This window comes from Epinephelus lanceolatus, chromosome 18 (assembly GCF_041903045.1).
Source record: "Epinephelus lanceolatus isolate andai-2023 chromosome 18, ASM4190304v1, whole genome shotgun sequence".
In the NCBI taxonomy this organism is placed as follows: Eukaryota; Metazoa; Chordata; class Actinopteri; order Perciformes; family Serranidae; genus Epinephelus; species Epinephelus lanceolatus.
The window spans coordinates 11,984,848-12,228,640 of record NC_135751.1 but is presented as its reverse complement, the minus strand read 5'-3'; the positions used below and the strand labels follow the sequence as shown (position 1 = coordinate 12,228,640).

At 40.2% G+C, this 243,793-nt stretch overlaps 7 protein-coding genes and 1 long non-coding RNA gene across 15 annotated transcripts; 3 read left to right on the top strand and 5 right to left on the bottom strand.

The window, feature by feature from the left end:
* The first annotated feature begins 7,333 nt into the window (after positions 1 to 7,333).
* Positions 7,334 to 30,799, top strand: LOC117268469 (myosin-1-like). Its single transcript, XM_033644958.2, has 39 exons — positions 7,334 to 8,023; positions 8,432 to 8,575; positions 10,603 to 10,759; positions 10,840 to 10,867; positions 10,946 to 11,054; positions 11,157 to 11,249; positions 11,340 to 11,403; positions 11,482 to 11,580; positions 11,669 to 11,772; positions 11,858 to 11,996; positions 12,093 to 12,211; positions 12,785 to 12,934; positions 13,027 to 13,197; positions 13,320 to 13,626; positions 14,548 to 14,624; positions 16,795 to 16,882; positions 16,953 to 17,070; positions 17,143 to 17,266; positions 17,353 to 17,489; positions 17,720 to 17,975; positions 18,081 to 18,323; positions 18,405 to 18,581; positions 20,687 to 20,832; positions 21,085 to 21,175; positions 21,258 to 21,647; positions 21,846 to 21,972; positions 22,059 to 22,177; positions 22,251 to 22,447; positions 22,518 to 22,701; positions 24,469 to 24,634; positions 24,720 to 24,844; positions 24,919 to 25,227; positions 25,310 to 25,513; positions 27,693 to 27,818; positions 27,896 to 28,066; positions 28,313 to 28,417; positions 29,397 to 29,492; positions 29,579 to 29,710; positions 29,788 to 30,799. Exons 1-39 carry the CDS (start codon positions 7,820 to 7,822, stop codon positions 29,806 to 29,808), a joined length of 5,817 nt encoding a protein of 1,938 aa, XP_033500849.2. The 5' UTR covers positions 7,334 to 7,819; the 3' UTR covers positions 29,809 to 30,799.
* Positions 9,544 to 15,486, bottom strand: LOC144458618 (uncharacterized). The gene is made up of 3 exons (XR_013488012.1): positions 15,155 to 15,486; positions 14,974 to 15,067; positions 9,544 to 9,805 (listed from the first exon to the last, which is right to left on the bottom strand). It is a non-coding gene; the product is annotated as an uncharacterized LOC144458618 (long non-coding RNA).
* Positions 30,800 to 30,934: 135 nt separating the features above from the next.
* Positions 30,935 to 52,229, bottom strand: LOC117268468 (myosin heavy chain, fast skeletal muscle-like). Of its 2 annotated transcripts, XM_033644957.2 has the most exons (40): positions 52,138 to 52,229; positions 51,821 to 52,032; positions 51,372 to 51,515; positions 51,144 to 51,300; positions 49,623 to 49,650; positions 49,403 to 49,514; positions 49,217 to 49,309; positions 48,985 to 49,048; positions 48,804 to 48,902; positions 48,619 to 48,722; positions 48,398 to 48,536; positions 48,200 to 48,318; positions 46,744 to 46,893; positions 46,490 to 46,660; positions 46,097 to 46,406; positions 45,874 to 45,962; positions 45,533 to 45,620; positions 45,328 to 45,445; positions 45,117 to 45,240; positions 44,840 to 44,976; positions 44,504 to 44,759; positions 44,168 to 44,410; positions 42,792 to 42,968; positions 42,571 to 42,716; positions 42,390 to 42,480; positions 41,918 to 42,307; positions 41,170 to 41,296; positions 39,169 to 39,287; positions 38,883 to 39,079; positions 37,616 to 37,799; positions 37,365 to 37,530; positions 37,162 to 37,286; positions 36,766 to 37,074; positions 36,135 to 36,338; positions 35,928 to 36,053; positions 35,677 to 35,847; positions 32,912 to 33,016; positions 32,683 to 32,778; positions 32,246 to 32,380; positions 30,935 to 31,938 (listed from the first exon to the last, which is right to left on the bottom strand). In XM_033644957.2, exons 2-40 carry the CDS (start codon positions 52,022 to 52,024, stop codon positions 31,915 to 31,917), a joined length of 5,841 nt encoding a protein of 1,946 aa, XP_033500848.2. In that variant the 5' UTR covers positions 52,025 to 52,032; positions 52,138 to 52,229; the 3' UTR covers positions 30,935 to 31,914. The 2 variants fall into 2 exon arrangements, with proteins under 2 accessions (XP_033500848.2, XP_033500847.2); XM_033644956.2 differs by having other exon boundaries at positions 49,217 to 49,514.
* A 5,317-nt stretch (positions 52,230 to 57,546) lies between these two features.
* On the bottom strand, positions 57,547 to 76,816 carry LOC117268470 (myosin heavy chain, skeletal muscle, adult-like). The gene is made up of 39 exons (XM_033644959.2): positions 76,770 to 76,816; positions 76,462 to 76,680; positions 76,173 to 76,316; positions 75,904 to 76,060; positions 75,739 to 75,766; positions 75,538 to 75,652; positions 75,352 to 75,444; positions 74,260 to 74,323; positions 74,079 to 74,177; positions 73,864 to 73,967; positions 73,082 to 73,220; positions 72,852 to 72,970; positions 72,571 to 72,720; positions 72,313 to 72,483; positions 71,927 to 72,233; positions 71,776 to 71,843; positions 70,789 to 70,876; positions 70,287 to 70,404; positions 70,067 to 70,190; positions 68,102 to 68,238; positions 67,244 to 67,499; positions 66,331 to 66,573; positions 65,911 to 66,087; positions 65,586 to 65,731; positions 64,804 to 64,894; positions 64,320 to 64,709; positions 64,105 to 64,231; positions 63,901 to 64,019; positions 62,248 to 62,444; positions 61,983 to 62,166; positions 61,731 to 61,896; positions 61,521 to 61,645; positions 61,129 to 61,437; positions 60,838 to 61,041; positions 59,339 to 59,464; positions 59,062 to 59,232; positions 58,873 to 58,977; positions 58,673 to 58,768; positions 57,547 to 58,578 (listed from the first exon to the last, which is right to left on the bottom strand). Exons 2-39 carry the CDS (start codon positions 76,660 to 76,662, stop codon positions 58,435 to 58,437), a joined length of 5,802 nt encoding a protein of 1,933 aa, XP_033500850.2. The 5' UTR covers positions 76,663 to 76,680; positions 76,770 to 76,816; the 3' UTR covers positions 57,547 to 58,434.
* A 6,142-nt stretch (positions 76,817 to 82,958) lies between these two features.
* Positions 82,959 to 87,993, bottom strand: sco1 (synthesis of cytochrome C oxidase 1). Of its 2 annotated transcripts, none has more exons than XM_033643737.2 (7): positions 87,687 to 87,993; positions 87,056 to 87,175; positions 85,052 to 85,142; positions 84,682 to 84,879; positions 84,485 to 84,577; positions 83,579 to 83,694; positions 82,959 to 83,466 (listed from the first exon to the last, which is right to left on the bottom strand). In XM_033643737.2, exons 1-7 carry the CDS (start codon positions 87,855 to 87,857, stop codon positions 83,332 to 83,334), a joined length of 924 nt encoding a protein of 307 aa, XP_033499628.2. In that variant the 5' UTR covers positions 87,858 to 87,993; the 3' UTR covers positions 82,959 to 83,331. The 2 variants fall into 2 exon arrangements, with proteins under 2 accessions (XP_033499628.2, XP_033499627.2); XM_033643736.2 differs by having other exon boundaries at positions 87,056 to 87,178; positions 87,687 to 87,984.
* Positions 87,994 to 88,011: 18 nt separating this feature from the next.
* tmem220 (transmembrane protein 220) lies at positions 88,012 to 89,958 on the bottom strand. The gene is made up of 6 exons (XM_033643738.2): positions 89,803 to 89,958; positions 89,688 to 89,717; positions 89,535 to 89,595; positions 89,110 to 89,233; positions 88,716 to 88,775; positions 88,012 to 88,599 (listed from the first exon to the last, which is right to left on the bottom strand). Exons 1-6 carry the CDS (start codon positions 89,908 to 89,910, stop codon positions 88,467 to 88,469), a joined length of 516 nt encoding a protein of 171 aa, XP_033499629.1. The 5' UTR covers positions 89,911 to 89,958; the 3' UTR covers positions 88,012 to 88,466.
* A 1,757-nt stretch (positions 89,959 to 91,715) lies between these two features.
* On the top strand, positions 91,716 to 106,888 carry map2k4a (mitogen-activated protein kinase kinase 4a). 4 transcript variants are annotated; one of them, XM_033644945.2, is made up of 13 exons: positions 91,717 to 92,146; positions 93,057 to 93,092; positions 94,089 to 94,121; positions 97,126 to 97,228; positions 97,345 to 97,519; positions 97,608 to 97,727; positions 97,821 to 97,940; positions 98,023 to 98,074; positions 98,160 to 98,287; positions 103,950 to 104,027; positions 104,572 to 104,720; positions 105,893 to 105,938; positions 106,097 to 106,888. In XM_033644945.2, exons 1-13 carry the CDS (start codon positions 91,999 to 92,001, stop codon positions 106,208 to 106,210), a joined length of 1,302 nt encoding a protein of 433 aa, XP_033500836.1. In that variant the 5' UTR covers positions 91,717 to 91,998; the 3' UTR covers positions 106,211 to 106,888. The 4 variants fall into 4 exon arrangements, with proteins under 4 accessions (XP_033500838.1, XP_033500836.1, XP_033500837.1 ...); XM_033644947.2 differs by lacking the exon at positions 94,089 to 94,121 and having other exon boundaries at positions 91,716 to 92,146; positions 97,138 to 97,228; XM_033644946.2 differs by lacking the exon at positions 94,089 to 94,121.
* Positions 106,889 to 109,207: 2,319 nt separating this feature from the next.
* Positions 109,208 to 128,882, top strand: elac2 (elaC ribonuclease Z 2). Of its 3 annotated transcripts, none has more exons than XM_033643752.2 (25): positions 109,208 to 109,314; positions 109,463 to 109,757; positions 111,462 to 111,512; positions 111,606 to 111,676; positions 112,627 to 112,691; positions 112,793 to 112,850; positions 112,939 to 113,007; positions 113,098 to 113,226; positions 115,131 to 115,195; positions 115,285 to 115,343; positions 115,773 to 115,845; positions 115,942 to 116,054; positions 116,159 to 116,257; positions 116,370 to 116,508; positions 120,234 to 120,319; positions 120,606 to 120,727; positions 120,860 to 120,956; positions 122,942 to 123,080; positions 123,204 to 123,242; positions 123,344 to 123,453; positions 124,785 to 124,884; positions 124,976 to 125,096; positions 125,578 to 125,656; positions 126,015 to 126,159; positions 128,435 to 128,882. In XM_033643752.2, exons 2-25 carry the CDS (start codon positions 109,546 to 109,548, stop codon positions 128,672 to 128,674), a joined length of 2,481 nt encoding a protein of 826 aa, XP_033499643.1. In that variant the 5' UTR covers positions 109,208 to 109,314; positions 109,463 to 109,545; the 3' UTR covers positions 128,675 to 128,882. The 3 variants fall into 3 exon arrangements, with proteins under 3 accessions (XP_033499643.1, XP_033499644.1, XP_033499642.1); XM_033643753.2 differs by having other exon boundaries at positions 109,232 to 109,314; positions 109,534 to 109,757; XM_033643751.2 differs by having other exon boundaries at positions 109,239 to 109,757.
* The last annotated feature ends 114,911 nt before the right edge of the window (positions 128,883 to 243,793 follow it).

Sequence of the window (243,793 nt, the reverse complement as noted above, 5' to 3'; positions counted from 1 at the left end):
TAATTACCAGTTTTCGGTACAAACCGGTATACCGCCCAGCCCTATTCACTTGTTCATACCCAAATTGGCTATTGCATCTGCAAGTCCATAAACCCCAAGCTTATTATAGACAAAATGTAGTATTACACTTCAAAAGTCAGACTCCAAAATAATTGAGATCACCAAAAACTCTAAAATTATGACTAAAATAAATTATTAATTAGCTTATTATTGTATTTATATGATTATCTCTGATCATTATGGGGGTTGAGGAGCCTTAAGAAGTTCACATAGTTTATGTTCACAACAACAGCACAAATAATTAACTCATCAGTCCCTACAGAGTCTTACATGTGAGGGATGCTGAAATGTTAATCACAGCAGAGAGTGGGGGCTATTTTTGTGAAGAATTACTTACTTACTGTTTATCACTCACCTTTAAACTCTTGGTTGTCACAGTTATTTTTCCCACACAGAACTGAGTTTAATAAATTAATCAAAACATCATCTACATGTTTCTGTAATAATTCCTCCTCCTCATTCTGTCACTGCTGTACAAAGAGGCTTTGTTCTACATAAAAGAAGAAAAAAAAAACTAGGTTATTTTTGTCATACTGTCCATTATTTTTTATTTCGGATCAAAAGCATTTGGATGTCTCTCTGGAACGCAAAAAAGAAAAAAAAAAATCCAAGACGAGATCTAAAATTCATGACTTTTTTATCTTCAAAAGACTAAAAGGAGACGAGGGAAACAACCACATACAAGCTTTAGTTTATCTCGTGCTGACAAAAAAGATCTCTGAGTGTTCTCTTTTTTTTAAAGATGGGAAACAAATTACTTCAATATGATTTAGATGTTTTTTCACAGGTAACAATGCTACCTCCTACAGAATACAACAGCATTGTAGTGTATTATAATAAGTAATACATCACCCTCCAGCACCTTCTAGAGCTTTTTGCTTCCTGTGCATTGTCAATAGGAGAAAGTACAGCATTCCGCTAGTGATTGATGAGGGTCAAAGGTCATTCCTCTCTGGTGTATCAGGAAAACACAATACCGGCTGACGCAAATAAAACAGCATAGAACAATTTGGAGTGTGTGGGTCTTTGTGTTGCAGTTAATTACCTACCATGGATTAATAATCATTAACTTTGATGTACTGTATCTTCAGATTTAATCAAATTAGCATTAATTTTCTTGTCTTTTCAATTTTTAACAGCATGACCCTAAAGATGTCCACACAGGATGGATGCCAATGATTCTAGTGATCCCTAGACTCTATTGCCACCATGAGGTTGAAAATTTGGCTCAACACATTCATGTTCCCCTCAGGATGAACTGTAATAACTTTGTTAAATTTTATTCTACTCATAAAAAAATTTCTGTAGACTCTTAGGAGCCCTATTTTATACCTGGCGCAAGGCGGCACACAACACAGCACAACTGTCTTGACTAGCATCAGACCGACACAGCTGTCATTTTCATGGCAAGTGTGCACGCTGTGTGAGAAGCAAGCGTAATCTACTTGTAACCATCTATGCGCCCATGATCGTGTAGGTCTTAAAATAAGGTATGCTTAGGCGCGTTGTTGGCGCATTGCTGTTCTTAGGCAGTAGAAAGCGATTGCATCAATGACCAACAAAATCCTGGTCTAAAGTCAGAATGGTGCAGTATTTTACTGCTAAATCTGAGGTTCGACAATCGGTCGGAGCCTCCTTTCCAGCACCCTGGAGTAAACTTTACTTTGAGCAGTGTGATACCCCAAGAAAACAGGAACCATGCTGGTCTGCCACTCCGAAGGCACCATACCCGACCTCCACGCGACACTGAAAAGGTGTGTCAGCCAAGACAGCCGAACAGTGTCCAGAGCCTTCAGCATCCCAGGGAGAATCTCATCCACACCTGGCGCCTTGCCGCTGGGGAGCTTTTTGACTACCTCAGCAACCTCTGCCAGGGATATGGGCGAGAGTTGCAGCCAAGTGTGAAGCGGTCGGGATGAAATCTGAGGCCATGGTTCTCTACCAGAAACTGGTGGATTGCCCCCTCTGCGTTGGGAATGTTACTGCCTCAAGAGAGGGGGTTCAATTATCTTGGGGTCTTGTTCACAAGTGGGGGTAGAATGGAGCGTGAGATGGATCAGCAGTTTGGTTTGGCCTTTGCAGTGATGTGCACTGCGACAGACCATCGTGGTGAAGAGTGAGTTGAGTCTGAAGGCAAAGCTTTTGATTTACTGGTCCATCTCCATCCCAACCCTCACCTATGGTCATGAGCTCTGGGTACTGACTGAAAGAAAGAGATCACTGATAAAGTACAAGCAGGTGAAATGAGTTTCCTCCGTGGGGTGGCTGGGCTCAGCCTTAGAGGTAGGGTCAGGAGCTCGGACATCCGGAGGGAGCTCGTAGTAGAGCCGCTGCTTCTTCACGTCGAAAGGGGTCAGTTGTTCAGGCGGTTCAGGCATCTGATCAGGATGCTTCCTGGGCGCCTCCTGCTGGAGGTGTTTTGGGGATGTCCCACTGGTAGGAGGCCCTGGGGTAGACCCAGAACACGCCAGAGGAATTACATATCTTCTCTGGCCTCGGAACACCTTGGGGTTCCCCAGGAGGAGCTGAAAAGCGTTGCTGGGGATGTCTGGGGTGCTTTGCTTGGCCTGCTGCCCCTGCGACCTGGCCCCAGATAAGCTGATGAAACTGGATGAATGGTTTACTGCATTCTTTAAAATGTGAACATAGCAAAGAGCAGAGCAGAGGTGCTGTCTGCTGCTGCTCCTCAACAGACTCTTCATTAAGAGACACGTTGTGTGTATTTACACCCGAGGCAAAATGTAACTTCATTAATTATTTAAGAAGCTTAAGATTTTCTGTTTTCTCTGTCATGTTCATAACTACAGTTTCTACTGCCCTACAAAGGCAAAAGACCTTAACTCCCCAGACTGTGAAACTGAGAAAAATGACTTTAAAGTTATTTTGTTGTCCCACCAAATGAGTTGTAGGTAGAACATTGGACATTTGGCATTTTGTTGTTTATAAATGAAGTTATTTATCCACCAAAAAAATTTAAGCTTAAACTTGACCTTTGACCCTTATTCGGAAGTTACTGTATTCTGCCTTTGCATTGTCTGCAGAACAATAATGGATCATACAAAGGCAAAAGACCTTAACTTCTATTTTATTGCCCATTTGGATTTTTATCACTTTGTATAATATTTTCCTGTGATAACAATGATAACCTTAAATTAAAATTTAGTGATTTTTGTCTAGTTAGGCTTAATATTACATAAACAGAATATTAAAAATAAAAAATAATGAGCATTTGAAGGTTGCAACAGTACATTACTGGATCATTTTAAAAGCTCATCACTGTACTAATTTGAAATAAAATAACACTTTACCTCCCTCCTATTTCTTACATTTTAAAGTTACAGCTGATTTGGCTATGCCAGTAATATGTAGCAATGCCCTTTGTTAAATACACTTGTTAAGTACACTTTATTGAAGTATTGAAGGTGTGTGTCAGAAGTGCTTCAATCACATATAATACATAGGCATAACACCGTAACTCCAGCACGGTAAACAGTAACTTCACTTTGGTGCTTGGCAAAACAAAGGCAAAGTACCGTAACTTAATTTGCGAATTCTAGAGTGCCACGGAACAAAAGCAAAGAGCCACAACTGATGTTACAGGCTTCTGCCTTGGCTTTCCCTCGGCTTTTGGAAGTTACGGCAAAAACAACATCTTATTTTTTCCAAAAAACAACAAAATTGACTCGATATTTATCCACATGATAAAACTGATGTAGGTATATATATCGTGTGATGAGAGAAAAATGTCTGTCGTTTCATATTTTGCTCTATCGTTTATATCGTTGTGACGCAAATTACACTTTTTACGGCAATATTTTTCGCCATTTGGAGTCTGTCCATCTTTTGCATGGATGCCGGTGGAGGGGGCAAATTTTTATTCATTGGATTAAAATGTGCTATATCGTGATATGTATCGTTATCAGGATATGAAATGACCTATATCGTGATATGAGATTTTGGTTATATCGCCCAGCCCTAAACTGATGTTTATTGTTCCAAAAATGACAATAACTCATTTTCGCCAAAATTGAAGTTAATGCCTTTTGCCTTTGCACGGCAGTCTAGTTTTGCTTCTTAAATGTCCTACAATATTTGCTGCAGTGACATTTGTACTCCTACTGTATTACTCTCTGCAGAAAACTGCTTCAATTTGCCGAATCTGCCAAATAGTCAGCCTGTTCTCATACCGAGGTCATCGAATACCGCCACTTTGTCAGTGGTTTTGGCATCCGACACCTGACGCCAAAAGCCACCTTTTGTGGTGGTATGATACTAGACAGCGCAATGGCACTTGCCACGTCAGTATAATACATAGACGGATGCTGTCAGCTCATCACGCGACCAGATGGCACCTGTTCCACGGTATGATGAATGGCTGGATGGCGGCAAGTTGAAAGGCTGCCAGAGACGACATAATGTAAGGAACAGGAAATTCTGCATAGGGTGAGAGGGAGGGGTAGTGGACAGGTCCAACAAACCCTGGTAGGTGTTTGCTTCCTGTTTGAATACAGTCAAATCATGATGTTTTTCTCTAAACATATAGGACGGCAGTGTTGTTGTTTGTCTATTGTACCGACACACTGAGGACAAACTTTTTTGTTGCCCCGAGTAGCCACAGTTTCACAGCAGCCCTATGGCTTTTTCTAAACCTAACCATGTGCTTTTGTTGACGTCCTGGCTTTGGTTGTGGCATCCCAGAACGTCAACAGCAGACGCAGAGGGATACCAAGTGAGGATATGTGGACATGAAAGGCCAATAACAATGCAGCAACATGTGACGACTTGGGATCAGAACATGGTGCAGCAGCAGTGCGCCAGACGCAGATGCACCTGGCTTTTAAAGAGAACGGGAGATAACACTCTGACTGATCAAATTCTTGTTACTCCCAAAACACACCCTTACTTTGTGCTCAGATCATGCGCTCGCAAAAGTGGAGTAGAACTCATCTTAAATGCGCTTATGCCACGCACCCTCTTGAATTACCCCAAGAGGGTTTAATGAAGTACTTCTTTCTTTTTATTTACCACTTCAGAAGACTTTCAACCTTCTCCTTTCCTTTCCTGTGACCTTAAAGCTATCCCTGAATAAAAATCTTTGTAGCTTCCACACATGGTCAAGTTTTATGTGGTTTAAGAGGTTTATATGTTCCCTGGTGTTTCATGATTTTTATAAGCATCTTTGGGAAGGAATAACGAGGTGATACATGACTTCAAAGAGATTCTCTGGTGGAAGAAATGTTTGTTGATATTAACTCTGTAATCAAAGTGTAACCTAAGAGCTGCTGGCAAAGCCACTCAGCTCACCTTGCTGTGACATTACAGCTACATGACTTGATAACCTCCAACAAAAGCTTCACTTGAAATGTTAGCCACAAACAACTGACGGGAGTATCTGTGACTGGTTAACGAAGATCCTGGTGCAACCTCACAAACGAATAACAATGCACTTCTGTTTACCTTGGAGCTCCACCATAGTCTCATTGTTAAAACAACTGTATCCCACTCAGGCTTTCATGGTATTTACTTCCGCAGCAGCTGCCTGCAATGATCCTCTAAAAGGAATATAATCAATCCTCTTCAAATCCACTTTTAAAGGTTGTCTGCCTGTTGGTGTCCGGGCACTAATCACCTCAGTCTGCTTTATCCACCAAAATAGCCGATGTAAGACCCTCAAAACATGTTGGGGAATCAAAGGGGATATTCAGCTTACTCCTGCATGAATGTGGATGAGATCTTACAGATAGTATAAATAACCTCTTTAGCTTCATGTCAGCTCTGTAGGCAGGTTGATCTATTTTCAATGTGCAGGATTTTTAAGTTAAAAAAAAGGTAATGAAAACAACCACAATGCACTTTGCAGAATTGTTGTAGAGCGTGATGGGACTGAGATGAAAAATAATAAATTATACAGTACTTTGCAAAAACATACAAAACACAACTTGACAAACATATGTAAAGGTCAAAATTATCAAAGCTAACTTTGTGTCTGTGCACCAATCTGTCTTGTTGTTGGTCTTGTTGACATTTATCACTTTAAAACCCAGAACAATGCAAACTACAGAGAATAGCCAGAGTCATCCTAACCTGTTTTCAAAATGCTTTCTTGCTGTAAGAAGCTAGAATTACCGTCTTGCAGTTGTATGCCTTCATGCACAGAAGATCTATACAATCAGCACAGTTTTAAGGTGGACACCCAAGATTAGCGTCACTGATTCAGTATCTGACCAAATGTCTCCTCTTATGTTTCTAAGATATGGCGTTGAAGAGTTATGGCAAGAAAAGTGTTTTTGCAGAACATTATGATGTCACAGTGAAGGTGACCGCTGACCTTTTGGATAAAAAAATATCATCACTTCATCGTTATATCCTGTTAGACATCTGTGTGAACTTTTGTCAGAATTAATATATGAATTCCTAAGTTATGGCAAGAACCTATGGCAAGACTTGTGAGGTCACAGTGACCTTGACCTTTGATCTTCAACCACCAAATTCTAATCGGTTCATTTTTATAAAGTGGACATTTGTGCCAAATTTGAAGAAATTTGCTCAAGGCTTGAGATATCAGGTTCACAAAATAAGATAGACATGGTCACAGTGACCTTGACCTTTGAGCACCAAAATCAGTTCATCTTTGAGTTCAAGTGGACAATTGTGCCTTATTTGAAGAAATTCCCTCAAGGTGTTCTTGAGATATTGCGTTCTCGAGAATGGGACAGACGTACATAGGACGGACAGCCCGAAAACACGATGCCTCCAGACACAGCTTCTGCTGGCATGAAGGCTTTTAAAAAGTGTTGAGGGCCTAATATGAAAACAAATTACTTATTAAGATTAGTTTTTTTTTTGTTGAGATCAGGATTAACTACCCATAATATTGCTTTCAACAGTCATGTCATCACCTTTCCTCTTTGGGAAATTTTTTGGCACTTTTTATTCATATATATAGCACTGAACTATAGCTGCTGTTTTATTCTATTTAAATTTTCTATTTATTTTTATTATTTTAAATTATATCAGTTGTTATATTTTTTGATAGTTTTGTAAAGCACTTCGAATTGCCTTGTTGTTTAAGGTTGCTATGCAAATAAACTTAACTTGCTTGTGTGTACCTATGTGCGTATTCAGGTTGGTTTGTGTGAATGACATACATATGGAACATGCAGTTGTTTTTTCCTTATTTTCATGTTTTCCATGGAAAATCAATTTCTGGTTTTGATACTGTAAATGCTTTCTTCTTATTATTATTATTATTAGTATTATTCATCTTCTTCTCATTATTTGTTGTTGTTTACCAATTTCAATACTCCTCAAATGTGACATTCTGAGGTGTCATTGTACTCTATATTTAACTGTGCTGCATCTTGTGCTTAATCCTTGATCCTTCCTTAACGACCTGAGCAACAGGTTCGTGTAACTCTACCACTGCATGCCCATGTAAAGGAAGTGGGCTTCACACAAGGACACAATGGTGTGATATAAAAAGGGCCAGTGCAACCGGTTATGTTTGTTATCCCCGCGTGATCAACAAGGTGAGTCCACAATCCGTTGGTGTGTATCAGCTAATCTGCAGAATGATTATAATTTGGGAGAAGTTGAGACTTACATGTTGTTGTTTTTTTAAACTATAGAGTTCAATTTTCACTCTTCCTGTTTCTGTATTAGTGCAGTAAGAGGGTGAGTACATTTCAAGCATTATCCACTGCATAAAATAACTTAAAAGATAGTGAAGGTGTTTTTTTGTCTTGGTTCAGAGGAGAAAATGAGCACAGATGGGGAAATGTCAATCTTTGGGCCAGCTGCCCAGTTCCTTCGCAAGTCTGAGAGGGAGAGGACAGAGGATCAGTCTCGGCCGTTCGACAGCAAGACAGCGTGCTTTGTCAGCGATGAGAAAGAACTGTATGTGAAGGCTGAGATCCAGGACAGAGTGGACGGCAAAGTCACTGTCAAGACTGTGGATGACAGAGTGGGTGGACTGAAGGGTTATGCTGATAAATTGACCTTTTATTAGACAGTGAACACAGACAGTGAATGTGGTTTGTATGTTTTGTGGGATGTCTGACCATATAGGATGCTATTCGATTGTGATTTGGAGGGATTTTATGCAGCTTCAGGGCCTGTAAAAACTGCAATAAAGAATCTGCAGAATTTCATTAGTCTGGCTTCCAACTGAGACATTTAGTCTTCGCTGAAGCTTTACACAAGAGTAATATTTTGTAAGAAATAAAAAGCTCACATTATGTTTTTAGAGCTCATGGAGACATGAAAATTCAGTTTCTGGTGTCCATGTTTATCTCCTCTCTGGCAGTAAACTTTAAGCATCATATTCTGTTTCACTTTTAAACGACAGACATTTATGCTTTATGTTTTCCAGACATTATCCGTCAGGGAGGACCAAGTTTTTCCCATGAACCCCCCCAAGTTTGATAAGATTGAGGACATGGTGATGATGACGCACCTCCATGAGCCTGCAGTGCTGTTCAACCTGAAGGAGAGATACGCAGCGTGGATGATCTACGTGAGTTTGGTATTCTTTAAAATAAGTGACTTTAGATATTTCCACTTGTTTCCAGTGCAGTTTGATATTGAAATGAGTTAAATGTGACAGATTTCTTTGCTTTGTGCTTCATTTTAACAAATGTGTTTCGCTTATTTTATTATTTATATTGGTAAATATTAAGAACACACCTCAGACATAGGGCATAGACATCATGCTTTTACTGTCACATCAAAGCTTCAACAACACTGTTAATCCTCTCAATTGCCAATCACCAGTAGAAACAAGATACACAAGAGTCACAGTAAAATTCAATTCATAATTCAGCTTTGATGTTTGAATATTTAGATTTTGATGTAACTCTTGACTCTGACAAAACATTTTCCGAACTAAGATTAAAATATTTTTATCATGCACGAATAGCTTCTGTTTCTCCTGGATATTATTTATGACTGCCATCTGCCTGGAACTTAAACCTGCTGCTGATTTAACTAGAAGATCTGAAGAAAATTGGAAACATTTGGCTCCCTGTGGGGTCACTGTCACTAGAGATGATTGCTCATGTTCTGATTTATTGGATCGGGTACATTGTTTTACTCTGACAATGACTCAGCTTTCAAAGCTGGGGTAGGCAGAAATCTCAAAAAGGCAAAAACAACAACAACAGAAAAAACAGAATTCAAAAACACTCCCTCCTTCTTCAACTCTGCCCTTTGTCCTGAGCCCCTCCCACCAGACGACCACAGGTATATGCACGTGCTTCATACAGTAACCCAGTGTTTCCAGTATGTTGATTTATGATCTTATTTCATTTTAAAGCTCCCTTCAGCACACTCACTCAGCCCGTCTTTGCCCCACTCTCCCTCTCTCTGTTTACCAGACCATAATGAGACAAGACCTAGCCAGCTATAGCCACCTCAGGATCCCTCCACCTTGCTCCCCGTCATAGTGGACTGCTTCACCCCATGGAGAGCAGATAGCAGCACAGGAGACGTACCTTCGGTTGGTATCTGTAGCAGCTTGAATTCGGCCAGTGCAAACCACTCAGTGATGAATGTCAGAGCGGGCTGGTGGCCAGCACCAGCACAAGATCTAACCTGTGTAATGGCAGCAACAGAAAGTTTGGTGATGAAGCAAGGAGTCTGGGTTGTCCAGTCCCCTGGAGCTGGGGTTTGTCCTGGCTGGATTCAGGCTGCTGTGGCCACAGACTGGGGGTCAGTCTCCAGAGCTGCCTCATACTACTGAGGTGGTCTGTAGTGGCGAAGAGTGAGACAGAGGACACACTGTAATTCGAGACTTTAGCTAATGTTAGCTACATAAATGTGAACTTGAAGCCGCAGCCACGAACCTTTGGCTCTGGTTAGCAGATCGCTAAACTATTAACATTTTCTGTTGATCTCTGAAGTGCTTTGCAGAAACTGTTTTATCTAATTTATTATCAGATTCTTTTTAAGACTCTTTTGATAAGTCCGTCTTCCTTTTTTTGGGTTGCTTTGCAGTGTAGACAGTTGTTGCCAGTGCTGGAATGCCAACTTTTTTCTGCAGGACTCTCCACCGCTGAATCAAGCTTTCATCATCTGCATTTGTAGGACAGCCAATAGGAATGCCTTCTCTCTTAAATTGCCTGGGATTGGCTAAAGTCTCCTGTCACTGGCTAGATTTCTAAAGCCTAAAGACAGACTTAAGAAGCAGTAATCTAGTGTAGTCTTAGAGTTTATTATGCCCATTAATTTAGTTTAAGTAATAGAGTTTATTTTTGCCCAATAATGCCCAAATTAAACTGCCTATCCCAGCTGTAAGGATTTAATATCTACACATTTATAAAAAGTCATGTGAATCAAGTATTTTCACCTGACGATGGCACTAAATGAAAAGTCAGGGGATCACAAAAGGCAGTGGGATTCATCCTCTGGGGACCATGAATGTCTGCACAAAAGTTAGAAGTTACCACCCAATAGTTGTTGAGATATTTCAGTCTAAAACAAAGAAGTGGAGCGATTGACTGGCATTGCCCATCCCTAGATATTTAGCTTTTCTTCTCCATGCAGACCTACTCTGGGCTCTTCTGTGTGACTGTGAATCCCTATAAATGGCTGCCGGTGTACAACCCAGAGGTGGTGCGGGCCTACAAAGGAAAAAAGAGGATGGAGGTTCCCCCTCACATTTTTGCCCTGTCTGATAACGCCTACCAGTTCATGCTCACCGGTATGTCAGCAGCTCAAAATCAATGCAACTGAATAATTAGCTTTATGTTTTTCACCATATGTCTGCTTTTATGTCCTCAGATCGTGAAAATCAGTCGATACTCATCACGTAAGTTTAGCTAAGATTTTTGTTATCTATTTGCACATAATGCAGTTAAAAATAATAATTAAAATGTTTTTTATTTAGTGGTGAATCTGGAGCAGGCAAGACGGTCAACACCAAACGTGTCATTCAGTATTTTGCAACAATCGCAGTGTCTGCAGAAAAGAAAAAGGAGACAATCAGTAAAATAAAGGTGAGCTCAGGACCACTTTTGAGAGGCTGTGCAGCAGGTGGTGTCAGTTAGTGTTGTCCACAGAGGAGTGGATGCCTAATTTACATGTCTGCTTTGTGACAGGGGACTCTGGAGGATCAGATTATCCAGGCCAACCCTCTGCTGGAAGCTTTTGGGAATGCCAAGACCATGAGGAACGACAACTCCTCTCGCTTTGTGAGTCACCACCCGAGGGACTTGGTTTTGATTTGATTACCAAGAATTTGTCCAACACAGAGAGTAAGATGCTACTGTTTTGTTGAACAGGGTAAATTCATTAGAATACACTTTGGCACGACTGGTAAACTGGCATCTGCTGATATTGAAACATGTAAGTTTATGCACATTTGTGTTTGTTTAATTATTTTGCTGCAAAAATTAAGTTAACTGTGTGTATTCTTCCATAAAGATCTGCTGGAGAAATCAAGAGTGACATTTCAGCTGGCAGCTGAGAGGAGTTATCATATTTTCTATCAGCTTACTTGCAACAAGAAGCCTGAACTGATCGGTGAATTGATTAACCCTTTTCATCATTGTCCTTTTCCTCATTTACTCATTCACACAAAGAGATTTTAGCTCGATTTCTTTCCTTTCAGACTTGCTTCTCATCACCACCAACCCTTATGACTATGCCTTCGTCAGTCAGGGAGAAATCAGTGTAAAAAGCATAAATGACGCAGATGAGTTAATGGCTACAGATGTAAGTGGACTCTATTGAAGTACACAAAGCGCATCCTCTCTTTTCAGTTGTTTCCCAATCTGACTTTGCACATTTTACAATGCAGGAGGCCTTTGACATTCTGGGTTTCACCTCTGAGGAGAAAATGTCCATCTACAAGCTGACCGGAGCTGTGATGCATTATGGGAACATGAAGTTCAAGCAGAAGCAGCGGGAGGAGCAGGCAGAGCCAGATGGCACCGAGGGTGAGGATCATCCATCCTAATTAATACTGTCATGCAAATTAAAGACGCTGAAAAATTCAAATCCAGTTTTTTCTGGTTTTGTTTTGTTTATTGCAGAAGCTGATAAAGCAGCGTATCTGATGGGCCTGAACTCTGCTGATCTGCTGAAAGGTCTCTGTTATCCCAGAGTGAAGGTTGGAAATGAGTATGTCACCAAAGGACAAAATGTGCAGCAGGTAAGACTACTAATTTCTCCAACAATTTCTCCTGGTTATATCCACTGCAGAGGATCATCCATAATGAGCTGTGTGGTTATATCTCAATAACAACAGGGTTGATTACCATGTTTTTATCAGCAAGGCATTATTGGTAGATATATAAGTTAGGTAGTCACCCCAAAGCCCATTGGTTGCATTCATTAAATACAACCTCAGGTTCAAGATGAGTCATCAGAAGTATTTTACAGGAGGAGAAAAGAGGGATTTTAAAAAAAAAATCATCAGAATTAGAATTTCTTAACCCAGTCAAGCCCTTTGTTTCACTGCTGGAAACCAGACTGAAGGCAAAAAAGACAAGAAATAAGCAAGACGTGATGTATTTAGTTACTGTCTGGTGCCTAAAATTGGGTTATTATATAGAAAAAGTGTTACAATTCCAACTGCCTTCATCTGATGTACAGATGCAAACAGATGTGCTGGAGTACAGATCCAACACAACAAACATTTATCACTGTCAAAACATTTTCTTACTGCAGTGTGGCTGTATATTGGTGGAGAAACAGGTCTGCCTTTAACTTCTCGTGTTTCCAGGTGTACAACTCTATTGGTGCCCTCGCCAAATCCGTCTACGAGAAGATGTTTCTGTGGATGGTGATGCGAATCAACCAGCAGCTGGACACAAAACAATCCAGACAACATTTCATCGGGGTCCTCGATATCGCTGGATTCGAAATTTTTGATGTGAGGGTTCAAAGTCTGTAAAGGTATCTTTTTTCTCCAGATGTTCACTGAATAATGTATTCATATGTGAGCTTTTCTCAATCTTTCTTTAGTACAACAGCATGGAGCAACTGTGCATTAATTTCACCAACGAGAAGCTGCAACAGTTTTTCAACCACCACATGTTTGTGTTGGAACAAGAGGAATACAACAAAGAAGGGATTGCATGGGAGTTTATTGACTTTGGAATGGACTTAGCTGCCTGCATTGAGCTCATTGAAAAGGTACGGTAATTTAAAATATCATGCTGCATGGCATTAAGCATTGCAAGTGTGCAGTGGTGGTACAATACTCAAGTAAATGTACTTCCATCACTGCAAATATGATGTTACTAATTGTTTCCTAGCCACTGGGCATCTTCTCCATCCTTGAAGAAGAGTGCATGTTCCCAAAATCATCAGACACGTCTTTCAAGAACAAACTGTATGACCAACATCTTGGAAAGAACAACTGCTTCTTGAAGCCCAAAACTGTCAAAGGGAAACCCGAGGCTCACTTTACTCTGGTGCACTACGCCGGCAACGTGGACTACAACATCACTGGCTGGCTGGAGAAGAACAAAGACCCTCTGAGCGAGTCTGTGGTGCAGTTGTACCAGAAGTCATCAGTCAAAATATTGGCCATGTTGTATTCAAGCTTCTCTGGATCAGAGGGTGAGTTGGTGTTTAAACACTGATTTCCTGAATACTTTTAATGGTGGTGGAAGTATTCAGTTCCTTTACTTAAAGGGACAGTTCACCGCTAAATTAAAAATGCCTATTTTCCTCTATCTTGTAGTGCTATTTATCATACTAGATTCTTTTAGAGTGAGTTGCCAAGTGTTGGCTGTAGAGATGTCTGCCTTCTCTCTAATACAATGGAACTAGATGGCACTTGGCTTGTGGTGCTCAAAGCACCAAAAAATACATTTAACTCAAAAGCAATGTGCCTTTCAAGAAATCATGACCTGGTTACAAAAGAAAATCCACAGACCATGCTGTGAGCATTTTCATGTAGGAACTATTTTTTTTCTACTTGAACTACACCCAGATTCCAGAAAGAATCATACATCTACTGCTACCACACCGAGCACCACTGAGCTGGCTAATGTTACAGCTCAACCAAGGGAGACACCATTAATGTTTACATCTCATGCTGTCATGAACAAGAGTCTCTCGTCCATGAGGATCTGTAACTGTAAACACTGTTGGGTAGTTTTATAGCCTGTATAACAAACCATATTTTATAAACTCTTCATATATTTTGCCTGTAAAATTCTTCATTTGTAAAGTAAAACTGTCTAATGATTGTAGTAAAAGAAAAGAACAATAATTCCTTCTCAAACATAGTTAAGTGGAAGTAGACAGAACTGCACTGAAATGAAGCAGACCCTACCTCAGGGTAAAGCTTAACCCATATACTGAATTATTTCATATTGCTTTGTTTGTTCTGCATAATTGTGGAAATGCAGGAATATAAAGTGAATATAAAGTGAAGAATAGCAAGGAGAGTGGTGATTTGTGTTTATGGATGTATCTGAAGAAATATTGTTAATGCAAAGTGAGATACAACTGTTAAATGTATCATTAATGCAGAGGCAGCTGCAGGAGGAACCAAAAAAGGATCCAAGAAGAAGGGGGCATCTTTCCAAACTGTGTCGGCGCTGTTCAGGGTAAGACACTAATAGATCATATGAACACACTCAGCATGGGAGATGAACTGGTAAGGGTCTACTAAAATGTAAAACTGGGATGTGTCTACTATGGGCATATAAATCTGACTAAGATATAGAGCGGCCCAGGTAGCAAATTATGAAGCTACACTGCTAGGTGAGCTTTTAAACTCCCACTCACAATACTGTAGTAACACTATAGCCACTACTAAAAGCACAAGTTACACAGTGTTATAGAGCATGAATGAATTTAAATAACAGAAAATAAATGCGGGTGTATTTATTCCCAAATTTGGTGAACAGCACCTTTAAAATGTTGAAATACTTTAAAGAAAAGGCATTATAATACCTGAGGGTTTTGTTTGTTGAATCTGGGTCCTACAGCTGTAGTGGCGAGTCCTGGAGCACTTCTACTGCAGCTCAGACACAGCCTCCAAAGCACACTATCCACAGAATTCACAAATAGTAATACAATTTGTCTTTAAACTACAAATATTTAATTTATCACAGTTCTCAGTGTCCATACTTACTCAGAAACTCAGCGCAAAGTGTCTCTTTTTCCACACGCACGCAGTCACTTCTCCTCCATCCAGGCGCGGTTGCTAAGTTACCTAACTAAGCTAACTAGCCACAGCTCACTTGGTGCTCAGAGTTCATGTAGCTTAGCAAACCACTGAATGAAAATGCCGTCAAACACGCTCCCCGGGTATTTTAACAGAGCTACAGACTGATACAAAACCCCAACTCCTAAAAACACGAACACTGTGACTTTAACAGGTTTTATAAACTTACAAACAACAAAACAAAATGTAGCTTCTCTGTGTTCATTTTCTCTTGTGCTTGGTGTCGCGCCCTCCTTCTCTCACCCTACATCGTTTGATGTCCCACCCTGCTAGAAACCTGTTGGTGAAGAGACTCATCTTTGATATGCGTTGGTTGGTTAATGACAGACTGACATCTGGCGATATGTTCACGGACACTTAAAGTGTAGGAAATTCTATACCTACTGCAAAATAAATGTCACCTATTGACTTTTAGTCATGGACCTTACATGTCCACATAGGACGCGCAAGGTACCCTGGGTGCGTCGGTTGTTGACATTCTGGGACACCATGTGAAGTTATGCCTGTTACATGCATTGTCTTCTTTCAAAATACACTTCTGTTTTCACAGGAACTGTACCGTTTACATACTGTGGCTTTCAAAATAATAGCACTACATCATTAGTACAACAACGCAAATTGACGTTTTTTTCCTCTAACAACTACCACAGGTGTTTGGGTTTAGGCAACAAAAACACATGGTTAGGTTTAGGAAAAACAGAACAGGGTTTGGCTTTAGAATCTTACAGGATGCAAACTCCGCTCTCCTGGATGAAGGTTGGTGTTTGTTGGACCCATCCACCACCGCTCTCACCCACACTCTACGGAGTTTTGTCGCCTTAACTTTCACTCTTGTCCCACCACGTTTTCCCCTGAAGTTGGTAAGCACCATTAAACTACAAAAACAACCGGCCGTGTATCATCCTGACGTTAAAGGACGGCTTTTTTTTGGCAGCGTCAGACTTCGGAGTGAGACCAGGTTATTACCTAAATTCTGAGTAGCCTATTTGTAAACCAAATGCGTATAAATTAAATAATATGTGAACAAATTTAGTAAGGTACTAGCCTACTGTTTAAAACACTTGAAGACTTACCATTGTAACAAGAACAGTCTGATCAGGCTAATGTCACCATGCTAACAAGCTAAATTGCAGCAGGTATAATGTTTGCCATGTTCACCATGGTAGTTTAGCATGTTAGCAAGCTAACATTTGCTGAACCAGATTTTGTGGCAATTTATGTAATAGTTGAGATATTTCACTTAAAACTGAATGTCAAAAACATGGTGGTGCTGTAGGGACAGTCAGATGATCACCTAAGTCAGTAGGATTCATCCACTGGGGAACATGAATGTCTGTACAAAATTTCATGGAAATCAATACATTATTTGATGACCAAAAAACTAACTTAAAAACTGAATGCAACTTAAATCATAATCTAGTCCTCTGAAGCTGAATGTAGAATCATAGGGAAAAATACTCTACGCTAAATGCTAAATGAAAACATGTCTGAACATAAGAAATTTAAACAAAACTTCCAAAAACCCTCAAATTCATATGTTCTTACAGGAAAATCTTGGGAAGCTCATGACGAATCTGAGAACCACTCATCCTCACTTTGTGCGCTGCTTGATACCAAATGAGACCAAAACACCAGGTAGATTTGATAATCTCATTATTACACATAAAACGACATGGATAAAAACTAATTATTGCCTTCATCACAGGTGCTATGGAGAACCAGCTGGTTATCCACCAACTACGCTGCAACGGCGTGCTGGAAGGCATCCGGATCTGCAGGAAAGGATTTCCGAGTAGAATTCTCTACGGGGATTTCAAGCAGAGGTAAATAAAGCTTTCCATCTGAATATCTTATAATATTTGATCCCATACTCAAACCTATACTTTCTCCTGCAGATACAGGATCTTGAATGCCAGTGCTGTTCCAGAGGGACAGTTTATGGATAACAAAAAAGCTGCAGAGAAACTGCTGGGCTCAATCGACGTGGATCACACACAGTACAAGTTTGGACACACTAAGGTTTGTTTTTCTTTCAGCACACTAGTTGAATAATAGAGATAATAAAGAATAAATGGGCTCCACAGGTAATTACCTTTTCATTTTAGGTGTTTTTTAAAGCTGGTCTGCTGGGCGCTTTGGAAGAAATGAGAGATGAGCGGTTAGCCCAGGTGGTGGCATCCACTCAGGCCCTGTGTCGTGGGTACATCGTTCGACTGGAGTACCAGAAGATGATGGCCAGAAAGTAAAAATATTTACTGCTTTATTATGGCTACTTTTGCTTAAATAAAAGATCTTAGTATTTCTTCTATCACTGCCTCATTGTCAACAATGGTAGCTACGGCCCTGATGCAGTTCTGTGCTGTAAAACCGAAAATAACAACGTTTTAATGAAAACCAAAGACATATTTGCACGTTTGATGGACATTAGAAATTTGAAGAACAAACTGACCTACCTACCTATTACTTTGACAGGGAGGCGATCTACACCATCCAGTATAACTTCCGTTCCTTCATGAATGTGAAACATTGGCCATGGATGAAGCTGTATTTCAAGCTCAAACCTCTCCTGAAAAGTGCTGAAGCTGAGAAGGAAATGGCCCAGATGAAGGTGGATTTCACAAAGCTCAAAGAAGATCTGGCCAAATTGGAAAACCGGCGAAGAGAACTTGAGGAGAAAATGGTCTCAGTCGTACAAGAGAAGAATGACCTCCTCTTACAAGTCCAGTCAGTAAGTTACACCACAGACAGAGAGTAGTGAGAGGTCACATAGTTGGCATGATTATTATGATTTGAAGTGTTTATCTTTAATACTGGTGTATAAACTTAAAATCAGGAGGCAGACAACCTCCTGGATGCAGAGGAGAGGTGTGAAGGACTCATCAAAAGCAAGATCCAGCTAGAGGCCAAGCTGAAGGAGGTGGCAGAGAGACTGGAGGATGAAGAGGAGGTAAACGCTGAGCTGACGGCCAAGAAGAGGAAGCTTGAGGACGAGAGCTCTGAACTGAAGAGGGACATTGACGACTTAGAGCTCACCTTGGCCAAAGTGGAGAAGGAGAAATATGCTGTAGAAAACAAGGTAATATCAAATGGCCTATATCGTCTACTGTATATCATATTTAGGGGAAATTGTAACATCTGTTTTTAATAATGTCTTTAGGTGAAAAACCTGACGGAAGAAATCATGAGCCAAGATGAAAACATCACCAAGTTGTCGAAAGAGAAGAAAGAGCTTCAGGAGGCTCATCAGCAAACGCTGGACGACCTGCAGTCAGAGGAGGACAAAGTAAACACTCTGACCAAAGCCAGAACTAAACTAGAGCAGCAGGTAGATGAGGTGAGTTACTGCACAACTGTGGCAGAGGAAGTATTCAGATCCTTAAAGGGGAACTACGCCTATTTTTAAATTTCATACGTTATTTCTTTGGTCTAAGACAGCCAAAAAAGAGTAGTAAATAATAATAAATAACTCTCTCCGAAATCCAAACGCTAGAGTGCTAAAACTCATGTTTGTGATGTCATAGGGTATTAAGTCTGGAGCTGCTCCATAGACAGTGAATGGTGAAAGATGTTATAGATGACACTGAGTGCACCCAGAGGAATGTTCTGAGTATATGGGTACATTTTCTGTTTCAGAACTGAGAACACTGCAATAGAATAAAACTCATTTGGGTATAAAAAACAAAAAAACGCCACAAGTACAGTCTCCCATTCACTGTCTACTATGACATCACACGATTCATACTTACTTCTCTGGTATCTGGCTTTGAGAGAGAGTAGCTCATGTTCACAAGAATTGATTAACTTTCCTACGCCATGGAAATAACATATTGGAATTTTTATTTTAGTTTTATGTTCCCCTTTGATTAAAAGTCTTAATACCACACTGTAAAAATACTCTGTTACAAGTAAAGGTCCTGCACTGAAAATGTTACTCAGGTAAAGTATGATAAGGAAAATCAGATCACATCTAATCAGGAAAATGTATTTTAAGTTTTAAAAGTACAAAGATTTTCCCTGTGACTGTTATATTGTATATATTATATATTTAGATTATTATTACTCATGCATAAAAGCAGGATTTTACTGTTGGTTGGTTTGAGGTGATCATTTCAGGGTGTCATTTTTCATTATGGATTAATCTGCTAATTATTTTCTCCATTAATCAATTGTTTGGTTTGCAAAAATTCTGACAATAGTGAGAAATGCCGTCACAATTACCCAGAGCCCAAACTGACACCCTCACAAAAGCTGCCATAAAATTATTAAATAGCCTACACATTAAAATTACTGAAATAATAAAGTAAAAGGAAAAGCAGTCAATCTTAACATTTGTGAAGCTAAAACTACTGATCAACTGACTAACTGTAAAATATTAAACATGAAATTCTTTATTTTTGGTGTGCAAAGTCCTCATTTGTAAAGTAAAGCTGCAAAGCTTGAATGTAGTAGAGCAAAATGGATAATATTTCCCGCTGATTTATAGTGAAGTAGAAGTAAGAAAGTGGCTTGAAAACGGAACACCCAAGTTAAATACAAGTACCCCAAAATTGTTCTTAAATGGAAGCTAAGGTATTTTTCAACCTGGACCCAATTTTTCCATGTCTTTGTGTCTAAGTGACTAATGGAGTTAACAATTTTTTTAATTTGGTCCCGTCAATTTACATCCACTAAAAGTGATTGTTTTTGCCAGTGACAGGTTCAGATTGCTATTAGAAGAGTCTTACAACATTACTGAAAAGATCCTACACAGGCCTGGTCTCATTTGTATTATTTGCTCATGAAAATGACCAAGTCTCCCTCAAGGAGAAGTGTTGTTCTGAAATCACTGGGACTTTTTCACATTGTTACAATCAGCTTAATACTCAGCCATGACATTCATAGTCTATAACACTAGGCTACCTTTTTTTGTACTTCTGTAACACAACAAACTCCTCCCAGCACTCCTCTCTCCAACTCTCACTAATGTTTCCACAAGAACTCACCTCCAGCAAGATTTCAAAATGAGACTTCTTAAGCAAGACCACAGAAAGGCAAATAAGATGTTTCATTTCTCTTTAGGGTCTTTTTTGTAATGTTGTCACACACTTATAACAACAATCCGAGCCTACCAGTGGCAAAAACAAGCACTTAGTACACGTAACTTGCCAGTGTGCAATTACCTGTATGAATTACATTGCAGCCTGTTTCAGCACTCTGGCTGTATCTCTCAATACTGGACCAATTACAAAATTGTTCCCTCCATTAGTCACTTAGAAACAAAACAATAGGAAAATAGGGTCCAAGTTGAAAATATAAGTACTGTACATAAGTTTCATTCAAGTACAGTACTTGAGTAAATGTACTCAGTTACATTCCACCACTGCTGTACCTACAGGTAAGACTGAAAAGGTGTAGTATGTTCCTCTCATTAAGATGTAATGACAGTATGTGTGATTTCAGTTGGAGAGTTCATTAGAACAAGAGAAGAAGGTCCGTATGGATCTGGAGAGAGCCAAGAGGAAGCTGGAGGGGGATCTGAAACTGGCTCATGAGTCCATCATGGATCTGGAGAATGAGAAACAGCAGCTGGATGAAAAGCTGAAAAAGTGAGATGATACCCACAAAAAGGTTTTAATGAATAGATGAGTAACTCTCCATCTACACTGTGTGCTGTATGGTTTCTCAAATGTTGATCAGTTTGTCAAAGCTATTGCACCTGTCCTGTTTAATAATGCCAATAAATAAATAAATAAATATTAACATTAGTCCAACAATTCTGCCTCACACTTTGCTTGCTGATGCATTTTCTAAATTTTTAATTGATTCAAATAAACAGTGAGCTTCACTTAATTTTGCAGAAAAGACTTTGAGTTGTCACAGCTGCAGACAAAGATAGAAGATGAACAGGCTCTCGGTGGTCAGCTGCAGAAGAAAATAAAAGAGCTGCAGGTAAGGAATTCAATCACTGGCTCTGGTGTGAGGTGATATCACAAAGCTAAATTACTTCAGTGGGTGTATTCTTCTTCTGCAGGCCCGAATTGAGGAGCTGGAGGAGGAAAATGAGTGTGAGCGTTCAGCTCGAGCCAAAGTAGAGAAGCAGAGATGTGATCTGTCCAGAGAGCTGGAGGAGATCAGTGAGAGGCTGGAGGAGGCCGGAGGAGCCAGTGCCGCTCAGGCCGAGATGAACAAGAAGCGGGAAGCTGAGTTTCTCAAACTCCGCAGAGACCTGGAGGAGTGTTCGCTGCAGCACGACGCCATGTCTGCTGCTCTGCGCAAGAAACACGCAGACAGTGTAGCTGAACTCAGTGAACAGCTGGATAACCTTCAAAGGGTCAGGCAGAAACTAGAGAAGGAGAAGAGCGAGTTAAGGCTGGAGGTGGATGACTTAGCGAGCAATGTGGAAACCATGGCTAAAGCAAAGGTTGGTTATCAATGTCTTCATGAATTTCAGCTGATCCAAGAGGGTTTTATAGAGTTTTGTAAGTCAGCTGTTAGACAAATGCAGTACAATATATGCCTCTGAGATGAAGTGGAGTAAAAGTATAAAGTTGCATTAAATGAAAATACTCAAAGACATGTCAAGTGCATCTTTTCTTTTTTAAATTTCATTTAATTTCAGATCAATTTAGAGAAAATGTGCCGCTCGCTTGAGGACCAACTAAATGAGGTAAAAACCAAAGAGGAGGAGCATCAGAGGCTAATAAATGACCTGTCGACTCAGAAAGCTCGGCTGCAGACAGAAAACGGTGAGAAATATTTGATCATAGCTGAGCAGCAGTCGCAAACACTCACAGACGAGGCAGTGCTAAATGTTTCTACACTTATCATCCAGCTGAAATGTGTCGCCGGCTTGAGGAAAAAGAATCTTTCATGACACAGCTAACTCGGGGAAAGCAAGCTTTTATTCAGCAGATTGAGGAGCTGAAAAGACTCCATGAGGAGGAAGTTAAGGTAAGAAACAAGCACAGTGAAATGTTTTAAAGTTTGAAGATATTACTATGTGTTTATTTTCATTTCTTTTAAGGCAAAAAATGCCCTGGCTCACGGGCTGCAGTCATCTCGACATGACTGTGAACTGCTGAGAGAGCAGTATGAGGAGGAACAGGAGGCCAAAGCTGAGCTGCTCCGCTGCCTGTCCAAAGTCAACAGCGAGGTGGCCCAATGGAGAACCAAATACGAAACAGACGCCATCCAGCGCAATGAAGAGCTTGAGGAGGCAAAGTAAGAAATATTATACCAGTTAAAACATGATATTTTCTCATAAAATCTTATAATGTGTGATCCCCGGCAGGAAGAAGCTGGCGCTGCGTCTGCAGGAAGCAGAAGAAGCCGTAGAGGCCGTCAACTCTAAGTGTTCCTCTCTGGAGAAGACGAAGCAGCGGCTGCAAGGGGAGGTGGAGGACTTAATGATGGACATTGAAAGGTCAAATGCTGCCGCTGCCGCCTTGGACAAGAAACAAAGAAATTTTGATAAGGTTGAGATCTTGAGACCCCCTCAAATGTCATGTAAATTCATGCTAATGTGACTGATAATTTAGTTAGTTAGTTGGTAGACTATAATAAAACTACACAGAAAGTACGATGTAGAGGGAGCGACTAATGGAAGAAAAAATCATGTGAACATGCGTAAAGTGTTTGCTACATGGGACATTATGCAAGTGGCCAGAAGTGTTTTTAGTGAAAGGTTGGCTGGCGACATCACTGAACACAACCATAGACTTCAAAAATAATGGACGTAGCTACTGTGACGTCACACATTAGTTTAAGGCCTTGAGTTTACTATTGCGGTCGTCACCACTTGATTTTTTTTAGCCCGAAGTGACCATATTTGGGCATGAGGCTGGCATTGTGGAGGCATGTGGACGGGGTGGCAGACAGCCTGTCACTCAAAAGTAGCCTGCCCTTAATTATGCATAACCTTAAGCCTTAAAAAATGTAACAGATAAGTTATGTAAACATTCACCCCTTGTACAGTCATCTTGAATGGGTATATTAGCTACAGAGACCAAAACTGTCTTTTGTAAACATGTTTCTTTCTGCTGTAAAGTTGGGCACATTAACATTGGGGTCTATGGGGATTGACTCGCCTCTGGAGCCAGCCTCATGTGGCCATTCAGTGAACTGCAGTTTCTGGCACTTTGTGTTGGCTTCATTTTTCAGCTCCAAAGAGTTGCTGTTTGAACACAGCACAGTTTTGTAAAAAGAAAATGGTATTAAATATAGTTGTTTTTTTTTCTTTCTTTTTGTAAAATAGTTTCTTTTGGGACACGCTGCTTCCCTTTGAAAGGCGTAGGGAGGCTGCTGTATGAAGCACTTTATCAGAGGTGGGACATGCATTTTCAAAACCAACCAGTCAGTCTTCATCCTTTAGGTCTTGTCTCTTGTAAAACCTTAACATGATGTTTAAAAACACTGCAGCTAAAGCATAAAGAGAGTAAGTTAAAAGTAAGTTTCTAAGTGTGGATTTTGGTGCAGAGGGAGGTGAATACAATGTGCTGCAACTATTGTTTGTATTGTAGTTGGGTTTCTAATCCTTTTGGCCAGAGGGGCAATAATAAGTCCATTCCTCACCTGAAAACAAACTTGGACAGGCTGCACAAAGGTTAGTTGTATGCTTATTGGAAGTGTTTCACAAGAGAAAAACCCACATGGTGAGGATTACAGCTATGGCAAATGCACAACAATTGCAAACAGGGTTAGCATATCTAGAAAATACCCGCAATAATCTAAAACCCCATACCTCAAAACTGTTTTACCATTATTGTAATTTTAACACAAGACCACCAAAACCAAGAATGTCTGTGACATAATGAATGAGAAGCATCATTGCCTGACAATATAGCAACATCTCTTACAGAACCAAAATGATATGTTTGCGTTGCTTTTTCCATGTAGTTTCAAGTATTTCATTGTCCCTCTTTTAGCCTTAGTAGTATCATTGTCTGCATTTATTTTTGTTTCATCCACTGCCTGATCTTGTATTGTTTGATCTGCTACTGGTTATGCTTCAGATGTCTCTAGGAAAGTAGATTTTCACTCTTAAAAACTTGATTGTTTAAATAATGGTTTAAAAAATTAGCAGGTATCCTTTCTCAACCCTTTCTCAAGGCAACATATGAAGTCATTATCATGTTCGGAAGAAGCATAAATGTAAAGTAAACATCTAACAAGACCTCTTTCAGCTGTCAAAATAGTAGTACTAGTGTGTTTTAAATATTCAACTGTGATATCTTTTCCTGTAGGTTGTTGCTGAGTGGAAACAGAAACATGAGGAAGGTCAGACGGAGCTGGAGTCGACTGTAAAAGAGGTGCGTTGTTTGGGCACTGAGAACTTCAAAATGAAGAATGCCTTTGAGGAATGCCTGGAACAACTCGAGACGTTCAAACGGGAAAATAAAAACCTTCAACGTATGTCAGCACCTTCCTAATGCAGAGCATAGCTGATGCTTTTAATGCAGAGAAATGATAGAAACTTCTATGTTTCTTTTTCCAGAGGAAATAATGGACCTGACCGAGCAGCTGGGAGAGACGGGCAAAACCATCCATGAGTTGGAGAAATCAAAGAAACAGGCTGAACAGGAGAAGCTGGAGGCTCAGGCTGCTCAGGAGGAGGCAGAGGTAAGTAAACAATCAAAATCATATATATTAAAACATACACCATTAATATGACTGCATGTCACATATGGATTCAGGCCTCCCTGGAGCACAATGAATCCAAGATCCTGCGAGTCCAGCTGGAGCTGGATCAGGTGAAATCCGAGGTGGACAAGAAGATAGCGGAGAGGGATGAAGAAATCGAGCAGCAAAAGAGAAACAGCCAACGAGTCATTGACACCATGCAGAGTAATTTTGATGCTGAAGTCCGGAGCAGGAATGACGCTCTGAGAGTGAAGAAAAAGATGGAGGGGGACCTGAATGAGATGGAGATCCAGCTGGGACACGCTAACAGGCAGGCGGCTGAGTCCCAGAAACAACTGAGGAACATACAAGTCCAGCTCAAGGTGAGACTCGTGTAATGACTGAGCTGTGTTTGCTTTGTTTGCACACACAGTGGAAAAACACTGTTTACACTCCACCGTACAGGAAGTTCAGATTCACCTTGAAGACGCTCTGAGAAACAGCGAGGACATGAAGGAGCAGGTGGCTATTACTAAGCGCAGGAGTAACCTCATGCAGGCCGAGATGGAGGAGGTCAGATCCGCTCTGGAGCAAACTGAGAGGAGCCGCAAGCTGGTGGAGCAGGAACTGCTGGACGCCAGCGAGAGGGTGCAGCTGCTGCACTCACAGGTTCAAAACTACATTTATTTCATCAGCAGTTTCAGCCTCATAGACTTCCTCTTTCCATCATGAGTTTGTTGCTTCAAGGTTTATATTTTTATATCTACAGTTTCTATCTAGAGCTTTATAGAATCTTTCAGCTCATTGTTTGGTTTTCTGGCCCACAGCCCACTGAACACTACCTGCTCAGCGGCAAACAGCAGACAGATACAGTTAGAGACTCGCTGGTGAACAAAGTGGAGCTTAGCAGCTTAAGAGGCAGGTGGTGGAGACCAAAAACAGAGATAAAAATAAAATGAATATTAAACTTATAAAAGAAAGATGGACAAAAGCATGCCTCCAAATGCTGGATTTGCAAACAGTCAACTGTTTAACAATTTGTTTCTGCTGCCCCCACATGGAAAGAATAATAAGTTATCGCAGGTTTAAAGCTACAATTGGTGACTTTTACAACAATAACTATTTGTCATATTTCTGAAACTGTCACTATATCTAGACAGTAGTGAATAAGGCAAGATAATCTGAAAAAAATATCATGTTCCTTTTCCTCCTCATAGTTCTTCTCATTACATTTGCTAGAATCTACTACATGTAAAGGAAACCAACCAATCAGAGCTGAAGCGATTTGAATGCAGCTGTCAATCATGTCAGTCATTGCTCGTCAGCTGTGGTCAAACTGACTAGGCCTCAGATATTTTCAGAAACATATTTTAGTGAACAGTCTAAATGCAAAATGAGAATGTTGCTTCAGCCAATCGATGCTTGGTTTTCACTTAGCTGTTTTTGACATTTCGGTTCGGTTTCGACATTTTTTCGGTGGTTGGGCTGCTAACTTTGTCCTTTTACAGCTAAATGGCACACTAAATTATGTTTCTGAATACATATGAGGCGAGAAATTGCCAATACAGTAACAGAATGTGGGTTACGTTAAGAGAGGGTTGCCTAAAAACCCCAATTTGCTCAGTCAATTTAAACATTTTTTGGAAACAGCTCACACTCAAAACTTTTTAGTGCAATACAGTAACATAAAAGTTTTGTAGTACACCAGACACAAAGTCACATGACCTCTGTCTGACAGGAATTTTATGTCAGTTTAACAAAATTTATGTCATATGAACATAAAAATATTAAGTGCACATTTTTGCAACCATTTTTTAAATTTCATTGAACTATAAAATGTATATGTTAAGTGAACAATTACAGTGTTGTTCATTGGCCTTAAAATATTTCAGATTGGCTTTTAAATATTAAGTCAAATTAACTCAAAACTAAAAAAAAATGTTGACTTAACATAAAAAAATGTCAGGATCATGAGGGATGAGTTTTTGTGTCAAGAAGATAAAGTTTTTATGTTCTTTAGACAGCTCAGGACATTTGTGTAGATTTAGACAGTGTACATGGCTAACAACAAGCTTACGGTGATAAAAGCAAACACTCACCAGCAACATTCAGTGTCTATCCAATGTGCTCCCACAAATGGGCTTTTCCCTCTTTGGTGTGAGAGTTGGATAGACAGTAGCTAAAGCAGCGGCAGTGATGACACCAACGCGCTTGGAGCAGCCAGAGCACTCTGGAAAAATAGGCAGGGCACGGCACTTTTTCTCTAGGCAGCCACATGCAGCCACAAATGTTCTCTCCTCATTGGAAACAATTGAAAAAATATTCTGGCACTCAGAAAAAAATGCCATGTGGGCACAGACCCTTAGAGACTCCTCTAGAAGCACTACAAGGAAGCAGAGGAATGTGATTTTTCTTTTAACAGATTACCTGTCTCATGTGCAACTCTGTGGATCTAGTGATAATTTCAGAAAATATGACAAAAGTTATTGTGATAAAAGCTACCAACTATAGCTTTAACCCAGAAAACATTCACCACAGAATTAGGAAAACATGATCACATACAGGTGGTACTGCACTTGTCAGAGAATAATGAAACTAGCTGCATCTCCAAACTCCCAAAGCTTAGTAGGTGCAAAATATGTACAAATACATCATCTATTTCTTGCTTTAAATGTATTCAGAACCTGACTTTGGCAGATAGACTAGAAAAAAGTGGGTGGTGCATTCACCCAGATAGGTGCAAGTGTCCAAACTGATTCATGACCTTTCTTTCAGTAATTGTACCACAGTTTGTTTGGCAGTGGTAAAACAACATTTGTAAGTTTTCTTATAATAACATTTCTCACAGAACACCAGCCTGCTCAACAGTCGGAAGAAGCTGGAGGCTGATCTTTCTCACATTCAGGGTGAGATGGATGACACTGTTCAAGCATCCAGGAACATTGAAGAGAAAGCCAAGAAAGCCATCACTGATGTAAGTGTCTGGATTTTGCTCAAGTGTTAACTTCCTAAACAGCAATCTAATCAATATTTGAATTACATTTTTTCCAGGCTGCCATGATGGCCGAGGAGCTGAAGAAAGAGCAGGATACCAGTGCTCACCTGGAGAGGATGAAGAAGAACCTGGAGGCGACTGTGAAAGACCTGCAGCAGCGTCTCGACGAGGCGGAGAGCCTGGCCATGAAGGGTGGGAAGAAGCAACTCCAAAAACTGGAAGCGAGGGTGATGTATTAAACTTTAATCCCCAATAAATCCTGCCTGATTAAATCATCTGTTCAAATCTTTGTGGTTCTGTAAAACCTGCTACTTTATTCAACCATTTATTTCAGGAAAATTAGTTTCTTAAAGCATCATGTAAAAACTATTGATGTTTCCTGCAGCAGGGCCTATTGATCTCGCAGGCCTGGATGACCAGAGCTTGTTTTATCTTTGCATTCGATTTAAGAAGGTTTAAATGCTTGTTTGCAGGTGCGAGAGCTGGAGAACGAGCTCGAAGCTGAACAAAGACATGGGTCAGACGCTGTGAAAGGGGTTCGCAAACTTGAGCGCAGGATTAAAGAGCTCACCTATCAGGTAAATTCACAACATACCTGATTCCTTCTTAGTGATCAGCAGTAGTGGACAAAGTACATGTCCTTTAAGTACTGTACGTAGTAAATGTTCACTGTCAGTGTTTTCCTATTAAATATGATGTTTTTGGATTCATACTACAGCTGCTTTAATGTGTATGTTGCATTTTACTGCTGTAGATGTTAAAGGTTGTACTAATTAATCTACAGCAATGCATCATATTCAATAAGATCATCATATGTTTGCAGCATCACTGTCCTGTCAGAACCACATCTCTCTATAAAGTCAACTTTTCATGGTGTCAAAAACAGCCCAGTTGTCAGCTGTGTGATAATGCATTTTCCAGCTGATCCAAGAGGGTTTTTAAGGAGTTTATTTAGCTTAAGAAGTAGGAGAATTTTCTCAACACACAAAGTAACACTTTATCCTTCAGTTTATCAGCAAAAAAATATATATATAAATCCAAAGTTGGAAGTACATGGTTTTCACTGGACAGGAAGAGGATGAAAATTTGCAATCTGTAAAAGTGACTAAAGCTGTCAGACAAATGTATTTGTGTAAAACGTACAATATTTACTCCTGAGGCTGAGATGATGAGACAAAGGGCCCCACACCTCTCCTACACAGGAGCAAGACACACAGACTTTTATATTGGTTTTGCATCTTTTTGTAGTCATTATGCAGGTTTCTTTTTGTGGGTTTGTGTCTCTTTGTAATCATCTTGAGTCTCTTCCTGGTTGGCATGTGTTAATTTGAAATTTGACATTTTGCAATTGAAGGCCAGGTGGCCCACTGACACTCTGGGCCCCTGTGCCTGTGCCAGCAATGCATCCATGCTGAGATGTAGTGGAGTAGACGTATGACGTTGCATGAAATACTTATATAAGTGCATTGAATTTGTACTCAAAGAACTTGAGTAAATATGCTTGGTTACTTTCCACCAATCAGTTGTAACTTATTGTCTCCCGTTATCAAACATCAGTCTGATGAGGACAGGAAGAACATGATGAGACTTCAGGAACTCGTGGACAAATTCCAGCTGAAGGTCAAAGTGTACAAAAGGCAGGCTGAAGAAGCTGTGAGTAACATTTGTTTCCTGATTCAAACATAGATTTCAGTCGCATTTGGAGATTTCTAATTTATCAGTTATGTTGTATTTGACAGGAAGAACAGGCCAACACTCATCTGGTGAAACTGAGGAAGGTGCAGCACGAGCTGGATGAGGCTGTAGAGCGCGCAGACATCGCCGAGTCCCAGATCAATAAGATGAGAGCGAAGAGTCGTGACATGGGGAAGGTGAGTCAGTCAGCTTCTGGCAACAAAGTGGATCTTATAATTACTGATAATGTCTTCCTCTTTTTCTCATCTACCAGGCGAAAGAGAGTGGAGAGTAGTCTGTGGCTGCCATGAAGACAGTCTGTTGTGTCTCTGAAGCTGAGCTAGTGTGCAACATACTCTTAACCAAATATGTGTTTATTTATTCATTTAAAGCCATTATGTGTATAAGTGCATGAGGTCTCAGCATCTTTAAAATTAATTTGATGGCCTACATTTTTGTTTGAAAAATCCCCGTGTAAAGTGATAGTGTTCAATCACTGCTGTTGAGTAAATATTAGGAATTGAGTGCTACTATGAATTGAGATGAACAGTTGGTGGAGCTAATTCTCCAGTCAGGTGCCATTATACCATAGCAGAAGAAGAAGAAGGTGCAACAAGATGATGCAATCTGAAGATTGCAAGTCAAACCATGTAGATAACATGACGGACATATGAATTTTCTGTTTCTTTTTCGTGTGGTAGTGTGAATAAGGTTAAAGTCTCCTAATTGTGTCACACAGATCTGATGTTTAAGTCACATTCTTCATGTCTGTCATTATTTATTTACTAGGTCTGTTTCCATCACTCTTTGTTGTGTTTTGAATTGATACACCACAGTCTCCTCCTCATCTAAGCATAAAAACTTTTTTGTGACTTTTTTTCCCTTCAAATATTCTGCATTGCTGTAAAACTTTTGGCAAAGTACAAAAACAAGTGAAGAGCTCATTTGCAAAAACAGATACAGGCTTTTCTTTGAATGAATAACTCAACACCAGTTTGGCTGATGTTCCCTCTAGTGGACAAAACGAACGAACAAACAAACAAAAAACGTTTTCGTATAATAAAGATATAATATCTGTTTCTGCAAATGTACCCTTTCAGTGAAACACACTTAAGTTTCTAACTGAATTCAACCACTGGAGGATGCCAAATGAAAATTCTTCAGACTCTACAGATGGTGGCTTTAAATATGCAGTGGTGCAAAAATGATGATCAGCACCAGGAATTGTTTGCATTGTGGTAGTGGATTAATGTTGCCTTAAATTCAATAAAATCGCTAAAAATCTCGCTCTTTGACTTATTGTTTTAATACAGAGAAAGGAATATAACCATTATTGTGATTTTTATTTGATTTATTTATTAGTGTATTGAAAGGAAGCACAGTGAGTGAAATGTGAGCAAGCAAACACAGAACAAATCAACTTTAATTTTACACACATTTATTTCTAAAAAAAACCAACAGCAAAGACAAGAACAGAAAATTAACTACACTATGACAGTGAGAGCGCCTAAAGAAATGAGAAAATGAGATGCATGTGAGTCCAACAATAGAGGAAAAGACTGAACAAAGACAAATACGACCAGAATAACTAAATGCTCTTGTCGTGTATATTAAACATAACAGACAGATTATCATGTTAAGAAGTCCCAAATAACCCTCTCGGTTCCCTGTTCAGTATTCTTATGCTTGAATATAGTTTAGTAGTTCAATTAAAAACACTGATTTATATGTATGCACGATATGAGCAGAGTGTAATCTGAAGTAATTAAGGGTTTACAACTAGATCTGAAACGGAACCCTCTTTATAACCGGGCCTCGAGACCAGGTAATAAAGTAGGAGTCATCACCAAATCTTGTCAGTTATTTTATGGTGCTTTGATATTTCATATCCTCAAACAAAGTTCAATTAATAAGGTTACTGCAACAAAGGGAGCTTTTGGTGGCCTTTGAGGCTCCAGGGCCCAGAGGAGGCTGTTAAAACATAATGCATAATTAATATACCACTTGTATACATTCATAATAATAGCCTTTTAAAACCAATTGGATAGTGTTTTCTTTATTTTTCCTTTATGCACCGATTAAATTCCTATTTTGATCATTTATCTCACAGGAGATTTAGTGTAATATCATTATTTGGAGACATTAGTATTGTAGCTACATTTCATGTTGTCTTCTCCATCACTACTGGATTAGTTAAATATATAAATAACTTAGGTGTCTAATGATTGCGTTATTTATTTTACTAAGATTTACTGATAATGTTGTTAATGTTAACACACAATAATATGAATATGATATGATGAACTACTTTATATAATTTGCTTCACTTCACTTCTACACTTCTGTCATGCACATTTCTCAGTCTCAGCTGGTGTTCAGAGAGTTCAAGTCCAACGTTCAGCTACTCGCCCTGTCCTTCTGGTGCCTGTGAACGATGCAAAAGCAGTTTATATTAATACATCATTTTATAATTTCCATCACCTGCTTTGATCATTGAAGCCAAAAAAAATGTATTTATGGGATAAAACTCTGATTATTTACCTTATTTATTTGTCATTAACTACCACTGTGAGTTCCACTCAAACAGACAACAAGGACAAATGTCAAGTTTGTTTATTGTCTTTCATTACACATAGTGGTCATTCCAGCTTCTAAATATCCCACTTCTCCTTCCACAGAAACAGCTAAGTGTTAGTATTTACTGTACATATGAAATAAAAGACACTCAGTACCTTTGTCCCAATTTCTCGGCTCTTTGCTCGCATCTTATTGGCCAGAGATTCAGCCACATCAGCTCTTTCTTCAGCCTCCTCCAGATCATGCTGAGCCTTCCTGAATCTCGCCATTTGCATGTTAGACTGCTCCTCCTGGAAACGCATCATGTTGAATGTATTATTCAGTGGTGGATGAAGTATTCAGATCCTTTACTTCAGTGAAAGTATCTGAAGTAAAAGTACTTATTGTGCAGTAAAATGTTCCCTGTCAGTGTTTTGAGACAAGTATCACCTGCTGCATGAATGTGTATGTTGGATTTTTTATTCAAGTAAGGTAGAAGTACCTCTAACTTGTGCTTTAGTACATTACTTGAGTAAATGTACTTAGTTACATTCCTGCACTGGTATTGATGATGTGACACATGATTAAATAGATTTTAATGTGATGGACTCACAGCTTCCTCAGCGTGGCGTTTGTAGGCCTTCATTTTCATCTGGAGCTTGTCGACCAAATCCTGCAGGCGGATGTTATTTTTCTTGTCTTCCTCAGACTGAAAGACGCAAAGAGAAGCTTCTGGATTCTGTCTATCATGATTGGATTATTTTTACAACAACAATATCGCACTGAAATGCTCAGAGGTTCAATGACTTAATGACAAAGTTAGTGAGTTGTTGTAGCTTTACCTGATAGCTTAGCTCCTTGACTCTCCTCTCATATTTACGGATTCCTTTGACAGCCTCTGAAGAGCGTTTCTGCTCTGCTTCCAGCTCATTTTCCAGCTCACGGACCTGAAGAGCACAGTTTAGGATATTTTCTATGATTTTAAGCATATTAATGTTATAATAAGTCTCTAGGGTTTTTATTAGGATTTTTTGTTGAAGTGGTTAAGTCAGATTTGTCAGCTGACAGATACCTTTTAACTTTCAGTGGTTAGACATGTTGTACTATTGTAGTCTGTGGGTTACATGCACTTCATATCTAAAAAAATATACATATACAAACAGACTAACAGACATACTCGACGCACATGAATAAACAACCCAAAACAAAACAAAACAAAAAAAAACTTGACCAAAGTAAACAGACAGGAAAAATGGCCAAGAATAACAAAGCATGGTGACTCACAGTGGGGACTTGAGCTATTAGATGGTGAATAAAGGTGCCTAACTACTGGGCCCCAAATACTCTCTAATTTATCATACAAACTCAGTTTGTTATATCGAAGTCTCTCATGGTGAGTCCCTGAGACTAGTTCCCTCAGCCATCTAGAGAAACAAGGAGCACTGGTAGCCTTCCATTCCTTAGGAATAGTCCTCTTTATTATTACATGCCAACCATCACAGACTTGTGTGCAGTATGTGGCAGAGCAAGAGAAGCTTCAGAACAACCAAACAGGGCACTTAATGGGTCAAGTTCAGTCTAAATGTTGTAAATATAACAATACCAAGAGAAGATATACTGCCAAAAAGGAACAATCTCAGGAAAAAAACAGAAATCATGACCTAGAGTACCTTTTGCTAAGCTACATCTGTCACAGATAGCAGATACGTAAGAACACATTTTGTCAGTGTTTGGAATAATGTAATCTGTGCATGACTTTGAACTGAATCAACTGCAGTCTAGCATTAATTAAGCTTAGATGGATCCTCTTCATCCCCTCTTTCCACACCTCCTCAGTCAACTCCACACCAACATCTGCCTCCCATGCAGATTTGAAATGGTTTGATGAAACGACAGTCACATTAGAAAACAAGAACACAAATTTAGAGTCAAGACTTTTAGAGCCAGGATGTTTCATCAAAACATAAAAAGAATGTGCCTTTGGTTGGTTTTCAAAGTTTTTAAGATTATTTTTAACAAAGTGTCTGACTTGTTAATAAAAAATGGGTTTGAGGAAAAAAAGGTTCTTTCAGCTCAGTAAAAGATGCAAAATGATTATTTATGTATAAATCTGCAATAGTTGTTAGCCCTTTATTCTTCCACAAGTAAAGGCTTGGCCAGACTGAGATGGGGTAAAATTATGATTAAAACAAAATGGAGAATATGCGGAGGATTCAGGAGCTATGATTGAATTATGCAGGACTAAACTATCTTCCAGCAGATGCACTGGATAATCAATGGTAGAAAACAATCGTGTTGAAAGAGAACTGTATTATCTGTAGAGTCTATGTCACAATTAAGACCATGCCTACATATTCTCAGAATAATTTAGTTGAGCTTGAACTATTCACTCAACCTTTACAGCATAGGTCTACAGAAGAAAGCAAACGTTGAATTGTTGAATCTAATAAGCTGTTGAAATGTTACAAATACTCAATAAACTATCTGGAAATGGACTATCCAAACAAAGTGCTAATGTTCAGGGTAACAGTTTTTGTCTCCAATCTGCTACAACCAACATGTGGCCACAGGAACATATTTTTATCAGTTCTAAGAAGGTTCAAATTTCAACCAACTGTCACCATTTTTGGTACATAACACATATTGATAACACTTCTGCCTAACATACAATGAGCAAATTACCCCACACTAAAACTGTCCAGATATACTACCAGCAACAATAACATTTCGGGGACCAACAATTGAGCCCTGATCGAGCCTAGGAAACAGCTTGTTGTTGCTCTGAAAATAGGCTGGAGGTGTGTGAAGCTTTACGATAATAGAGCCAGGGCAGCATTTTTTAAGCAAGCGACACGTCACTTATCCTGTTTGCTGACGTACGGAGAAGATTAGGAAAAATTCATTGGGTAGAACTGAAACATTGTGATGTTCACTTGTTCACAAGAACAAGAAATGTAAGTGAGAAAATAAGCCACTTATTATTTCTTTCTTCATGAAATGCAATTTTCCGATAATTGGTTACGAAATTCCTGTAGGCATGGCGTTTTGAACTTTGGATGTACTGTCCAACTCACGTGACGTAACACGTTATTATTACATAAGAAACATACTTATTCTAGCCCAAACATTATATTTTTACTAAACCTAACCAAGCAGTTTTGTTGCCGAAACCTAACCATGACCATTACCATGTTTCAATGGGTTTCACCTGTGCAACACATAGATAAGCTAAAGAGTGCCCTTTGCATCGCTATGAGACGCAGAGGGGTGAAACAAAATGTTGGTATTTGACAACCTGGGACTGAGAGGAATTTGGTTGTGCAGCTGCAGTCAAATATAAATTATGCATGCACATATCAACTTTAAACAATGCTGCAAAAAATAGCATTTAAATCCATAAATGTATTTGAATTAAATCAGTTTTAATAACTCAGTTATTAAAACTGAAATGAGACCTTGTAAGTAGTCTGGATATCCCCTGATAAGATCCAGGTTCTCCATCATGTCATCAGACATCATGTCTCATTTTAGTGCAGATTACTAATTCATAAACATTTTCTGTTATTACTAATATTCTATAATATGTCACTAGATACAGTATACATACTCTTGCCTCCAGTTTCTGAAGCTGTTTCTTTCCACCCTTCATAGCCAAGTTTTCTGCCTCGTCTAGTCGGTGCTGCAGGTCTTTCACCGTCACTTCCAGGTTCTTCTTCATCCTCTCCAGGTGCGCGCTGGTGTCCTGTTCCTTCCTCAGCTCTTCAGCCATCATGGCAGCCTAGAGGTAACACAACAGGAGTATTTTAATTCCATGAAGTCTGTGTTAACCAGCATGAAAGCCCTGGAAGAGCACCTTACATCAGTGATGGCCTTCTTAGCCTTCTCCTCAGCATTCCTGGCCTCTTGAACAGCGTCGTCTATCTCACTGTGAAGCTGAGTTACATCCGCCTCAAGCTTCTTTTTGGTGTTTAGTAGACTGGTGTTCTGCCAGAGATGAAAGAGATGTGACTTCTCCAAATCAAAGGAGGTTTTGTTCAATGAGTTTGATACTTGTAAACAACCTACCTGAGAATGCAGAAGGCCTGCGCGCTCGCTGGCATCAACCAGTTCCTGCTCAGACAGTTTGCGGCTCCGCTCTGTTTGTTCCACGACGGCCCGAAGCTCTTCAACCTCGGCCTGCAGCAAGGCCGTCCTACGCTCCATCATGGCAACCTGCTCCTTCATATCATCTTGCCCTCTGACAGAGTCATCCAGGTGGATCTGGGCGTCCTAAAAATGCATTTGTCCATTGCAGTCGTGTAATTTAACAAGTACATTTACTCAAATAGTGTTCTTAAGTACAAATTTGAAATAGTTTTACTTGACTTGAGTATTTTCTCATGGCACTTCATATGTATTACTTCACTAAAATAATTTGACAGCTTTAGTCTTGAGTTATTTTACAAATCAAGTTTTCTGTACAACACATGGAAATGTATAAGTACAGCTGAAACAATTAGTTGATCAGTCTACTGGCAGGGACTTAACTGGCAAGTTTTTTGAACATTGTTTCAGTAATTTTTTCATGCAAAAACATTTCATGGTCATGAGCAATGGTCCAATTTTTGGCTCATAAACTTTTCATTTGCAAGAGGAAGATTAAGTTACCTCCTCTTTTAAAAGCTACATATTCCTGCTTTAACTCTATGCTATGTACCTTGAGTTGCCCTTGAACATTCCTCAGTTGCTTCTGAGCCTCGGCCGCCTGCCTGTTAGCATGACTCAGCTGGATCTCCATCTCATTGAGGTCGCCCTCCATCTTCTTCTTCACCCTCAGGGCGTCATTTCTGCTGCGGACCTCTGCGTCCAGTGTGGCCTGCATGGACTCCATCACTCTCTGGTTGTTTCTCTTCAGCTGGTCGATCTCCTCGTCTTTCTCCGCTACTTTTCTGTCAACTTCAGCCTTTAACTGGTTCAGCTCCATCTGCAGACGCAGGATCTTGGACTCCTCTTGCTCCAGGGAAGCCTTTAAACACATCAGTGGTTAATTACACCAATGCTTTGTGCCATGTTTTCAGTGAGGAAGCATTTGATGGTGTGTTATCAGCCATACCTCAGCTTCTTCAAGGGAGGTTTGCATGTCATATTTTTCTGTCTCCACCTGCTTCTTGAACTTCTCCAGCTCATGAATTGTCTTGCCGGCCTCCACGAGTTGCTCCGTCAAGTCTGAGATCTCCTCTGTGTTTTCAAAATCAATCATTGATTTAAAAATGTTTCACACAAACTTTCATTTTCTCACAATAACATTTCACTCACGTTGCAGGTTTTTATTTTCCCTTTTCATGGTCTCCAGATGATCCAGTGCTTCTTCGTAGGAGTTCTTCAGTTTGAAAAGCTCAGTGCTCAGAGATCGAGACTCTTTCTGAGAGCTTTCCAGCTCTGCCTGAGACTCCTCGTACTTCTGCTTCCACTCAGCTACGACCTGAATTCATTGAAACATTAGCTACTCATAATTAATGATGTGAAATAAAGATCTCATCTACTGTATTTGGTGTAATGCACAATACCTTGTCAAAGCTTCTCTGCTTCTTGTCGAGGGTGGCAGCTAAGCTGTTGGACCTTTCCACATCCACCATGAGATCCTCCATCTCATTCTGAAGTCTCTGTTTAGTTTTCTCCAGCGAGGCACACTTTGAGTTCACTGCTTCAATATGTTCTTCAGCCTCTTGGAGGCGCTGGGCGAGCTTTTTCCTGTCAGGAATGAACTTTGTAAGGGACTTAAGATAAAGTCAGTGTTGGAATACAACCAGTATGACGGATATCAGTGTTTTTGACAGGTAATGCTGTATTTTACAGGTCTGTAAATTCCGAATAATTTCCTTGGAAGTTTAATGGAAATAAAAATATAATATCTTACTTGAAAAATAAAGAAAAATGTTATTTTATTACAAAAGTCACTGTTCAAATATTATTGAAGATATTATCCCTCATGCAGTATATACTGGACTGAATGATTGCCTGTAGGAACATTTTGTATTGTTGAATGTTGAGCTGTGAAGACTCCGTAGTTTGCGCAAGCAACTAACTGGAATAAATCAATATGTACTGTGCCAAATAAACACCAACCTTATTTTCATTATTATCTGTGTAAACAACACACAGCTTTCTTTATAAGGAACTTTCTCTGAAAGTAAAGCTTTATTTTATGTGTCTGTTATTTCCTAATGATTTTCTTGTTTGCTGGAAATAACAATATTATATAACACTTAAAAAATAGAGAGAAATACAGTTTTATTGTTGCAGCTATTTTAGCCAGAATTTAATTTGTTGTGTTGAGTTTAAAACCAGTTTCCGGAAATTAATTCCAGAAAAAAAAAAAAAATCAATTTTAAATATTTAGTCATTGTTCAATTATAACTGGAAACATTGTCCTTCATAGCGTACATGCTTGCCTACAGAAACATTTAATATTTTAGTTTGCTCAGCTGTGCTAGCAATTAATTGGAATTATTAACTGGTAGTCATCCAAATAAACACTGTCTTTATTTTCATTATTAGTAAAAAATTACAGCATCCTTTCCAATAAACCTCCTCAAACATTGTTGAATTTTATTGGATGATTATTAGATTATTCTACTTATAAACCCACAAAATGAAGTGTGTATTGAAATCAGAATCAATAGAAAAAAAAACTATCTTTAATGTTAATCAAAATAAATTAAATATAATGTGCACTCTTTTACTCTTCATCACATAAGGAACTGTTTGCTATCTAATATTTACTTTTAGCCAGCATTAGCCTGATGTATTGATTTAATCTCAGTGTATAATTACTTTGCTTCCTCCAGCTCCTCGGTGCGTTGGATGGCATCAGTCTCATATTTGTTCCTCCACAGAGCCACCTCAGTGTTTGCTTTGGACAAACTGCGCTGCAGCTCAGCTTTGGCCTCCTGCTCCTCCTCATACTGCTCTCGCAGGAGGTCACAGTCATGACGGGCCGACTGTAAACTGTGAGCCAGGGCGTTTTTTGCCTATCGAGGAAGACATCAATGAGGAACGTCATGAGCCAAGACAAGTGACGCAGAAGAAGAAGTGCCAGTGTTTGCAAACCTCTGATTACCTTTGTTTCCTCCTCGATCAGTCTTTTCAGCTCATCAATCTGTGTGGTGAATCCCTGTTTTCCTCTCGTCAGCTGGGAGATGAGACTCTCTCTCTCTTCCATTTGACGCGAGCATTCAGCTAAAATGAGCCACATAAGAAATTAAACTCAGTGGTGGGATGCAACTAATTATATATATTCAAGTACCTTTACTTTTTACATGTACTTGAACTTCACTTGAGTATTCTTATTTCATGCTGTTTCTACTACATTTTAGTGGGGAATATTGTACTTTTTACTTCTCTGTATTTGTCTGACAGCTTACAAGTTAAAATGTTTGCATGCAAAACATATAAAGAGTTATCAGAAGTATAATGTTTTGTTATAAAGTAAAGCGATTTCTCACTATTTTCAGGATGTTTACAAACCAATCAATCGATTAATGGAGAAAATAATCAGCGGATGAATTCAAAATGAAAATAATCATTTGTTAATAATTCAACACCAGCTAAAACAGTAAAATCCTGCTTTTACATTAATGCACAAGTAATAATAATAATCTAATAATATATAATAAAAGAACAGCAACAAGGGACATTTTTCTCTTTTAGTGCTTTAAAGGGCCAGTGTGTAAAATGGGTTGAAAACCGTTGAAAACAGTGACATCAGTGGTCAAATTCTAGATTGCAGGGCTCACTCGCTCACCCCTCCTGTCGGGTAAATGACGGTGGCCTCGTAGGGACAAAAAGCCTTGCGCAGTTTTTCAGGAGTAGTTCTATCTAGCGATGAGGTGAATGTTTATTTAGAAATCTAAACCATGTTACGATATTGTAATGAATCCCTCACGAGCAGGAGACCAGAGGAGCGTTTGGGAAAAAGGCCAGTTTATTTGAGCACTCCAAAAACTCCAGTAACACTCCAGGGGGTAAAAGACTCCGTCCCAAACTCTGACTCTTCTGGCGTAACAGACACACTCCATAACTTTACACACATACTCGTTTACAATACTGAGTGGGGACCCCCCTCCCCTCTCTGCTCCACCAATCTCCAGCCCGCACACTGACTGACAGCGTAACCTGTAAACAAAACTCAGCTGTTTATTTAGCCTAGCAATATCTCCGGACTATAGCAGCTGCAATGGACGACTTTGAACGCGATTTTGAAGAGTTTCTTGTAGCGGACACAGACCCAGAGCCATACCTGTTTGAGCCGGAGCATACAGATGAGGAACTTAGATGCTGAGCGGGCGAGAAGAGAGGCTGAATCCTCCGCTCCCATTTTGCTGCACAGAATGGGATTCGGTGCTCCCATCGTTGGGGAGATAGATCATCAGGAGGAAAAGCGCCGCAGAGAGTGCATCACAAGGAGTTAAGCTGCATCTTCTTTTCCTCGCAGATGACGGTTCGGGTTCATTCTCTCCTGTTGCGTGGTAAGTGTGGTCCATTCGCAAACTTTATAACTAAAAAAACTTTTCACTACTCTCTATCGACGAACTACTAACACTCTCTGCTGTTTCCTCCTCCTTCTTCCTTCCTTCTGCTGTCTTTGTTGGTTTATTTATACACGCGAAACGCGTTCTCTGGCTGGCTGGATTGTCCGCTCGGTCTACCATACATACATGGCGGCGCAAGATGGCGACCTCTCTAAAGCAAGGCCCTTGACACATATATATATATATATATATATATATATATATAAAAGCATAATTATAAGGCTACCAAAACCAAACGAATTTTATTTTATAGCGATTATAAACTTGTATAAACATATTAATGGGTAGAATATTCAGATTCAGATTCAGATTGACAATAAACCATGCCAAATATTACACACTGGCCCTTTAAGTATAGTTTTCTGAAAATTCATAATATTACTTGAGAAATATTTTCAATGCAGGACTTGTATCAGATTACTTTTACAGTGTGGTATTCATTTGCTTTCCTAGAGGACCTAAGTACTTTCTCCACCACTGAATAAACTCTGTATTTTTATGAGTGTCAACAAGAGGAAGAAAAGACTTACTATTTTCAGCTTGAAACCGAGCCCTCTGATTGGTGAGATCACAAATTTGCCGCATGTTTTCATCATTCTTGGTCTTTAGCTCCAGAAGCTGATCTTCAAGTGAGCGACACGTCTTCTCCAGGTTGACCTAAAGGAGTGTAAAAATAGTATTTCCATTTTAGGCAACTTTATAGTTTTACTCTGAGACATTTGTCTGACAGCTTTAGTTACTTTTCAGATTACAGATTTTTTATCCCCATCCTGTCCAGTGAAAACAATCTATGTCTAGATGAGTAGATTTTGAATGTTTGTGAAAAACTGAAGGATGATGTGTTTTTATGTGTTGAGAAAATTCACCTACTTCTTAAGCTAAATAAACTCTTTAAAAACCCTCTCGGATCAGCTAGAGAAAGGTTGACTTTTTAGAGATACATGGTTCTCAGAGGACAGTGAAGCTACAAGCATGATGATATTATAAAATATGATGGATTGCTGTAGATTAAACTACCCAACAGTATATAAAGGAGTTGAAAGTAACACACACAGTCACAGCAGGAAAATGCTTCATTATCCAAATACATCATATACTGTATAATAGTAAAACACTGACAGGGAACATTTTACTGCACAATGTGACTCAACTTCAGTCTGAATGCAGGACTTTTGGTTGTTTTGGAGTATTTTCACAGTGTGGTGTTAGTACTTTTACTTTAAGGATCTGAATTCATGTTTCATGCTAATGCCATATTCCAGATTCATAAAATCTCACCTTGGTTTTTGCAACTGTCTCCATATTAACAGACAAATCATCGATCTCCATTCTCATCTCACTCTTTTCCTTTTCCAGTTTCTGTTTGATTCTCTGGAGGTTATCGATCTGCTCTCCCAGCTCAGCCATGCTGTCCGCCTGCTTCTTGCGCAGTGCGGCAGTTGTGGCCTCGTGGTGCAACGTGGACTCCTCCAGGTCACGCCGCAGTTTGAGGAACTCGGCTTCCCGCTTCTTGTTCATCTCGATCTGAGCGGCCGTGGCTCCTCCAGACTCCTCCAGCCTCTCGCTGATTTCCTCGATCTCCCTGGTGAGGTCGGACCTCTGCTTCTCGATCTTTGCCCTGACGGCTCGTTCAGACTCAACTTCTTCCTCTAGTTCTTCAATACGAGCCTTAAAACAAAAAGTGCAGTATGCATATATGAGGGGTGTTATCAGTGTGATTAATGCATGACTTTAATCTGAGTTTTATTACGTGGAGCTCCTTTATCTTCTTCTGAAACTGGTTGTTAATCGTTTGCTCGTCTGAAATCTTGCTGAGCAGCTGGTTGTTTTCAAATTCTTTTCTGCAAGGACAAGAAGACACAAGATGTCAGTTTAAACCCAAGATTTATTATCCTCATACATGCTGTACGTCATCAGTGCTGTGAACTTACTTCTTAATCTTCTCCTCAGATTGTTGTTTGTCATTTTCCAGGTCCATCAGGGATTCTTGCGTGAGTTTCAGATCCCCCTCGAGCTTCCTCTTGGCTCTTTCCTGGTCCATGCGGATCTTCTTTTCCTGCTCCAGCGAACCCTCAAGCTTGGAAGCAAATTGTAGAGAGTTAATTAAGATGTCAAGTGACACCGAAATATATTCTTGCTTGCAGCAACTCACATCATCCACTTGCTGTTCAAGCTTCGCCTTGGCTTTGGCCAGAGAGTTGACTTTGTCTTCCTCGGCTTGGAGATCATCCAGTGCCTGTTGATGAGCCTCCTGAAGGGCTCGCTTCTCTTTGGTCAGTTTGCCAATGTTTTCATCCTGAGCAGCCAGCTCCTCCATCAGGTTTTTCACCTGCAAAAAATAGTATTCATTATTACACAAATGTAATAGAATAACAAGTAATAAATGATTAATAAAAAAAAAAACTAAAAGTGCAAAATATGTATAAAAATCATGACAATATATTTTAAGTAATCCATGCTTGCTCTAATCTTGCAACCAATTATTGGAAAAATATAAATTGTATTTTCTTTGAGATTTAGGGCTGGGTGATATATGAAGAAAACCAAATACAATAGTTTTGAGAAAATACCTTGATGTCGATATTCCGAGAATATTGTAGGGTTGACTATCGGTGCTTTCACAAAATATTCTCACAGTGATATTTTTGATAAATAATCAGTAATGTGGATATAATGACTTAGAGGGTAAAGGTAAATAATAGAACAGCTAGAACAGTCTGGTAAGTTCAGAAAATTACATTACTGTAATCCAGCCTTTAAAACTAGGGAATTGGCAACACTTGACAACAACAATTGACGATATCTCTCTATCACAATATCAATATAATATCAATATATTGCCTAGTCCTACTGTCCATACATGGATTTTACCAAATTCAGTAAAGTCTGGATGAAAATTACAGGTGTAGTGTTAAAAAATATATTTGAAATAAATATTTAAATATTAAAAATATTAAATTGAGAAAAAGACAGAAATGGACCTGGTTTATGGATTATAAGCAAAAATGCAAACTGCTTTATAAATGGTGCTTTGGTGGTATTTTAAGGTGGCTGTATCTGTTGTTTGTAACTGTGACCAAATTCAATTGAAAAGTTACATTTTGTTTTTCTGTTGTTGGAGAAAATCAAGCCCAGTGAGATCAAATAAGGCTTGGTACAAGGAGTAATTAAGAATTAAGAATTTTTGCAATTTATGTAATTTATGTAAAATTGGAAAAAGAAAAAATGTATTTAATCCAGGATCATCCAGACATTGAATGTACTAGTTACATGAAGGTTTAATGAAAATGTTGAAAAATCTGTCAAAAAAGGGGGCATGGTTTAGAAGTTAAAGCAAAAATGCAGAGAGCTTTATAAATGGCCACATGGTGGCTGTGTCTGCATCAAAAACTCATGTGTTGTTAGTTGGCCAATGACCAAATATACCACAACCAAAATCCATTGAAATGTTGTTTTTCAGAAACCCTGCTCCATTCAGTAGGAGCTACATGGAGGTACCAACCACACAGACTGGGCAAAATCACAAACCTTGTTTTCTGTGGCATGTTTCTCCTTCTCTACTTTAGCCAGAGTGATCTCCAGGTCATCAATGTCCTTTTTGAGCTCAGAGCATTCGTCTTCAAGTTTCCGCTTCTTGGCGGTCAACTCAGCGTTCATTTCCTCCTCATCCTCCAGTCTCTCGGTCACCTCTTTGAGTTTGGCCTCCAGCTGGATTTTGCTCTTGATCAAGCCTTCGCATCTCTCCTCTGCATCGCAAAGATTTTCTGAGTCCTAAGAAAAAAACCCAGAGAGAACAACACTGATGTGCATGTCCTTTGGATGATTCAACTGAGATCAGTGGATTTCATTTGTAGTGACACTCACAGATTGCACTTGCAAAAGGAGGTTATTTTTCTCCTGTAAAAGAGAAACCATTTTCTCCTCAAGATCCTTCCTCTTCGACTCTGACTTAGCCAGATCCTCCTTACATTTGATGAAGTCCTCTTTCATGGTTGCCATTTCCTTTTCAGTCTCTGCACTCTTCAGAAGTGGCTTTATTTTAAAGAACAGCTTCATCCACGGCCAGTGCTTCACATTCATGAACAAGCGCAGGTTATATTGCAGAATCCAGACACAGTCTCTGTAAGATACACAGCAGCAGTGTTAAGTGGCATTGGTTTGGTTTCTATCATTGTAAAGTAACATGGGTGGTGACCTTACTTTTGAGCAATTAATTTGGAGAATTCTTTCCTCATGAGATAACCACGACACAGGGCTTGAGTCTGCGTCACTAGAGAAACTAGTTTTTCATCTCGCAGCTCCTCTAGAGTGCCAAGTAAGCCAGCTTTGAAGAAGACCTGCAACATTATTGTGTAGAATTGCTGCATCCAGTCCAAAAAAAAAAATCAATCAATGTGTTGCTTTTAAGGCCAAAATCTATACACAGTGTTTCCAAAAGCCTTTAAAAGGTAACCCTATTAGGCTTTTAGACACATACCTTTGTAGCCCCAAATCTGTACTGAGTGTGGTCAACATCGATTGAACCAAGAAGCTTCTCTGCAGCTTTCTTTCCATCAATGAACTGTCCTTCAGGGATGGCACTGGCATTAAGGATTTTGTACCTGTTCAAATGTGGATATTGAAAGATTATCACAAACTGGAATCATTTAGATGAAAGCACAAGTAGTAGTTATCGGGAGCTCCCTGACCTCTGCTTGAAGTCAGCATAAATAATCCTGCTGGGGAATCCCTTCCTGCAGATCCTGATACCCTCCAGCACACCGTTACAGCGCAGCTGGTGGATAACCAAGTGATTGTCCATGATACCTACAGTGAAATAAACATGAGCTGACTGGCAACAGATGGAAGCAGCATATTTATACAAGACATACAGTGTTTGTCAAATCTTTGTACCTGGAGTTTTTATCTCATTTGGAATCAGGCAACGCACAAAATGAGGATGGGTGCTCCTCAAATTTGTCATTAGTTTTCCAAGATTTTCCTGCAGGGGATCAAATGTTATTACATCTTTTTAAAAGGTCAAACACTGACAATAAAAAAAGTTTTGCTTCTTGCCCTGATTTGGCATTGGATCAAATCCGCCCTCTGTAAAGTTCAACAATGCAACCAACCATTACTGTTGACGGATGGAGCTTATTGGAAGCAGAGCTGAAATGTGTGGAAGCACCTTTTTAAGGGATCAATTCAGGACAAAAAATTAATCATACCTAAACAGATTATTAAGACTTTTGTACCCTGAAAACTGCAGACACTGTCTGAAATGAGCCGCCTTTCTTCTTAGCTCCTTTCTTTGCACCTTTGCCACCAGCATCTCCAGCCGATTCTAGAAAGCAGACACTGAATTAATTATCTGCCATTTTCTAAGGTATGATGCTTGGTAGGTGTTCTCCATATTCATAGACATCAGTAAAACTCTGTCTTTGGAAATTATTTTTGAAAAGCTTTAAAAACAAGTACCTGCTTCAGCACCAGAAAATGAAGCATACAAGAAGGACAGCAATTTCATTGATGACTTCTGGTAAAGCTGCACCACAGACTCATTCAGAGGGTCTTTGTTCTTCTCCAGCCAGCCAGAGATGTTGTAGTCCACAGTGCCGGCATAGTGCACCAGAGTAAAGTGAGCCTCAGGCTTGCCTTTGACAACCTTTGGCTTTTGGAAAGCATTGTTTTTTCCAAGATGCTGGTCGTAAAGTTTGTTCTTAAAAGAAGTGTCTGATGCCTTGGGGAACATACACTCCTCTTCAAGGATGGAGAAGATGCCCATTGGCTGTTGAATGTATCGGATATACATTATATATAGTGCCTTAAATTAGGTAAAACACTTCCCGATGTGCAGCAAGTTAATCCTACCTTTTCAATGAGCTCAATGCAGGCTGCCAAGTCCATACCAAAGTCAATGAACTCCCAGTCAATCCCTTCTTTCTTGTACTCCTCTTGTTCCAACACAAACATGTGGTGGTTGAAAAACTGTTGCAGCTTCTCGTTGGTGAAATTAATGCAGAGTTGCTCCATGCTGTTGTACTGTGAGAAGCATTAACTTGTGACATATCAACACAAAACTGAGAATCATCACCACTGACTGACCAAAATGTTCCCAGACTCACGTCAAATATTTCAAATCCAGCGATGTCCAACACCCCAATGAAGAACTGTCTTGGTTGCTTGGTGTCCAGCATCTCATTGATTCGAATAACCATCCATAAGAACATCTTCTCATAGACAGACTTGGCCAGAGCACCAACTGAATTGGTGACCTGATTAGGAGATTTTGAGGATGCACGAATCAATAACACAAAATATGGAATTTTATGCAAACAGGGTAAATAAACTTGCCCAAAGTGCACATAGATTGGGGTAGGGTGGAGTTAGAAGTGGGGGTTATTTGTTACATTTTGCCCTGACTAAACCATAATGACTGACATAGCCATCCCACCAACTTCAGATTCAGTCGATATTGACTATGGAAAGCTATTGCCTGAAGCTTAAGAGTTTAGGACTTGGTATTTCTGTAAGTGGACTTACAATAACCTGAACAGCATTGTCAATCTCATCCATGCTTGTCGACATTTTTTAGGCATTTTCTGTTGCTATTTTTCACATATGTAGCTAGCAAGCTATGTAGGAAGATGACAACAATATTCTTAGTCCCATTAAAGCTTAAGGGTTACTTTCATAACTTAAAACCCCCTTTTTTTTCTTTTTTTTGTAGCTGATGTGGCTAGGTGGTTTGCAAGCAATGCAGGAAGCTGTCGTTGCCATTATCAGTCCCATCTAGGACACATGGAAACCATCCCAATACACAACACCCAACCTACAGTTTATGACATGCTGAGCAAATAGGTGCTACGAGCCATGATTCAGAGGTCTGAAACCAGGCTACTTGTTATGGAAGGAAGTGCACTGGGCTTTGAAGCCAATTTTCGTAGTGGTCAAACATGGAATTACAACTTCCAAATCCATCAGGTGATGCCATTGGGCCAAAAAAAGACTTTTTCCAATAGACTTACATTGTGAAAGAGATGTCTGTAAATCGGTAAATATATTTTCTTGAGTGCAACGACCCTGCAAAATGACTGAATTTACAGAATTTGATCCATTCAGTCCAACAACATTTGGAAAGTCTAGAAGAGCTGCACGGACAAATTAATTTATTCACATTAAAGTTAGCGAAGTGATGTAGTCAACTGGTGAGCTGGTGGAAGTCTCTAGTGTGCTTGCTCTATAGGCCCAATAATGCGCAGGCAATGTTGATCATCTGGGTCATTTTCTAGCAGCAGTTGAATGTTTTTGGCTTCATGCACCACTGACCAACTTTCATATCATGAACAGGGTCCCACTTCCGTTGCTGTATCCAGTTCTCTTTATACATGCAACTGATTAGATGTTTCTATTTGTAACTGGCTGTAACAAGGTGTCCAGATGTTAAAAGTCACAGTCAGTTCAGGCAGAATATGCAACTCAGCTATAACATTGCCTCCACCTCATGCATTATTTTGTTATATTAGTAGCTACACCTTACTGTACATTATCGCTTGTAAAATGTTGGTATTGTCAAAGTACCTGGGGGACTGTCTGCCCCTTGGTGACATATTCATTCCCCACTTTCACTCTGGGGTAGCAGAGGCCTTTCAACAAGTCAGCAGAGTTTAGACCCATGAGGAAAGCCACTTTGTCTGCCACTGAGAGACAAAAATACATTACTGCTAATATCAGCATGTCTTCGTTGATATATAAAAAGACTAAAGTGAGAAGTCTCACCCTCTGTGCCATCGGGTTCCGCCTGCTCCTCCCGCTGCTTCTGCTTGAATTTCATGTTTCCATAATGCATCACAGCGCCTGTCAGCTTGTAGATGGACATTTTCTCATCGGTGGTAAAGCCCAATACATCAGTGGCTGTCTGTTACATTAAATCCAGTGTTAGTAGTAGCAGCCAAAAATATTTGTATGCTATTGAAGGGGAGATACAAGAAACAGCTCACATCTGTAGCAACCAGCTCTTCTTTGTCGTCGATGCTGGCCACAGTGATCTGCCCCTGACTAATCATGGGGTAGTCATATGGGTTTGTTGTTATGAGAAGCATTTCTGAAGAGACAAACAAAAACAATTACTCATTTTCTGAATTCAAAATATTTTTACCTACAAGATATAAAGTCCTCACCACACCTATAAGCTCTGGTTTGTGGCCAGTCAGTATCTGGTAGAAGATGTGGTAGCTCCTCTCTTCAGACAACTGGAATGACACTCTTGACTTTTCCAGCAAATCTATATTCAGTTATAAAATGATGATTGTTAATTAGTAAATATACATGTAACAAACAATATTAATGTGGAAAAACAAACTCACAGGTTTCAATATCCGCAGAAGCCAGTTTTCCTGTGGTTCCAAAGTGAATCCTGATGAATTTACCCTGTGAAATATAAAATCCTCTGTGAAATTGGGTAAATTGCACGAGACAGTATCTAAGTTTGAAATAAATATTTCTGAAGTATTTTAAGAAGACGACAAGGTTGCAGTTCTTTGACCACTGGACAAACGGTCTCTTTTAAAAGATCCGATTTTGGGAGCTCAAACTTACAAATCGTGAGGAGTTGTCATTCCTCACAGTCTTGGCATTCCCGAATGCCTCCAGCAAAGGGTTCGCTGAAATGATTTGATCTTCCAGTGTCCCCTGGAAAACACAACCAGAATCAATTTCAGATACAATCCCATTGTATCTTTGTGTTGTTGTTTTTTTCAGGCTCATATCTTGTTGGGGGATTACCTGTATTTTACCAGAGGAGTGCTCTTTCTTGTCGCCACCAGCCACTGCGATTGTCGCAAAGTACTGGATGACGCGCTTGGTGTTGACAGTCTTCCCTGCACCGGATTCTCCACTGTAAAGACAGAATCAAAGAAGAGACCTGAAGAAAACAAATTACACTGTACATTTGTTACTGACTGGATTATACAACACATTTTTACTAGAACGCAACATAACTCACGTGATCAGCACAGACTGGTTCTCACGATCTGTTGGTAATAAAAAAAACCCTTCAGAGGCAGTTTTGTCTCAATGAAGTGATGCAAGTGTGAAGTGATAAAGTGGCTGAAAGGCCTTGGTATTATGATTGGGATCCTACATAACCACCAAATTTCCAAAGTTGCAGCAATTATTTTACTTTAGAGATTTTTGTTTTTGCCTTTGGTATTCATGATGGTTTGAAGTGGCCGAGGCTCAGCTGGGAGCAATGGAATGTCACTTACTTTAGTGCACCAGTCAGGATTTAGCAATATTTACATTTGAGCTTGAGACCACTGTCGATGAAATCTGACCAAACCACACCCACACAGTCCAAATGAAGAAGATGAGTACAGTTTTTGAGTGTTAAACTTTTAATTAATCATTTCATTTTCACTGTGGAACTTTAATTGTTCCTTATTTAGCCGTAACTATTCAAGTTTTAAAAACAACTTTAATTTGGTATTATGTTACTGTTGTGAAATGGCAGCAACTATGACCACAGGTGGCAGTTACAGGATAATGGTACATTGAATTTTTCTTATTTTTGTGTTTGTTATTATTGTTAATAATAATTATATTGTTGTCATTGTTAATAATTATAATGTTAATGAGGTTTGTTATTGTTTGTCTATTTTAGTAGCACAACTAAATTCAACCAGTCCCTTTGAATTCTGCAAAACCTTGCAATTCTGTCCAATTACCGCAACTTTTCCACAAATATGACCAATCATTGTAGTTTCCTGCAAGTCACCAAACTCACGTTCTTGTTTCTTGCTGTAAAGATGCAGACATGTGTGATACGAACATCTCATATTTACCAACAAAAATCACTGCTAAAGACCATTCAAGGCAATTCCCTGATGTTCTGCATGAAAGTGGGGGTAAACTGTTATGCAACGGGTGCAAGGTTGTCAGGTAGCACAAACGATTGACAAACACTTTTCTATGTCAAAACACACCCGAAGAGTGACTGACACACGTTGACAACAGACGAGACAAATCACCATGTCAGAGGCTGATGAATTTAGATCTATTGCACGTGTTGAGAGCATCAAGGTCGGTTAGATTAAATATGCATGGTTAATGGTAACGTTAGTGTAACATAAATCACTTCTTTCAAAAGTATCGTCTTGTTTTAAACTTAAGTTTCACCAACAATGCGTTTGTAAGTTCAATGGTTAAGAATGAAGTTAGCAAAAAATTTGGATACTTCTATGTCAAAATATTGGCATTTGGTATTTGCCCTAGAAATATATGCTTTTTTAAATCCCACAAAAATGCACACTTAAGCATAATTAAATAAATATAGATTTTTTTGCAATAAAACCAACAATTCTCTGACAGTTCAACAAATCGTTTCAACACAGTTGTGAGAGACTGACATCATATCTTCGGTACTGATACATCTGGCCAATTTGATATTGAGGGTCAACATCTGCTCTTGTTCAGTTACAGGTCTCAAGGTTTTGACATTCTCAAATAACTCCTCACTCTTCCTTACCTGTAAGCATATTTTGATATGCATTATCAGAAACGGAGAAAATGTGAGGTGGGGCCTCCATGCGCTTCTTCCCTCTGTAGGCCGCCACCACAATTGGGTCGTACACAGGCAGCCACTTGTAAGGGTTTACAGTGACACAGAAGAGCCCAGAGTAGGTCTGTGGATGAGCATATACCACATGTTAGGTGGGTGAGTGAGAATCAGACAAAGAGATGACTAATAACTTACATAAATCATCCACGCTGCGTAACGATCTTTGAGGTTAAACAGCACAGAGGGCTCATTGAGGTGGGTCATCATGGCCATGTCCTCAATCTTATCGTACTTTGGGGGATTCATGGGATGGCAGTCTTCCTCCTTGACTGTAACAATCTGGAGAATAAAGTGAAAAGAGGAGAAAAGGTGAAATGATACTGACTGGAGAAAACAATGTATTTCCAGTAAAATGTGGGTTTGTTTATACAATTAAAGCACCAAACCAGCTGAGGCTTAATGTCCCCTACTGTTATTTTTATGTTACAGTCCAAATTACATATTCTTTGCATTACACTAATCGGTTTAAAGCATGCTATAGTGTTTTTCCCAGGCAGCCACTGCTTCCAGTCCATTTCTTTACGATATAATTTTATTATTTTGATTATTTTTGAGCAGTAATTCAGCTGTTTAGACACATCTACCTCATCAGCTTCAGTCTTCACAGTGACTTGGCCACCGTCTTTGTTCTGGATTAGACCTTTGACGTACAGCTCCTTGGCATTAGGCACAAAGCAGGCTGTTCTGGCATCAAATGGTCGGTTCTGAGCCTCAACTCTCTCTTTCTCAGGTTTGCGGAGAAAGATGGCCGCTGGCCCATACTGGGCCATCTCGGCATCGGAACTCATGTTGGTATCTGAAGGTAAAAAAAAGCAAGAAAAAGAGACACACTGAAGTGAAAACAACTAAACATTTCAAAAGATTTCTGATCAAATGATTTATACTTTTGTATGTGACTTACCAGCTTTACACACTCCAGCAGAACTGAATCAGAGCCACCAATGTTGACAGATGCCAGAGGGGGAAAATGATGGATCTTATCAACTGTCAGTAAATGGCAGGACCCTAAGTGAACACCAGCAGGAGGCTGAGGCGCCTTTTATCAAGACGAATGTGCTGCTCAAACCGGACGCTCCAAACTTGGCAATGTCATTCCATTCAAATGTCAATCAAGTCACATTATCGATCTCTGCTCTACACTTAAAAATGGCACAGGATCTTGTAGTGGTAATAGGAATGTGTCAGCAGCGACAGGTGATGATCCTCAAGCACTATTTTTACATGCCTTCCATGCTGTCAAGAACTGTCATTAACTACTTAACTTTAATGTTGTGTTTGCTGCTCAGAAGGACTACATCTCATGTTGAATGCATAATGAGCTGCTTAATCACTGTGTTTAGTGCGATGATGTTAATTTAGAGACAGAAATGTGTCATTGTATGTTTTTATGGGTGTGAAACATTTGTAACTCAGTGTCTCCATTATGCATCATGACCTTCATGTTTATCCTGGACTCAAGGACCACCTGCTCATTCACCTCCAGAACACCTTGCTTGGATTAACTGGATTAAACTCCAGACAGATGTCAGTACAATGTCGACATTACTTTCTTGGAATGTGTCATGAGAAAATTTACTTTCTGTCCAATGCATATATCAGATTGTTTCTCATTGGGCAATTAAACTGAAACTGTCTTCAGGTTGTTATTCTGCAATGCATGCATATTCTGAATATGTGTCCTTCCTATAACTGTCTAATGATAAATAATTTAATTCCTAGGATCTCAAGGTTAAGTACTACAGCTTTCCCTTACACAACTCGTAATTCTTAATCTGAAAGGGAGCTTGACTTTCTACAGGTGGACACACAGGTGCACATCGCAAACGGTATCTACACCTGGATCCAGCCAGTTCATAGATTACATTACAGAAACAAGCAATAAGGCCAAGGATTGCTCCAAAACTGTTTTAAAGTGTCCCATTTATTCAATTTTTCAAACCCTTTAGTCTTATAATCTTTTCCATAAGTTTACCCACCTTTAGGCTTAAATGGTGGCTGGTAAAAGCTGTCAGTTTTGTCTTACAAAAAGCACAGTTGCTGCGATTAACTTAATTCTAATAGCATCACACACATTATCCATAGAAACTTATCAAATGAATTCTGCAGCTTAATTCACCCCTATTTATTGTGTTAATGCACTAATAGTAATAGTAATTTGCTTCTACCATCATAGAAATATGGCAATTAAATAAAAGAAATAGTGGAGCGTCATCAGCAAAAAAATTACATACAAAAATATTATTAATATGGCTTTGTTGGAACTAGTACAGAGAGAACAGAAATGGCTCAAAAATTGAACCCTGTGGCACACCACCAATTAAAAAAATCAGATGAATAAACAATCATCTACAGAGACAATAATTTTAGATAAATAATATTTTTTATGTTTTTGGACAAGAACTAAATCCTGGTGGAATATAGGCTACATATTTTACTACAATGCTACTTTACTCTGCTGTGTTTGAATTTAAATGGTGGGCCTAATTGTTGATAATGAAACAATAACTCATATGTCTGCAACGTATCTCATGCCACATGTTCCATGCCAAGGTTAGTAATAGTCAGCCACCTTGAGGGAAGTTGTCTGGTTTGTCTGCTTTGTTTACAAGTTAACACGTAACGGTGTCGGGTGTTGCATAAATACATGGCAACAGCTTTGTTACTACATTTAGAATAATCATGGAAGAGCATCTGTAACTTGAGCTCTCATCAGCTTAGGGGGAGTAGTGCACGGGAGCAAGTGTGAACAGCAGGTTGTCATCTTGAAAATACATTAAATCATCTCTTAATATCCAGCAGTAAAGCAGAGGACATGTTGGCTCTATAAAAGAAGAAATCACACCTAGGCCTATAGGAGAGTAAATGACATCATATGAGCCTATTGTGTTTTTTACCGACTGGTTAAAATCAAGTCAGTTTTTTTGTCTGATATGATGGACAAGAAGTTTTTTCTTGACTTTATATTAATTCAAGACTTGAAGAGATCTGCACTATTTGCTTATAGGAATACAGACCATAACATAAGAGGTTTCAATAAATATTTTGGTATTTTGGTATCTTTTTAGTGGAGAGTTTTCATGAATTTGTGTCAATGCATTTTTCAAATTTTCCAATTATATTTGAAATAATGATAAATGAGATGTTGCTGATCTTTCTACATTCTGATTTTTTGTCTAAATTTGCTGACTTCTCCATGACTGTAATGTTTTGAATGGCTGATTTCGCCTTTGTCACATTAGGAAACCACCAATCTCTGAACCCATGTGGTCTGACAATGATAAGCCTTAGCTGGTAATGGCCAATATTTGGGGGGTTCAGTGTAGCCAGTGGCTATCTGGGCCAAAACTTCCTCTTCTGTGTGCCTGTCATTTCAGCTAATCTCTATAAACAGTAATGGGCTTATTTGAGTGCTGCTAAGTTTTTAAAAAAGCCAATAAAATGTTGGCATAAAGCTAGCTTGTCATCTGACGATTGAAATGGGTTACAGGACTGTATTACAGCCAATGGGTTCCACCTCTTTTGTTCTACACATAGACTGGTAACCAGCAGGCAACCAAACCCTGCTCAGACATGAATGGTCAAAACTACTCAGACTACAAACAGAAACCAGAATGCTTTTGATTCCAAAATCTCCTACTGTTGCCTACATATATCTGCATACATATCCATTTACTAAGCTTTTGAAACTACAAAACTGAACTTTTGTTGAAGTCAATTCTGTAACAGTTTGTAAAACCTTAATTATATGCCCTTTAGACTTACTTGTTATAATTGTCACAGACCCTTAAATAAAGCCTAAAAAGCAACTTAAATGGCGCATAGACAACACCATATCTACAAACAATACATTCTTGTTTCTTGCTCTGTTGTCCATTTCAGTGAATGCTAGTTTGCTTCATCTTTGATAGAATACATTTAAATATGATTTAAGTGTAGTTTAACATGAAATCACATTAATTCCACCAAAGTCATTGGCTACAGAGATGGCAGTTAGTGCTAATCTGATAGCTAGGCTAGTTATCTGACGACTGTTTTTTGGTTCCTTATTCATTATGACCAAATTAAGATACTGTCTAATTAATGTGGTATAAAAACAACTTAATTACTAAAATGCTGGAGCATCAAAATATTATATCAGTTACAGGAAATGGCAAAACCTAGTTCTAGCAATTTTTAATGTTTTTTTTAATTTATAAAAAAAACAACTTTATATTTCAAATAAACTTCTAAATGCTAAAACAGATGTCAAAAACTTAGATTGGTCTAAACTCAATTTTGACAGAATGTGTAGTTGCTCCATTTTGGCCTTTTAGGACAGTATAATTTCTCATCTTGTTCATATAATATATTCTCTGTATAAATCTGCATACTGTTATGTTTGCAGTATTAATAATTCTGCCACCAAAAATGTTTCCACTGTGGGTGAATAACTGAAAATGTTGTCAAGTCGGTGGACAATGTTTGTCCCTTCTTAACCACAATCTGTCAGCTCCTCAAGTACCTCCCGTCCTCCTCTTTGTACTTTGTCTTTACTTGGAGGTTACCTTCAGTTCTACGTAAGCCTCCCCTGCTGAAAGTCACACATTCACAGCAGTAACTCTAACCCTGCTTCACAGGGATTTCTACAAATGTCATGAACATACCAGCTGCTGCTGATCACTGCACCGCTGACAGGAGGAAAAAAGGTGGATTTTAATGGGGTCCATTTTAACTCCCAGGGTTTTCTAAAATGCCCAAATGTCAGGCCTGTGTTATTCTAGTTTTTAATCTTGGTTTTCAGCTGAAGCTGTGAGGCGATGCTAATGTGATTTTTACACTTGAATTGGTGAGTGACTGCAGTGTTACTGACCAGATTTCATTATGAGCTCTGTGCAACAGTTTTTTGGTTAAAATCCACAGTGTGGTTGTAGCATGCTGGTTAATATATTTATTTTTCTCCATTTTAGCGATAGTGACTGTTCTGTCTTTATTTTCATAATTAACAACATATTTATAAATGTTATACCATCTGTTAATAAAGTATGCATTTTATTAGCAACCATATCAGATTTCAGTTTGTGAAATAGTGGTAGTTGTACAATCTCGAATGTCTGCATTTTCTTCTTGTTGTTGGTTTAAAAAGGTACTTCAGGATGTAAATGTGGGTGAAAAAATAAAACAACTTCAGATTTTTTTTTGGTTCAAGTAACTAAACAATACTTAGGAAATAGGCTAACGTTGAACATGGATAAAGTGTCTCCATCTTTTGGTGATCTATCTTTATTGCAGGTACCAAGACAAGACTAATGGCGAGTTATTTATTTACAGACTAGTAAGTGAGAAATAGTCAAAATTGGAGATACAATTTTATTCTCTTTCTCTTTCACACACAAAACTGTTTTTTTTTTCTTTTAGAGAATGTCACTCTGAATATTTTTGTTCTTTTATTGAATAAAGGCAGAATGAGTAGGATTTTTGTAAAAACAATGTATGTGTAGCTTTGGGATGATTTCTTTTTCTATCATTATTATTATTTCATTATTATTATTGTTATTATTATTATTATTATTATTATTTCGCGGTGCTTGATAGGCAGAAAGGTATTTTCCTGTGTCTTGGTAAGAATGAGGTTTTAGTTCAGGTCAGTGCATAAATAACTGCAGAGTAGACACTATTCCCGGAACGTGTTGAGCCGACACTGTTTTCTTTGCTCCGTCTCCATTGATCCCAGGCTTAGCAACACAGAATGGTGACCAGATGCTGTATATATGCAGGAAACATTGTTTGTTTATAATCATTCTACAACTCTGCCTCAAGTCTTTACTCAACCCTAGATGACCTTTACATAGACATAGACGGGGATAAAGCTGGTGGCAAAGTTGGTGTGTCAGTCAGTCCACCACTTTGGTAAAGACTGAGATATCTCAACAACTATTGGATGCACTGTCATGAAATTTTGTTAACATATTCATGTTCCCCAGTGGATGATTCCTACTGGTTTTGGTGATACTCTGACTTTTCCTGTAGCACCACAATGAGATTGACACTTTTGGATTTGAATAAAATGTCTTCACATCTATTGGATGGATTGTCATGAAACGTGTTGCAGACATTCATGTTCCTCAGAGGATGAATCCAAATGACTTTGGTGACCCCTTAACTTCAAGTGCCACCAGTAGATTTAAGTTTTAATTTGTCCAATACTTTGGTTCATGACTAAATATCTGCAAAGTTAATGACATTCCCAAAAGAAGAAAGAAAATGTAAAAAATTGAAGAACTAGAGAACAACATATGCAGACTGTTAGTTCCTAGTGGGGACCAACATCTAAAACCCTGGATCCTTCATTTCCCATAATGCAACTGCCCTTTCAAAGCTGTAGTTCACAACTTTTTAAAAACAACTTTAGTTATATTTGCTCAAACTGTCACTTTATTCACACATAAGTACATGAGACAGATAAAATCATGTTACTCTGCCTCCTTGTAGTGCCTCTAATGGCATTTGCTGGAATCCACCACCCATGAGCGAAAGTGATCAATCAGAGTCAAGGGGTCTCTAATGCAGCTGTCAATCATATCAATCGTTACTCCTGAACTGCGTCAAACTCTCAAAGGCAGCACTGATAAAATTTTAATCAAGATTCAGTTGCTGTATTGCCTATTTCTCACCTCAGGTGTTCAAAAACATATTTTAGTGTACGGTTTAGATGTAACATGAGAATGAGTTTGTGGCCCGGCTGCCATGTTGGAAACAGTCAAGCCAAAACGAAACCATTCACAGGCCTGATTTTTTCACAGATTATCTGTCTCATGCACTACTGTCTGGATATACTGATAGTTTCAGCAAATATGATAAAAAGTTGTTTTTATAAAAGTTACCGATTACAGCTTTAATGTAATAAATATGATGTCATTCATCACATCACCTTATATGACATTTTTCGCTTACTGGAAGGTGAGTTTATTACTTTTTTTACCATGATTTGTACAACTGTCGCCCAGTGATCAAATAATGCTGAAACTAAAAGCCACAGCTTACTGTCCAAAGAAAAACATGCATCTCCAAATTTGGTGATTTGAGTTTTTGGGATAAATTGTAGTGTTCCTTTATACTGTAGGTTGTGAAAAATTCTTCTTCTAAAGCTAAATAAACCATTTTAAAACCTATTGGACTGTCTGGAAAATGCACTGTCACAAAGCTGATACAGCGTAGACTTCTATTCCCCTTTACCAACAATATCGCGGCTCTTTGCTCGTAATTTATTCAACTGGGATTCTGCCATATCAGCTCGTTCCTCAGCTTCCTCCAGTTCGTGTTGCACCTTCCGAGCTTTAGCCAAATGGATGCTGGTTTGTTCCTCCTGAGTGTCACAGAAGACAATATAAGAAAGGAGGGTGTTCTTTAGGTACACATCAAGCTTACATTTCACACAGTATTTATGCAATTTTACTCACCGCCTCCTCACACTGCCGCTTATAGGCTTTCACTTTCAGTTGCAGTTTATCGACCAAATCCTGAAGTCGTGCCACGCTCTTCTTTTCCTCCTCACTCTAAAACATTCAAGGCATTACTCTCACATTTCATTTTTGCATATTCAAGTAGTCGAATTTCATCTAGTGAAACTCACAGTTATATAACGGGATGTACCTCTTACCTGATAAGTGAGCTCTTTAATTTTCCTCTCATATTTCCGCACACCTTTCATGGCCTCCCCGCTGCGTTTCTGTTCTGATTCTAATTCATTTTCCAGCTCACGGACCTTAAAAATACAGTTAGTTTAAAATCACTTTTTATTCCATTTTTCTCTCCACAGAATGGCTCTGTCCCTTTTTTTGACTCTTACCCTGGCTTCCAGTTTCTGAAGCTCTTTCTTCCCTCCCTTCAGAGCCAGCTGCTCGGCCTCATCCAGACGCTGCTGCAGGTCTTTCACTGTCACCTCCAGGTTCTTCTTCATCCTCTCCAGGTGAGCGCTGGTGTCCTGTTCTTTCTTCAGCTCCTCAGCCATCATGGCAGCCTGTATGCAAATGTGGGCTCACCGTGAAATTTAATCTGCACGACCTCATTGAAATGACTCTCTGAGGTAAACTGGATAAAATGCGGGTGGGGGTGGGGGGACTTACATCCATGATGGCTTTTTTGGCCTTCTCATCTGCATTCCTCGCCTCCTGGACGGTGTCCTCCATCTCTGACTGCAGCTGAATTAAATCAGACTCTATCTTCTTTTTAGTGTTTACAAGGCTGGAGTTCTGTTGATTAGACAATATTTAGATATGACACATTAATCATAAATGGTTTAAGTACACAGATTCCATTTAGAGGACCCTATAGTGACAATATTGTCTCAACTGCTGTTTAAAGGGGAACAACACCTAAAAATAGAATACCAATGTATCATTTCCATGGCCTGGGGAAGTTCAGTTTATGCTACTGTAGTGTTCTCAGTTCTGAAACAGAAAATGTACCCATATACTCAGAACATTCCTTCTGGAGCTCTCAGTGTCATCTAGAACATTGTCTATGGAGCAGCTCCAGATTTTATACCCTCTGACATCACAAACTTGAGTTTTAGCACTCCTGTGTTTGGATTTGGGAGAGAGCTGTTCATGTTTAATACTATTTTTGGACTGTCTCAGAACATTCAGCGATAACATATGAATTTTTGGAAATGGGAGTAGTTCCCTCATTAATGGGTGTGAAGACTGAATTTTTGATACCCCCTATAGTTTCCTGTAATACCTAAAGAAAAAGTGTAATAATCCACATTTAATCAGGGAAATATTTTGGTTATTATGTGATTATTATAATGTTGTAGGGTAACCCATTTCTATGTTTGCACATGAATCATATCCTGGTGTCAGATATTAAATTACTACTTACAGTTTTAGTTTAAGTCCCCTTAATTATTGATATGATGATAAAATGGTTTTAATTTAGTTACTTACCTATTTAATTTAGTTTGAATTACTTATTTGTATTTTAAATGCCTCTGTAGAGCACACTGCTCAACCCTGTCTTTAAATGTGCTCTATTAATAAATTGAATAATTGAGTGGAAATTAGCTGTTATTTCCTTTGTGACACCTTTTTTTCATCCAGTCTTGTTTTCCCATGTCTTTTCCTGTCCCTTGACATTCAACATTCAAAATCAACACATCTGGACATAAATAGTTTTCACTGGACAGGAAGGGGATGAACTGTAATCTGACAAGTTACTAAAGGTGTTAGACAAATGTAGTGGAGTAAAAAGTACATTATTTTCCTATAAGATGTAGTGAAGTGTAAGTGCAAAGCTGTAAAAAGTGGAAATAATTGAGATACAAGTACGTCATATCTGTACTTAAGTACGGTACTTGAGTAAATGTACATTATTTTACATTCCACAACTGCTCCTGCTTTATCATGCCTTGTCCTATCCTGCATTACCTGTCCCTGACATGCCCTTTACTGTTGTGTTGTGTTATGTAATGTCCTGTTTCAGGATATCCTGCTTGTACTGTCCAGCCCTGTTCAGTCTTGACCTGATGTGTCTTGTCCTGTTTTCCATTTCCTTTGAGGCTTTTTCCTGTCTTGTCCCTTCTCGTTCTGTCCTCCTCTATCCATCCTGTATACTGTCTCCTTACCTGAGAGTGCAGCAGCTGAATCCTCTCACTGACTTCGATCAGTTCCTGCTCGGCCAGCTTGCGGCCTCTCTCCGATTGCTCCAGCGCCGCTTTGATCTCCTCGTTCTCAGCCATCATCAGGTTGTTGCGGCGCTCTGTGATAGCTAGTTGTTCCCTAAAGTCCTCCTGACAGTGCAGCGCTTCATCCAGATGAACCTGGGCATCCTGGGAGAGAAGGAAAAGGCTTGGAGATCAAAACAGATTGGTCTAGTATTTCATGTAAACATTTCTAATGCCAGCGCTCTAACAAACCTTTAACTGAGCCTGAAGGTTCCTCGTTTGTTTGGTGGCCTCGGCTGCTTGGCGGTTAGCATGACCCAGCTGGATCTCCATCTCATTCAGATCTCCCTCCATCTTCTTCTTCATCCGGACGGCATCGTTCCTGCTACGTGTCTCGGCATCCAGTGTGTTCTGTAGAGTGTCCACAGTTCTCTGGTAGTTCCTCTTGAGCTGGTCGATTTCTTCGTCTTTCTCCGCCACCCTTCTGTCTACTTCTGCCCTGATCTGATTCAGCTCCAGTTGCAGGTGCAGGATTTTGGCCTCCTCGTGTTCCAGGGAAGACTACAGAGACGGGATTGATAATGATTTTGTGGTAATTTAAATGAAAATGGCGCTATCATGTCATTCAAGGACAGAACACGAACCTCAACTTCCTCAAGAGCCGCCTGGATGTCTCGCTTCTCCTGCTCAGCTTGCTTTGCAGCTTTCTCCAGCTCATGGATAGTTTTTGCAGATTGTCCAATTTGATCTGTGATTTCTGTAATTTCCTCTGAGAATGTAAAGAAAAACATTATCTCCATGGATCAAAAACAAACACCACCAAATGGCTGATATGTTGGCAGCAGAAGCCTTACGCTGAAGGTTTTTGTTCTCTCTTTTCATGGTCTCCAGATGATCCAGAGCCTCTTCGTAAGAGTTTTTCATCTTGAAGAGTTCTGTACTGAGCACTCTAGCCTCTCTTTGGGAAACTTCCAGGTCTGACTGACTCTCCTCATATTTCTGTTTCCATTCAGCCAGGATCTAATACAAGAGGGAATGTGTGATCAGTGCAGCCTCCACAGGATGCAGATGAAGGCATGTTTCTGAAGAGCAGGAAACAAACATACCTTATCAAAGTTCCTCTGTTTCTTGTCCAAGGTGGCATTGGCTGCGTTTGACCTTTCCAGCTCAACCATGAGATCCTCCACCTCCGCCTGCAGCCTCTGCTTGGTTTTCTCCAGAGATGCACATTTGACATTCGCTGCTTCTGTCATTTCCTCAGACTCCTGCAGCCGCTGGGCCAGCCTCTTCCTTTGAACCAAACATGAATTGTGTTAAAAGTGCAAGAAACCCACCAGCAGTGGCTTGAAAAATCTGCTGCACAGTTCTTACTTCGCCTCCTCAAGCTCCTCGGTGCGTTGGATGGCATCTGTCTCATATTTTGTTCTCCACTGAGCCACCTCGCTGTTGGCTTTGGACAGGCAGCGCTGCAGTTCAGCTTTGGCCTCCTGCTCCTCCTCGTACTGCTCTCTCAGCAGCTCACAGTCGTGACGAGATGACTGCAAACTGTGAGCCAGGGCATTTTTTGCCTTTAAACAAAGAAGGAAACAACAGGGGTTTACTGCCTGGATTAAAACCGCCTGAGTGAGATGCTAAGATGTAGATAAGGGTTCCCACTAGAGTTAATAACCACCAGTGAGGAGCAATGTTTTTACAACTGGGTCACTGCTTTGTTTCCAAGCGTACGAGCATGCTGGCAATGAAACACATAATCCTGCCACCTTTTAGACGCTATTCCCTTGATTGTTAGTCGGTGCCAGGAAGTATAGCATGCCGCCAACAAAAGCAAAACAGAAGAAAGGCTGATTAACAAGGATAAAAAAAACTGAGCAATTTAAAATATTCAGAAAAAAACAGCTCAGCAGATGTTTTATGAAGGAAATCCATTCAGCATTTATGTTTATATTTTTTCTAACCTCACAAACACACATTACATTCTGGTGATAAATATTGCTGCATCTAATTATTATTGTCATTATTTATCAATTTGCTGATATTTTTCTTGATTAATCATTTAGTCTATAAGACATTAGAGAAAAGCTAAAATGGCTTTTACATTTCTTTAAGCTCAATGTGATGTCTTTAAATTGCTTGTTTTATCCAACCATAGACCGTAAAGATGGACGATAAGACAGCTCGCCAAAAACGATGCCAAAACATTTCAATTGCCCCCTGGTGGCCACTGCAGTATCTGTCATAAACCCCGCCCCCTCTGTGTTAGCAGATGGGACATGGGTCAAAATACAAAATCAAAGTACACCTCAAATAAATTTTTCCCAAAGATGGTTTCTGTCACTTTAGGTAGTTGTTGTCACGCTGATGTTTGTTCATTCATTCATTCAAGTGTTCATTTTGATGATGGTTTTAACTTGTTATTTGATGCTATTAAAAAAGGGTCTTGTATCATGATTGACAGCTTTGTGTGCCAATTGATGTGCTTGCGATTAATGTCGCTGCTCTCGATTGGTCGAACGACTGGAACTCAATACCACGGAGATCCCTACTGCGCAGACTCTGGCTCCAAATGAGGTCTCCAGCAGAAGATGGCAGCGGTTTATCCAGCATATTTTAGCTTAATATTTGTACAGTGGGTGGAAATGGAGACGTGTCATCCATCTCAAGTCATTGTGTCTAGACAAGTTAAAAATTCTGATCTTCCCTGAAACCACTGTTGCAACTAATGATCATTTTGAGGAAGCTAGAGCCAGAGAGTGTTCGGCAAGTTTGCTAAAAAAAAAAAAAAAATGACTAAAACAATTAATCAATTATCAAGAAATAGTTTACAGATTAATTTTCTGTCAACTAACTAATTAATTGACTTATCATTGCAGCTCTATTCAACCTGCCTTTTTCAAAAAGGCTTCTTTTAGTATCCTGTGACATGAAAAACTAAAGCTGCCACTCTGCAGAGTTCTCTCATGTAGGTTTAAATCATTGTTGTGACTGTAACAGTGTGTATTTCAGACACAATTGTGTCTTTCAGACCTTCATTTCTTCGTCCAAAAGTCTCTTCAACTCTTCAATTTGTTGACTCCCCACAATTTTGACTCTGCTCAGCTGGGACAGGGTGATCTCTTTCTCCTCCAGCAGACGTGTCAGCTCACCTGTTTAGGATAAAGAGGATAAAACTAACTTTATCTGTCCATCTTAATTGCTCTTTAGTACCTTTTTAATGAATGAGAAATGTACCATTTTCTGTTTGTTGACGAGCACAGAGTGTAGTGTAATCACTCAGAGACCTCTGGGCTTCATCTGCTTTGGTTTTATATTCATTCATTTGGTCCTCAAGGCTCCTGAACATTTTCTCCAGATTAGCCTGAAATATTGATCATCAGTTATCACAATCAAAAGATAAGCTAAGATAAGAAAATATGATTCGACATTCTTCTCTGCAGACCTTTTACCTTGCTTTTCAGAACACACTCCGTGTTGCTGGCCATGTCATCGACTTCCATCTTCAGCTCACTTTTCTCTTTTTCCAGTTTCTGTTTGACTCTCTGAAGGTTGTCTATCTGATCGCTGAGCTCGGCGACACTGTCAGCCTGTTTCTTGCGTAGAGTGGCGGCGATGGATTCGTGCTGCAGGGTGGACTCTTCCAGGTCTCGACGCAGCCTCTGAAACTCAGCCTCACGCTTCTTGTTCAGCTCGGCCTGAGCAGCGGTGGCTCCTCCGGCCTCCTCCAGCTTCTCGCTGATCTCATCCAGCTCTCTGGACAAATCACACCTCTGCTTCTCCACTTTGGCTCGAGCCGAGCGCTCAGCCTCGATTCCCTCTTCTAGCTCTTCAGTGCGACCCTACAGTAATATTGTATTAACTTCTAAAAATGGGAGTTCTTAGGATACTGAAGAAAATGCATTGAAATAGGACTATTATTTTTATAAATCATACCTGAAGCTCTTTGATCTTCTTTTGCAGTTGACTATTTAGGACTTGCTCATCTTCAATTTTGCACTGCAGGCTGCTGATTTCAAAGTCCTTTCTAAAAAAAAGAGTGAATTTTTCAGCAGAAAACATTTACTCTGTTATTTATTTATTTATTTACATTTAAAGGGCTAAAAAAAGTCTTTTTTACTAAGATGTTTAAAGGTATAGTTAAACATTTTGGAAAACATGCATATGTGCTTTCTTGCAAAAGCACTGATACCACTCTCATGTTTGTAGCTGGAGTCAGCAGCTGTTAGCTTAGCTTAGCACAAAGACTGGAAAGAGGGGAAAACAGCTAGCCTGACTTCTTGCCGAGTCCATCATGTAACCCTCTGTGAAATGGAGAATTTAGGTTTTTGCTTTTCAGTTTTCGGAAGGATTTCCAAAACAAGATATAAGGTGTTACTCAGTGAGCTTTATGGGTGTTGGAGGGCAAACTTTGTTACTGTTGGATAGAGCCAGGCTAGCTGTGCTAAAGCTAAGCTAACCAGCTGCGGTTTTATATTTACTGTACAGACATGAGGGTGAAATCAATCTTCTCATCTAACTCTCAGCCAGAAAGCTATACTCTAACCCTCATTTGCTTAAATCTCCGGTGGTAATTAAACCTATTTGGTTTCGCTTTGTGTTTTAGGATGAAGGGGTAGTCTGGACCTCCTCTTTATAAAAAAGTGTCATGAGATAACTTTTGTTGTGATTTGGTGGTATATAATAAGATGCACTTGAATAATCAAAGAACAACTTACTTTTTCAGTCTCTCCTCCATTTGCTGTCTTTCATTCTCCAGGTCCATGATGGTTTCCTGGGACAGCTTCAGATCCCCCTCCAGTTTTCTTTTGGATCTCTCCAAGTCTGCATGGACCTTCTTCTCCTGCTCCAGTGAGCCCTCCAGCTGCAGGAGACATGCAACCACTACATCAGCCAGTAAATCATGGAAACTAAAACAGGGACATTGTGCATGTTTGTGTGTGGTGGCTACTTATTATGAGACATATCTCACAAAAGAGTCTTCAGATCAAATTACCTTGACGATCCAATTAAAAGAGAATTATATTCCCGTTCCAGACTTACATCATCAACCTGTTGCTCCAGCTTGATTTTGATCTTCATTAGAGAGTTCACTTTATCCTCCTCAGCCTGGAGGTCATCTAAGGTCTGCTGGTGCACTTCCTGCAAAGCTCTGATCTCCTTGGAGGACTTCAGCAATTTTTCCTCAAGAGTAGTGAGCTCCTCAACCAAGTTCTTAACCTGAGGAGAAACACATTACAAGCAAGTTAATATACTGTAAGGTACTTGTGCTTTACTTGTGTATTTCCATTTTATGCAACTTTATACTTCTACTATACAGGTCAGAGGCAAATACTGTATTCACTACATCTGACAGCTTCAGCTTACACATTTTTGTGTAAGTATAACGCAGTACATTTACTTGTATCGGAGTATTTTCACAGTATGGTATTACCACTGCAATCATCAGTTCATCAGTGACACCTTATTTTCTGTGGCATATTTCTCCTTCTCCACTTTGGCGATGGTGAGTTCGAGGTCATCGATGTCTCTTTTGAGCTCCGTACATTCGTCCTCCAGCTTCCTCTTCTTTGCGGTGATTTCGGCATTGATCTCCTCCTCTTCCTCCATCCTCTCTGAGAACTCTTTGACTTTGGCCTCCAGGTGGATCTTGCTTTTTATCAGGCCTTCACACCTCTCCTCGGCATCGCACAGGTTCTCCCTCTCCTGAGAAGCAGGGGCACACACAATGGTGCATTATAACAATGTAGCAATGGAGTAAAAGTGAACTGTTTAACTAGAGCATGGTTATTGTTCTTGTTAATTTCATTCTTTTTAAATGTTTCTCAGTTGTAGTTACAGCATCATTAATATTATTATTATTATAAATAGTTTCATAAAAATAGATCCATGCAGTTATTTTGAATAAATATCTGCATGTTTTGAGTACTCTGTGTATTTTCTATTTTTAGTACTCCTTTTAATTTTTGTGTTGGTTTAGAATATTGTGTATATTTTAAATTGGACCCAGAGGATAAATCCTAATGACTTTAATGATCCCCTGACCTTTTTTTTTTTTTAGACTTTTTTTTCTTTTTTAAAGACATCTACGTCTTGTTTCTCTTCATCTCATTTTGTTTACTCTGTCTGCCGTTTTTTTTATTTTGTCTGTTGTTTTTTATTGCATATTGCTATATATTCTACTTTTACTTGGTTGAATTTTGCCTCTGCTGTGTCCACTTTCCCAGCAGGGATCGATGGGTTCCTCTTATCTTACATTACTATTGATTATACACTTGCTAAATTTAAGAAGAAGAAAAACAGGTCTTTTCTCTCCCGATCTCTTTATCCAACGGGGTGAAATCAATACAAACAGACCACTTTGTTGTTTACGTACTGCTTGGATTTGAAGGTAGAGGTCATTCTTTTCCTGGACGAGCATCACCATTCTCTCCTCCACCTCCTTCCTCCTGGCCTCCGACTTTGCCAACTCCTCTTTGAGTCGAGCAAACTCCTCTTTCATGTTCTGCATCTCCTTCTCGGCCTCGGCACTCCGTAACAGAGGCTTAATCTTGAAGAAGAGCCTCATCCAAGGCCAGTTCTTAACATTCATGAAGGAGCGGATGTTGTACTGGATGATGAAAATTGACTCTCTGCGGGGTGGAAAAGCAAAACAATAAAGATGCCTGAGTGTGGTGAAGATCAGGAAAACAACAAATGAAAGACAGACAGGAATACAAACAGAGGATTTTAAGATGTGTATGTTGTTAACTGTCCTCCATCTTTGTGTGTTACTAACATTCACTATTTAGCACAAACAACAAAGTGCAGCTGAGGCTAACGGGCATGTAATTCATTTTGCAGGACTTTAGTTATAAAAGTGTTGGAAAAATCAAAAATTTGACCTGCTGGTGCCACTAGGCGAAAAGTCAGAGAATCACCACAATCAAGAAGCATTCATCCTGATGGGATCAGAAATGTCTGTACACAATTTCATAAAAAGTCCATCCAATAGTTGCTGAGATATTTCAGTCTGGACTGAAGTGGTGGACCAGTGATAGCATGCCTAAAAATATCTGCTATCAACCATTAAATTAAATAAATATGAAACACAAATTATAGGATAAATTCTATTTTATTACTGTGAAGTGACCCAGTTCTAAAGTTGCCTGAATTTCCCTGAACCCGAAATTTCAACATGTATTCATTTCAGTAAAGTCACAAGTATGTGAATGAAGCCGATCTCTCATCAGACCTTTTCTTCATCATCTCCTTGAGCCTGAGCCTGGTGACATAACCTCTGGACACAGCCTGGATCCGAGTCATCAGCACCGCCAGTCGTTCATCCCTCATCTCCTCCAGGAGACCCAACAGGCCGGCTTTGAAAAACACCTGTATGTTGTGACGATACAACATTTAAATGGAAATTAATTCAGTATCCATATGTAGGACAGATTGAGCACTATTTCCAAACTATTTCCTGATGGTTTTACAATAAAATACTGTAGTCTGTGCCAAAATCCAGCCATTACTTTACTGAAAAGGTCAAACTGATGCAGTTCTTTAAGGTGGTTCAGTAGCTGATGCATGGAGGACCAATGAGCCTTGAATTAATTACATAAACTTACATAACATTATGGATCTTTTAAGTAAAAGTAACATTCCCACAGTGAAGAAATACTCTGTTATAAGTAAAAGTACAAAAGTATTAACATCAAAATATACTTGAAGAACAAAAAGTTGAAGTGCTCATTATGCAGAATGGCTCATAGGAGAATAATATACATTATATCACACAATCTTATCTTATTATATAATGACGAAAACTCTGTGGGTGTGTCCATGTGTCTGTTCCACATTTTTCTCCTCACTGACTTGGTCAATCCATGTGAAATTTGGCACAGTGGTGGAGGGTCATGTGAGGATGCGAATGAAGCAATATTACATCAATTGGCCAAAGGGGGGCGCTATAGCACCCGACTGAAATTGCAAACTTTGAATGGGCATATCTCATGCCCCGTATGTCGTAGAGACATGAAACTTTGCACAGAGATGCCTCTCCTCATGAGGAACAAATTTGCCTCAAGAACCCATAACTTCCGGTTATATAGATTTTCCGCCATTTTGAATTTATTGAAAAATACTTAAAATCGATCTCTTCCTAGGAAGTTTGACCGATCTGCATGAAACTCAGTGAACATAATCTAGGGACCAATATCTAAAGGTGTATAACATCTCAAGGGTTTCACCAATCACCACGCAACTTTGTAGGCATATGACCACACATAATCTGAGGGGACCCCTCCATTATTGACCCCATCAAACAAAATGGGGGCGCTAGAGAGCTCATTTCTTATCTAGGCCATACTGCCATATCGATTTTATTAAACTTGGTAGATATGTAGAACAGGATGCCTCAAGGTGACTGGAGAAATTTAACTCTAACTGGCAACTGGGTGGCGCTATAACAACAGAAAAATGCTTAAAAATGGCTAAAATGCGACCGATCGCTGTGGCTCCCCCTGTGGCCAAATATTGTTTTTTTTCTAATTTTTGGCAATTTTTGGCATAGTCATGGTATGGTATGCTGTACATAATCACGGACACTGTCAGTGTATCATTCTGTTAGTCAGTCATTTTGTCTGTCCCACGTTTTTCTACTCACTAACGTGGTCAGTCTATGTGAAACTGCACATAGGCATTGAGGATTGGCATAGGTAGAAGGTGACAAAGCTACCAGTGGGTAGGATTAGTTATAATTATTGATGGATTAATGTGTTCATCACTTTAATGTTGCGCCTGCTAAAGATGGGCAGCTGGGCAGCTTAATCCATAATAACATATCATAAGTTGTCATATTTTGTATTAATAATCTGAATCTGCAAAATAACTTTTGTCAAAATGAATATGGTGGAATAAAAACTACAATATTGGCTTCCAAAATGTAGTGGAGTAGAAGAATAAAGACGCATAAAATGGAAATATTCAAGTAAACAGAAATACCTCGAAGTTATGCTTAAATACTTCATTGAATATAGTTATAGTTACATTTCACCAACATCAATTTCTAATGTCATAGTTTATGTTTTAGCTGTTTTACTGTAAGTAGCTGGACTCTGTGTAAGTGTGTCTGGTATTTATTAAATAGTAAAAATAACAATAAATACTAACAATAAATATACATAAACAGAAACAAGGTCCTCTTTTTGTGATGAGATACCTTTGTGTATCCAAATCTATACTGGGCATGATCCACATCAATGGAGGAGAGCAGTTTCTCTGAAGCTTTCTTGCTGTCAATAAACTGACCCTCAGGGATTGCACTGGCATTCAGAATCCTGTATCTGTCACACAGAGAGTTGAGGTTCAAACGTAGGTGAGTTTCAGTGATTTGTTGTGTGAAACAACACAGGCAGCACAAACAGAGTGTGATGTGTTACCTCTGCCTGAAATCTCCGTAGAGGATCCTGCTGGGGAATCCCTTTCTGCAAATCCTGATACCTTCCAGCACACCGTTACAGCGCAGCTGGTGAAGGACAAGATGGTGATCCATGGAGCCTAGGTGAAATATACATTTTTGGTTAAAGGAATAGCTCAACACATGTTTTGTCTGTTATGAATGTTCCTTTTAGTCTGGTTTTGCATCATTTTGTAAGTCTTAAAGAAGTTTGTAGTTTGTAAATTTTTGTATTTGCCTTTTTTACATCTAGAAATCAATACCACTCTCATGTCTCTACTGTGAATATGTAGCTGGAGCCGGGTGGTTAGCTAAGCTTAGTATAAATAAGCTAGCCTGGCCTAGGTAACAAAGTCCACCTATCACCCACTCAAAGCTCACTCATTAACATTTCTCCTTTGTTTGATGTGAAGATGTACAGATGTTAGAATGGTTCCAGTTCTCTCATCTTCTTACTTTAACTTTAGAGTAATATTTCTTCTCACCTGGGGTCTTGGTTTCATTGGGGATAATACATCTTACAAAGTGTGGATGTGTGGACCGGAGGTTGGCCATCAGTTTATTCAGGTTTTCCTGCAGGAGATCAACAGGATATCGTCTCTTCATATGCAATTAGTCTTAATCTTTTCTTAAAAGAATGGTTTAGATTGTTTCATACAAGTTGGTACAAGTTACATGCAGGGTAGGGCTACTAACGCATGGACATTAGCTTGCCAGGTAAAGATTAACAATGTTAAACAAAATTCAATGAGATTACATTACAAAAACAAGCCGACTTATTGCTGCTTAGTTTATCTGGCAGGTCACTGTTTATATGGCAGCTTCATATGTGAAAAGGTTCCTCTGTGTTGTCTGACACATCATGGATCAACAAAGACCTCTTCTGTTTCTGTTGTCTTATGTCTTGTCTTTTGTCTTAAAATGTTTCTGCATGCTTGGCTTTGTTTGCTGCTGCTTATTTTTGTCTGGTAAGCCGACAACTTCTTTAATTTTCAGCTATGTTTTGAGCTGGAGGTCCTACTAAAGGGCGTGTTCTCTGTATGTCTTTCTTGAAAACTTGAAGTGCAGTGTACAGTTACAGTGCACATAATTTAAAGTTACTTATGGTAGGATTTTAAAAGGCAGATATTTATGTTTTGTAGACTTGATATGTAGATTATTCACGATTTAGGCCAAAAAAAGTAAGAAATGCAATACTTAATACAAATAAACATAGAAATCACCTTGAGACCATCATGTAGAGGAATTCTGGGACATATGATAAAACTGTTTTTACATGAATAAACATTTTTACATAAAATAAAAACCAAGTGAGCAAATTAAAAATGGAAAAATATCCAAATTATCCAGGGGTTGCTTAATCCATGCATTAATACCTTTACCAATGAGTAACTTGTGCCACCTATCACACCAACACCAAAGAAATCCATCACTGTGCTTCCCTCAGCGATGATCTTATTAGTGATTATTACCCTGAAAAGTGCAGAAACCGTCTGGAAGGAGGAACCCTTTTTCTTGGTACTTCTCTTAGTTCCATCAGCTACAGAAACATAAAAGAAAAAATGAAATGTATTATATAGTAAACATTATGTCATTATAATATGTTATTAAAAGTGAGCTGACCTTCAGCAGTGGAATATGTGGCAAACAGCTGACAGAGCAGCTTCAGGGACGCTTTCTGATAAAGCTGCACCACAGTGTCATTAAGTGGGTCTTTATTTTTCTCCAGCCAGCCGCTGAGGTTGTAGTCGACAGTGCCGGCATAATGCATCAGTGAGAAGTGAGCTTCGGCTTTTCCTTTGGAGGGCTTGGGCTTCTGAAAGATGCTGTTCTTCCCCAAGTGTTGGTCGTACAGCTTGTTCTTGAAGGAGCTGTCTGTTGCCTTTGGAAACATGCACTCCTCTTCCAGAATAGAGAAAATACCCATCGGCTGCAGGAAAGACAGCTGATTAGTGTTCGAATGCATGCTTCTACTGTTGATATAAATCTTTGTGTTTGAGATGACGCACCTTTTCAATAAGCTCAATGCAGGCTGCCAAATCCATGCCAAAGTCTATGAACTCCCACGCAATCCCTTCTTTCTTGTATTCCTCTTGCTCCAACACAAACATGTGATGGTTAAAAAACTGTTGCAGCTTCTCGTTTGTAAAGTTGATACACAGCTGCTCCAGGCTGTTCATCTGAATTAAACAATACAGATTAAATAATTATGGAGATTTTTAGACATGTTTGTTCTATTTTTTTTTGTCAGTGTGATTCTTGTTTACCTCGAAAATCTCAAATCCTGCGATATCCAGGACACCAATGAAATGCTGTCTTGGAAGTTTGGTGTCAAGCTGCTGATTGATACGTGTGACCATCCACAGGAACAGCTTCTCATACACAGCCTTAGACAGGGCGCCCATGGCATTGTTCACCTGCAATCAGTGGTGGAGGAAGAATTTAAGAAGTACAGTACTTAAGTAAATGTACTTTGTTACGTTCTACAATTATCTAATCTTTATATTCAGACAGAACTGACATTACAAGATGTAGAAACACACTGTACCTGCTGAGGAGTCTGACCTTTGGTGACATACTCATTCCCGACCTTCACTCGGGGGTAACACAGAGCCTTCAGCAAATCAGCAGAGTTCAGACCCATGAGGTAGGCCACTTTGTCTGCCACTGTGTGACAGATACATGAAGCACATACTCAGCTTAAAAAGTGTGTGTCGTAAGCTGTGATGTTGCCAGACTTAAGTCTCATTTGATTTAAATGTAGCTCAGATGTCTCACCCTCGGTGCCATCGGGCTCCGCCTGCTCCTCCCGCTGCTTCTGCTTGAACTTCATGTTCCCATAATGCATCACAGCGCCAGTCAGCTTGTAGATGCCGACCTTTTCCTCTGTGTTAAACCCCAGGATGTCAATGGCACTCTGGAAAACAGACACAGATGTTCAAGCACTGTGATTAATGCTGTCAGTCTTAGTTTTGTGACAGTACAATATTTTCTCCCCACATTATTTTTATTGAAAGTATCGATAAACCCTGCCTCCACCTGAAATTATATTAAAAATGCTACTGATAATAGTGAGGAATATAATAAGTAAAAATGCTTAGTGAACCAAAAAACTATAAATAAACAAAATAAAAACAAACAGAATTAAAATAATCGCAATATTCATATTAAATAGATAATAAACAGCAATATATGACCACATACATTTGTAAATGTAATATAAACACAACAGATACAACGTTAAATCTCCCACCTCAAATTCACCCCTCGACATGACACAATATTTGTGTTCAGCAACTTTCAGTAATATTTTTATCCTTATGATATAGTGTGATTATATCCTTATGAGTTAACATAATTTCACTGGCCAGACTAATGATGCCAAGCATTTTTAAGACTCCTCAAACTTTTGTCTGATGCACTGCACGGCACCAGGACAATAACTTGATTATTATTTTATGTGATTTTGCAGAAAAGGTTCTTATTGATTTTGTGATTTGACCAAATTGCCCAGCTCTTGTTTCTGCACACATATCTATATCCAGCCCACGTGCACTCACATCAGTGGCCATCAGCTCCTCGGGATCGTTGATGCTCAGCACAGTGATTTCTCCCTGGCTGATGAAAGGGTAGTCGTATGGGTTGGTGGTTATTAGCATCATCTCTGAAATAAAATACAAAAAGTATTGATTTCTTTATGCAGGGTCAGCAGCAGCTACAGTAGCTGTGTGAGTGTGGCATTTGTTTACTGTACTAAGACATTAAGTATATTTACCAATCAAATCAGGCTTCTTGTTTGACAAGATCTGATAGAAGATGTGATAACTCCTCTCTGCCGGCAGCTGAAAGGTCACTCTGGATTTTTCCAAAAGGTCTACATAAAATAAATGTAAGCACAGAGAATAAGTATATACATAGCAGTGGAATCTCAATGACACTGATGTGAGCAAACTTACATGTTTCAATATCAGCTGATGCCAACTTCCCCTTTGTTCCAAAGTGGATGCGGATGAATTTCCCCTGGAAATGTTGTTATATTATTATTTAATTTTGACTTATGAGTTACAAAATATTACAACTGAGTAGTACAGTTTTTAGGTACTTGAACATTACTGGAATATTTTTCATTTTCTACCACTTTATATGTCTACTCCACTACAATTTAGAGGCAAATATTTATCTTTTAATTCCACTTCCACTGGCACGGTGGCGCAATTGTTAACATTGTTGCCTCACAGCAATAGGGTTCCTGGTTTGAACCCACAGTGGAGGAGCCCTTCTGTGCATGTGTTTGCATGTTCTCCCTGCTTCAGTGTGGGCTTACTCCGGGAACTCGAGTTTCTTCCCTTAGTCCAAAGACATGCAGGTTAATTAGTGAGTCTAAATTAACAGTAGGTGTAAATGGGAGTGTGAATGGTTGTCTGTTTCTATGTGTCAGCCCTGTGATAGTCTGGCAACCTGTCCAGGGTGTACCCCACCTCTCACCCAATGTCAGCTGGGATAGGCTCCAGCTCGCCTGTGACCCCAAAGAGGATAAGCGGTTACAGACAACTGTATGAATGAATGAATGAATTATTCCACTATATTTATCTAATACCTTTACTTACAAGTTCTTTTGCAGATTCAGATTGCGAAATACAAAAAAATATAATTGACAGATCATTTATGATGCATTATTATGGATAAATCTAAGGCTTTATTGTTCCTATATATAAATATATAGTGAAAAATTAAAGTGATGTACACATTAATGCATAAATCATCATAATTCAACAATACAATATATATTCTTCTGAAATAGGCTATTCTGTATAATGGGTACTTCTACTTTTTGTACCTTCAGTATATTTTGATATTCATACTTTCATACTTCTACCCAAGTAAAATTTATTTTTAATTAAACCTCTTATCTAAAGATTGCAAGTTAACAATTTCATTAAATTATAATAACTAACAGATTAATTTTCCCATCATCAAGAGATAACAGGAGAAAAAACTGACAATACTGTAATAATAGCAGTTTCCATACGACTCAAATTTGGACTTACAAAGCGAGAGGAGTTGTCGTTCCTCACAGTCTTGGCGTTCCCAAAAGCTTCCAGCAGAGGGTTAGCCTGGATGATTTGATCCTCCAGATTCCCCTGTAAACTCAAAACAATCAACTCTAGCTGTTGCAACAAACAGTTTCATACCTGATCAATACATTGCCAGAATGTGAGATAAGTGAACTGAACCTTCATTTTGCCGGAAAGTTGCTCTTTCTTGCTCAAGTCTCCCATTGATGCAATTGTTGCAAAATACTGGATGACTCGTTTTGTGTTGACGGTCTTCCCGGCACCAGATTCTCCACTGACAGAACAGCAGCATGAGATGAGTGATGGGAAACAAAAGTATATTGAGGATTTTTGTCGAACAGCACATTAAGTCACACTTACGTGATCAGAATAGACTGGTTCTCTCGATCTGTTCAAGGGAAAGAAACTGGTTTGACACTGGTAGTTTGGTTCTATTTGAGCAGTCTGTCTGTTTCATTTTGACAGTTAATGTTGATTTAGTTATATATTTGTGGTCAGTTGTCAATTGTTATGGTGAGACTGGACCTGTGAGCATGTACTGGTAAGCACTGTCAGAGATGGCGAAGATGTGTGGGGGGGCCTCTTGCCGTTTCTTCCCACGGTATCCAGCCACCACCTCTGGGTTGTAGACTGGTAGCCACTTATAGGGGTTCACAGTCACGCAGAAGAGCCCAGAGTAGGTCTGTGAATAAATGAAGAGAGAAAAACTATCACAATAAAGCATCTGTGAATCAAGTTGTAAGACGTGAGGTGTAATTTCCATTTAAAATCTGGTGTTTTTCATTTGTAGTTACGTAGATCATCCAGGTGGCGTAGCGCTCCTTGAGGTTAAAGAGCACAGCTGGTTCATGCAGATGTGTCAGCATTGCCATGTCCTCCAGCTTGTCAAACTTTGGAGGGTTCATGGGGCGAGTGTCATCCAGGTGAACTACGACAATCTGAAGAAGGAATTCACAAGTCCAGAGAACTGAATGACAGCTTATATAGAAAAAGGATAATATGAGATGTTGAAATTTAAGTAAAAGCCGACAAATGTTTCTGCGACTGCTTTACCACCCCAGAAAAGAGTTAAAATAGACCAACCTTTCCATCCTCAGTCTCCACGGTGACCTTGGGGCCATCTTGGCTCCTGATTTTCCCCTTCACATACTCCTGCTTTGGGTCAGGCACAAAGATGGCTGTTTTGGCATCAAACGGCATGTTTTGGGCTGCGATTCTCTCCCGCTCTGATTTGCGGAGGTATGGGGCAGCCACCCCGAATATTTCCATCTCGGCATCGCTCATTTTATCTGGCTGCGTGAGCTGGACAAACAAATGCATTTAAATATGAATAAAACTAAACAGAAGTTGATCAGAATTTTTAAAAAAAATGGATGCATCAATGTACTTACCAGAGTGCTGCAGACCAAAAAGAAGGTTCTCCACTCTACCGTTTCTTCAGAAGAACAACACAGACATCCCTCACCCTAACAGGACTTTAACGGCTTTTATAAGCGCTAGTCGGTCCTGTTTCATGGTGCCTTCTCCTATATTTGGAGATCTGGCTTCTATGCCACCCTGAAAAAGTCAAGTATGTCCATTTTGTATTTCAATCTGTCTATGTATAGCTGTATTGTGTCACTTTTAAATGGTTTCAATTGTAACCCTTCAGACTGTCCATTAAAAAGCAATGAATGCTAAAGACGACAGCTTAGAGGGCTTACGGTCCCGACACGCTGGGCCTCATTTTCTGGGATCAGGGAAGATTAGGTCTGTTAGGGCATCGCTGAAATTCTGGCATTGGTTGATTGGCTGTCTGGAGAGCCCAGTTGATCACACACATGACTGTTTGGGTTTAGTGTCGGGAGCAGCCGGGCAACATTTAGCACATTCCAGACAGAGGCAAGGCTCTGGTAAAGATTCTTTTGGCTATTGTCTTTAAATGTTTTTGATTAATATTTGGCATTATCATCGTGATCTGTCTGTGAGGTCTATAAATCTGCTTGGCATCTGTTTTATTGTGATGTGTCATATTGGTTGTTATGTGTGCTGCCTTCCCTTGGTGGCTGCCTTGTATGTAAAAGCGGCATAAGAGAGTTTGAAGTTGCTAGTATGCATCTTCAGAACTGCTTGACAGATGGTCGAATAGCTTCGCAAACCCTCCTCCCCAAATGCCTTTACCTTACAATGAGGTCAGACAACACATCATACGAACTAGTTCTGAGCGAGCACACCCCAACCATATCAAAACTCAGTCATGTTGCATTATGGGAAGTGTAGCATTCACTGTTTTTAGAGTGTATCTGCCTCTCGTATGTTCCACAACTTTGTGGTAGTAGACTTTTGAAGGACTACTCCATCTAACTCAGAAATTGTGCACGAATATCCTCTGTCATCCTCCATGCAGACCATCCACACATCCCTTAAAATCATATAGATTTTCACTCCCGTGCACCCTTGTTTTTTTAAGTTATTATACATTTATTCATGTGTATTTTTATTCAGAATTACTGAACTACCTTGCCTTCAGACTACTAAAACAATTTTTGCAATTCCTCCTCAGAGCAGAGGATATTACATGGTATTCTGGTGGGAAAGAGCTGTATGATATAGGCATTTTGTCTGGCAGTGCATCACAGACAGTCTAATTGGTGCTGATTTAATAGCTTCTTAATGTCACTTGAAGGTCTGGCAACAGCTGCAATTATAATTGGCTCTGGGTAGACAAGCATGGCACGGGCAGGCAGACTTTTACAGTACTCCGACCCCTCTGTCATGTCTCGACACGACAGCAAATGTTTGTGTGGACGTTTGACTGCGAGGAGGCCATGAGATGTGAATCCAAGGGTCACGGGACAAGAAAGAGAAGAAGCAGGGAGAAAATCTCTCATCAGCTGGTAGTGTGGTGGAGAGGCTGATGTCTCACCCCGGGGGGAAAATAGATCTGACGACGGGTGCATCTGCACAGGATTAGGGGGTCAACTGGAGGGACAAGGACCAGCCCGGGAGTAAAGCTACTGCAAACTACATACTGGATAAATATTTCAAAGAGCCCATCCAAACAGATAGAAAACATCTGACTTATGTCAAGTTTCTCTCCATCACAAAATGGATGGATGCATTTTAAAAACATTTACATGTTACACAAGTGTTGTATCACCTATAGGCTGCTTTCCTGGATACAGTTTCAATCCAGCTTCTTCACTGATGTGTGTTGTTTACAAACCTAAACTGCAACAACCATGAAAGCAAGAACTAAACACTATTTGGATTGACAGTACGATTGATCTGCCCACGAGCGGGTTGATTGTGGGAGGTGTCGGTGGAGCCCAGAGGCCTCGCAGATCAATCATGCTGTCAATCCAAATGAAGTTTAGTTCTTGCTTTCATGGTTGTTGCAGTTCACAAACAAAAAACAACGTTGCGACTGAAAAATGGATGGAAAATACAGATTTGGTGTGCTATGGCCTTCAGAGTATTTTGAATGCACTACTAAATATTTTAATTTGTTTTTTGGGCATAAAAAAATCATGTGCCATTTTATGCCAACAAATACATAACGTGCTGTTGTGATGTGATGTTGATCAAACGGTAACTGTTCTTCCAAAGATTAATGAAAGACTGCATTTTTTAAAAAAGTAATTTAAAAGTATATTTCAAAAACTCCTCATTTTACAATTGATTAATAAGCAAGATGACTGCACATGGGTTCTGCTGCTGCAGCCTTTGGTCTGATGTGACCAGTAAGTAGCATCTGGTGGCTAATGTTAGCTAAAGTTATCAAACTTCTATGAGATGTTTCAGTGTAACAGAGATTATTCATTCAGATTTAAGAGTGGTGGCACAGTGGTGCAGTGGTTAGCATTGTCACCTCACAGCGAGAGGGTTCCTGGGGTGGGGGAGCCCTTCTGCGCAGAGTTTGCATGTTCTCCCCATGTCAGCAGCGTGGGTTTTCTCCGGGTACTCCGGCTTCCTCCCACAGTCCAAAGACATGCAGGTTGGGTTGTGAATGTGAGTGTGAATGGTTGCTGTTTCTATGTGTCAGCCCTGCAACAGTCTGGTGATCTGTCCAGGGTGTACCCAGCCTTTCGCCCAATGTCAGCTGGGATAGACTCCAGCTCCCCCCGCGACCCTCAAAAGGATAAGCAGTTACGGAAAATGAATGAATGGATTTAAGAGTCTTCTCTGCTTCTGCTATTGTTACCCAGTGATTTAGTATTGTCCATTATGCCCTAACTGAGCCCCGAAGAGTGTGGTGCAGGAGTAAGTCCTAAAGTCCGGAAATGAGTTAGCATTTTTGCATTCCTAGTTCCCTCATCTCAAAATCAATGGGATTTTGAATGTGTTTTTGGTTAGATGCCTGAAATAAGGTCTGTGGTTATTACAAGCTTAGTAGACTTTTACGTTTTGTTCTACAACATAAAATACGTCGTGAATATCCCACTTGTGTATTTTGACACTTTTATGTGTCTTTAAAAAAGGCAGTTCCTAAAAAGTGGCTAAGGAGACTACAGCGTCATCATGCCGACTATGGACGATAAGGTGGCAATGTTATGCCACCGTAGTGTAGTTCGCTTTTTACTTCCGATGACTGCATTTCCGCTTCAAAAACATAAATGTGGTGTTAATTTGTGATGATTATCTTGCTGAGCAAACCTATAGGTATCATAAACTTTTGTTTTCCACAGTTTATTTTCTGCAACAATCCAAAATCCAATGGGAAAATCTTTTTTGACAAGGGAACCAGGGCGACGCTAAATTTCATGTTGGCCTACAACAAAAAAAGTCATCCCTGCAGCTCTCCATACTGCCAGCAACAGTTCAGCAAAAGTTACAAAGTCTTTCGCTCACTATTTTAAAGTTAATTAATTAAGAGAGAGAGACATCCTTAGAGGGGCTGGTAGGTGGATTTTGTTATATTTGGATAGAACCTGGCTAGCTTTCCCTATTTCCAGTACTTATGCTAACCTAAGATGACTTGATGCTAGCTGTAGCTTCATATTTACTGCACAGACATGAGAGTGGTATCAATCTTTTTATCCAAGTCTTGGCAAGAAAGCAAACAAGTGTTCCCAAAATGTTAATTCTTTAAATTTTCTCATAGTGCACACATTCTCATTGTGCACACATACTCTCGCTAATTGTTTTCACAGATGGTTGAAATTAATCTTGTTTAATTTCAAGGATTTCAGAAGTAACTAATCTGAATTTAAAATGTGTTTCAGAAAGTAGTTGTTCAACTTCTGTTCTTGTACCTGGTTTATTGTATCTGACCTTAAAGTGGCCTTTTTGAGTGAAACGCCCAGAAACAAATAGAATAAAGTCACAAGAGAGACACTGGAGGTGTTTTTTTTTTTTTTTTTTTTTTAAATTGTCAATCCTGAAATCAATTTGTTCCATTTTGAGCGCTCCATGTGACGGCGGTCTGAGCTGAAAGGCCTCTCTCCTCCAGGAATAAGCGTGGTGGTGTCTGGCTGCTGAGAGCTGAACAACTGCTGTGTTTGCTTTTCTAATCCAATTTCTAAAGGAGGACCGCAACAGGTGTGCAGGCAGAGAAGATATTAATAAATCAATACTGGCTGGTGGCGAGTTCAGGTTGGTATAAATGTAATATCCTCAGAATGTAGCGCTTAAATATTAATAGTTTTTTCCCCGCAATAAATTATTACAGGAAGTCATCAGCCTCCTCAAGCAAAAAGTGAGGCTTTTAATGATAATATCAATCTATGGTTAACCTCTGTCTGAAAGCAATTACTCATTACGGGTGAGCTCAGCCTTCCTGCCAACACTAATGTGCGAAAAGAGAAGCATTTTGAATTAAATATTCAGTCCAACAGAATGTGATTATTGCAGATACCAAGTACTGAGTGCACAGTCGTTACAAAAATAAAACATGACATCAAACTGCTACTATGAATTGCCCTTTTGGGATTAATAAATATTCTTAATCTGAATCTGAATCACTGTTAAACAGATCTCAAACAGATATCTTGATTGAGGACTGACCACATAAGGACTAAATTGAAAAACTATGTCAACGTATATCCAGTGGGAAAGCTAAAGCAGATAATGTCGTCATCCATGGTCAAAATTTCTGTCAAAATAGGATTGCACATTTTGGATATTTGACCCATAACTGCTAGAGAAACTTTTCTTTAATATTTCAAATAACACTGAAGGCAGTTTCAGTGTCAATATGCAAGTTTTAAAGACGATGTGCTCATTTAATATCATGTTCAGGTCGTCCTGCTGTAACAAACAGTGTTACTTTTTTTATTGACTTTCAGTACATACTGCAGATGCCCTTACGAAGTACATACTGTTGGGTGGAGAATGCATACAATTGGGTCATCCTACTTCATCCTAACATTGCGCCTTGAACTTCGACCCTCTTGCTATTATATCAATCTCACTCTATAGTGCGAAATTTGAAGTTAAAAAAAAAAAAAAAAAAGTATTTTGGAATCCAGACGATCTTAATGTTTTCATTTAACGTAACCTTGTAGATACAACAAAACTCTGTTGTTACTTTACAAGTTATAACTGCAAACACTGTAGAATCTAGCACACTTATATTAACAACAGTAAAACTGCATGAATTTCTCTTATTTTCGTAGTAATGTCCTTTTGTTGTTATTTGTTATCCTCATGATTTTTTCCCCGTCTGCCATCATCTGTCTGTGGTTCAGTTGCTTTGACATTTCTTCTGCTGTGCAGAGGACTGTGGGTCAGAACAGCCAGAAAAGCATGCGGCTTACATACTGCAGAATGTGGCCAGATGCAGTAGGACACTCTGGTATTTTTGGCATTCAGCATTTGATAAACTATGTACTGGGCCATATTAAATCTTTTTCTGGCATACTTAATAGTATCCTAGTATAGGTACTGGAACACACCCCGACAGTTTTAGGGCATCTATTATCTGAATAAGGGCTTTAGTTTTTCATAGGTCATGTGATGTCTGACTGAGTAGATGTACTGTTGGCCTGTGGAAACAGTTTTCCTGGAAGATATAAATTTCCCATTGAGATTAATAAAGTAATTAATCTATCTATCTAGGTACCTGTGAGTTAAGTTAGCACAGCTGCCTGCCAACCAAAAGGGTTCAAACACTCCTCTGACTGTGGTTTGCTGGTATATCTTCTTTTAGTCTCTCTTATATGCAGTGATGCGCTGTGTCTAGTTTTCGAATATATATTAACAATCTCTTGTTCCACTGATGTCAGTTTTTACAGCAATCGCACAACTTTTTTAAATGGCTCTTTCTAGGTCTTATTCCTCTGTATTTCTCTCTAAGTCACGACTATCTCTCCAGGTAAAAGATAAAAACTACATCCTAGCATTGGTTGAATTATTTGAATGGTATACGTTTCAAGAAAACTTCAGCATCTGAAAACAGGTGTAGTGTGCCTGGTGCCTTTTCTCCTACCACCACTGGGAGTCTCCACAGTCACACATTTTCATTTCATCCTACACATATTGTAGCCACTCCTGATCCATATTTTCTCACTAATCCATTAAGATGTAATGGTAACAAATTTATATAGTGCAAAAAAACAAGTACTGCCTGTCAGGCATTAAACATACATATATCAAAGGCATAGATGTTTTTAGATTTTATCACAAAATCAAATGTTCACGCTTCATTTTTACATCAGTCACCAGACATTTCCTCATTATTTGCATCAGAAGTCAAAGATATTGAGCTCATTGGTGTTGATTTGTTAATTTCTTGTCAAGGCCCTTGTAGCCTTTTCTGAATTATGTCCTTACAACAGCTGCATGAATGGTATTATGGAGAACAGTGTCAGACCTGTTTTCTTCTGCACACCACTCAGTGAAAGGAATGTTACTGCAGTCACATTAAGTTTGTTCGACAGTATATTCAAAATAAATACAGGGAGCCAATATAAACTGGCATTAGTGATTTAAGTTAACACCTGGGGACAGAAACTGTCAGTCCGTAGCTGCTGCTCACTTTGACTTCTTGTACTTCCTCATATGTGCTGCTATTGAGTTGGAGATCTCAGAACTTTTTTTGTTCTGTCCAAAATACTCCATAAATTCTCCGTCTGGTCCCACGAGGTACATGATGATGGTGTGATCGACCTGATGGCAACAAGAGGTGGAAATCAGATTTCATGGACAAAAGCTTTTATTTATCATCCTTGCATTGTTGTGACACGTAGTGCGAATAACAATAGAGCAGAATCTAACTCACAATGTAGTCGTTGTCTTCGTCCTTTGGTCCCTGGCTGTAATACACTCTGTAGGCTCTGGAGACCTGCTCAATCTGCGGTGTCGTTCCTGTCAGGCCAATCAGCTTTGGGGAAAACTCTGGGAAATAAATTAGATGCAAAAATAAGCAAGTTATCTCTTCCTTTGTTAATAACTGTGATAAAGTACATTTGATACCTGTGGTTAAATACATATCATTAAAGAACAGACACATATTTGAGGATCATTAGACATATTTGTGTATTTATCAAGTCTTGTACAGTTTTTAATTGTTACTTCCTGAGAATATGCCCCTGCTTTCTGGCAAAGTTGGGATCTCTCGCCCTAATCATAACATCCAAAATGGAAATAATTAATCAAAAATGTCATTTATTCTACTTTTCTGTTGTTGTTCTTTTAAGTACATCACATTATGTGCACTATTTTTGACAGCAATTCTTCTGAACAGTGCTTCATCTTTGAGGTGGAAAGACACAATGTCAAGTTCCAGAATTGTCCTGATGCTTTTTTAAGATGTTTTTCTTTTCGATCTATTTGCACTTTATAACATTCATACCAATTGTACTGTCTACTTACTGTAAGCTGCATTTTTAAGGGAAAAATAATTGGAAGAAATCTGCCGCGGCTGAAAAGTTAATCAAGTTATAGTCATAATAGAACCATTTCAAAGTTGGGAGTTAGCATTTAGCTACAACAGTTGCATTTAGTCTTAATGAGGTTTGGTGTACACGTACACAAACACACAGACAGGTATTTATTTTTAGGAAAACAAAGTAGATTATGGCAAATTTTAGGAAATTATGGGGATCTCACTTCCCTTATTCAACCCACTGTTGAACCACCACTTACAACATATATACACAACAGGAAATGTGTGTGTGTGTGTTACCTTTCACATATGTAGACAAGGCCTCTGGTGTGTCCCTATCAGGATCAATGGTGATGAGAAGAGGTGTCAGGTTTGGAAGAGATTTTATTCTATCTGTGGAAAGCCAAACGAGAATATGATGTTAGAGGGAAAATAAGATGCTGGACATTATATTTATCTTGTGTTTCATAATTCCTGATGAAAACAGTTTTTATTACCTATTTCATCCACCACTTCAATCATTTTCTCTAATTCATCGGGGCAGATGTCGGGGCAGTGAGTAAACCCAAAATAGATGAGGATCCACTGGCCGAGGAAGTCCTCACTCTTGGTGGGCTTGTTGTTGTGATCGATGAGTGAGAACGGGCCGCCCAGCGCCGGTCGACCTATGGATTTGGTCCGCTCTTTTTCAATCACTGCAAAATTTCAACAGGAGACCAGGGGTCATTATTGGTTAGCACCTTTATCGCTTGATTCAACATAAAAGTCAGCTTTCTCCTAACAGAAATCAATGATTTATTAATTTTTGGTTATTCATACTAACTTGACCGTAATGTGCACTATATACTAAAGTGGTAAAACACTTACATTCTTCTTTTTCTTTCTTGAAGTATTTCATCGCTCCGAGCAGAGTGCCTCCAATAGCAAATGTTATTGCTAAAGATTTCCATGTCACAGGCTTAAAAAGGAGGCAATGAGAAAACAAAATCACAGACGAGTCTTTAAATTTCAAGACAACTGCTGCTTTGGTTTATTTATGCTAAACCCTGCTAATCAATCTGTAAGCTCTTCTCTTCCCAGACCACCTGAAGCAGATGTTAAGAGATTCTGCTCTCTAACAAACTCTGATGAGGTTTTGTTAAATGAGAGAGCATGATGAAGTTATTTAATGTGTTACATAAACTGTAAATATTCCCTCTGTGGCTTGAAAGAAACCTGACTGTTATTTAGGGCTGGGTATTAGTACAAAGTATATTTATGTATGCACTAAAATAACCCAGTACCAAGTAGTACCCAAACTTCTCCAGTCAAACAAGACCTGCATTCAATCCCTTTTGTACACAGATGTGTTATTCTTCTATTTAATGTGACCTGTGATTGGCCCACTACCATGGCAGCTACGACCTATACCGTCAGTGGTGTGGTGAAGTCAAGCGCAGTGTATTTGACGGAGTTGCCAGCTCCGTTCGTGCGTAGTATGGTTATACTACACATTAACTTCATTCATATTATGGGTGTCAAATATAGTAGAAAAAAGGGTTTCAAATGAAATACTCCATTGGTATCAGTATCACTTTAAGGGCACTACTATTGGTACTGGTATCTTATTTTTTTTTAGGCGAAACCCAGCCCTACTGTAACTGTCCAAAACGATGATTCAAATGTGGTAAAGGGTTTAGAAACACTAAAACCAATGCATTTTCTGTGACTGCAGACACTCTCCACACTCTGCTATTAACAAGTGTTTATCTATCTCCACCTTCCATTTTACAATGTCAGTGTTATTTGAATGAAAGTCACTCTAACGACTTTTTCTTTACTCCCACATAGTTGCATCAAGATCAATTCAGGGTTTAGGGACATTGAACCTTCCGCTCTTTGAACAATGACTGACATTTTTATATAAGTGGTCTTATATTGCCAACAACATGAAACATCTTCAATATGATTCTCTAAATACATAAAATGGTTATTGGACAATTAATGTGCAACAGTTTTCTTATTTTTTTCTTAATTATTTTGGTATATGGTCCTTGATTTGTGGTAAAAGGGCAAAAAATAATAATAAATTATAATATATACATAAATTAGAATCATAAAATTTATTGTCACACAAGGGTGCAACTTTTGTCTTTTTTCAAGGCACATTAAAAAACAAACACAAAATGCATCAAATCATTACATCACAGCAACATACTGTATGTACAGAGGTTGCTACAACTTATATAATATAATAATATATAATTATATATAATAATATTTGTAGACCTTTTTTTTAGGTATTTACTGATTTTTTGATGGTGTAGAGGTTTCAAGAGGTTTCAGAAACTCGAATATCAAATACGAGACAGGTGGCGTTATAAGTTTATGCCAAGACATTGATTTTAAAATACATTTTCTTGTATTATTTTGAAACAAACACCTCATAACATTTGGTTTCTCTCCTGGAGTTTGAGGTCAACAGATTGCAGCCTTAATAATAATTACTATGCATATAAAGCAATCACTTTAGAAGCCTTACTATATAATATTTGCATTAGCCTTTGCAAACCCATATCAGATAAATCTGTGCACATGATTTATGATGTATGATCACAAAATTCAGACTGATGCGCTGGCATGGAAAGGCACCAAATGCAGTTACTATTGCTACAAATGGTATTGACAAATAACACCTCTGGTATCTTTAAATTTGACAATGCCAAAGTTAGTAAAACATTTTTGACAATACCTTAAACCTTTTTCAAACACTAAGAAAATGTGAATGCTCACTATTTAAGCCTTGAAACTGACCTCACAGTTAGTAAAGCTTTGATTTGAGTCATGGTAAACTGAGGGGTTGAAACTTAAAGAAAAACTTTTGCAGCTTACCCCAGTTTTCTTATTATTATCCCGTGATGAAGGTGGTGGAGAAGGTAATGAGGACAATGGTCTGGAGGAGTGTTGATAAAGCTGCTGAGCTGTCCTGGAGGTGTACCACTGACCCGCATTCTGCTATTAATAATGAGCAAACACGGAATAAAGAAATGTGGTTAGAGTTACAGGCTTTACTTCACAACATTTAACATTTAGTGTCTATAACAACTTCCAGGCATGATGCCAAACTCCATTCAAACTTTTGTTGATTTAAGGTGGTGTTACATGGTGGAGAGACAGGTGGCGTAACTAGAGATGCTTTCTAAATAATTAAGTCTTTTCGATACAGACAGCTAGTTCGGCTAGTATTTTGTTAGCTGTAGTAACAGTTTCATCTATCATTTAGACACTCTTGTGGCATTACAATACATTGTTAAGCACTAAAGAAATAAATGAGTTTTAACAATGACTTTAACTGACATTAGTGTTAGCTCACATGTTGTGTACTCCAAATTGTTTGACTATTAAAGTCGTGTTTTAGCTTAGAAATGTAGCTACAAATGTGTCAGAAATGCGTACGCTCATTTGCCACATTCCTAAATGGAGTCTGATGTTACACCTGATTAGACAGCTAGCTTTGACCTACCAGGCAGCTGTGAACTGTCCGCGGTGACAGTGTGTGTTTCAGTCCCGTTTCTCTCCGTAAAACACTGTGTGCAAGTCTGACAGTTTGGGTCTGGGTACATTTTCCTATGAGTTTAACATTACTGCGAAACAACCGGCACCCGAGGCTGTAATATAAAACACCCTGGGCCATGTCTGGACCTTCACACAGCCGCTGCTGTAACGAGGAAGCGGGGGTAAGTTTATAAAACGTGAAAGGTGAGGAGAAATACTGTATATAAACTACTGCTCTGGAGTCAGCTCTACATATTTGTGTTAAATCAAAATGGCTATTCAAAACGCAAACGGCTGCTCTCAGATCAGTGTTATTCAATACAAGAAATGACGTATTTACATCTTCTTCTATCATCTTATCAGTCAATGTGCTCTCTGCTGCCCCCTGGAGGACGTCAACTCATGTAAAAAAAACACTTTTTTTCACTTTGTTTTTATATTTTACATAATTTACATATAGTAATTAATTTGACAGAGAAAAAGAAAAAAAATCACATTAAATTAAACTTTAAAGAGAAAGACAGAGCCTGTAATACTGATGCAACACAATCTGTTGATAAACATTAGATGAAAAATTAATGCTCTTGTTATTTAATTACACCACGTCAATGCTCCTTAGCTGTCATGTTTGTATTTGATAATACTAGAAAAAGGTTTACTTCAGCAGCATTCTTGGTCCAGGATTTTCAGTCAAAGTGCACAACAAAAGGAATATTTAAACAGCCAAAAAGAGACCAGGAGCTGACATCTAAATAGCAGTTTTACAATGTGACGGCCAGTTGGATCTCAGCTCCTTATTGACATGATAGTAGAGCCAGGCCACAAAGGGGAAGACTGTGATGGCAACAGCTGTGGAGACTCTGAGCATCCCGACTGGATCCCTGACAGAGAAGAGTAGAGTAAAGATAAGGAAAAGAAAACATACTAAAAATAAAACATAAGCTTTGTATAGAAGTACAATAAACCGGTTTATACTCCGGTTACATTTTAATTTTACCTTCCAGAGTGGCGACACAGGAGAAGCCAAACAACTGTCAGCAGGAGACCAGAAAATTCTCTAGGGGAGGGAAAATATATTCATTACACATTATTATTTTTACCCGAATCAAATCTGCTTAAAATTTCACGCACTATTTAAAAATATATATAATTTATTTTAATTAATTAAATGTATTGATCATGTGTGTCATTGGAGCTGGAGGTGATGAAATATTCCCCTGACTTTAGAGTGATCCAGGGAAAGAATGGAAATCAGTGACGCCTGTTTATAAAAATGTGGGGTGGACTTAGAAAAATGCACATACAAGTCTGGCATGCTTGTTAGATCACCACACTGCTGCAGACTCCACATCTATTTTAAATAAACAGTCCAGCAGTTAAACCCAGTCTACCTGCCCTCCTCCTGATGGAAGATCTCTGTGATCCTCTCCTTATAAAGTGTCCATCCCAACATGGCACCAACAGCGCTGGAAATCATCACATGGAGGTCAGCAACACGCCTCCAGGGCAAAGTCTCTGCAAAGAGGAAAGGAAATAGAAGTACATATCAGTTCTGCAGGTTCTTCCCAGAGCTGTGCAGTTATAATACAGCCACTTGATGGCGCTATCACCAGTAAAATAAATGTATTCAAGCAGAGTTCAACAGCCTGCAAAGTGTGGAAAACAGGAAAATAGGAGCTATGACAGGACAGGAAAACTTAGGAAGTTAGTGGGCTCTTTGTCGTTTAGTTAAAGTTTGATTCTTAATAAAATACAATGCATCTTATAAATAGACACTATAAAAGCTACCAATACAGATCCAAACTGATCTGTCTACCTGTCACATGAGGTTTCAGGCCAATCGATGCACACAGGAGTGCAGGAACAGCATAACCAGCCTGGAACAGACACATGGTGTAAATAACAAATCACAGTTAAAAAATTAAATTCTGAAAAGACAAAATAACATGTGAAATAACTGTAATCTTACCATCCATAACCCTGCGTCTGGATCATTGATCTACAGTGAAGACACAACATTGCTGGTTGATGATTACGATTTAAGAGATGCATAAACCAGTCTACATGTTGTATCACACACTCACCTGCACATATGCCGCAAGAGCGAAGAAAAAAGACATGAAAACGTTGCAGACTCGCCAAATGACTGAAAGCCATAAGTTTGTGTTCTTCTCTTCATAAACTTCCCCCATTGTCGTTTCTAACCTTTCACTTCCCCGCCCGGGCCTGCGGGATGTAAAGACGTGGGAAAGCCAACGCACGGGCCCTTTAATTTTACTCTGATGAAACAGTGAGGGGTTTGTTTGATATTAACTACAACATCTGCATGGTGAAATGTTTAGACATAAATCACAGTTCACAATGACATAAATTATTTCCCATATCAGTCTTACACCAGACAACACGCCTCTTTTTGACGCGAGTAGCCCACACATCATCATTGCAGGCAGATGTTATATTATTTTTGTAATTTTGGGTTGTAGCTATAACTGTGAGAACTACACACAGGGTTACAGTCCTATATAATCAAAATATAGTTTTATACATGTTCTCTGATGGACTATCCTCTAATGTTGAATAAACAATGACCACTTACAATTGTATTTTAACTAACTAAACTGTATTAAATCTTGGGTGTTGTATGCCCTGGCTGCTCCGTACAACAAAACGAGCGTACATTATCCAGGACCGCAGTGACGTCAAGGTAGCTGCAAGGCAGAGATACGACTTCCGATATTTCTTTACAAAATAAAATCACTATTGACTGGTTTATGTATGTTTTGTTTGTGGCTTTCAATGAAATGGTTATTATGCGATCAATATAGACTCTAACATGATATTTTTTGTAATTAATTAGGCTATTATTACACAAGGTCAAAATAACAAAGATACTTGCATGGAAGGACAGAATGACAATACCATCAGGTGAAGACAACAACAAAAAATGACAAAATATAACAATAGAATAAGAATTAAATCATTGAATAAGAAACAAACAATGACCTAATCATTGTAACTTCAGTGCTGTGTTACATCAATTCTTTATACATAATTCTATTGGTGTATGGTCCTTAACTTGTGTTTTTTTAAGCCTTACATAAAATCCAATACATTGATTAAACAATAATAAATACATAAACTAGAGTCATATACCTTATTATCCCACAAGAGGAGGACATTTGTCTCACAATACAGTAAATACAATAAACAAAACATATTTACATGTATAAGCTGATATGAACTAAATAAATATAATATAATAACATTTCCCAGTGTTGGGCTACTTAAATTTTTTCTTATTGCTTATTATATTGTCCATGCATGGTACAAAGAAAGGATCTCCTATAGGTATTGTACCATGTATATGATTTTAAATACAATTTTGAGGTAAATGTATTTTTCCAGAGTAATCCTTTTATGCTACACTACATTTATGTGATCAATTAAGTTACTTTGTAGAATCGCATCATTAGTACAAAATATAATTAACAAATAATATATCATATTATTATTCTAGTATATAAGGTCATTAGCTCCACTGTCACCAGCTGCAACATTAAATGATGATAGCATAAATACATCACTGATCTAGTGACATTATATATAGGCCTATTAATCTGAAACTGGCTGTTCTGCACAACAAGTATAAAAAAGAATATTTTGATGGCAATATTGATTCTAAATATTTTACTAAAGTAAAATTTTAAATGCAAGATTTGCAGTATTTTAGTATTTACAGTGTGGTATGGTATTAGTACTTTTACTCCAGTAAAAGTAAATGAATAATTAATAATAGTGTTAATGAATAAATATTTACATTGATAAATTACTACTACTACTACTACTACAGCTGATAATAATAATAATAATAATAAAGGAAATGGTTGTCTTTTAATTTGGTAAACAGATAACGTCATATCCGGTGTCAGTTTGGCTAACTGCTGTTAGCTTGTTGTTAGCTTCGGGACGCTGTGGGTGTTGACATGTCAGTGTCACTTGGTCAGCTGATTGCGGGTCTTAAAGCTTCTTGGCTAGTGCTGTTAGCCAGCTTAGTTAGCTTAGCCTAGCTGGATGTTTGTTTTTGTCAACGTTACAACATCTGTAGCCTTTAACATAGCCCGAAACTTTTTAAAAATCCTAATAATTTAACGCGTCTCCTGCAGTCGCCACCGGGTCGTTTAGCGGCGCGAAGTTGCCTTTAGTGAGGCAGTCATTATTGTGGCTGGGAGGGAAGGGTGAAGTTGCTCTCCGTGTATCTGCATTGCAGCCCGGCGCTGCTGATGGAATTCAAACACACAACAATGGCGACTCCCAGTCCTAACAACTCAACACCTAGCAGCCACAACAGCAGCAATAACGCAGGATCTGCACCGCACCACCATCACCAGTCCCAGTCTCAGCACATTACTACAATGAGCAGCATGCAGGGTAAGTGGAGGTAATGTACGGATATGTGCTTGTGGCTGGGAGCTCCCATTCTGCTGCAGTGAAGGTTAATGTTAGCAGGGCTAGCCGTGGGAGGCACAGGCTACTCCCAGGACTGAGAAATGATTCCCAAGGGAACGGACGAGCATTTTTTCCTCAGAGGATTGTACTGATTGTTAATTGCACAAAATTGGAAAATGAATTATTTTCTTATTCTTTACGAAATGCCTTCAATGTCCATGTTAGGATTTTGACATTTTTTAGTCACATTACAGTCTATTCATTCTTGTCTGGCGAAAATTTCGCCAAACTCTGTTTAAAAAAAGGGTAATTATGGGATTACAACCATGGCTACATGTATTATAGAGGCCAATTGTAAAATATTTTTTTCTAAAACCATACAGTCATCAAAGATACACAGTCCGGCACAGATGTAGTCTGTGTGTCATCGTATATGTAAATTGCAGCTCCCTTGACATTCATGACGTCTGCTATTCCTAAATTAGGCTTCATGCGTCTTCCACACAAACACAGTGAATTGCTGTTCTTTTGAATGAGAGCAATGTAAATGTTAAATATGCCGAATTGATCAAAACACCCTCACATTTAAGAAATTGTATCAAGTCATCTTACATTGGGTGTGTGCAACTGGCAATATGCACAACCAAATTTAATTGATTGTAAAGCTGATGGGGTTTCATCTATTCTTTATAACCTCATCTTGCACTACTGAGTCCATGTATAAACCTTCTTGTATGGAGTGAACCTTGTGAAACCTGAAGCTGCTCTGTCCGTTTGAGGGCTTGCCAACAGAAATAACTCGAACCAGTCTCTTCATTCCAAACACAACCGAACCAAATGCTCATTACAGTGCTATTTTTTTGTACAAACACTGTCTCGTTTTAACTTTCAGAGTCCAACACCTGCTGGAGATGTCAGAGTGAAACAGGTAGCTATACACTTCATTGAATTCCTGGAGTAGGATACACAGTTTGAATAGAAATCCAATTTGAGTTTTCATTCCTAATGCAATATGAGAGAGTGAACATAACTACAGATCACATGTAGTGCTTTATTAGACTTGGTGAAGTTCTCATCTCTGCTGTGTACTCAGTCTGATAGTCATACTTGATCAGGTTTGACCTTATAGCTAGTTTCAAAAGTCCTGAGTGAAGATGTGTTTATTTAACTGTAAATTAATCGCTACAATTAGACTTCTAACTGAGATGCATTTTTGATTTTACAACCCCAGTACCCTTCTTTATAAAGAAGAAGATGCTACCACTTTAATTAATCCTAAGAATAACAGACTTTAAATGATGTGATTTATTTGATTTTATAAATATAATTGATGATCAGGTATCTTCCAGTTAGCCCTGTTTGTGTAATCCTGTGCTTTCATTCACATTTCCCTGACCATATTTCACCTTTTACCTTACTGCTGCTAACAAATGATTCCTAACTCCTGACATGATGCTGAATGATGGTGAGCTGTCCCGAGAAAATATTTATTACACTGTAAAATGTTTTCCATGATGGTAGATCCCTTCTTTTGTTTCATCTGCAGTTAATTTTGCCTCCTTCATCTTCTGTGACACTAACTGACACACGACATACTTCACCATACTCAAGTTGTTTCATAAATGCGTGTGCATGCTAATGCATTACCCTCCAGATGATGCATTTAACCTGCGATAGATGATGTGTGTTTGACATGTTAGTAAAGCAAGGCCAATTTCTGTGATTATTTGTCAACCAAGAAACTAAACCCTGTTTGTTGGGTGAAAATGGAAACCTTTTTTTTTTTTAGCAGGAAGAGGTGATTTTAGAAGAGGGAGGTAACTTTAGGTCTAACTAACAACAGCAGTCTCTTGGAGACGGCATAACAAGCTGGCAAAGTGAAGGTGAAATATGAAGAAAATAAAAGCTGTCTTCTCACCTCTAGGGTTTCAGATAAACCTGTCTGGAGCTCCCCCAAGTAAGCCAAACCTCTTTTGCTTCAGCACCAACAGTTCTCATCCCTTTGTTTCCGCCTGACAGTCTGGTATGGGGGAGTCTGTCCTGCTGTTTTCAACTAATCCAAGTCAAGACTTCTGGTGGTTGCAAGTAGGCTTGTGCCGGTAGCTGACAGCTCAGTGCTTAACATGACTTGCTCAGATAACAGCATATGATAAAGCCGCAGCTTGTCAGACACCTGCATTTATGTATTTCTTATCACATTTACAAAGACAGTTAATAAACCAGTTTCATTTTCATATCAAATACATACTGCAGAGTAAATGTGCTGCCCACAAAGTGCAGCTTAGTTCCTACTTCTTGTCAAAAACAGTCTCAGGTAAGTTTGTTCTCATCGGCACAAGCCTAAAATTCAGAGCTTCCATTTATATTTTAGCACAAGATTCTCTGAACTGATTGTTGCTGTCCTCCCTCAGTTTGATAGAACAGTTCTCCCAACTAAACTGTGTTTACATTAATTAAACTCCCGATTAAATGCTGTAATGGAAGCTCTACCTTATTGGTTTTCAGTGTGCAACTAACAAGCCAAAGTAGTGCCTGTGTTGTCACATTAGCAGTTTGTCTTCTTTTTTTTTTCTTTTTCTTTTTTATTGGCATGGGTGCACCTCGGCATAGCGCTTGCTTGTCGAGACAAGGTACACACACTCCAAAGTTGTCATTTCAAGCGATGTTTTCCCGTTCAAGCCGATTGGAATCCAAGAGCACACATTCTTGTGGTATTTTGGGTGGAGCAAGCGTTGAGTGCTTTCCTAAGATCCAAGGTGAAATCAAAGCAGTTGGCCTTGAGAAGCATGTCGTATATCAGTGTTTTCTTTTTCCCTTTATTTTGTGTTTGTGTGTGGGTTGGTGTGTGTGTCTGCACTGTGAATGTAGGTGTTGGGGTTTTTTTAGCAGCATGCTACGTTTGTGTTTCTGCATCAAGTATTAGGATTTAGGTATTTGACTGTAAGACAGTGGTAAGTACACTCAGTTCTGCTGAACGGCTTCAAACAGAACACTCATGAATAGGTGAACATGTACGGCAGCTGCTGAACAGGTGACGCCAACATAAGATGAGTTGGGTGATTTTACAATTTATATACCGGAGATGATTTTCAGCCGTCATAGTCATCATTTTGCAGATTGGAGGGCAGGATAAAGTAGAGGTATTCAGACTCCGAGAGCCCTAGAGAGCTTCTCAATTGGTTTTCCAGAGAGTTTATTAAATTCTAATATATATCAGTATTGCAATATACCAATACATCTATAAAAAGAAATATAGTTAGATAGAGGATCGCCCACTCTTGAAATTCAGCACAATTTAAGTGCAAAACTGAGTTTAGTGTATAGTAGGAGTGTGACAGTATAACGATCTGGATCAATAATTCAGTATCATTGATGCAAATAAAAACATATTTAAGATACACCTTTTTTTGAAATTCCCATGGTATGTCTGTCACCATTTCCGTCCAAGCCCATCTCCTCTCTGAACATTTAAACAGTGCTTGCAGCCTAAGGCCAGGCAGACAACAGCAAGCAGCCATGAAAAAGACAATGAAGATATTAACTGATATCATCTCGTATTGATGAAGCCCTTGAAGAGAATCAAATCAAAATTGTATTGTGGCAGCCTTTGTGATATCAGCGAATATTGTATTGTTCAAACAATCGATATTACTGTATGTCTTGATGAAACTTGTGATTTACATCTCTATTTTATAAAGCAAACACAATTTTTACATGACATACCTAGCTAACCGACTTTAAATGATTTTATTAAATATTGTTTTGCAAATAAAGCCTCTTCTGCAGGCCGAACAGCACCCATTCATTCTCGACAGGATGAGTAATAAACAAGAGCAATAAATGTTCAAGGTCTTATTCTGTATTTTTCTTTTTGTCAAGAAATCCCATGAAAAGGCTGCAAGTAATGATGTGTAAGGGGCCAATCACACCTACAGGTGGCGCTAGAAACGCGGACGCTTCAAAGACGTTTGAAATGCCTGAAACATCCTTTCAATGAGCGTTCCTTATGAGGAGCGCCTGTAGAGCGGGGGGGGTGTGCGCAACCAGGTGATCAGAACATTGAAAATGGACCCAAGACAGAGCTATGGTGCTACTGGCGCCTGACGGCCAAAAGTTGAGATTATTTCAACTTTCAGCGTCTACAAACGTGTCTAAAAAGACGCCAGAAAAAGAATGCGCCTCTAAAAAGATGCCAGACAGATGCTCGTCATAAAAAATGCTTGAAAACCAGTCAGATGCGCCATATCATAGGGAATCAATTGTTTTACTGGCGTCTCGTTTCTAGCCCTCCTTGTAGGTGTGATCACCCCCTTAGTCTGTCTGGGGCACTAAGTCCAAGGCCCATTGGTTCCTACTGAATACATAAATCCTAAAATACCCAGCAAATTTATAGTTTTGGCTTAAAAAAAAATAAGAAGGCTCAGTAAGATCCTAAATTAGCTTGTCATTGTAATTTTAGAAAAACAAACAGGAGGAAATAGTGCATTTGTTGGGGGACTACTTTCAGGGGCGGATTAATCCACATTTGGTGCTCTACTAAGTATCTGTGGCAGCATGACGGTGTGTGTGGGATTGTGTCCCAAAAAATGTTGGTCTTCTCATGGATTTGTTGACGAAAAGAAAAAAATAAAGAATATCCTTTATTCCAGGCTCATAGGTGAGTATATTTTTGGAAGTATGACTGCAGATTTGGAATGTATTTTTAAAACATCCACATATGGTGATGCAGAAGTTGCCAGTTCTTATCCCCTCGTTCTATGGAAAGCATGATATCCATGGATTGGGGTAAATTTGGATAAATGTCCTTGTCTCCTCATTCCCTCTGTTATCTCATTTTATGGTTTGTGTTCATCATTCTGACCTTCAGTGTGGGGTGAGTTTGCTTTTGGTCTTGCTCAGTCCTCAACAGGTGTTGCTTCATTTAAGATTTGACGCCCTCACTGTGTCTTTTTCCTGCTCAGGTAAACGCAAAGCCCTGAAGCTGAACTTTGCCAACCCTCCAATCACATCCACGACTAGATTCACACTGAACACGGCCGGGCCGCCTTTTCAGAACCCGCACATGTAAGTGAACCTTTGTCTGTCATCATGTCAGTCCTACAAAAGAAGGCCAGGGCTATTACGTTTAGACATTTTGATTGTCTCTGTGTCTCTGTACACTCACTCATTGTCTTTGGCAGAGAGAGGCTGAGAACACACAGTATTGAGTCATCAGGAAAGTTGAAGATCTCCCCGGAGCAGCACTGGGACTTCACAGCTGAGGATCTCAAAGATCTGGGCGAGATCGGCCGAGGGGCTTACGGCTCTGTCAATAAGATGGTGCACAAGCCGAGTAACCAGATCATGGCGGTCAAGGTGATTCACCTCGGACATGTAGATATCCAGGTGCAGATTTGTTGGTTACAGGTGTGAAGTTGTTCTGAGCATCATGTTTGTTTCACAGAGAATTCGATCGACAGTTGATGAGAAGGAACAGAAGCAGCTGCTGATGGACCTGGACGTGGTCATGAGAAGTAGTGACTGTCCGTACATCGTGCAGTTTTATGGCGCTCTGTTCAGAGAGGTGACAGTAACTCACATTTCAGCACGTTGTTCTCATTTATAAAGTGATATATTTTAATTTCTCCAACACATGACTGAATTTCTTGTGTTTCAGGGCGACTGTTGGATTTGTATGGAACTTATGGCTACCTCGTTAGACAAATTTTACAAATTTGTATATTGCTCATTAGATGAAGTGATTCCAGAAGAAATATTAGGGAAAATAACATTAGCAGTAAGTTTTTCTGGCCCACTTTTCACAAATAAAGACGCCTTATTTTCCACTCCTGCTGCTAAACCCTCTCTATGTTTTGCAGACTGTGAAGGCACTAAACCACTTAAAAGAAAACTTGAAAATAATACACAGAGGTAAGACGATACCTTTTCTTATTATCCTAGTTTTGTACACCTTTAGGTAACCTTTAACCACCCGGTTCTCTTCATCCTCCCACAGACATTAAGCCGTCAAACATCCTCCTGGACAGGAATGGCAACATAAAGCTGTGTGACTTTGGCATCAGCGGTCAGCTGGTGGACTCTATCGCCAAAACCAGAGATGCAGGCTGCAGACCATACATGGCAGTAAGTAACAGTGAGTTTGTGATAGAACAAATGGTCGCAGCAGGTTTTTATGCCTCCGCGCCAGCGATAGCCGTGGCCAGAAGCACTATTCTTTCATGAGGAATTTCTTAAAATTAGGCACAAACATCCAGTTGGACTCAGCAATGAACTGATTTGATTTAAGTAATACAGGTCAAAGGTCAAGGTTACTGTGATTTTGTTCATCTCATTCTCATGAGCACAATATCAGGAATTTCTTTAATTTGGCACAAACGTCCACTTGGACTCAACGAAGAACTGGTTAGAATTTGGTTGTTAAACATGAAGGTCACTGAGCATGTTTTTGTCCATAACTCAAGAATACCTTTGCTAATTATGACAACATTTCATATAAATGTCTTATAGAATAAAACTGTGAAGTGATGACATTTATATGTTATTAATATGTAAATATCCAAAAAGTCTAAGGTCGGCTTTACTATGACATCATAATGTGCAAAAACACTTTACTGGCCATTTTTTCAACGTCATATCCCAGGAACAGAAGGGGAGACATTTGGTCTGATACTGAATTGGTCACAGTTATCCTGGGTGTCCACCATGAGACTGTGCTCAATGTTAAGATCTGTGATCAGCCAAAGTTCCTTCCTCAGCTGTATCCTCTCCATTAGTGCCTGCCTCAAAGAGTCAAACAATTTTACCTTTTGTTTCCCATAATTTAGCAAAAAAGATAAAGATGAATCAGGGCAGGCGTCTGACTCGTCTGCTGACATAAGACAGCAGTCATATTTGTGTGTGTGTGTGTGTGTGTGTGTATACAAGATAATTCCTGATGAATCAGTATAGCCCTGACTAAGACCTGTTAGAAAAGAGTTTTTGGCCCTTCAGCTAAAATGTCCTCCGAGGTCAGTGGTCACTGGTGATAAACTCCTTTTGTTGTTTGCTTTAAGAATGTAAAACGCTACTGATATGCCAATAGTTGGGAGTTTTTTGACATGTTAGCTAGTCAGTGAGTTTTGAAAGCCACACATATCAATACTTGACCAACAGATACTGGACTGTTGTACTTTGGAGCAGGAATAATCTTATTACCCATTTCATCTTTATTTCATTAACTGACCTGTGGTGTATTGGAAGAGAAAACAATTTGAGAATGTTGCCAAGCACACAGTGGCTGCAACTAATGATCATCTTTATTACTGATTGAAGGAGGACTTCCATATAGACCATTCAAACATAACGTTAACATTGTAAATGGGTCAAATGAGGAAACTGGCAGTCGTTTTGCATTGTGGCTATGTGTGAAATCAGCAAACTTATTAATTTCCATTTCCATTTTTAGACATAACATTTAAAGATACATATAGTTTAACATGGTGGTCCAACTGATCTGACGTTTCAGTTTTACTTACTTTATGTACTTTGTTTCTTTGATAAATCAAATACACCAGCATGGAAGCTGAGCAATGTACTGCTATGGGCAGGGCTGCAGCAAAAAGTGTACACTATATTTGGAAGATTTTCTCTGCTTGACCTTACACACTGACTGATCGAGGCAGTGGTAGACCAGCAACTCCCACGAAGTAAAATGGACACCATCAGAAGACGTGGCCCATCCATTAGACCCTCCTTGTTGGGTAAATGCCCATTTCTTTAAAACTCCAACTCTCCAGTTTGTAGCACAGGCCGTCTGCTTAAAAAAAAGAAGGAAATGTACAAGCCCAAACCTGGATAACTCTGATGACATCACTCTTGACATCATCAGGATTTTTTTTTTTTTTTTTTCAGACCAGAGCTACAGAAGATATTCATAGGCTAAGTTGTGATTTCCATGACGGGCAAAGTTGATGTGTATTGATGACACATCTTGATGTGTAACATTGATGGAGTTCCCCTTTAGTAAAAAAACAATTATCAGTAGATTACTCAATTAAATGGCCGTCACAAATTTCTGAAGCCCAAGATGATGTTTTCAAAGTTCTTGTTTTTTTTCTGGATAACAACAAGATATTAAAATCCTTAAATGATCAATTGGTTGTCACTATCTCAGCTGCCTGTTAATGAGGCCAATGATTTTGTTGAGCAGCCACCGTGCGTGTTGTGTGTAAATATATACGTGTGCATGCCAACATAATTGAAGAGCACAAAATATTTGGCAGTTCAAAGAGGTGATCTCAGCATGTCGTCATCACTCGAGGTTATTTTCTCTTGTGGGGTTACGTCCCCCTTCCTCCTCTCAACCCCCCCTCTGGTCTCTCCACAGCAGTTTCCATTCTAAATTTGGTTAGGCACCATCACGACCCAGCGGCACACCACCACCTCACGCTCATACACTCTGCCCTCTGAAAGGCCGCGGCAGGGAGCTTCATTCATGACGTGGTTCGAAGGAAGTCGCAGGAGCTTCCCACGGCTGTGAGCTCACACAGCAGGAATCTCAGCTCCAGTTTCTTGTTTCCAGCTGGCAGACTCTCCAGGTGTTTGATCACTGTTTTGCTGGTTACAGCAGGTTTAATGACGTAGAAAAACTGACCTCAATACAGCTGGGGAGCCTGACTTATTGTTTGGATAAGTGGCTACGATAGCATATAGACAACACGCTCTTTTTACCTCAGGCAACATTCAAATGTTGGACGCATGAGGTGTTTTTTAGCTTTTTATTGAACCAGTAGCTCTTATTCACAGCTCACTGTGGTCATGGTTATGATGGTGTTTGACTGTAATGCTGTTTAGGGCGACAACTAACAATTACTTTCATCACATGAAAAGATGAATCATCTAGTCTATAATGTGTCAGAAATGAGAACAAAGGAGGGGGATTTACATCTTTAACTATTCTTTTTTGTTGCATCTTCATCTCTTATGATTATGAACTGTATCTCTTTTTTAAAAATTGCTGTTAAAGGAATTCTTCACCCCCCAAATGACCATTTGTTTTTTTAGATACATTCCCTATGTTACGCTGGATTAGTGAAGAAAACTTTATTTTTCTCGCATGCTTTCACGGGTAACGAAGAATCAAAATACGGAGAAAATTCTTAATGCATTGAAGTTCTAGGGGTCCAGCAAAACAACAGCAAATAATATCAAAGCATCTGTTTACAAACTCTCACACAACTCGTGCAGTATAATCCAAATCAAACGGACGGCCCATTCCAACAATGAACTGAACTAAAAGTTAAACTCACCTGTGCACGCTTTAAAGCCAAACTCCATTAATAAAAACAGTGATTTTACCTCGGTGAACACAGGAGCTGCTGGTCTACTGCTGCCTGCATCACTTAATTTGTTTGTTTGTTATTGTGTTACTTTGACTTTGAGGAATAGTTCGGATTCCACCAAAGTCAGACATTAACACAAACTAACTAACTGATCCAGTCAGCTGTAACATAGCAGTTCATGTGTTCAGTGACGTAAATTTGGTGTTTTTATCAATGAGGGTTTGGCTTTGAAGAGAGCATAGATAAGCTTCACTTTCAGTTTAGTTTTCAGTATTACTGTGCATGTGTTTGGGGAGTACACAGCATATAACTGGATATATGAGACTTAAACTGCACAAATAATGTGAGAGTTTGTAAACAGATGTTTTAATATAGTTTACAGTTGTTGAATGTGGCCTGCCTTTACTAGTTTTTGGGTTTTTCATCAACAATGGAAGCATGAAGTTTTCTTCTTGAATTCAGTGTTACAGAAAGTGAGTAATTGATACACATATGGTCATTTTGAGGATAAAGTATTTCTTGACATCCACACATTGGAGAATCTGAATCTCACTAATGTTTTTTATTTATTACTTAAAATAATTAATTGATTATTGAACCTGCTGTCTAATCGTTTCCCCGCTAGTGCTGTTTATATGTTTTTAAACAATTTATTTGCTGTGATTGTGCAGACTAAACACTTCCAGTCTTGGCAGATGTGAGCGGGCTCTCTGCAGTATTCAGCTGCTGTTCCATAAAACCCATCAGTGCTGCAGCACAGACTGTCCCACTCTGCTGGGTGACATCAGCATCTAAATCAGGCCTGTAAATGGGCCAACGAGGTGCTTCCTCCTCTCTGCACAGCAGCAGGAGATTTTTCTGCAGCCCCTCACGCACTTCATTACCACGCCTGCTCTGCAGTTTTGCGATGAACCGGAGGCGAGGTTGTAAATGACAGAATTGGCAGACGTGATCTCGTGAGGCATGCAGAGCCATGCTGCAGGAACATGCTACTTACGTGTGAGCCGGAGAGCTGATGGCATCTTGTTGTGCAGGTGAAAACATGCCCAGAGGTGATGAGCTGTCTTGGTATTCTCAGGGGCGAGTTTGTCGAGCAGTGGATTTGTTTTGACCCAGTTTGGGCATGAACACCTGTGTTTGGAACTCAGAGCAACATTCGAGAAACAATTTAGGTGCTCAAATGAGCTCTTTTACTAAACACTTTTCATATCATAAAACTAAAAGTTAAAATGCATTATAAGTTGTTGACATGCAGCTTTATTCTGTCCCAGTGTATGAGTTATCTAGTGATGAGCAGATGAAGCCTTATGGAGATCACTAGCTGTAGATGCTTAGAAAGGTTTGAGGCTTTAAATTGAAAGCACACAGTGACACCTGGTGGTCTGCAAAACGTACAGCAGCGCTTTAACACTGCACCAAAACAACTCTCTGATTTTAAGGATGCAATCTCATAGACAGAGCTGCCACCATTAATCAATTAGTTTGCCACTACTGAATTAATCACCAACTAATCTGATAATGGATTGATCTGATTTAGTAACTTTTTAAGGAAAAAAAGTCAAAATTGTGTGATTGCAGCTTTTTGAGTGTGATTATTTTTCTGGTTTCTTTCCTCCTCTATGACAGTAAACTGAATATCTTTGGGTTGCGGACAAAACATGACATTTGAAGATGTGTTCTTGGGCTTTGAGAAACACTGATCAGCATTTTTCATAATTTTCTGACTTTCTTTAGACCAAGTAACATTGTTTAATTAATAATTGAGGCACTACTCATATATGAGCAATAAAAATGAAGCCTTATTTATTACCCTCATAATAATCTGGTCCTGCAGTAATGTTACTGTGCAACGTATGTGAATGTCCAACAAGCCTTCATATAAACTATTTACAGTTTTTATTAATTCACCTTACTTGTGTGGTGTATGTGTCCACTGTGGGCTCATGTTTTAACTCAACAGTTCATATTCATGTGACATTTTAAATAAGTTACATCGTAATGCAATGTGATTAGAGATTAGTATTTATTCAGCTATAACCTTTGCTTAGTTGGTATCAGATGAAAATGTTCCCATGCTGATGATTGTCTTTCTAGTGTACAGCACCATATTTCTGTTATTTTTCTCTCTTCTTATCCCACCAATGTGCGCATCATTACAGCACAAAATGTAGCTGCCAAACTGAAGCTCTTTCTGAAGCACCAATTCAGTAACAGTGTAGCTACATGTGGTCTTGAGCCAAGCAATGTCATTGATTCAGAACATAGTTTTGCCACAACAACATTGTGATGTTTATAATGGCTAAAATTCTTCTCTTTGTTGCACATACTGTGTCCTTGTCACCAAGAAGCACACGAGTCTTCAGGATACATTAAATGCTTGTGTATTTCTTTGACATGCAGTATGAATTATATTTAGCTGTCAACTTTTGTTTCTAAACTCAAATTTTAATCTGTTTGATTTTCAGCCAGAGCGAATAGACCCCAGTGCGTCCAGGCAAGGCTACGACGTCCGCTCAGATGTTTGGAGTTTGGGAATCACACTGGTGAGTCTTAACGTGACACTGCTGGTTAAAAATACAATTTGATAACCCTTAAGTGCCTCACACCATCAGATATTCATAGGAAAGATTGGTTATTAAGGAGTGTGGAGAAATTATACAAATATGTGCATTTAAAGTTAAAAAAGCATCTAAAATACAGACCTGATAGTGAAGTATTTAAAATTGAATCAGTTGTGTTTTATAGTACATGACTTGTACTAGAGTTGGACATCACATAGCATGTTCTCTCCCATAAAAATGGGACACTCAGTTGGCATACGTTCAGTAATGAATGAATAATTTATGGCATTAACTGTGAGAAATAGCACCTCTGCTCTTTTTCCCCAGAAGGTTACTGCTTTTATATACATTTTTTATGATGTTACTGAAGGTGGTCTTTAGTTTCTCCACTATAAAACACTGCAGAACACCCAGTATGCCTATATGTTTGTATCTGTTGGGTTTTCTAATGTTATTTCACACCTGATTTGTACTTTTAAAAAATGAGTTTGTCCTGATCATGTTATATGTACATCATGTGTTTCAGTATGAGCTGGCCACAGGGAGGTTCCCTTACCCAAAGTGGAACAGTGTGTTCGACCAGTTGACCCAGGTGGTGAGGGGAGACCCGCCACAGCTCAGCAACTCGGAGGAGAGGCGCTTCTCTCCCAAATTCATCTCCTTTGTCAACGTGTGGTAAGGAAACACTGCTAGGAATGCATTTTGCAGCAACACCTGGCTGTAATAGATAGAATTACACTACAGTGTCATAGCTGGTTTGTAATTTTGTCATAACAACAGTGTCTCTGGGCGTTAGTGTCAATGCGTCTGATGATTTCGCTTTTTGCTCTTACCAACAGAAGTTTTAGAATATCATATCTCCATTGAGACATTTTTCTTGCTGTCTTTGTATAAATTACCCTTCTTACCCTTATTTTCCTCAAGTTTGCACAAGCTGCATGAGAGAAACACCATCAACTCAGTTACTCTATCATAGTGAATTCTGTGGACAATTGCCTGCTCTGTAGAGTGCCCCATGGATGAAGTTTCTGTAGGCCGACACAGAAGTTAGCGTCGCCCTGGTTCCCTCGTCAAAAAGTCTTTGGGATTCTTCCATTGGATTTTGGATTATTGCTGAAAATAAGCTCTGTTGCAGACAAACGTTTATGATAAAATAATCTTCACCGTTTTCATTTTCAGGATTATTGAAGCCTAAATACATCACCACAAGTAAAAAGCTAACTAACGTTAGGCTATAAACAAACTACACTACAGTCACATGACCTAACGTCAACAACATAACAAGACTGTAAGACTGTGTTCAGTGTGGCTCAGCATAATGACGTTCTGTAGGCTCATTTAGCCACTTGTTAGCAACCGCCTTTTGTAAGACATACAGAAGTTCCAAAGTTCATAAGTGGGGTATTTACTGATGTATTTTATGTTGTAGAGCAAAACGTGAAAATCTCCTCAGCTTGTGTTAACCACTGACCTTATGTCAGGCATCTAACCAAAAACCCATCGACTTCAAGATGAGGGAACCGTGAATGGTAACATGCTAACTCATTTGCAGGCTTGAGGACTCATTCCTGGGGCAGCCTATTCACACATGGGCTCAATCGGACATTACACAGACTTTATACTAGGGAGTTGGCAAGATAAAGTCCGTTAAATGTCCGAGCCAACTGATTCAGTCATTTTTGTTTGTACACATGCAGTTCCTCAGGGAAATGTCTAGATAATTTCAGGTTTGCAGTGCATGTGTGAAAGGGGCCACAGAGTACAAACTCCAGTGGCTGCTTGCTCTAGTAGCCCCCTGGTGGACAAATGGCTGAACTGCATCCTTTTTTTTTTTATCCTTTCTCTAGCCTTACAAAGGATGAGTCGAAAAGGCCAAAGTACAAAGAGCTACTGGTGAGTTTGTCATGAAGGCTGCTGGCCTGTCTGTATACACTCATAAAGTAATGTATTAAACTGACTTAAATCCAGTCATACACTCTTTTTTTTTTTATCTCCACTTGTAGGAGTTTATATCACTGCATAACTCGACTTTGTTTCTTTTTCCACTCCAGAAAGATCCATTTATCCAGATGTACGAGGAGCGCTCGGTCGATGTAGCTGGTTACGTCTGCAGGCTCATGGATCAGATGCCGGCGTCTCCCAGCTCACCTATGTATATGGACTGATAGCACGACAAGATAGAAATACATCAATAGATATACACCAGTCTGCAACAACAAATACATTAAAAAAAAAAAAAAGACAAGAAAGTAAACAAAACAAATCCTCGTGTAAATTTGCTTGGTCCCCTTATTGCAGTGTTAAAAGAGAATTGTAAAGCCTAAAAGAAAAAAGAAAAAACACCATTTGCAATTACAGTGGTGTTCATTTCAGTCATGTCTGTATAATATATCAACACTTCTGTTTCTCTCTTGTTCACAAACACACGGACTCACAGTCATGTAAGTATAGCAGCTGAATCAATCAATCATATGGTCTTGACTCATCTTAATGAGGACACATCTCAGTGGTTAGTACAGTGATTTAAGACAAAAAATAATAATAAGAATAATAACGTGGAACTTGTATTTATAGAACCAAAAATCGTGGAGTATTTGATTTGGAGATTCTTCAACATACTGGAATCATGCTCTTTGTGAATTGTCCCACCTCTTCCATGTACGTAACTGAAAGCATTGTGTTTGGTATCTTAATGGAACTTTGCTTCTCTGGGTATAAAGCAGTTTAAAAGCGTTGGTGGTCAGAATCATGGTAGACCTGCAGTCCAGTCGGTGCCGAGAGGCTGCTGTCCTCACTGTACAGTGGACTATATGCTAATGCAAATAAAGAAAGACAAAGGAAAAGTGTGTTTTGTCTCTTTTTTTGAATGGGTTGAACATAAATATATGGAGATTTGTATACGTATATTCTGAATTTTAATACTGCTCTGATGCTGCATGTGTTCCTGATGTTCATCTGTGCTACTAACAGTTTGTCCATGCTTTTTATTCCATCAAGAACAAGACGATGATTAAAGAACAACTTGCGTATTCAGCCTTATTCATTTTCTGATCTATAAGCTACTGTATGATACAGCAACTGACTCAATTTCTGTTGAGAGGAGGTACAACTGATGACTCATCATGTGTTACTATGCAGCTACTGGGACATTAGGAGGATATACTAGGCCAAAAGTATGGAGACACTGAGGCTACATCATTATTATTATTATTATTATCGTATGTACTAGTATCATATAGTCCATCTCATTGCAAGAACAGATGTTTATCTGCTGCTGTAAGCGGTGGTGCCCCCCTGGAAAAAATAATTGGAGGCCAACATTACTGTGGTGTCATCATTTTTAAAGCTAGGTAGTGCTATCTTGTGAAACTAGACAACCTAAGGCATCGATTGGTACCGATCATGTCAGCATAGCTTATTGGGAAGAGGGCTAAATAATGTGCCCAAGTTTGGCTAAATTTTGGTGAGGGAGCAACTGGCATGGCCATTTTCAAAGGGTTCCCTTGAACTCACCTCAAGATATCTGCATGAACATGGGTTCTATAAGTACCCATGCCTTTCCCCTAAACCTGAGAAGGCTTGTTCCCAGTAAATATTTGTATATTATGTTCAATGTGCTGATTCAAATTTAAGTTATATGTTTGTCTTAAAAAAGGACAACCAGCCTATCTGAAGAACAATGAGTTTATACAGATACATAACACATTAAAACAGGATTGTTGTGGAACTCAGAATGTTAACTGTAGGCCTACCGGTTTTAGTGACATCAGATAATTAATAACATTAACCAAAGTATATCAGTATGTAATTCCTTAACTCTCTGGCATAGTTTTCAACTAGCCTGTACAGCCTACTAGAACATCCTGATTGGATTCCTGGAAATGAGTTATAGCTTTTTGTGTCAGTGTGCCACCCCAAGACTTTCAGTGGCTCTATCTGACCACCCCTATGAAAAATTTCTAAGTGCACCATTGACAACCTGAACTATTTTTTTGTTCTTGGATTTCCTACAAGACTTTAAAACCGCTACGTGGGGATATTTACTCAGCCATGAGAGCATTACTGACCAAATTTTCATAGCAGTGAACTCGCTTATAGATGTTAGAATTTGCTGGGAGATTTTTCTTGATGTACCCTCCCTAAAATCATATTTCAAACAACGTGATAAAATTTGGGTAAATTTAAATATATTTATGAAACATTCCTGTTATACCCCCAAGTACACAGTGGTAGATATAACTAAACAGCCTATATTTATGTTAGGACTGCTAGCTACATACAGTCTTTGGATATTTGTTATTGAGTATTTCCATGTTATGCTACTTTCTACTTTGACACTAATACATTTAATAAACAGCTTTAGCCATTAGTTACTTTGCAGATGTTGATAAATACAAAATTTAAATCAATGTATTATTATTATTATTATAATTATTAGTTAATCTACCTAGTAGTATTTAAAGTAATTACAATATGCTCCACCTCTACCAGCTCTAACATTAAAGTGATAACCACATCATTGCATCAGTAATACTAATTCAGTAATTTATTTTTCTGAAATGGGGCACTCTACATAATGAGTACTTTTACTTTTGGTTCTTTAAGTAGTCTATTTGATGCTAATTATATTTTACTTTTACTTAGGTAAGAGTTTGAATGCAGGGCTTTTACTTGTAACAGATTATTGTTACACTGTACTACTGCTACTTTACTTTAAAATGTGAATACATCTCTCACCACTGCAATAACATCTTATGCTTATCTAACATTAACAGTGTTTCATTCACTGACAAAACTCCACCTAAGTTTCCAACTCATTAATTAGCAGTGTTTGGCGAGACAGGAAGTCATTTTCACAGATGCTGTTTCAAAGTGTAGCACTTTTACTTAAATAAATGTAATTTATATATAATAAAATGGCTTTAATTATCGCATTGTTTGTATTTACCTTCTTCTCCTTTAATAAGCATAATGTTTTGGAGTTGTATGACAGTTAAGATACTCTCTAAGAGCTGAATATGTATTATATTATTTTAAGTCGTTTTATTTTGTAGTAGTTTGTTAATGTGAAACCCCTCTTTCATAAACAGTTCTATCCCCGCCTCCCTCTCTTAAAGCGCCGCTGTGATTGGTCCACAGACGTGCTAAACAACTCTACACACCAATGAGCGATAAGACTGTTGGACGTCATCATTAGATGCCGGAAGAAGTGTCACATGTGTCAAGCAACCTCTAAAGTCCTGCTGAAAGCGCACCCAGCTACTTTTAGGTAATGAACTCTTCTTAAAAAGCGTGTGAAAATGTTTAAACAAGCATGTACTGATTAGTCGGTGCGTGTTTTTTAAGTTATTGTAACGTATTTAATATGAATACGGTCCATCTGAAGCTCAGGCCATTTATACCTCTGTTTATTAAAGGCAGAGCTCTCTTTGCTGGCCCTCCGGCTGTCGCCCGCTGTGATTTCCCTCTCTGCCGGACTGTTTTGCAGTTTTTCCGGACAATGGCTACTAGTAATAATAATAACCCAGATATAAGACAGCCGCTGGGTTTTAGGAAAGCCAAGCAGAAGGAGCCGCTGCGGCGGTTGAAGGCCAAAGAGAGCAGGAACAAACGAGGGGACGCTCACGGACCATCCACGGTGTACCTGCAGGTGGTGGGTGCTGGGAGCAGAGACAGTGCTGCTACTCTGTATGTCTTCTCCGAGTACAACAGGTAATTCATACACACACATATGTCATGAGTCTCAGTAGCCCAGGCTTTCACTGAGGAACCAGCACACACATAAATATTTGAGGTGCAATGTGTTATCTTGTTTTTAAAAGAAAATATGGCATAATTGGCATCATTATTGAAACATTAACAATACAGAGACATATTTAACATCAACTGAAACTCAGTTTTTTGCTGACCTCTAGTGGTTTAACTTCTCAACCCACTGCAGTGATGTACAAGTGCAGACTACTCCAGGGTGTGTCAGTAAGATAAGATACAACTGTATTTATCCAGAGGACAATTAATGTGCAGCAGTTGCATTACAGAATTGGAGACTTGCAAATATAAAGAGTGCACACACAATTCCTACTACACCCAATCACACATGAAACAGCCATGAAACTTACAACCAGTAAAGGTGGTGAGACCACGGGGTGGGGCACAGCTTTGCACTTCCATGAAGTTGGTGGACTTCAGAGGGGCAAATTAACATACATGCTTTCTTTAAAAGTGTAAAATATAGCCCACATCGGGATAACCCTGATGAAATCACAGGCTTTTTAAAAGACTATCAAAAGGTTTGCCTGAGCCACAGACGCCGAGCTCAGTCAGTAGTAAATTGATGGAGTGTCCTGGCCTTTAAAGAGTCTTTAGGATGCTTTCAGGTGGTCCTCAATAAAATGAGGTTTAGCGTAATTAAAAATAAAGCTGCAATAATTATTTGATTAATCAATTAGCTGTCAGCTATTGAATTAATCGCCAACTAATTTGATAATCGATTAATCTGGTTGAGTATTTTTTTTTAAAGAAAACATAAAAATTCACAGATTCCATTGTCTCAAATGTGAATATTTTTTATGGTTTCTTTACTTGTGTGACGGTAAATGGAATTTTTTTTTTTTTTTTTTACCATTTTCTGACATTTTATAGTCAGAAACCAATCGAATTAATTGAGAAAATAATCTGCAGATTTATCAACAAGAAAAATAATCATTTGTTGCAGCCCTATTTGAAAATAAGTCATATTTAAATAATTTAAGCAAGAGTTTCACATGAACGTTTGTGTCCTCAAAGCACCTGTAGTCTGGGCACTCCTGTCCTACCTGACCTTTATGAATTACTAGAGGTGTAAATCACAAGTTTTACCACGATGCGATATTATTTCAATTCTCTGGACACTGATAAAACAATGCAACTCAGGGGCCTGCGATCAATATGAGCCAATATCAGTAAATATCCTTATTGTCTTTTTCTTGGCTGCTTGCCATTGTCTGTCTGGCACTGGGCTGCAGCACTGTTTAAATCTTCAGCGAGGACGTGCATTTGGATGAAAATCGTGACACAGACGTGCCATGGGAATATTAATTAAGGCATATCTTAAAGATGACGAGATGTTTCAATATTTTCACTTTGCATTGATGATATTGGATCATTGGTCACTCAATCTACATATCTATCACACTGATGTATTGTTACACCCCTGTGAATTACAATAAAATGACAAGCAAGCCTTCTTCTACACTGAAGTTTAGAAGAAACAATTAAGGACATAATGTTATGACTAAGCCTGAAAAATTCACACTGTCTGCAAAGGCCCAAAATGACACCACAGTTTATTCAACAGTATATCGAGGCAAAATGTGCCTCAGGTCCGACAGTTTTTTATTTATACACTGAACCTGTCAAACTTTCTCTCTGCTGCAGATACCTGTTCAACTGTGGTGAAGGAACACAGAGACTCATGCAGGAACACAAGTAAGCTGGTTTGAACACGTATTGTTTATCCACAAAGACAGTTTGATGGGCAAAGACAAGAGAGAACTAATTTTCTCGTGTTTCCTCTGACAGACTGAAAGCTGCTCGATTGGACAACATCTTCCTGACCAGACTGAGCTGGGAGAACGTGGGAGGTTTATCAGGTCAGTAACATCTGTCTGATAAATTGGAATCTGCAGCTCCCCTCAGCTTTACGGAGCTTTATTGTGAGTTTCAGCTCATTGTCCGGCTGCAACTTTACTGTTCTGGTTCACTCTCACCGTTCTCAATGTGTGTCATTTTCAGAGAAAAAGCTTTAAAAGCTTTGTACGTGCCCTGCTCTGCAGCAAACAGCAGACGGACACAGTTAGAGACTAGCTGGTGGACACTGTGGGGCATTTAGCAGCTGAAGAGACAGATATTTCCCTCAGGAGTTGGTGGAGACCAAAACAGAGCTAAAAGAGAGTGAATATTGGATTTACATAATCAGGTGGATACAAACACCACTCGGAATGAATGATGATGTTGCTCTCTAACTGCTGGATGTGGGAATAAGCAGCTGTTTGTTTACATCTTCACCATATCAACTTAAAAGGTCAATTTCATAGAAAATACTACTGAAAAGCTGTTTGTGGTTTTCATTAAATGGCCTCTAACAAATTAATACTTTTAATTTAGGAGTTACAAATCACTAAATGAATGCATATTATAATTTCAGTTTTCTTTGTTCAGGAGGTTTTTAGAGGTCTCTTCCTCTACCAAGCAAACTGACCATGTGATGATTTAAACCAGTAAAGGCACTTGATAAAGCAGTTTCAAAATAAAAATCTGTGTTTTTCCGACACTGTTCGACTCGCAGCAGAGGGGCTGATAACTACAGTGGGTGAAGTGAAAATGCAAAAACATGCGAAAAGCCCTACGGAGAGCCCGTGTTTGGTTGTCTTTCTGGGCTACTGTGGAAACATGGCAGGCAGTGCAACATGCCAGACTCCGTAGACCAAATGTAGCTGTTAGCTAGATTTTGACTGACATTGATTTGATTGATAAAAACATAACAGAGATTGATGATATATGTTTTTCTTTACTGAACACTTGTGTGTTGTTTCCTCTGCAGGGATGATCTTAACATTAAAGGACACAGGGGTTCCAGAGTGTGTGCTCTCTGGTCCTCCGCAGCTGGTGAGAAGCTCAGTCATACAGTATCTATTTTATCTATGCTTACAGCAGGTTGTTAATGAAACATGTATTGACTTTTTCTTCTCTGCCTTTTTTCATCAAAGGAGAACTATGTGAATGCCATCAAGTCGTTTTCTGGGCCGCTAGCAGACATCAAGCTGTGTATGTTGAAGTTACTAAACTGAATTAGATAACTGCATTCTGTATGATATCAGACTTGTGTGATGTTTACTGTGTCATACACCTCTAGCGGTTCGACCGTACACTGAAGAGACGTACACGGACGAAACGATGACTGTTTATCAGGTGCCAATATTTGGTGAGTCTTTCCTGCTTTTGACTTTCACTGAGACTTCTTCTGACAGTGTTCTTAGGGTGACCGCTGATTCTTTCTGTTTTCACTCTCCAGCCCAGTTAAGGAATGAAGACAGACAGCTCTCCCCCAAATCAGGCAGGAGCAGCCCATCTCAGAGTCCTCCCTCTCCCCGGAGAGACGACATCCACAATAACACCTGCAGAGATGGTACAAGCAGTCCAGGTGAGTCCAGGGGGAGGGGGAAATCCTGAAGCTTGGGTAAAGAAGTTATTATATTTAATCCTGAGGGGGATAATGGTATATTGTTTACCATGTTCACCATCCTAAGTTAAGAGATCACCATGAGGGGAACATGAATGTCTGTACCAAATTTCCTGGCTGCTAACTTAGGTAGAAAAGTCAAACTGGGGTATGAATAAGAAAGCATGCTGTCTAAAATTGTGAGTGGTGTTGACAGACACTGTTGTCCCACAATGCAATGCACTATGGAAATAAATGGATTTTTATTTGGACTTTTTTGTGATGGACCTACACAACATAGTCGAGATTAATGAAATTAGGTAAAATAAAAAAACTTGTTTTGAAACTTAAAAAAAAAATAAAAAACTGAGAAGTGGTGCATGCATATGCATTTGCCCCCCTAAATAAGACTTCTGGTGCTGTCATTCACCTTTAGAACTCATATAATTGGTTAAAGTCCACCTGTGTGTGATCTAAGTGTCACACAATGTCAGTATACACCTGTTCTGAAAGGCCTCAGTCTGCAGCACCGAGCAAGATTTACTACCAAGCAAGTGGCACCATAAAGACCAAGGAGCTCCTCAAACAGGTCAGGGATAAAGTTCTGGGAAAGTACAGATCAAGGTTGGGTTATAAAAAATATCTGAAACTCTGAACAACCCATGGAGCACCTTTAAATCTGGTGTTATGAAATAGAAAAAAATATGGCACCACAACCATCCTGCCAAGAGAGGGCTGCCCACCAAAACTCACAGACCAGGTGAGGAGGATATAAATCAGAGAGACCACAAAGAGACCACCAGTGACCCTGAAGGAGCTGGAAAGCTCCACAGCAGAGACTGAATATATGTTCATATGACCACTTGAAGCTGTACACTCCACAGAGCTGAGCTTCATGGATCAGAAAAAAAGCTTCCAATTAGGTGGAGTTGTGTTGCTACCTCCTCGCCCCTTGGATCTCCGCAAGGGATGTGAGGACTCTAAAACTTCACCTGAGCCTCCCTCGGCATATGGGTGAGTAGATAATGGATGAATTTTCATTTTTGGGTGCACTATTCCTTTAATGAAAGAGATAAGAACATGTTGGAGTTCACAGGAGGCATGTGGTAGTCTCCCCAAACATATGGAAGATGTCGCTCTGGTCATATGAAATTAAAATTGAATTTTCTGGCCACTCTTAATAAAGTCCAGCTCTGGAGTGTATGCCTTAAAGTGGTCCTATGTACAGGTAGTCCAGTCTCTGTTGTGGAGTTGTCCACCTCCTTCAGGGTTATCTTTGGTCTCTTTGTCTCTCTGATTAATGTCCTCCTCACCTGGTCTGTGAGTTTTGGTGGGCGGCCCTCTCTTGGCAGGATTGTTGTGGTGACACATTTTTTCCATTTTGTAATAATGGATTTAATGGTGCTCAGTGGGATGTTCAGAGTTTCAGAGCGTCAGAGCAAAGCTAGTGAATACATATGCATGTAGCAGTTTCCAGTTTTTTTTTTAAAGATAATTTTGAGCCTATCTAATAGAGCCTTTGCCTCTATTAGATAGGACTCTCAGTGTGAAGGGGGGAGAGGGAGGATGACATGCAGCAAAAGGCCGCAGGCTGGACTCAAACCCAGGACTGCTTTGTATATAGGACACCTGCTCTACTCAGTAAGCCACTGGGTGTTCCTTTTTTTGATATTTTAAAACAATTCTTTTTAAATTTACTTAACAAAGTTTGACTACGCTGTGTAGTTCCATTACAGAAAAATCAAAAATAAAAATGCATTTAAATTACAGGTTGTAATTCAACAAAATTGGATAAACATCGGGGGGGGGGTGAATACTTGAGCAAGGCACTGTACAGTGTTTTTAGTGACACGCTGAATAATGTTGCCTTGTTGTTTGTTTCTCAGATCTTGAAGGTGACACACGAAACACAACCAGAGATCCCTCTCTGGTGGTTTCCTTCATATGCAAGGTAAGAAACTTTAAAAATGTCGTTGTCCTGTATGTGACGTACACATGAGTGAACTTTGTATCTGAAGTTCTCCTTCTCTACTTTTACAGCTTCACCCCAAGAAAGGAAATTTCTTAGTCCTTCAAGCCAGGGAGCTCGGCTTGCCTGTGTGAGTGGATTTTTAATCTAAATGGAACAGAACATTAAGGATTTAGATAAGATACGGTCTAATATGGTGTGTTTTCTAAGTCAGTGATTTAACAGATTAAAGTATTAACACAAGCTGTCAAGGCAAAGCTGAGCTCAGCTGACTCTGACGTGGCATTTTAACTCATCTGTTGATTATTTTAATGATTAATTGATAATTGTTTGGTCCATAAAATGTCAGAAAATAATGGAAAATGAAAAATGTTTATCACAGTATCTCAGAGTCCAAAGGATCCACAGTCCAATCACCCAGAATATTAATAAATTTATGACAGATTTTTATTTTGACCAATCTTTTTAAGACTACATTAATTAGTTTTAGCATTTTGAATGTTTTGCAATTATGCTGCCGTTTAGAAACTGTATTGTATTTATCCATTTTTCCCCGCAGAGGCACAGCAGCAATTGGTCCTCTCGTAACAGCTCTGAAGGACGGGAAAAGTGTCACATACGAAGGAAAAGAGGTGCTGCATAAACATGCTCTGTCTAATATGACCTTCTTTTCAAGCTGCAGCTCTGAACTGTATTTGCGGACGCTAATTTTTTCTGTTGTCTTTTAGATCCGTCCGGAGCAGGTTTGTACTCCTGCTGACCCCGGACCAGTGTTTATTGTCGTCGAGTGTCCATCTGAGGAGTTTGTGGAAGCTGTTTGCACCAATCAGCAGCTGAGAAGGTAGTCGGTTAGAGTATCAGTGTTGTACACTTTAGGAACTCATAAATGCTCGTTTCTTCATCTGAACTTCATAGTTTTTAACTTGAGTCTTTTTTCCTCTGTAGATATCAAACAGGAGGGACAGAGGACCCTGCTGCACTGGTCGTCCACATGACTCCAGAGTCTGTTTTGACAACGGATCAATACAAAAAGTGGATGGAGAGGTTTGGATTCTCCGTCCTTGAAACCAGACTCCACAGAGATTTCTGTTTGTTTTTTTTTTGTAACTTTCAATTAAACATACTGAGGCTGCGAGTTTTCTGTGTGTTCCTGCAGGTTTCCATCCGCAACCGAACACCTGATCCTTAATGAACAAGTCTGTACGGTCCACAACATCAGGAGTCAAAAGCTTCAGACTCAGCTGAACATGATTCACCCAGAGATCTTTCCACAGCTCAAGTCTTACAGATCAAAGGTAACGCTGATGGAAGACATTGTTACTGATTACTGATAGGAGCACTGTCGCTATTCTTAGCATAGTTTTAGTAGCTTTACACATACATCCCATTATTTTATTTCTGTAAATATAATATATAGTAGTATGTACAGTAACCCAGAATGGGAACCAAACGCTGGCTCTAGAAAGAGTGTTTTGCATTTTTCGCGTTGGCCAACGTCAGTGGTCGAATTGAGGGGGAGATGAGGGAGGATGCCATCCCCTTTATTAGAAAATTGAGCAAAAAGCCTCCCCCTTGCTAATCTAGAATCTGTGTGTTCAGGCACGGACGTAATTTGAGAGGGGAGCACAGGGAACATGTCCCCCGCACTTCCCGTATCTGTGCCCTCCGTCCCCCGCACTTTTTACAGCCCTTACAATCGTTCAGTTCGTTTTTAACTTGATAACGTATTTTTCTGAGCCGTCTTTAAACGCACCCTGAGAAGGCAGCTCCAGGCCGCATACACATGTGGCCAACTTAGCGACTTTGTCGCTATATTTAGCGACTTTTCAGACCCCTCTAGTGACTCTTTTTCAAAAAAGCGACTAGCGACAAATGTAGCAACTTTTTCTGATGTTATTGGAGACTTTCGGAGACTCTGACGTGAAAGCACGAATCGTTCTTATTCTTCTTAATGAGCAGCGGATGCTGCCGTGGGCCCTTCCCTCACCCCAAAGCACTCATAGGCGGCCCAGACCTCCTTCCCAGCTGCAGTCAGAGCAGGAGATGTTAACCCCTCCGCGTCCAGACTGCAAGTGAATCGTGCATGTGTGGAACTGCCATTGGATGATCCCGACCTGGCGTACAGTCAGGGCGGGATGTAAATGTAAAATTTTCTTTGTCTAATATAAATCACTGAAAGAAGGTTCATTTGTAGTTCTAAACATATTCAGGGTGTTTTTTACTCAGTTTTTGTCTCTTCCACGACATTATTCCTCTCTCCTACAGCGTCCATTACAATTACATGCATATGGTAGATTATGCAAATTAGGTGATGACGTCATTTAGCGACTTCTAGCGGCTTTTAGGACAGCCAATAGCTACTTTTCTTACTGAGGTGTTGGCAAAAGTGCTGTGGTGTTGTGATCAGAATCAATGGCACAGAGGAGACATGTGCTGCTGGGCAGTGCTGCTGTGTTAACTATGTTCAGCAAACCAGCCAGCAAGAAGCAACAAACCTTGCACAGTTTCTTCCAAAAAAAACGTGTAAGTTGAGTAATGCTGTTGCATGTATCTATTGTTGGTTAAATGATGACTAATTAATAGATGCCAATATATCAAGTTAAGCTAGTTAACAGGAATACGAATGTTATTGTTACCTATATTGAGTCGTTAGCTAGCTAGTGTCATGCTAGGAATAAACCCACTTCTCCTTAATAAGAACTTGTGCTCACTATTGCTTTGCACATATATTTTTTTAATCTTTATTGCCACAGTAGAAAGAGCAGGGTCAGGGAGGAAACAGTGGACCAGAGGCCTGCAAGGATGATCATACAGGGCCTTCACAGGTGAGGAGAGATTATAACTGGCTGAGAAAAAACATCTATAGCATAAAAGTGACTTTGAGGTTAATTTCCACAGCTATGTCACCACTACTATTCCTAATTCTATTTATGAATTTTGCTTTGCACATTTATTATCTATATTATTGCAATAGATAGAAGAGGGACAGGAAGAAACCAGGCAGGTATCAGGACAGGGACCTGACAGCAGCATCAATTATCAGCCCAAGGCTTCACAGGTAAAGAGAAATTATAACTGGCTAAGGAAATGTCTATCGGATAAGAGTGACTCTAAGATTCATTTTCACAGCTATTTCAGAACTACTCTTATTTATACTTTAAAATGTTTTTTTGTCTGTGTTCCAATAGCAATACTACTGCATTATTTGTGTTTTTTAAAGGCAGCAGGTATATAGGTCATGCCATTTTTCTTTATCTTGATTAATTTTGCACATCTGTGCTGTCATTAGGGATGGGCAACACAAGCAAAAACACTATTCAAAAATCATGGCAAGTATTCGCCGTCCACAAGCCCTGTGCGCGCACACCAGTGACTGCTCGGCATGTATTTTTCACATCGCAGGGATTTTTCATTTTTACAGGAAACTAGAACGCGGAAGTGCGCTCGACTATGAAAGCCCGAATGACTGCGGACATTCCTCATGGAGTAGTAGTCTCTGCATGTTTCTCCTGTTTGTAGAAGAGCATCTCACACCGCTGTAGCAATCCTAGACTGCCCTCGTGCGGTTAGGAGCTGAATTGCATGTCAAATAAAGGGGGGGGGGGGGAATAAGACGGCGAATAGTAATAGTCGCATTAAAAAATCGATTTTTCAAAAATAAAACGACTATTCGAAAATCGAAAATCGAGACCCATCCCTAGCTGTCATATTTGATTATGTGTCCACACAAAAAAATCAAAGCCACATTGCACCCCCCTTGTTAAAAATTAACGATTTGACCACTGGCCAACGTAGTCGGCAGCCCATCTGCAACAAGAGCATGGAAAAACATTTTTCCTTAGTTTTTTTTTATGTCAGACTGCTTTATTCTGTGTTCCTTGGTTACTGGTGTTTTTATCAACTGGTCCAGAGACCTCTCTGGATAATTTATTTTGCATTAAATACCACCTAGGATCTTAAGTTATTAGGGAAAACAGGTGAGCAGACATCAGCAGGTGCTGGGCTAGTGGCCTGTGTCCAACAGGCCAAACCGCATTAGAAAAATACTGATTTGTAACATGAAGCTGCTTTATTCAGTGTTTTTACTGGTTTTAATCAGCTGGTCTGTTTGTTTCGGAGAGGAAGAGAGCTCTGTGGATAATTCGGCTCACGGTATAAAACTCCTGAACAATGAACACTAAAGGAATTCTAACCAGGGGGAGTTTCAGCTTGTTGCAATTTGCAGTGATCACCACTAGATGCCGCTAAATCTCCCTAAATCTTGCACACTGGACCTTTAAACAGCCGTACAGCTAATGCAAAGACAAAATGGAGTAATTACAGTTTTAGTGTCTCTTTCAGTATGCGGGAAACTGTTTTCATTTCTTACTAGATTTAATTTCTGTTTGTTTCATTTATAATCTATTAGTCTGTTTTAAAAGCAGTAACAGAGACATTTTGAAAGAACCCTCAAGTATTATTTTGTGGTAATATTTACTTCATCGTCAAGTAAGATTAATTCACATCATCACCATGATCGTCATCATTGATCCTGCTATATTCATTAACACATCCTCATCATCCTCATTCGTACGTTTACCATTTGCCACAATATGCTTACTGTAGTTTTTCTTGGGTGATCTTGGGTTTTGGTTGGATTTTGTAGTTATTGCAATTTTTACACCTTATTTTCTCAAGAACAGAACAGGATAGAAGCAGGAATGTTTTCACAAGATGGCTCAGATATCCAAAGGTTTAATTTCAGTCATAGTTCAATTTTGACCAAATGTGCAGTTACTGTGGTTGCCTTTGTTGGGTAGTATCATATGTTAGAGTTTATCACAGTACATTATTTCATTATCATTCCCATTGGCTCTATTGTGTTTTTATATCCTGTTTTTATGGCAGTGTTTACTGCAGTGGCTTTAAGTAACTATATCTCTGCTTGGCTTAAAAGGCAGAGTTCACAGAGTTATAAATCAAGTATGATCCATAAAAAGTAGCCATGAGAAAACATCAAAACTTTGTCTTTATCCCCCAGGAGGCCCAGGCTGCCCTGCACGTCCCCAACGTCAGAGCCGAGTGTCTGCTCAAGTTCCAGCTCAGACCCGTAATGGAGTGGCAAAGGTTAGTTTGTCCTTCAATCCCCCCAATTTAGCCGACATTACTCTGCAGCTCCGAGCGCTGCCTTGTCACAGAAAACAATCTGGAATGGACCATTGCGCTCAGCCGCTTTCTTCTTCTTTCTTCTTTTTTAACCTCGTCTTACAAGTGTCAGTGTTTTTTCTCCGCTGTTTCTGTCAAGCACTGTAGAGGCGCATCAAGGTCAGATGTGAAAAGAATCCCTGTTTTCCCTGCCTTGTTGTTGCAGGCAGTGGTGTGTGTCTTCTTGACTCTGTTTCTCATTCGTTAGAGACGCCATCCCCTCCTGCAACGCTGAGGAGTTTGTGAAAGAGGCGTCTGAGGTCCCAAACTTTATGGAAGAAGTAGACAAGTGCAGGAAGATTTGCTCCACTGACACTGCAGAGCTTTCTGGTGAGTTCTCCTCTTTAAACTCTAGAGGGATGCGTTTAGTTTTAAAGCCCAACAAAATGTTTCTTACTTTTAAGTGGATGGTCCTCCAGTGATGTGAAAAAGTGTATCATCTGGTTATATTTCTTACTGCAGGGAAAGGAGAAAATTACCCAGAGGTGGTTTTCTTGGGAACAGGATCAGCTCTTCCAATGAAGATCAGAAACGTCAGTGGCACTTTAGTCAATATCAGGTATGGAGCTCAGGTTTCCACACAAACCCACAGGTGGACTGTAAAGAGATCATTCTTATACTGCTGTTAATTTGTATTTAGTTAACTTAATTGTTACTATTCAGTTCCCACAAAACTAAATAAAAATGAACAATAATCATTGGATCATAAAACTACCATTTGCAACACAACTCATCCTGTTGTTTATTGCTCTTAGTTTTATCATCACTCGAAATATACTGTTTTTGCTTTTTATTTCACTTTTATTTTTATCACTTTGGTGTACACTCCCAACACAACATTTTATAAGATGAGAACATAAGAAAAGGAGCAGGGAGAGGAGAAATCTTATGACTCATCAGGAGCCTCTTTTTCTCTCTATCTGGAATAACCAGAAGCATACTGCAAACTGTCCTCTGAGAGTGTTCTGCTCACAGCACAATGCAGCGAAAACTTCTCTCTGTCTTTTTGAAGCAGGAAAGGCTAATGTAAAGAAAATTAAAATCTGGCGAAAATCAACTTTTAAGTATTCTACTCAAACTTGTGTTTCCTCTTTAAATGGTGCATTTGTGTTCTATCTCTTGGATTTTTTTTCGACTGAATAACATTATGCAGTTTTGTTTTTGTTTATCCCCTTAAGCGAGATTTATAGTTGTGCGGCAGACCCTATGCTGTAGCCTACACACGAGCATTTGAACTTGTGCGGTGGTCTGTCCCTGTCACTCTGAAGTTACACCTCCAAAACACTAGTTGGCGGTGGAGGTTTCTGTGAAGTGCTGTTAAGTTTAGTTGATTCAAAACACACATTAAACACACATTAAACATGGCTTAATAGAGACATTTTCAAACACAACTACACAAATCAGCTTCACTACATCTCGCAGCATTCAGAGACAAAGACTTTATTTGGACACATTTTCCCAACAAATACAACATGCTAACATTATTAGCACAAGCCTATGGCATTTTACATTGTATAAATTAGCCTAGCAGCTAGCGATGTCTTCCTCCTCTCATATAAAACCAGGGACAACAGCAGCATTTAACAAAGGTAACTGCACATAGTTTGGCTCCATTACAACTCACAAGGTTCACCGATCAAACAACTGTCACACTGAACACATTTTCCAAACACGTATAAAATGGTAACGTTATTAGCACGAGCCTATGGCATTTTACTTTGTACAGATTAGCCTAGCGATGAGTGGAGATTTCCTCTGCTCATATGAAGCCAGGATAAATCCCTGAAGGATAAATTACACACAAGACTTAAAATGTTATTTTAGTGGAGGCTTTACTGTCTTCACAATTTATTGTTTCTTGTCCGTGAAATTGAACTAAATTAAAGCTTTGTTTCCACTGAGGGAAATGGTTTTAGCTTACAGAAATAGACATGAGGTCTGTGTCGCCGTGACGTGCAGTTACATTTCTGGGGAGGTGCACGTCAGGCTATGGTGTAGGTTATGGCGTAGGCTCTACGTCAACATGGAGCCTACGTCGTAACTAGAAGTAAAAATTTTGCATTAGTGTTTATTGATGCTCACCCTGAATTGAATATACTTTAGATTACCATGACCTGGATGACTGAGAATCTTCACCGACACATTATCAATGTAATGTACATCACCATCAATAAATCCTCCCTTTGTGAAAGTTAGAATGTTTGTACGTCTAACAGTTTGAGAGAGGTGTTGATTATACTTACTGAACATTTTGGAGGATTTATTTTTTGGTGCTGTTGAACTGTATTGAGTTAAACAGACAGGGTGTTTCTGTTGTCTAGCCTACCCTTAATGATATAAATGGGGTGGAAAAAATGGAAACACCCCTGAGCGCTGAGTGTATTTATATTCCCAAAAGGCACTTTGATATGTTTTGTATTATTTAAGACTTTTGGACGCCATGTTGCCCTGTGAGACATGAGATTTTTTTGCATATGCACTCATTCGGTTTATGTCCGGTAATGGTTTTCGTCCTCATGCCAATCTGTCTGTGCTTGCATGTAGCCCGAGTCAGTCCTTGCTGTTGGACTGTGGAGAGGGAACCTTCGGTCAGCTCTGCAGACACTACGGGGACACTTTGGATGAAGCACTGTCCAAGATCTCAACTGTTTTCATCTCACACATGCACGCGGACCACCACACAGTAAGCAGCTGCACATGATAACCATATTGTTGTTTAAATATATGAAATACCAGATTATTCAAAGTGAAGTGAGCTGCTCCAACAGAACCACTAACCTGATGTTCTTTTTTTCTTTTGCTTTAGGGGCTGCTGATGCTGCTGTATCAGAGGGAAAGAGCACTGGTATGTAGAAGAAAAGGTTACATAAATCCTGATGCATTGTTTCCTTTGGTTGTTTAATGTTTAAAAATAAAAATCAATTATCACTGGTTGGTGTCTCTTAGACGACGTTAGGAAAAGCATTCCGCCCCATCTACCTGGTGGCCCCCGCCGACATCATGTCCTGGCTCCACCAGTATCACAATCACTGCGAGGAGATTCTCCACCATATCAAGTACGTGGACAAAAAGACATTTCAAGAGGACAGCACAGACTTAACATTTATGTTCCGAGGTTAGAGTTGGATCAATGTCCGGTTTTGCCAGTCTAGTTAATGCGCTTAAACCGGTTTGATTTTATGCAAACTGGCTGAACCTTAATTGTCATTATGACATGTTCTGGCAAATTAAGTGTAAATCAGCAACCTCTGCTGATGGTGTCACAGCGCTAAATGCAACTTGTATTGCATTAGCAATCAGCTTTATGACAATCTGAGTAACACAATATTATGTATTTTAACAGAATAACAAAGCCACAAGTGTGTGACAGGCTGTGAGCCGAGCACGGCAACATGAGGGAGGGTCGGATTTCAATAGAGGTGGAAGGTGGAGGAGCATTACTCGTGTTTGTTTACTAGAAACTTCATGAGTTTTTTAGGGTGAACAGATGAGAAAACTAAAACTGCACCAGTATGACAACATTTTTTTATTTGAATCAGACAAAAGAGGTTACCCAAAAATCTCGAGTGATGCAGTGTGCCGTTTAGAGATTAACTTTTGTCAGATGCTCTGCTTCTGTGTATTCCTGTCGCTTGCTTTGCCACAATGGACGAGACACGGCTGACTAATGACGCTGAAATAAGGAATTATTTGCACTATGCCTCCTTATTGACTGCAAAAAAAAAACAAAACTAAGATGGCAGCTGGCTAGAGGGAGATCGCCAGGGAGTTTCTGGTAAATTACCATCGCTAATAGCAAACTAAACTACTTACTGTTGGCTATAATGTGTGTGTTTTCTAGTAAATATCACAATATAAAACTTGTATTTTCTAGTTGGCTTCTCACCCATCTGTTAAGTTGTTACATCTCCAGTCTGAGCTCAAGCGTACAGCTGATAGCTACATGTTTGTTTACATGATGTAACAGAGGTGCAGGTTTAATGGATTCAGTGTGGACAGAGAGCTCTGATGTAACGTGATGCAGTGCAATAGTCAGATGCTTGTTTGCTGCTGGGACACAGTGTCATTATGTTCCACTCAAGAGTGGCTGCTGAGTCAAGAGTAACACCTGGTAAATTTTTTTAGTCTGTGTGTGTTTGTGTGTGTGTGTCTTTAACAACACATTGTATTTTATGAGCTTATCACATGTTTCAGGGAAAGTTTTCATCTGTCAAGTAACAAATACTTGTACTGAAGTACAGCACTTGAGTGAATGTACTTTGTTATTTTCCACCACTGACTGTACAAAAATGAACCCTTTAATCAAGCTAACAACATGATCTAACATGGCTGTAGATTTTTAATTTTGTGAGCTTGATGTCTTTAATGTCACCTGTTTTTGTTTCAGCCTTATCCCAAACAGATTTCTGTGTGAGGATGCTAAGGTGACGGATCAGAGGACAGAGTCTTCAATCCAAGCAATGCTGAAGAAGAATGATTTGGAAAAGGTGATTTAACAGCACGTCATCCTTCAATAATAACGGCTTTCTGTTGTTTTTTTTTAAAGTTTACTTATCATTTTGATTCTATGTGTCTCAGTTCCAGACGTGTCGAGTGCGTCACTGCAAAAACGCCTTCGCCTGCAGCTTCACTCACCAGTCCGGCTGGAAACTGGCCTTCTCTGGTGACACCATGCCCTCCGATGCGTTCGTACACACCGGTCAGTACCACTCACAATGATTAAAGTCCACATTTCACTGAAGTGTATCTAGAAAGACTAACTGTATGTTAAAGCAAATTGAGCGTACACTTTCAATATTGCAGAGATTCATATGAGGTCATCTAACTGTAGCTTGACTACACGGGTTGTATCTGAATAATTTATCAGATATTTCTTAATGCTTTCGATCACTCTTGTAGCTGGCAGGATCTTCTAATGGTTCCTGTGGGATCCCACTTCATTGACTCTTCTTAAATTGCTTGACTGGATTCTGTCCAAGCAAAGCCTCCAAAGAGACAGCGAGTGTATCCCATGTCTGTTCATTATAGATGGCTCAGCTCAGCAGACAAACAGGGCGTGCCAAATCTTGATTACGCCGACTACCTGATTGATTTCCTGTGGGACAGGAAGAGGCTGTAAGTGCTTCTCTGTGAGTCAGGCTACTGATTCGGCTTTTTTTGTTGTTGTTGCTTTTCTGCAGGAAAGAATGCAACCTTACTGATCCACGAGGCCACACTGGAGGACGGGCTGGAGGAGGAGGCTGTAGAGAAAAGACACAGGTAGGTAAAATAAACTGTAGCACCAACTATCTCTGCAGGGCTTTAATGTTGTTTACACAAATAAATGAAAAGGATGAGAAAAGGAAAGTTTTTAGCTAAGAAAAGAAATGTCCCTTATTGGCTGTTTGAGGTTGCACTTATTTTTGAGTGCACTGGTAAATTTCTTTACTCTCCACAGATATTGTCATTGATTTTTGTATCTTTATGGTGCCAGAGTGAGCGTCCGTTTTCACAAAAACATCTTTTATGTCCATAGAAAACAATATTTCTGTCGACAGTTTCCCTCTGACACACTAAAAAGGCAGGTTTTGTGAGAAAGCCGTCAATCTCTGACCTAATGCTTCATGTTGTCTGACAGCACAACCTCCCAGGCCATTGGTATCGGCATGAGGATGAACGCTGAGTTCATCATGCTGAACCACTTCAGCCAGCGCTACGCCAAGATCCCTCTCTTCAGTGAAGACTTCAGTGACAGAGTGGGGATATCGTTCGACCACATGAGAGTACGTATTACTGTAGACAACAATATTAATGCACATGTAATATCCTAATCACTGCCGACTGGAGGCATGTCACAGCTGCATTGTGATGTTTTAAAAAACACCTGACAGCTCTCTGCTGCTGCAGTGTATTGACAAACTAATTTCTACGTGGGGAATTATTTTTGTGGTCTCTATAATTGCACCTGAATGCATCATTTGAACACCCTTTCAACAAAGGTCTCACTTGCTTTACACTGCGTATATATCTTGGGCTTTTAATAGAGAACATGATGTGTACCAGTAGCAAAAACTGGTATCAAATGGTGAGAATCTTTTAAGAGTAACTAAATGCCAGAGTTTTGGCTGAAGTGCCCCTACTCTGGAAATTCAGAAAATGCATCTTAAATGTGATTTTTTTTTTTTTTTTTTTTTTTTATACAACATGTGTAGGGCTGGGAGGCGAGGCTAAGACACGCCAGTCACTCCTTTGTCACCTGCCGCCAATAGCAAAAGTCAGTTCTAATAGCCATGTTTAACGGGTAGAGCACGATATGTAGAGCTCAAATACTTTGCACTAAAATGTCAAGATGTGGACCTGAATCCATCAGCACCTCTACAAAATACCCATATACATTGATTTTCAGCTGAAAAAAAGTGGTTTGGGTGTTTAAATACTCTTTAATCACACAATACCAGATCTAAATAGATGATAAAAGAAATGGATATTAAAAGGAACAGTATGTAAGATTTAGGGAGCATCTAGCTGTGAGGATTGCAGATTGCAACCAGCTGTAACTTCTCCTGGTTAGAATCCCTTCAGTGTTCATTGTTGAGGAGGTTTTTACCGCGAGCCAAATTAGCCACAGAGGTCTCCTCCTCTCCAAAACAAACTGACCCAGGTGATTAAAACCAGTGAAAACACAGAATAAAACGGATTCACGTTGAAAGAAAAAAATCGGTGTTTTCCGGTGCTCTATTGTTGCAGAGGGGCTGTTTAGTACAGTGGCCGACGCTAAAATGTAAATGGCCCTATCTAGAGCCTGTTGGTTTGTCCATTCTGGGCTACTGTAGAAAAATGGCAGTGCAACATGGTGATCTCTGTATACCAGCACCTGCTCCCAGTGTGGATATAAACGGCTCATTTTAAGGTAACAAAAACCCATTTACTCTGGGTTGATAAATGTTCAGCCCAAGAGGGAATCATTTGTACAGTCAAGCCATAAAAGGCACCATAAATAAATTACCAACAGGAATACACCAATATGAATAATAAATAAATAAAAATCATCCAAAATAATCAACAGTACTTTAATTTGACAAATAAATCCCAGTTGAGGCACATTCACTAACTTCTCCCTGAGCTGTCAGCTGTATGTTGATCTGGTGAAGACTGAGTGATACAGTTTAAACACTGCAAAAAGCTGGTCAATTGACTCTGTGTTGGCGTTGTCTAGTTCCAAGGCCAATAATGAACTTTGATGTTTTTGTTTATTTGTAATGAATATGAAACTTTGTTGCATTAATCAGTAGTAACAAAATGTTTTCTTTTGCCTTTTCAAATCCTTCTCAGTTGTGCCGTTGCAGCAGCTGTAGAGACTTGAGATCGTTTCAAATGAGATGTTATTTGGGCGTCCTACAGTACAGTAACGTTGTCCAAACTAAGCTCCAAAATAATACTCAAAAAAGGCTAGCTCATTGGTACAGTATGGAAGAGTTTAGGGCCAAGCATAAGGGAAATAATGAAGAGGAAGATTTATTTGGGTTGTTTGACATTTTGAGAACAATGTCAAAATGTCAACAATAAACTTGACATTTTCAGGAGTAAAGCTGAACTTTGGAGAATAAATCAAACTACAAGCTTTAGCGCATATGGCTGCCTTGACAAAATGCCTTGTGTAGAAGAATTGGTGAAATTGTACTTCAAATTCAGTTTCAGTAACAAGGAATTTACTTCTCTTTGAGCACATAAACAGTGTGTAATGTAATAAGTGGGCTATTTTGACTTCATTTACAAAATGTACAAATAAAATTAAATAAACTTCCTCCTCTGATATATTTTTTCTTATGCCTGGCACTAATGCTGAAGGTTTGACCTTTTTCCTCAACATTTTTGACTTTATTTTCAAATGCAAACTAAAATAAACAAAGATCCTCTCTTTTAAGATGTAAGGCTGAACAGAAGCTAGTTGTAGGCTAAGACTCTGCCACAGTATTTATGAGCCTCACTGCTTTTAGGAGTAATAATTCAGACCTGTTACAGCCACTTGACCATTTTCTCCATTTCCTCTTTGCTCAGACTCGCTTTGGAGACTTTAAAATTCTCCCCAAGCTGATTCCTGCACTTAAAACCCTTTTCGCTGAGGAGATTGGTGAGATGGAGGAGAGAAGAGAGAGGAGGGAGCTGAAAAATCCAAGAGGAAGCAGCTCCGAGGTGAACAGTGAGCAGAAGACGGCCGACGAGAGCCGAGGTGCCAAAAGAGACCAGGAGGAGGCAGCGGCACACAACGTAGAAATGAAGAGGCTGAAAATGAGCTGAAGCCTGAGTGATGGACACTGTTTAAAACAAACAGACTTTAACTGAGAGCATCCTGAGTTCTTTTATTTAAATGAAATAGAGAGTTATATTTGGCCCGTGTGGTTTCATGAAAGAAAAGTCATGTAGATTTCCTGCATTGCAGTGTACAGAGCTGAGCTGTGAATATAGTTTGTGTTTTTCATTTAACAGAATAAAGCAATGCCACACAGTCTGTAGTTTTATGATTGTGTCCAGAATAATGTTTTACATTGTGTCAGCAGTAAAACAGTTGTTCCCAACCGTTTTTCATAAAACTGTATCCCCATTAGAAGAGCTCAATCAACACCAGCTGTTCTGTTTCAAATATTTTTCTTTGAATGGATATCAGATAGGATTTTCTTAAATGAGATTAGATTGATTAGATTGTTACACAAGGAGCAATACAACAGATGTATACAGGCATCTAGCTGAGATTAATTTGCAGCCACCATCCTCAGTTAGGTTTTTAAATTCAGGTTAAAACAGCACAATAAAACATTGGATAAAACTAATTCAGGATAAAAACAATGCTCATGAGTTTAACATTTCCCATCAAACATTTTTTTGTACGTTTTGTGCTAATTAGCAAATGCTAACAGGTCTGCTAACCTGTTCAGCGTGGCAAACATCACTAATAAACATGCGGATGTTAGCATCTAGTTGAGTAAATGCTAGCTTGCAGCACCAGCATGCTGTTACAGTAGGTTCGGTTGAGTTTGCATCAATACTACCACTAAGAGTGACAGAAGCTAGATTTTAACTGTTTATCCACTTCTAAAAAGCGAGTTTTTGACCTTTGTGCTCACCTGCTAGTTTTCATTGACTCTCACTCGCAGCAGGTGGTGTTCAGATGTTCCTGCTCACTCAGGCTTGAAAACAGGGTTCTCCCCATTGGTTCTCAAAAAAATTAACATGCACATAAGCACTGTTATAAATTAATTTAAACACATAAACACGACTGAAGCACTGTGGAGAGCAAGCCAAATCAGTAAGTGGTGTAACTTTAATCCTAAAAGAGTGCAGAGAAGAACAGGAAAAGAAGATGTTGGCCAATCAGAAGCCTGGAAAAATAAGCTATTAGTGGAAGGCTGCCTGGAGTAGTGTCCTCTGTAACGCCTCCATTCCTCAAAATAGTGGAGAAATAACTACACTTATGTATAAACATGAAAGTCCTGTTAGCAAGGTTAGAGCCAGCACAGTTTTGGCCACATCCACCACTTAACGAAATGTTGTGATGCCTCACAAAGGATATAACATCACTTACTCTGATGTTACGAGCAAAAAACTAAGTTTTCTCAATCTACATGTCAACAATGAAAAGTAATTTTCTGAAAATCTTCACCCCGGACAGTTCAATATCTGATTTCAGTGACCTAAAACGGTGGTTGCATGTGGACAGGAGGCCAAAATGCATTAAAAATACTAGTGTATATGTGAACTCAGCCTCAGGATGGTGGGAGGTGCCTCCTTTGTAGTAGGCCTGATAGTGAATAGTGTACTTATTGTCACAATCACCAGTACAGACCAGCTTCACACACACACACCTCTATTTGCAATATTTGTTCATTAGCCATGCTGTTTCACAAGCAATCTTGAAATCAAACGGAAACCTCCAAGGTTGAAAAACGAGGTCTAGAAGGAAGCAGCCAAAAACTGCCGTTCTTTGACTGACCACTTGAGGCTGGCTCAACAAACAATGGTAAAATGTCCAACTTTACAGCAGAAATAAACGTTCACAGCCTGGTATAAAAAATGGTTTTGGTCTTTTCAGCTAATTTACTTCTTCATAACAAGTGTACAGGGTTGAATTTTATATAACTCACCTTTTGACATGTTAAAGGCTTAAAGTTACACATAACTAAGGGCGTGGCTGCTTTGAGTAACAGGCTGTTTGCCAATAGTGTCCTTGGCTTAACAGTCAGATTCACACCTTGCTCCTCCATAGCGCCAGCCTCTCGCCCAAATATGGTCAATTCTGGCTGATCCGGTGTTACCAGCGGATATCTGGGCCAAGACCTACTCCTCCATGTGCCGCTCATTATGGCTATGCTCTATAAACAGATATCTGCATATGAATGGAGATAAATTAAAAACAAATTCAAAAACTAATATGAAGATAGATTGATGTCAGACTGTTAGCCAGTGGGTTCCAAGACTGCATCCCAGCCAATTCTGCCACTCCTCACGGACTGTTTATCTGCTGTAAAATGTGATTAATTCTTCTCAGACTAAAAACATAAACCAAAACACTTCTGATACCAAAATCTTGTCCTGTTGCCTACAGCCTCTGCATGTGTATGCAGATATCTGTTTACAAAGATTACGACACATCCAGTGTTTCTTTCAGATTTATGAAAAGGAAGTAAATGGCTTTTTTTTTTTTTTTTTCTTTTTACAAAAACTCCTGAAATCTAAACTGCTGGTGCTGCAGTGAAACATGATTCTTTGCTATTCTTCAGTTTGACTCACTGGGCTTTTCCAGCATCAGATCATTTTAAAAAAATGTCTGTGTCCACTCCTGTCATGGAAAGTTTTATCTCTGAGCTGCAGACGAGACCAGAGACCTCCTCATGTGACACCTTTGATATAGAAAATCTCCACTTCAGTCCACATGGGGGCTTCAGTGAGCCACCAGAGCTTCCATCATTCCTGGGGCCTAAAGGCAAAAGACAAATCAGTCAGCATGATAATAATGCTCATGAGGAGTGACTTATTATTGCCACTTGAGGGAGCGGTGGCTGCAGGAATCTCCTCTGTTCGCAGCATCAATGAGACAAAGGACCGAGGATTTCAGCCCTTAGGGGGGTCAGGTGAGTGTAATTGGCAGCTCTGTTAAAACCATTAGGAGATATCGAAGATATTGGCTCAGTGACTCAGTATGGGGATTGTTTATGTAGCCTTTAGATTTGACATATGACACAAACAGTATGCCATCCACACACAGCATCTGCAGGCATGAATGAACTTTGATATCAGAGGCTGACCTTTCAATTATAGAGAAGAAGGAGCCCACAGAGGAAATATTTACCACGGCCTTGTTTCCTAGCACCTCTCTCGCATGAACTCCCTGTTTATGTTAAAATGAGCAAATTTACTATCAGCCATGGTTTTACTATAATTTTGAGGCCAAAGGTAACACTGACTTCTCCACTGAGAGGATCCCCCCCTCTCTCTTCAGATAAGACAGGTGCCAGAACTCTGCAGTAAATGTGAGTTTTTAGAGATTAGTGGGTTGAGTGGTGGGCCGGCGATTAGCCTATTTTCTGGAGTGTGAAGAAGTGAGATGAAGATGCATTGCTCCCAAGACTGGAGTCCATTTAGGGGCCTTTGCTGTGACCGACACTGCCTCTGTACAGAGGAGGCATGAATGATAAGCAGGAAGGGGGCAGAAATGGGTTTTCACACAAGCATTGCAGAGTCAGAATGGTGGATTGATAAACCTAATCATCACTTAAAGGACAACTTCGGTATTTTTCAACCTGGGCTCTATTTCCCCATGTGTATGTGTGCGTATGATTCATGGGTACCACTTGTTCTAAAATTGGTTCAGTATTGAGCCGCGAAACGAGCTAAAACGGTAATGGGGGCAAATGTGTCCCGTATAAAAGTGCTTTTTTCGCCACTGACTGGTTCAGATCGCCAGTGCTATCTCTGTAAATAGCATATGGTAGCAGCCCTGGGGCAGTGGTGACTGTGAATGAGTGGAGTCAGCTGTCAGTCAGTGTTGGAGCGGAAGTTGTCCCCGCTTGGTACTGTAAATGAGTATGTGTGTGTGAAGTGTGTGTTACGCTAGAAGAGTCAGAGGATGGAGTCTTTTACGTGCTACCCCCTGGAGTGTTACCGGAGTTTTTGGAGTGCTCACATAAACGGGCATTTTTCCCGAACGCAAGAACAGGATGTTGCGCAGCACCCCGTACAGCTTTCATAGGCTGCCTTTGTCGGACGGCGAGATGCTGAAGTTGTGGCTAGTTGTGCTACAAATGGATGCTAATACTCCTGTCCAGACACTGCGCCTTGCAGACCATCGGGTCTGCAGTGCTCACTTCTCCCAAGATGACTACTGCCAGCCGAAGAAGAGAAGACATCCAATCCCGAAACACCTCTTCTTCAAGAAAACGGCTGTCCCACGAGTAGAGAGAGCTACAGACACAGTGGAGCAAAGCTCGTGACATCACAAAGCCCAGAGGTAAGGGAAAGGCTAAGTTAGCATGCTATTTACAGAGATAGCACTGGCGATCTGAACCGGTCAGTGGCGAAAAAACACACACTTCACACACACATACTCATTTACAATACCGAGCAGGGACAACTTCCGCCTTTCTGCTCCAACACTGACTGACAGCTGACTCCACTCATTCACACTCACCACTGCCCCAGGGCTGCTACCATATGCTATTTACAGAGATAGCACTGGCGATCTGAACCGGTCAGTGGCGAAAAAAAGCACTTTTATACGGGACGCATTTGCCCCCATTACCGTTTTAGCTCGTTTCGCAGCTCAATACTGAACCAATTTTAGAACGAGTGGTACCCATGAATCATACGTAAACATACACATGGGGAAATAGAGCCCAGGTTGAAAAATACCGAAGTTGTCCTTTAAGCAGCATTGGACCACCGCAAATAAATATTGAAGGCACAATTCAACTGTATTCATCATGCTGCATTTTGGAGAACCACCTGAGGCTTGATGTTTGAGTGCACAACTTAGGGGCCTGCTTTTTTTTCCCCCCTGTCTGACTTAAGGAAATTTCATTGAAGATTTTTGGGGAGAAGCATGCTAAGACATTAAGGTCCAGTGTGTAGGATTTATATGGCAGAGATGGAATACAAAATATTATGTATGTTTTCATTAGTTTATAATCACCTGAAATTAAGAATAGTTGCGTTTTTGTTACCTTAGAATGAGCTGTTTATGTCCACATACAGGGCAGGTCCTCATCCACAGAGTCCGCCATGTTTCTACAGTAGCCCAGAACGGACACACCAAACTGTGGCTCTAGGTAGGATCATTCACATTTTTGCATCTTAACATATTAGCATCTGTGCATCTGCCACTGTAGTTAGCGCCTCCTCCATGACTAGCTGAACAGCATCGGAAAAACACTGATTTTTAAAATGAAACTGCTTTTTTCAGTGCTTTTAGCGGTTTAAATCCCTGGGTCCATTTCTTTGGAGAGGAAGAGACCTCTGCAAATAATTTGGCTCCCAGTGAAAACCTCCTGAACATCTGGATCTTGATTTAGAGTAAAAAGGTGAGCACACATTAGCAGGTGCTCGGCTTGTGGCCCATCTACAACAAGCCAAACAGCTTCGGAGAAACACAGATTTGTGATGTGAAACTGCTGTAATTTATGTTTTTACCAGTTTAATTTCCTCGACCGTTTGTTTTGGAGAAGATAAAAGACCTCTACGCATGATTTGGCTCGTTGTGAGAACTTCCTGCAATTCTAACCAGGAGCAGATTGAGCTGGTTGCAATCTGCAGTCTTCTGCCAATAGATACTACACACTTCTCCTTTAAAGGCTGATTCAAGGTTATTACAATGTAGGGTGTTCTTTCTTTAGTTTTGGCCATCATTTTTATAGTTAAGCTAACACTGTAGTCACCAGAGTAATTGCTGAGTTCTTGGAACATGGTAGCACAGATAAAACTAAGCTCTGGTGTGATGAGAACCACAAGCAGTCAGACAGCAGACCACTTTCTTTGGAGGTAAAACTGAAATTGCAGAGTCAAAATTGAACCAAGAAGTGGATCTGTAAATTGTGATGGGTCTGACTTTGTTTATTCTACAAGTTAGCTTTGGCTAACCCTGGTGTTTATTTAAATCCTATCTGATAGTCTAAATTCCTTTTTTAATGTCACCGTGCTCAGCAATTAACGCTGTGATTTTTTTCATCCATAGAGTACAATAAAGACCATCAAGGTATTTTGCCTGGTTAATGATGACTTTGAAGGTGAATAATGAAGCCTCCTGTAAAATGGCTCGAAAAGCTCTCCTGCAGTAATGGCCGTGTGAGAACAGGACTCTTGCCGCTGTTTAAGAGTCTATCAACAACAATTACAGTATAATGTTTTAAGCTGTCTTTAAACTGCAGTTTGGACTCAGCTCACCCCAATTACAAGACAAAAAATAGTCACTGAAAAGAAATATTCAATATGCAGAACAGAGTAGGAACTAAGAAATCTCTTTGCTGATTTGAATAATTTTCTTGACTTGATTTCAAAGATTTACAATCACTGAGTGTGTTTGTTTATTTCTCTCTAAGCTAAGCTGTCACATCACTGGTAACATCATGATTTTTGACGCTGCTTCTGACTGGCTTTGGTTCAGCAGTAAGTTTATTCTGTTGCTGGTTCACTGACATGAGGAATGGTAAGATGTTGAGCATGGATGAATGGATGTGAGGATGAGGATGAGGATGAGCGTGGAGAAGAAATCTGAGACCAACAGGACAGGATGGGTTGACCAGATATAAGTAGGCTTGACAGGTAATTAGAGGCGTGGCCCTGCTGCCCAACATAAGTCAAAGGTGCAGTCTGCGATTGTAGTCCAATACACTTTTTGTCACATTCAGCGAATATCTCCTCACAGTCTGCTAGCCTTGTGTTCTGTGTATGTGCTAAAAAAAAATCTGGTGTTCATACACAACTCTGTAGCAGCTATTCTTCCTCTTCCACGTCTTCGCCCAAGGAACGGAGATACACCAGGATAGAAATTAGATGAAAATAACATGGGACATATCACTGGAGCTTCTGAAGGAGCACTTATGTATGGAAGCCCTCTGCCAGTGTGATGAAACAAAACAATTGGTTTTAAACAAAACAAAAAAAGTAAGTATAATGAGAAGCTTTTTTACAGTAAAATTTCAATCAATAGTCCGGACTATTATTTGCTTAAATCACTGAAATCAACAGGCTTAAATTTCAGACAGGCCTTTAATTCCTTTCACACAAAACTATTGCTCAGCAAAGATCAGGCATTGTTTATGTAAACCAATATGAATAATACTTGTATAAAAATAAGGCTTCAGATAACATTTTAATTATGAATCATTAATTTGATCTAGCTCCGACAGACAGTGCATCAGAGAGAGAGTGAGTTACGGCACTCGAGCATTACAGCACCTGGCATACTGACACAGCACCTCTGTATCTTGTTAAATCATACTCACAACTTATTTTTTATGAAAAACCCTTTTGATTCTTTCGATCCAAGGACCCTTATGGACTAAAGGAATATGAATAATTTTAAGGTAATGGAAGAACGGACACATAATTTGAGGTAGCCAACACCCTGGTTTCATAAACATCTGAGGACCTTCTATTAAAAAAATGAGCTGCTTAGCAACCAGACCAGGCCTCTAACTGAGACAGGCCTTTATTTGTCCGAAATCTGTAGCCTAGCCACACTGGGCTAGTAAAAGGAGCTAGGCTTTTAATGGAAGTTTTATAGTATTATAATGACTTAGTATCTAAAAATAACAAGTTAGTATTTTGAAATATTGAGTTAGTATCTCACAATAATGAGAAGGTTTCTCATTATTTGTAGAGAAGTAATTCATTGTTAGAAAAATTCTACTACAACTACTACTGCTACTAATACTAAGCAAATATTTTAAGATAAGTAACTCATTATTTTGAATAAGTAAGTTTCTTATTATAATGAATTACTTAGCCTAATGATTTTTTTTTGTAAATAAGCTTCCATGCTGTTCTTTCTGCAGACTCCACCTTTAACTTGATAAGTTCAAAGGCTCATAGAACAGTTGTTATTATGTTGTTTCTCTGGATCTCAAGTATTTAAACAGGTTTTTAACCAGCATGTAACATGTTCTATGTCACATCTGAGCTCTGCAGCTAAAAGCTACTGATTAATCAGTAACAATCATGATTCAGTGTAATGTAGTTTGAAGATTAGTTTGTACATAGGCTACTGAACACCTGTACACAACACATTCTCACTCCGACCTCATCACATATTTATTTATTTATTTTTTATTTTATTTTATTTTATTTTATCTTATTTTATTACTTTTATCCTATTATGTACTTCATCGTTTTATTGTGCTTCTGTTATTGTGTTTTTATCTTGCTGTGCAGCACTTTGGAAACCTTGTGTTTGTTAAAATCGTGCTATATAAATAAAGTGGATTGGATTGGATAATGTTTGGTCATGGACTTTCCAAGTCCACATACGACATGCAAGGTACCCTGGATGCGTTGGTTGTTTATGTTCTGGGACACCGTGTCAAGTTCTGCCTGTTACATGCATTGTCTTTTTTCAAAATACACTTCCGTTTTCACAGGAAATTTAACATTCACATACAGTCTCTTTCAAAGTAAATGCACTACACTGGTACAACATGCATATTGACCTTTCTCCCCTTCAACAACAAACACACATGGTTAGGTTTAGGCAACAAAAACACGTGGTTTGGTTTTGGAAAAAAGAACAGCGTCTGGCTTTAGAATCTTACCCGACATGAACACCGCTCACCCGGGTTAAAGTCAGTGTTTGTTGGACCCATGCAGCACCCCTTCTACCCACCCCAGTTTGCGTTTCACCACCTTAACTTTTAACTATAATGGCAATTAGCCGCCATTAATCATTGCCCCAAGTCACTGCCCAGGTGCTGGATTTCGACGACCTTGGACTGATGCCGGGCTCCTCTACGATAGAAGGCATTATCTGTGGCCAGAGATGTTGCAACTGAATTATAAAGTTAGCTCCACACTTAAAACTCCGTTGTACTGGATGTAGGTAGATATCACAAGATCTGCACAACATCCCCAAAGGTGAGTGAGGAAATAGTACTTTTGTAATTTTGGTGAATGGGCCCCATGATGGTGAACAGTCTTTCCCTGGGGAAAAAAACAACCATTTATACCACTTTGGATGAAGTATTGTTTCTTCTATTGCAGATATTTGTGAATATGGGTTAGCTCCTCAAGGGATTCTTTTTTTTAAATTTAGGCTACTGGAAAAAAAACAGGGGAAGAAACTTTGCTGCCATCTTTGGATTCACCATCTAATCCTGAGACTGACTACCCAAAAATAGCAGTGGATGGGAGTAGAAGTCATTAAAATATAACATCATCAAACTAACTGGGACCTGTGTTATTCATGTTTGTCATTGTTTATTTGGTGTGGAATGAAGGGAGACAGATCTGAACAGAGCGGGACGCGACCAATCAGATACACCTCCTCCACCTGAATCCTCCGCTTCAATCCAAAGTCAATTATGCAGCCCTGCTCGCCTCTCTTCACATTTTCTGCCTGGCTGCTGATTCAGAGAGCAGCCCCGTTCTGCTCTGGCAGGAATCAAAGTGTGAGGTAATCTGAGGGGACTTGTGTGTGGAGAAGGAAAAAAAGGGAGGCACCGGGGCCCTGAGCTTCTCATATTGGAGGTCACAGTCCTAGTCGGCACAGAACTGTCACACGGACAGGTCGGTAATTGTGGGCATAGGATCTATCCCCGTTGATCTGACCAGGATTCCTGCATTACTGTCCGTCAGCTGCCACCTCACATCTAGATCTTCATCCAGGTCGCTCAGACACCTTTATCCCTCTGCTGCAAAGCACAAAAAGAAGACTATAAAATTGAGATCAAAGATCCAAGTCAGACCTTTGATAACTCTCAGAATATTGTGAAAATGTCTTTTTTTCTGAGGCAGCTCTTGTACAAGGAAAGAAGAGGCGGTGCGACACGGGACATTAATATTCTATGTAGTTCTAGCCCCCCCCCCCCCCCCCCCAGCATGGCTGCTCGCCATTAACAGACTGTCTGAGAGAGAAACCTCAGGAGGCTTCGAAAGCACTGGCAGCCACCTGGCCCTGCGTGTGAATAAAGTAAAGATCTTCCCCCGCCCAAGAAAACAATCAGCTGTTCTGATATTCACAAGTGGTCATCGCACAAATCACACCTGCCTGCTGCTTCGTAGGAAAAAACACCGGAGACAGAAAGAAGAGAGGAGGCAGCATTGAAAATCTTTGTTTTAACATGGTGAGTTGAATAAACTAACATTGATTTTTTTTTTTCTTGTTTGTTCGTTTGTTGTTTTGACATTCAGATAAAGACTCACTGAGGATTAAGGAGCCTGTAGTGAGACAGTAAAAAGATGCTTGACATGCATTATTCTTAACTTCTGAAATAAAGTTCCCACGAGAGTTTGTATGCAATGTGTGGATCAGGGAAATTCTCCTCAAAATATCACTCAAGCTGAGGATTATAAGGCAGCTTTTTTGGGTCAAGCTTCTCTTATTTTTTGATGCTTTGTTCATGAAGGAAAATATCATAGCTGCTGCTCCAGAATCACCCACTTTTGTGTTTCAGATGTGGTGACTGATACAGATGTGGTGTGCTCTGTGGGGAATACTGATGAATTTCAGCATTTATAAAAACCCCCATCCAGCTCGAGGCAACGTGTACCACTGGAGAAAAAGATAAAGAACAAGATGTAACAGCCTCGTGCTTTACATCTCCACAAAGGTGACAGGAAGGTGAGGTGCCGCTTTATGTTTCAAGTGTCCTATATGATGCAAAAACATGTGAACTTTAAATTTACTTTTGACTCCTTCAACAAAACTATGAAGGAGCACTCACGTCCTGCAGATGGAGGAGAAGAGCCCTCTCTTCTCAGGCCTGGAATCATTTAACAGGATATAAGTGATCATTATATTATTGGCTTAGCATATTTTACACCCCTCATTAAGTCAGACTTTTATTTTAGTGGTCCTTGATATAACCCACTGCCTGCTGGCCTTCCTGTAGAAGTCACATATTACATTTTCATCCTGTTTAGGTGCACCAACACAACATAAGAAATCATATAGGACACAATTTTTCTCCTGATCCATTTATTGTATTTATTAAACCATTATTACAATAATGAACAGTGTGCTTAAATGTCTGCTTCAATCAAGTAATTGACTTCCTGCTCCAGTCAGTCAGTCAGTCAGTCAGTCATGTACTAATTAATAAAATGTGTTGTGAAAGAAGCCTGAATCAGGCCACGGTGACTCATTCATATAACGTCTTTGTTGCTGCTCAACAAAGTGCCAATTTATTGATTTTCACATTTCCCTTCCAATTATGCCTCTAAATCTGTTAATAAAAACCCATAATGGTCCTCAGCGACTCACAAGCTCATGTTTAATCCTGGTGAATAAACTTCTAGGCATGTGTCACTTAAAGTCTAGATACTGTTGGTGGTAGAGGTGGTGGAGATGCGATGCGAAGAAGTTCGAGAAGTGCTGATGGTATGGATGAGTAGAGGAATGAGTCATTGTTGAGCTTGTCCTGGACTCTGGATACGATATAGCTGGAGATAAATGGTTGGAGGAGGGTACAAAGATTCTGCCTAAAATGACGGCTGACAGCAGCAGAAGAGAGAGCAGATTTAGAATTTTGCAGTAGCATCCTGATTGGCTGATAGAGATCGTGGCAAAGTTTGATTGGATAATTAGAAGAGTGAACACCCATAGACATCTGATTAGAGGGAGTAGTGGGAATGAGAGGGAGAGGACTGTGAATGGTTGAGCACAAAGAAAGTCATCTTGATTGAACTTACGCTGAGCTTCATTTGTTTATTGCATCAGTCCAAACTCCTATTTACACAACATAGTGGTGACATATCATGTATTCATGTATGTGTTTTGTTTTTTGGAATAACTTGGACACTGTTCCAGAGAAGATTAGCTTGGACGTCATGATAGCTTAGTGGTGAAGACCAACCTGGCACCTTTGTTGATTGTTATGCCCCCTTTTTATCCCTTTGTTTCAGGTCTGCCTCCACTATCACTACAGTGAAGGCAAGAATGCTGCAAAAGGTTGTTAGACAGAAAATTGATGTAGTATTTTAGCAGTTTTGAGCTAGATACAAATGTCAGCATGCTCAAATGTTCACAATGACAATCCTAACATGCTGATGTTTAGCAGGCGTTACGCTCACCATCTTAAGTTGTTGTTGTGGCGCTAGATTAAAAGTCAAGAGATCACCAAAGTGATCACAACTTATCCTGAAAGGGACATGAATGTCTGTACCACATTTCATGGCAATCCATCCAACGGTTGTTGACATATTTTACTTTGAACTACAACTGTTAACCTCATGGCTTCATTAGAGGAGATGCTAGTGGATCTCCAAAGTCATGATGATTCAGTGTCTGGAAACCATGACTGTCTGTACTACATTTTGTGCCAATCCATCCTGTAGATGTTTTCTCACCGGCTAGCCGAGTGATGACCTTTAATTTAATTATATTGTTTAATTTATGCATCAATCATCTCTCCCTTCCAGTCCTACCACCCACCTGCACCAGACAAGAGGTTGAACCTCCAGCTGTTCATTAACACCTCACATACAGTTGATCATACATACTGTACATACCAATATGAAGATGGACAGCATGATAGCTCCCCTTTCACTAACAAAGACCACACCAATAAGATAAAGATTTTGAATGATTTATTGCATATGATGGATTATGGGATGAAGGGTTGATGGTCAAAAGGATGAGGGATGAGGGATGAAGGGATGAGGGTTGAGTGGATGAGGGATGAAGGGTTGAGGGCCGAAAGGATGAAGGGATGCAGGGTTGAGGGATGAGGGATGAAGGGTTGAGGGTCGAATGGATGAGGGATGGAGGGATGAGGGATGAAGGGTAGCAGGCAAGCATGGTGATGAACGCGTTGATTCAAAGGAAGGAACACAGGAGGGATCCCGGGAGTGAGACTGAGTGGGGGAGTTGTCTCTTTGTGAGCTCGGCTTCGGATAGAGCCCCAACTGGTTCCTGTATGCAGAAAGGAGCAGAGAAAAAGATGTAAGAGGCAAGATGGGATTGGGTGGGTGGGATGTGAGAAACGTGTCGAAGGGAAAGAGAATGCATCAGGTGTGCTTAAATACTGTTGGGCGGAAATGGGATGTGTTCTAGGCGTGGTCTTTGTTCCCGAACCTAGTAATAAAACTACATAAAGTGAAGCCTTAACATCCTGGTTGCTGCCTGGTGGCTGCTGCAGTACAGGTCATGAACCCCACCCTCTCTATGTTGTGGATGGGCCAAACTAAAAGATCAAAGTACACATTAAATACATTATTCCCAAAAGTGGTTTCTGTTGTTTTAATTAGTTCTTTCATTTCATTTTTCTGCTAAGTTTGGTTTTAAGTATTTATTTGATTATATAAAAAGGTTGTGACATCATGATTGACAGCTGTGTGTGCCAATCACGATCAATGGTGCATCTCATGATTGGTTGGATGGATGTATAGGCCTCCTACTGTGCAGACTCTGGCTACAAGTGACGTCACCAGCCCAAGATGGAAATGGCTGTGATATTTTGGCTTCATTTTTGTTCAATGGGAGGATGTGGAGACACGGTTTGCATCTTTATACACAGTTTATGGTTCATACGTGTTAAGATTTTAATGCATGCAACTCTCCTGTGATATTCCTACTTGTGAAAAAATGTTAATATATTTTCCAGTACAATGCTACACACTATGTGTGAATTACAAATATCCTGTGCAATTATTCATCAGGTAAATATAGTGTAGAATATATAATTTTTATTTGATCTTATTTGTATTTTTGTCATGTTTTTTCAAATCTTGCTTCACTTTTATTTATCACTCAATCACTTCCTTTCCTTGTTCATTTGCTTTTGATTTTTGAGTTGCTGTAACAAGTGGATTTCCCTGGTGTGGAATTAATAAAGTTTCTTATCTTAGTAAAGTCAGAGCACAAACATTCTGATCCTGAGAATCAACTCTAATAACACACTGGTAAAGATGTACAGTAATTGGGCAAAGTTGTCAAGAGAACATAGAAGACAGAGATAAGAAATGTGCATTAAGCCCACACAAGAGAAGTATCCTGCAGAAGACACAGTGAAGAAACTGAGTTACATGTGAGGGTTGGAATATCATTAAGACTTCTTCACACCCTGTTGGCCACAGTGGTGGAAAAACACAAAAGCTTTTGTTACAGCCTATAGAAACTAAAGGTGAATGTAATGCAAACAATGTACAAAAATGCATCTTGTTGTGCATTATGATTCCATAAAAGTAGGCTTTGAAAACCTGGATGAAGACACTGCTGCACACAGCTGCCAGCACCTGACTGCCTGCTGGCGTGTAGCAATTAGCTGGAGCATTGTGGACATGTGTCTGTGAACTGAAATCAGACAGGAGTAGAATAATGGCAAATTGCACATCAAAAACATTCAGTCAGTCAATCTGCACTCGATCCAGGTGCTCTGAACAGAAGAGATGTCAGTGTGTCCATCCTGAGGGAGCAGGGAAAAGAAAAGAGAGAATACATCTGCACAACAAAAGACATTTTGACTTGTCGCAGCAGGAAAAGCACCAGTGGAATTAATTACAGTCATGATGACTGCAGTCCATCTAGATTTTCCCAGTTAAAAAAGGTCCGGCTTTTGTGCATGCTGGCTTCCTGGGACAAATTCCTAGCACATCTAAATGAAAATTTTACTGGTTACACCTGTGCTGTTCCTGCTATGACAAGACAAGGTGTCTGTCATATAGGAGAAGAAATTACTTTAACCATGAGGCTGAAAATCTTGTTTCACACAGCTGTTGAACACAGTATAACACAGCTGTTCTTTCATACTTTCTTCAAGTCAGCTAACTTTGAGAGGACAAAACCCAGCAATGAGTTAGTCCGTCTCCTTTTTCTGACTTCTGCCCAGTTTGTGGCTTTCAGCTGCATTTAGCTTTCAGCTTTCTTTAAAATTAGGCTACCTATCTAGTTTCACTTTTTAAAAGGCCTCAGGCGGCATGGTGGTGCAGTGGTTAGCGCTGTTGCCTCACAGCAAGAGAGGGGGAGCCCTTCTGTGTGGAGTTTGCATGTTCTCCCCGTGTCAGCGTGGGCTTTCTGCAGGTACTCTGGCTTCTTCCCACAATCCAAAGACATGCAGGTTCATTGGTGACTCTAAATTACCCGTAGGTGTGAATGTGAGTGTGAATGGTTGTCTGTCTCTATGTGTCACCCCTGCAATAGTCTGGCAACCTGTCCAGGGTGCGTTCTCAGCTGACACTGGGTGAGAGGCGGGGTACATCCTGGACAGGTTGTCATACTATTACAGGGCTCTGTCTGGTTTTACTTGTACAATTAAAAAAATAACAGATTTTCTGTCATTTGATTCAGTTTCTCCAAGTATCCTACAGCCCACTACTTTGTGCACAGACTCTCACTAATGAGGACTAACACAGATGGTTAGAATGAAGCTCATTTAATCCAGGATTACGCCACTGAGAAGTAACTACTACAACTTGAAAGCCACAAGATGGAGTTAACTATTTTAGTTCCAAGAACCTGGAAACACTAGGATTTAAAACAGAGACATTCTGTGGCAAAGTCAATTCACTCAAATTAAATCCTCAAAATGAATCTCCCCAAATTCCAACTTCAGTGAAATGGGTGCGCAAATTTGTACCTATGACCAATTGCAAGCTGTCTTGACAGTGCTGATCTTGGAGGGAACTGAGGACTGGAGAGCCCACAAAACAGCAGTGCTTTGTGGAATGATAATGAGACAGGAGTCGATGGGACAAATGTCATTTAAATAAACTGTGTGTAGGTATTGTTACGCTGTTATGCTAAACCTGGCTTGTGAAACCTCATCAACTAAGGCTAGCAAGCCCATAACTAGTGCCTCTCCATACATGTTGAATTAGACGTAACATATGTGCCTGGACTTCCCTGGGTGAGAGTGGCCTCTCCTGTCTAGGGGGCTGTGTGGTTGACTCACCACCAGGCCATTGCTCGTTGTCTTTGTGACCAGCTCACTTGGACTGGACAACTCCCCTGGACACCCCTCAGGTGCCATTCTGTTGGACCAGTCAGCCAGCTCGCGTTTTGTTGTTCTTATATCTACTAAATAAGTGCATTGACGAAATCAATACGTGGATGTGCCAGAATTTTCTACAACTAAACACAGAAAAAACTGAGATAGTTGTTTTTGGCCCCAAAGAACAAAGATCAATAGTCAGTGCTCACCTTGACGCCATGACACTAAAACCTACAAATCAAGCCAGAAATCTTGGTGTAGTTCTGGACTCAGACCTAAATTTCAATAGTCACATTAAGACAATTACTAAATCAGCCTACTACCACCTTAAAAACATAGCAAGAATAAAAGAATTTCTGTCTAAACAAGATACAGAAAAACTTGTTCATGCTTTCATTTTCAGTAGGCTGGACTATTGTAACGGTGTCTTTACAGGCCTGAGTAAAAAATCAATCAGACAACTGCAGCTCGTCCAGAACGCTGCTGCCAGAGTCCTCACCAACACCAAGAGAGTGGAGCACATCACACCAGTGCTTAAATCACTGCACTGGCTTCCTGTGTGTCAAAGGATAGACTTTAAAATCTTGTTACTTGTCTATAAAGCACTGAATGGTCTCGGGCCTAAATACATCTCTGATATACTTGTACGTCATGAAGCATCCAGACCCCTCAGATCATCTGGAACAGGTTTACTCAGTGTTCCCAGGATCAAAACCAAACAAGGTGAAGCAGCCTTTAGTTTCTATGCTCCCCGCCTGTGGAGCAAACTTCCAGAATATCTGAGGTCGGCTGAAACTGTCAACTCATTTAAATCAGGGCTTAAAACATTACTATTTACTGCAGCTTACCAGTGAACTAGATATCTAACTTATTGTTAGGATAATCTGTAGCTATTGTTTTTATATTTGTCTGCTGTTGCTTTTGCTTTATGTTTGCTTTTTAAATGCATTTTCTGCACTGTTTTTCTTGCTTTTAGCTTTTGTTTTTAATGATCTATTGTTCCTTTAATGTTTTATCTTAACGTATTTCTCTTGTAAAGCACATTGAATTGCCTTGTGTATGAATGGTGCTATATAAATAAAATTGCCTTGCCTTGCCTTGCCTTGCCTTGCCTTGCCTTGTGGTTATTCTAAGTAAATATGTATTTACATGGATATTTCGTGGTGGCGTGACAAATGCTTTCTCAGTCTCTTTTGTCCTCAGAATGTCTTGCCTCTGGCGTCTCCCTCATGGCGTGTCCGTTCAGCTCAAAGGCCTCTCCAGCTCTCCCTCCAGGTGTGGCTAATAGTGGCTAATGAGTCATTACCACCAACCCCCAAGTGTGACGCCAGTGTTGACCCTGCCTCCTACCACCTGCCTAAACCACACCCATGAGACATTCATTAAACTACCAATAAAACTATCATAACAGTAGCTATTGTCCCGTAAGAGCTTTAACAAGTGTTAACATGACTGGTTAGAATGAAGCTTGTGTAGGACTATGTCATCAAGAAGCAACTACCACAACAAGACCAGGACACACAAGAACTTAAAATGAAGACCTTTTGTGGCTAAATCTATTAATTGCAATTAAATCATCAAAATTAATCTGCCCAAATGTTCAACTCTGGTGAACCGTGATGCCAATAGCAAGCTATTTTGACAATCCTGACCTTTGAAAAGACAGAGAACTGGAGAATCTAAAACAGAGGAAAGTAGCTTGTCAGTTGTTTTGCACCATTCATTAGTTTTATTTAACCTTCTCTGTCGCTTTAAAAACTGTTCTGCAGAACAGCAGTGGTTTGTAAAAAGGTTATGAGACAGCAGTCAATGATACACATGTCTTTTGAAAGACCTGTGTGAACATATTGTCCTGTTGGAGCTTTATTTTCTCTCTTACATAACTTTATGCTGAGCTAAATGGTGTGCAGTGGTGAACACAATACCAGGGGAAGTAAACACAACAGTAGAGAGAACACAGAGAGAAGCCCTGGGAGCTATTGTAACTGAGCTCATGGTTAGCTCGCCAGCTACAGCAGTTCACAACTCACCCTGCAGGTAATAACAATGTCACCAGGCCTAACGCCCACACCTTTCACTAATTTATACCCTGACTGGGAGACTTGGGAGTTTTAAAGAAGAAAAGGGTAAAAATGATTTTAAAATACTCGGCAAACAAAAGTTTTGGCCATAAATGTTTACCAAACTGCACGCTTTGAGACAAATTTATCAATGTGTTCTTAATAGCGTCTGCTCTGTCATTGCGCGTTATTAACTTGACAAAAAGCTGAATTGGTTTTTTTGTTGTACTCATTAGGAAACACCTGAGTTTTGTGTTCTCTTAGGCAACAATGAGTCATTGGGGAGGTATTTACTGTTTCCTTTTCCGTTGTATTTTAAAATAAACTAAATACAGAATCCAGTGTTCTGCTGCTGGTGAGGTTTATCTGATGAGCTGAACTGATCAACAGGGAAAACTGAGACGAGACTCAGCAGAAAGAGGCGACTCTAAAAGTGTCGTCCAGGAAGCTACGCATGATATAATGAAAACATCCATTATGCTAAACATTGAGGGAGCATGTAGAGAAGCTTGTTAGCAGGTATGTCACTGGAGACATTAAAGCACCTCCCACCACAGCAACACAAACCCACTCAGTCACTGTGATGAAATCACTTTATGAGACAATTTTTTACATGTGCAAATTAAATGAGTGTTTTTTTACTCTGGTTTCACTCCTGTGAGTCTAACAAAACACAGACTGTCATCTGCTCCAGTTTCTACAAGCAGCCTCAGTCTACTGATATGTGCACTCTCACTAACAAGGACTACAGGCGTATGAAATTAATCTTATTTAGTTAGTCCCTAACTGCATCATCAAAAAGTAACGTCAGCTATTCTCAGATGTGTTTCATACGATACATCATACAGTTTTATTTTCTTTTTTCTCCAGAGAGTTTGTTGGCCTCAAATAAGAGAATTTAGCCTTTAAAGTTGAATTGCTGTAGTTGAATGACGCTTCATTATTAAGCATCGCTAAACATGCTAACCTAAGATATATTGTTAAAAGCATTTACACTCAGTTAAAACAAAAAATAGAGGCATTAAACAGCCATAAAGGTGGAGTGTTCAAGTTTAAGACCTTTTGCAGATTATTCCATGTATAAGGTGCATGCTAAGAGAACAGCATTCTTCCTAGTTCAGCTCTGATTAAGGGAATGTGAACATGTGTGAACAACCTATTCTGTGAGCGAGTACCAAGATTATGTGAGGTCACAGTTAAAAGGGATGAAATATAGGTTGGAAGCATCTGCATCAAAGTTTTATAAATAACAAATACCAATGCTGTTCCCGCCTTACAGCCAAATGTGGCCAGACAACTTTTCAGTAAAGGTAGCAGACAGTGATAGGTGCTGTAAGAATAACCTGTTATGAACCTTAGGGCAATATCATTTATGCAAATTGAAAACAATATTGGCCCCAACACTGAGCCCTGTGGGACACCTTTAGTGATACACTGCAGTCTCTTAGAGAGACAGTTTTCAAACCACAGACAACTGACACAACCAAATCCAATACAGGAAAATTTCTTCAAAAGGAATGGTCACCTGAGTCAAAAGCCTGACATAAGTCTATTAAAGGCCCAATGTGTAAAATGGGTTGAAAACAGTGACATCAGTGGTCAAATTCTAGATTGCAGGGCTCACTTGCTCAGCCCTCCCGTCGGGTAAATGACGGTGGCCTCGTAAGGACAAAAAGCCTTGCGCACGACTTTTTCAGGAGTAGGTCTATCTAGCGACGAGGTGAATGTTTATTTAGAAATCTAAACCATGTTACGATATTGTAATGAATCCCTCACGAGCAGGAGACCAGAGGAGCGTTTGGGAAAAAGGCCCGTTTATTTGAGCACTCCAGAAACTCGGAGACGGAAACGGTAACACTCCACTCCGTCCCAAACTCTGACTCTTCTGGCATAACAGACACACTTCACAACTTTACACACATACTCGTTTGCCATACTGAGTGGGGACCCCCCTCCCCTCTCTGCTCCGCCAATCTCCAGCCCGCACACTGACTGACAGCGTAGCCGGTAACAGAGCTCAGCTGTTTATTTAGCCTAGCAATATCTCCGGACTATAGTAGCTGCAATGGACGACTTTGAACGTGATTTTGAAGAGTTTCTTGTAGCGGACACAGACCCAGAGCCATACCTGTTTGAGCCGGAGCATACAGATGAGGAACTCCATGTGTTTGATGCTGAGCGGGTGAGAAGAGAGGCTGAATGCACAGAATGGGATTCGGTGCTACTGCTAGGAGGAAAAGCGCCGCAGAGAGTGCATCACAAGGAGTGAAGCTGCATCTTCTTTTCCTCGCAGATGACGGTTCGGGTTCATTCTCTCCTGTTGTGTGGTAAGTGTGGTCCATTCGCAAACTTTATAACTAAAAAAACTTTTCACTACTCTCTATCGACGAACTACTAACACTCTCTGCTGTTTCTTCCTCCTTCTTCCTTCCTTCCGCTGTCTTCGTTGGTTCATTTATACACGCGAAACGCATTCTCTGGCTGGCTGGATTGTCCACTCGGTCTGCCGTACATACATGGCGGCGCAAGATGGCGACCTCTCTAAAGCAAGGCCCTTGACATATATATATATATATAAAAGCATAATTATAAGGCTACGAAAACCAAACAAATTTTATTTTATAGAGATCATACACTTGTATAAACATATTAATGGGTAGAATATTCAGATTCAGATTCAGATTGACAATAAACCATGCCAAATATTACACACTGGCCCTTTAACAAAGCAGCACGAGACATTTTGCTATCCAGGGCTAGTGTAATGTAATTTGTAACCAGGGAGGTTACAGATATGGTGCATAGGCCTAAAACTAGACTGATAGGGAGTGAGTACATGAGCTTATCAGGGGTTAAACATTTACTTTACTCAACAGAGGAACCTGTTATCTTTCAATTATTAAATTCCCCAAAATTGAAGATGCAAGGTGACATAACCTGACATGGTACTGAAAATTGATGTGGTCATTCACCATGCATTAAAACATCAGGAGAAACTTCACATCTCATCTGTACACCTAGTGTGTAATTTCATAAAATTGTAATAGAACATGACAGTAAATTCTGTGATTTCTGGAAAACATTTTACCATTTTCTAAGCTCAGTGTCTTTAAACTGGACAGTTTTTACCCCTTACGGCCTAAAACTTACAAAACTAAGGAAACTAGAAACTAAAAAAAACATGTTTACATAAATTGTATGACAGATTTTTTTTCTTTTTTGTCATTATTAAGAGCATTGACTCCAGGCTTTTATGAGCATATTGGGCATTAAAACTTTGTCTCAGTCTACGGAGAGCCTGTGATTATTGAGATTATTTAAAGGCACGAAAGTCTCCAAAACTGAAAATAAAATACTGTCACATAGCATGATGAAGGATTTAACCCCAAAATGATTTTCTTTTGAAACAACTGCAGTATTTTGGTTGGATGACAGCATTTTTGCTGCTATTAAGGATTTTACAAGCTAATATGAGCATGTCAGGGGATAAAACGTTGTCTTGGCCATGAAGAAGCACATAATTCTACAAATGATTTCAAAGCATGAAATTCCAAAATTAGAGAGACAATTTTCTCACATGAAATGATGAAATGTGACACACTGTGTTCATTTCCTGGCGTTAACATAAAAGAATTTAGACTGAAGAAGAAAATATCCCTTTTTATATTGGATGACAGAATTTTTGACATTATTGCTGAGACGCTTTTGTGAGCCTATTAAATGTTGTTTCAGTCAATGGAGAAGACACATTTATAGTAAGAACTGTGTTGTTCATTCATTCATTCATTTTCTAACCGCTTCATCCTCTTGAGGGTCGCGGGGGGGCTGGAGCCTGACACATAGAGACAAACAACCATTCACGCTCACATTCACACCTACGGACAATTTAGAGTTATCAATTAACCTAGTCCCCAATCTGCATGTCTTTGGACTGTGGGAGGAAGCCGGAGTGCCCGGAGAGAACCCACGCTGACACGGGGAGAACATGCAAACTCCGCACAGAAGGGCTCCCACGCCCGGGATCAAACCGGCAACCCTCTTGCTGTGGGGTGAGAGTGCTAACCACCACACCACCGTGCCGCCCAAACTGTGGTGTTGTTGTTTTTTTTATTTAAAAGTCTATACCTTGTAATATTAAGGGGGTTAACTTATCCTATTTCTTTTAATGTTTTTGCACATGAGGTCAAACACTGCTCAGGGTCCCATAATGTCATATAATTTTAAAGTACCTCTTGTCTGAAGGACCAGACACACTGACATCAAAGAAGTCGTGGCAATGAGGGCTGACTCTTATGTCTCCTCATGTTGCCTGTGTCTTTGCCAAAAAGTTTCACTTTCATTTTCTTCTCGTGTATTGAGCTGAACTTCCAGTCTGAGTGAATTCATTCACTGACGGGCTCAGTTGGCTTCAGTGCCGACTACAATAGCCCACTAGTGTCAATGGTACAGGACACAGTGTAAAAACTAGGGCGACAGACACTCACCGACCATCACCTTGGTGTGTCAGGGCCTTTGATGTGCAAAAATGTCTCAGTATCGCTAAATTTTTGTGGATTATCTTTCTTTAAACCACATTAAATGCAGTTGAGTCTGAGTGAAGAGCGCTGGTGCCATTAGTACTATCAGGAATGTTACACATCCTTTCTTCAGCACATTGTCCAATTACCCCGGGTTATTCCAACACTTCACATCTCTTCGTGTCAAATCTCAGAGTTTTCTCGACCACTGGCCTCGGCTTCCTTGATTTCCCTGCAGTCCTGCTGTATTCATGCTTCAGAAAAAATAAGGCTTCCCTCGCTTCTTGATGCTTCTTCACACCTGTGATAAGAAGAAGGAAAACCCATGCTTCATCACACTGTGTCCTTGTTATGCTAAGTTAGACGAACATTCCCACCTCTCTGAAATAAGAGGGCTTTGCATTCTTTCCAGAAGCAGGAATGTTAAAAAAAAATGTTCCAAACAAAAGCTAATCAGCAGAGAAGTGAGCAGCAGCCAGGGAGAGAGAGCGACAACATTTCTTTACCGCTGAGCAGAAGAAGGCAAGGATAATCACACTCTGCAGTGGCTTCGGCGTGGAGATGCAGTGAGGAGATAAACACATCTCCCTCGGGGGAAGGTAGGCAGACAAAGACGGATTTGTCTTATCTTCTTTAACAGCGACATACGTGAGAGGTTGATTTAAGAAGATAATGAAGACCTCAGCCTGATGTCAGCCCCCTTTCCTCCGACAGGACAGAACAGATACATAAAAATCCTCAATATTCACTCCTTTACAGTTTCATCTGAGCAGCGTGTCTGCGTTCTGGATCATTCTCAACTGTGCTAAAGTTGTTCGGAATGTGTTTGCAAATCTGATCTGACAAACCATTTTAGAATAAAAGACTGTGATTCGGTGCAGTTGTCAGACAGAAAGAGATTACTACAGGGATTTAGTGTTCCGGTGTTTTCAGATGGCAAGTGTGAAAACTGAAGCATGAAAACACTGCTTTTATTATAAGTTTTAAAATCAGAATTTGATGAAGATACAGTAGATGACATTTAAGTGAAGTTACTGATGTTTATTCAACAACCAGAAAGTTGATCTTTTCTTCTAACTGGCCCATGATTCACTTATGTTACATCAAAACTGGTAAATGATAAATATTAGACACAGAGGGGTACTTAAAGAAAAGATGACAGAAACCTACTGTGCATACAAAGTTCTTTGAAATACTTCTTTAGATTTTTTTGGGTCACTTTGGGAATTCATTGTAAATACATTTAAGATGGTCATAGCTGCAATTGTTTGTAAAGAAACAAACTACAAACCTTTTAAAGACATACAAGAAATCCACAGGAGGTGAGAGGTTGAGATGCAAAAGATAAAGAGTAACTTTATCACTGTGACAGCCTTTTAGTGTTTCCTGAGCTGTGCCCCCCTTCCATGCCACATTAGTTGTAACAGTATGCACCATATACTCGTTTTCATACTTACAGTGTTTTTTAAAGACATAAAATGCATACACTCTATGTAGGATTTTCCTAAAAAAAACAATGTATGGACTCATACAGAAGTAATCCCCCTCAATTATCACTTATGACCCACTCTCAGTGTGTGGTGGGGTATTTTATTTTTTTTATAATATTTTGTGCTCGGGATGTTTATGGGCACGTACCCACAGCGCTCAGGTGAGGTCGGGGTTTTATAAAAAGGTTGCAAACAGGTGCCAGACCGTGAGCAGCAGGCATCCAAAAGACACAGCGCCAAAAATCTGCAAATATAGCGAGGCAAAATGCCAAATGAGAACAAATGTGGGGTTGTCTTTTACTTTCACTGGCAGCTGTGTTTACAAACAGTATCCGACAATTCTATACCTTTAACCTTTTCAAAGCTAAGCCTATTTTATAGGCCTCTGCTCGAAAATTGCGTAATGAAATGAATATATCCCTGCAACCACAAGGTCTATTTGAATACTTTTGGTGTCATGGTAAAGGGAACACAGCAGCTGCAGCTCTGAACCTCTATCACATCATAGTACAATACGTGAACATTAACTCTGCAAAGGTTGATTCTGATAAAGTGAAGCAGAACAATATAAGAGAGGTTTTAGTACAGAAAATTCAGGCGAGCTCTCCAAAATTGTTCCATGTTTGCATGTGATTTTTGTCATGTACAATCCTATTTCTTTCATTTTTTGTTTCTGTAAATCCCTACTGATGTTTAGGGTATACACATACAACTGTCTGTTTCGTTTTTTTACTCTATTTCCCAGTCTAAACTGACCAATATGCATCTACTACATTTGAACCTGAGTTTCTATTCTGAGATTTGGAGGCTCATATCTCCGCGATGGCTTGGCCGATTTGAGTGAATGACACCTCGTTTGATTCGTTAGAGCCAATAGAATGAACCAAACCGAGATTTACAGCACTGTAAGCCAGTCAGAGTCAGCAGAACGCGTTGTGGGGAGATGTCGGCTGCTGTGAGTGGTCATTGTTATGCTTCCCCCGGAACCTCTAGCCATCAAGTTTTCTGCCCAGATTCATTTGAATGACGGACAACAAGTCGGTAAATGGGAATGAAGCGTGATTTAACGGCAGAATGAGCTTTTCACAGCATAAACAATAAGGTAAGAGAGATATAGTCTCACTCACCAGACCTTTCTCAAGAAAAGAAAGGTCTGGCTGGGCCGACTCTCACTTTAAGATTGGAGAAAAAAACGCCCCGGCTGCTTGTATTTCTTTCAACCAATCACAATCGTTCTTGGCGGTGCCACAGCAACAGTGCGCTTGCAAAAATATTGCTGGGGGGAAACAGGTTTTGGTGTAACATACAGTCTATGGGTGTAACACGCCCACAAAAATATCGCCTACAGGACGCGAACCACGGCAGAAAAATGGCTACATCCCCGCAAGATCAAACACCGCAAAAGTTAGTAAAGGACGTGTTGAAAACTGCAACCGGAGGTGGTAGGGCAGGACTTCAGCGGGTGGCTTGTTCCGCCCAATGAGAGGCTGATCTTTGCAGCGAACTTCCACCCACACAAGGCTTCCTTCCCTGGGTCTACCTCCTCTGTGGTAGTATAGGTAAGGTAAAGGAGGTTGTTCGGTTAGTGTGGGGAGCAGTGAGACCTGGCATTAGGGGAGTGTCTCTGGGACGCCAGAGATCACTGTCTAGCCTCCTGGAGGTGTCGTGGGACTAACTAGACGAAACACCGGTGAAAGGAGGTTCCCACCCGATGACCCCAAAGACATGTTAGTTATCACTGCTCACGGGTCTGTATAGTTAAGCCTTGCCATAATAGCTTATCGTAGGGCTTAGGAGGATTATTCACTGAGTGCTGATCCCTTTTTTTTTTTTTTTTTTATTAGAGCACAAACTTCTTGTGTTTATTTGAATTCAGAACTAGCCCAGCTAGTGACTGCTGTGAATAGGGCAGCTGACAACAAGGGAAAGACCATGTGACCGCTTGGAAAGACAGCTGACAGGAGGGAAAAGACCCCAGCGGTGCTGGCATGGGTTAGCAACCCATGGTAGCAGTGGTGAGGCCTAGCAGCCTTATTACAACCAAAATTAGCTACAGCCAACATAGGGAAAATACCCCAAGAGTCAGCGAAAGCAGGGGTGGAAGATGACTCAAAGGTGGATTACACGGTAACAGACATTGGAAAAGGACACGACTATGACTTGGACCGGTGACTCAGTGAAGGATAGGGGCACGGACCTATCCACCAGTGCTAGAATTAGCAGCACTCAGGGCAAGGTGAGCGCATCTGTAGAGGGCAAAAGTAGCATAGTTGAGAACAAGATGCTTCAGGTTTGTCCTTGCGGCTGGCAGAAAGTAACATCAGTGAAAGGCCTCAGAACTCATCAGGGAAAGAAGAAGTGTGTGGCAAAGAAAGGGCAGAGTAGCCGCATTGATCAGTACTTCCTAAGAAGTCAGTCGAGTCAGTCGGATGAAGTCCAGCGGCAGGTAGAAAACCACAGTTCGCAGGATATCAGTAACGCTGCCACTGAGGAGGAGGGGGTAGTAAGAGAGGATGCAGGTGACACTGAGGCCAGTATGCTAGCCAGAGAAAGAACTATGGAGCAAAAGGTTAGAGTTAGATGGCCTAGAGCATATGACAGTAAAGAATGGGAGATAGTTAATAGAGACTTGTCAGTAATCTTGAGTAGGCTTAGAGGAAATGCAATACAAAGGTTAGAAAAGATGGGAGATATAATGTATTCATATGGTGTAGAGAGGTTTGGGGTGCATGAGAGAAAGAGGAGTGAGAGGGTACAGTCAGGTAAGTCTAGGCGGCAGAGAGAAATAGAGAAGTTAGTCAAGGAAAGGAGACAGTTAAGAAAGCAGTGGAAAAAGGCTACAGAAGAAGAAAGGGAGGGAATTAAGGTGTTGCAAGAGGAGTTGAGAAGCAGGCTAGCAGTTCTTAGAAGGGCGGAGCATCTCAGGAAAAAGAAGAGGAAGAAGGAATATGCTAGGACAGGTTTTTTCAGGGACCCTTTTAAGTTTGTTAAAGGATTGTTCAGCCAGGAAAAGGGAGGGCAGCTTAAAGCAGAAAGGTTAGAGGTTGAAGAATATTTGAGAAACACGTATTCAGATTTGGAGAAGAATAGGATAGTAGGTTTCCCACCTGATATCCCTCCATTAGGAGGGATAGAGCATGAGATGGATGTCAGGCCACCTAGGTGGAAGGAAGTTCAGGAGGTGGTCAGGCGTGCAAAGGCTTCTTCGGCCCCAGGGCCTAATGGAGTCCCCTACCGGGTTTATAAAAGTGCGCCTGATACTCTTAAATTTTTGTGGAAACAGCTAAGAATAGTTTGGGAAAAACAAATTATACCAAGAGCATGGCGTAGGGCAGGGGGTGTCCTCATTCCTAAGGAGAAGGAGTCTGTGGACCTTAGCCAATTCCGGATGATTTCTCTCTTGAATGTGGAGGGGAAGATTTTCTTTAGTGTAGTAGCGCAGAGACTAGCTAGCTACTTAGAAAGGAATAGCTTAATAGATACCACGGTGCAGAAGGCAGGAATACCAGGTTTTTCAGAGTGTTTAGAGCATACTAGCATGATCTGGCACCAGATTCAGGCAGCGAAGATTAACAAAAGGGACCTACATGTAATATTTTTAGATCTTGCAAATGCGTTTGGTTCAGTACCGCACAGCCTCATTTGGAGTGCGTTTGACTACTTCAGAGTGCCACAGGTAGTTGTTAACTTAGTGAAAGCATATTTTCAGGATATTAGGTTGTGTCTAAGTACAGCAGGTTTCACAACAGGTTGGCAGAGGCTAGAAATAGGCATCATGGCAGGGTGTACAATTTCTCCATTAGCATTTACTATGGCAATGGAAGTAATCATCAGGGCTTCTAAGTGGGTGGTAGGTGGGGAGAGACGGCAGAATGGGTTGCATCTTCCACCAGTTAGGGCTTACATGGATGACATGACACTGGTGACCACAACAATGCCATGTACAAAGAGGCTACTAGAGAAGGTAAATAAGAACCTCAAGTGGGCCAGCATGAAAATCAAGCCTAGTAAATCTAGAAGCATCTCGATATGTAGAGGGAAGTTAAGTGATAGGAAGTTTGTCATAGATGATGAGGACATCCCAACAATTAGGGAAAAGTCAGTAAAGAGCTTAGGTAGGTGGTACAATGTAGAGTTGAATGATAAGGAACAGGTGGTGAAATTTAGAAAAGATGTGGCTGAAGGATTGGATAGAATAGATAAATCAGAACTTCCAGGAAAGTTGAAGTTGTGGTGTTTGCAATTTGGGCTATATCCTAGGTTAATGTGGCCATTGTCAGTTTATGAAATTCCAATATCTGTTGTGGAGAGAATGGAAAGGTCGGTTAGCTCCTACATTAGGAAGTGGTTGGGCGCTCCTAGGTGCCTAAGTAGTGTTGCATTGTATGGAAAAGGGATACTTCAGCTGCCAGTATCTAGTTTAACAGAGGAATTTAAATGTACCAAGGTCAGGACAGAGCTCTTGTTATCTGGGAGTAAGGACGTGGTAGTTAGGAGTGTGGTTCCAAATCCAACCAAGGGGAGGAAGTGGAACCCAAGATCGGCAGTTCAGGAGGCAGAGGCAGCTCTTAGACATGCAGAGATTGTAGGTAATGTTCAGTTTGGCCGGGGAGGCCTGGGGCTTGGCTCAGGTAAACCGGTATGGAATACAGCAGGCCTCAAAGATAAAAGAAAGCTGGTTGTAGAACAGATACGCAGACAGGAAGAGATAGTAAGGGGTGCAAAGGTAGTGGCCCAGGCTAAACAGGGACAGTGGTTGAATTGGGAAAGTGTAGAGAAGAGGAAGCTTAGTTGGAGGGACCTGTGGAGTATGGAGGAGAATCGTATTAGATTCCTGGTAGGGGCTACATACGATGTGTTACCAACCCCCCAGAACCTAAAACTGTGGGTAAATGAGGACCCATCATGCCCATTGTGTTCACGTACCGCAACTTTAAAGCATATTTTGTCAGGCTGTAAAGTTGGCTTGTCACAAGGCCGATATACATGGCGACATAATCAGGTGTTGAAATGTTTAGCTGCAGGCATCGAAGGGAAACGAAGACAGGTGAATTCAGAAGGTGTTAAGGATAGGGGCTTAGTAATTCAGTTTGTCCGTGAGGGAGAGAAATACAGAAGGGATAAGTTAGTGAGGAGGCAAGGGTGTGGCCGCCTAGAAGGTGCTTGTGATTGGGAAATGCAAGTAGATTTAGGGGGAAAGCTTGTTGTTCCTCAGGAAATAGTCTGTACCAGGCAGAGGCCTGACTTAGTGTTGTGGTCAGTGAGTCAACAGATAGTTTATTTCATTGAGCTGACAGTTCCTTGGGAAGACTCAGTGGAAGAAGCCTATGAAAGAAAAAAGCTTAGATATGCAGACTTAGGAGCAGAAGCTGAGCAGCGAGGATGGAAGACTAGGATTTGTCCAGTGGAAGTGGGGTGTAGGGGATTCATAGCAAGATCAACTGTCTCACTCCTGGGGGAACTCGGAGTGCGGGGACAGAATTTGAGGAAGACAGTGAGGGAAATGTCAGATGAAGCAATTAAATGCAGCCAGTTTATCTATTACAGAAGAAATAATGTCAGCTGGGGGGCAGCAGGGGGAACTACTAAGCAGGGCACATAACTCCTTGAGATCAGGTGGAGAGATCCACTTCCTGTCAGAAGAAATCCAGGAAGAGGAAGCATTTAAGTGTGGGAGTGGCCTATTGGAATCCATTTTGTTTGAGGCCATGCGGCAAGGTGAGTGTGCTTGCTGATCCTGTAAGTCCAGTTAGCTCCTTTAACTTTAGCTTATATTGTAGTTATGCTATGTAGTGTGTGAAATAGAGTATGGTGAATGTGACAGGAAAGCTAGTATCAGCATTGCTTCTGCCTGGAGCTCGCATGTATGGAGCCTGGGTTTGGTTGAAGATGGCAGTGCTGTTTGGGCTGAGAAAGCCATGTGTAAGTAAGAAGGAAATCCAGGAAGAGGAAGGTTATTTAAGTGTGGGAGTGGCCTATTTGAATCCATTTTGTTTGAGACCATGCTGCAAAGTGAGTGTGTTTGCTGATCCTGTGAGTTCATTTATCTCCTTTAACTTTAGCTTACATTGTAGTTATGCTATGTAGCGTGTGAAATAGAGTATGGTGAATGTGCTAGTAAAGGTAGTATCAGCATTGCTTCTGCCTGGAGCTCGCATAAACGGAGCCTGGGCTTGGTTGAAGTTGGCAGTGCTGTTTGGGCTGAGATCACTGTCCAGCCTCCTGGAGGTGTCATTGTTGTGAGGGCTCGTCCTGGGGAGGTAGACTGTACAGCCTAACCCGGCAGGGGAGTGTGATAGCCTAACAAGGCTTCCTTCCCTGGGTCTACCTCCTCTGTGGTAGTATAGGTAAGGTAAAGGAGGTTGTTCGGTTAGTGTGGGGAGCAGTGAGACCTGGCATTAGGGGAGTGTCTCTGGGACGCCAGAGATCACTGTCTAGCCTCCTGGAGGTGTCGTGGGACTAACTAGACGAAACACCGGTGAAAGGAGGTTCCCACCCGATGACCCCAAAGACATGTTAGTTATCACTGCTCACGGGTCTGTATAGTTAAGCCTTGCCATAATAGCTTATCGTAGGGCTTAGGAGGATTATTCACTGAGTGCTGATCCCTTTTTTTTTTTTTTTTTATTAGAGCACAAACTTCTTGTGTTTATTTGAATTGAATATATTTTGGCGAAAAGATTCCTGTTGTTGTCCTTTGGCCTGTAGCTCTCTGTGATGCTTTGGGGTAGAGTGCTTTGGCGCATAGGTGTGGAAACAGCGGCGTCTCAGCTTTCATTTGAGATGAACGGCGTGTGTTTTGCATAACGCGTGGTCGAGTTAGAGCCCGAAATATACCGAGTGGGTCAGGATATTGGTGCTGTATGGAGTTGGATTTGTTGTTGTTTATTTAGTTGTTGTTTGAGCTGTGTTTGGGGCATGTAAAAAGGGTTTTTACAGCCTTGTAGCCCAGGTTCTGCTGAAAGTCCCCCATTTGGGGCTTTCAGGCTTAACAGGTTTTAAGTATACCTCTAAGAAATCAATGCACGTCATAGTTTTTCAAAAGATGATTGTTTTTGGCAGATGGCTTGTATTGGATAGTGAAAGCAAAGATGACAAAGGCTCAACACAGTTGCCAGAAAAAATGTTGGCATTGTCTGCTTGTGTACACCTGATTCCTGTGTAAATAAATGAAATTAGAAATATGTCTAAACTTTACATTTTCTATTTTTCTACTTCTACTTTCTATGTCATAACAGCACTGTGTTTACATGTGGTCTTTAGGCACAAAAACCACTTGGTTGGGGTCAGGAAAAGACAGTGTTTTGGCTTAAAATGCACAGTGTGTTCACTACAGACACAGCTGGAAATGTCTTGAGCTCTGGTTAAAAAATGCCCACTTTTGTAGGTTGAACAGTGGTCTGCTGCTGTCTGCTGAGTGGCACCTCTCTGGCCTACTTTGACTGGCCTACTTAAAGGTCATATGTATAGCTGTTTCATCAAAACTCTATAGTCTATATTTTCCTGAAAAAAAAAAAAAAAATACAGTAGAGAAATAATTGTTGTAGAAATTTTTATGGGCCCAAAATATGTCAATATTTTGATTTGGTTACGTGGCAACCTGTAGAATTGAAGAGTGGAGTGAGAGTGGGCGAGTGAGAGTGCGACACCTACTGGCCGAGAAGCATGAATCCTATATCTATCCCCTTTAATTTGATTTTTGGTGTGATTTTGAATCCAGCCTTCAACGAGCTGATGATTTTGGCTTCCATTGACCATTGTTAACGTTGTTTTGTCCTCAGCAAATTACACAATGTACATGTGTAAAGATATTCAACTTGAATAAAATCTGATGTGTGATTTAATTGTCCCCTTAGTTTTTTTTGAGCAGTGTATTTCCTTCTCTACTCCTGACAGTGCACTGGTCACGTGATCGCAGCCTTCCTGATTAAGTGGGTTATATACAAATCAAATGGGGGATCCTGCAATTACATGGCCAACGTTCCATACTCATGGCTAATTTACTTGACTGGGGGTCCCTTTGACAACACGTTAGCTTGTGTGTTCTGCAAGAGAATGCTCAGTCAGTGAGAAATGGAGAGGTTGTTGTTTAATTTAGCCAGCCTTTCACATGTATGACTGAACACAAATGAGCTGAGCTCGTGCTCTCACCAACTCAGTACAAGCACAAACATGTTTGCATGAAGACAAATCCCTGATAACAGCATTCAGATCTCATTTTTTAAGTCAGGACAAACAGCGTAGTTTGCCTTTTGTGTCAACTGAATGAGAAATGTCAGTTTTACAGTACAAATAAATGAACTCAGTCAAATGTTTCTGAAAAGACACACAAATCCTCAGGGAAGCCAAGTGTTTCTGAGTCGGGGAAGTTTTCATTTATCATGAGGAAGAATCAGAAATGGAAAAAAAAAAACCTGTTTCTATTGAGGAGAAATGAATGGAGACTTTAGCTGAGGTAAGGGTTCCTGGCTGTGGTGATGAATTGGTGGAGGCTTATTATCATCGTACAGTGTGGTGATATAATCTCAGCTTTTCCATAAATTCCTGGCTGTGTCCTTGGTTTAAATTTACTATATGCTACAAGAACTTTTACTGCTGCAGAGCGACACAAGGTGGTTTTTACAGAGGAGGAGATTCTGCATGTGCAAGTCAAGTACACATATGGTATAGGCTTTACAGACATTCATGAGAACCTCGGAGCTCTTTAATTATACATTTGTTGATTTGGCTCAAATCCGCTTGGCGTTGCAGGGTGGCCTGAAAATTGACTTTTTGGCCCTCAGCATTGACTGGCAGGTGAGTCTCACCTGCGGGCTTGAAGCTAGAGGGTGGCTTGTTATTACACCTGAGGTATTCAAGATCTCTTGTGTGCCCTTAAGCAAAAATTATGAACTCCAAAGTTGCTTCCCTGTGCTCTGACCTCCTGGAAGAAATTCATATGTATGTAAATGTGTTTATGTATAACTAGGGAACAGGAATAAATATTTTTCTGCCTTGTGCAGGCTGACAATAACTTTAAAGTCAAATCAGAGATGTTGATCAATAAGCATATTCAGACATAAGTTTGGACTCTGCTTACTGGTGATGTGAGTTTTTTACTGTGTTTGACATTTTTGTTGAAAAATGAAACAATTCTGCAAATCCATAAATGAGAAAAATAATCATTAGTAACTTTAATGACAACAAAGCCCCTCTTGTGTGTGTTTCACATCCTGGATATATTTAGTCTGGTCCTGAAAAAGAAACATGGAAAAAGAGTTCTCCATAAATATAATTTTTGACACTTTTTGCAAGGACGTTTTGCCAAACGAAAATTGTACTCTTTTTTGGAGTCCCAACCCAGAAAATGTAACACACAAATATGAAACTCATATTGGTATCACTCAGTGTGACATCCACTTTCTGAGTTAGTCATTATCTCTGATTTCCATTTTGAATAAATGTCCAAACATCTGATTGACAATCATAGAAAAAGATGCTTCACAACTTCCCTTAGCATCATCATGTTTTTAAGTTTTTTGGTATCATAGTAACCTTATCATAGGTGTCCGTTCATACATGGGTACACCGCAAACAGGAACTGCTCATAGATAATTCAGCATACTTTTAATGGTGTCAGTTTAATACAGTGTAAACAAATGTGAGCTACAGGGGCACAAAAAAGAATATCACTAACTTTATGTTGCTGACATTATAACAGCACATTTGACGAGCTCTTGTTCCCATGATGGCTTAGATTGTTTCTGGGTCATGTTGGCTCCCAAGCAGGCCTATTTAACCCGGTCTCCTTCCCAACTCGCCAACTGAGACTTGGTCAGTGGCCCTTGGCGTCAGATACTGACGCACCGAGGCATGATTTAGCATTGGTATGAGGGGGTTTAGTTAATTTTGAGAAAAGACTGCATGCATTTTATGAGCAGAACTGAGCGAAAATGAGCGTAAATTGACATGGCAAAAAAAAAAAATGCTATCCGTAAGTATCCAAAACTGATGCTAGAGGGGTACCAAGAGTGTCATAGTTTGACATGTAGGGCCACGTTGGTATTTGATGAGCTGGGAGGGGGAATGTGTTGGCCTATGTTTTGGTGTAAGCATGTTTCAGATTGGTAAAAACATTTCTGAGTTACCACATTTTACACAAATATTAGAATAAAAGAGCAAGAACAAAGGAAGGGAGACAATCTGTACACTCCCACACAATTCTGAAATGAGGTCTTGCCATATCAAAAACGTTGAAAAATACCAGTGTGGGTGGACCACAGGTGTGTAGAGACGTTACTGATTTGATGTGAGATACAAAGATTCCTTTTTATAGGGGCAAAATCAGCAGGAACAACTGGATTTCTCTGTTCTCACTAGACACATAACAAATAGGGTTGCTGTCTTTGTCAGTTTGCCTTTCAAGCTCTTATTCATTAGAGAATCTATGTTAATATTTGATGGATGTGTGGTCTTCAAAGTGATTTTAGAATTTGTTTTTCTTTGATGGATTATTGTGCAACAACTGAAAGAGAATCAGCACTTCCCAGCACACCCGCTCCTACTGTAGATTGGCGAACAAGTTAAAATAAGGATTTGCAGAGAAACTAGTCATGAGTGCATGAAGATGTTCAGTTGTTCATCTTTAGTTACTTATCTGAAGTCCATATTTTATTGTAAACACAACAGTAACAATACTGCCATGACTGGTTTGTGTGATTGACAGGATCTGACTCCACCAGATCAAATGCGACAAATCTGCTTAAGGGAAGAAACCCTTCAGGTTTAAGCTTCTTTATAGGTCAGCTGCTGAAGTTGTTAAATGCAGCTGCAGTAACAAGCACAAAAACTGCAAGATTATGTAGAGCTCAGAAAATGTGGTTGTAAGAGACTCTGAGCTTTAAAGGATTTAGACAAATGGAAACCATCCCAATTTTCTGAACACAGACAGAGGAGCACGTCTAATCTCATGTCACATTATTGAAAGAATATTTGCTGAAACAGCATTTTGATGACTCAGGTTCTGTATCAGTCTTAAGAGTGAAGAGGAGGAGATTGCTCTGTGGCCTGTGGAAGCAATAAAGCTGTTGTTTTATGTAGTTTTTTTTTTTTTTTGGTAACTTTTTTTTTCATGATTATATTGTGAGAGTAACTGTATAGTCATTGCTAAGACTTTTACCTGTGTAGTTTTGTATAAGACCAGAGACAAGCTGCTTCTCACTGCACTGATTGTTTGCGCTTGTCCTCATCCACTGTTTGGATTGGAAAATGGCCAACAGCTTGGAACAAAGCTACCGATAATAAACCAGGACTTTTATCTCAGTTTGCAACACAGAGGAACCAGATGTGTGGGCTCGAGTCACATGACTTAGACTTGAGTCAAATTTAAGTCACAAATTTGATGACTCTTGACTGGACATGACAAAATCAAGAAAGACTTTAACACCAATGACTTGTGACTTCACTAAGACTTGTAGGCTACCCTCTGACCTGAAGATACTCAGTATCTTCCCCCAACCCCAAAAGTTAAAGAATATGTTATAAACTGTGCCAAGAATCAATTCATTTTCCTTCATATCTTGAATCATCCCACATTTACACTATTCACTCCTGGCAAGTCGTCGTCGTCGTCGTCGTCCTCCTCCTCCGCTTATCCGGGTCCGGGTCGCGGGGGCAGCAGCCTCAGCAAAGAAGCCCAGACAGTCCTCTCCCCAGCCACTTCCATCAGCTCTTCCGCAGGAACCCCGAGGCGTTCCCAGGCCAGCCGGGTGATGTAGTTCCTCCAGCGTGTTCTGGGGCGGCCCCGAGGTCTCCTCCCGGTTGGACATGCCCGAAACACCTCCCAAGGGAGGCGTCCGGAAGGCATCCTTACCAGATGCCTGAACCATCTCAACTGGCTCCTCTCGATGTGGAGGAGCAGTGGCTCTACTCCGAGTCCCTCCCGGATGTCTGAGCTCCTCACCCTATCCCTAAGGCTGAGCCCAGCCACCCTGCGGAGGAAACTCATTTCGGCCGCTTGTACTCGCGATCTCATTCTTTCGGTCACTACCCAGAGCTCGTGACCATAGGTGAGGGTTGGAACGTAGATCGACCGGTAAATTGAGAGCTTCGCTTTCTGGCTAAGCTCCCTCTTCACCACAACGGACCGGTTAAGCGCCTGCATCAGTGCTGACGCCGCCCCAATCCGCCTGTCAATCTCCCGCTCCATCCTACCCTCACTCGTGAACAAGATCCCGAGATACTTAAACTCCTCCACCTGAGGAAGGACCTCCCCCCTGACCTGGAGTGGGCAATCCACCGTTTTCTGACTGAGGACCATGGCCTCAGACTTGGAGGTGCTGATTCTCATCCCAGCCGCTTCACACTCGGCTGCGAACCGCCCCAGTGAGAGCTGGAGGTCACTGTTCGATGGAGCTAGGAGGACCACGTCATCCGCACAAAGCAGGGACAAGATCCTCCCATCACCAAACCTGACACCCTCCACCACTTGGCTGCGCCTAGAAATTCTGTCCATAAAAGTTATGAACAGAACCGGTGACAAAGGACAGCCCTGGCGGAGTCCAACCCTCATCGGGAACAGGTCCGACTTACTGCCAGCCACGCGAACCAGACTCATGCTCCTTCGGTACAGGGACTGGATGGCCCTTAGCAAAGGGCCACCAGCCCCATACTCCCGGAGCACCCCCCACAGGATGCCCCTGGGGACACGGTCGTAAGCCTTCTCCAAATCCACAAAACACATGTGGACTGGTTGGGCAAACTCCCATGCCCCCTCCAGCACCCTGCCGAGGGTAAAGAGCTGGTCCACGGTTCCGCGTCCGGGACGAAAACCACATTGCTCCTCCTCAATCTGAGGTTCAACTATCGACCGGACCCTCTTCTCCAGCACCCTGGAGTAGACCTTACCGGGTAGGCTGAGGAGTGTGATCCCCCTGTAGTTGGAACCGTCCGAGAACCGTCACCTTATCGTGGTGGAGGAGTTTGAGTGCCCTAATGACCCTAGGAGCTGTGCTGTCGGGGGCATTTTGCCCCTGGTAGGGTTTCCCATGGCAGATTGGTTCTGGGCGAAGGGTCAGACGAAGAACGGTTCAAAAGACCTTTCATGATGGATACAAACAAGGACACGTGTACCCAGCCCGGAGGGTTACCGGGGCCCCGCCCTGGAGCCAGGCCTGGGGTTGGGGCCCGTGGGCGAGCGCCTGGTGGTCGGGCCTTCGCCCATGGGGTCCGGCCCGGGCCCAGCCCGAACCGGCTACATGGGCTCATCCCCCTGCCGGCCCACCACCCGCAGAGGGATCCAGAGGGGTTCGGTGCAATATGGATTGGGCAGCAGACCAAGGCGGGGGCCTTGGCGGTCCGATCCTCGGTTACAGAAGTTGGCTCCTGGCAAGTGTAAGGTTAATTTCCAAGATCCACTTTGAACCAATCTGACAGCATCCAATGAAGTTGCAGGAGAGAACCTTTAAGAACTAATACTAATACTAATACATGACCACCAGTTGGAAAAAAAGATACGTTGCCAAAGATAATTTTGTTTGCCTAAACAAACTACACAGTAGTCGACAAATAACTACTAGCAGTGTGCAAAACGTGCGGGTCAAATATTACAGAAGGAGAGGCAACAACTTCCAACAGACTTGTTTTAATAGATAAAAAAAATAATTAAGCATTTATGTTTTGTGTAGATTTGATATATCAATACTCTGACTCGAAACTCAAAATTTAGGATGTGAACATTGACTCAGGACTTGTCAGTCTTGACTATGCTGCAACCATGAGGGCTGAAAATGAGAGACATGTAAAGCTGTAGACACCTTTCATTTGTAGTGTATATGACACGCCTCTGCAAAGTATGCCCACCACTACTACAAGAAACTCATCATCACAACAACCCTGCTACAACGCAGCACTGTACTAAATAAATATGGGGCAAAACATAGCAATAATCCACTTTATAATTCATCATACATAAGGACGCAATTCACTTTATAAGTCACAAGATGTAACCCTTAACATTACCCTCACCCTAATCTTAACCAACTCTCTTTTAACGTAACACTTCATAAATAGCTAATCGCTAACTTTGATTTTTAGCTGGGGCCTCTGCTTCCAGGCCAAGGGTTGTAGGGGCGAAGGGGGCTGATCGTGGACTGATATGGTGGGCGAGTCATGTAGCTAGTGGATGAGTCATGTACCTCCTCTAGCCGCAGCCATACCCCCTTGAAAAAATGAAGGCAACACAGAAGTCCCAAAACTGCAGTTCTTTGAATGTCCACTTGAGGCTGGCTCCAGAAGCCAGTCAATCCAAATAGCCCCCCATATTAAATGCCCACCTTTACAGCAGAAATAAACATGTCTACAGGCTGGTACAAAAAACGATTATTGCCTCTGTAGGTAAATTCTCCCTCCATGACAACTATACAGGAGGTTATTTTTTTTATTACTCACCTGTTTACATTTTATTAAGACTTAAAGGCACTGTATGTAAGAATGTGGCCAAAACAGTTACTGCACTCAAATTCAAAATACTGCCGCGAGTTGTGTCCGCCCCCCTAGATGGTGGGCCGCACGCGTTTTTTGTGTTGTTGATCGATCTCCATCGATAGAGTACACAGTTTTTTGTGTGTGATATTAAACAATTCTATAGAGTCCGGGAAAATTTGTTGGCAGCTCTGGTTTGATCATATATTTTCACAAACTTGTATTTTAATTGTCACTCTGCTCAGGCAACTTGCGGGATAACTCTAGCTGATGAACCAATCAGATTGTAGTTTAGAGAATATCAACCAATGGCAGACGGCCTTAGGACCTGAAAATGTAAACAGGGAAAACTGACAGCTCCGTCTTTTTTTTGACTTATTATTGTGTCAAAATGAACAATTTAATGTAAATATATGGTATATAATCACCATCATCATTAATATATGTATGTAACATGATTGTATAATCTTAGGGTCTACACAAATCCCTTTGCAGGTGCTAAAAATCGTTACCTTGGATACTGTGTAGCCAAGTATTAAATTTGAAATATAAGATAACAGCATAAAAATATGAAAATAACACAAATATGTACACCTTACAACTATTAAATAAAGGTAAAATTACTGGCAAAATTATATTCTATATTACAAGATTTTGCTATTCGACAAAGTGACCATTTAAAGCTCAACTTATGTATTTAATGTAACATGCAAGAGGCATATGTTACATCTGCTTCTCGTATTGTTCTAATACTATACAAAAGAGTAATTTTAATATATATGTATATATTTCTTAATAATAGACCCTAAACTGACTAGTTTATAAGCTTCTAGAGTCTAATGAATGATCTAATAAACTACAATATACAACAAGTGATGAGTCTGAGTCGTTTTCTCCACTTGATTTGATTTTTTTTTTAAAATGTCATCTCATTTGCATCAACCCAAACACATGTTTACCTTAGCTAGCACATCTGCAGCTAAGGATGCATCCTGGAAAATATGGAGTGCTGTATGCACGTAGCAGGCAGCACAACTCCTAATATCATACAGTTTTCAGCCGAAAGTTGGGCAGCATTTGTAAGAAGTTCTCTGGAGTGGGTCAGTTTTGATACTAAAGAAAGCCAAGTTGCAGCAATAGGTGTAGAAAAATATGATTTAAAGGAAAATGTCTTTGTGTGCCAGCTAATGTTGGCTACCACCGAGAATGTTATATGCAATATGCCAACAGAAGAAACATTGAGAGAGCTCGCAAGAGTAAAGAGAGGGCAATACAGCAGATTGGTTTGTACAACATTGTGGTTTTGACTTTGGACAGTACATTCAATTTCAATTTTCATATCATAAATATTCATATATCATACAGTGGTGACGTATTCAGATCCTTTTGTTATTCATATATCATACAGTGGTGAAGTATTCGGATCCTTTTGTTCAGTAAAAGCACTAATACCATAGTCATCACATAGTTTGATAGTTAGATAGTTTAGTAGTAGATAGTACATAGTTTGCGTCTGATTTCCTGTCAACTCCATGGTCTCTCGAACCAGCAGGCGAGGATCAAGATGTCACACATGTGTCCAGACGATGTGTAACAGCCTTTCAGTCATTCATTCAGTCAGTGGCGAAGATGAAGATGGCCCATCGATGTCGTCCATGACAGCGGGGCCTGAGCAGTGCAGTCAGGATACTCTGAGCGTTAGCTGGGTTACTCACAGCACAGTCCGTTTATTCCTCAGGTTCTCTTCATTGGAAACTATGAACTGCAGCCTCATTAGTAAGCTGAGTTAGCTGCACTCATAGAGGCTGTACTGCGGCTAAAAGTCCATTCACTTTGCTAGTGATGAATGCTAACAACACATCGGTGGCTAATGAGCTAATGCACAACGTGAATAACTGCTCAAAACACTTCAACTAAAGTTAAAAACATCTTCAGCTTCTCACGGAAGATACAGACTACATACTTTTTACGGTTAACTCCGGTCAACTCCTCTGAGCCGTGTTTACTTCCTATTTGGGCGAATATCATTGGCACACTTCAAGTCAGGTGAGGCTGGAACTTGTTGTTGATTGGTTTGTGGTATAGTACGCCATAGCGTTTGCCTGATTAGTTTATCAAACATAAGTTTAGTTTTCATAAAAATATGATCGAATTGAGACTGCCAACAAACGGAAACGTGTTCAGAAAAAATATATTAAGTTAATGTTAAAAAAGCAGCTACTCTATCGCTGAGGATCGTTCATTTCAAAAACAAAAGCAGATAGCGACCTTCGGCCCACCGCCTACCCCTCTCCTACAGATTCGAGGTTGCTGGACAGCGGTACGCTGGAGACTGATTTGTTTGCCCACGGGTGGCTGCCGTGGCAGGGCCGCGTCGCCGCGTCCTTGATCTTTGGTTTTCCAGCGAACCGTTCGAGCAAGTCCGGCTTCTCTGCTGCTAACGCTGCTGCCGGGATACAGCTGAGGAGGAGCCGGCTGCTAATGCTATGTACCGGGACACTGCTAACGCTGCTGCCAGGATACAGCTGAGGAGGAGCTGGCTGCTAATGCTATGTACCAGGACACTGCTAATGCTGCTTGCCGTGCTGCTGTAGCTCAGACGTAACTGTAACTGATGTTGAGACTCTACTGACTGTGTGACTGGTAGACGGTGGTGGGTGGCGCAACAGGCCAAAACACAAATTCAAAATATAAACGTGATTTGCGGACTGTAAAAATTGTTGTCGGTGAGATCAGTATGTTATATGAACATTATTCCTTAGTCTCTGTGATATATTAGGAGGATTTTACAACAATTTGCTTTAGATTTCTTACATATAGCTCCTTTAAAGTAAGGCATATTTAAAGGCAGGCTGCTTTGAGTGACAGGCTGTTTGCCGTTAGCGTCTTCAGCTTCTCAGTCAAAGCCGACCCTTGCTCCTCCACAGTACCAGCCTCTCGCCTTAACTTCTGGATCCAAAAAATCAAGGTGGAGATGGCCGAAATGCTAAACTTGAGGCTTCTTAATGGGAGTTCACAGACCAATGGGTGACATCACGGTAGCTACATCCATTATTTTTACAGTCTATGGTCTTTATTTAGGACTTGACTCATGACTTGCCTGTCTACGAGCAAACTAAAAGGATGTGGAAAAAAAGTGGTCTGAGACAGCAGTGAACACCACAACACTAAAAGGAAACACCCTCCAAGTGTATCCTTGGAAAGGTATGATCATTGTGAAGCACAATGGATTAGGAGCAGGTGAATGTCTGCCATCTACAAGAGTATGTTATGTTATAGTTCTGCTCCCACAGCACACAGATCTTTCCCCCTGCAGGGCCGTAGTACCACTGACCACATCTCTGTTTCGCTGACTCCTGCATACATACCAAGCAGTTATTTTAAAGACAGAAACCTGCTACTAAAACATTTAAGGCGTGGTCAGAGAATAACATGCACTAGATGGAATGCCCTGGTTGAGCGAGGCTCAGGTATTAATCAGCAAGTAGGTATTTTCGTCATGTAGGCTATTAACTTCTTCTCAATAATGAACAAGTCCTCAAAAAAGCAAAAAAATCATTCTTGCATTGTAATATTTTTTTTTCTCAATTGTCTTTTGTTTTATGTAAGTAAATGAATTGTATATGTGTACTTCTTACTTGCTTCAAATTGCTTCAAAAAAAGATTTTAAATTGAACATCAGCTTACATTTGTGAATCGTGTCCTGTCTGGGTTGTTGCTGTATTCACCGGTGTTTTTGTTCAAAGAAAATGCAGTCAAATAAAAAATGAAAATGGGATTCATTTAGTTTCTCATTTTCATCAACCCACTCTCATCTCAGAGGAATACACCTGTTAAAGGCAGACAAAAAAAGCTTCTATTTTTGGGGGTTGCACGCATTTATTTTCCTGACACATAGCCTAATTGAATTTTGAAGTTGGACATGATGTCATTTTGAATGGCTAAAGGTTGTTTTTATACTGTACAGTATTTACTGATACAGAGGTGACTGCTTCTAGCATTATGTCAGTCATTTCACTTGAGCACTGAGCTGTTTCTACACAGGATGTGATTCAACTTTTTTATTCAACAATAAGGTTTCCTGAATCTGAGTACAGAGCAAGTTGAAGATCAACTGACTCTGAGGGACTATTATTAAGGCTAGTTGTAAAAGCAGAGGCCTGTGATCAGGTGTCATCATTCAAACAGGATAATGCCAGCCTGAAATAACTAGCCTGACATTGCCAGATCACATCTCAGTTCATTTTCAATTTAAGGGGTGTCATTAACGGCTGTATCAAAATGCCTCCTGATGTAAGTGGACAGACGTGCAACCAATCAGAGCAAAGAAACATGATGTAGCACTGAGTGATGCACAAATGTAAATAGACTACAACATGCCATTAGAATTTGAAAATAGTACTTTAACAGAGTTTCACATCAGCTGCAGACGTCTGAGTAGTTGTAGAAGCTATGTCTATGCTTCCCATAGTGTCCCTAGCATGGGGGTACATAAGCCAAAAATGTAGTCATCATGTATTAAGCGTGAAGGCTCTGCAAATTGTCAGTCATCGCCAGTCAGCGCCCTATATTAGATAAACCTGGCTTGATTGGCTCGGCCGGGGCCAGGTCAGTTGGCAAATAAAGCAGGTTCATCTGGTTCCCAGGCAATCAAATTACTTTAATACACCATCTTTCTTAAAGAGTTACACCTGAAATTAAAATCTCCAAAAATGAGATTGCATACAGTATTTCGAAACTGTCCACCTTCAACAAACAGCACCATAGTTTGTTTGTACAAGCAGTTTATTACAACCCACATTAGAATTTATTGTTGTCAATGCTGTAGTAATTATGATGGGAGTAAAGGAGGAAATTAGACAACATAGTAAAAAGAGTGTCATAGTCTGCGTAAGGAGGAGGTCGGGTGGATGGATGGGTGAAACAAACACAGGACTTTGATCTAGGAAACTGCTGACCATGCCCTGTGTGAAACCACAAGTCAACAGTGAATTATTTTAACTTGTCTACAAAGGTTACGTCACGTTACCTCACCTTACATCAACATATCGTCAGGTTACATTGTCAGGTTATGTCAATTTTAGCTCTCAGATTGAGCTTGTTTAGTCTCAATAGCCCCTTCTCCACCGCAGGAACTTTTCTCATTTACCCAGGATTTTGAAAAACCTCGGGGAAATCACCTGGGTAAAAAACTTTCCCTCAACCCCAAACTTACCCTGGAAAAAGTAGGCTACCTAGTAGGGAGGTAGGGCTTTTCCGATTACCTGGAATTTTTGAGGGGTGGGGCTGTGTGCTGAAGAACACTGTGTTCCACACTTCCGTGTCAATGTGTCTGCCACTGCAAACTTTATTTCATTTCTACAAGCTTCACTTCGTTTGTGTTTTGATTAAGGATGGGTACCGACACCTGCTACTAAATTGTCATAGACCGCGGAATTGATAAGCGCTTAGGGTATCGGTTCTCCTCTGTGCTCTGTGCTGGCGCTGATCTCCTCTACACACATCCACACATACACACGCCTACACGACACGGTAACCGGTGAACAGCCGAGCGGCCTGCGGTGGAAACAAAGTGAAGATAACTTGAAAATGACTCGAGTTGATGGCAGCTACACTCGTTAGTGTAAGTGACATTAACCCTTAGCGAGTAAGAAGCCAATACTTAATCAATACATGTGTTCAGAAGCATGAACATGTAAACATGTAGACAGCGACGTTCAGTATGCTCTGTCCACAGTCTCTCATCCACCAATGCTACGTTATGTCTTACACAAGGACAGCACGCTAGTTCAGCGGATAGCAAATTGTTACTAATAAGCTCAAATGACAGCTGTCTGTATGTAGACTAACTTAGTTTGACACTTTTCTTAAAATACTTTTAAACTTATCTGCTGGCTGAGTCAAACGGCCCCAACTCTCTACACTACCACTATGTTACCAGTAAACAAGCTGGTGGAGCCAAATACAGGGCATACGCCGAATCATCTACATTATCACGCTAATTTGAATCAATTTTCCGGAACTTTGAGGTGCGGTGGAAATGCAAACCACAGAGAATACCAGGAATTATTTTACCCAAGTAAATAAATTCCTGGAAATAAAAGTTTCTGGAAATGTTGGTGGAAAAGGGGCTATTATGTACATAATGTAATGCGCTGATGTAATGTTACAAATGCACATAAGTTAAAGGAGCTATATGTAAGAAATCTAAAGCAAATAGTTGTAAAATCATCCTAATATATGTCACATAGACTAAGGAATAATGTTCATATAACATACTGATCTCACTGACAACAATAGTACAGCCAGAATATTCCGATTTGAAAAAAAAAATTATGGTCTGCAAATCATGTTTATGTTTTGAATTTGTGTTTTGGCCTGTTGTGCCACCCACCACCGTCTACCAGTCACGCAATCAGTAGAGTCTCAGCATCAGTTACAGTTACGACGAAGCTACAATGGCTGATGGTGCGACTAAACTCAAATGACCTCGTTATGATTCCCAAAAACGCCAAGACAAAACACGAGGCAAAGCGAGGGTCTATATAGGAGATGTTTTTGAACGATGGAGACGGTTGAAAGCGGAGAAGAACTTGAAATCAGATGTTGAAGTGGCTACTCTTCTCCCTGACAGGTAAGCTTTAGCCAAAGTTTGCTAACTAGCATCATAGCTAGATGGGGATGGACATTTCGAATACTTTCAACTGTTATTTATTTTCGATCATACATTGTAGCCCATGTGCAGGTGGGTCATCGACCCGACTGATTTTTTTGAGAAACAAACATTAGCAGCACGGCAAGCAGCATTAGCAGTGTCCCGGTACATAGCATTAGCATCCGGCTCCTCCTCCGCTGTATCCCAGCAGCAGCATTAGCAGCAGAGAAGTCGGACTTGCCGGCTGTGGCTGTGTTGCGTTCCGGCTCCATCTCAGCTGCGGCACTCCGGAGCCCTCCTAAACAGATATGCAGGACTTCTATTTTTGCTGTCAGTCTCCAGCGTGCTGCTGTCCAGCAGCCTCGAATCTGTAGGGGAGGGGGGGCGGACACGACTCGCGGCAGTATTTTGAATTTGAGTGCAGTAACCGTTTTGGCCACATTCTTATATACGGCGCCTTTAAGTTACGTAAAAAATGCACTTATCTTAACCCAAATTGTGTTTTTTTCCCCCGAAACTTAACCTTAACAAAAATTACTGCCTCACAGTGGTATGCCTCTGCGAACCAGTCAAGTTGCACTTACAGTTCACATCCATGTCTGTGAAAATTCTGATGCTTCACACATATGGGCAACCTGACAGCACAGAAGAGCTACGCAATCTATACAGTTGTATCTACAGGTGGTGGATACCCACGATTAGTGTCACCAATTCAGTATGTGACCAAATGTCTGCCCTTCTGTTTCTGAGATATGATATTGAGTAATAACAGGAAAAGTGTTTTTAGAGAACATTATGATGTTACAGTGAAGCTGACTTTTGACCTTTTGGATATAGAATTTCACCACTTCATCATTTTATCCAATTAGACATCTGTTTGAAATGCTGTCATAATAAGTGCATGAATTCTTAGTTTCATAAGAGTTATGCCAAAAAAGTATGTTTTGTGAAGTGACACTGACCTTTGACCATCAAATTAATTCATTCATTTTTTCTGTAACCGCTTATCCTCTTGAGGGTAGCAGGGGGGCTGGAGCATATCCCAGCTGACATTGGGCAAGAGGCGGGGCACACCCTGGACTGGCTGCCAGACCACCGCAGGGCTGACATATAGAGACAGACAACCATTCACACTCACATTCACACCTACGGGCAATTTAGAGTCACCAATTAACCCGCATGTCTTTGGATTGTGGGAGGAGGCCTGAGTACCCGGATGCAAACTCCGCACAGAAGGGCTCCCCCACCCTAGGTTTGAACCAGGAGTCCTCTTGCTGTGAGGCGACAATGCTAACCACTGCACCACCGTGCCGCAAAAATCGGACAGACAAGGTCACAGTGACCTTTGGCAACCACAATCAGTTCATTGTTGAGTCCAAGTGGACGTTTGTGCCAAATTTGAAGAAATTCCCTCAAGGAATCTTGAGATATTGCATTTATGAGAATGAGGATGGACGAATGGACAAACTGAAGACATAATGCCTCCAGACTGCGGCTATCTCTGGTGTGGAGGCATAAAAACAGGAGCTGTGCAGAGCTCGCTTTCCCTGTCAAGTCTTGAATTTTGGTATTTTACTTTTAGTAAAATTTTGACATTTAGAATCATGTTTTTAGAAATATTTTTAAGGTTTATTTCCATGCAAGTAGAGCAATGGTCAAAACAACAAAAAGTGTTAATAAATAAATAAATAAATAAATGTAAAATATCCAAAAATGTATTTAGAAGGTTCAGTTTGATGTAGAATACAGAGTTGTGAAATTCCATACAGTGAGATGGTTGTTATTTTCACTTCTATAAATATTTGTTCTTCCCTAACCAGAGGCTGTAAAAAACAGTTTCATTGCATTTGATTAAAATCCTCCCGTTTCCTCTGCACAGCCGCAGAGCAAATATGATCGTTCTGCCTCATTGCCTCACAATCCAAATCAAATCGTAGACCCTTGATATTGCTACACTCCAAGTTGTTGTTGTTGTTGGCCTCGCTGCCCCTGAAGCGGTGTATCACACATTCACCAAACAGTGAGAAACAGAATAAAACCATAAAACAGCTGAGATGGACACTGGACAGAGAAGACAGAGAAATAATCCGACTGTCAGTTGTTCATCCCTCTGCTGCCTGTCATGATCTCCTTTTGGTAAGTTGTTTGCAGCTATAATAAAAAAATCATCTCCTGCTGTTAAAATTGAGTAGGGAGAGATTCACCTGTGTAATCCCTGGAGACAGTCGGCAGACACACAGTAGGTCATCCTGTTACCTTCTCTAATCTTGGCTGTATCAGCATGATATCCTAACAACTGTAGATCTGATATAGTTTCTTTTATTATGAATTATTTCCGGTGATTTCCACAGTGGAGGCAGACCTGGGGGACCTGAGCCTGTCCGAGCGGAGACATTAATTTCCCTCCAGTAGGCCTACATAGCTTTGCAGTTGCTCTATTTATACAATTGTGCGAGTAACCCTGGATAAGATCTTTAAATTTGATGTCACAGCAGCAAACTGGACAGGAGGTCGTCTAAAATCTTCCACCAACAGAAAACATATACATCATGAGAAGACAGCTCAGAGACACAACAGCAGTGACGCAGTTTTAATGCTGATTTGCTCAGAGTTTGAAGCATTAGCGTCCTGGGATCTGAACTCCTTTTTTGCTCGTTAGCTCCTCTGCTGCCCTGCTTAGGTTTGGTAAAGACTTAAGATGAGCTGAAACAGACATGTTCTGCATCTCTTAACGCTCGAGCCTCTCACATGGGAAGAAGACAGATGAGCTGATTTTGACACTTCTTCACAACAAGATTGCATAGGATAACAATAAATCTGTGTAGTGGTTTTAACCAAACTAGCAGTGTTGGTCTAGGGATCGTGGTTTCTAGAGAAAAAATTAATATCATCGATTAATGTCTCATTTATGTATTTTACTGATCAATCAAAACAGCCCAGAGGTGACATTTTCAACTCTTTTGTTTTGTCCGACAGCCCCAAAGTCCAAACATATTCAATTTGTAATAATATAAAACAGAGAAAAGCAGCATTTTAGAAGCTGGAATCAAAGTGTCTGTTGGTTCTGCTCAATTAATGACTTAAACAATTGCTTAATCATCAGAAATGAAGCATGGAGTTAGTTCACTAAAGCGGCACTTGCATCAGCTGAATGAGATCAACTCTTACAGTTCAAATCAATTTCAGTTCAATTCAGTTCAATTTATTTGTCACATGAAATCATATCATTACCAGTTGGTGCATTTATAACAGTACAATATTAATAAATATGTGTCTGAGTGTAGAAATTCTTCCTGAGTCTCTTAGTGCTGGCTTGGTGTAACAGGTACGGTCTTCAGATCTCAGCAGGGTGAAAAAGCTTATCTGGGTGGCTGGGATACTTAATGATTCTCCTGGCCTTATTCTTGTAGCACCTGGTGTAAACAATATTTATGTAGGGTAGAGCAGCGCTTATAGTGTGTTCAGCTGAACAAACCACTCTTTGCGGGGCCTTGCAGTCCTGTTCAGTGCTGTTTCCATACCAGGGCAGTCATGTTCCCCATCAGAACACTGTCGATGGTGCAGGAGTAGAAATTCCTCAGTATTTGAGGTGACACCCGAAATTTCCTCAGGTGTCTGAGGTGAAACAGTTTCTGCCCTGCCTTTCTCACCACTGAGTCAGTATGCAACGCCCAAGTCAGGCCGATGATAATGGGGACACCAAAGCACTAGAAACTATCCATCCTTTCCACCGAGGACTCATCGATAATAAGGGGGCATAGTTCCCTTGCTGTTTCTTCCCAAAGTCCACTATCATCTCCTTAGTTTTGCTGATGTTCAGTAGCGGGTTGTTGTTCTGACACCAGCAGGTTAGATCCTCTACTTCTTTCAGGTAGGCCTTTTCATTGTTATCTGTGATCAGGCCAGCCCCAGCTGTGTAGTCACCAAACTTGAAGATGGTATTGAAGTCTAAAATGGCTCCACAGTAATGTGTGTACAGGGAGTACAGCAGGCGACCCAAAACACTGCCCTGGGGTGCTCCATTGTCAAGGATGAGGGTTAAACAGGCATGCCCGCCCATTCTCAGCACCTGGGGTCTGCCTGTCAGAAGGTCAAGGATCCACATGCACAATGAGGTGTTTAATCCCAGCTCCTTGAGCTTTGAGAAGTCTGGAGGGAACCATGGTGTTAAACGCTGAATTGTTGTCAATAAGTGTGTATTATGACATCTTCCTTTTTATAGTCATTTGTCAAATGCACTACTCTGTGGGTGATAACAGCTGCAGGGGTCTGCCACTTGGCAGGCTTCCCACCTGGGCAGGGGCGAAAATCCCATTTCATAGTTGGGGGGGGGGGGGGGGACAATAAACAGTAAAATTTTAGAGAATAATTCCAGGGGGGGACAAGGAAAAAAAGTTGTAGCCTGTCTTTTATACAGCATCTTTTACTGCAATTTGACGCTTTAATCTTCTCTCTATCTCTCCAACAGGCAGAGTGAATGTCTATACTTATGAGAAGTGGCTTAACAACTAAATATTTCCTGCAATTAAACTGGTAAACTGGTTTATAAACAGTGTGCTGTCAGATCTGCTGCTGTGCACCTCACAACCGTGCGTAATAGTCACGCATAATGACCGCTCCTCTTTCATGTTTGTCTCACTGACAGGTGGAGAGCCTACAGACAGGTACCCATTAGCTACGCTCCGTCACAACCGTGCATAATAGTCATGCGTAATGACGGCTCCTCGTCAGTTAGACTGCACGTCTCTCATGTTTGTCTAACTGACAGGTGGAGAGCCTACAGACAGGTACCCATTAGCTACGCTCCGTCACAACTAGGGGTGGAAATCTTTGGGCACCTCACGATTCGATTACGATTACGATTCAGGGGCTACGATTCGATGATAAAACGATTATTGATGCATCTTTAATTTATGTATATTGATGCACTTTTTCACAATACACATTTCTTTTTGTCTCACTGAATAAGCATTCAACACTTGCATTTTTTAAAAACAGTGCATTTGTAATAAGAAAGAGTTGAATTCATTTCCATTATATTTTATTAAACATATAAATGGAAATGCTTGCAAACTGGAAAGTTACAACTTCGTTGTACGGAACCAAAGGTAACAACAGGTATCTTAAATCACAAGATAAAATGCGTAGTTAGAGTAACAAATGATTCGGTGGCGACAGACGTCCACGCATCACATGTAACTGCGTTCCTACCTGCCTGCCTTCAACAGTGAGGCCATGACTTCTGTTTTGGTTTGATGGTAGAGTGTCGGTGAAATAGCGTCGGGATGGGATGGTGTATCTGGGCTCCAGTGTATGCAGTAGTGCTCGAAATCCCTGATTTTCCACGCCAGAATAAGGACGCAAATCCTTGGCAATAAATGCCGCAATGGCCTTTGTAATTCGCTTCGCCTTTTCCGATGAGGGTGGCAGCTTTCTAATTGCTTCCTCGATTGTTCTCTGGTCGGTAGCGCCACTAGTTGCCGCAGCAACAACAGCCTGCCGTCTCCCTGACTCCTCCATCAGGTGGAATCGAGTTACATGGCTTCTCATGTTTGTTGTGTTGCCAAAGTATTTTATTTTAGCACGACACAGCTTACATATAACGTGGCTCTTGTCCAGTTCGCTTCCGCCGTCAACGTTGTAGAAGCTGAAGTATTTCCACACATCTGCTTTTAAATTAGAAGAAGCTGTTCAGCTCTCACGACGAGGTGGGTAGCGGTCAGCCATGTTTGTTTTCCTCTGTGCGTGTGTCGGCGTGTCTGCTCCAGGTGCACATCCCCAAGTGTCCCGGAGATGACACGTACCGCGCTTCTTAGTTCCGCATTATTTAGAACCTTCTGTATTACTCTAATTAACAGATTTAAATAATCAAAATTTGGACATTTGTGAATCGATTCAGATTCGTCCACGTCCGAATCGCGATGCATCTAACAGTAACAGTAACAGTAAATGGGATGTGTTGTAACTTGTGTAAGTTAAACTGTGTCTGTGTGAGTGAACATCTTACCCTGCGATGCGCGATGTGGGCAGCGGTTCCAGCCACACGCTGCTGCTGCCAAGCAGCCCCGCCCGTTGGAAAGAGTGTGGGATATACACACACTACTAGGAATGGGAGGGGGGGGCTAAATCTTTTAAAATTTAAATAGCACATTATTGCACGATTATAATGAGCACCGCTTACATTGTGCTTTCAGTAAATACTACTGCATTGTTCAAAAATTATTAATTATGTCTCAAATGATTCTAGGGGGGTACAGCTTTACTGAAGGGGGAGTCATGTTCCCCTTGTCCCCCCCGGGATTTCCGCCCCTGCACCTGGGTGTCACCCCATCCACCATCTCCTCCACCTCCCAAAGACTAAGTCAGCGCATATATTATGCCACTTAAGAAATGCTAATATGATAGGTATGTAACGTAGAAATGTAACCTATTTGGGGTTTGCAGAAATGTACGATGCCAACATTTCCTTCTGGCGACAGGGCTGCAGTCTTCATCGAGTGCCATCATCAATTTCACTCAGGTAGTTTATGACCAAATTCCACCAAGACTAATAACATTCCCATCAGTCTCATTTGTACTTTGTATTTAATGCTAATTAGCAAAAGCAACTAAGATGGTGACGATGGTAGAGTTTGTACCTTCATGTTTGCATGCTGATGTTAGCATTTAACTTTTAGCACCACTGTGCCTAAAAACAGTCTCACAGGGCTGCTAGCATGACTATAGCCTCTCTAGTCTGATAAATGTGTTTTTATAACAGCCCTTTGGTCAGTGTTAGATATTTTTAAATGCACTCTATAAATACATTTACATGATGCAACTTTACTCAGACTTTACATATTTTGCCATACTAATGATAAGAACAGGAGAACAACAAAGTTTTCTGGTATGTATTGAGCATTACATCTCCACAGTGTCTTAAATTCCCAAGGTGATGCTGTAGGTGTAATGACAGTGTGTGTATACAATATAATGCCCTGTGTTTTGCTGTATAGGGCCCTTGATTGGAATCACTGATTGGACTCCTGCAGAGGGCGCAGATCAGGACGAGCAAGTGAGAGAACAACTTCCACAGAAATCCACAGAGACAGACAACTGAAGTAAATCACTTCTGCTACAAATATCTTCTTTTTCTCGCCTCTCACAATCAGCAGCTCAGCACACGCAGAGTATTGCCTGTCCAGTGTAATCACAGAAGTGTCTCAAAGCACAGGAAGCCTGGATGTGCACTGGAGGCTGAATATGACAGACACATTCAAGATAAATTTCAAGCTGAGTTCAAACAGAAGAAGAAGAGAGGATGGAGGAAAAAACACCCCCATGCAGTTAGTTGTGTGGCACTGAAAGATATGTTTGGTCTTGAGATGAAGATGCACGTTGAAAAATATTAAAAAGCCAACATGCTAGACTGATTAAGGTTATGTTATTGCTGCATCATTCCATCAAATATTCCATATTCAGCCTAACGTATTTGGTATCTTTGGAAACTTTTGGAGCTCCACGAGAATTAAATACAAAGTTTTGTGTGTTTGAACAAAGTTTGGCTGCACAGCATGAGTTTGTGCTAACTGGCCCACTGGTGGGTAAAGTTGTTTTAGGGGTTTGTACTCGAGGTCTAGGTATGAGCAAAAAACATTCGGCACATAAAAGCCAAGAATGATCTTGCTGCTTCTACCCATTCAAAAATCTTTGATGCCTTTTCTACTCAGCAGGATTTTATTTTCACTTTGCAGTAATTATATACATAACTTAGGATTCAGTGATGTGATGCTGTGTCATAATGTCTATTTTATTTCATACCCATATTTATCAAAATGTACTGTGCTGCCTGAGAGACTTCATTGTAGCCAAGTCTTGCATCTTTGGTGTATCCAATAAGCATATGAGCCAGATTGGCTATCTCTCCAAGATGCACACACAACCCCTTCTCATTCAAATACAGCAGCCTGGTCAGTGACCCTTGGCTTTTGTTACTAACACAAAAGGCACCTTACAGCGTTGGTTTGAGATGCACTGGGATTTCAACTTTCTCCAGAGTCATCCCATTCGCTGCAGTAGCATAATAGCAAGAATGAGAAAGTCTGAGTACGGCAGGAGCGACGAATGGGGGATGGATCAAACCATAGACTAAAAAGTAAAGTCGGACATAATATTAAGTTGGACGACATGTCTCTACTTTCTCCATCTGTACAAAAATGAAGCCAAAATATCCCACACATGTCCACTGCCGTCTAGGTCAGAGTCTGCACTGTAGTAATTTCCACAATATTGAGTTTCCACCCATATACTCATCTAACCAATCAACTGATCAACCATTGATCACGAACACACTAATTGGCACACACAGCTATCAGTCATGACATCAAACCCCTTGGGCTTCACTTCCAGGGTGCTGTCATGTTGTTAATCTTTATATACAGTCTGTAGGTTGAACACACTTGACTTTCATCTAGGAGACCGTGTTCATGTCCTGTGTGAAACCAAAAGTGAACTCAAGTTTATTCAGCCACGTAATGTAGTTACTGGTGTGACATAAATGTCAAGTGATGTACTTGCTAAGTTAGCCAACGTAGATGTACCAAAAACTGCAGTGCCTTGACAGGCCACTTGAGGCTGGCTCCAGAATCGAGTCCATTCACGTAGACCCCATGTTAAAATGCAACCCATTTCTTATTCTGAAGTCATCAAATACCGCAGCTTGGTCAGTGAATTTGGTGTCAGACAGATACGCAAAAAGGCATCCTTTCACACTGGTATGATATGCCATCACACAGAATCAGTTTGAAACGCTGCCGGATAATTACAGAATTTAAGCAGCTGGAAAGTCTCTATAGGGTGGGCAGGAAAGGAGGCGGATTTCATCCAGGAGCCCGGTGTTTGCTTCCTGTATGAATGTTGAGCCACACTGTGATGTTTTTTCCTAAACCTAACCATGTGCTTTTGTAACAAAAGGAAATAAAAATAAATATGAGGTGTTTTACCAGCGAAAGTCCTTTGAAAAAGACTGTATGCATCTAAAAAGCAGAAACTGTACATTTCCTCTGAAAATGGAAGTGTATTTTGAAAAGACACAACACATGTATAGCCTGGTACAAAAACAGTTTTGGTCTCTAAAGTTAATTTCCCCCCTCATTTACATTTTATTAAGGCTTAAAGTTATACATATTTATGGGGCATGTCTGCTTGAGTGACAGGCAGTCTGTGAGGCGTTGCTATAGCCAACGTGCCAAATCCACTCCTTACTCCCTCTCACTCACCCACAGTCCACCATCTCGTCCAAAAATGGTCACTTCTGGCTCCAAAAAAACAAGTGCCTAAGTCGAGGCTTCGAAATGGGAGTCCATAAACCAATGGGTGAGGTCACGGTAGCTATGATCATTATTTTCTACAGTCTATGGTGCAGATGGAGGTTTATTTTGACAATTTTGCACATAACAAGTGAAAATTACCCGACCCGTCCAAAACTGATGTTAGAGGTGTACTGACCAAGCAGCCGTATTTGAGAACATCTTTGGCACACAATCCTCACCACTGTGTCAGTCAGGGGTCTGTGGACAGCCTCTAAAGGGGCTATCTGCAGTGATAGCTGACAGCTAAAGTTAAACACTGAAATTAGCCGTTGTTCATTCTGTCACTTGAGACAGAGAGAAAAGCAGCTCCAGCGGTTTCAACACATTTAATCATACAGAAGCTGCACTGAGCTGCTGAAGCTTTTATCTGATCCCTACGGAGCCCCTAAAGGGTCATGGTGGGTTTTTTTTTCCTGAACTACTTTCACATTCCTTCGCAGTAAATTTTGGGTCTTGCTCTGTGGTCACAACCTGGGGCAGTGTCATACATAATACTGTATCATAATACGGCACAGCCTTTCTTGATGATCTCTGGAGTTTAGGGTAAAAAATCTTTTAAAGAACTGAGTAGTAAAATTGCCTCATTTCACACATGTACTCTTACTTCTCGTTTTTATGTTACCTTTATTTGTATGAGACTTGACGAGACAGATTGCTGCTGCATAATTTGTTTGCTACATATGTTTACACATTCTCAAAGCAGCGACAGCGCTGTACTTCAGTCCCTTTTGGCCTGCTCTTATTGTCCAACCACTCACTACACATTATAGAGCAAAGAAGCTGAGATGAAACCATGTTGTAAAAAGTCTATTTGAATGCTATTACTGACACTGCATCCCGCTCAGGAATATCATTTCCCATCCTCAATAACTTCCTGTTTCTCTGGTGTCCTAATTTGGGGTGTGGGGATATTGCTTGTTTTCTCAGTATAATAGGCCATGCAGAGGAGTAATGGCCACACTGCTGTGTAGTTGCATTCCTTCTCCTCTCATCCTTCACTCATTATTCTTTGTCTGGTATGTGCAGCGAGCCCATGTCTACCTTCATTGCTGGTCAAATGGCTGCTCTCTCTTCCTCTCTCTCTGTCTTTCTCATCGTGGGAGTCGGGGATAGAGGGCGAATCTCCCGGGGAAACAGAATCTAGACCAAAGCCTTCCTGTGCGCCGGCCTCATAATTAAATTGGCAGATTAAATTCTCTCTTATTGTGGAGAATTTAATGAATATTCACTTGGCTTTGGATCGTCTGGGTGATGTGAGCTTTGCTTTAGTTATCACATTGACCCCATCAAACTTCAGCCCTCCCTCTGCTCATCAACTCGACACATACCGAAGACCTTTTGACTTAATTGGTCTGTGCTGTAGTGACACTTTGGTTTTCGACCAATACCCAGTAGCTTTGACCTGAAGATGTCAGTGGATTGATACTTTCTTTACAAGTATTCAATACTGTTAGATTTAATTTCCATGCAAAAGATATGACAAGTTTCTGGTGTGGACAGGTTGGAATAATCTGACATGTACTTGACAAACACCATGACAGCAGGACTGCGTTTTCCTGACAAGTAACCTCTTGCAGTTGGGAGTGTAACAGCTGTCCTCTCTCAGCTGCAAGGGCAGAAGTCACATGATGCCACACCATTGCAAAACATCTCCAGGGAGGAGGTTGAGGTGGATGGTCGGGTCACCAGAGTGTTCGACTTTGACGGAGGTCACGGCGGCCCTCGCACCAACAGTCAACATTGGTCTCTTTTATCCATGACAGTAGCATTTTCCTAACCTTAACCAAGCACTTTAGTCTGGGGTTAGTTGTTGGGGGGACAATAAAGAGAAATATTTCTCAACAGCAATTTTTGGGGGGGACCAACAAAGTTGCAGTCAAATTTACTGTTGTAACACATTTAAATGGAACCGGCATGGTCAAATGTATTTAATAATTATATTAAAAGTAATAATAATGTTTAGAACAGCATCCCTTCTCAATACAGTAGCCCTAAAAGTTTTTAACATGTTCAACCTGCATTACCAAGAATGACTAGTGGCAATGTACATCAAATATGGGCGACGTTTTTCTTATTACAAAGAGTGAAAATCAGGATGAAGATAGTTTCTGTTTGAATTTCTCTTGTCATCATATATTTATGTGGTCATTCAATAAGTGTCACTCATTTTCTCTCTGCTACAATGCTTCACAAGAATGTAAATCTCTAAATAGATGCAAGTTTCTAGGCGTTTCTAATGTGTTTATTGTGGCTTCTCTCAAAACAAGTTGAGTAATTATGCCTCTGAACTTAACTTAAACTTAAATATGCTGTTTGTATGACTGCTGCATTCACACAGAAGATTCAACCGTGGGGTAAAGAAGTTAACAAAACGCTGTCTGGTTACAACTGGTAATGTTTTTTATTCTGTTGAAAAGTAGAAGTAAACAAAGGTGTCCGACATGTCTCTTGTTTTAAACTTTTGCAAAGTAGTAACTTACTGGAGCTCAGTTTCCTCTACTCAGACACACTCCCACTGATCCACAGTCGGTCCTGCCGAGTGCTGCTGGGTGCCGGTGTATGCGGACACAGACCAAACCATGGTGAGGCAGATTAGGGGAGAGGATGCAATCTTTCTAAAGTTCTAAATGCATTGTGTTGTGTATATAATTGGCACAAGTACTTTAAGTTTTTATTATTATAAAGTTTAACATTGTATAGTTTCCTCAAATGATATATTGGGCGGGACAATTCTCCGTTTTTTTATTTATTAAATAAATATATAAATGGAGAAATGCATAAATAAATATGTAATTAAATAAATAAATGTGGAAATAAATAATTAAATACATGAATAAAAGAATAAATAAATATATTTACATTTATTTATTTATTTACATTTATTTATTTAAGCATGTATTTATTTACGTATTTATTTATTAACTTATTTTATTATTTCTGCATTTCCACATTTATTTCCGTATTTATTTATGTATTTCTACATTTATTTATTTATTTATTTATATCTACATTTATTTATTCATTTATTTCTGTATTTCCACATTTCCACATTTATTTATTCATTTATTTCTGTATTTCCACATTTCCACATTTCTACATTTCTGTGTCCATATGGTAATAAGGTGGGCAGTCCTAACATCAGTCTAAAGCCTGATTGGCTATCTGGGCTAACCAGACAGAAGTAAACAGTTCCTCAGATAGCACTGAGAAGAAGAAGCTACTAGCTAGTTCATGTTCATGGAGTTCATGGATATGGCGTTGAGCGGGAGACCATTGGCAGACCTGCTGCGGGATGTTGCCGAACAGCTTGAAAATAGTAAGTTTCTACTACTTTTATTTGGAGGGTCGATAAGAAGAGCAGATATTTAGCTAAATGAAAAACTGATGTATCACCTACTCTATTAGTTAGGTATGCCCCGATCATGTCTTTTTTGCGCTAATATGGCGGAGTGAAGTTGGTTTCATATTTGACATTTGCTCATTTTTACCATGTCAGCATCAATAACTTTGGCGGTTTTCATGAAGTTATTGAGGTTAAACATGGTAAAAACAAGCGAATGTCTAATATGAAAGCAATTTCACCCCGCTCGCTAATATAGGGTAGGCCAATATGTCGGCCATTAGCTGAGTCCATCTTCAGTTGTTTTTTTGGAAGCGATATGTTGCACGATTTTAATTAATAACTTACTATATGAAGTTAACAGTACAGCTGTGAGTGCAATGTGTGCGTCGCTTCCTTATCCTACAGCAACAGAGTCAACTTCTACTATTAACTAGACAGTTAATTGGAGAAAATGTTCACTAGCCATGATGCTAACGATGGGGACACACAGGTACACCCGAGCACATGCATGCGCGTGTGTATGTGTGTGTGTGCAACGTGCTGCTGAACTTGGCTTAGGTCCTGAGGAGTGTATTCACTGTCAAATAGTCTAAACTGTACACACTGTCACGCACATCTCAAAGCAACAATGTCAACTTCTAACTTAGCATGTAGCTAAAATGTCCTCTATCCCTGATGCTAATTTTCGCTTTTAACTTAATCAACTCATGCTACAAACATTTAAAAAAAAAATTATGGGCTATTTATGGGCTTTTCCTAATGTTTTGGAAATAAAGAAAGACATTATTTTTTCTAATTCAATGTTTACATGTGTTTTTCAGTATGTACAAAGTTTGATTATCATAAAAATATGTACTACATGCATCATACCAGGATTGGTATATGGAAGCGAATCGTGACTAATATTTAAATTAAAATGTATTTGCAGAAATGCTTTTTCATTTTAAGAATGTGGCTGCATTATTTGACTCATAAATAAAATTAATCATCAATCATCCTATTTGCATTTTAATTTTCTTCTTCAAGACTGCTCATTCTTTTACTTAATTAAAATGAAAAGGAAAAAGTCATTTGAGATTTAATTTTCAAAATATGCCCCAGCAAATAGATACCAAAATTCAATTTGAAATGTAAAATTTGAAAATTAAAATGCATTTACAGAAATGCTTTTTCATTTTAAGAATGTGGCTGCATTATTTCACTCATAAATAAAATGAATAATCAATCAACCTATTGCATTTGCATTTTCTTCTTCAAGACTGCACATTTTATGCCATAATCAAAAAGAAAACAAAGAAGACATTGCTATTTCATTTTCGTGGTCTGCCCTGCAAAATAGTGACCATAATTCGAAAATGATTTGGCAATCTGAGCGGCGCAGGAGAGTGACGTCAGGAGCCGCTCTTCTTCAGCTGACCATGGTGCTACCCATCTAATACAGTAGGGGGCGGTGTGCACATTTGATATATGGATGCATCACAGATCATGGCGCTCCCTGAGATTGTGCTTTCTAAACATCGTAATTTCCCAAAACTGAATAAATACCACACATAGCAACACAAAACTGCTTTGCTAGCTCAATCATGTTGTAACTAAGGTATCTGCTGGAAAAAAATAATTTTTTCATGGACTGTTCATTGAGTTATGGAGTTAATACGTCCGCTGACTTGACAGTCATTTAAACTGGTAGCAGCTTATACTTGTACTTACAGCTTATACTTTGTAGACATCGTGATTTCCCAAAACTGAATAAATACCACACAGTCCAGCAACCTTTCCGGGGGAAACCCTGTGATATTCACACGTTAAATAATTTCCATACATACAAAGCTGCCTAATATAATTTAGATCTGCCCTGTAAAAGTGTGTGTATAGCGCACTGAATGAGTGTTAGGTGTGAAGAGGACCTTACAAGTGAGCGCACTGTGTTTTCTTATGACAAGCGATAATAACATCTTCGCACCAAACACTCATTCAGTGCGGTATACACACACTTTTACAGGGCAGATCTAAATTATATTAGCCTAAATATTTAAGATGATTACTTATGTTTGCAATGATTTATTGATATTAAATATATATAGATAATATAGATAAACATACAGTCCAACAATTCCTTTGATCAATGGATATTGTTTTGCTTAACAATTTAATGCAGAACAGCAAGATGGCATGATGCAATTTAATTTCTATCATGATCAAGATCATGCTGAAAGCTGAATTAATAGTAGTGTAAATATATCTATGAAACGTATACAAGTTTACAAGGGTCTTTGTTGACTGCAGCTTGTTAGCTATGGCCTCCAGGCTTATTACACACTGATGTCAATAGGTACTCCATATCATATCAGTTAATCTTAGCTGTGCATAATTTATTAATTTCACGAGCAGATTCAATATTCGACAACCATATTGTATGGGTTAGAATCAAACCAAGGCAGTATGTATGAAAATTATTTAACGTGTCAATGTCACAGGGTTTCCTCCGGAAAAGTTGCTGGACTATTATTTAGTTTTGGGAAATCACAATGTCTACAAAGTATAAGCTCAAGCTGAGTGTATCGGCAATCCAACTACAAAAATGCCAGTTGAGGGAATCCGAAGCCATTTTTAACTCATGTTGGTGTGCAAACATGAGGTCCTCCATGGTACGCTTTGAACACTATTGACTTACAAAAACGTTAAAAACACCTACAAAAAGCCGAGTGTAAAAAAGACTTAAAACGAGCTCGTGCAAAAGGACAAAAATACTACGATTATAACGAAAACCCATTCACTCGACACACACACAGACATGGTTGAAAAACTCTGTGGCCTCCCCTGATTCTCATTCCATAACACTGATCAACTGTGACTCCCCTATCTAACCTACATGTGACTAATCACCACCTATGTCCACAGCTGTGCAGGTAACCCGTAGCAACCCTAGTGCCTAATAACACTGACATGGCACCTGCTACCAGTTTAAATGACTGTCAAGTCAGCGGACATATTAACTCCGTATCCTCAATGAACAGTCCATGAAAAAATTATTTTTTTTCCAGCAGATATCTTAGTTACAACATGATTGAGCTAGGAAAGCAGTTTTGTGTTGCTATGTGTAGTATTTATTCAGTTTTGGGAAATCACGATGTTTAGAAAGCACAATCTCAGGGAGCGCCATGATCTGTGATGCATCCATATATCAAATGTGCACACCGCCCCCTACTGTATTAGATGAGTAGCACCATGGTCAGCTGAAGAAGAGCGGCTCCTGACGTCACTCTCCTGCGCCGCTCAGATTGCCAAATCATTTTCAAATTATGGTCACTATTTTGCAGGGCAGACCATGAAAATGAAATAGCAATGTCTTCTTTTCTTTTTGATTATGGCATAAAATGTGCAGTCTTGAAGAAGAAAATGCAAATGCAATAGGTTGATTGATTATTCATTTTATTTATGAGTGAAATAATGCAGCCACATTCTTAAAATGAAAAAGCATTTCTGTAAATGCATTTTAATTTTCAAATTTTACATTTCAAATTGAATTTTGGTATCTATTTGCTGGGGCATATTTTGAAAATTAAATCTCAAATGACTTTTTCTTTTTCATTTTAATTAAGTAAAAGAATGAGCAGTCTTGAAGAAGAAAATTAAAATGCAAATGGGATGATTGATGATTAATTTTATTTATGAGTCAAATAATGCAGCCACATTCTTAAAATGAAAAAGCATTTCTGCAAATACATTTTAATTTAAATATTAGTCACGATTCGCTTCCATAGAAAATGCATCATCACAAAGTTGAAAACAGCTTGTTGACTTTTTAGAGATGCACGGTTCTCACAGGACAACAACACTAAGAACATATTCACCTCAGTGAAGTGTGCAATTGTTTGGAATGAATATTCTCTTGTTTTTAACCTTGTGTTTCTTGTGTCTTTGCAACTGTATCTCAACATCATGGTAAATGAGGGAAACCTCAATGATCTTTAAGACTTAAACAAAGGTTGAACAAACTCTAATTGGCCTGTTGTATACTATACACTACACAATAGTATGTAAAGTAGTTCAAATTTGCTCAATATTAAACATCTGCAGCAGTAAAATGCAACATACACATTAATGCAGCAGTAATATTAATTCAGTAAAACACTGACAGGGATAATTTTACTGCACAATGAGGTCTTTTACTTTTGATACTTTAAAGTACATTAGGTTGATAATACTTACATACAGTACAGGCCAAAAGTTTGGACACACCTTCTCATTCAATGTGTTTTCTTTATTTTCATGACTATTTACATTGTAGATTCTCACTGAAGGCATCAAAACTATGAATGAACACATGTGGAGTTATGTACTTAACAAAAAAAGGTGAAATAACTGAAAACATGTTTTATATTCTAGTTTCTTCAAAATAGCCACCCTTTGCTCTGATTACTGCTTTGCACACTCTTGGCATTCTCTCGATGAGATCAAGAGGTAGCCACCTGAACCTGAACAGTCTTGAAGGAGTTCCCAGAGGTGTTTAGCACTTGTTGGCCCCTTTGCCTTCACTCTGCGGTCCAGCTCACCCCAAACCATCTCGATTGGGTTCAGGTCCGGTGACTGTGGAGGCCAGGTCATCGGCCGCAGCACTCCATCACTCTCCTTCTTGGTCAAATAGCCCTTACACAGCCTGGAGGTGTGTTTGGGGTCATTGTCCTGTTGAAAAATAAATGATCGTCCAACTAAACGCAAACCGGATGGGATGGCATGTCGCTGCAGGATGCTGTGGTAGCCATGCTGGTTCAGTGTGCCTTCAATTTTGAATAAATCCCCAACAGTGTCACCAGCAAAACACCCCCACACCATCACACCTCCTCCTCCATGCTTCACAGTGGGAACCAGGCATGTGGAATCCATCCATTCACCTTTTCTGCGTCTCACAAAGACACGGCGGTTGGAACCAAAGATCTCAAATTTGGACTCATCAGACCAAAGCACAGATTTCCACTGGTCTAATGTCCATTCCTTGTGTTTCTTGGCCCAAACAAATCTCTTCTGCTTGTTGCCTCTCCTTAGCAGTGGTTTCCTAGCAGCTATTTGACCATGAAGGCCTGATTCGCGCAGTCTCCTCTTAACAGTTGTTCTAGAGATGGGTCTGCTGCTAGAACTCTGTGTGGCATTCATCTGGTCTCTGATCTGAGCTGCTGTTAACTTGCCATTTCTGAGGCTGGTGACTCGGATGAACTTATCCTCAGAAGCAGAGGTGACTCTTGGTCTTCCTTTCCTGGGTCGGTCCTCATGTGTGCCAGTTTCGTTGTAGCGCTTGATGGTTTTTGCGACTCCACTTGGGGACACATTTAAAGTTTTTGCAATTTTCCGGACTGACTGACCTTCATTTCTTAAAGTAATGATGGCCACTGGTTTTTCTTTAGTTAGCTGATTGGTTCTTGCCATAATATGAATTTTAACAGTTGTCCAATAGGGCTGTCGGCTGTGTATTAACCTGACTTCTGCACAACACAACTGATGGTCCCAACCCCATTGATAAAGCAAGAAATTCCACTAATTAACCCTGATAAGACACACCTGTGAAGTGGAAACCATTTCAGGTGACTACCTCTTGAAGCTCATCGAGAGAATGCCAAGAGTGTGCAAAGCAGTAATCAGAGCAAAGGGTGACTATTTTGAAGAAACTAGAATATAAAACATGTTTTCAGTTATTTCACCTTTTTTTGTTAAGTACATAACTCCACGTGTTCATTCATAGTTTTGATGCCTTCAGTGAGAATCTACAATGTAAATAGTCATGAAAATAAAGAAAATGCATTGAATGAGAAGGTGTGTCCAAACTTTTGGTCTGTACTGTACTTACACTTAAGTAATGTTTTGAATTTTAGAAAAATTCTAAATCATAAAATTTCACCAAAAGAAGTCAAACAGTTGAAAAATTTCGGCCAAAAATTCACAAAAAGTAAAATTTCTTTATAAAAAGTTGAAAATTTTCACAAAATGTTCCCCAAACACATCAAAACATTTCATAAATAAGTCAAACAAAAATCTCAAAAATGTCAAATTTGCAAAAAGGATGGTAGACTTTTGTTATACAGTCTATGACTTTTACCAAAATAAAGTTTTACACACAAATACAAGACAGGACAAGCCAAAATTTGATTAAACTTACCTAATACCATATTGTTCCATTCTCTGACGAATGGTTCTCTTGCTCACCCCAAACAAATCTGCAATATCTCGAGCTGTGAGCCCCAAAAGGAGCTGAGCTTGGATTTCATCTGGAGGTAAAATGTAGGGAGGGTGTCCAGCCGATGCTTCCTCTGTCTAAGAGATTAAGTAAAACGCGCGGGCGACTTGCTTGCAGACCGTTTAGCACTGATAGGTCAACTTCAACATCCATATCAGCAGAAAGCTGGCATAAATCTCCATTATTCTCCCCAGACGAAACTCAATATAGTCCTTAGCTTCATTGTTCTCGACACTGTTAGCTAATGATCTTAAATCATTGGCAATGGCCCGGACACAACTCTCCATTACTCCACAGTGTTACCGACGTCAGCCTAGCTAAGCGGCTAGTAGCAACAGTGAAGGCAGCACTAGTAGATCACATTGATGTGACCAATCAGGTGGTCAATGAGGTGGGCGGCCCTAACATCAGTCTAAAGCTTGATTTTATAAATAAATAAATAAATAAAATCAAGCTTTAGACTGATGTTAGGGCCGCCCACCTCATTACCATACACAGAAATGTAGAAATAAATAAATGTGGAAATGTGGAAATACAGAAATAAATACAGAATCAAATGTAGAAATGCAGAAATAAAAAAAAAAAAATGAATAAATACATAAATAAATAAATAAATGTGGAATTAAATAAATACATGTAAAAATGTGTAAATAAATAAATAAATGTAAATATATTTATTTATTCTTTTATTCATGTATTTATTTATTTATACTTATGTTTTGTCCTTGTAGAAATAAATAAATAAATATATGTAGAAATACATAAATAAATGTAGACGTAAATAAATAAATAAATAAATGAATACATAAATAAATGTGGAAATAAATACATGTAGAAAAGCACAAATACAGAAATAAATAAATGAATAAATGTAGAAATGTAGAAATACATAAATAAACCAAGATAAATGTCTAGAGTTGACTATGCTTATACTATACTTACAATCAGAGCCAAGGAAATGAGGGAGCTAATTGTGGAAGATTGCAGACAATAAAAGAATAATAAATTTTATTAGCAAGTGCATTTCAAGCTCACACTCTGGGGTTTTATTTATTAAAAAGAAAAAAAAAAAAGAAAAAAAAAAAGGAGGCTGTCCTCCTCCAAAATCCAATCAACCACACAGCATTTTAACAAGCAGAAATTACAACCTATAGTTTGGTTTTCTGTTAGGTCGCAACATAGAAATTAAATGACAGTAAAATGAATATTCCCAGTCATATCAACATAGAAGGATGGTTAGCGTGGCGGCCATGAGTTGGTGTATCTTTGTAGTAAGTTAACTTACAAACCAGCTTTGTGAATTAAATATTTATTTCAACCTAACAAGAACTGGTGATTGTTGGTAGATAACTAACAAGACTAACTGAGACAGTGAGATTCATTTTGTTCCTGTCAAGTTTTACAAAGAGTGAACGAGGCAATTAAGCTAACGTTGGTGTTAGCTTTTCCTGCTTCGGCTACCAGACCATGGTCAGAAAGCACAGGGGAGACTTTGTTTCTCCTGGGCTGGTGTTGGTACTCACTCTGGAGCAAATACCTGTTGCACTACTCAGGAGCCAATAAAAAAAACAGGACATTTCTGCTGGTCTTGGGGAGCTGCTGCAAATATTAGTGCACAAACTGTAAACTCTACTGTGCATTCACTTTTGATACACTCACCAATAAACTTGAACTCTGCTCCACTCTGATCTCTCTCTCTGATGCTGACTCAACCGCATACACACACCTCTGTCCCACATCCAGAGCAAGCAAAATCACAACACTGTCACTACAGGGTTGTTTCTAATGCCGTCCATCTCTGACATGATGCTTATAATGCTGCAGTTGGATTATTTACCACGAGTCTTTAGCCTGAATTGATTCTAATGTGACATTTTTTTTCCAGTTTGCATTGATTTTTAGTCAGTCTAAAGTTCCAAAGCCCCAATTACATCAAAGTAGGATTCCAATATGTAGCGCATTTAGGCACTAAAACTTAATGTAAATACTCATGCTTGTTTTGATTGTGCTGTTGATTTTTACTATTGCTGCATAATGCAGCACACAAAGGAAATGAGGGAGCTAATTGTGGAAGATTGCAGACAATAAAAGGTATTAAATACATTTTGTTTTCCTTTTGTGACATTTTATTAGCAAGTGCATTTCAAGCTCACACTCTGGGGTTTTATGTTTGTGTTTTGTTATCTTCATTGTAGAAATCTTCATTTACAGTAAGTGGCAAAAACAGAATGTAAGGCATCATAGTGAACAGGCATCTCTCAATAGGACGACAGGGTCAACATGGCAGCAGGACATATGTTAAATGTAATACAATCAAAAGGGGAGAAAAAACACTATAATATAAAAAAAGAAAAGAAAAAGAAGGAGGCTGTCCTCCTCCAAAATCCAATCAACCACACAGCATTTTAACAAGCAGAAATTACAACCTGTAGTTTGGTTTTCTGTTAGGTCGCAACATAGAAATATAATGACAGTAAAATGAATTTTCCCAGTCATATCAACATAGCAGGATGGTTAGCATGGCGGCCATGAGTTGGTATTCCTTTGTAGTGGGTTAACTTACAAACCAGCTTCATGAATTATATTTATTTCAACCTAACAAGAACTGGTGATTGTTGGTAGATAACTAACAAGACTAACTGAGACAGTGAGATTCATTTTGTTCCCGTCAAGTTTTACAAAGCGTGAACGAGGCAATTAAGCTAACGTTGGTGTTAGCTTTTCCTGTTTCCCCAGCCAGCACACTCATGTGGGGCCCAGATGGGCTCCACCAGGGCTGATATGTGGGGCCCAGTCTGGCTGCCCAATTAGGGCCCAGCTAAATTTGTCCTCAGTTTCCATGGAGGCCCCACATGTGTTAGCCCTGATGGGCTGATGATGGGCCCTTGCTGGGCTTCATGCGGATCCCACATGAACCTAACTGTTTTTCCCCATGTGGGTCCCACAGATTTTCCCTTATATGGGTTGATGACGGGCCCTTGTTGGGCTTCATACAGGTCCCATGTGGGCAAAACCAGTTTCTCCCATGTGGAGCCTATGGAGTTTTTCATGGGTTGGTGATAGGACCCAACTCAGTTTTATGTAGTGCTTGTGTGGACCACAGCAGATGCATATGGACTAAATCACATTCACGTGGATTCCTAATTACAAATACATACATGTTTATATATATATATATGTATATGAATACATATATATATATATATATATATATATGAATACATGTGTTACATATTACATTTAGTTTAGTAAAGAAAGGTGTGTAAAAGTAAAACTAAAATGTTTTTATATATTCAATGAACAGAGACAGTTGATGCTTTTTTCAATACAGTAGCATTGGTAATGAGATTGGTATTAAATAGGGGTGATGATACATTATGAAGTCTAATTGAAGAGTAAAACAATGATTAGAAGACTAAAAAGCTAATATAGCAGCCTTGGGTCAAAGGTTGTAAAAAAAGGGGAAAAAAGGAGAGAGGCTAAACAAATCTCTAAGGAAAACAGTTTATTCAACAACTGTAAATATAACAAAAACGGAGTAATGCACAGAATGTTGTGTGGGTGTGCATGTGTGGATGGTCTTCTTGTACTTGGCCTACTCCTGTGTCCTCCCTGTTCTAACGGCCCTTTGAAAAGAAAAAAAAGATGAAGCCAGACCTTAGCACATTTAATAGTGCTTTGAGATAGCTGATTACTGTGATCTATTAAGTATCTCAAAGGTGCTCCAAATTGAATTTACAACTTTTATAGACCCTATACAGCCTATATAGTGATATGAATCTATTACAGCTAAATTGTCATGAAATTTAAACCCAAAATGGCAAAACAACAGATAGGAAGGGGTTGGGGTGATCATACATGTAATAAACATGATTCCTAACTATAAATAAAAAATATTCCTTAATTTTTATATTTTTAAACCTTTAAGTGCCATATTTGTTTTGATGCCAAAATTCACACCGTGATCATGAACACAGCAAACGCTATAAAAAAATAAAAAGTAAAGAGTGTAGAAAAAGCACTGGGGCCTCATTTATAAAGCTTTCTTACGCACAAAACTTGGCGGGAGAATGTGCGCACCTGTAAGCAAACTCTGAGTCAGGCGTGCGCACATTTTGGAAGACACTGGGAAGTGGCGACGCAGACGGCGAGGTGGAGAAGTGGAGTCCGATTTTTATTGATGTCTCACACAAATTTAATGTCAGGCTATATCCACCTTAGATCCACGTTATCATTGAAATTAAATCCAGCAGCCTTATTTTGCACTTGGAGTGAGTGATAATTGTTTCATAAAAACATTGTAAAATCCAACTCAAATCCTGAATTGAAATTCTTTCTAAATACGTATTTAATCCGCACTGCCTCTAACATCTCACTGTCCACTCTGTGAGTGCAGGAGGGGGAGAGGATGGCGCGACTGCATGGAATATATTTATTTATTTAGCTAAATATTTCCAGTGCATTTATCATGTCTCGAAATACAGCCATTAAGCACAACTGTTACACTCATTTCATCAGCCCTACTTAGACATGTGCTGTTCATGACAAAACCGGCACGAAGAAACATGTTCGCCTATTACACTTTCATCTTTGAATTGTATTTCAAATTACACGTTGTATTTTGGGACAGGGATACCACTGGTTCATGCTGTAATTCAGGCCGGGTGTCTGATCAGACTAATTGCCATAAACATATAAATACTGCGGTGACCCTCGTGCGTAATTGCGCAAGATGGCACTGGTACATACTTCTTTTTGCCTCCACCTTTAAAAAATGTGATTCTTTATGTTGCACATCAATGTCAAACATCCTCAAATTTTAAAAGCAACACATTAACTACATGTTGGTAAAGGAGTAGAAATATTTGGTCTACCTTTAGATCAGACCACATTTTTTTTTTTTTTGTTCTGTCACTGTCCGTGCAGTCCCACAGACACAGCTGACAGCATCAGCAGCGTTGATGTGTTGCCACTTTTTTTCGCTTTCTTTTATTCGTGATCCTGCTTCTGTGGCCACCAAATAAAATCTTTCTTCAGTCCTCCACCTCCTGTTAAAGGGTCTCTAGCTCAGTCTCGGAGAAATTCCGTTTTTTGGTTCGTTTCTCACCTGTCGCCGTGACTCACACAACAAGAGAACACTCGCATGCTTGCTTATTTATATGCAGATCGCATTCATGAGGTGATTTGCATGACCATTTATGGTTGAACTAGGGCGTGTAGAGGGTGGAATATGAGGCGGATCTGGGTGCGCACAACTCCAGGAGGTCTGTGACTTATAAAGAGAACATTGCATGCAAGTGTGCGTGCAGCTGCTTGTGACTCTGCTAGTCTCCACTCTGTTCTCCTACAGAAAAACGCCGTTTTTTCATTTTCAGGTTTTCCATTTTGGTTTCCAGAAGGAAAAACGGACCCATTTGCTTATTTTTCTGATTTTTTTTTTAAACGGAATAATGAAAGAACGAACCATACACGGATTCAACATACAGAGTTGCTCACTAACTGTCACGAAGTTAAACGTTCGGCATTATGATGGCAAATCTACATTGCTAATGCATGCGTGGCACTGTGTTATAGTATGTGTTGTTCTATGTCTGTGTACATATAGCATAAGAAATCATACTCACTGTGCCATAAAATGCATTACGAATCGTCATGACGTTAGCCAACATGCGAGCCTCCTAGCGGAAACAGAAACACCGTTTAGCCAATCACAGACCCTGCTGGCAGATGTTGGGATTATGGGTAATGTAGTACTTCTTTGTGACTACGTGAAAATTAATTGTTGTCAAACCTATATTTGAAAAAAAAAAAACCCACCAAAAACCTCTAGATACGAGCGTCGATTGTCTGACAGTTTCGTAGTTCTAACATAATTAGTGAGTCTACATTGGCAAGTTAGGACATTACATGTTAAACTCATTTGAGTCATAGCATGCTAGCTAACGGACGTTTAACCACCTAGCCAAGAACGTCGCTAAAGGGAAAAAAAGTAGTTGAACAAACTTAGGTTTACACAGTGGTTTTTTCAGTTTTATAGTGTTTGTTAGTCAGGACTTACCTTCGACACTGTTTGGCCCAACTCAAAACTCCTCTTCAACCGCTGAGTCATCGCTGGTTATTGGGAGATTACTTTCTCTCATTTCCATGACAACCCCCGCCACGCACACACGCACACACTGTTTATAAAAAAAAATGCAATGACTATTTTAAACAGCAGATAGGCTATCTACGGCTGTGGTCGATTTTATTCAGGTTTTTCTTTTTTTCTTTTACCTCACATTATAGTGGCTTAAATACCAAAACATTTTGATGACACCTTAAGTGTCAATAATACAGCAGTATATAACGATATTATTTTACCTAAAACAATTTAATTTACAGCTCATTTCACAATAGGCTATGGCCCAGTTGGGACCCATCTAGTTCCCATATGTGCTGGCCAACTGGGATGCCCCTCACTCGCCCATGTATATTCTTCTGGGAATTAAACCAGCTTCGTGAATTAAATATTTATTTCAACCTAACAAGAACTGGTGATTGTTGGTAGATAACTAACAAGACTAACTGAGACAGTGAGATTCGTTTTGTTCCTGTCAAGTTTTACAAAGAGTGAACGAGGCAATTAAGTTAACGTTGGTGTTAGCTTTTCCTGCTTTGATATGCAATTTTTGAGCAGAGGCCTATAAAATAGGATTAGGGTTTATTTAACTCCACAATCCAATGTTGAAAGAACAGAGCATATTTACATGCGCCTGTGAACAATAACACAAACCACGAGGAAAGGTTTCTGCTAAAGAGCTCAATGGATTAAAAAAAAAAAATCTTACCTAATAATAACAAATTTGTTTTCATCTCATGCCCTCTTGACTTTAGCTCTTTGTTTACTTTCTTTCTTCACTTCTGTTCCTCTTCTCATTTTCTGAGCTTAACTGCCGATCAACACCATGAAGACTGGGGCGACAGATGTTGGCCGTCCATAAGTGTCTGTCACCCTAGTCTTTGCGATGTGTCCTGCACCATTGGCCCTCATCGGCCCTCATCTGCTTTTTTTTCAGCATGTTGATTCTGAGTGGGAGATGGCGGAGCCTGTTGGTGAATGAAATCACTGATTGGTGGTTCAGGTCAGGGGTCCATGTCATTGGTTCAACAGCCCATTCGTTCGACATCCCATTAGTCCAACTGTCGGCGCTGCTGAACGGCTCGCGGCGGGCGTATGGTGCGCCGCGACCGGCTTGAGGCGGAGCAGGCTCACGGCTTATGAATTTGTCACTTTTTTTTTCATTTTAACCCATACCATGATCTTTTCCTGACCCTAACCAAGTGGTTTTTGTGCCTAAACCTAACCAGACCTTAACCACAGGGCATCATGATGATTTCGGAATGGACTTCGGAACAGTGAGTTTAATGTGGTCGGAACAATGGGATGTCAAACCAATGGGCTGTCGAACCAATGGGCAGCTCCCCAGCTCAGCACATGAGAAGAGAAAAGGAAGTCAAGAAAGAAAAAAGAAACAGCTGAAATTAGAGGGAGTGAGACCAAAACAAACTTGTTCCATAAGGTCAGATTATTTTTCTTTAACCATTGAGCTCTTTAGCAGAAACGTTTCCTGATGCTTTGTGTTATTGTTCACCAGCCGTGTGAACCCGACTCTCATACACATTGACTGGATACAGTAGGTAAACACAACTTAACCTTAAAGGAGCTATATGTAAGAAATCTAAAACTAATAGTTGTAAAATCATCCTAATATGTCACAGAGACTATGGAATAATGTTCATATAACATACGGATCTCACCGACAACGATATTACAACCAGAATATTTGCATCTAAAAAATTTTTTTGCAGTCTGCAAATCATGTTTATGTTTTGAATTTGTGGTCTGTTGCGCCACCCACCGCCGTCTACCAGTCACGCAGTCAGTAGTGTCTCATCAACAGTTACAGTTACGACTGAGCTACAGCAGCACGGCAAGCAGCATTAGCAGTGTCCCAGTACATAGCATTAGCAGCTGGCTCCTCCTCAGCTGTATCTCGGCAGCAGCGTTAGCAGTGTCCCGGTACATAGTATTAGCAGCTGGCTCCTCCTTATCTGTATCCCGGCAGCAGCGTTAGCAGCAGAGAAGCCGGACTTGTTCGAATGGTCCACTGGAAAACCGAAGATCAAGGACGCGCCGACGCGGCCCTGCCACGGCAGCCGCCCATGGGCAAACAAATCAGTCTCCAGCGTGCCGCTGTCCAGCAACCACGAATCTGTGGGGGGGAAGGACATGACTCGCGGCAGTATTTTGAATTTGAGTGCAGTAACCGTTTTGGCCACATTCTTACATACAGCGCCTTTAAAGGTGGCAGAGTCGCGGCAGTATTTTGAATCTGAGTGCAGTAACTGTTTTGGCCACATTCTTACATACAGTGCCTTTCAAGGTGGCAGATCAGATGATGCTCATGTGAAGTGTTTTTTGAACATTTTTTTAAGGCACTTATGACCTATTTTGTTGTTTTGGCGTGAGGACTTGTTGATACAGGTATTTTAACATTAGCAGTTGAGTCCAAATCTGTGAAGGAAACAGCATTTGAGTTAGCAGGTGTAAAAGTAGACCAGCAAGGTTAGATGTGTCCATAATTCAAGTAGTGTACTGTATGAACACATTCTGTTTGTACTTACAGAAAACATAAGCACTGACAAGCATCAAACAAACTGTGACCTCTCTCCTCCAACCTATTTGAGCACATAAGTTATATGTTCATAGCTGAAAATGAGCCACAGGAGCGTTTCCTAAATTATGCAGTAAACACGGCAGCAATGTTATGAAACAGTCATAGTTGCAGTTGCACCAAAACTACATGGTTAGGTTAAAAAAAATGGTTTGGCTTGAATTAAGTAGGTTTGTTTTGAAGGTAACATTATGTATCTCGTGTAAAATATGTCACACAAAATTACTCACGTGACATTTGTCACCTCACGCATGTTGACATACTACGTTTTGACTCTACACTTACTTTTGGTTCCACATGGGACACGGACACCGGTTTCCAGGATGAAAATCTGGTGCTTGCTTTACCCACCCAGCTCCCATCCTAGCGGACTTTGTCACTCTTTAAACTACATTGCCTGACTTCCTCATTTTCCCCTGTAATAATTACTATGGCCACTAGGGGTCGCCATCCATAGAAATAAAATGAGAAGAAAGGACACTGAGCTGTTTGCCATGGTCTTGTTATTTGACAAAATATGTGATTTTTGTTAGTGTTTGTGGTGACGGCACATGTCAGTGGGACCATAAAGTCAGTCACACTCATTAGTTTGACGACATCGTTTTGGCATGTTTTTATATATTATATATATTATATGTTTATATTTTAAACAGCTCCACATTTCAACTCATGGCCGCCATGCTAACCATCCTATGTTGATATGACTGGGAATATTCATTTTACTGTCATTATATTTCTATGTTGCGACTTAACAGAAAACCAAACTGGAGGTTGTAATTTCTGCTTGTTAAAATGATGTGTGGTTGATTGGATTTTGGAGGACGACAGCCTCCATTTTTAAAAAAAAAAAAAAAAATTATAGTGTTTTTTCCCCCCTTTTGATTTTATTACATTTAACATATGTCCTGCTGCTATGTTGACCCTGTCGTCATATTGAGAGATGCCCGTTCACTGTGATGCCTTACATTCTGTTTTTTCAGCTCCCCAAGACCATGTCCTGTCTTTTTTATTGGCTCCTGAGTAGCGCAACAGGTATTTGCTCCAGAGTGAGTACCAACACCAGCCCAGGAGAAACAAAGTCTCCCCTGTGCTTTCTGACCATGGTCTGGTAGCCGAAGCAGGAAAAGCTAACACCAACGTTAGCTTAATTGCCTCGTTCACTCTTTGTAAAACTTGACAGGGACAAAATGAATCTCACTGTCTCAGTTAGTCTTGTTAGTTATGTACCAACAATCACCAGTTCTTGTTAGGTTGAAATAAATATTTAATTCACAAAGCTGGTTTGTAAGTTAACTTACTACAAAGGTACCCCAACTCATGGCCGCCACGCTAACCATCCTGCTATGTTGATGTGACTGGGAATATTCATTTTACTGTCATTTAATTTCTATGTTGCGACCTAACAGAAAACCAAACTACAGGTTGTAATTTCTGCTTGTTAAAATGCTGTGTGGTTGATTGTCCTGCTGCCATGTTGACCCTGTCGTCCTATTGAGAGATGCTTGTTCACTATGATGCCTTACATTCTGTTTTTGCCACTTACTGTACATGAAGATTTCTACAATGAAGATAATAAAACACAAACATAAAACCCCAGAGTGTGAGCTTGAAATGCGCTTGCTAATTAAATGTCAAAAAAGGAAAACAAAATGTATTTAATACCTTTTATTGTCTGCAATCTTCCACAATTAGCTCCTTCATTTCCTTTGTGTGCTGCATTATGCAGCAATAGTAAAAATCAACAGCACAATCAAAACAAGCATGAGTATTTAGGTTAAAGTTACAATGTGTAATTTACGTGGTTTATTAGCAAATATCAACTATTGCTTTCATAAATATATATTAACTAAAGTGTAATGCAATTCACATACAAATGGAAGCTTTCTCATAGGCGTAGAATGATTTCTCTTTATATACACAGGCTGGGCGCGGTCTGCTGGAGGCTGCCCTCTTGCGTCGCCATATTTGAATACAGTGGCCGAAAGGGATATACGCGCTTCGCCTTTCGCGTTTACATAGAACTTGCCGTCACTGGAGACGGTTAAGGTGAAGATCAATCCGGGGCGCTTCTGCGTGAACCTGCTTTGTACTTTTATGATTCGCACTTTAAATGGAGGACCACACATATGTTTTGCCCCATAAGAGGGAAACCACGCCACCAAATAAAAGAAAAAGATCAGATAAGCGAGGACGGGACAAAATGCGAGTGAATATCAGCATTGCTTATTCCAGGTGGAAAGAACTCCTGAAGGAGAAGGATTTCACAAGGGATGCGGAGGTTGCCTGCTTTTTGCTAGACAGGTAATTCAGTCTGCTATTTTAGAATCATTTTGGCTTCAGGTTTGCAACTACTTTTCCCTCTCGTCTAAGTTCGAGTGACGGCTACGTTTACGTGCTAACGTTATCCTAGCCTTGGCTAACGTTATCCCAGAGCTACAGCTAAATGGTTAGCCTAGCCTACAGCCTAATCTGTTGATTCCACTCGTGCTGCTGCGAAGGCTGCCGCCCTCTCCTCCTCTTCCCTCTGGGTAGCCGAGACACTAACGTTACCTCCTCACCTGGCCGTTCCTGCACTGCCTCTACCCCCTCACCCTCTTCCTCTCCCTGGCCTTCCTCCTCTCCCTGTCCCTCTCCCTCATCTCCCTGTGTCCTGTGGAAGAACACTCTGGAATCACATATAATCGTACCAACCTATATTTGCCGCACTGTGCCGTGACTATCACATAAAACGTGTTATTTTAGCATTACTGTGCTAATGCTCGTGTTACCAAAACATTCGTATTCGTCATCCTCCGCTTATTCGGGTCCGGGTCGCGGGAGCAGCAGCCACAGCAAAGAAGCCCAGACAGTCCTCTCCCCAGCCACTTCCGTCAGCTCTTCCGCAGGAACCCCGAGGCCTTCCCAGGCCAGCCGGGTGATGTAGTCCCTCCAGCGTGTCCTGGGGCGGCCCCGAGGTCTCCTCCCGGTTGGACACGCCCAAAACACCTCCGCCCCACCAAGGGAGGCGTCCGGAAGGCATCCTCACCAGATGCCTGAACCACCTCAACTGGCTCCTCTCGATGTGGAGGAGCAGCGGCTCTACTCCGAGTCCCTCCCGGATGTCTGAGCTCCTCACCCTATCCCTAAGGCTGAGCCCAGCCACCCTGCAGAGGAAACTCATTTCGGCTGCTTGTACTCGCGATCTCATTCTTTCGGTCACTACCCAGAGCTCGTGACCATAGGTGAGGGTTGGAACGTAGATCGACCGGTAAATCGAGAGCTTAGCTTTTTGGCTAAGCTCCCTCTTCACCACAACGGACCGGTTAAGTGCCTGCATCAGTGCTGACGCCGCCCCAATCCGCCTGTCAATCTCCCGCTCCATCCTACCCTCACTTGTGAACAAGATCCCGAGATACTTAAACTCCTCCACCTGAGGAAGGACCTCCCCCCCGACCTGGAGTGGGCAATCCACCCTTTTCCGGCTGAGGACCATGGCCTCAGACTTGGAGGTGCTGATTCTCATCCCAGCCGCTTCACACTCGGCTGTGAACCGTCCCAGCAAGAGCTGGAGATCACTGTTCAATGGAGCTAGGAGGACCACGTCATCCGCAAAAAGCAGGGACAAGATCCTCCCGTCAACGAACCTGACACCCTCCACCACTTGGCTGCGCCTAGAAATTCTGTCCATAAATGTTATGAACAGAACCGGTGACAAAGGGCAGCCCTGGCGGAGTCCAACCCTCACCGGGAACAGGTCCGACTTACTGCCAGCCACGCGAACCAGACTCATGCTCCTTCTGTACAGGGACTGGATGGCCCTTAGCAAGGGGCCACCAACCCCATACTCCCGGAGCACCCCCCACAGGATGTCCCTGGGGACACGGTCGTAAGCCTTCTCCAAATCCACAAAACACATGTGGACTGGTTGGGCAAACTCCCATGCCCCCTCCAGCACCCTGGCGAGGGTAAAGAGCTGGTCCACAGTTCTGCGTCCGGGACGGAAACCACATTGCTCCTCCTCAATCTGAGGTTCAACTATCGACCGAACCCTCTTCTCCAGCACCCTGGAGTAGACCTTACCGGGTAGGCTGAGGAGTGTGATCCCCCTGTAGTTGGAACACACCCTCTGGTCCCCTTTCTTGAAAATGGGGACCACCACCCTGGTCTGCCACTCCAGAGACACTGCCCCCGATGTCCACGCAGTGTTGCAGAGGCGTGTCAGCCAGGACAGCCCTACAACATCCAGAGCCTTGAGATATCCGGGACGAATCTCATCCACCCCCGGGGCTCCGCCGCCTTGGAGTTGTTTCACTACCTCGGCAACTTCTACCCCAGAAATTGGACGACTCACCCCCGAGACCCCTGTCTCTGTTTCCTCACTGGAATACGTGTTGGTGAGAAGCTCCTCAAAGTATTCCTTCCACCGCCCGACAATGTCCCCAGTTGACATCAGCGGCTCCCTGCTCCCACTGTAAACAGTGTGAGCAAGTTGCTGCCTTCCCCCCCTGAGGCGCCGGACGGTTTGCCAGAACCTCTTTGGAGCCAATCAATAGTCTTCCTCCATGGCCTCACCGAACTCCTCCCACGCCCGAGTTTTTGCCTCCACGACTGCCGCCGCTGAGCTCTGCTCAGCTGCTTCCAGAGACCCACAGGCCAACCATGCCCTGTAGGCCTCCTTCTTCAGCCTGACGGCTCCCCTCACCTCTGGTGTCCACCAGCGGGTTCGGGGATTACCGCCGCGACTGGCCCCAGCGGCCTTGCGGCCACAGCTCGCAAACACCGCCTTGACAATGGCAGAGCAGAACAAGGCCCATTCGCACTCAATGTCCCCCTCCGCCCTCGGGATGTGGTCGAAGCTCTCCCGGAGGTGGGATTTGAAGATCATCTGGACAGGTTCTTCCGCCAGGCGTTCCCAGCAGACCCTCACTGTTCGTTTGGGCCTGCCAGGTCTGCGCGGCGTCTTCCCCCGCCATCTGATCCAACTCACCACCAGGTGGTGATCAGTTGACAGCTCTGCTCCTCTCTTCACCCAAGTGTCCAGAACATATGGCCGCAGGTCAAATGATACGACTACAAAGTCAATCACTGGCCTGCGACCTAGGCTGTCCTGGTGCCACGTGCACCAATGGACATCCTTATGTTTGAACATGGTGTTAGTTATGGCCAAACTGCGACCCGCACAGAAGTCCAATAACTGAACACCACTCGGGTTCAGATCGGGCAGGCTGTTCCTCCCAGTCACGCCCCTCCAGGTCCCGCTGTCATTGCCCACGTGAGCGTTGAAGTCCCCCAGCAGAACAATGGAGTCCCCGGTCGGGGCACTGTCCAGCACCCGTCCCAGGGACTCCAAAAAGGGCGGGTACTCTGAACTGTTGTTCGGCACTGTGATGGCCGCACTTGCAGCCACACAGCTGCATTAAGTGTGCAGGTGCTGCTCCTGAAGGACATCTGGCCATGCTTGAGCAAAGGATGTGCCCCAGGAACTGAAACTGTTAAATACAGGAAGTGGCCAATTGGGCCGTACCAATTTCTGCCACCTCATAGGGAGAAACTGTTATTTTTCCGTTTAGTTATATTGTTTGTTTCTCTTGATTAAAAATTTAGTTTTGGTATTTTTGGTTTGGTTAATTTAGTTGAGTTAACCTTTTTTGGGGGAATTATTCTGTTTTGTTATTTATTGCTTAGTTGGTAGTGTTTGTCTGTCTGTCATCCCTCTTGTGTCCTAATGGTCTGATCAGCCAGTATATATGTTCCCCATTGTGTCCACTTTGGAAGGTCTGTTGTTGGTGTTAAGGTTACTTCAGTTCAGTTTTGTTTATTTGACCTCTTTTATGGGCCCAGAACTTTAGTTATATATTTATCATTTGTACCCTTTTTTGCAGTATTTGGGTAAAATAAAAGCCTTTTTTTTTGAAAACCACCTGAGTTTCCTCTTGTCTGCCAGCTCGGTCCCTTACAGGCACATAAGCGCAGACAACAGTCAGGACCCGTCCCCCGAAGGCGCAGGGAAGCAACCCTTTTGTCCACCGGGGTAAACCCCAACGTACAGGCAGAGAGTCTGGGGGCTATCAGAAAGCCCACCCCGGCCCTCTGCCTCTCACCCGGAGCAACTCCAGCGAAGGAGAGAGTCCAACCCCTCTCAAGGACTTGGGTTCCAGAGCCAGAACTATGTGTCGAGGTGAGGCCGACTATATCTGGCCGGTAACGCTCAACCTCTTCAACAAGCTCCGGCTCCTTCCCCGCCAGAGAGGTGACATTCCATGTCCCAAGAGCCAACTTCTGTAGCCGAGGATCGGACCACCAAGGCCCCTGCCTTGGTCTGCTGCCCAATCCACATAGCACTGAACCCTTCTGGATCCCTCTGCGGGTGGTGGGCCGGCAGGGGGACGAGCCCATGTAGCCGGTTTGGGCTGGGTCCGGCCGGACCCCATGGGCGAAGGCCCGGCCACCAGGCGCTCGCCCACGGGCCCCAACCCCAGGCCTGGCTCCAGGGCGGGGCCCCGGTAACTCTCCGGGCCAGGTACACAAATCCTTGTTTTTATCCATCATGAAGGGTCTTTTGAACCGTTCTTCATCTGACCCTTCGCCCAGAACCAATCTGCCATGGGAAACCCTACCAGGGGCAAAATGCCCCCGACAGCATAGCTCCTAGGGTCATTAGGGCACTCAAACTCCTCAACCACGATAAGGTGACTGTTCTCGTAAAACAATTAGAAATAAAACACTCCTAACATACAGTACAGGCCAAAAGTTTGGACACACCTTCTCATTCAATGCGTTTTCTTTATTTTCATGACTATTTACATTGTAGATTCTCACTGAAGGCATCAAAACTATGAATGAACACATGTGGAGTTATGTACTTAACAAAAAAAGGTGAAATAACTGAAAACATGTTTTATATTCTAGTTTCTTCAAAATAGCCACCCTTTGCTCTGATTACTGCTTTGCACACTCTTGGCATTCTCTCCATGAGCTTCAAGAGGTAGTCACCTGAAATGGTTTCCACTTCACAGGTGTGCCTTATCAGGGTTAATTAGTGGAATTTCTTGCTTTATCTATGGGGTTGGGACCATCAGTTGTGTTGTGCAGAAGTTAGGTTAATACACAGCCGACAGCTCTATTGGACAACTGTTAAAATTCATATTATGGCAAGAACCAATCAGCTAACTAAAGAAAAACGAGTGGCCATCATTACTTTAAGAAATGAAGGTCAGTCAGTCCGGAAAATTGCAAAAACTTTGCACACTCTTGGCATTCTCTCGATGAGCTTCAAGAGGTAGTCATCTGAAATGGTTTTCCAACAGTCTTGAAGGAGTTCCCAGAGGTGTTTAGCACTTGTTGGCCCCTTTGCCTTCACTCTGCGGTCCAGCTCACCCCAAACCATCTCGATTGGGTTCAGGTCCGGTGACTGTGGAGGCCAGGTCATCTGCCGCAGCACTCCATCACTCTCCTTCTTGGTCAAATAGCCCTTACACAGCCTGGAGGTGTGTTTGGGGTCATTGTCCTGTTGAAAAATAAATGATCGTCCAACTAAACGCAAACCGGATGGGATGGCATGTCGCTGCAGGATGCTGTGGTAGCCATGCTGGTTCAGTGTGCCTTCAATTTTGAATAAATCCCCAACAGTGTCACCAGCAAAACACCCCCACACCATCACACCTCCTCCTCCATGCTTCACAGTGGGAACCAGGCATGTGGAATCCATCCGTTCACCTTTTCTGCGTCTCACAAAGACACGGCGGTTGGAACCAAAGATCTCAAATTTGGACTCATCAGACCAAAGCACAGATTTCCACTGGTCTACTGTCCATTCCTTGTGTTTCTTGGCCCAAACAAATCTCTTCTGCTTGTTGCCTCTCCTTAGCAGTGGTTTCCTAGCAGCTATTTGACCATGAAGGCCTGATTCGCGCAGTCTCCTCTTAACAGTTGTTCTAGAGATGGGTCTGCTGCTAGAACTCTGTGTGGCATTCATCTGGTCTCTGATCTGAGCTGCTGTTAACTTGCCATTTCTGAGGCTGGTGACTCGGATGAACTTATCCTCAGAAGCAGAGGTGACTCTTGGTCTTCCTTTCCTGGGTCGGTCCTCATGTGTGCCAGTTTCGTTGTAGCGCTTGATGGTTTTTGCGACTCCACTTGGGGACACATTTAAAGTTTTTGCAATTTTCCAGACTGACTGACCTTCATTTCTTAAAGTAATGATGGCCAGTGGAAACCATTTCAGGTGACTACCTCTTGAAGCTCATGGAGAGAATGCCAAGAGTGTGCAAAGCAGTAATCAGAGCAAAGGGTGGCTATTTTGAAGAAACTAGAATATAAAACATGTTTTCAGTTATTTCACCTTTTTTTGTTAAGTACATAACTCCACATGTGTTCATTCATAGTTTTGATGCCTTCAGTGAGAATCTACAATGTAAATAGTCATGAAAATAAAGAAAACGCATTGAATGAGAAGGTGTGTCCAAACTTTTGGCCTGTACTGTATATCTCACTGGTAAGCTATAACATATCGTAACATGATTTAGATTCCTAAATAAATATTCACCTTGTCGCTAGATACTCCTGAAAAACTTTACACCAGGCCACCGTCACTTACCCGGCGGGAGGGGTGAGTGAGTGAGCGTGAGTGAGCACTGCAATCTAGAATTTGACCACTGATGTCACTGTTACTCACCAGTTTTACACACTGAGGCTTTAAGTTTTAGTGCCTAAATGCGCTACATACTGAAATCCTACTTTGATGTAATTGGGGCTTTGGAACTTTTGACTAAAAATCAATGCAAACTGGAAAAAAATGTCACATTAGAATCAATTCATGCTAAAGACTCGTGGTAAATAATCCAAATGCAGCATTATAAGCATCATGTCAGAGATGGACGGCATTAGAAACAACCCTGTAGTGACAGTGTTGTGATTTCGCTTGCTCTGGATGTAGGACAGAGGTAACAGTGTGACAGATGAGTGTGTGTTACCTGTCACCCAGAGGAGCAGGAGAAGGAGGACGGGTTGAGGAGTTATTTTTGGGACGCTCTTTTCATGCCATTATCACTGTCATTTTGATGGTTAGGCATTCATTAGGCTTGTCCAGCCGCTGCCCTGAACCCTTCCACTGTGGCAGTTAATATGTAATGTGATTTCCACTGTGCGAATATGATTATGCTGTGTGACAGACAGCGGAGGGCAGGATGCAAGGGCAGGTGCAGACAAACAGGGAGGAGGTCACGCATAATGAGGAGAAGGACTGGCCAAAGAGAACATCAATGTTGACAGCAACAAGATCAGAGCGGTTCAGGCAAAAACACACAGAAATACTCAGATGTGACGAGGGGGCTGGTGACTGCATCAGAGGGAATCTGTGTGTGTGAACTGAAAGATGGGACTTCCAGCAGGATGTCCTGTCTTGTTGTGAGTGTTGCTGACATGGAGGAGGAGCACACCGAGGTAACTGCTGCTTCGTCTCAGCTGCACAGCCGTTTAATAGACTCAGGACTGGAACGCAGAACAGATACGGATCAGTCTGAGGCTGGTAAAACCTGCAGGAAAAGTCATTTCCAGTACAATTGATCGATTTAGTATTACAAATTGGGTCAGTAGAATTTGTTCGATTATTCGTTTACCATATTACAACATTTTCCCTGATTTGTCTTACAACTCAAGAGAATGTAACACAGACTCTGCAATTCTCATTTTTTTCTAAATAACACAATTGCTTACAGAAGCTTATTCATAATTAACTAGTCCATACCCATTGAGTACAGCATACCTTACCATGATTTAGTCATACCAAAAATTAGAAAAAAAAAAACTAGAAAAGCAATCAGAGAGTGCAGACCTCCACCAAGTAAGTGATATTTCCTCCCCCTCTGCATCAGATTTTGCAGCCTGCATCACAGTTAGGTTATTTGCATCACTATCATTATTATGTTATATATGCCTTCACCATGGAGACACTGTGTGGTGTATTTATTTTGTCTTTATTTTGTACCAACACAGAATATAATGTTTTTTTGTATTTTTCCAACACAGAACATTAATATTTAGAATTACAACAACATTTAGCAAGTAGAACAAGACATGCTTTCCGGCCACCAGATGGCGCTATTTTCACCGTCTTTAGAAATTGGAATTGCTGCTGAGGCTGTCAGACGATAGACTTTTTTTTATTATTTTATCCACTTTGCTTCAACCGATCACCATCAAAATCATCTTCTTATCATCTGTTCCTTGTCCCATTATCCACCTTTCCTGAAAATTTCATCAAAATCCGTTCATAAGTTTTTGAGTTATTTTGCAGACAAACAGACCAATGCTGGCGAAAACATAACCTCCTTGGCGAAGATAAAAAAAACATTCGGCCACAGGGGGAGCCACAGCAAATTGGTCACATTTTAGCCATTTTTAAGCATTTTTCTGTTGTTATAGCGCCACCCAGTTGCCAATTACAGTTAAATTTCTCCTTTCACCTTGAGGTGTCCTTTCTACATATAGGTAAGGTAAGGTAAGGTAAACTTTATTGTCCCCTAAGGGAAATTCATCTCGGGCACAGTGCTACATTTCATTGCTTCACAGGACAAGATAAAATCATCATCACAGGGACACATCATCACAAATACAGTTCTATCACATAAAACAGACATGGACTACATTTAACAATCACAACACAGAAACATACAGAGACGTCTGAAGTGCAAGAAAAAGTGCTGAGTGCTAAAGTGCTGTGTGTTTAATGCACGTTGCTCATTGCTCTATTGCACTCGTTTTTAACATTGTTCAACAGCTTAATGGAGGCTGGAACAAATGATAATTTAGTTGGGTCATCTATAGAAATTCCGTGACCGTGGAGAGCGAAGGTTCGCTTCTCACTGGATTTGTCATCTATGAAGGTTAAAGAAAAAAATTAGCCGGGGTGCCCCTCACAGAAATGTGGGGAAATTTTGTGAGAGCCTTATATCCAAAATGGCTGCCTTCAGCCAAGCTGGAAATTTAATGTTTTTTAATGGTTTTGCCGACAGTGCTGCATAATACATGGTTTCTGAGACTATTTGGGTCAAGAAATTCATAAATGATGTAGATTTATTGCTTTGACCTATTTTTGACCTTCAAATTCAAGATGGCCGCCAATTTTTGGCTCTTTAACCCTATGGGTCCTAGGCCTTTTTTGGGGTATTTTTACTGCCTTTATTTTTAAGCTCATATCACAGTCATTATAAAGGCTACATACACATGCTATATCTTGTTTTTTCAGGACAATCTGGGCTATCCAGATTTGCCATCATTTCATGTCCTTCTATGTGCCTGTATTTTATATTAATTTTTATATCAATAAAAAAAAACAAATCTGTGTGACTAAATTCTTACATTTTTACATGTATCTCACCATAGCAAGTTGGAAGAAGACATATTCTGCCATATATGAAGAGGGGAGACTCTCTGGAATATAAGAACCATGATGCTGGGACATTCTGTCACTTCACAGCTGTCCAAAACATGTGGTTTGTGCCAGGCGGAAATGATTGCCAGTATTTTTTCATTATTGCAAGAAATTCCATTGACTCATTCAATTTTTTTCATTCAAGGTTACAAATAATGCTGTTATGTTCCTCAAATGGCTTGATTTAGTTAGCAAAGTTTCATTTTCTTAACAATAAAGATGTCGTGTTCATCCATTGTAGTTCTCTTATAACTGCATGTTATTATAAAATAACTTCAAATCAAATCCTTAATCACTGATAAGTGTGCGTGCGTCCCCCGCCCCTCCCAACAAAAATCCCACACCCCCTCTCAGAAAATAGTTCCGACGTCCATGGGTATTCCCCACACAGGGAAGATGTTTTAAGGTGGGGGGGGTTGCCAACTGGATGAATGAATGAGTGACATCATTGTATTTTTTTTCCTGCTGTATAGCGCATCGCACATCGCCACTCACTAGGCTACTGACTGGCTGCCATAAGCTACACACAAATAAAACATGAAGAAGTTCTAACAAATGCAAATTTTATTACATTTTTTCCATAAGGAGGAGAATTCACCACATGACAAAAGCAGACAAGAAACTGTAGTTTGAGCACTGTCCTTGGTGCTGAAGATGTCCCCGAGCCTGTTAGGCAGCGGTTATAACAAAATCACTTTAAGTACTGTCCTTGGTGCTGAAGATGTAAAAACAAACAAATGTCTATACTCCAAAACTCACTACCTCTGACATGATGAACCAAGACAGTGTACACAGATAAAAAAACAACATCTGCAGAAAAACTGACCAACAGCAAGCGGCGATCACCATGCCCAAATAACGTTGCATATCTGTAATAAAGAAATAATAACAAGACAGCTGTTGGCAACTAGCTGTTGCTGCTGCAGCTACTATTAAACGTGACTGGAATTAATAAACAAGCAGTAAATGCACAGTGGGGGTTATTTGTTTTCTGTATCGGTGTGACGCGCTGTGTTAATTGAGTGAATCGTCTGAGCCGGATGCGTGTTAATTTGAGTTTGATTTAATTTAATTACACTGAAGTTGTTGAGTTAAACTAACCATACGAGTCCTTTTCGTTTTTATACAATTTATTGCTGCATTTTGAAAGCAAAAAGAGTTGTAAATGTAAATGTAGCGTTGTGACATAAGCCTCAGTTTCTGTTGTTGGCAAATTGTTACAAGCTGATGAATTCGCTGGTCAAGGCTAGGCAAAACATTAGATGGATGGTTTGTCTCTAACAAAATACTTTCTGTAGACGTGCTGCAAGAACGGATTAATGCTTAATACATCTGCAGCCAGAGCGCATTACGCTGTCAATAGGCTTTTGTGTGGGGAATACCACGATGTGTTATCCAAATAAGGGCATGTACGTCACATATAGCAGATGATGTGATTTCCCGTCGATGAGCAGGATCACTTAACCGTCGCCTGTGAAGTTGTAACCGCGCTAGTCTTCTCCTTAAATGACGAGGACTAATCTGAATGCCTAACAGAAAGACACAATACAATTTCTGCCTGTGTTAGACCTTGACTGAAGTAGCCTACATCCTGATGCGTTGATCAATAATGTGATCTGCCATTTTCACCTCCCTGGGACACCAGTGGCAGCTCTTGTAGGCTGAAATCAGGATGATCACATTAACCAGCACGCAATCATCAGACTTGACAATTATCACGAGAAAACAATCTTTGTTATCTCGAGATAACGAATTAATAAGTCGTTATCACGAGATAACAATCTTTGTTAAGTGTTTTTCTGTCTAAACCAAACTTTAACCAGAATGTTGTCACATCATAAAACAGATTAATTTTCCAACAGTGATTTTTTAACTGTTTCAAAAGGTTGTCCTGCTGATGGATGTTTCCATGGCTGATGAAAATGAATATTACACTAATATTCCTGTTTACATGCAGCCAAACAGTGTGCCCAACATGTCATTTATACATCAAAATATAGCCTAGAAAAGTGTACTGGCTGCAGTTGCTTGTCATTTTGCTTCTTTGCATCAAAATAGGATTTTTTTTAAGTTTCCCACCAGTGACGGACTTGTTGAATCATATGAACAGTGTTGGGTAAGGGTTACTTTAAAAGTAATCAAAGTACGTTACTGCGTTACTTTTTAGAAAAGTAACCAGTTACTTTACTGCGTTACTCCCTGAGTAAAGTAACTCAATTACTTTAAAAGTACTTCCAACATTACTCCCTGAGAAAAGTAACTAAAGCACTTTTAAAGTACTTTTGAGTATTCTACATTTCCTATTAGGCAATGGACCACAGGGTGCTAAGCCTACATTTTTTGTCTCCAAAATTAAAGTTATGGACCACTTGCCCTTCACTGAGATCCAATTCTCCCATCACAGCCGTCACTTTGACCAGTAGAAACACAGAACGATCTGCTGCCGTAGACAACTGTATGACAACAACACCCCAGCGTTTTTAATATTTCCTCTAGGGATGTTACCACACAGAGTAAAAGGGGGAAATGATGGTGTGAAACAGCAGAGGCACTTTGTCAACCTGCTGAGTTAACATTACTGTCATTAGCATCAAGCTAGCAAACAATGGTACATCCTCACGGTCGGACATAAAGTAATAACATTAACAAATAGCGGCGGAGCTTTTACTCACCACAACTGCAGAGGCTCCCAGCTTCATTTGAAACAAACTACATTATAGACGGTCCGTTATTTATTAATCCCTCTGTGTGTTTATATATTTACTTTTTATCCGCTCTGTTGTCTTTATAAAGTTAACATATCGCACCGTCATTTCAAACTCAACACTTGTTTCAAATTAAAAGCCCCTTATAACCTCGGCTGAGAGAATCCCTCCATTTTCTAAATAGACTTTTATTCTGAAACATTTGTCAGAACTTCCTGTGGAAGATACAGTAGCTTGATAGTTTACGTATGGCGCATATATCTGTCAGCGAGTCCTACTCCACCTATTAAACTCCACCGCAGACAACGGCAGCATTTCTCCGACCACGTAGCGAGCCACAAGCTACGTGGCTTCTTTCAGACTGATAGGTTTAACGTTATCTCCGTTATTAGAACCAAACGACAGCCGTTGCTGTTTCAGAGCTGAAGGACCAGCGTTCTAAAAGTAACGGAAGTAAATGAAGTCTTGTTTGAAAATGTATGTTGGGTATAATGCCCAACTCTGCATATGAACACAGCCTCCCTCCTTCATTCCTTCAGCCTCCTTCTTGAAAATGTTGGTGCTGCAATATTTGTATATATCCAAAAACCTGTTGATATCCAAGTCTTTCATAATGTTTAAAAGTAGGTGAGTTTCTTATTGTTACCAGAAATGTGGGCTTTTGTTTGGGCATGCACTTCTACCCCAGCCTTGCAAACTGTTGGCGAGTTGGTTTGTGTACAACATATCCATGACAATGCACAGAGTTGACTGTAAACAGACAGGAGGTTGCTTGTGGCAAACTGCATTAAAAACCCCAATTGAGATGGTTATTATGAATATGCTGTATATTGATTGATTGATTGTCATGTACACAAACGTGCCCAACTCTCATGGTATTACAAGACATCATAACAATGACGTTGCAGTGGACAATCCAAAGTACATGTTATTTTACTGCTCAGTCCTCAAACAAAATGCTCTGCTTCTGTCCCAGGCCTGGTAAAGAAATTCAACCACAAAAAAGGTTCCCCCTCTGAAACTGAACATAATTTTTTAAAAACATGCCCAAATAATTCTTTTAAAACCTGAATAATACTGGCACATCCCTCAGAATGCTTAATTTGGGAAAAGGTGTAATTGGGAATAATGGAATATGCTGTTTACATGAGCCACATCAAATTCCGAATATTGTCATATTCTGAATAATAGCGGAATATTGGTGTGCACGTACTGTAACCCAGCTATTGTAGAGGGCGTGGCCAAAGGATGTATTTTGCCTTTGAAAGTATCTGAAACCAACAATCTGACATTAGCACCCATTTCAGATGGGTTGTGATTGGTCAGCTGTGTGGAGTTAAGAAAGAAAGCAGGGTTTCAACTTATTTCCCAAACTTTTTTTCCCCATTCCTCACACAGCTACTGTCTCTTTCCATCTGTACAAATGACTACAACACCATCAGTGAATTCTGTACCATGTGTTTACAGTATAATCTTTGTTGCTGCTCCATCAGAGAATAGAGCCTTTTCTGCCATTTGAAATAAATGACAATTTTCTGATGAACTGAACTGTAGGATTGAGTTTGCACAAATTATTCTTGTCTGTTGTACCTGGTTCAGCTGAGGTGTTTGGGGGGAGAAAAATCACTGGGGAAGCAGAATATAGCAGATGCCACTAATCCTTTGTTGGTAGATTAGTGGTGAGCACGTCAGCTCGCTGTTCTGCCATTTCCCAAATTACTCTAATCATCCACACCGCACTTTTTGCTTGTTAATTTTTTGATTTGTCATAACGACGTAGCCGAATCCGCTGATCCAATTTTGCAGAAATGTTGTCAAATGATGCTTTTCTCCATGGCAACCTAACACCTCAATAATCACACTGATTGTGGTGAGGGATGCAGCGCACCTCCACATGAAATCAAGGTGCAGCACTTGTCAGATTGACCCAGAGGACAGCTGCGTTATTCAGCAGGAACAATATGTTCACTATTGCCTTGTTTTGTTGCAGCTGAAGTCGTGGATTTATATGGTATCATCCACTGCAGTCCATGCAGCAGAGCATTAAAGAAAAGCCCAAAGTTAGAGAATTGAATGTTCCCACATAAATCATACAGTGTTATGAGTGGAAACAGCTCGGGCAAAGTTGAGCAACTGTGGTGAACACTGAGGAAAATAAATCATTTATCACCTCTAACTGCACCACTGAACCATGCAGCGGTGAAATAGAGGAGGTGGGCCCAGGAGTGCTTTGTCACCGAGTACAAAAACAACTCCAGTCTACCCGCGCTGGACTGATACTTAAAGGCGCTCGCCTATGAATTGTACCATGAGTTGCAATTTAAATGAAGGTTATGAGTCAGGCATGGAGATGAGGGTATGTCGGTGATGGATGTGGCTGAGCTGTCAATGTGATTTAAAGAGCTGCTTGTTAGTTGACTGCCCTGCTCAAAGGAAACAGTGACATTTTTTAGTTTTGGTCCATTATTTGACTCCACCATCAACTTGTCGAGGATATTTATCCCAGTTAGCACCTCCGTACCATCGTCAGCGCTCCTAAGTGAAACCAATTTGCTGCAGTGAGCGGCATCGCAGTGGAATTGGTTTCAATTAAGGCTGCTGAAGGTGTTAAAAGGTATTTCTTTGAGGTCATCAGCATGGAAACTTAATTCCCACTGTAGCTGATGACATAGAATAGCCATATTTTGCAGTCGGTTCATTATAGAACATATTCAGCAGAGCTTTGTGTTTACCCTGTAGTCTAACACTTCACAGGATTTTCATTCAACATACATTTTCTGTACTCTCTAACCTCTCTTTGTTCTCTCCTGAGGAGGAAAAAAACAGTGACAAGTCAGCAGCTTCGTCGCCATGCTCATTTCCCTCGGATGTATCTCAGAGATCAGAAGGTGCTGCAGATTTATGGCTCCCTAGACTTGCGGTGACCAATCTGATTCAGCAGATAATTGCTGAGTATGAGGTGTTATCAGGTGGACAACCAAGGTTGCCTTGATTTATTACCCAGATTCTCAGGTTAACTTCGTCAGGCGAGCTGTCAGAGCGAGAGGGAACGAGAACAAGGGACTGTAGTTCTGCTATAACTGTGCAGGAATGAGGAAGGAACTGCTGCCAGGGGACGTTGTTCAACTCTCAGTGGTTGTAAAGCAATTAATTATATGGATACATGCCAGACTGCATGAAAAAAAAGGTGAAATTTCAACGTGACACCATAACAACAAATAAAGCTCTGGTATTGTAAAGTCTAAAGGAATTAAACATCAAAGAGATCTGCTGAAGCAACATGACGCCCATATGACCCTGTCTGACTGGTGATTGGCTTTAGAAATAAATCACAATCAGCAACTGTTTAATCAATCAGTCTTCATTTTGTGACCTGGTAACACAGCATGGTCCTTGTAGAGAGTGGTTAATTTAAATGTAACTAAACAAACACATCTCAGACCTTTTAACCCAGCCCACCAAGTTATTAACATAATGCAGGCTACAATGATGTATTCCATCTTATTCAAATATAACTGTGAATTTGGAGCCTGTATACTGCGCTACTCCATTATACACTTGCATTAATTCCATTCCATTGAGTCATTTGTTTAAACATATAGCCCTAGATACACATACATGCATAAGGGTTGGGCTGATGTAAAAAAAATTCAAACCAGTTTGGTATTAAGCCAACCACCTGACTGGACCAATATACCAAATTTTGTCAGATGTTAGTTGATTCACTAGCTGCTCTGTGAGTGGAACATAGACAATGTGTCCCAACACCAAACTAGTGTCCAACTATTGCATCGGACATCACATTATCACTCTGACCTCATCACATATTGACGTTTTGGTCATGGACTTTCCACATCCACATACGACATGCAAGGTACCCTGGGTGCGTTGTTGTTGATGTTCTAGGACACCGTGTTAAGTTCCCTTCTTGCAAGATACAGGAAGTGGAAGTGGTCAGAGTTATGAAAAAAGAACAGGGTCTGGCTTTACAATATTACAGCATGCAAACACCTCTCTCTTGAGTGAAAGTTGGCATTTGTTGAACCCATCCATGGAGTTTCACTGCCTTAACTTCCGTCTTTGTTTTGTCGCGTTTCCCTCTGATGCAGCCAGGCACGGTTAAACTATAACGGCAACTGGCCACGTATCATGCCGACGTTAAAGGACATCTTTTTTCGTCACATTCTGACGCCGCAAGTCACTGCCCAAGCACCAGATTTTGACAACTTCAGAGTGAGGCCGTGCTCCATCGGAGCTCTCTGTCCATGTAATTATCAGCTGTGAGATCAGACTGGGGACATAACCACTTCAAAGATGGGTGAATAGCCAACTTGCTATCTTCCTACGGTCATTATATTACTTTTTAAAAACAGAAAACACATGTTTTATATTATGATATTTACTGGAAATGACACTATAGCTAACAACAAGTAGCCAAGCTTGTTATCAGCGATGGTCATTTACCAAAAACTTTGAGCTCCCTGGCGATCTCCCTCCAGTCAGCTGCCACCTTATTTTGGTTTTTGAGTTAAAAAGAGGTATCATAAAGATAATTCTTAATTTCAACTTCATAAATCATTATTTCTGATCTTGTTTTAATTCAGTGTAAATGCTTTTAACTATACATTTACACCCTAGCATCTTTATCACCCTGTATTTCTACTTTTAGTGATCATTTATTGATATTGTTTGTTGTTCTGTATGGTTTCATTTGTTTTAATTGATATGCATGATGGTTCTTTGTTTGCTTATTGATTGTTTTTTATGTCTTTGTTCATGCTCGGCTTCACAGAAATGAGGATCAGTTTCTGATTCTTAAATAAAGGTTTGAATGAATGAATGAATGAATGAATGAAAAATTAGCTGGTCCTCATCTATCGCAGCGCTTTCAAAGTGAAGGACAGAAATAAATAGAAAAGGGGTTCACAAAAAAAATTCAACTCAAAATGGTGCAGTGTGTCGCTGGCACCTAAGTAGGCCTCCTTTTTCTTCGGCTTCAAATCCAAAGATTTGCATATTGACACAGTTTAAGTTTATGTTCATGTTCATATTCCTAATTTCTTCAAGGTTCATGTATTTTCTTATCCTATACTTGTACAATAGTCTATGGAGAGGGCGTCATTCACTGCACACTGTGTGTACAATTATGTATGTGATGAACAAATCTTTAAATGCCCTGAGTCTTTGAATATTCAAGGAAGCACTGCAACATCTCATATTTCCACTGCCAACACTGTTCAGTCTTTAAGATTCATTATTTTAATGATGAAAATATTGGCAAATCTGCAGCTAGATCTGGATCTGCATCAAAATACACTATTTACTCCAGCCTGAGAATAGTAGAGCTGTTGCTGGAGTAGCACTGAACACAAAATGCCCTCAAACTTTGCAGAACTGAAAACTGATTTTGATTTATATACATTTTATTTAAATTTGAGTGCAGCTTGGCCTGACTTTCCAGCAAATTTAATTAATTTATTTATTTGTTTACTTATTTCTAGAAATCCTGTAAATTAACAGACAAGACTGAAAACATAACTAAATTGTGTATTGTTAATTCAAATCAGAATGTTTATTTGTAGGTTTGAGAAGGTGAAGAGTTTAATCACTCGACGACAGGATGTATTTTTACACTCAGTCAAATACACACAATAGACCCACACACTGTATTTGTGCAGGAAGAATGAAAGCGAGGGAGGCTAAAGGGAACTGATGTTGTGTGGGCAGAAAATGACATCAACAGTCTCTTCAAGGACATCCGAAGGTAACCAGGGAGCTCACACACTCCTCTGTACATCACTGCTACATATGCCATAGGCCACAACGGAGTGCTCTCTCACCATTATCCCTCTCCTTCCACTGTGACGACAGGCTCTTTAAAATGCCACCCACAAGAGCCAAAAGATGATTGCTGGAATGTGATTGGCTCTGCCGGGCTGCCTGGTTGCTATGGAGGAGCTGGGTTTTCAAAAAGCAGGTTTTCACACGTCTCAAGAGGATGTAGTGACGCCTATATGGCAGGACTGGTAGGTGATTTGTCATATGTGTCTTAAATTAGAGGCAGATCAGATGAAAGTTTAATGAATTTTAATGATCACTGTGAGGAAAATGGGTCACTTCAGCTGCAAATAGTCATAAAACACAGCAAAGAAAAATAGGATATTAATAGCAAACAGCTTATGGTCTGTTAACTTACAATGTTGACATTAAAAATACCATAATCTTAATAGCTAATATAACTGCTTTCAGACTTTGGGAAAAATCCTGCTCAAACAAGTAAATATTATTTTCTTTATTTATATACATTTAAATCATCAAGCAAATAAGAAGTCATGGTTAACTTTTTATTTCCTCCAGGTGTAGGCTTGAAGGAGATCATATATTTTACCTTGTGTCTGTCTGCAGCTGATCTCGCAAACTGCTGGACCAATCAGCTTTATATTGTGCGTGCACATGTATGACTGTATGCTCAAGGACCTCTTTGGGTTGCAGTGAATCACAGTTGTTGAAATACCTGTTTTATTGATTGTTTTATACCGTCACTGACTGTTGACTCCTCACTTTTAACCAGTGGGTGGGGGGGCCAAAAGTTTTAGAGAAAATCAGCTCAGCTTGAAACAAAAAGCCTGACCGTCTGTTGCCAGTTTGGCCTTAATCATGGCTCAAAAACTGACATCCATAGAAATGTTTGATCTCAGTTTGAATTGGAACATCTGATTTGCTATTTCTACTGAAGTTAGGTACGTTACGAGATGAATTATCTTCCCTGCCATCTTGACTAAGGGAGTTGGGATGGACCACCAGATGCAGCTCTCCGCCTTCAACACGATTTTGTTCCATCATCTGCTCATAATTATATTGCATTTACATTTCACATACGATGCTTGTTAGCAGGAGAACTCAATCTGCTCTGTGCAACGCGCCATGGTTCTGTCAAAAATAAGTAAGAAGTGTATCTTTCTTAGCTTTTGGAATGCCTCTGAATTATACTACGCGTCTGCTGAAATTATAAAAATTGTCTGAAGTGGTGCAATCAGCCCAGGCAGCTGCCTGGCAGAGACCTTCACTCTACTGTGTGCATTTTTTAAGTTTGTTATGTTTCCCACAATAATATAAATAGTATAAATAAATAATTAATAATAAATAATAAATAAATAATAATATACAAATATTATATATATATACAGTACAGGCCAAAAGTTTGGACACACCTTCTCATTCAATGCGTTTTCTTTATTTTCATGACTATTTACATTGTAGATTCTCACTGAAGGCATCAAAACTATGAATGAACACATATGGAGTTATGTACTTAACAAAAAAAGGTGAAATAACTGAAAACATGTTTTATATTCTAGTTTCTTCAAAATAGCCACCCTTTGCTCTGATTACTGCTTTGCACACTCTTGGCATTCTCTCCATGAGCTTCAAGAGGTAGTCACCTGAAATGGTTTCCACTTCACAGGTGTGCCTTATCAGGGTTAATTAGTGGAATTTCTTGCTTTATCAATGGGGTTGGGACCATCAGTTGTGTTGTGCAGAAGTCAGGTTAATACACAGCCGACAGCCCTGTTGGACAACTGTTAAAATTCATATTATGGCAAGAACCAATCAGCTAACTAAAGAAAAACAAGTGGCCATCATTACTTTAAGAAATGAAGGTCAGTCAGTCCGGAAAATTGCAAAAACTTTAAATGTGTCCCCAAGTGGAGTCGCAAAAACCATCAAGCGCTACAATGAAACTGGCACACATGAGGACCGACCCAGAAAAGGAAGACCAAGAGTCACCTCTGCTTCTGAGGATAAGTTCATCCGAGTCACCAGCCTCAGAAATCGCAAGTTAACAGCAGCTCAGATCAGAGACCAGATGAATGCCACACAGAGTTCTAGCAGCAGACCCATCTCTAGAACAACTGTTAAGAGGAGACTGCGCCAATCAGGCCTTCATGGTCAAATAGCTGCTAGGAAACCACTGCTAAGGAGAGGCAACAAGCAGAAGAGATTTGTTTGGGCCAAGAAACACAAGGAATGGACATTAGACCAGTGGAAATCTGTGCTTTGGTCTGATGAGTCCAAATTTGACTGGTCACAACATGCCAAGGACTTCCCCTTGATACATATGCTTGTGCAGTAGTGTGTCGCTCTGCAGTTACACCCCTAAATCACTAGTCGGCGGTGGGGTTTCTGTGAAGTGCTGTGAGGTTTGACTGTTTCAAAACACACCTAAAACACACATTAAACATGGCTTTATAGAGACACTTTCAAACACAAGTACACAGATCAGCTTCATTATAACTTGCAAGATTCAAAGACAAAAAATCTTGTCATGCGGTGGACACATTTTCAAATACAACATGCTAAAGTTATTAGCACAGGCCTATGACATTTTACATTATATAAATTAGCCTTGTGGCTAGTGGAGTTCTTCTACTCATGAAGCCAGGAACAACGGCAACATTTAACAAAATAACATTCTCTCTCCCCTACTACTACAACTACTGTTACTAGAACTGAATGGTAAACACTTCAGTAGAAGCATGTTCCAATAAGAAAATGTTATTTCAGTTCAGTAAAGAAGTAGACCTAATAGCAGCATGATGGAAACAGGCCCATTATTTTCAAAAATTAGCCTGTGGTGGAACGCATGCTGAGGAACATGTAAAAAGAGTCAGATGATTTTCTTCAGTGCTCATGTACACAACACTTCGTTGGAAACCCCAATGGGGGGGATATTTTTCATTTGCAGACAAATGAAAAAAATCTGTTGGCTTTTACAATGCTGGATACCACAGCTGTGGACACAAAATTTGGAATGGAGTCAGGCTGAAGTCATCATAAAAATGATAACTGGAGCCTTGACTTGGAAAGTAGGTCCCTTTGTGTAAGCAGTCTCTGTGGGCCCTCTGGCCCTCCACTCTGGATTCATGCTTTTCCAAGCACCTTTAAAAAATGTTTTATACAAAGGCAGTTTTCTTTCTTTCTTTCTTTCTTTCTTTCTTTCTTTCTTTCTTTCTTTCTTTCTTTTTCTTTCTTTCTTCCTTCCTTCCTTCCTTCCTTCCTTCCTTCCTTCTTTTTTTGGAACCCTGATTTCCCTTTCTAGGGGAAGACATGACAGTGTATGTTGGTGCTCCAGCAACATAAGCAGTCACTCACTCGACTCTAGCTGCATTTAGAGACAAATCCATCTGCAGGGGCAGACTAAACCACTTTGCGCCTTTCAAGGGATGAGAGGGGCCTCAAAGAGCTTCTACTGTTTTTTTTTTATACAAAGTTCAGTTTTTCAACTGATTTATTCAGCCAATTTTAATTTAGGTATGGCACTACTTACTTATAAATAATAAAAACAAAGTTGCAAACAAAACCAAACGTGTCATCCCAGGCTTTTCAAGGCCCTCCCTCACAGTGGAGTCCTGGGTAATCAATCCCACTTTTACACCACTTCCACATCTCTGCTAGGAAAAAAAAATAGGCCTATAATATGGAGGAAGGCTCTCAGAGATCACTGACTGACTAGAAAAAACAATTAAAGGTGGACCTCCACTCTGAAGATGAAGACCTGTCTTTGCATGTGCAACAGGAGCTGTAAGAAAAAAATGGTGGTTGGTGTGGTGTGAGGCTGCTGATGTACATGGAGGATGAATCTGCAAAGCAACAGCAGTCCTGAAAGGAAAATGTTCAAATCCAACTGAACAACTGCTGCAACATTGTGACAGTTAGAGCATTAAGAGACCTGAAAGATTTACCTCTTCTGTCCCAAAAGACTCAAGCACAGTTGTACTAGGTACCATTTCACTGTGGAGTGTAGACACAGAGCTGTTCAGACTTGTTTACACTTTGACGACTTTGTACGACTGTGATGTATCAAAAGTAGCTTCACGTTTTGCTAGCTTATCCAAAATGTAGGAGACAACCCAATACAAGTTGACGAGAACCCGCAACAACACTCTGTGTGAGACAGGAAATAATCTCTATCAACAGATTTTGCATAGTACTGTAGTCAGAGAAGCACTGACCAATCACTTTTGAATGTCAGGTGAACAGTTTGTGTGGAGAGACGGAGTGCAATGGCCGAAATACAATTTTGGAACCAATCTACTAAGTTGGACAATGTGGGTTTATAATTGCCTTTTTTCTAAACATATATCTGCCTTAATTTGCATCATTTATAGAGTTGGCCCTCACCCCCAGAGGCTTATCATCATCAGATCGATAGCCCATGTGTTCTGAGATTACACAAGACATAAGGCACCACCCCTGGGTGAAATACCAAGTTTTAGTGAGCCCCCTGGTTGGAGCTGGCTGATGCTATGCTATGATTAGCGAGTCTGAGTTCCAGAGGTGGGATTTTGTGAAGGATGAATTGCTTTGAGAAATGGACATCTTCATTTCACAAAAAAATCTGAACATTTCCATTTTTGGGGCCGTCGGTTGGTTAAAGGTGCTTGTGGAGTGTTCTTGTGAACAAACCAAAGGTATTCACTGTTAATCACATAACACACTGTGTGTCTCCTCGAGCAAGAACAACTGTGCTGAATGCATTTTCTTTCTCATAAGACATTTACAAAGCTGATTTTTTTTTTCACAAAAATGACTTCACATCATGCATTGTTTACATCCATGTTTACCAACGTGCTGTCTTCCTCTTCTTCACTTTTGTCGATCCTTTTAATAGCATCAAATAAGACCCCGTTCATTCATTTAAGATTTACACTGTATACATGGTGTTTTTGTCACCTTATTTTTGCATGTATTTACACTTTGCATCATGGTCATCCTATTGAATTTAATCAAAGGCGCACCTCTCTTTCTCTCTGTCTCTGTTATTTATGAGCTCTCTCTATCATCCCTCTAACCAGTGTGTATCTCTCAGGGGAACCATCTTTGAATAAGTTATGCTTACTAGTACTGGGAGGTAAACAGAAGGCCTGCCTCCTGTTCAATAACTCCCGTAGACGTATGTTCCAATGAAAATGTTATTTCAGTACAAGAGAAGTAGAACAATAAAACAGGGCCATTATTTCCAAAAATTAGCCTGCGGTGAAGTGCTTGTGAGGAACATGTAAAGAGAGTCAGATCATTTTCTTCAGTGCTCATGTACACAACACTTTGGTGGGAACTGTCCGTGGGGGGATTTATTGCAGTTGAAGTAAAATAAAAAGCAGTCAGCTTTTACACTGCTGGATAGCAGTGCTATGGACATGAAATTTGGAACTGAGTCAGACTGAATTCATCATAAAAATGATAACTGGAGACTTGACTTGGAAAAAAAAACCTTGTGTGTTTAGTCATCAGGCCTTTGATAGGTAGGTACTTTTAAAAAGATAACAGACTAACATTGTCATCCCCAGGAGAGACCTCAAGCAGTGGCTCCCCAAGAAATTTCAGAAAATCTGTTAGGCTACTGTACTATAAAGGGTAGATGAAAACCAATTTAGACATGGTATAAGCCAAACCAAAAAGTCCAGTTAAAAGGAAGTAGGTCCATGAAAAAAATCCAACAGCTGTTCTTCTTTTTATCTGAGTCCAAAGTGAGACCAAACCCAGTATCCTAAGCCCCTTTCACACTTGCAGTGCAAACCTGAAGTTATGTAGACATGGAGGAGTTGTATGTGACAATGCAAATGTCCAAATCAGTTGAATTGGACATTGCACCAACTTTACCCTGCACGCTCCCTAATACAAAGTCTGTGTATTGTCTGATCGAGCCCATGCGTGAATAGAGCAGGTAATTTTTGGGAGAAATCACAGTTAGCAAGTGGGTGTGTTGATGACATTTCTATCATGTGGCTTGCAGGAAACGGGAAGAAAACAAACATTCGGGGGTGAAGAAGAAGGGTCATTTACATCAAGACGGCGCCAAAAATGTCTCACTGGAGAGATGACAAGATTCAGGAACTTCTGTGGGAAAGGACCAACGCCGAAATCAACAAATTGAGGGAACATCAAGAACTCTGTTGTGTATGACCAATTATGAACCGGCTACAGGACCACGATGTAATCCACGTCATGTCTTGTCTTCTGCATGCTCCACCCAAGCGCCACCTCTTGCCTAAACCAAACAGTAGTGGGTGAGACTTGGCCTGACATGAACAATTTCCTGTTGTGTGCTACAGGTGTGAAAGGGAAAGCAGACCTGATTCTTTGGACATTTTCTGGAGTTCATTTGGGAAAACAGCTCCACTGTAGGAATTATGTCCATATTGTTCCATACCTAAAGATTTATGTCCAGTGTCACTGTTCAGTGCTGATGGAGGATGTTAAGTGCCCTTAATGCAGTGACACATAAAGTAAGGATGGAGGTCCGAATGATGGATGGATGACCAGTGTTTAAGTAAAATGTTCAAATCCAGCAGAACAACTGCTGCACTTCTGTTACAATCAGCATTCTGAGACCTGAAAGATTTACCTCTATGTCCCCAGAACACTCAGACAGAGCTCTGCTAGGTAACATTTTACTGTGGAGAGCTTTTCAGGCTTGTTTACACTGACTTTGACACAATATCATAGATGCTGTCATAAAGTATGACTGTGTTGTATCAATCGTGTCTCCACCACCTGGAAACAATTTGTCTTGTGAAACTAAACTCTCTCTCTCACACACAGCACTACACTCCTCCACCTTGTAAAATCCATTATACTTGTTGATTATCTACTAATTAGAGAGTAAATGTTGCCTAAGACACGGAGGCAGTAAATATGGACAGTGGTGCCATGCATGTGGAATTGATTTCCTGCTCTCAATTTCCAAAGGATAATAGTGAGGATGAATTATTCAGAAAGTCCACACCTCTCAATGGATGGCTGACCTTTAAGAAGGACTTTAGCTGCGCTTGTTAGTACCTGACTGATAAACTCGGAGCGTCCAGGCCTCCACAAATCACAGGGTGAAATGTGAAATATAAGAGATTATTTCTGAAGCCAGATTGGCCCGTGCTCGTCTCCGTACATTGGCTTTGGCAGGTTGTGTAAAACTCAATTTGCCGTGACAATCTGCATCACCATGAGAGACATATCACATTAGATCCGACTGATTGTAAACTCATTACTTCAGATGCAAATTGAGGCACATGAAATGAATTTATCATTTTGGTTACGCCTCAAGATCCAGACCAGCGGAAAACTTTCACTGATGAAGCCGTGCCGTCGTTTGTGTTTAGACCTTTGAACATTGATCCAGAGGGAGAAACTCATCAACACCTGAAGGAAATGTTCCTATAAATTATAGACTCACTTTCAAACTCTGTCTATGGAAACAAACTCAGCACTTAGGTTGGACTCATTTGTGTGTTTCTACATTGTAGAGGCTTTTTATTTTATCCTGTATAATCCCCTGTTATGTCAATATGGATTTTATTGTTCAATAGCTCCTCCATTAGTGCTCGTTCCAACACTATGCAGTGTACAAAAAAAAGCTAAAGTGTGTCTCTCTAGATAGCCTGGATTGCAATATTCCAACCATCAATCTGAAAGAGAATAAAACATTTGCCCACTACACATGGTTCCCTTTCCAAGTGTGAGTCCCAGACTGCTGTATGTATAAATTTCAACAGCTCTGTCTTCCTTTCATGCATTTTTGAGCAGAGGAAAGGGATCCAAAGGCCGGTGATACTTTGATCGCTCAGTGGTTTGTTTGTTTGCTTTTCTGAAGCCTGATTCTGTATTTTTCCCTCTTTTGCTTTGAATTGATAAACCATCTGCTCCCGTGACAGTTCAGAGCAGAGTGTCATCCACTGCAGCGCTCGGATTCTCGCAGATGCTGCTGTCAGAGTGCCAGCCGGAGAGAGCCAGAGACATGTCCTGCTGCAGACTGTGTGTGTGTGTGTGTTTTGAGTGTTTACCAGAACACAATTTCTGGCATCTTGTGAGTGGAAACACAACCCCAACAAACAGCTTCTACACTTCTCAAAGCATCTTTGAACTTTTTAAATGTTGTTTACTATCTTAATGTGTAAGTCAGGTGAGATTCTATATTTGTCTTATTGCCAATTAATCCCACAAAAGACCAAAACCAACAATGAATGTCTATGAACAAGTATTGTGTGTGTGTGTGTGTGTGTGTGTGTGTGTGTGTATACAAAGCCTAATTTTCTTCCTCTGTGCCATAGGGCTTCATTATTGTCCAAAAACTATTAAAAACATATCAGTGAGCCAAACTGTTGCACTGGGTGACATATTTCTCCATTATCATGAACACACAGCGCACACACAACAACTGTAGTTTATTTGGACTCAATACCAAATATACCATCCTGCTGCCCCAAATATTCAATATAGCACCAAACATGGATTAATCCACATCTGAAAATAGTCCCCAACAAATGAACAGTTTCTTCCTGACTGAGTTATGTTTGTTAAAATTTACAGTGATCTACTGTTTTGGTACTACTACTAGTATTACTAGGCTTTATTTGAAAAAGAAACTATATATTTGTAAGGATTTTTTTAATATATCTACATCTTCAGTAGGAATCAACAGGTTTGGAGCTAAGAACCACAGACAGGGTATTGAGAGAAATACTTTGTTGGGATTCACAGGACCATAGATGATTTATCATTTGGTAAAGTCATAACTGGACATTTAAAGGCTTTATCCTCTGCATGCTCTTTGTCTTCAAACAAAGAGAGCTAGGTGACACCCATCTCCACAGGAGGTCTCACCTCACACCTCAGTGAGACACAAGTCTCACAACTTGATTGGACAGGACTTTTACAGTGACATGTGACTCTGTGATGTCACAGGCCTGCAAAGATCTGCTCCCTTCCAACAGATCTCTCTCTCTTGCTCTAGCTGCTGTAGCAGCTGACACCTCTTTCCGGCTGGGCCTGGAACAGCAGAGGCCCAGACCCTTGCTCCTTGCCCCAAACCACTAAAGGGAGGGCAATTGATCACAGACTCTCTTGCAAACACAAGGTTTGCAACTAGCTTTCCAGCAACAAGGAACTAAGTGAGTTAGAACCCAGTGTCTAACTCTGCTAAACCCTGAGCGACCAGCTTCCTTGGAGTTTCACCTTTGGAACAAAGGACACAGCAAAGACTGCAGCTGTAACCATCTTCCCAGCCTTCTTCTGCCGGCTAACAAAGCAGCACACCACCAAGTGACTCTTTCTTTCAACTATTCAAGGATCAGTAACGTAGCAACTGGGCATAGCTTTATCACAGCTTTACAGGCTAAGCAAGACTGTTTAACTTGTTGTATGTGATTTAATGCTGTCATTGAGTTATTGTTGTGATTGTTTGCAGTCAGGTCATTGATTAGTTGGCTTTGCCAAAGCTAAGTGTTTAGTTTGCAAATACTGTTCACAAACAGATTCTTGCACCCAACTAAACAATCTCTGCACTAATCCAGACCGTTTGCAACACACGTCACATTGATGCAGACTCATCAACAAATAGGCTTTCAACAGAGCTACACCCAAACAGGCATCTCAAAGTTCCCACTTCTTTTCCTTTGTCTTTGTCCTGACCACACGGTCAGACAATCACCTCCCCTGATCTGAAGCCAGCCTTGATTCGGCCATTTTGGTAGTTCTGTTTTCAGCCATTTTGTTTTGTAGGCCAAACGGCTCCTTGATCACCGCACCCGCCTTTGTCTTTCTTTTTTTTTTTTATCTCTCGCGCACACACACACACACACACACACACACACATATATACACACCAAGCTTGTATATAGTTAGTTAGAATTTGTGTGTTTTGGTTTGCTTTGCTAGTTTGTGAATAAATATAATTCTTTGGAATCATACCTGCTGTCTGCTTAATGTTGCACAAGAGTGAATGCATAGTCAACCTCTGGTGCATCAAGAACTCTGAAATCCTTCAGCCATTACTGTTAATGTTGGTGACTGTCATTAATTTAATTATTAATCAAACTCCAAATTAACAGTTTAGCGTATTTTATGAGACTGATATCTTTAACTCTCTATCATTTATCATCATCATATCATTGCCCCACGAGGTGATTTAATATTAATTAAGTCACATTATTTAACATGATTATTAATTATTAATAATAATTATTAATTATTTCCAATAGCCAATTAAATCCCAACATTTTGGTGCCTCCGTGTGAAGCCTAATGTGTTGACCCCAACACTTTTTATTGGATTCGTCAACAAAATGAGAAACAGAATAAGAAACGGTCTCTCCGGGTTGTTGCAATCCCAACAGCTAATGTAAATTCAGCAATTCCCTTTAAATTCTGTACAGCCTTGTAATTTTGTTCAATCACTGCAACTTTACTGCAGATTTGACCATTTAAAATTGGCATAATTGTATTTTGGTGCGGAGCTGCACACATCATGGCAATTAGCTCAGCCCTCTTTCTCTGTTCATCATGAGACTACTGCTGCGGGAGTGTGAGCTCCGCAACTGGGAAAAAGTCACACACATAGTGACAGAGCTAACTATTAGAAACACATGGTTAATAGTTATTAACAAGTTTAACTACAGGTTTCAGCTAATTCAGTTTCGTTTTTCAGGACTGTTTAGACGTCAGCGGTTGCTGCTGTTGCTTGGTCAAGCTAACAGCGCAGAGAGAACAGGAGTAAGGCAGCTCACAGACACTGTCCTTCAGCACTGGCTCGAAGGCAGCAACAGCTAAACGTAGGCCTCCAACATTACAAATAATAATAATTCAAATTCTGCGGAAAACACTGAATGTTCATAACAATTGCCTCCGAATTTGAGACATCATTGCCTAGAATTCAGGCATCTTAAGCCACAACAATCTCTGGAGACTGATTAATAATAATAGTAATTTTGTTCCTGCCTCACCATGACCATATAACACTAGAATGTTATTTGTCATTTAAAATGACTCAAAAGCACCTGAAAATGTTATAGAACATACATTTTAATATAGGTGTATCCTGATATTTGAAAGTGTTAATGAAGCTTTTTTTAATATGTATTTGTTCCAGGACAGAACCTAATGTGAAAAAAAGCAATTTTCTAACATATTGAGGGTGTAATCAAGGTTGTCAGGATTGTACATTGCCAGTTTGATGTTTATTTAATTTGACTGAAGTGAGAGTCTCCATCCTGCCAGTGCATTATACCCTCTGACATGAAGGATGGATTTTCAATACAATATAAACATCTTTTAATACCCAATGCAGCTCTCTTTGATTTCGGAAAATGTATTCTTATAGGCGAAAACAAGATTTTGAAAGCCCCCTGTGCACACTGCACCCTATACACATACCTTTTAAAAATATTCTATAAAGAATTATAGACATTCTGGGTGTTATATTTCCTCCGCAGGCATGGGAAAAGTGAAAATGCAAAGACACTGAAGACATCCACCAAAATAACAGGAACGACCGCAGCCCTCAGCATTCCCTCTTGTAGTGTAAATGGCTTTTTGAGATGCTGTTGAGCTGCAACATGTTTGTTGGAATTGACCAACAGCTGTTTGGATGAAGGAGAGACAGAGTTACGTGTTCCAGCATGCTGCCAGCTACAGTATATATAAGACAGTGTTAGAGTGAAAAATGGCTGCTGTATTCTGGGCTAACTCAGAGCATGTAAAACACAATGGCTGCACGTGGAAATCTCCCCTTTCTTCCATTATTCAACTGCCTTCCTTTGAAATTTGGCTTATGTATGATTGAACAGGGCTTAATTTTAGATTGGATTTTCTGACAAGAGTACTTGCTATTTTAAGCCCCAACTTCTGTCAGACTAAAAGAATGTATGACATGCGGACAGCTGGTGAATGACATGGTTAATGTGCACTCTGCTCGGTCACCTTAAGAGGAGCTGGCAGTGACTAATGCTGAGGGAACAACGACTAAGCTGCAGGGAAAAAGGATCGATGCAACCCTCAGCATGTGTAAATATTCATGTCAACACAGTGAAATACACTGATGGAGAAGACTGTAATACACACAGGACAATTTTAATGTTTGACGTCACATGGGTATTGATTGAGGCCAGAATGCTGAAGTGGCTGTAGTGAAAACAAATGTCTACATGAACCATTTATTTCGTACATGCTGTAGTTTTATGTGTATAAAGAAATTAGTTTGTATCAAGATTACATCCAGTCACTTTGACCATTTGCCAATTCTAGAAACAACTTGACCGAAAATTGATTGATGAAAATGGATCTTTATTTCTACTGAACACACACACACACACACAGTGATTTCTCCTTACCACTGAAATGCAGTACTAAAAATTGCTCTCTTAAAAAATGTTTTAACTTCATTACATTTAAGAAAAGTGCAGCTATTCATCAGGTACTGAGGTACTGCACTCACTCATGTGGCTATAGTCACAAGAACAGTGTACTGTAGAGCTGCGAGCCAGGATCAATAAAATGCAAGCTGCACTGTGCAAACCAACATTGTGTATACAGGAAATGTATCACAAAATCAATCAATCATTTTTTTGTCACATTTAATCATACAAAGTACAACTCCAGTGAAATGTGACCCTGTCCTTTAGTCCATTTTTGCCTCCTCTTACAATACGGGCTGCTGCTTTATTATTGTCCATGTTTCCAGATGGTTCTGGTAATCCATGGTTTCTGGTTGTGGAATGCTTTAACTGTAGTTTTGGGTACAGTTGCCTCTGTTGTTTTTACAAATTAACATCCCCCACAAAGTCAGAGAGTTATTTGATGTCATCGTTTATGTAGATGGTAGTGTCCTGGAATGCGCTCCAGAGTCTGATTGACTTAATTTCTCTTGTCACTGGGGTTATGTGTCATAGGCTGTTTACATATCTTGACCTCACCAAGAGGTCACCAAGGCCACATTCTCACAGGAAGACAGGAAGTGCCGCTCTGCAGCCACTTTTGAACAGGGCGTAGCAGTGATTCAGAGTGTTCGCTCCATCCATGGCACAGGGTGAGCAGGAACAGGACAGCACCTCACACTCCCACTGTGACACCAGTCCTTATTCACTGCAAGGCACTGGGCTCCTTTCCTTCTCCTACCAGAGTCCTCTGCTCTGTCAGATTGGCATATAGAAAAAGAGTTGCCTGAATGGAGCTGTCCGGGATTTTCCCCAAGTTTTGTTGAATCAATGGATAAAATAGATCCTGATATGCATTAGAAACTGATGCGGCACAGAGGTCGTCTTTATTATCCAACGCCAATACAATGGCTAATTAAGCTGGTGCCTATCTTCTCCATCTGTTCCTTGATGTATACTCATGTATACATTTGAAATCCTCGACCTGGCTAGGTAGCAGAAGTTGCCAGGAGGAGAGTTTACAGAGTGACTGATTGATTTCCTCATGCCGATAACTGAGTCATAGCCACGAACCACCACTGTCCAAAGCTAACAACAAAAACCACCATTAACACTTGCAAAACAGACATAAGAGCATGAAAAGTAACAAATACTGAATATTATCAAGGAGTAAAGTCAAATAATTACATAGATACAAAATTAAGGTATGATGTCAGTCATAAATAATAGTAACAATAGCCAGTCAGGTGTAAAAAGGGGGAGTGAAATTTGAATATAAGATGAAAATGAAAGCTCCACTGAGGAGAGTCAGTGGAAACTGTCACTCTTGTTTGAAAAAATATTGAATTGTTTTAGAGACATCCACAGCGAATCATAAAAACAATCATACCCATAGCATATATCAGAAAGTTTTAAATTACAGTGTCAAAAAACTCACAATGAGTCTTCAGAGTAGATTTCGGGATGTGCAGAGCAGCATTGAGTCTGAATGAGAGTGAAGGCTGAGTGTGACAAAGGTGTTTCTGTTAAAGCCATGCACCTCAAACAGATCTCTGTCACTACCTTGTCTCCCAGGGACAGTTTAAAATGTTTTGACTCTCTCATGAATATTTTATATTCTGTTACTGACAAACAAATATCAGATTTAAAAAGTTCATGGACTTTAGAGAACTGAATGTGTGTGTTTGCAATATAATAGCATATTAAAGCAGCATTTTCTGTCTTTTGCTTAGAGGCACCTGTAAACAAAACATTAACTGGTAACAACCTTACAAAGTTGACACAGCTAACACATTAGCAAACACTTGCTTATTTTCACATCCAGCAGTTACAAAGCAACATTAGTATTAATTTAGAGTTGTGTTTGTATCTGCCTGAGAAATGTAAGTAGAGTCTCTATTAGGGTTAAAAGGGGAAAAGCTTTCTGGGGCCCAACCACTAAAGGGGCCCATGGAGGCTGGCAATAATCATGTTCATCTTAAATATAAGTGACGATTACCATATTTGATTGTGAACCAAAATATTTACCATAATTGATTAGGCCTAAAACAACAAAAAGTAAAATGTAACCTGTTTCAAAACAAAACCTCCCTGATTTACAAATTAGATCACTTGGAGTGAATTTCCTTGCTATGCCAGGACCTGTACATAAATTGGTGTGCCCTGAAAAAGGAGAAGAAAAAGAGGGAGCTGGAAAGGCCTTTAACCCCAAATAATAATGTAATGACCAACTTTTTTCAGTTAGCTCAAAACGCTGCTCCTAGTCAGGCAAAAGATAGCCAGGAGGCTAACGTTACTAGCCAAGAGGCAGGTTGATATGAGTAAAACAGATCTGGGGACGGCCCATTCACTGCACCTTTTCATTGGGCCAGCCATCTCTGTGGGTGGGCCTGAATGTAATTTCAATATTAACTCCCGTTTTAGCTCTATTTTTGGTCTCTACCAACTCCTGAAGGAAATATCTGCTAAATGTTCCTATATCCATAGCTAGTATCTATTTTACACTGAAAACAGTTGACTGCTGCTGAAAAGATGAAAATGAGAGTGGTAAGAGTGAACCACAATACTTGTGGGCCTTTAAACCAACACTCCCAATAGTTGATGGGAACTACAGAATCGGACGATAATACTCCATGGGTTGATCAACAGGCTACGTTCACATTACAAGCAAATGTTGCCCAAATCTACAGTATATTTTTTTGATCTCACATGACACAGACCAGATTTTTTCAGAGAAGTGAGGACACAGATATATTTTTTTCCTAATCAGGTCTGGGCTACGTTTGTAAATCAGATACACATCCCATCACTGGCCATGTGACCACTGAAAGAACAGTCATATCGGAATTCATGTGTGTTTTTCCCACAATTTACTCTACATGCAGTATTGCAGTGGTCTGTTGGGACTACGGATGGCTACCGTAGCCGGATCGCTGCAGTAGGCTGCCCCAGTCACCAACCATTGGAGCCTGACTGCCAGACATTTTCTGATGGGGATAACTGGCCTACATGGCAGCGTTGTTGTGAGGCACTGACAGAAAATTGGAATGTAACCCATTTTTTCAACAGCCTTTTACCCCGAAAACAAACTTCCATTGCTGTGAAGGGCTATTACTGTGAAAAAATGCAATGGTTATTAATTATATGAAATCATGTCATTGACCCCTCTTACAATGCCAATCATTGGAAAGATAAAGCTTGCACCTGTATGGCATTCGTTTTTCCCCTAAATGCCTGTTTTGTTGTTCCAACTAGCAACTGTGTGATGTTATTGGTTGCATGTGAAGCATTTCAGGGCAGAAATTTGTTCACACTGATGTCAGGTGTTGATCACTTCAAACATGATTGTGAACAGTCAGAGGTCAGATCTGGTGAAATATTTGGAACTGAGCATTCAGTTCTGTAATGTGAATATAGCCTTAGTGACCCATTTCATGTTACTAATTGCCATTTGACACATTCCTGATATAAAAATATAAACTCATGCAGCTTTAAAAATGTATATAACTAGTCCATACCCATTGAGTGCATAGTTGCCCACGTACAGTTTCACATGGTGTGTGTTTGGGATACAGATCATAGGAAATTGCAGATTAAATAGTCAACTGAACCCATTAAGAAGAGCAATGTATTCAGACAGAGTTTTTGTGAATTTGATAGTACGATTGCTTTATTGAAAGTACAGTAGTACCATTGCCAATAGTGGGATAGTTAGTGGGCTAAAACTGTACATTAGTAGTTGGGGTAGCACGCAGAAAGGCAGATAGTTAAAGTGTTTATATGTTGTATTGACTTACAAGTGGGGCGCACTGGTAGTTCACATGGTAAAGGTGCGGCTAGCCCTTGTTGCAACAGCATACCATACCATGACTTAGTCATACCAAAAATTAGAAAAAAAAACCCCAACATTCAGCCACAGGGGGAGCCACAGCGATTGGTCACATTTTAGCCATTTTTAAGCATTTTTCTGTTGTTATAGCGCCACCCAGTTGCCAATTAGAGTTAAATCTCTCCAGTTACCTTGAGGCATCCTGTTCTACATATCTACCAAGTTTAGTAAAAATCGATATGGTGGTTAGGCCTAGATAAGAAATTAGCTCTCTAGCGCCCCCATTTTGTTTGATGGGGTCAATAATGGAGGGGTCCCCTCAGATTATGTGTGGTCATATGCCTACAGAGTTGCGTGGTGATCGGTGAAACCCTTGAGATGTTATACACCTTTATGTGATGAGCCACGCCCTCCGCAATATTCATTGCCTTATAGAAGCTCAGTTTTAGTAAGTTTTCCAACTTTTGCCAAGAGGGAACTTTAGATATTGGTCCCTAGATTATGTTCACCGAGTTTCATGCAGATCGGTCAAACTTCCTAGGAAGAGATCGATTTGAAGTGTTTTTCAAAAAAATTCAAAATGGCGGAAAATCTGTATAACCGGAAGTTATGGGTTCTTGAGGCAAATTTGTTCCTCATGAGAAGAGGTATCTCTGTGCAAAGTTTCATGTCTCTACGACATATGGGGCATGAGATATGCCCATTCAAAGTTTGCAATTTCAATTGGTTGCTATAGCGCCCCCCTTTGGCCAGTTGATGTCATATTGCTTCATTCGCATCCTCCCATGACCCTCTACCACTGTGCCAAATTTCACATGGATTGACCAAGTCAGTGAGGAGAAAAACATGGAACAGACACACACACAGACAGAGTTTTCGTCATTATATAGCAAGATCAACATATTCTGAAGGTGCAGGGTGCATAATTTCGTTGTACCCTGTACAATGACAATAAAGTCTATTCTATTCTAGTGGTTAGCACTGTCGCCTCACAGCAAGAGGGTGCTGGGTCAGTGTGAATGTTCTTCCTGAGTTCTCTGCCTTCCCCCACAGAACAAAGATATTCAGGTAAACTTTTGACTTTAAGTAGGTGTGAATGTGAGCATGTATGGTTGTCTGTCTCTATGGGTCTTTGCCTGGCGACCTGTCCCGACTGTCCTGATGGATAGAACACCTATGGAAACTGATGTAAAAAAAACACAAAGCAAACATTTCTATCCAGTTTTCATGCAGTGGCAGGTAGCTGCAGAAGCCATTTGATTTCTGACAGTAGACTCAGGCAGGTTTTCAATGCTGGTAGAAAACTTGCATCATCATAATTGATTCAGTGTCAAAATGTTTTCTGTGTGTGTAAACAACAAAACAAGAAGGATGAGGAAAAGTGAGGCAATTGCCAGTTTTATGTGTGTAAACAAAGAAATGTTAAAGTTAAGTATTGGACCAACAACTGAGAGCTTTTATTGCCACGAGATTCGTCTATCTATTTCCTTCATAAAATGTCTCTGTGAAAACTGTCTGTGGAACATCATCATCATGAAGCAGAGACTCTGTGTTCTCAGTGATTTCAGAACATTCCCCTATTCCTGCTGCTTACCTCTCATTTCCCACATTTCTCCACGTGTCAGAGACTTGACTCATTTATGATTTCCTGCCTAAGGACAGAAAGAGAAAATGAGAACCCACCGTTGTATCCCCGAGGCTGAGATTTACTCAAAACAGTCTGAATGCCTCAGCACTGAACACACCTGTATGCAGACGGTCTGCAGAGAGCTTAGAGACGATGGGTTGTTTTGAAAAGTTTTATGTTTAGCTCTATAATACTGATTATGGTTACCTACTTTTTGCTGTTTCGTACCCTGAGACTTTATCACACAAATTTAATACATTAAAGTTATACTAGACTGTCACTTTATCGCTTTATTGTATTATGCATGTGCTGCAGCAGACATAACAGTAAACACTGAGGTTTGTATAAATATACTGCTGCAGCACACTGATCCTCAGGAATACACTGGCCACTAAAATATGAAATGGAAGAGACAGAGGGAGAACGCAGAAATACACCTGGATGGTATTAGTTTCATATTATTTATTCATCTTGTTAAAACTGTATACAAGCCAGCCATCGTAACTGATAAAATGATTTGGCAGCATGCTTTGATCAGTGCCTCACTCCTGTCAGTGGGAAGTTGTATTTAATAAGATATTTTCATTACATTCCACATGAGTGAAAGTTCTTAAATCCCCGAGCTGCAGAAAATACTCATGAGTTCTTGTTTGACAGCGAACCAATAAAAAAAAAAAGTGTTCCCCGAAAAAGACTTAATTGCTAGAGAATAAAACCAATCAAACATCCCCAATGTGAAATTTAGTTTAGAATGCACGTGCGCTCCTCGCTATCAGCAGCTTTAATTCACCCACAGGATTTTATAAACACAGTAAATTTGGAAAGTCGTGGATGGAAGATGGAAGTCATATTTTGCTAAATGGTCCCACACTGCTCCAGTTACCATTCTCTACTTTTTCTCCCTGGAACAGAAATTTCAGAGGATGATTTTTAGCAAAGTTAGACAAAGTCTCAGTTGGGAGATTCAGAGTATCATGATACAGTTTTCACCTGCTGGATAACATATGAATGTGGAGTCTTTCAATCATAATCTGCAATGATCACATTCATTAATAGCAACATTAAGCCGGCTGGTGAAGTATTTTCAATTTGCTGATTATGTGGAATCATTTGGAACCAGTTTCAATGAGTGCGCTTACATGGACACAAACTTTTTGAACTTCATGACATTTACTTGTTCATATCAGTTATTGAGCGCTGTTGATGACCTGTGCAGGCATGTCTTCAGCCAGGTGACATGACAGAAACACAGTCAATGGCTACAGCTTCTGGAGCGATAAAGAAACAGACTTCTTTCTTTTGGTAATAAAAGAGGCTGCATATCTTCAACCGCTGCTCCCCTGTTTTATGCTTTGGTAGTGACAGTGACAGGCTGGCAACGGTCAATGCAGAAAATGGTGTTATGAGAGTGGCGTCGCGCCTTAGTGCATAGCGTACGTGTAGCGAGTGTGTAGAGGGAGAGAAAGAGGTCACGGTGGATGTGCTTAGTGCAAACAGCTGTTGGCAGTAGGAGCAGAGAAGAAATTAGCAGTAAAGCTGTCAAGTGGTAGTGGCCTGATTTTGTAAACATCACAGGCGCCTGTGCAAATAGTAAACCAGCAAACTAGTATTTATCATGTATACAGGGATATGAATAAACTGATTTCTGTCTCGCATGTGAACATCATATACCAAATATGATCAAAATTAGGTTAGGCCTCAAACCAGGATACTCATATCCATGTAAACACACTCACTGAGAACTCTACAGTGAAAAGTAGATGATTAAAATCCTTTGTTGCAGAGGAACAATTGGGACTTGACCACCTGAGGAGGCAGGAGGTCTGAGGTTATGCTTTCAGAAAACAACACTGCAGACTTTATCTGTGTCCCAGAATGATTTCCAAACTGCTCAGAAAAACTGGAAAATAATTATAGCCGCTGTGCAGCAGTAAGTCGGGGCTGGGCATTTTGAGGAGGAAGAATAAGGAGGAAGACAAATGAGAAGTACAGCAGTGTCTATCAGCAGAAGTGCTGGGATCAAAACTATTTAAAACTTACTGAATTAATGCCTGAGTAGGCATCAGCATTTTTATTCTGCATCACTCAGGCCTCAAACTCACAGTCTTAGGCACCAAGAGCAAGTCAGGATCTGTTGAGCTACCTGCCAAGTGAGAAGCAGCAGATGATTTCACACTGTGACTGAGACAATCACCAGGTTGCATAAAAAGGCTGATTTCAAAATTAGTGTCAAAAAATCAGTTATCAAGACAAATTTCTGAAAATGTGTGTACTTCATCTGGACAACACAGATGTCTCTAATATAGACTAATTGCACCACAAATTCGTCTTTAATTAATGCTCTTATTTTCACTAATTACAATAGTTAACACGAGGATAGAATTCAAAATACTACTTCTCCACCCATGGCATCAAAATTGGGTCTTTTGTCTTCAGTGGAGATTTATATCATGAAGAGTTGCACCAGCTGTTTACAATACTGATAGTAAAACATTCTGAAGCACCGTAGGCTCATTTTTTTTTTTTTCTAAATCATATATCTGGCTGGATCATTTGTTGAGGACAGTCTGAAGATGCTGTGTAGCAAGTTTATATAAGTTTTATGCACTGAGCAATCAGATGAGGTGGAGATAGTGGAGACCAAAAACATCCATATTTGCTGGCTAGATTGCTGTTAGAGCAATACTTCACTGAAATTCAACCTTACCAAATACTCATGGGTGTCACAGTTATGCAGGTAGGTGGACCCAAATGCAGTGGGGCAACCGAAACTTGAAGAAAATGATTATTAGCAGATTCTGGGAACAGGCAGACAAAGACAAAACAGAAACAAGAGGAGCAAAGACAAGAAGTAAAATCAAAAACTGCAACACCAGAATACATCGACCTCAAACTGACAAGGAACAAAAGGAAACACACAGATGTATATACACAGAGAACTAATCACAAGAACAAGCACAAGTGGAGTGGGAACACACTGGTAAAAGGACACAAGGATTAGCTAACAATGAAGACAAGAGGGGTGTGGCAGGTAACATTAGGGCTGAGCAAATGAGACTAATACAAGACAGGTGCTTAGGAAAAGTTCTGGAATAAAATTATTAGTTCGGATGATTAATTGACACTGATAGGACATTTTTAATGTATTTATAAAAGTTTTTGTCTGGATCAAAACAGCTGGTCCAGTGCAGAAACACTATTATTGCTAGAGCTACAGTCCCAGTGGTCATTTGCAGTATTGCAGCGAAAAAATCCCTTTCAGCCCAGAGAGGATTTCCCCATAGACCAGCGATATAAAATACACGTCTGTAAAACTGCTGACAGGACACCTCTAACTGCAAACAAGGTCAATTATGAATCTTTCAATTGTAAATTTTTGATCCTTGGAGGTTTCATATTTGATTTAAAAATATATGACATCATCACAATGTAAAGTCTATGAGCTGAGTGGAAACTTGTGGGCGGGGCCAGCGGGAGAAACACAATTACAGAACACTAGAAAGCACATATTGTGTGGGCAGCATACCGCCGAAGAAAACCCAGAAGCTAGAAACTTTTTTGCTGTATGCGCCAGACGAGCAACTCCACTGTAATAAATAGGGGCCATCTTGGCATCTATTATTATTAAAATCTATACTGTGACTGAGTGAATGCTGCCACTTCCTGTAACAAATTAAAAGCCCTTGTTTCAAAATAAAAGCCCTCACGTGTTACACCATCCGGCCACACACAGTTTTGACCTAGTCTTACTTTTTATGTATTATGAATCAGCGAGAAAGTATTTTGAGTATTTGAAAATACAAAATTACTCCACTCTAAAGTTTCCAATTACATTTAACTTTTTTTTTTTTTTTTTTACCATTTACAAAATACTCAGTAACAAGTCCATACCCATTGGTAGCTTTGTCACCTTCTACCTATGCCAGTCCTCAGTGCCTATGTGCAGTTTCACATAGATTGACCACGTCAGTGAGTAGAAAAACATGGGACAGACAGAATGACTGACTGACTGACAGAATGACACACTGACAGTTTCCGTGATTATGTACAGCATACCACACCATGACTTATTAGGAAAAAAAACCAAAAACATTCGGCCACGGGGGGAGCCACAGTGATTGGTCGCATTTTAGCCATTTTTAAGCATTTTTCTGTTGTTATAGTTAATTTCTCCAGTCACCTTGAGGCGTCCTGTTCTACGTATCTACCAAGTTTAGTAAAAATTAATATGGCGGTTATGCCTAGATAAGAAATTAGCTCTCTAGCGCCCCCATTTTGTTTGATGGGGTCAATAATGGAGGGGTCCCCTCAGATTATGTGTGGTCATACGCCTACAAAGTTGTGTGGTGATCAGTGAAACCCTTGAGATGTTATACACCTTTATGTAATGAGCCACGCCCTCCGCAATATTCATTGCCTTATAGAAGCTCAGTTTTAGTAAGTTTTCCAACTTTTGCCAAGAGGGAACTTTAGATATTGGTCCCTAGATTATGTTCACCGAGTTTCATGCAGATCGGTCAAACTTCCTAGGAAGAGATCGATTTGAAGTGTTTTTCAAAAAATTCAAAATGACGGAAAATCTATATAACCGGAAGTTATGGGTTCTTGGGGCAAATTTGTTCCTCATGAGGAGAGGCATCTCTGTGCAAAGTTTCATGTCTCTACGACATATGGGGCATGAGATATGCCCATTCAAAG

What these genes read in the sequence shown, in the direction of transcription:
- map2k4a (XM_033644945.2), top strand. Translation starts at nt 91,999, where the DNA reads ATGGAATTCAAACACACAACAATGGCGACTCCCAGTCCTAACAACTCA. An exon ending in TACAATGAGCAGCATGCAGG is followed by an intron (nt 92,147 to 93,056) that starts GTAAGTGGAGGT and finishes TTTAACTTTCAG; the next exon opens with AGTCCAACACCTGCTGGAGA. An exon ending in ACCAGATCATGGCGGTCAAG is followed by an intron (nt 97,520 to 97,607) that starts GTGATTCACCTC and finishes TTTGTTTCACAG; the next exon opens with AGAATTCGATCGACAGTTGA.
- sco1 (XM_033643736.2), bottom strand. Translation starts at nt 87,857, where the DNA reads ATGGCCCAGGGTGTTTTATATTACAGCCTCGGGTGCCGGTTGTTTCGC. An exon ending in ATAATAATAAGAAAACTGGG is followed by an intron (nt 85,143 to 87,055) that starts GTAAGCTGCAAA and finishes CTCCTTTTTAAG; the next exon opens with CCTGTGACATGGAAATCTTT. An exon ending in CAAGAAAGAAAAAGAAGAAT is followed by an intron (nt 84,880 to 85,051) that starts GTAAGTGTTTTA and finishes GAAATTTTGCAG; the next exon opens with TGATTGAAAAAGAGCGGACC.
- LOC117268468 (XM_033644956.2), bottom strand. Translation starts at nt 52,024, where the DNA reads ATGAGTTCCGATGCCGAGATGGCCCAGTATGGGCCAGCGGCCATCTTT. An exon ending in TTGAACAGCAAGTGGATGAT is followed by an intron (nt 42,717 to 42,791) that starts GTGAGTTGCTGC and finishes TTTGCTTCCAAG; the next exon opens with CTTGAGGGTTCGCTGGAGCA. An exon ending in AGCAGAGAAGCTTTGACAAG is followed by an intron (nt 37,531 to 37,615) that starts GTATTGTGCATT and finishes CAATGAATTCAG; the next exon opens with GTCGTAGCTGAGTGGAAGCA.
- LOC117268469 (XM_033644958.2), top strand. Translation starts at nt 7,820, where the DNA reads ATGAGCACAGATGGGGAAATGTCAATCTTTGGGCCAGCTGCCCAGTTC. An exon ending in AAGGACAAAATGTGCAGCAG is followed by an intron (nt 12,212 to 12,784) that starts GTAAGACTACTA and finishes TCGTGTTTCCAG; the next exon opens with GTGTACAACTCTATTGGTGC. An exon ending in GAAGAGCTTGAGGAGGCAAA is followed by an intron (nt 22,448 to 22,517) that starts GTAAGAAATATT and finishes GATCCCCGGCAG; the next exon opens with GAAGAAGCTGGCGCTGCGTC.
- elac2 (XM_033643751.2), top strand. Translation starts at nt 109,411, where the DNA reads ATGAATACGGTCCATCTGAAGCTCAGGCCATTTATACCTCTGTTTATT. An exon ending in TGGTTTCCTTCATATGCAAG is followed by an intron (nt 115,196 to 115,284) that starts GTAAGAAACTTT and finishes CTACTTTTACAG; the next exon opens with CTTCACCCCAAGAAAGGAAA. An exon ending in GGCACTTTAGTCAATATCAG is followed by an intron (nt 120,957 to 122,941) that starts GTATGGAGCTCA and finishes GCTTGCATGTAG; the next exon opens with CCCGAGTCAGTCCTTGCTGT.
- LOC117268470 (XM_033644959.2), bottom strand. Translation starts at nt 76,662, where the DNA reads ATGAGCGATGCCGAGATGGAAATATTCGGGGTGGCTGCCCCATACCTC. An exon ending in CCAAAAAAGCCATCATGGAT is followed by an intron (nt 59,233 to 59,338) that starts GTAAGTCCCCCC and finishes ATTTGCATACAG; the next exon opens with GCTGCCATGATGGCTGAGGA. An exon ending in TTAAAGAGCTCACTTATCAG is followed by an intron (nt 58,769 to 58,872) that starts GTAAGAGGTACA and finishes TGAATGTTTTAG; the next exon opens with AGTGAGGAGGAAAAGAAGAG.
- tmem220 (XM_033643738.2), bottom strand. Translation starts at nt 89,910, where the DNA reads ATGGGGGAAGTTTATGAAGAGAAGAACACAAACTTATGGCTTTCAGTC. An exon ending in CCTGAAACCTCATGTGACAG is followed by an intron (nt 89,234 to 89,534) that starts GTAGACAGATCA and finishes TCCTCTTTGCAG; the next exon opens with AGACTTTGCCCTGGAGGCGT. An exon ending in CTGTGTCGCCACTCTGGAAG is followed by an intron (nt 88,600 to 88,715) that starts GTAAAATTAAAA and finishes CTTCTCTGTCAG; the next exon opens with GGATCCAGTCGGGATGCTCA.